General features: G+C 39.9%; 2 protein-coding genes and 1 long non-coding RNA gene across 4 annotated transcripts in view; 1 reads left to right on the plus strand and 2 right to left on the minus strand.

Moving 5' to 3' along the window:
* Nucleotides 1-17,121: 17,121 nt before the first annotated feature.
* Nucleotides 17,122-170,503, minus strand: phf2 (PHD finger protein 2). Its single transcript, XM_060835559.1, has 23 exons — nt 170,090-170,503; nt 109,521-109,606; nt 104,434-104,545; nt 99,547-99,707; nt 94,830-94,971; nt 93,175-93,361; nt 92,313-92,475; nt 90,919-91,006; nt 67,730-67,836; nt 67,534-67,625; nt 66,597-66,686; nt 64,364-64,630; nt 60,885-61,004; nt 57,390-57,508; nt 48,963-49,153; nt 47,664-47,737; nt 46,959-47,116; nt 46,719-46,769; nt 44,960-45,234; nt 32,071-32,166; nt 29,996-30,105; nt 29,591-29,705; nt 17,122-17,802 (listed from the first exon to the last, which is right to left on the minus strand). The coding sequence occupies exons 1-23, from the start codon at nt 170,185-170,187 to the stop codon at nt 17,714-17,716; spliced, it is 2,991 nt and encodes a 996-aa protein (XP_060691542.1). The 5' UTR covers nt 170,188-170,503; the 3' UTR covers nt 17,122-17,713.
* A 21,534-nt stretch (nt 170,504-192,037) lies between these two features.
* Nucleotides 192,038-219,767, plus strand: LOC132822327 (uncharacterized). The gene is made up of 3 exons (XR_009645432.1): nt 192,038-192,274; nt 214,455-214,532; nt 219,694-219,767. It is a non-coding gene; the product is annotated as an uncharacterized LOC132822327 (long non-coding RNA).
* fam120c (family with sequence similarity 120 member C) overlaps nt 219,011-288,358 on the minus strand; it is a 134,437-nt gene continuing 65,089 nt past the window's right edge. The window contains exons 7-17 of one of the 2 annotated variants that reach the window (XM_060835558.1): nt 282,764-283,080; nt 281,013-281,136; nt 269,987-270,226; nt 260,303-260,477; nt 252,721-252,970; nt 248,315-248,429; nt 243,388-243,597; nt 240,051-240,231; nt 236,388-236,526; nt 222,419-222,521; nt 219,011-220,958 (exon numbers count right to left, since the gene is read on the minus strand). In XM_060835558.1, the coding sequence (XP_060691541.1) occupies nt 220,611-220,958; nt 222,419-222,521; nt 236,388-236,526; nt 240,051-240,231; nt 243,388-243,597; nt 248,315-248,429; nt 252,721-252,970; nt 260,303-260,477; nt 269,987-270,226; nt 281,013-281,136; nt 282,764-283,080 (2,202 nt within the window). In that variant the 3' untranslated portion in view covers nt 219,011-220,610. Of the gene's footprint in view, nt 220,959-222,418; nt 222,522-236,387; nt 236,527-240,050; nt 240,232-243,387; nt 243,598-248,314; nt 248,430-252,720; nt 252,971-260,302; nt 260,478-269,986; nt 270,230-281,012; nt 281,137-282,763; nt 283,081-288,358 lie in introns of both variants that reach the window. The other variant, XM_060835557.1, reaches the window with a different exon arrangement.

A 288,358-nucleotide genomic window follows, 5' to 3' on the forward strand; every position in this document is an offset into this window, starting at 1 on the left:
ATAAGGGAAGAGCATGTAGTATATTTACCCAAAAGCCTAGGCTCAAGTATTTTTTTGGCTATTATTGGAGCCCATTTTTTTTCATTAGGCCAGATTTACAGGAAGTTGGGGCTTTTTTACATTTAAAAAAGTCCAGGAACTTTGACAGGATACAATTGAAGTTTTAAAATTAAAAAAAGGGAATTAATTCTCACAAGTTCTAGTTCAGGAATGGAAAGAATTAATGCACATGAGAATAAAACAAAATACTGCAGATTCTGGAAAACTGAAATTGAAAAAACATACTGGAAATACTCAGCAAACTGGGCAACTTCTGTGGAGAGAAAAAGACAAAGATAATTCTCTGATTTTTTTTTGCAGAGTTGTGGAGTCTTCATGGACGTTTATAAATGGCAGGTAGAACCCACATGTGAATGGGTTACATCCCTTTCAGAAAGATCCAATTTTTGCAATCAGGAAAAAGGGGAGAGGTGTTCACACAAGGAGGAAACCCAAATCCATACAAACCTAAGAATTAGAAGCAGGACTAGAACATTCCACCCTCGGGTCTGCTTCACCATTTGGTAAGATCATGGTTGATCTGAACAAGGCGTCAACTCCATTTCCTGTTTGGCACCATTAAACATTTACTCCTTTGTCAATCAAAAATCTGAATAACTGAACAATTAATATATTGGTTTTACACTCTGAAAGAAAATATTTCTTCCCATTTCATCTCCATTTGGAAACGTACTCACTTTTAAACTGTTCTGTAGCCCACTACATGGGGAGGCAAAAACATTGTTGTCGAGTTACTGAACCAGTATTCCAGGGCCCCAGACTAATGTTCAATGTACAAAGGTTCAAACAGATGGTGAAATTTGAATTCAAATTGTCTGGAATTAAACACTAGCCTAATAGAGACTATGAGAAAGTGAGGACTGCAGATGCTGGGGATCAGAGCTTACAAATGTGTTGCTGGAAAAGCGCAGCAGGTCAGGCAGCATCAAAGGAGAAGGAGAATCGACGTTTTGGGCATGAGACTATGTAATAATTGTCAATTGTAAATAAAATCTGGTTCCCTAAAGCTCTATCATAAAGGAAATCCATTCTCCTTACCTGGCTTGGCCTTTATGTATCTCGAGACAAGAATGCGATTGTCACTTAACTGCCTTCTAAAATTAGCAAAAGTGGGTACTGCCGATGCTGAAGATTAGAGTCAAGATTAGAATGGTGCTGGAAAAGTACAGCAGGTCAGCAGCATCCAAAGAGCCCTTCATCAGGAAGCCTCCGGAGTTGGAGAGATAAATGGGATGGGGTGGGGGGGGTGGAATGGGGAGAAGGTAGCTGAGAGTGCAATAGGTGGATGGTGGTGAAGTAAAGGTGATTGGTTAGAGAGGAGGGTGAAGCAGATAGGTGGGAAGGAAGATTGACAGGTGGAACAAGTCATAAGGATGGTGCTGAGCTGGAAGGTTGGAATTGGGGTAAGGTGGGGTAAGGGGAAATTAGGAATATAGTGATGTCCACATTGATGCCATGGGGTTGAAGGGTTCCAAGGAGGAAGATGAGGCGTTCTTCCTCAGTCTATGGGTGGTTAGGGAGTGGCGATGGAGGAGGCCCAGGACCTGCATATCCTTGGCAGAGTGGGAGGGGGATTAACTGACTTCTTAAGCAAAAGTGAGTATTGCAGATCCTGGAGATTAGAGTCAAGATTAGAGTAGTGCTGGAAAAGCACAGCAGGTCAGCGAAGGGCTTTTGCCAGAAACATCAATTTTCCTACTCCTCGGATGCTGCCTGACCTGCTATGCTTTTCCAGCACTCCACTAATCTTGACTTCTTAAGCGCCAATCCATACTGGTTTTCAATTAAACTAAAATAAATGAACTGAAGTATAACCCTTTAAGAAACATTGTATTCCTAGCACGTACCTGTGAGACTAACAGGTTACACATCACCATCACAAATGTTCTTGCCATTGTCTACCAGTTCAAGCATCTTAATACCTTTCCAACAAAACAACCTGCCGACTTTTAACTTCTTACAAATAGGCGAACAAAATCTGTTGATATGTAGGATTCAGAACTGATCACACAATCCCTTCAACCCTGTATTATTCTAATTGAAAGAGGCAGATCCAAATCAAACAAATCTTATAAGCTTTATATCCATCACAATATCTAAAAGAAACTAGGAATTGTTAATTGGTGATTAATAATGTAGCAAGATTAGTCCAGTCCTATTGTAAACTGGAATGATGGTGCAAATGTCCAGTTTACAAACACTCATACTTATGAATGTGATTCCACACAGTGTCTTTTTAAAGATCATGCAAACATCTTCTGTACCTAAAAACAGCTACTTTATATTTTTCTGCATTGTGTTCCAAGATGTGTACAAATCCACTTGTGAAAGAACTCCAAAATCGAATCTGTTCACAACCCAGGGACTACCTGTATAGGGATATTGTAAATGGATAGGTTTTCTCTGTATGCTCAGCCTCAGTCTTTCAGCTCTTGATGAAGAAACAAAGTTCATTCAAACAAATTATTTGTGTGGACATCCAAGAACGATCTCTTGGAGTAGACCACTGTGAAAAAGTAGCCGAGCAAAATTCGGTAAGAAGAAACATCTGACGTGTTCGACTAAACCAGGATTTTGTCAAAAAAGCAGGCCTATTGTAATGTCTAGAAGACCAAAATATATTTCCACTGAATATTTTGTTTGCAAGCAGGCAACAATACTGCTTTGAATTTTCAGTTGCTGTTGTAAATTACATCATGTATGATTTATACATTTTGTTTCTTTCCCAGTTTTGTTCCCTGTCATGTCCCCTGTAGGTATTTTCTCATACAGGCTCCAGAGGTACTAAGCCCTCTGGTTGAGCCCAGGTGCCTATTGTTATATGCAGGCTAACACAGTAAGGGGGTTAAATTCACTGACCATAAATAAGGTCTCAGTTGGGATTTAATTGGTTGTGCCCTATTATTTAAATATGAAATCACTCCCAGTGGGATGTAAAACATAATTGTCACAGATTACAAGACAAATGAACAGGAGAAATTCAGCCTAGGTTATGAGTTTAGTTATTTCAGAATTTTATAACCTAATGTGCTTTGAGTGATGGTGCTGAGCTAACATTAACACTGCTCCATAGCTAATAACATTCTCGGAAAACTCCTCAGTCACCCCAGCATCCTTTCCCTTTCTTTAGACATGTTTCCTTACAAATGGAGCAGAGTCAACACTTTCCCTTTTGGTCCTCTCTTTTACAGACCTCAAGGCCAAAATAGTCTTTCAAAATGAAAGTACAATTTACTTGTACTTCTTTCAATGCCAATTGACATTCTCTGCCACAATGTGGTCTCTTCCACTCACCTCATGTAGCCATAAATTTGGTTACACTTTGATCTTTGTAACAGGAACTTTTCGACAATTATTTCTTCCTGCTCTGCACCCCAACTTCACTCTCTTTTCTCCTTTCATTTTTTTGAAAACCTATTACATTTCTAATTTATCTGGGTTCCAGTGAAAGGTCACAGACTGAAATCATTGGTGCAGCAGGTAGTTTGAGAAACAAGTGTGATCTAAGGGATCGGTTGCAGACCTGGGATGCAGGATGACAGAGCCACAGTGATTGCCAAAAGTTGAAACAGTTCTCTAGAACTTTCTCTCAGATGTTTCATTAAATTTTAAACCCTCTGACCTTCAACCCTTCTCCACATCACTCTCCACATTTCCATGCCTACATGCTAGCTTAAAGCTAATCCATGCCTCTCCTGCACTCTGTCCCCATGGCCCCAGACCATTCACGCCAATCAACCCCACTTCCCAGTTGCCAGCCATTTCAAATCCTCCTCCCATTCCCCCAATGACATGTTCATCCTAGACCTCCACCACTATCAAAATAAGGCCACACGCAAACTGGAGGAACAGCACCTCTTCATCTATCTCGGGAGCTTACAATCACACAATTGTAACATAGAATTCACCAGATTTCAAATCTCCCCCTCTCCCCCCACCTCATTCCAGTATAGCCCTCCCTCTCTGCCCTACCTCCTTTCCCTGACCTAACCTGTCCCATCTTTTTTCACACCTATCCGCTCCACCCTTGTCAATGACCAACCACAATCACCTCCTATGTGCATCCACCTATTGCCATCCCACCTACATTTCCCCTAGCCCTAACCCCTTCCTCCCCCGTCCTGATGAAAGGTTCCGAACTGAAATGTTAACTCCTCCAATGCTGCCTGACCTGCTCCTTTTTCCAGCTCCACATTTTAAGGACTCTGACTTTCCAGCATCTGCAGTCCTCACTATTTCCATTATAGCCCACGCTAACTTAATGACAATTGCCACTATCTTCACCATTAAGCCCTCCATGACAACTCACATAGAATTCATAAGCTTTGTTGAGATGAAATGAACTAAAGGTTCAAATATCTAATACAGCCTTCAATATATTAAAAAAATTCACACTCAATAAAGCCCGTTTCATTTTAAAAAATATCTTCAAGTGATTAATCCCTTGTAAATCAAACCTATTTATAGCCCACATCAAAGATAGCTCATCCTTTTATACATTTTGAGCTATCAATCAAATGGTGAATTTAGGACATAATTGTAGTTAATGGAAAGTAACCATGCATTCATAATGACAGATTGATAGCTCATGGAGAAATGCCTATGAACAATTAATTATAATATCATTACGTCATGATATTTCCATAAATTTTATCCACCCTCAAGATATTTCAGGTCAACTCTAAAAATGTGTGACTCCCATACTGCATAATTAACTTCCTTGCTACACTGAAAATGGGCTCTTATTGAATGATATTTGAATTCATCAGGAAGGTGATCATGGAAGATGACATATGATAAATAAAAGATAAATGATAAAGCAATAGAACAGGATAGAGGTATGGATAATGATAACCAGAGAGTGGAAGGAAGGGACAGAACATATACACTTAAAATGTACCAGTAGATGGTGCAGAATGTGCAAAATGATTAAAAATTAAAGGCATCATATCTGAATGTATGCAGCATTCATAACAAAATGGATTAATTGGTAATGTTGAGTCAAAATCCTGGAATTCCGTCCCTAACAGCATTGTGAGTCAACCCAAAACAAATGGATTACAGTAGTTTAAGAAAACAGCTCACTGTCACCTTCTCAAGGGCAACTAGGTACAGACAGTAAATGCTGGCCCAATGAACGATGCCCACGTCCCACAAAAATGAAAAAAAAACAAATATGCATAATTGATAGTAACTTCAGGGACTTGATTTCAAGATGACCAAGTCTTTGACCTAAATATTCAAGTTGATATTTTACAAGTACATAAAGTTATGATAAAGTCTTGCAGTAGCTCTGTTAATTAAGGAAGACATTGATGTAATTGTGAGTAATAACGTTAGTTATAAAGATCAAGATATATAACTATTTTGGTAGAAATAAGAAAAGATAAGGAACCACATGTGGGAGTAAGTTATAGGACCCCTAATAGTAACTACACTGCAGGGTATTTTGGAACAAATAATGGGAGCTTGTGTTAAAAGTATTACAATAACCATGAGTGATTTTAATCTTGAGTGATTGTAAAAGTTAGTTTGGAAAAGATTGCTTGGAACATGACTTTATCGAGTGTTGCCCAAGACAATTTCTTAGGAAAGTACATCTAGTATCATAAGGCAACCTGCTCTTTTAAATCTGGCAATGAGAGGATTAATGAATTAAATCATAGTACGGGAGCATCAAGGCAATAGTGATCATAATATGATAGAATTTCTTATTCTGATTGAGGGTAGAATTGTGGATATAAGACAAGTTTCTTAAACTTAAACTTTAATGATAGATATGCTGGGCCAGGATATTACAGATTGTAATCAAATGTAATTCTGCTTCTGATAACTTACAGTGCTTAAAGATACCCAGTCTGTCACTTATCACTGAGCATAATCTATCCTATTTAGCATGGCTGTGGTGCTGCACAACACAATGGGGAATACCCTCAATGTGAAGACAGAATTTTATTTCCACAATTACTGTTTGGTATCTCTTCTATTGATACTGTCATGGATAAACTACATCTGGGACTGATAGATTGGTGAGGACAAGTTCAAGTAAGTTTTTTTATGTCTTGTTGGTGACTCCCATCTCTTGCAGTATCTTGCATTGCTTAGTTCCTGATTTATATTTAAATTTAGCAACAGTTGGAGAGGTTGTTATGGTGAGCTGTTATGTCATTAAGGACTCACTCAGCTCAGTCCGTAATAGTGCTGCTGAGTCATACCTCCAGACAAAGCCCATGGAGAGTGGTTTTAAGAGAATAGGCCATAGTTATAGCAGTATCAGCTTATAGTTTTCTTCAGATATCTCTCTAACTTAGAGATTTGTCTGTCTGCAAGAGTCTACAGGAGTGAGAAAACAAAAACGCAGAGTCCAGCAGTCTCTGTTATTTGCATGCAGAATGCAAGTGGGAGCTCAAGCTCAGGCTGAAGAGACCAGAGTTGGTGAGGTCCTAATTAGCCTGGAAGATTCACCTAACTTTGGTCAGAGGGGAAATCTCCAAGGTAAACCTCATCATCAAAGTCAATTCAGGGATTATAGGTTATCTGTCTGCAAAGGGAGGAAGGAGCCAACTAATAGGATCTGAAAATAACTTTGGACTAGTTTATTTTAACCATGAAGGTGGAGTTTTGGCTGTTTTAAAAGTTAAATGAGGAAACTTTTCTGTAATGCAGGGTATAAATTTCTTATTGGAACAGTGTTTAACTAATGGTGCTTTTAGAATACCTAAAAACTTAAAATCTTATGTGATGCTACAGTCATGAAAATTTAAAATACCTGTTTAAAAATTGTCCATCTCAACAGGATCATTACGATATTGAGTTACCAGAAGTGTCGGAAACCTCTCCAGCTGTTGCTAAATTTAAATATAAATCAGCGACTAAGCAATGCAAGATACTGATTTAAATATTGTAAGAATGCCAAAGCTAATTAGCTCAGAAGCTCACCAGAGTGTAGTGCTCGGTAGTGCCTACAGTTCCCGTTTGTTTCCCAGGACTGGCTCAGGTCATTCTTCAGGTTTGTTCTTCTACTCATTGTGATATCATGGCATCAATGAGCTATGATTACCAACCCTCAAACAACCGAGAAGATTACATGAAGAGATAGGGAATTAAATGCCCTGCCTCTAGCAAGCAGGTCAGAGGCCCAACACACAACTTGTTCAATACAAAATTCGTGGCAGACACATATGTGACCAGGGAGAGAAAGCAAGTTGATGTTTCATGTCTAGATGACTCTTCATCTTACTCTCCATGGATACCATTTGACCGACTGTGATCTCCAGTATTCTTGTTTTCAGTACAGATTCCAGCCAACGCAGTAATTTGCTCCTACATATGTGACCACTTGGTTCATGTTGCAATGTTTAAATTTTTAACCTCTGACTGTCTTCTACTCATCAACTTTAAAAGCATTTTGGTTGAGCAAACCAAATAGTTAATGATATCCGTAGCCTCATAGAACTAAATAAATAAACTCAGCATCAGTACTGGAAGAATCAATGTTCTCAAGAAACTGCAGTAGATACAAAAGATTAAAATAATTAACAATAAATACCTTAAAATCTATCTATTCAATAAATGTATGTTTATGCAAAATGAATAATAAATTAGTTTTGAATGTATTTTTTTCACTATCAAAATGAAAATAATTTTTAAAATGGGAGCTAATAAATTATTACAGTGTAAAATATATATTAAACAACTGCAAAAGAATTTGCCTATTCTACTGTTTGGAAAGTTTAGCATGTCCACTAATACTCTTTAACGAAAAGAACACACAAACACATTTCTAATGTTTATCCTGATTCCTTGAATCCTGGTGTTTTTGTTATACAAATCCATGTCAGATGTTAATGGAAATAACGTCATTTTATGTCTGAATGGCAAAATGCCATTGTTTAAACTGAAAACAAACATGATTTCCTTAATGTATATAGACTATAACATTATTCGAGATGAATAATTTTTAAATGATTTGTCTGACATTACATTTTCAAGTCTATTAAATAGGGTGTGATTGGCGGAGTTCTCAAAGCAATTTTAGAAACAAAAATTTATAATTATTCACTTGTCACTGTGGCCTGACAGTTTTACACCATATAATCCTTGCCGAAATTACCTTCTCAATAATGACATCCTTTATTTACAGACCACTGGATTTATTAAGTGTTTCTGGTTGTTGTTCTCTGCAAATATAGCTCACGTGCACATTTATTTTCCCAGTACTATAAATTTTAACGAGCCACATTTTCAACAAGTACACTGCAGGAAATGTATATACAACCTCATCATTGTGGCATTAGTTGTGCTAAGTTGTTCATGATGGCTAAATTCATAGCTCCATTACAGATTTTATAAACACTGGTTCCAGCTGAAAGAACAGCAGTATACAACAACCCAGAGAATTGCAAGTGGCATGACAGCCTGAATGACTGCTACTAGTGTAGCAAACATGGACAAAATGTTTGTTAGAGCTGTGATCAGTTAACCATCATAATTGTGTACTAAGTTCAAAATGTGTGAAGTTAATTGTCTGAATTGGTGATACACTAAGCAATTTCACGCTCATCAATCTTCTAGCATTAGGATGTATGTTTATGGAAGAGTAGAAAATTCATTTCCTGTAACAAGAAGGAAGCCCAACCCAAGGAACAAAAACCAGAGGGGTATAAATTTAACAGCACAACCAGTTCAAACCTGTCCCCATAATACATGGTAAGGCCATTCTTACTGATGGATGCAAAAGGTTACAAATCGACAATCTCAATAACTGACTTAATATATTTATTTCAGAAATTATGAGATATGCTTCTTCCATTGTAATTATTGAAATAAACAACAAAACATAGCTCCATAGTACATTACAATGCTTATACAAAGAACAAAGATAAATGACCATTAACAGATCACACCATGCAGATTTGCGATGTAGTTGCCGCAGCTGTGTCAGTTGATACAAACCCTTGCTTACTGTTTAAAAGTGGATCATTTATTGATTATTCACTAAATATCCTCAAATAATTGAAAACTTAAATATAATTTAGGATGTAAGAAAGTGTATTTTCCATGTGGAGTTTCTGCAGATGTTTATGATAGAAAACATGTGCACACTTTAAATAAGTCAGTATTCAAAGAAGTAATACAAAACCATCTGTAATGTAACTGCAAATGATCAGTCCAGGAGGAAAAGAAAATACTGTAAACAATGATACTTTAAGTATAATATTTAAGTGAAAAGCTTTTAGCTTTCTGTGAACTCCAGGAATTGTCATCCATTTCATCTGTTGGTTAATTTTCACTGAATTCTATCACATCGGTTCCATCTAGTGGAAGTAAGTATTATTGCTAAAGAATCTTTAACAATACCAGATGAAAAGCAGCAGCACTAATCCAACCAAAATAGTATATATTTCACTATGTATTGTCCAACACCAGTTAACTGAAGTTAATTATTTAACAAACAAAGTAACTATATACAAATGATGCTATGTTCTCCATCCGCAAAAGCTGTCCTGCAAACAGGAATTGACAGAAATCAGTGAGAAATCCTGAAGGGCTTTTGCCCAAAATGTCGATTTGCCTGCTGTTCAGATGCTGCCTGACCTGTTGCACTTTTCCAGCACCACACTCTCGACTCTGACCTCCAGCATCTGCAGTCTTCACTTTTGCCTAGAAATCAGTGAGAAGCAGTTGATATGTACTGTAATGCAAAGGCTTAACATTCAATTTCCATACAGTAGAGAACATTACAAAACATTCTCTGAAAATTCCTCCTTTCTTCCACATGGTCACAGGATAAGTGGGGCATCTGAAATGCTGTCAACATTAGTTGTCTCAGGTTTAACATGGCTTGGCCACACTCCTGCTGATGGCTTGCTTTGGAAATGTTAAATGCCAGGAATGTGAGGCAGAACGAGGGCATAGCTGCAGGTCTTGCAGTCAGCAATGCTACAAATCCTGACAACTTCAATGATACTGAAGAAAAACGTTTCAACTTTGTTTGAGTGTTCACAAGCTCTCCAATTTACCACCTCTAAACACCTGACCAATTCTAAATTTCCATGTTTTTCTATGCAAGGATCTACTTGTTTGCTTGATGGTCATTTCATTCTGAAACTATGCAGCAACTGCATGACTAAAATTTTCCACTAACAGGAATGTTGCTGCAATGGTAATACAGTGGTAATGTCACTGACTAATAATCATGAGACCAAGGCTAATAGTGGCATGGCTTCAAATCCCACCATGGCATCTGATGGAATTAGAATTTGATTATTAAAACATCTGGAGTTGAATTAAACTGTCATTAATTGTCATAAAAACCCACATGACTCACTCATGCCCTTCCAGGAAGAAAATCTGTCATCCACACCTTTTCTGGCCTAAGAGTGATTGCAGAACAACAAAATGATCCAATAGCAGTTCAGCTCAAGGTGGGCAATAAGGAATGAGCAACAAATCAGTGACAATGATGCTCACATCCCATCAAAGAGAATTGAAGAAACAGCTGTAACAGGTGTTTTGCCTACAAATGACAGAGTGATGTCAGATCCATTAACCTTACACCACAATCACGTCAGTGTTAGTTTGGATCAGGGTCTGGAATGGTTGTGGTAGACCTGCATCCAGCTCTTCAGCTACCAGACAGAGACACCAACACAAGGACTAAATTCCAGCCCTTGGGTCTGGTCATTATGCAGTGACTGCATGGACAGTTTAATGAGTCCTTTCCAAGTCTGCTAACATGACCTTTCACAACTCTGAACTTTTTTGAATTATGATAAGTTCACTGATGACACAAAGGTCGGTGGTGTTCTAGATAGTGTCGAGGGCTGGTTGCAGGCTACAACAAGGCATTGACAGGATGCAGACCTGGGCTGAGAAGTGGCAGGTGGAGTTCAACCTTGATAAATGCAAAGTGATACATTTTGGAAGGTCGAATTTGAATGCTAAATACAATGTTAAAAACAGGATTCTTGGCAATGTGGAGGAACAGTGGGATCTTGGTGTTCACGCACATAGATCCCTGAAAGTTGCCACCCAGGTTGATAGGGTTGTTAAGAATGTGTATGGTGTTTTTGCCTTCATTATCAGGGGGATTGAGTTTAAGAGCCGTGAGGTTTTGCTGTACTTTTAGAAAACTTTGGTTAGACCACACTTGGAATAATGTGACCAGTTCTGGTCGCCTCATTACAGGAAGGATGTAGATGCTTTAGAGAGTATGTAGAGATCTACCAGGATGCTGCCTGGATTGGAGGGCTTGTCTAATGAAGAGAGATTGGGTGAGCTAGAGCTTTTCACACTGGAGAGAAGAAGCGAGGTGACTTGATAAAGGTGTACAAGGTAATGAGAGGTGTAGGTGTTGGAATATTGAAAAAAAAATAGAGTACATAGCCAGAGACTTTTCCCCAGGGCAGAAATGGCTGTCACGAGGGGTCATAATTTTAAGGTGACTGGAAGAAGGTATAGGGAAGATGTCAGAGATAGGTTCTTTCTGCAGAGAGTGGTGGGTGCGTGGAATGCACTGCCAGCAGAGGTAGTAGAGTCAGAGACATTAGGGATATTTAAGCGACTGCTGGACAGGCACATGGATGGCAGTAAATTGAGAGGTGTGTAGTTAGAGCTGAAAATGTGTTGCTGGAAAAGCACAGCAGGTCAGGCAGCATCAAGGAGCAGGAGAATTGACGTTTCATGCATGAGCCCTTCTTCAGGAAGAAGGGCTCATGCCTGAAACGTCAATTCTCCTGCTCCTTGGATGCTGCCTGACCTGCTGCGCTTTTCCAGCAACACATTTTCAGCTCTGATCTCCAGCATCTGCAGTCCTCACTTTCTCCTAGGTGTGTAGTTAGGTTGATCTTAGATTATGATAAATGCTCGACACAACGTCGAGGGCCAAAGTGCCTGTACTGTGTTGTACTCCTCTATGTTCTATGATAGCTTGAAGATTTCCAGCCAAATACTCTGGGTTTGGAAGTTTCACACCCTACAACACTTCTGTTTTGGTGACTGGTTCCACTGAAATTGAAGGATGATTTTTCTGCTAGGTTAAACTTGTCTCCCTTCTGAACTGACCCCTCAATTATCCTGAACTGAGAACTTGAATTTTCTGTTCTTAACTAAACTAAATAGAACTAACTTTTTTTGGTTTGTTTTAAACTGAGAAATATGCATATTCCATCTGTTAAAATGACAGGGGTTCTCTCATGTACTTGACTGCAGTCACATGCTTTCTTGGATTTGACGTACATCTGTCACTGTATCAAATAACTTTCTGACCTGATTAAGAAACCTTTACAAAACTGACCACATCTATCTTCCTCTACTTGGAAATCAAAATCCAAAAATATGGTACATATATGATGCTCCTTTCATCACAATTAAGGGATTTTTCCCAGGTGATGGGAGGCAGTTCACGTACATGAGGCAAGTCTAATCCTCTGAAATCGTTGTATGTTCATGATCCCAACATCATCCCACCCTTTTCTGGATTTCTAGAGATGAGATTGAAGTTTGGCAGGAAATTCCTTGACTTTGGTCAGGTGAGTTATTAAAGTTATTTAAAAGTCAATTAAATAATTAGCTTTTAACTCTCATTTTTGATTTTCTCACGAGGGAACCTGTTTCCTGGCAAAAGACTAACTTTCCAAGTGCACAATCGGAGGAGGTTCTGCAGTGAGGAGACTTTGATCATTTAAATTGAAGAGTTCCTGCCATAGCCATTGTGAGACTACTGTTCAAAGCACTTCTCTCAGACAACCTGCCAAAACTAAGGAAGTGAACAGCAAAAAAAAATACATTACCACCAAAAGCAGCAGGGACATCAATAGCAGCTGCACTGTCGAATTGTTCTCAAACACGTTCCCCTCCACAGAGCAGAGGGACATACAGAATCAACTTGGAAGAGGCAAGGCCTTGAACATAGGGCCTACAGGTAAAGAATGAACTCTTTTGATCAGTAACTGAAAAGCTTGGGCTTTCAACATAGATCATTACTGACATCTGATGCCTCTTGGATTAACAGCTCTTTCCCTGTGTAAAGAATGAGGTCTGCAGATGCTGGAGATCACAGCTGCAAATGTGTTGCTGGTCAAAGCACAGCAGGCCAGGCAGCATCTCAGGAATAGAGAATTCGACGTTTCGAGCATAAGCCCTTCAGAAGGGCTTATGCTCGAAACGTCGAATTCTCTATTCCTGAGATGCTGCCTGGCCTGCTGTGCTTTGACCAGCAACACATTTGCAGCTCTTTCCTTGTGAACAAATAGGCATAGATTGGTATCAATGCCTGTCCCTACTACCAACCCTGAGTCTGTTTCTTGCCAACTTATATCTTCACTTTCCTACAAAGAGATAGTTCAAAATCGCTTTTGTGGACTTGCAGAAAGGTTAATATATGTGGATGTCCACTTTGACTGAAGAGGAGTGTGCGTGTTCACTTTTCAGATTGGGGTATGAGATAGCTGCAGAGAGAAAAATGGGCAAAGTATTCATAGTTCTTAGGGCTAAAGGGATCAAAGGCAATGGGGAGAAAACAGGAACAGGGTACTGAGTTGGATGATCCGCCACGATCATATTGAATACCAGAGTTGGCTTGAAAACCCAACTCCTATTTTCTGTGTGTGTGCAATCCAGGATAATGCTGAGAAAGTCATTATGGGATTTGGCACTTAAAAATATTATGCAAGTGACCTTTCCTGCTCTTCTGATGTTTTGGATCCTGTTGATGCAGGGTCCCTTTCAATAGAAATCCTTGTTTTGACAAAAGATATAATCTCACCACCTTGCTTAACTGTTCAGGCACCCAGATACAGAGTACTAATACACGTCTGAGTTAAAGAACTACAGTAAATTCTATGCATCGGTAAGTTAGCTTCTTATCCCAAAAATGTTCCCACTACTCTTGCAGATAATGAGATAGGAAGATCTCATCTTATATTTTAGATGATTTCTAGTTAGATTTGTATAAAGACAACATTGAGTTTCATTACAATTTCAATCTTTCTAAGAGACATGCACAGAAGAGAGTTGCAAAGAACAAATATATAAAAAAAAGAAAATCAGTGTGACATGGAGTTTAAATCAGAGAATATAATAAAGTGCGAAAGCCACAGAAGAATGCAAACTAAAAACATTACAGGCAGACTCTTGAAGCAAGAGATACTAGATAAATCTTAATTTGCACCACTAGTGATTGGCCATCCATTGAACAATTGCTCAAACTTTCCTTTTTGGATGAGTGATGGCCATTTGACCCACTATCACCAGATTTCCAGTGGGTGAAGTTAGCATCTATCCAGTGCAAATAACATCACTTTTTTTTGTGGCATTAAATTATGAAGGATATAGAAAGATTTTGTTCTTGAGAAGAGAGTATTCAAATGTAATATACAAAGAGTTTTAACTTGTGACTTAGAAATACGATAACCACTTCTAAATTTTTCACCATAATACTTCAGCATCAATGTTGTAAATTCACTAAAATGTGCTAAAATGACTAGTCCTTTAAAAAAAAGGACGTGAAAAGGCAGAGACTCGTGAAACAGAAGAGTATGTAGATTTTATTTTTAACAGTTTTAAAACACATTCTATACAGGTTATTTACTTTATTGACAATGTACACAATAATAGTAGCTAAAATAAAAATGTAAGAAGTGTTTCTGTTGGAATTCATAGTGCAGTGGAACTTATAAAAATTGAATACAAAACATGAACTATGGTGCAATGTATAAAGTGGCTATTACTAATCTATCCTTTATCTGCCAATATGTTTTCCTACTGTCTTACACAGTAACAATCAGCATACTTTAACAACTTCAGAAGAAAGCTTTTTCTTTTTAATCCCCATTTCCAGTTTATTGTGTATTATATCATATGAAAACAGATCTAATATAAATACAAAAAAAACCTGTGAGAAATCAGTAGACATCAGAGTGCTGCTTATCATGGGTTTCTTTCTCAATATGTGGGTAGATTATATAAATGATTTCAGGGGTTTTTTTGTCAAAAGCAACCAAATATACAACTGTTCAGCCTTTGTTGGCAGCTATACAGATTGCCAAATTTGCAGTTTTGTATTTTAGGTTGCATTACTGAAGTGTAATTCAATACATATACATTTTGGTTAAACAATACTTCATTTCGGCTTGCATGAACTGAATTAAAATAATCATTGTTTCTCTATATATTACTCCTTTTATTAATTCACCTCCTACTCATGTAGCCTGTGAGTATTAATTGAACATTTACAATTATCATCACACTATTTTTGCAATTATCAAGACAAGGGAAATTAATGTCAGGAAATTGAATATTTTTAAAGCTCTCTCCATTCTGTCCCAACATTATGATAGCACACTGCATCAGTGTGAAGTTTCTATTTCCCACACCAGCTGTTGTGTCATGCTAGTACATTAAGAAGTGCTGTTCTGCAAGTGTGGCAAGTGGTCTACCGGCATCAAATGAAGGATTTTTTTTTTGCTGTGCGTCTACGTCCATTATGAAATTAGGTTGAAACTTCCCAAGCATATTTTACATAGGACCATTACAGCTGACATATATTTCCTTCAACGTAGGCAGAACCTAAGTGATGAAAGACCAGTGTGTCTAACCTACTTTACCACAAAGTCTCATTCCTAACAACTTTCTACACTGACATGCACACCATCATTTTGAAATTAGGTGGCTTTGACTTCTGGAGGTCAGTTCAAACTTCAACACCACAACATTCAATCCAAAAACTGTGGTCCTAGCATTCTAACAAATGCAATTCATTTAATCATAAAGCCCCTCTTTCTAGGGCCATGAGTGATACTTGGTAACATAAATATTTTACTTTATTAATAAGCTACAGAGGATTTTATAATAAAGTTGCAGTATGTTCAGATGTTAAAAAGACTAACTTGACTTGAGTCTGAAAAGCCTTAAGCATCAATACAATACACATTGCAGCTTTAAAACTGTTAAAAATGTTGAGATGATTAATATATATTTCATGTCTTTTACTAAAAGCATTCAGACTTCTGTTTTAAAATTGAAAGGTGTATTTATCAAAAACAACGCCAAGAAAATCCATATACAAGATATTGAGAGACTCAAAAGGTGCACTGACGGCTGGAACCTATTTTACTTTATTCCTGAGGTTCACTGTTAATTTTAACTGCAGCCTTTCTCACTCAATGTTTCATTCACTGATAAAAATTTCTTTGAGAGCTTTTTTTCTACAACATAAAGAGATATCATTATAGCTGATGATTTGGATGTGCAGCATAAAAAGATATTAAAAGTTAAAATGACACATAAAAATCAAAATAGTTAACACACATCTGTGACCAAAATGAACTATAACTATTTTAAGCTTTAAGCAACTCCAATACAGAAACTATGTCTTAAAAATAAAGTTTGTATATAATAAAAAAACTGTCAATGTAGCTTTAACTCAACTCGACAAGGTAAAAAGGAATGGCTTTCATAAAGAACTACCTAATTACCAAACTAAATTATAAATATACATAGAAGAAAAGAACAGGGTGTATGGCAGGATTATAATACCACATAAAAGGCCAAAAATCATGTAACTTTGTTTCACCGATGATGTAGAGATTTAAAAAAAGACCCTTTGGGAATAGATTTTATGTAACAAATTCAGGAAAATGCAGACATCACAAATAGTTGAAAATTTAAAAAAAAAAGTGTGTAAGAAATGTACAAATATAAAAAGCTACAAATATTAATAAATTACAGATAAGTCACATAGACATAAACACTTCACCAGTTAAGACCAAAAATACTTCATATTGCATTATAATGCAAAATTGAAAATAATAAGCTCATATAGAACAAAACTGTAACCTTATTTACAAAGCTCTTCTACAATGTGTTACCTTTGCTGATGTACTGTGACTACTTACAAGAGATTATTTTTGCAAGGCCACACAAAGAAATGTCTTTGTTTTTCAGGCAATGCCTTTTATAAAAAGAAGTTCCGTTATAAGAGCAAACAAAAAAAAATAACATTTTTATCATAAAAGAATAAAATGTAAAAAAGGTAAAAATCAAAGAATACATAGGGTTGTAACTCAAAGACAATTTGCAATAAAGATTAATCCTTTGATCATATTTACAGGATTTATAGTATGAAAAAACAGTTTAAATGTTTCTTTAAGTCTGAAATGTGGAATTGCCTGAGAAACAAGTTTATAGAAACGGTATCCATTTACTCAGGTTAAAGGCAGCTGTTTATTACTGTACTGTTGAACACACTCCTGTGCGTTTAAGGACAGCATTTCTTATGAATTTGTTTTTGACATTCTTTAAAAATGGTAGTATCTCCAAATTCATTTTTTTTCACTATCTGTAATTTAATGCTTAAAAATGCTCCAACAGAAGATTTGGCTGAATTAAGTGGATTACTCTGACATCTTTGATAGATATCAAATGCCACTAACAAGCATTTCCAATTATGCCACAGACCAAGTGGAGCCAATCTATGAGAGTACCACACAAAAGCACCATACTCTCTCTGAGGATGGTCTGTAGATACAGTTGAAATGGACACTGTCTCTAACCCGGAATGATCTAAAATGTGTTAACATTATGTCACACATGTAACGGCGTCAGTGTCAGGCCAATACATTTTAACTGAAAATGTTTCTCGTTTCTAACTTTACAGAAGAAGTTTTCCATTCCTATGTATTTTTAGTATTTTTCCAAGTCTTTGTTTAGCAGTTGCCATACCCTTCTTTAATCGTTTTCCTGAAAAATAAATACATGTATAATTACTGTGTTTGACATGTAAAAATGTATCTTAATCAAACGAATATTTGTTCTATATTTACAGCCATTTATCTGATTTTAAAATTACGAACAAATTTCAATAAGCAGATATGCTGTAAATCAAGTAGCATCAGTGGATAGTGGTAGAAAAGTGAATTAATATTTCAGGTCAATTACCTTTTCTCATTTATAACACTGACTAGAAGTACTATTCAAACTTTTCTTTCCACTGATGCTGGCTGACCTCTGAGTGTTTCCATTATGGACATTAGCTGCCAAATGAACTTTAGTAAGGCATTTGATAAGATACCTCATGGCAGACTAGTACTCAAGGTAGGGACTCATGGGATCCATGTGAGCTAGTCCAATGGATAGAAAACTCACTTAGTCATAGAAGACACAGCATAGCGGTGCAAGAGGGTTTTTTTTTGGAATGGAGATCAGAAACTAATGGTGTTCCAGAGGAACAAGTGCTGGGACTTTTGTTGTTTGTAATACATATATAAGTGATTTGGAGGAAAATGTAGGTGTTCTGATTATTATGTTTGTGGGTGACACCAAAATTCACAGATTAAGAAGACATACACAGCATGCTTGCCTTCATCGGCTGGGGCATCGAATATAAAAGTTGGCAAGCTTTGTTACAGCTGTACAAAACTTTAGTTTGGCCACATTTGGCAGTTCTAGTTGCAACAGTATCTGAAAGATGTGGATGCCTTGGAGAGGGTGCAGAGGTTTTTCTTTAGATTAGATTTTTTTTCTTTAGATTGGATTCCTTGTAGTGTGGAGACTTCGGCCCAACAAGTCCACACCAACCCTCCGAAGAGTAACCCACCCAGAACCATTTTCCTCTGACTAATGCATCTAACACTATGGGCAATTTAGCATGGCCAATTCACCTAACCTGCACAGCTTTGGACTGTGGGAGGAAACCGGAGCACCCAGAGGAAACCCATGCAGACACGGGGAGAATGTGCAAACCCACACAGAGGTGTTGCCTGGTCTAGAGGATTTTAGTTATGAGGAGAGGTTGGATAAACTCGGATTGTTTATACTGGAAAGACGGAAGCTGAGGAGGTGACCTGATAAAGATCTATACAATTATAAGAGGCATAGATGGTGTGGATAGTCAGAAGCTTTTTCCCAGGGTGGAAAGGTCAACTACAAGAAAAATTTACCATTTTCTCTCACATGCCAGTTCTTTTATATCAATTGCAAAGAGATCAAAAGTACCAAGAAGCTCTAAATTATATTTCTTGCTTGTGCTTGAATTCATACTTGAAACATTTTCGCCTTCCATAACAGTAGAAGCAGTCTGTATGATACTGCAGGAAATAAGCTGACAAAATCAGCTCTGTAGAATTTTAAAGTGTATGTTACATTACTTTAACTACCATTTACAGCATATATGAATTTATAGCTACAGTCAGTATCTTCAGCTAGAAATTTTGGGTTCAAAGTGAAATGTTTAGGGGAGAAGTGTAGGGGAAAATCTTCACACTGAGGATGGTGGGTGCCTGGAACACACTGCCAGTGGAGATAATGGAATCAGGCATGTTAGCATTGTTTAATGCGTATCTCAATAAGGCACATAAATGTGAGGCGAACACAGGGATAGATACCATGCATGGACAATATTATTGGGTCTAACTAAGGACTAGGGATTGATAGAGGCTTAGTGGGCCAAAAGGCCTGTTCCTGTGCTGTACTGTATTGCACTGTTTTGTTGTATTGTATATTGTGCATACATTTTTTTTTGTATCCTATTTCCAGCATTTGAAATTCTTCCTTGTCATACAATTTCAACTGTTACATTCCACAAATTGTTTTAGGCAGAATTATGGCTTACACCAGTTCTAAAATCCCACCAGATAACTGTACTCATTCATTCTTGACCCTTTACAGCACTAGTTACTCCACTCAGGCAGATGTGTCTCTAGTTGCTGAGGTCTTAAACTTTGTAATTCTTTCCAACATCTCACTTCTTTATTTCTTCCTTTGAATCACTCAAACTTATTTGACTATGTCCTCTTGCCTAATAATTCCGTTGTGATGGAGTCAAAATTTGCCTGTTAACAGTCTTCGTATGTTAAGTGCCTTCCTATGTTAACAACACTATATAAATGTAGGTTGTTGCTGATGATAACTGATAGTTATATTTTCACATAACTAGAAAACTTATATTTAAAGGAAATAGTTTTATAATAATATAAATATATTGAACATCATTCACAGTAAGACAATAACCTAATTAGGAGATTTAGAACGCAATGCACTAACAACGTAGTTTTGGTAATTTCTAACAGTGGTATGAATGTTTACACTAGGCTGCAACTTTATAATCTCTCTTCCATTGTGACATAAATGACCATGTAGCTATTCTAGATTAATATCAACATAAGTATTGAAAGATCAATAATTGCAAAGTCATCATATTTTTAAAAAAATTCTATTAACTTAATCACCTAAGAAATTAATGTGCAAATTGCTCCCTACAGAATTTAATTGATTAATATAATTAGGAAAAACAGTTCAAGAAGCTAGAATAGTGACTCACTTTGCTTTAGTGTACTGTTATTCTGGCATTTTAGAATGTTGAATAATAGCACAATAAATATAAGTAGAACAATACTTTAAATTAAGTTTTAAAATAACTTTGCATTTCATTAAAGTCAGATACAGGAAATGCTGGAAAATTAAATCATTTCTCAATCTGCATCCAGTACTTCACTTGAATCTTTTCAGGCTGCATTTGAGCTTGAGCCTTGTACTCCATTTTATCACCTCTTGCTTAACCTTAGAAAGTCGTCATACTGGAAAATATAAAATTCCTCCTCTCTGAATTCCCAATTCCAAAAATTTCAAGCTGAAGATACTGACTACAGCTATGAATTTATATGCGCTGTAAACTGTAGTTAAGGTAATGTAACATACACTTTAAAATTCTACAGAGCTGATTTTGTCAGAGTATTGCCTGCCGGATCACACAGGCCATTTCTACTGTTATGGAAGGAGGAAATGCCTCAAATGTGCATTCAAGTGCAAGTAAGAAATATAATTTAGAGCCTCTTGGTACTTTTGATCTATTTGCAGTTGATACACACCATCAGGAAAAGTTGTAAATAATGGGACTTCATTATATAAAAAAAAATCATTGATTACAAGTAAGGCTGGATTGATCGGTGTTATTGTACATCTTACAGCAGGAAACACAAAATACTATATGGTATAAAAATACAATTACACCCAAGACTGATAAGTTTGAAAGAGACTTAAAGGACACCACATAGATCACTACAAATTTCACAGCAAGTGAATTAAACTGGCAAAAAATTTCAGGGCAACATAATCTTAGTAAATCTGTTTTCTATTAAGCATTCTGATTTATACAACACAGTTTTGTTTGTTGGTTGAAATTCTTTTTAACCTAATTGATTGTTGCATATATTGAGCGGCAGGTCGTGTGCAGCTTTGAGCTATTTCTATCATTTGATAGATGAACCAAAATGAAAAAAAATGAGGGAAAGAAATTGGAAGGGTGAATTTTTTAAAAATGGGACCCAGGTTACAGCTATATTACAAAATGAACAGGAGTACACAAAGTCAGAGTCATAGAGATGTACAGCATGGAAACAGACCCTTCGGTCCAACCTGTCCATGCCGACCAGATATCCCAACCCAATCTAGTCCCATCTGCCAGCACCTGGCCCATATCCCTCCAAACCCTTCCTTTTCATATACCCATCCAAATGCCTCTTAAATGTTGCAATTATACCAGCCTCCACCACATCCTCTGGCAGCTCATTCCATAAACTACCAACCTCTGCGTGAAACCGTTGCCCCTCAGGTCTCTTTTATATCTTTCCTCTCTCACCCTAAACCTATGCCCTCTAGCTCTGGACTCCCCGACCCCAGGGAAAATACTTTGTCTATTTATTTGACTTTATAAAGCTCTGGTTAGGCCCCATTTTGAGTACTGTGTCCAGTTTTGGTCCCCACACCTCAGGAAGGAGAGGTGTGGGAGATTTAATAGAAACTTACAAGATAATACATGGCTTGGAAAGGGTGGACGCTAGGAAATTGTTTCCGTTAGGTGAGGAGACTAGGACCCGTGGACACAGCCTTAGAATTAGAGGGGGTCAATTCAGAACAGAAATGCGGAGAAATTTCTTCAGCTAGAGAGTGGTGGGCCTGTGGAATTCATTTCCGCAGAGTGCAGTGGAGGCCGGGCCGCTAAAGGTCTTCAAGACAGAGATTGATAAATTCTTGACGTCACAAGGAATTAAGGGCTATGGGAAGAATGCTGGTAAGTGGAGTTGAAATGCCCATCAGCCATGATTGAATGGCGGAGTGGACTCGATGGGCCGAATGGGCTTATCTCCACTCCTATGTCTTATGGTCTTATCCTATCCATGCCCCTCATAATTTTGTAAACCTCCATAAGGTCACCCCTCAGCCTCCGACACTCCAGGGAAAACAGCCCCAGCCTGTTCAGCCTCTCCCTGTAGCTCAGATCCTCAGATCCTAGGCAACATCCTTGTAAATCTTTTCTGAACCCTTTCAAGTTTCACAACATCTTTCTGATAGGAAAGAGATCAGAATTGCACGCAATATTCCAACAGTGGCCTAAACAATGTCCTGTACAGCCACAACATGACCTCCCAACTCCTGTAATCAACAAATACTCTGACCAATAAATGAAAGCATCCCAAACGCCTTCTTCACTATCCTATCCACCTGCAACTCCACTTTCAAGGAGCTATGAACCTGCACTCCACGGTCTCTTTGTTCAGCAACACTCCCTAGGACCTAACCATTAAGTGTATAAGTCCTGCTAAGGTTTGCTTTCAAAAATGCAGCACCTCGCATTTATTTGAATTAAACTCAATCTGCCACTTCTCAGTCCATTGGCCCAGCTGGTCCAGATCCTGTTATAATCTGAGGTAACCTTCTTCGCTGTCCACTACACCTCCAATTTTGGTGTCATCTGCAAACTTACTAACTGCACCTCTTATGCTCGCATCCAAATCATTTATGTAAATGACAAAAAGTAGAGGGCCCAGCACCGATCCTTGTGGCACTCCACTGGTCACAGGCCTCCAGTCTGAAAAACAACCCTCCACCACCACCCTCTGTCTTCTACCTTTGAGCCAGTTCTGTATCCAAATGGCTAGTTCTCCCTGTATTCCATGAGATCTAACCTTGCTAATCAGTCTCCCATGGGGAACTTTGTCGAATGCCTTACTGAAGTTCATATAGATCACATCTACTGCTCCACCCTCATCAATCTTCTTTGTTACTTCAACAAACTCAAGCAAGTTTGTGAGACATGATTTCCCACGCACAAAGCCATGTTGACTATACCGAATCAGTCCTTGCCTTTCCAAATACATGTGGAATGAAGATTTTAGGGAAGATGATGGAGGTATAGTAACAGACGAATATAAATAGAGAGTAAGAGACAAAGCACAGTGCTTTTAAAAATAACGGTTGAGGTTTTGTGGGAGCAGAAGCCAAAGCAGGTCAGCATGGAGGGAGAATGCAAGACTTTGAGAATGGACATAGACAGAAGTTCTGTAAGAAGATGGAGAGTGGAAACTAATAAAATAGCACTGAAGTAACAGAGTGTGGCCATAATGAAAACCGAAAGAACTGTGGATGCTGGAAATCAGAAACAAAAGCAGAAATTGCTTCAAAAGCTCAGCAGATCTAGCAGTATCTGTGGAGAGAAAACAGAGTCAATGTTTCAGATCCAGTGACCCTTCCTCAGAATTGATGGCAGCTCGGAAAATGTTGATTTTTAAGCAGAAGATAGCATGGGAAGAAGGGGTAAGAAGTAAACAATAGGTAGGGATAGAGCCCAAAGAGGGCAAAGAACAGTTTGGACAGACAAAAGAGTCAATAACAACCAGGCTAGCATGATGAATAACTTTTAATGGGGAATCTTAGTGGCTATCAATGCGTTGTGAGTTATAGCAGACCACGTGGAAAAGCACAGCAGGTCAGCCAGCATCTGAAGAGCAGGAGAGTCGATGTTTCAGGCACAATCCCTTCATCAGAATTGCGAGGGGATGCCGGGGGCAGGAAATGTGGCTGAGAGATAAATAGGAGGGAGGGGCTGGGGCTGAGAGGAAAGGTAGCTGGGAAGATGATTGGTAGATGTAGATGGGTAGGGGGTGATGGTGATAGGTCAGAGGGGAGGCTGGAGCAGATAGGTGGTAAGGAAGATGGATAGGTAAGACAATTCAAGAGGGCAGTGCTGAGGTGGAGGGTTGGATCTGGGATGAGGTGGGGGGAGAGGAGATGAGGAAACAGGTGAAGTCGATGTTGATGCTTGGGTTGAAGGGTCCCAAGGCAGAAGATGAGGTGTTATTCCTCCAGTCATCGGGTGGCTTGGATTTGGCAGTGGAGGAGACCCAGGACTTGCAAGTCCTGGGCGGATTGGAAAGGGAATTGAAGAGGTTGGCCACAGGACGCCAACTTGCCGAATGTTTCAGGGAACATACGCACTAAACAACCCCCACCGCCTTGTGGCTGACCACTTCAGCTCCCCCTCCCACTCCGCCAAGGACATGTCCTGGGCCCCCTCCATTGCCAAATTCAAGCCACTTGATGAATGGAGGAAGAACATCTCACCTTTTGCCTTGGGACTTTCCAACCACCCTCCCTTCTAACTTATCACCATCATTCCCCACTTGCATCTACCTATAACCTTCCCAGTTATCTTTTCCCCAGCCCCAACCCCCATTAATCTCTCAGATCCCTTTCCCACCTCCCCTACATTCCTGATGAAGGGCTTATGCCCAAAACATCGATTCTCCGGCTCCTCAGATGCTGCCTGATGCCTGTGCTTTTCCTGTACCACACTTTTCGACTCTCATCCCCAGCATCTGCAGTCTTCACTTTCTTCATGTGGTGAAGGCCTGGTGTGTGGGGCTGGGTCAAGGACATAGGAGAGCTCAAGCCTGAAAATTGTTGAACTTGGTATTGAATCCAGAAGGCTGCAGAGTCCCCAAGAGGAAAATGAGATGCTATTCTTCCAGCTTGCACTGAGCTTTGCTGGAGCACTGCAACAATCCAAAGATGTGCAGGTTAGGTGAATTGGCCATGCTAAATTGCCCATTGGGTAAATGTAGGGGAATGGGTCTGGATGGGCTACTCTTCAGAGGGTTGGTGTGGACTTGTTGGGCCGAAGGGCCTGTTTCCACACTGTAGGGAATCTAATCATACATAACCCTGAGACAAAGATATTGGCCAAGGAACATTAGGATGTTAAAGTTGCAGGCAACTGGAAGCTGAGGGTCTTTTTGCAGACAGAATGTAGGTGTTCTGTGAAGTGGTCATGCAGTAGACTAGATTGAGTGAAGTGCAGGTAAAGCACTGCTTCACCTGGTGTGTGTGTGTGGGCCCTTGGATACGGGGGAGAGAGGAAGTAAAGGAACAGGTGTTACATCTTTTGCGGTTGCAGGGAAAGGTGCTGGGAGGGAAGGAAGAATCAACCAGGGTGTCCAGAGGGAATGGTCCCTCCAGAGGTCTGACAAGGGAGAGAAAGGGAGGGGAATGTGTGTCTGGTGGTGACATTCTGTGGAGGTAGTGGAAATGGTGGCTAATGATACTCTGGATTTGGATGCTGGTGGAATGGTAGGTAAGGACAAGGGGGAGCCTATCAACCTTGTGAGAGGGAGCAGAGAGGATGAGGGCCAAAATGCAAGAGATGGGCCTTGTCAACTACTGTAGCCATAATGAGGTGTGGATGCAAAACATAGGAAATTCAATTCAAAATCATTTCAAAACTAAATATGGAAAAAAAATCAAAAGTCAACAGACTGAAGGCTGAAATGGAGTCAAACATCAACTGTAAAATTTGTCATTTGACTGGAAAACATAACAGAACGCTCCAAAAATATTCAAATTATTTCAAGCTAGTTTACAAAGATCCAGAGGTCTAAATCAGCCATTCTGGACGATGAAAAGTAAATTGAGACTGGATTTCAACTCCATCTTGTGTCACACTTTCTCCAAGTAGCTGCTGTCTGCTGCATTTGGATTTACGTTGCTGCTTTACACTGCCAGTCTATTGTTACAAAGTGAAATTGTTCATACCAGTACTAAACCTACAATGTAAATGTAACCTCCAGCGAAGGTATAATTATTTGGAACAAACATCATTACATTCAATGAGAAATGTAATTTGTTAGAACAAAAATGTTTTTTTTAATAACTTCAGCTCGATTCAAAATCTGTCCTCCAGAAATGACAGAGGTTCCACCACAACAAACTGGAGAATCGAAATGCCTCTGAAACCTGATAAGACATAATTCACAAAAAAAAGGAAATAAACCAAATATGAAAACTGGGCTGCTCATCACTAAAATCTATTTCTGATGAAGGGCTTTTGCCTGAAATGTCGATTTTCCTGCTCCTCGGATGCTGCCTGACCTGCTGTGCTTTTCCAGCACCACTCCAATCTAGACTCTGGTTTCCAGCATCTGCAGTCCTTGTTTTTACCCATCAATAAAATCTACTGAGTTAGAAATTTTGTTCTGTCCTTCAAACTAGATGCAAAGAATATATGGGCAGGTTTGGATTTGAGTTTAAAAGTGGGAAACTCCATTTGTGAAATCTCCTGACTCAGCAGGGTCCTTGATAAGTATGTACCAGTCAGGCAGAGAGGAAGTTGTTGAGTGCAGGAGCCCTGGTTTATGAAAGAAGTTGAATCTCGTCAAGAGGAAGAAGAAAGCTTACATTAGGATGAGATTTGATGGCTCAGTTAGGGTGCTTGAGAGTTACAAATTAGTCAGGAAAGACCTAAAGACAAAGCTAAGAAGAGCCAGGAAGGGACATGAGAAATCGTTGGTGGATAGGATTAAGGAAAACCCTAAGGCTTTCTTTAGGTATATTAGGAATAAAAGAATGACTCGTGTATTATTAGGGCCAATCAAGCATAGTAGTGCAAGTTGTGCATGGAGTCAGAGGAGATAGAGAAAGTGCTAAATGAATACATTTTGTCAGTATACACATTAGAAAAAGACAATGTAGTCGAGGAGAAATACTGCGAAACAGGCTACAAGACTAGATCGGATTGAAGTGCATAAAGAGGAAGTGTTAGCAATTCTGGAAAGTGTAAAAATAAATAAGTCTGCCGGGCCAGATGGGATTTATCCTATGATTCTCTGGGAAGCCAGGAAAGAGATTGCCGAGTCTTTGGCTTTGATCTTTGTTGTCATTGTCTACAGGATTACCAGAAAACTGGAGGATAGCAAATGTTGTTCCCTAATTCAAGGGGAGGAGAGACAACCTGGAAATTATAGACCTGCGAGCCTTCAGTTGTGGGTAAAGTGGTGGAAAGGGTTATAAGAGATAGGATTTATCATCATCTAGAAAGGAATAAGTTGATTAGGGATAAAAACATGGTTTTGTGAAGGGTAGGTCGTACCTCACAAACCTTGTTGAGAGATTTCGGTGTCCAGGTACATAGATCCTTGAAAGTTGCCACCCTGGTTGATAGGGTTGTTAAGGAGGCATACAGTACGTTAAATTTTACTGATAAAGGGATTGAGTTTTGGAAGTATGAGATCATGCTGCAGCTGTACAAAACTCTGGTACGGCCACATTTGGAGTATTACATACAGTTCTGGTCACCGCATTATAGGAAGGATATGGAAGCTTTGGAGGAGATTTACTTGGATGCTGCCTGGTATGGAAGGAAGGTCTTACGAGGAAAGGCTGGGGGAACTGAGGCTGTTTTCATTAGAGAGAAGAAGGTTAGGAGGTGATTTAATTGAGACATAGAAGATAACCAGAGATTTAGATCAGGTGGACAGTGAGAGCCTCTTTTTCCTCTGATGGCAATAGCTAGCACAACGGGACATAGCTTTAAATTGAGGGGTGATAGATATAGGGCAGATGTCAGAGGTAATTTCTTTACCAGAGAGTAGTAGGGGCATGGAACACACTGGCTGCAACAGTAGTAGACTCACTAACTTTAAGGGCATTTAAATGGTCATTGGATAGACATATGGATGAGAATGGAATAGTGTAGGTTAGATGGGTTTCAGACCAGTTCCACAGGTCGGTGCAACATTGAGGGCTGAAGAGCCTGTACTGCACTGTAATATTCTATGTTCTATTAGACTCATCTCTATGGAAATGACCCTTTCATGCACTGTTTTTTGCTCCAGAACTGGAAGCATGATCAATCTGGTCCCATTTCCCCTGGAGGAAGTTCAAAGACAGCTACAGAAGAGAGTAAGTGCTGAGGCCAACTGGTTAGAAAAGTGCTTTAGCCCAATTTATAGAAGTTTGTTAGATCCTGTCGCCTTTACCCATTCATTCACCCAATGCTCATTACAGGCACTGTGGCCAGACCTCAGGAGTTTTGTGGAAATGAAATGAAACATCTAACAATCTATAAGAACTCTCATTCAGATATATCTGATCTTGAAAAAAACTCAGTCATGAAATCTACTTGAATATTTGAACAGTGAGTGGACAATTTGTTACTTAACTACCTGTAATAGCATCAGAAACAGCTAATTGTTTAACAGCCTTTAAAAACTGTTGATCATGATGTGAACTCAGATCTCGTCCTTTTGCACTCTGCCCTCCACTGAGTAAAATGGTTTTGGAGCTTTTGAAACTCAGCCAAGTATCCATAATTCCAGCCCTTGAAAAATATCAACAATTAATCTTATTGAAATTGCAGGACAGATGGTAATGTTTAATTCTAAGTTACACCAGATGACCTGTCACAACTCTCCAGTAGAATGTGTTTGTTCACATACTCTAACTGATGGCTGGAGCATGATTGTTACATTCAAAGGCGGGGGGTTTAAGTAACTTCAATATCATGCTAGTCAGATGGGTGTTATCTGCACTTTAACAGCATTTATGTCTCCTCCATAAATCTGTGATTCCAATTTTTACAGTTAAAATATAGCCTATTTGAACACTGTACTGATTATAAATGACCCTACTGAGTTTGGGATCCAGTCTGTGTAAACCCTTCCCACACCAGCAAGTAGAAATGGTATGCGCTGGAAAGAGAGACAGGACTTCTACATTCAAGTCATGTTTTCTATTTTTACAGACAATTGCAGTCGGGCTGGCTCTGGGAAAGTCCAGCCCAACATGTTCATGGCCTATGCTGGAACAGGTACACTCAAAGATACATTAAAATTGGGCCTTGGGACTCACTGTACTAAAACTGGAGATCTATGATTACCTCATGCATGTGCCCAGGTAGCTTACAGACAAAATGAATTTGATTGTTGTGAAGTTATAACATTGGTGCTGTCCTCAGATATGTCTAGAAGAGTTAGGGAGAATTGGAGTTGCAATATTGGCAGTGGGAGCAGGGCAAGTTATGATGCCAGTGGCCCTTGGGTGGATTTGGACTGGGGCCCGATGTAGGGCTCAGTAGCTAGAAGCATTTTGGAGGAGACTGAGCATGAGCCAGGAATGGTGCACAGTAACTCGAAGGAGCAAGGTTCTGAAGAACAGTTTATTTAACTCAAAAATTAACTCTATTTTTCTCCACAGATAAGTGTCTTCCAGAACTTTCTGTTTCTATTTCAGTATCTTATCCATCATTATCCATGTCTTGCTCCATTAAAGTCACCATTAGCTGCTGAATTACTCATAAATATCACCACTGGTCTTACATATGTCAGGAATACAGCAGGAAACACAAACTGAGACCCACTGCTGAATTGTTTCATACTAAATGTGCTGGCATCAACAGTACATTCATGATCTGTAAAACTACCTGTATGGCTGTCATTCTTCATTTCTGTAGAAGCACTTTCCTGAGGGATTTTGATAGAATCATCTGATGACATTTTCCTTTTGGTATATTTTCTCTTCTGGACTTTCTGTTGTTCCTGTGATAAAATGCAAGAACATAAATTATTATTATTTACATATGTGGATATGCCCATTTGTTCATGTTCAAAGCCATAAAATGTGTTTATGATCTGAGAAATCTATTTTTACATTTTTTTTGCAAAAACAAACACAATCACATTTACAAATAACACAATACAAACTTGCTCATTTATTTTTAAAGCTGTAGCTGTGTGATCCATCTGATTTTTTCACAAGTATATGTACAGCATAAAAGTACATCTGTGCAGTTATGTATTTTGTTAGTGAAAGCTTTGAAGGAACTCACCTGTTGAGATAACTTTGCAGCAGCTGCAGCTAATCCAGTTTCTATTGAGGCAACTCTTGCCCCTTCTCGTGTTGGCCTGTCATGCCGAGGAACAGATGGTGTAACTCTGGCTAAAGAAATACAAAAGAAAGATTTTTTAAAAATGAAGAAATATTAATTTGTAATTGTTGTATTCTGTGCATTAGAATACACTATTAAATTATTTATTATTTTAAATTCTTTCAATTTAACTTGGATAATGACAGAATGCCGAATTTAATACATTTTATTCAAGTATCATTTTTTATGTGTTTGGCAGAAACTTCATAAAACAGATAGTGAAAATCATTTTATCACTCATTTTAAACTGAACTGAACTGCTTTCAGTTAATAAGACTGGGATTAAAAATAATATAGAATTGTTGAACAATGTGCATGTATAGGTAGTTCTCCTATAATGCCACAGTTGTGTTCTAGTGAAATCTTGCTTAATAGAAAATAGCTTAATAGAAATAATGGGGCCTATGGGAAAAGTGGGGTTAGGGGCAGGCCAGCAAAAAAATATCATTCACTATCTCTCAAAAATCACCCAAATGTCTAACGCAAAGTATAACATAGCCTAAATGAAGATTTATATCATATTTATTAACAAAACAAAAGTAAATTTAAAACAGTACATTTAAAAACTGTAAGAAAGCTGTTCTCTGAACAGTACCTCTCACAGAAAGTTGCTCTGTTGGCAGCTGACATCATGCATGCACAAAATGGCATGAGGATCGGAGCTCACATCACGCATGTGCATAATGGCACAGAGACTTCAGTGCATGCATAGAATGGCAAGAATACCAGCGCATACGCTGATGCAGAGATTTCGGCATGTGCATCGGTGCATGCACAGAACAAAGTACGCAAACTGATCCCCGTTGGAAATACACTATTGCAATGCAGGTAAGCGTTTTCCAAAATATTGCTCCTTAATTCTTCCGCAATGTTATAGCCAAATCACACTGCTGAAATGCACGTTATCCCAGAACTACCTGTATTACACAAGTCCTCTCAGGGTGCCAATAAAACATATTTGATTTGACACGTCAAAATATAGACAAAAATGTTCTATGAGTTACACTGGCTATTTGGAGTTTTGAAAATGAGAGAGGCAAAGGCAAATAACTCCCCCGAAAAGTGAAAAGGAGGAAAATATCTGCAAAGGAACAATTCTGTAAATCTCCATATCCACATTTTGTGCAGTGGTCAAGTGCCAGCAATCAGTTTTGGCTGGGATAATGCCTTTTAGTACATCCACAACACAAAACATGTCCAATCCACGCAGGAGAAATTTTTTGTTTTTATTCTTCCCCCCCCCATAAGTCCCTACTAAATATTAAGGGAAGGAAAATTAAAAGGAATTAATTTATAGTAAGATCATGAAAAAAACATGTTTCAGCAATTTAAAATGTAATTCAAGTTATTTATTTTTGGAGAATATCAACAATATAAAAAAATAGACTTTGCTTTCCTCTGAATTTATTTAATGACATTATCTGGAAGTTATTTTTAAGCTGAGTACCATTAATTATTAGTGAATATATTTTCTTCAAACTAGACCTGTACCAGCCAGGTATAAAGTATGACAGTTTTCGTACAGAAATCAAAATTATGATTAATCATTATATCATTCTTTACCATAGCATTGTGAAAGACTTCTGACTATACTTGTATTTTGCATAGATATTGGTGTAGGGTGACATGAGGACTGGTACAATTAGGATTCTGCCTTGTGACCTTTCTCGCACAGTGCTAATATTACCAATGAGATGAAAGTAATTAATTACCTTTAAGAAAGAAAGAAATTAGAAATGAGCTGGAGGTGTGAAATTCGGAATAATTATATATTTAAATGGTTAAGTATTATATTTTGCTTAATTAAATTATTAGTTATATTGTTACAATGCATAGACTGAAAGTGTAGTCCAATCTCACTTAATTGAATTAACAAAATAGATCATTTTGTTTTCAAACACATGTGTAATGTAGAGAATTTAGCAATAATGCTTAAGTGCTTCAAAGGCTAAAAGTCCCACTTGTTGCAAAAATACCTGTAGGATTCCAGGGTGTATCATCTGCACTTTTTCTCTTTTTGGATCTGGATTTGAAAACTGGATCATCATCATCAGATTCAAGTGATGGATAAACTAAACATATAAAAGGGATCTTTATATATTAACTGTTTTATCCAAATAAAGTCTGCAAAATTGTTAAATGACATAAAACATGTATCAGAAAATAAACCATCGTCATATTTTCCATATTCTACTCAAAAAAGGTAACATATCTCTCAAGTTACAGTCAACTTATAATTTTGTCTGAAGATAGATTAACAGAAAGATCATTGAAAAGACCTGTGAAAAGTTTGAGTCAACTTAAAAAGGAGAGAAAAAAAAACGTACTTTGGAAACTGGAAAACTAAAATGAAAACAGAAAATACTGACAATACTCAACATGTCTGGCAGCGTCCATGGAGAGTCATAGAGATGTACAGCACGGAAACAGACGATTTGGTCCAACTCGTCCGTGCCGACCAGGTATCCCAACTGAATCTAGTCCCACCTGCCAGCACCCGGCCCATTTCCCTCCAAAGCCTTCCTATTCATATACCCATCCAGGTGCCTTTAAATGTTGCAACTGTACTAGTCTCTACCACTTCCTCTGGCAGCCCATTCCACACAAACACCACCCTCTGTGTGAAAAAGTTGCCCATAAGGTATCTTTAATATCTTTCCCCTCTCACCCTAAACCTATGCCCCCTAGTTCTAGACTCCCCCACCCCAGCAAAAAGACCTTGTCTATTTGCCCTATCCATGCCCCTCATGATTTTATAAACCCCTATAAGGTCACCCCTCAGTCTCTGACACTCCAAGGAAAGCAGCCCCAGCCTGTTCAGCCTCTCTCTGAAGCTCAGATCATTCAAACCTGGCAACATCCTTGTAAATCTTTTCTGAACCCTTTCAAGTTTCACGACATCTTTCCGATAGAAAAGAGACCAGAATTGCATGCAATATTCCAACAGTGGCCTAACTAATGTACTGTACAGCCACAACATGACCTCTCAACGCCTGTACTCAATACTCTGACCAATAAAGGAAAGCATACCAAATGCCTTCTTCACTATCCTATCTACCTGCAACTCCACTTTCAAGAAGCTATGAACCCGCACTCCACGGTCTCTTTGTTCAGCAACACTCCCGAGGACCTTACCATTAATTGTATAAGTCCTGCTAAGATTTGCTTTCCCAAACTGCAGCACCTCGCATTTATCTAAATTAAACTCCATCTGCCACTCCTCAGCCCACTGGCTCATCTGACCAAATCGCATTGTAATACAAGGTAAGCTTCTTTGCTACACTCCAGCTCCAATTTTGATATCACCTGCAAACTTACTAACTATACCTCTTATGCTCACATCCAAATCATTTATATAAATGACGAAAAATAGTGGACCCAGCACAGATTCTTGTGGCAATCCACTGGTCACAGGCCTCCAATCTGAAAAACAACCCTCCACAACCATCCTATGTCTTCTACCTTTGAGTCAGTTCTGTATCTCTCTGTAATCCAGGAGATCTAACCATGCTAACCAGTATCTCATGCGGAACCTTGTCGAACACCTTACTGAAGTCCACACAGATCATGTCTACCACTCTGCCCTCATCAATCTTCTTTGTTATTTCTTCATAAATCTCAATCAAGTTTGTGAGATGTGATTTCCACACACAAAGCCATGTTGATTATATCTCATCAGTCCTTGTCTTTCCAAATACATGTACAACCTCTCCCGAAGGATTCCCTCCAACAACTTGCCCACCACCGATATCAGGCTCACTGGTCTATAGTTCCCTGGCTTGTCCTTACCACTTTCTTAAACAGTGGCACCTCGTCAGCCAATCTCCAGTCTTCCAGCACCTCATCTGTGACTATCGATTGTACAAATATCTCAGCAGTAGAGATAAACAATTAACTTCTCAGGTCTGTGATATCTGATCAGATCAATGCTTAGTTAATAGATGGGAAGTTTAAAAAATGTCATCACATAGAAGGTTTTTAAGATCTGGAACACCACTAAGAGATCTGGGTTGGTGAGAGTCAAGAAACCTTAGCTGAGAAACTGGGTTTGTTTATACTCAATTTCTGCACTCTGAGTGCCTTCGAGCTCCAAATCAATGATTCTAACAGATTGTTAATAGCAATCATAACAGATATCCCATTGGTGGAGGCATTAGGCCATGTACAGTGAAAGTCCATTCTGAGTATGCAGAACAGACAGATAATGATGTAAATTAATGTGCAACACTGATTTCATGCCAGTTGTCTCATTTTAGAACTCAACATTCCAGTTAATGCCCTCGCACAACCTGACATGACTGAACATGTATTCAGCAGCAGACAGGAATCCCATTGCCTATTTCCCCTTCCCAATTACATTTTCTTTGCAACTACTTACAACAATAATGGGCAATTTAAATTTACAGTGCATTAACTAATTCAGCACTACTACTGTGGAGGAAAAATTCCTGGAGGACATACAAGGTGAGTTTATGGAGGAGAATGTTGATAACAGGCTATCTCTGATTTAGCATTGTCTAATGTAAAAGGGTAATTAATAACCTTGTTGTAAAGGAGCCTTGGGAAACAGTGACCATAACGCTATAATATTTTGTATTAAGTTTTAATACGATATATTTCAGTTTGAAACTTAGGTCATAAATTGGAAGAAAGCAAATGTTAAAGATGTGAAGGGTAAGTTGGCTATGAGAGATTGAAAAACTAAACTAAAAGATTTGATGGTAGGCACGCAATAGCTAATAGTTAAATAAATATGACACTGTCTAGAACAGATGAACATTTCTGTAAAGCACAAACACCCAAAGGGAAAAGGTAAAGCAGCAGTGATTAATGAATTAAATAAAAGGCTATGCTGGGGTCAAGGAAATTGCCTTATAAAGTTGCCAGAAAAAGTGTTAATTCTGAGATTTCAAGCATTTTAGAATCCAAAGGGTCAAGAAACCAATTTAGAAAGGAAAGAAAAGAATATGAATGCAAACTAGCTGAAATATAAATGCAGACTTTTTAGGTATGTGAAAAGAAAAAGATTAAATAATTACAGATAGGATATAATAAATAGGAGAACATACAGTGGAGAACAGAGAAATGGCAGAAAAATTAAACAGTTAGTGTGCATCTGTCTTCAAAGAATACAGAAAACCTCTCAGAAAGATTCTGTGATGAAGAAACTTGTGGAATTGAGGAACTGAAAGAAATTAGTATTAGTAATGAAACAGTTGAAAGGTTAACTAGATTGAAAATTGATAAATCCCTTGGAAAGCCGAGAGATGAGCTAAAGGAGATGACTGGAGAGATAATTGTTGCATTGGTGATTATCCTGCAAAACTATAGATTCTGTAAAAGTTCTGATGATGGGAAAGAATATAAGAACATAACCACAACTTGATATCACCCTGACTGATCTCATCTCACCTCAACTCTATTTTCCTGCCTGCTCTTCATAACCTTCAACCCATTACTTACTAAATATCCATCTATTTCCTCAAATTTACTCAATGTCTCAAGCACTCTGAGGTACACCATTCCAGAGACAAAGTAGCAAATGTTACCCCACTCTAAGAAAAAAGAAAGAGGGATAATGGAGAATTACAGATGTGTTAATCTGACATCACTAGCAGGAGAAACATTGCAATCTAATACAGATGATGGACATTCAGACAACGACTGTAAAATTAGACAGTGGTAATAATAGGGAAGTCATGTTTGACAAACTTGGAGATTTTTAAGAATGTCACTTCTACCAAAAAGAGAACCAGCGGATGTGGATTCTTCTGAAGGCTTTCGATAAGATCAAACACAGTAGGTTAGTTTAAAAAAAATTAAACTGGATTGAGAAAGATATACCAGTCTGAAGTGAGAATTAGATAACAGGCAGAAGGTAAGTAAGAATGAACAGTTCATTTCCAGGATGGCAGACTGCTGGTAGTGGGGTACCACAAGGGTCAGTTAAAAGTGTAAAATTGCTTCCAATTTATAATGACTTGTATGTAGGGATCAATTGCAACATTTTCAAGTTTGCTGATAACACCAAACTGAACGGGAATACAAGTTGTGATGAAAATATGAGAAGGCTCAAGGGAACTTGGAGAGTCTCACTGATTTTTTTTTACTTCATTGATGGATGGGAAACATTTATTGCCCATCCTTAGTTGTCCTTGAGAAGGTAATGGTGAGCTGCCTTCTTGAACCACTGCAGTTCATTTTCTGAAGTTAGATTCAGAATGTTGATTGAGTTCCAGGACTTTTAAGCAGCAACAATGAAGGATTGGGACTAGAAGATGGCAAACAGAATGTAATGTGCACAATAGAAATGTGGACCTTATTCAAGGAACAGCTACTGAGTGTCCTTGATAAGTAAGTAGCAGTTAGGCAGGGATGAAGTTGTCGAGCACAGGAGCCAGGGTTTAACTAAGGATGTGGAATCTCTTGTCAAGAGGAAGAAGGATGAGATGTAAAAGCTCAGTTAGGGTGATTGAGAGTTACAAGGTAGCCAAGAAAGACCTAAAGAGAGAGCTAAGACAAGCAAGATGGGGATGTGAGAAGCTATTGATGGATAGGATCAGGGAAAACCCTAAAGCTTTCTACAGGTATATAAAGGATAAAAGAATGACTACAGTAAGATTAGGGCCAATCAACAACTATAATGGGAAGTTATGCGTGGAGTCAGATGAGATATGGGAAATGGTAAATGAATATTTTTTGTTGGTATTCACACTGGAAAAAGACTGTTGTCGATGAGAATACTGAGAAACAGGCCATGAGACGAGATGGGATTTAGGTTCACAGAAGGAGATGTTAGAAATTCTGGCAAGTGTAAAAAAACAGATAAGTCCCCCAGGCCAGATGGAATTTATCCTAGGATTCTCTGGGAACCCAGAGACGAGATTACTGAACCTTTGGCTTTGATCTTTATGTCATCATGGTTTACAGGAATAGCACCAGAAGGCTGGAGGATGACAAATGTTGTTCCCTTGTTCAAGAAGGGGAGTAGAGACAACCCTGGTAATTATAGACCAGTAAGCCTTACTTCGGTTGTTGGTAAAGTGTTGGAAAAGGTTATAAGAGATAGGATTTATATCCCTCTCGATAGGAATAAGTTGATTAGGGATAGTCAGCAGAGTTTTGTGAAGGTTAAATCGTGCCTCACAAATCTTATTGAGTTCTTTCAGAAGGTGACCAAACAGGTGGATGAGGGTAAAGCCATTGATGTGGTGTATATGGATTTCAGTAAGGGGTTTAATAAGGTTCCCTATGGTAGTCTACTGCACAAAATACAGAGCCATGGGATCGAGGGTGATTTAGCATTTTGGATCAGAAATTGGCTAGTTGAAAGGAGACGAAGGGTGATGATTGATGGGAAATGTTCATCCTGGAGTTCAGTTACTAGTGGTGTACAGCAACGATCTATTTTGGGTCCACTGCTGTTTGTCATTTTTATAAATGACCCAGATAAGGACATAGAATGATGGGTTAGTAAATCTGAGGATAATACTCACAGGTTGGTACAGTTGTGGATAGTGCTGAAGATGTTGTAAGTTACAGAGGGACATAGATAAGCTGCAGAGCTGGGCTGAGAGATGGCAAATGGAGTTTAATGCAGAAAATTGTGAGGTCATTCACTTTGGAAGGAGTAATAGGAATGCAGAGTAGTGGGCGAATGGCAAGATTCTTGGTAGTGTAGTTGAACAGAGAGATCTCGAATTCCATATACATAGATCCCTCAAAATTATCACTCAGGGTGATAGGGCTGTTAAGAAGGCATATGGTGTGTTAGCTTTTATTAGTTTCAGAACCAGGAGGTCATGCTGCAGCTATACAAAACTCTAGTGTGGCTGCACTTGGAGTTTTGCATGCAGTTCTGGTCATCGCATTATAGGAAGGATGTGCAATCTTTGGAAAGGGTTCAGAGGAGATTTACTAGGATGTTACCTGGTATGAAGGGAAAGTCTTACGAGGAAAGGCTGAAGGACTTGAGGCTGTTTTCGTTAGAGAGAAGAAGGTTGAGAGGTGACTTAATTGAAACATACAAGAGAACCAGAGGTTTAGATCAGGTAGACAGTGACAGCCTTTATCGTAGGATGGTAATGGTTTGCACGAGGGGGCATAGCTTCAAAGAGGGATATAGGACAGATGTCAGAGAGTAGTATGGGTGTGGAACCCACTGCCTGCAACAGATGTAGACTCACCAACTTTACAGACATTAAAGTGGTCATTGGATAGGCATACTGATGAGAATAGTGTAGGTTAGATGGGCTTTGGATTGGTTTCTCAGAGTGGTGCAACATCGAGGGTCAAAGGGTGTGTAATATGCTATAATGTTCTATATTCTGTAATGTGAAGTTATTCACTTTAGGGGAAAAATTGAATGGCGGATTTCTTTTTCCTCACAGGGTGAGAAGTTGGGAAGTGTGGGTGCTGAAGGGACCTTGGTGTCCTTGCTGACGAGTCGCTAGAAGTGAGTATGAAGAATCAGCAAGCAATAAGGAAGGCAAATGGTATGTTTGCCTTCATCACAATGGGTTGTGAATACAAGAGTAAAGACATCTTGCTGCACTTGTATAGCATAGCAAGGTGCCATCTGTAATACAGTGTACAGTTTTGGACCCTATCTCAAACTTAGGAGTTATTTACCATAGAGATAGTGCAAAGAAGGTTCATTAGAGTAATCTCTGAGATGGCAGGATTGTCTAACGAGAGGAGACTGGGTTTGATTTCTGTAGCTTTCTGAAGAGTGATCTCATCGGGAGTTTAAAAAATTGCATAACAGGTGGATATAGATGTTTCCCCTAACTATGAGTCTAAAACCAGGATCAGTTGTATATCATTTACAAGTGAGATGAGGAGGAATTTTTATTGATGAGTACATCTGGGTCCCTTTGTCAATCTACAAATTCTAACCTCTTACCATTTAGAAAATACTCTGCACATCTGTTCCTTCTACCAAAATAGATAACTGCACGATTACAAGTCTTCTGCCATAATCTTGCCCACTTGCTAAGTCTGTCCAAATCCTCTTAAAGCGACTTTGCATCTTCCTCACAGCACACATTCCATCTGTTTGTGTCATCTGCAAATGTAACAATATTACATTTCGCCCCCTATCCAAATCATTGATATATCCTAAATGCCTTAATTTGCTAACTAACCTCCTGTGGGAGAACTTATCAAAAGTCTCTAAAAATCCAAGTCTACTACATTCACCAAATGTCACATCAATTCTTTTAGTATCATCTTCAAATTCTCCAACAGGCTTGTCAAACACAATCTCACATCCACAAATCCATGCGATGCCTAATCAGATCATTATTATGTAAATGTACATTTATCATATCCTTTCATAAATTCTAGCATATTTCCTAGTACTGATGTAAGATTAATCGACTGCAATTCCCTATTTTCTCTCTACACTCACCTCCCATTTTTTAAATAGTGGGGGCACATTTATTACCTCTGTCAATATTTTGGGATGTAGAAAACAGGTTCCTCCAATCTCACTAATACTAATTTCCTTCAATTCAATATCATCTCGAGTCCCTAAAGTTTCTAACACTGGGAGACTTCTTGTACCTTCCTCAGGGAAAATAAGTATAATGTAATCATTTAGATTCTCCACCATCTCTCTCTCTCTCTCTCTATTTCCCATAAATTTTCCTGACTTATTCTCCAGTTGATCAAATTGATCTTAGCCATACATTTCTTTTTTATACCTATAGAAGCTTTTACAGTCCTTTTTAATTTTTCTTGCCAGTTTATGAATACAATTTTCCAATCCTTTTAACTATTACGAGCATCTTCGTTGGTCTATTCTTTTAAATATGTATAATCCTGAACATCCTTTGTTAGCAAATTGAATATGTTTGGGCTTTCAAGTCTTGAAGAAATGTAGCTTACTATAACCTATGATTATCAACTATCAATTAACTATGGACTGGCAAACTTTAAAAAACTATTTTCCTAATACACTTCAACCTATTTGCCGAAATACCTCCATAATTTCCTTACTGTAAAATTAACATCCTGATTTCAGAATGAACTACCTCACTTTCAAACGTAGTGTAAAATTCTATCACAAAGGCAAATCATTGCAGGACATAAGCACTTAACAGTAAGGTCCTGGGAGGTGTTGCTAAACAAAGAGACCTTGGAGGGTCAATTAATAGTTCCTTGAAAGTGGAGTTGCAGGTAGATGGGATAGTGAAGGTGGTATTTGGTATGCTTACTTTTGTTGATCAGCACATTGAGTCTAGGGGTCGGAAGGTCATGTGCGGTTGAACAGGACATTGGCTAAACAACTTTTGGAATACTGCATGCAATTCTGTTATAGGAAGGACATTGTGAAACTTGAAAGGGTTCAGAAAACATTTACAAGGATGTTGCCAGGGTTGGAGGGTCTGAGCTATAGGGAGTGACTGAGGTGCCAGATGAAGTGGTAGAGGCTGGAACAATTGCAACATTTAAAATGCATTTGGATGGGTATATGATTAGGATGGGTTTGGAGGGATATGGCCTGGTGCTGGGCAGGTCGGACTAGATTGGGTTGGGATATCTGGTCGGCATGCACAGATTGGACCGAAGGGTCTGTTTCCATGCTGTACATCTCTATGACTCTATGCTGGGGCTATTTTCCCTGGAGCATCGAAGGCTGAGGGATCACCTTATAGAGGTTTACAAAAATCATGAGGGGCATGGATAGGGTGAATAGTCAAGGTCTTTTCCACAGAGGTGGGGGTTTCCAAAACTAGAGGGCACAGGCTTATGGTTAGAGGAGAAGGATTTAAAAGGATCCTAAGGGCAACTTTTTCACAGAGGGTGATGCGGGTATGGAACAAGTTGCCAGATGAAGTGGTGGAGAGTGGTACAATTACCACATTCAAAAGACATCTGGATTGCTACAAGAATAGATAGGATTTAGAGGGATATGGGACTAGATTAATTTAGAATATCTGGTCAGCATAGACGAGTTGGACCAAAGGGTCAGTTTCCAAGTTGACAGCTTTATGACTTTATTGTCACTCATCTGTAACCATGTGTTATTAATTAACCCTTTTATTTTATATAATATTTGATCTAAAGCTCCCTGTCCGCTAGTCAATTCCTCAACATGCTGTCCTCAAATCATTCTGAACACACTCTAGAATGCCATGCACTACAGCCTTTGAAGTCATTAGGTTTACCCCATCTATATGTATATTGAAGTCTATCCCCCATTATAAAAGGGTGGTGACCTTTGGAATTTTCTGCTTAAAACAACAATGGAAACTCAATCATTGAATATGGTCAATACAGACATCAACAGACCTTTGGAGATTAACAATATCAAGTTATGTGAAGGGAGTGTAAAAAGGGGTCCTGAGATAGATGATCGGTCATTATCTAATTGAATGTCAGAGCAGGCTCAATAGGCTGAATGGTCTTGTTTCACTGTTCCTACAAATTAACCTCTTGTGGATGCTGTTACAATTCTATAAATGTCTGTAAGTGTCTCAAGTTGTAAAGACCTACAGAATGAAGTATGTAAAGTGACAAAGATGAATGATTCCAGTGCACAACTCATGAATCTATGAACAGCTTTCTATAATGAAAGCCATGTTGTCACAATCATTATGGTAGCAAACTAAGGGAATACTGAAACAACATTTCTGCTGACTGAAGTGCTCTGGAGTAATCTGTAGTACTTGAGAAAGCAGGCACTAAGAATGGCAGTCTGCTACATGCTGCACCATACCGCTATCAGGAGAAGATGTGAGCAGAAGAAGGAAATGGTTCCAGGTGCCTGAAGTTTGAATCCTGGTAGTGACCTTGATATCCATCTACTCCCACTGCATTATGAGATGGTTTGCCTCTCCTACTGTCTCCACTCTAATACAAGCATCCAAAAACTGTAAACTCCATGACCTCCCTGCTGTGTCATTCCTTACTTTTTCCCAGATCAGATTTACCTCCTGCCTGACTGCTTTCACCTCGTCTTTAACTACAGGTTAGTTTTAAGAGGTACAGCCATGCAAGAGGTAGCCTGCTGCTGCACCTACCCAATAAACAGTATAGTTATCATTGAGTGAATGCAGAAATTATTCAAATATGCAGGAAGCAGCAATTTGCTGTGTTGACTGCATTGAAATCAACAGGCATGGGTTAATTGAGTACTACTTGATCTCTTATACTACTTCACCTCTTGCTCCTAGAGAGCAGTGCACTAAATTAATTCAGCAGGCTCATTACTGAAGTGCCTTCAGGCTATCAGCCTTCTACATGATCACGGCTAGTACAGCACAAATTGGCCAGTACTTCAGACAGACCTTGGTGTCAAGTCTCGTAGAGAAGAACCACTCAAGTTGAATTTAATATTTTATATAAACTCATAACATTGCGCAAAATAATCATTTCAAAGTTTTCCACAATTCCTAAAATATGGCATGTAATAACATAATTCAATATTGTATCATAATCACTAAACTTAGATGTAAGTTTTTAGTTAACCATTGTTTAACTTCCCTAATTCATAACATTTATAATCATAGTATATTACTTCTCTAAGTAGGCACTAAAGTCTTGTTGTGAATTAGGCATTGTCCCTATAACCCTTCATTTCACTACATTGAGTACAAGTCTAATTTAATACATGAAATCTGGAAAATATTTGACCCTAGTTAGTCCCTAGTTGAAGAATCTTAAGTACATGATTATGCTCACAAATATAATAACTAGTGTCTCATTAATACTTTTATGAATTTAAAGAAATTCATAGCAATATTACCAAGATATTTTGAATGATATTATGTTTAGATGACTAATAAATGTAATCTAGTTAATTAATCAATTAATCAATAAATTCTGAACTAAATTCATAGTTTTGCAGAGCATGTTGAAACTTCGTTTTCCAGTTATTCAGATTTTATACAGAACAAGTTACGACCAAACATAACAGAAGTACTTGTAACTCTTTCATTAATATATACTAATCAGCACTAATCATCTATCCAATTTTAAAATGTATATATATCCTAGCAGGACACGTATTCCTTTGAAATCTAAAGCCAGTTTAGGATAATAATCAGTACCATTACTATTCTGAAGGTTAAGGTTACAGTGTCAGAAATACTTTTGGTATGAGGAAGGGTACAAAAACACGCTTAATAATAATGTTGATCATTATGTGAGACATATGGATATAATTAAGTGACATTATTTTGTTTATGCAATTATGTGATTGAATAATTGATACCCATTTGGAAAACTTTTAACTTTTCAAGATGACTTCAAATAAACTATATGTTACTGTGTACTTTAATTGAGATTTTACTTGGGCTGTTCAAAAGCTAAGTTTGCTTTTAATATTCTATGATTTGCATTTGGAAAATAAAATAAAAGATGATCAAAATAACATGGCATATAGACATTAAAATGATGAGCATATTAAAACATAAAGTACATTTCATTTTAACAAAATTTGTTTACATTTAAATATTCACATCCAGAGGAAACCAGAATACTTTCAGGTTTTTTCTTTAGAAAATGCTGATGTACCACCTAAGTTTCCGAACTGTGGCCAGAAATATTCCAGGAGACACTTTTGGAAATTACATCATGTAAGCTTGTAATGTGGTGGGAGCATGTTTTAGGTTTTAGTTAGTGATATAAACAGATAAATCAATATAAATACTTCTTCTACTATTGTTGATGCATAATAATGTGGAAGGAGAGGCAGAGTTTACTGGAAACATCAGGGAAAAGAAAATCTCAAGTCAAGCCATGTGTAATACTGTTAAGCCTTTTCAGAAGTCTTAACTGTGCTGTGAACCCTTTCAGTGTATCTACAGTTGCAAGCTTGCAATTGACACAGGCAGCAAATGCAATTTGGAATGTGTAACATTCAAATGGAACTGGAATCAGAAAAAGGGGAAATAAAGCTTGGTAACTCAATCAGTGGCACAGCTTTGCTATGACTGGGACTGAGAAAAGTTGGGTTTGTTGGTATTTCCAGGACATCAGAAGTGGTGGAGACAGCTCCGTTGAACAAACAAGCATCAGCTGAGGGAGTAACAAGGTACATTGGACAAAGTAGCGAGAGGCACTTCAGAAGATAAACCCCCCTGGTCAGGAGGAGGCCAGGGGGAACAGAGAAGGCTTAAAATGTGATGAAAGAGCTACCCAAGATATTCAATGTAGTGGACAGAGGTTAGCTTCTACATATTGCAGAGTTCCAAAGACATAGGAGAATGTACCTATGCAGGCTGTTGAACTCTGGGCTACATTAACTCTGCCAATATCCCAAGAAAGCATTGGAAAATCTTGATGTTGACCGTGAATGCTTATAATGCCATATGGAACTGATCAGCACTCTCCCTGCAATATGTCCTCAGCAAATGGAAGGGTTAAATCAAATTCATTCAGTACCAAAATCACTCCTGGATCAATTGTGTGTTTTAAACTTGAAAATGGCATTTTGGTATTTACAATGACATCAGATAAAGTCTGGACCCATTAGGTTACTTAGGCATCAACTATCCAACCATATATTAAAAATCCAGCACATTGTACCAGTGTACTTACTATAACCATTGAAAATAATATTCAGGTGTTGACATTTGTCAAGTAGTTTATCACTAAAATTCAAGACTCTGCTGCTCCTAATTTAGTTGATCAGCAGTTCTCAATGAATAACTGCTAAACAAAGAACTAAACAAATTTATGAACACTGAAAGATTGTTATATCAGGGATATTTAATATTTTCTTTGTGTCAAAGTTGGTTAATCTCAGTCAAAGACAAAGATAACTTTGAACAACAGCTAATAGTCAGCATTTTCTCTATTCTTTACTTCATTATTATATCAGTTGTGTCAGTGCTATTTAGCAAATTCACTTACCATATTCAGAATCTTTGAAACATGCTCCTAGGCTGTCCTGGTCTTCATAATCATTAATGTCAATAGTGGTCTGTGTAGTGCTTTTGACTAACTGCTTCCCTGTGTGCTTATTAATGTTGCTACCAGTTTTCTTTGATCCTTGAACTATGGATGAGCTATTTTTAATTTGGTTGCTGGTCCATGAAGTTTGTAAGCAGGAGTCTGAGGACTGAAGATTAGCCATGGACAACATGCCCTGGATGGCCTCTTGTGTGCTGGGTGAGGCTGGCGGTTGGCTAAAATAGAAAGAAAAGTGACTCTGTAATAAAAGTCAGCTGAAGAGTAAACTATCAAACATAGATACCATATTAGCAGCTTTGTTTCTGTAATCAGATTCAGCTAGGACTTTGTGCAAAATAGTGGAAAATTACATATGGTGTAGCAGTGGCCAGAGAACCAAAAAACTATTGCATTCAACATCAAGCCAAATCGAATTATAACCTTATTCTAATAGGGGGCTATGAAAAATCTTTCCTTCAGAGAGCTCTTATGTTTTTATGTACAAATATTTTATTTTGCTCTTTAATGTTTTACTCACACCTGTCCACACTATAAAAGGTAAATAGCTGGACTGAGTTAGCCTTTAATTTTCAATGCATCACTGTGGGATGGCCCTTTATTCAGTTTACTGTCTCACAGTTGCTTAAAAAGGCATCCAAATCTGGGGGCTCTGATTTCCTAATTCAACACTTTCAAATCCCTGGAGTTCTTAATTCAACCTCATTATATTTATCCATATGTATTTACATATATTATGGGAACAAGAAAAAATTGAAAGTTAGAAATTTATTATTGATTTCTATGGTTCAAAACATACTACTTTGTAAATCAAATTTTAAGTTAAACTATGCAGTATCTTGTCAGTCTATAATATTGTAAATTAAGTTTATATGCTACTTTTTCTAGCAATAAAAAATTTAAAATTAGAAAATTGCATATTTTGAAATTTTCTATACACATGGCCAAACCAATTTTCAAATGCAGTTAAATATGTACCTATATATCTAACTTTACTTTGAATCCATTTGCTTATTTATAACCTCAAATGATGCAATAGGACTATCAAAATTTAAATCCTAAGCAATTTCAAATTAGGGGAAGGAAGTGCCTTGCCAAACAAATAAGTGAAAAGAGGTTACATAAGTAGAAGAAAGATAAAAATGATAAACCAATCAGACAAATGTAAGGATCAAGCACACCACTTGAAAAGTCAAAGGAAGTTGATTTAATAAATAATTTTAATTTGAGCTATTTTCAGGGTTACCAATAAAAATGGGAATGTGGGGCTCAGCATGACTGCTCATTCAAAGACTCACACAGACACACTGCCATGTGGAGTCCTTATGTTTGCAAGCTTCTATTATACTATGAATACTTGCAGTAATTTAGTCGAAAATAGTGAGAAATTAAATATATATTTTTAAACAAAGCTCCTATGTGCATCTATTATCAAAGCACAGATAATTTATAAAACAAAGCAGAGCTAAAATAGTGAAATTTCCCTGTCTTTGCTTTTAAAAGTTGAACTGAACCTTGCAAATATTTTAAAAAGTGAGTAACCGAATACCTAAGAAATGAACCAAACATCCCTGCTTCATCCCTCACAAGCTTATATCCACTAATGTTTTCAACTTTTATAGTAATATGCACTTTACTATCTGAATTATTTTCTATTTATCTACAATTACCACATTTAGGTCCATCAAAATATCATTCGTACCTGAAATCAGTGATGTCACAGTTGGTGACTTTTGCTACTTTAATGACTTTGCTGCAAAAAACATTTGAAAAGATATTGTCAGATAAAATTTTTAGATTAAACAAATGAAAACATTAAGTTGATGATGAAGCCTGTAACAAACAGATTTGCATTTTTTAGAAAGTTCCCATTAAAATTACTGGTCAAATGTAGCATCATTTCTAAATTCCATGTCTTGATCTTTGGAGTTATGACTCATACCTGTTTCCACTGTATTCAAGACCGCCAACCTGTTTGCTGGCCTGTAGCAGATCCAGTATCCCAGCAGAACTACTGGTTTCAGTCTTTTTGTCAGCACTAGGATCTGGCTTTGCCTCAGTATCAATATGAAGTGAATCTTCATCAGATGAATTGTCATCCTGCATGTGAACACAAAAATGAAATTATTAAAATAAAAATTAATTGCAAGTGATTGATGCACAACAGAATATAGGACAAGAAATTAAAAACTGTTATGTCTTAATCATCCAAGATAATTATTAATTAATCTTTTAGTGCAATCACTTTAGATCTTAATTCTGCAACAGCGTTGCAAGTTTCCCAAGTTAGATGGCAGTGTTCCAGATCACCTGACTCTCAATGTATTTAACACTGCTGTGACTAAAACACTATAGCTGAGAAAATTGCCTGTAATATTGGGGGGTGGCACATCCTTCCAATGCAATCAGGACATTTTGTGACATATATTGTTGCAAATACAGACTACAGCAATTAAAGAAAATGACTCACCATCACCTTCTCATGAGTAGTTAGGGATGGCCAAAGTAATGCCCACATCGCATGAATGAATAATTTTTTTTAAATTCTGTTCAGCTAACAGTAACAGCAAAACCACTGTCAGTATTATGAGCCGCAGCATTTTTAAAATTAATTCTAAAAGTAATTGTTGAATAAATGTAAACGTACCTGATTAGAACTGTGTTGAACCACAGGTTCCCTCATTTCAGTTTGTCCCACACTCTCTTTGGTCTTTGATAAAACTAAGAAATATAAAAGATAGTTAATGGACTATATAAAGGAGTATTAACAGATAAGTTAAATATTGAGAGGTCACTTCTGTTCTCATGAATTGCATACAACCACAAATTTCAATCTTCTTCAAAGTCACACTCAGGCTAAAACAGTTTGCTTGGAAGCTGTGTTCTATATGACTGCAACCTCAGCTTCTGATCTCCTATCTTTTTCTAAACTATTCAGTTTAATAAGGATGCAGACTCCCCCACCCCCGTCCACCTTTTTTTAAAATGGGAATTTACTCAATTGTTATCAAATCATCCAAAGGGGTAGGTTTCACAATAAACACCATAATTTTGATTTCTACAATCAGTTCATTCACTCTCTCTTTGGGTGTGCTTGTGATTCTCGTGGCGGGGTGGGGTTACCTAGTTTCTTCAGGTTGGTGATGCAATTTCCAATCTTCACTTGTCACAATTCCACTTCTACAAAATTCCATTCATCTACCCATGCTCCAGCTTAATTACTAATTAAACCCTCATCCATCTTCAGGCTTGACTGTACCAATTCCCTGTTGGACAGCCTATGAACATCTGTGAACATCATTTTATCCAAAATCCTGCTGTCTGTACTCCATTCCATATCAAGGTTCTGCTCACTGCTGCCCTTACTGACCTAACTTGGCACCTTGTCTGCAACAGCACAAATTTAAAATTTTCATCTTTTAATCCATTCATGCACTCACTCTGCCCTAAAATCCTGCCTCTCGCGCTCTCCACTCCCCAACCCAACTCTCTGGTGTGACAGCCCTTTTCCCCATCTGACCCTATCCCCAAACTCTCAGTCTCATAAATGTAATCAGTTGCTCTATATTGCCAGTCTGTCCAGTTTGTTTTACAACGTCCTTTTCATCTGGTTTGAGATGGCAAAATGCTGTTTGTTCAAAACTTTTCAAAGAGTCATCAAGGAAGAAATTTATTCCAGACTTGGGAAATAACAGTAATCAAAATTAAAATACTGATTTACATTTTATGTGTTTCTTTAATTGTTTCACTGGAACTTAGCACTTCAGTGGCCTTCCTGAACTACTGCCATAGTGGGCAGGTAGATCCACAGTATTTTAGGGATGGAATACCTTGATTTTGACACAATGACAATGACAAAACATTGATATAGTTCCACGTCATGATGGGTGAACTTGCAAATATGTACAGTTATGAACAAATATAAAATTCTAAAAATTTTACTTACATGTTAAATTTCTTTTTGAAGCAGTCTTCTTTCTTCTTATAGGAAATTCATCAATCTGCAATTCACCATCATCTGAAACATACTCGTATTCATCTCTTACTGGTTTTGGCTTGTCTTCTTTAATATTTTGCAAACACCCGAACACATTATCAGACTTAACAGATTTGGTCTGAGTTTTCACTCCTTTACAACTGTTAAAGTATAATAGTTAGATAACAAAATAAAAACGTTTTCCATATGGTCAAGAACAACTGTAAAACTGTTCACCTTTCTGATATGGTGCAAACACAAATGATGCCTGCCTAGAAAGTATACAGTAATTAATACAAATCTATCATTAAGCTCACCAGAATGAATGTTGAAATCATTTTATCTTTCAGACTGTTTTGAGATCAGAAGTTGTTTAGCATGATTTAATGATTAATTGATTAATTACATGATTACAATGATTAATTACAGCAGTAATTAAAAGGATGTTTAGCTAATGTGCAGAAACAATGACTTCATTACCAACATTCCATTACAAATAGCAGATGGTCAGGACGGGGATTAAAATGTTTAAATGGCAAAATATCCCAAACAATTTGTTAATTTGCTATCTTTATGAAAGCTGGTTTCAGATCAACGAGTACGACAATAACTTATACAGCACTTTTTAATGTAACAAAATATTCCAAGATACTATTATATTACATTATAGGTATTTATAAAATAAAGCATGACACCAAGCCTCATAAGAGGATACTGTGCCAGATGCCTAACAGCATGGACAATGAAGTAGGCTTTAAAAAGTCCTTAAAGAAGGAATGTGAGACAAAGGGGGATAGGGATGGAATTTCGAAACTTTGGAGCTACAGGAAACTGAATACATGGTCACCATTGATGATTTTATTAGAGAATGGACAACAGGCCAGAATTAGTTGAATACACATCTTGGAATTGAAAAAGGTTACTGATATAGGGATAATCAAGCTGTGGAGGAATTTAAAAACTAGGATACAAACTTTAAAATCATGAGACTGTTTGACTAGGAGCCAATGAAGGTCAAAAAGTGCAGGGTGTGAGGGAAATAGGACTTGCTGAAATTCAAGACATAACAGCAGAGGTTTGAATGACTTCAAACTGAGGATAGAATATTGGGAAACCAGCCAGGAGAAGAAATTGAAATGGTTGTGTCTAGAGGTAACACAGGCGCAGACAATGTCCTGCCTTGAAGACAGAGAAACTTCATGCAAATATTTATAATCAGGCTCCCATAGTAAGTTTAGGAGCTAGGGGGCAGCACGGTGGCTCAGTTAGCATGCTGCCTCGCAGCACCAGGGACCCGGGTTCGATCCCAGCCTTTGGGCGATTGTCGGTGTGGAGTTTGCACATTCTCCCTGTATCTGTGTGAGTTTCCTCCAGGTGCTCCAGTTTCCTTCCACAGTCCAAAGATGTGCAGGTTAGGTGAATTGGCCATGCTAAATTGCCCATAGTGTTCAGGGATGTGTAGGTCAGGTGCACTAGTCAGGGGAAATGCAATGTAATAAGGTAGGGGAATGGGTCTGGGTGGAATGCTCTTTGGAGGGTTGGTGTGGACTTGTTGGGCCAAATGAACCATTTCCACACTGTAGGGATTCCATATAAAAAAAAGAGGGGGACATGCAAGTTTCCCAGTAAACAAACAGGGATAGAAGTTGGTGCGTTTTACAAAACTCTTTGTCAACCAGGTCAAGTCCATGAAGAAAGCCTGGAGAAGTCGATGTTTCAGGTATAACCCTTCTTCAGGACTGGGAGTGGATGTAGGGGGAGCTGCAGATAAAGGGAGTGGCAGAGGCAAGGTGGTGAAGTGGGGATAGGTGAAGATAGGCAGAAGGTACGACCTGGTTAGTCAATGAATCCGGCAGGGGACTGGGAGGAGTGGAAGGGAGGAGGAGGAGCTGGGAAGGGAGTTTGGGGTAAGGGAAAAGAGGTTATTTGAAATTGGAGAACTCAATGTTGAGTCCTCCAGACTGCAGGCTGCCAGATGGAAGAGGAGGTGTTGTTCCTCCAATTTGTGGTTTGGTTTGTTGTGGCAATGAAGGATGCCAAGGATGGTCATGACAGAAAGGGAGTGGAAAGGGGAATTAAAATGGGCAGTGACTGGGAGGTCTAGTGGGATGGGTGAGATGCTTGGCAAACCATTCCCTAAGTTTACATTTGGTCTCTCCAGTGTACAGAAGACCACACTGGGAGCACCTGATGCATTAAGCTAGGTTGAAAGCAAGGCAGGTGAACCTCTGTCTCACCTAGAAGAACTGTTTGGAGCCCTGAATGGAGGCGAGGGGGTGGTGTACTGACAGGTTTTGCATGTTTTCTGATTGTAGGGGAAGGTACCTGGGGGTTTGGTGGGTTTAGTGGGGACAGTGGCGCAAATCAAGGGTTGTTGAAGGGAACGGTCCTTGCGGAAGGCAGAACTGGGTGGGAAGAGGAAGATGTTCTTGGTGGTGGGGTCTAGTTCGAGCTAGCGGAAGTGTTTAAGAATGATGCATTGGATGTGGAGACTGGTGGGGTGGTAGGTAAGGACAAGGGAGGGGGTCTCTGTCTTTATTGTGCTGGGGGGGGGTTAGACCAGTGGAATGGGGCATGGAGATGGTGCAGTAGAGGCCTGTCTGGATGACAGAGGGAAAAAAAGCACATTGTTCAAAATAGATGGACATCTGGAATGTTTGGGAGTGGAATGTCTCCTCGTCTGAGCAGATGCAGCAGAGGAATTGGAAGAATAGGATAGAGTTCTTGCACAATACTGTGTAGGAGGAGGTGTAGTCCTGGTAGTTATGGGAGTCTGTGGGTTTGTAGTAAACATCCGTCTGGAGACTGTCATTGAAGATGGAAATGGAGAGGCCAAGAAAGGAGATGGAGATAGACCAAGTGAATTTGAGGGCGGGTGGAAGTTGTGGGTGAAGTCGATGAACTGTTCCAGTTCAGCCTGAGCTCAGGATGTCACACTGATGCAGTCATCAGAGTAATGACAGAAGAGTTTGGGCACAGTGCCTGTGTAGGTACTGAAGAAGGACTGTCTGACATAGCCAACAAAGAGGGAGGCATAGCTAGGGCTCATCCAAATGCACATCCAAATGCTACCCCCTGGATTTGAAGGAAATGGGAGGAGTTAAAGGAAAAGTTATTAAGGGTGAGGACCAGTTCAGCGAGATGGTGGAGGGTATTGGTGGAGGGGGACTGAATGGGTCTGTTGGAGAGGAGGGCCTGGATGCCATCCTTGTGGGATATGAATGTGCATGAAGACTACAAGTCCATAGTGAAGATAAAGTGCTGGGAGCCGGGGAACTGGAAGTTACTGAAGAGATGGAAGCTTGGTTGGTGTCATGGATATAGGTGGGAAGTGCCTGAACTAAGGGAGAGAGGATGGAGTCGAGGTAGGATGAGATGAGTTTGGTGGGGCAGGAGCATGTGAGATAATGGGGTGGATGTGCTTGTGAATCTTACATCAACCATGCCCTCTACCTCTTCACATCCAGGTCAATAAGAAAGGTCCTTGTTTCTCTTTGCACAGATGTCACTGGACATGTTGAGTATTTCTAGCACTTTCTGTCTTTATCTTCATGCGCCCACTAGATGGTCCCCCCAAACAATGACAGGCATCCATAAATATTGGCACCAATATTTCAATAATCAAGTGATCAATCAATGGTGAAAAATATAAATAATTGATGTAGATGTAAATAATAAAAGAAACAAAAATAGAAATTGTTGGATAGGCTTGGCAGGTCAGGTAGCATCAGTGGACAGAAATCAAAGTTAATGTCTTGGTTTCGTAGAATCCCTACAGTGTGGAAACAGGCCATTCGGCCCAACAAGTCCACTTTGACCCTCTGAAGAATAATCCACCCAGACCCATTCCCTGAACAGGTTTACCCCTAACTGATGTACCTAACCCACATATCCCTGAACAATATGGGCAATTTAGCATGGTCAAGTGACTATTCCTCAGAACTGATGGTAACTAGGACACTGTTGGTTTATGAGCAGAAGATGGGGGGGGGTGGAGTAGGTGGTAAGGAGCAAACGATAGCTGAGGATAGAGCACAAAGAGAGAGAAGAACAGTTGGGCAGACAAAGGAGTGGATAACGATCTGGCGAAGAGACTGAAGAGCTATTAATGGAGCTTGTTAGTGGCTAACAATTGATTGTGTGTAATAGCAGTCTGTGTGATGACATGTGAGACGTAGGAGTTGGGATAAGTACATGGGAGAGCTCAAGCACTGAAGCTATTGAGTATATACAGCTATTCTGTATTGAGTCCAGAAGGCTGCAGGATACCGAAGCAGAAATCGAGATGCTGTTCTTCCAGCTTGCGCTGAGCTTCGCTGGAGCACTGCAGCAAGCCTGAGAAATGTTGGCTAGGGAATAAGGTGGTGTGTTACCAAGTGGCAGGCAACTGGAAACTCGGTCTTTTTTTGCGGAGGGAATGTAGGTATTCTGCAAAGCGGTTTCTGGACGTGGATTCTGTTGGAATGTAGATAAAGACAAGGGGAACTCTCAGCCAGCTCCAATCCATCTCTCATATTTCGACCCTCCCCCTCTCTACCCTTCCATAACAGTGATGGAGGCTCTCTTGTCCTTACCTACCATCCCACCAGCATCCACATCCAGAGGATCATTAATCGCCATTTCCATCACCTCCAGCAAGATGTCACCAACTGACATATATTCCCCTCCCCTTACTTGTCAGTCTTCCACAGGAACCATTCCCTTCGGGACATCCTGTTCCACTCTTCCTTCACTTCTAACACCACCCGACAGCCTCACGGCACCTTCTGCTACAACCACAGACGGTGTAACACCTATCCGTTTACTTCCTCCTTCCTCAGTATCCAAGAGCTTTCACATTCCAGGTGAAGCAAAGTTTTACCTTCACATCATACAATATAGTCTGATGCATTTGCTGCTCACAATGTGGCCTCCTCTACATTCAGCGAAATAAAGCGTATACTGGGTGACCGCTTTGTAGACTACTTGCATTCTGTCTGCAACAAAGACCCTGAGCTGGAAGGTGCCTGCCACTTCTACACACCATGTTCCTTGGCCAAAGTTTCTGTCTCAGGCTTGCTGTTCTGCTCTAGGAAGTTCAGTGCAAGCTGGAAGAACAGCTTGGGGAGCCTGTAACCTTCTGGATCCAATATTGAGTTCATTGAACTCTCCCATGTCCTCATCCCAACCCCCACACACCAGGTCTTGTTATCACATAATACCAGTTCTGAGGAAGGGCCACTGGACCCGAAACGGTAACTCCGATTTCTCTTCATAGATGCTGCTAGACCTGCTCAGCTTTTCCAGCAATTTCTGTTTCTCGTTCAGATTTACAGCAGCTGTACCTCTTGCAGTTTTTCCTTGTTTTCACATAGAATCATAGAGATGTACAACACGGAAACAAACATTTCAGTCCAACACGTTCAGGCCGACCAGAAATCCTAACCTAATCTAGTCCCATTTGCTAGCACTTAGCCCATATCCCTCTAAACCCTTCCTATTCATGTACCCATCCAGATGTCTTTTAAATGTTGTAATTGTACTAGCCTCCACCACTTCCTCTGGCAACTCACTCAATAGACACATCACCCTTTGTGTGAAAAAGTTGCCCCCGGGTCTCTTTTATATTTTTCCTCTCTCACTCTAAACCTATGCCCTCTAATTCTAGACTTTGCCACCCCAGGGAAAAGATCTTGTCTATTTACCCTATTCATGCCCCTTGTGATTTTATAAACCTCTATAAGGTCACCTCTCAGCCTCCGATGCTGCAGGGAAAACAGCTCCTGTAGCTCAAATCATTCAACCCTGGCAACATCCTCGTAAATCTTTTCTGAACCATTTCAAGTTTCACAACATCCTTCCCACAAGAGGGAGACCAGAATTGCACAGTCTGCTATTACACAATACCCATTGTTAGTCACTAACAGCCCCCATTAATAGCTAATCGCCCTCCTAGCCAGACCGTTACCCACTCCTTCACAAGATGTCATGAAGAATTAAGAGCTTTTGTTCCAGAATAGTCTCTTCAAAAGTTACAATAGCTTGCACTGTAATTGAGTCAGTTAAACAGTGACCTAATACACACTTTCAAAATTAAAATGTTCTGTTGAAATATTAACATCTTTTCATTGTTATGTACAGCAATCAGTGAACATAAATTTAAGATCGTCATATGTAGTAAGAATTAAAGATAATTAGAATGTGGAATTACGTTCCTCAAATTATCACTGACACAGAGTTTACTAATTCTTTTATGAAGAGAATCAGTTGGTTATTTATAACAGTTATTTATAACCAACTGATTCTAACCACCACCCCATGACATTCAATGGCTGAATGCCCCATCACTGAATCACTCACTATCAACATGCTTGGGGTTTTCATTGACGAGTAACTCAACTGGATTCATCACATAAACACAGTGGCTACAAGCGCAGGTCAGAGACTAGGGATACTGCAGCATGTAATTTACCTCCTGACACCCCAAAGTCTATCTACCATTTACAAGGCACAAGTCAGGAGTGTGATGGAATACTCTCCACTTGCCTGGATGGGTGCACCTCCAACAACACAATAAGCTTGACACCATCCAGGGCAAAGCAACCTGCTTGATTGGCACCACAACTACAAACATTCAATCCCTCCACTACCAGCGCCCAGTAGTAGCAGTATATATTATCTACAAGATGTACTGCAGAAATTCACCCAAACTCCTTCGATAGCACCTTCCAAACCCACAACAACCTCCACCTAGATGGACAAGGGCAGCAGGTACTTGGGAACACCACTACCTGCAAGTTCCCCTCCAAGCTACTCACCATCCTGACTTGGAAATATACCACCTTTCCGTCACGATCTTTGAGTCGAAATCCTGGAATTTCCTCCCTACCAGCATTGTGGGTCAACCCACAGAAAGTGGACTGCAGCGATTCAAGAAGGTAGCTCACCATCACCTTCTCAAGGGCACACCCCTATCAACTACAGTCCCCTTGCCTCCTCCTTCCCTGCATTAATCATGCTCACTTCGATGTCTGTTTCAATACTTTGCAGAAGGACCTGGGTAGCAAGTCGGTTGGAGGGTAAGGCAGTGAGAATTCAGGATTTGGAAACAAAGCAGAAGAAGGATCAACAAGAAGGGCTGTGTCTAGGAGGTGTCCAAGATGGCAAGTGAGCAAACAAGTGAGGCAACAAGAGGTTGGGAGTAAGTCAGCAATCAAGCTTCCAAAGTAGTATTCTCTGATACAAGCAGCAACCTGTAATGTAGCTGGCAGTGAGATTACATGCACCGCAACTGCAGCGAGAGCCTAACTTAAAGTATTGAAATGGACATCGAAGTGAGCATGATTAATGCAGGGAAGGAGGAGGCAAGGGGACTGTAGTTGATAGGGGTGTGCAGGGCTGTAGTTGAGATAAGGTAATGAGTGAAGTAGAGATTGGGGATGTGAGGGCAGCAAGTGAAGTAAAAACAGGCTCGCGGAGAGGGCAGTAGTGAAGCAAAGACTTGGGAGATAGGGTGCAGCAGAAATACCTGTAAAGGAAAATTTTCAAGGTTATGGGAGAAAGAAAGCGAGGAAATTGAGACTATTTGGGAAGTTCTTACAAGTACTAGGTACGAACAAGATGGCCTCAAATCTGTATTGATCTAAGACTCTAGTCTCACTTATCTAATTATTCACTTTATTTTTTTTTAATGTACTTGTGGGACTGTACATGTAGGCTGTGGTGTGTAGTGACTTCCACTTTCAGGTAATCTTTGATGAGGAAGTCTAACATAGTATGGAAACCTAAAGAAGAAACTCACTGACTGCTGCAGGAAAACACAACTATTTATAATTGCTGTGATCTCCATAATCATTTAAGTATTGCTATTGGGTATCTTTGATGAGGTCAGCCAGATGGACCTCACAGCATTTAAGTTGCCTGATTGGGGCTGTTAATCTGGTCCAGTCAGGGAGCCCTGGCTGACAGATATAAATAGTTATGTCAGATATACTGCTCACTCTAATAGTTGTCTCTGAGGGGTACCTTTCTTTAACCAGAAGGAATTATGGTCATATATCAAGACAAAACCTGATAATATAAAGTATCTCAAGATACACTTTAACAAGAACAGTTTCATACAGCACAAAATGATTTTCTTACAAAATACAATTAAATGAATGAATAGTTTATGTTTAAAACTGGTTATCTGGTTCAGATTAAATAATTAAACTATTATTTTTGTCCAGGTTTCAATCAGCCAAATAATTTGTAAAGCAGCACATTTATTTCTTGCTGCATTCATACCTCTGGAAAAGGTTTGGTTTTATGCAGCATTTATCTTTTTCTAAAATAAATTAAGCTCTCATTTCATTCAGTTAATCCATTCAAACCTTCATCAGACGAAGATATTTTTGATTAAATACTTTAACCACACACCTCAACAGTTTTTTATTGGTGAACACCAACTTGAGCTTGCTATTGTCTTTGTTTCCTGTCAAAAACAATTTGTCTGATTTTCCATCTTCCATTTTGAGCAGAGAATCTGGTTTACTATTCTGGGAAGTAAAGAAAATGTAGGCATGAATTTTTCACCTGCTATTGAACACTAGTGTTTATTCAATATTACATTTAGTGTTGCTGTTATGGTTGCATTATTAAAAAGGACTCATTAAGGACAGCTGTAAACAAAGAACTCATCAGTTTTTTTTCCGTTTCGAATTTGGTTCACTGGGAGAACACATGCCTCAAGGTCTTTAGATTGCAAATTACATTCCCCTTCCAAGGTACATAATCACAACTGACATTTTAGTCGGACTGACTGCAGGGAGAATGATGCATTGTCAGAGACGCCGTCTTTCAGGCAGCACATTAAACCAAGTATGTTTGCATTTTCCTATAGCAGTATTTGAACAAAAATAGGGTTTACCTAGAGTGTAAACTAAAATTTATCTCTGAATCAATGTCATTAAACACATTAACTAACCATTTATCTCAAAACCTTTTGTGGGATCTAGCTATGTGGTGTCATATCACCAACATCACAATGGTGAGTCTACTTCAAAAGTACTTAGTTGACTGTAAAGCATTTTGGGACATCTTGAGTCAATGAAAAGTGCATGGAATTTCTTCTTTCTTTCTGTTTTGTATATAATTCATGATTATGAATGATACAAAGAGGTAAACAGACTCTCCTTAACCATCACTGAGAGAAAATACTTCCTCCTGATTGACCTCTGACCCCCATAAAGGCTATGTACTGATGAAATCCCAGTCCACTATAAATTCAAAATCATTAGGTCTATTTACCCCTTTGTAGCATCCACCAAAATTTGCAGCTCTATTGCAGTTTTTTATTATAGTTAAACAGCGTTTGATTTTATATGTTGCAATCTTGAACTAGAAGAAGTGAAGGCTATCTTTAAGAAACAGCCACCACATATCACCCACTACACAGTTTATAAAAAAAAACAACTGCTCAGCATTGTTATTCACAATAAACCGTAAAGCAATGCAGGCAGGACAAAGTAGTCCCGATTTGAGAATTCATACTTCATAAAATGAGTACCTCATGTGCTCTAATTTACTGTACTATTGAATTTTAAAAATAATTGTTTTATTTAATTTTTAATAGTTTTTGAAAATTCAAACAAATTAATTACCATGGATTTAATAACAAATAAATGTAGTCTGGGCTGGAGAGGCAGTTATACTTTGATGTCAAGATTTGGATGGCCACAGTCAGAAATTGAACTGCTTGTCACGCTGAATTTGTAGAGCATGTGGCTATGTTTTCTTTGGCCCATCTTCAAGCAGTTGAGCATTGTCCAGGTTTACCATTGCAGGCTGAAAACCTGAACATCACCAGGCAGGTCACTACCCAGATTGTGACTGGTGATATTTACAAGCAATCAGGAGGCACACCATTGACAGATGGTGCTGTCATTAGCTTGTGTGTCACGGCAAGTGTTTTACTTGATACTGTGGGAATTCAAACAAGTTTATGGGTTTCCTTTTTAGGTCTTTTATTGAAGAGGGTGCTTTGTTAGCAATCAATTGATGGCATTTCATTGAGGAGGGTTTTTTGTTCTGCAGACATCAGGAGAGAGAAAAATTGTAACCTTCAACCAATGCTCTCTTAAACTTTCCAACTTGAAAACCTACAAACTAATGCTGCTAAGATGGCAAACAAACGCTAGCAACGGGCTAAAAACAATGACTGCAGATGCTTGAAACCAGATTCTGGATTAGTGGTGTAGGAAGAGCACAGCAGTTCAGGCAGCATCCAAGGAGCAGCGAAATCGACATTTTGGGCAAAAGCCCCTTGGATGCTGCCTGAACTGCTGTGCTCTTCCAGCATCACTAATCCAAAACTAGCAACAGACTTCACATCCAAGAATAAAAAAAAATGAAAAATAGATTTCAAGATATGTTCCTAAGAGTTAGGTAAAATCACACAAAATTAGGAAATTGAAAAAAATGTTTTTGGAAATCTTGAACAATAGATTAAAGATCATAAAATAAACAGTATTTACATGGGCAGGAAAGTGATATTTAAAGCATTGAAATTACTCTATTTTTGGAGTTCTGATGCATGGGTGATGAAATAAACCATGCAATGCAAAATGCTAGCTTATATGTTGCAAAAATTGGTTTATATGTTCCAGATTGTTTCAATAAACATTCTCCGCGTTTTATAGAACTGCTAGAACACCCCCCCAAAAAAACACATTAGTTCCTGATTAGTTTGCAGCAAGAATAACCACTTACAAATACAATCTAACCTAAATACTAACTTTCAAAACAAAAAAATGCTCAGCAGATTAGTCAGTATCTTTAAGGAGAAGTAGATAAGCTAGCTGTTCAGCTACCAATCTTTGATAAGGCTCATGCGAACTGGGGTTTTTGTGGCGCAGCGTTAGTTTCCCTACCCCTGGACCAGGAGGCTTGGGTTCAAATCTCACCTGGTCTAAAGGTGTGTATTGATATCTCTGAACAGGTTGATTAGAAAAATGAGTTAATTTTAAAAAGTCTTTTCACCCCCTTCCTGCTCTGCCTGCCTCTTCCTCACTTTTGATGGCTTGCATTGACCATAATGGGCTTTGCATGTAAATACTTATTTGGCTTCATGGGTGATTTACTGGTGGTGGTTAGTAGTTAGAAAATAAAAAAAAAAGCTGACCAACTGGGATATTGTGGGGCAGTGGTAGCATCCCTATCTTTGAGCCAGGAGGCCTGGTTTCAAGTCCAACCTGCTTCAGTGGTGAGTCTGAACTGGTATAATGTATAAAGCCTAAAGGCTCTTGTGGCACAGTGGCAGTAGCCATACCTCTGGACCAGAAGGCACAGCTTCAAGTCGCACCTGCTCCAGAAATATCTAATTGACTACACAGATGAATTACTGGAGGTGGTTAGTAATTAATAACAAAACAAAACCTTGCTGATTTAGTGATGGGAAAAAATTCATTTGGTTGTGTGTCATAGCACTTATACATATATTAAAAAAATGGTAGTATATTTATAGGGTTTTGTGGCAGAGTGTTAGTGCCTCTGCTTCTGAACCAGGAGACCCAATATCTGTTCCAGAGTTGTGTAATAACATTTTGGAACACATTGATGGGAAAGTACATGAAAATTATGTTTATTATCAATAGATGCTGGTTTAAATTGAACTTTTAAACAGTCGAAAGCCAGGAGAGGAGGAATGGAAAAAAATGTCACCATTGTGTGGGTTCTTCGTTTGCACGAAAGAAAATTCATTGAAAATTTTAATTCTAGTGTCTAATTCAAATTAAGTATACTGTATACAGACTTTGAAACCAAAATAAATCATAAAAATGTGCTTTGTTCTATAAAAATGCTTTATAATTTATTGCAATAAGTATTAAAAGAAGTCATGCATAATATAGTTACATTTTCATAGAATCATCCTACCTTATACTTCCACTTCACTTCAGCTTTGCTTTTGTTCTGCTCTTGTATTCCAAATTTTAATACATCATTTTGATTGTTTATACTTTCTCTGCCAGCCACACTTAACATATTCTTTGAAACCTATGGAAAAAGAAACATATTTTAACATAGCAAAAAATACTAAAAAATGTATGGAAAGAAGTGGAGTATTAACTGAACAATGACAACCATGCTTAAAATACACATGGAGGTAAGGAAATCCACTGGAAATTGACAAGGAAAATCCAATTACAGGAGCACACAGAGAAAAATCATTCCGTTAAATAGAACGGAAGGAAATGTTGTGAAGCTGCTCCTGCAATCACAGATCCAATCAGCGCTGGGGACCCGGGTTCGATTCCAGTCATGAGCCACTGTCTGTGTGGAGTTTGCACATTCTCCCAGTGTCTGAGTGGGTTTCCTCCGGGTGCTCCGGTTTCCTCCCACAATTCAAAGATGAGCAGGTCAAGTGAATTGGCCATGCTAAATTGCCATGGTATTAGGTGCATTAGTCAAGGGTGAATGTGGGGAACTGGGTCTGGTGTGGAGCCGGTAGGCCAAATGACCTGTCTGCACACTGTAAAAATCTAATCAATCCCACTCATGCTTTCTCCTGATAGGAAAGGTATTAGCTGTGATCTTACCAGTATATGGAAGATGTGTTTAGGGTATTAGAAGTCCGTTTGTATGTAGAAATATGCATCAATTATTTTGGAAAGAAAAATTGTTGATAATTTATACTCCTTGCCTTAAACCATTTAAGTACTGTGGCATCTTGGAAATTAACACCTTCCTCTAATGGCATTGTATTAAGCAGTGGGATTATGTAAACAGAGATTTTGGATATCTGAACATAATAGATACAGTTAGTAAGTTTACAGATGACATCAAAATTGGAGGTGTAGTGGACAGCGAAGAAGGTTACCTCAGATTACAACAGGATCTTGACCAGATGGGCCAATGGGCTGAGAAGTGGCAGATGGAGTTTAATTTAGATAAATGCGAGGTGCTGCATTTTGGGAAAGCAAATCTTCGCAGGACTTAAACACTTAATGGTAAGGTCTTAGGGAGTGTTACTGAACAAAGAGACCTTGGAGTGCAGGTTCATAGCTCCGTGAAAGTGGAGTCGCAGGTAGATAGGATAGTGAAGAAGGCGTTTGGTATGCTTTCCTTTATTGGTCAGAGCACTGACTATAGGAGTTGGGACGTCATGTTGAGGCTGTACAGGACATTGGTTAGGCCACTTTTGGAATATTGTGTGCAATTCTATCGGAAAGATGTTGTGAAACTTGGAAGGGTTCAGAAAAGATTTACAAGGATGTTGCCAGGGTTGGAGGATTTGAGCAAAAGGGAGAGGCTGACTAGGCTGGGGCTAAGGCTGAGTGATCTTATAGGGGTTTATAAAATCATGAGCGGCATTGATAGGATGAATACACAATGTCTTTTCCCTTGCATGGGAGAGTCCAGAACTAGAGGGCATAGGTTTAGAGTGAGAGGGGAAAGATATAAAAGAGACCTAAGGGGCAACATTTTCATGCAGAGGAAGTGGTGGAGGCTGAGGTGACTGACTTCCAACAGCCACAAATCATCTTCAGCTGCTCTATTAATGACCGTCCCTCCATCATGAGATACATGAGAACACCACCGCTTGCAGGTTCTCCTTCAAACCACTCTCCTAACTTGGAAATAAATCATCAAGAAAGATGGTTGGGTCAAAAACAGTACCCTGAGGAGCTCCTGCAGTGATGTCCTGTAGCTGAGATGACTGACTTCCAACAGCTACAACCATCATTCTTCATCCTGGGTATGACTTCAGCCGGCAGAGAGTTTTGCTCTGATTCCCATTGTCTCTACTTTTTCCCTGGGCTCCCTCATGCCACACTCAGTCAAATACAGCCTTGAAGTCAAGGACAGTCAGTCTCATATTAGCTCTGGCCTCTGTTTGAACCAACACTGTAATTAAGTCAGGAGCTAAGTGGCCTGATAGAACCTAGCCAGCGTTCAGAGAGCTAGTTATTCCTAACATCAATGTTGTTATCAAAAGTGGACTGATGGAGAGGTAAATGACCAGGTTTGATTTGTCCTGCATTTAGTGTAAGGGTATACCTATACAATTTTCAACACTGTCAGGTAACTTGTGAGTGATATAACTGTTCTGGAACAGCTTGGCTATGGATGTAGCAAGTCTCTGCTTGTATTGCCAAAATGTTGCCATGGCCCACAGCTTTTGTAGTATCCACTATCTTAGCTATTGCTTGATATCACATGGAGTGAATTGAATTGGCTGAAGACAGTCATTTGTAATGCTGAAGACCATTGGAAGAACCAGATATGCATCATCCACTCTGCATGTCTGGCTGTAAGAGTGTTACAAATGGTCCAGCCTTATCATTTGAATAAACTGAGACAAGGTGTTTTGGATAGTGGGGTTTCTCTACCCACCAACAGATTGCCGAATGGGAAATATAACTCTATCAATCCTGTCTTCCCTGCAGTCACTTAATTTTTGATGAGTATTAAAGACTGGAGACAGAACTTCTGCTTTTGACTTGGGAGGACATTTCAGCTCAGCAAGCTGACAGCCATCTCAATGAGTGATAGCTCCAAAGTCCCAGCGGTGCTACCAGGAGTGATGGCTCTTGCTAGAACAACAAGCAGCCCCATAAATCAAGGGTCAAGGGTGTTGGAGATAGGGTATGCGGGTGGGGGTGGGGTTGCAAGACTAGTAGGGAGTCTGCCTAATCTATAAAGGGATGAGTGATTGGAGGGTGAGCCCCCTGTCTTCAACCTCAGCATGATGACCTGCTGGATTTTCCATTTGAGTCCCCAGTCTTCTCCCACCAGCCCAAAAATAGTGACCAGGCAGGTAAAGGCCCTCAACTGGTCAATAAGATCATCAAACAGGATGAGAGTACGAGGACCAACTCTGGCCTTATCTCACACTTCCCTTAAATTTGCGGAAAGATCAGGGCAGGTCAGAGCGCCCTATGGGAAGGCTATCGAGGAACATTTACGGCTTCCTTGCCCAGTGTCACAATCCATTCTGCCTACAGAAGACATTAAAATTCAGACCCTGAAAACCCTTATTGCTTCATAATCCAAATAAATAAGAACCAGTTTAATGGTATTTGCAGGCAACTACTATTTACTGTGCATCAGGATAATAGAGCACTAAAAGCAAATTCTAGCAGTTTCTGTTACTTTTTCAGATCTCCAAGAAAACTGAGCAGATCATACAGCATCTGTGGAAAGCAAAAAAAAAACACTTTTCACATATATTGCCTGACCCGCTGAACATTTCAAGCTCTTTCTGTTGACAATACAGAAGATCTGTTTTTGCACAAGGGAACTGAATGTATTTCAATGGTTACATATTCTATCGAATTTGCATTACTCTATTTACAAAGAGCCAAGTGATAGACAGATGAATTAACTTTTACAATATAGGAAATAAAACTCACCTTTCCCCCTTTCTTTGGCACTTCAGTTTTAATTAAAGCCTCCTTTGTATGTGCCTCAAGAATGTCAAGATTTGGAACTAATACTGTACTTTCTTTTTCTTTCTTCCCTTTCTTCTTTCCTCCTTCTTTGGCCCGTGAAACTTTCTTTTTTTCTGACTTTTCAATAGCTGCTGCTCCTGTGTGTGCTGGCAGTTTGGCAGGTACAGCTGGACTTTTGGCTGTACTGATAATATCACTCACCTCACTTTCATTTGCTTTAAGTGCATTCTGTAAGAAAATAAACATTTGAAAATGTAATCCAGTCTGTAATTCACTGACAGTAATACTGACAGTGAGCTGATTAACGACTATTCTGCTCCATAACTTGCCCAGAATGAGTTATTATTGAACATCTGACAGCAAATACAGTCTTAATGCCCTATATCTGGCATAAATTCCTATCATCAATAAACTGTTTCCTTAAAATATTGTATAATGTCCATTTATGCTATCTGCTTTTATACATTCTAAATTCATTTTAATACTCTATCAAGTATGGATAAAAGAATCAAAATGTGAAAATTTGCTTTTGCATGACCTTAATTTGAGGACAAGAATTTTGAATACCTTATATTCAAAATATTTAAGTATTAATGGAAAAAAGATATATTTTGTTGAAGTTTTTCCTCTTAAGACAATTGAATCTTTGGACCTTCAGTCGGGCTTAAAATGTAGCATGCTTGTGAGTACAGGAAGCTAATTGTTAATATACAAAACCCTGGCTTTTACGACTGAAAAATCATGCACACACATTGAGTCTGTTTCAGCTCAACAAAACAAAACAAACAAAAAAATTTCACATATATTGCCTGATCTGCTGAACATTTCCAGCTCTTTCTGTTAAAAATACAGTACATCTGCTTTTGCACAAAGGAATTGAATATTTACTGGTTCATTTCTCAGAGCAATACCTTGACCAATCAGAGTCAACCTGTCTGGTTTAAAAAAATTGAACAAAGCCTGGCAGTTAACAGTCAATCATTATTAGGTGGTTCATTCTTCATGGCAAAACCTCAATTAATCAGAGTTCATTTACCAATCAATCAGCACTCTCTTCTCATACAGTATAAATGTTGGTTTTCCTCTTAAATTGGTATTTCTTGCATATTGTCCTGATAAGTGCAAGACGAAATGCGTTCTTTTTCAACAGTACTCAGGTTCTAAACTAACAAAAAGATATTTATCTGTATTTAACTTCTAAATTTGTTTCTATAACATCTACTAAATTTTTAGTCCGACTAAAATGAGTGCTATGTATTAAAAATACTCATTCATAATCAAAGTGTTCAGATATCATACATACAACCAAAGGGGGCTCTTGAGTTGCAGTGGTAATGTTCCTATTTTTGAGCCAGGAGACTAAGGTTCAAGTCCCATTTGTTCCAGGGGTGTGGCGTCTCTGAACACATTGATTAAAAATACCTACATATAACTTGAAGTGTTCCATATAAAGCTGCAGTACCTTATAGAAAACATTAGTGGTTTCCCATTATTTGTTGGAATGGCATTTATGTGTCTACCATGCAAAAATATAGAGTCTGAAAACACAGCAATATTACACAACAATTGTTAGAATATTTACTGAGACTCCACCTACTTTTCTTTTGCCAACAGAAATATCTCATCCCTGTACAGTGTATCCCTGTAAGGGTCTAGCAGTGCAAAGACGTCTAGATGTTTCAGTGATGCTGCAGAAAACATCCTCAGGAACTGATGAGTCTGAATCTTCCAGGTAATAATGTATAAAAAGAACGACATCACTGATGATCTACAATGAGGGATGCTTAATCAAATTTTCTTCTTTTTCTCCTTTTTTAAATATTCACATTTTTAACAACTTGTGCCAGTTATGAACTACATCTGGCAAAACATTAACTGTTTACTCTTAAAATATTATAAGTTTCTATGAAATACTGCAGCTTTAACTCTCAGAAGAGTACTTTACGGACATAACTTAAAATTCATTTGACTTTGCTGGGAAAAAATATGCTTTTGTGAATTCCATTCATTTTTATTAAACAATCTCACAACAAAATATTTACTTTTTTAAAGTAGGAATCTTTTTAAATCTACATTTACTGAGCAAAGAAAAATCTTAGTATAAAAAGCAACTAAAAAACATTCATTAGTATCTTTAGTCTTTAATGCATACAACAAATAAAATACTGGAGCCAGATTACAGAAAGGAACTTACCTCTGCTATTCGTATTTCTTTGGCAAATTCTTTTATAAGTTGTGCTGTTTTAATAGTTTCTGGAATCTCATCTTCATGATCAGCTATAACCTTAAATAAAAATATTATGAGATAGGTCAATAATTGATAAATATTAACTGCAGGTAATGGGGACTTAGACAATAATCATGCTGACCATGAAGTGTCATCATTCACTAATGATGTTCATAACCTTTAAAATGCCTGAATCCAAATGATTGAGAACGTGCAAAGTTATTTTGTGCTTTTGTGGTTTGTGTCAGAAAGTAATTTCCAAAGTGACCTTTGTGGAAAAAAATGAACGTGGACTTGAAAGAGAAAATTTGAAGATCTGAACTGTTCATTTAACTGCATAAAGTCATAACATGTTTGGAACCATTTTTAGTATCTGAATTTCTGGTGTGCAAACAGTGCCAAGATACTGAACTTAATATTTAGGCTTTATCTAAATAGTTCACGTGATTTTCTGGCTCTTGCTATGCTTCATAGGTCGTTTGCTCTTCGACGGTTTGAATCTTCGGCGAACAGTAGGGACTTAGGTAAGTCCCAGTTGGAAGGTCAGCAGAGGAAAGCTAGATGGCCAATTTCGGTGGCTTCTCAAGGGTACAGGATCACCTCCTTGCTCAACATTAAAAATAGTTATAAATTTAGCTTAACTTCTTGGAGGCAGCAAGCCACATACATACCTGTTCTCCTGGGGCACTATAATTTCCGAGGCAATCTAAAAACATGCAGCATATTCCCAAGAAGTATGGGAGAAAGGGCTTAACAACTATTTGACTTTGCTCCCCAAGTGCCTGAAATCCATCCAGACCATATTAGTAGAGAGTACAAATTTACAAAGTTGGTCAGTTTAGTCTGCATTCTACTATTACAATACTTCCCCAAAATTACTATAAGACAGCACAACAGTCTTTACCTGCTTCTTGGTCCATGCCCTGAAAGCACCATTTAGGGCTTTTGCTCCTAGTACCAGATAGGTTGGAGGCTGCTTACCAGATTTGTGCAAACCTATTGGAAATCAAGAAAGGAAAAACGTAATACTAAAATCAAATCTAAGTGAGTTGGATAAATGTACTAGGTTGGGTAAAGATGTTTGACTTAATTCACATTACCTTTGAATGTCTCAAGCAGATATTTGCCAACATACCAACATATGACTTCAAAATTTGAAAATTTGATAAGACTACTAATTTTCAACCGCTTTTCCACTTCATAGGCTCTGTAAAATACAAAATTATACTTTGATATATGATCAATATGATCCACATGGCCCAATATTTGGGGTTACTCACAACTGTGAGGTCAGTGCTCCATTAGGTAGAAATTTCTGGAGTTCAACATGAATCCAGTTACATACAGAAATTTGGGCACTGCTGTCTGATTACCTTCCAAAATGTTGCACTGCATTAGAACCCTGCCAAGAAATTTGGCATTGAAGTCCACGTATGAGCAGTAAGTTCTTGTACCTATCCACCAGTTACTCTTTAAACACACAAGTTAGGTTTGGTGCTTTAAGATATATTGAGTAGCCCATTCTATAATAAATCTTAATTACTGCCAAATGATCTCCCTGGCAGTGGAAATTTAATTTCCTATGGGTGAAGTTAGAAATTATTATTAGAAATATTTTATTTTTCTTTTTGTGCCAATTATCTCGCCAACGCATCGTTCTTTCCCTCTACTTTGCTTTCTATATATGATTTTACAGTAATTTATTATTTTAATGCACATCTCCTGGTTTAAATCCTCTGAGTGAATAATTTTTAAATGGCCCTAGAACTGATGATCCTCTGATCTGCTATTTCCATCAGCGGTTTGTGTGCAAATTTACAACATGTTCCTGTCTCCAGGCCACCTTTGAGAAGTCTGGTTGAAGACAGGCAGTAATTATGTCTCTTAACAGGCTCACTGAAGCCCTGCTAAGGTGCAGAAGAATTGCACCAGCATTGTGTTTGCACTGCCTCTTCAAATAAGCATTTTCCTTCCCTTTCTGTATACTCTTGCACATTACTTTAATAGACGTGCAAGAGACAATCTTCCGATGCCCACCGGGGTACCTCAGTTGAATATGGCTTCACCACACTTCAAGGCAGGGTACTCCAGAACAGAACCACTCATTGTGTGAATACATTTTTTTCTCAGATTGTATTTACTAAATTTACAAATCACTTTAAATCTGGGGCCTCTCAATTCTCCCAATCTACTTCGTCCAAACCCCTCATGATTTTGATAAGTTCGATCAGATATCCTCTTAGCCTTCTTCTCTCCAAGGAGAACAGTTCCAACATCTCCAATCTAATTTCACAGTTGCAGATTCGGATCCTTGGAACCGTTGTTATAAATCTATTCTGCATCGTATCCAATATATTTACATCCTTTCTATAGTGTAAAACCCAGAATTGCACTCAATACTCTCGCTGAAGATTCACAAATATTTTTATAACTTCAGCATAACCTTCTTGCTGATGTCCCTACTGATAAAGCTCAGAATACTGTATGTTTCTTAACTGCTCTCTCTAACTGTTCTGCTACCTTCAACGATCTGTGCACATTTACATCTAGGTCCCTCTGTTTCAGCACTACCTAATAGATGTAACTTTAGTTTATGCATTACCTTCATCCTGCACCTGTTTGTTCACTCCACTAACTTCTCTATGTTCCTTTGATGTTTACAATGCTTTCATGTTTCATACCAAATGTAAACTTTGAAACCGTCCCAGCATGCCAAAATATAGACGATTTATGCATATCAGTAAAAGCATGAATCCTCTGGGGAACTCCAATACAAATCTTCGTCCAGGCTGAAAAAAATCTACCAACCATGTTTCCTGTTTTGTATTCATGTTGCTGTTGTTCCTTTTGAAATAACCCCACAGAGGCCGGTATCTCATCACCAAGTCATCCTTTATTTTTCCATGAACAGTCCTTGACTTTTGTAGTACCCATTCAGAGTCAGCTATCAGAGTGGCAGTATCTCTGACACTCCTCTTATTATCTATCAGCCAGGGCTCCATGACTGAACCATATTAACAGCCCCAATCAGGAATTCATACTCTATAATGTCCAGCTGGCTAACCTTGTTACAGTCATGACATCCCTCCTCCTTGGAGTCCTATGACATTGGCTGGTCCTTTTTCTTGGAGAACTTCCGGGAACATTTTAGCACTGTGTTAGATTCTTCTGACTCAGCTCACAAATGCACAGGCACTTGTCTTTTGCATCAGGAGCATCTCAGTAGAATTTCACTCTCTTTTTCTGATGGCTAAGGCATCAAGATGGCAACATTTGCCCTATCCCTCTCTGATTCTGAGGTCTTATCAATGATGGGGAGAGTGAACCCATGGGTTCTAGTAGCATTTCCGACAGTTCTGGGAGGCGGGGCATGTTTTGCTCCTGAATCTTTTGCGAATTGGCAGCTTTCATATGGTCCACCTGCTTGTTCAGGACCACTATCCAAACTTTATACGTCACTGTCTTGACCTTACATCGACCATGCCTCTTACTGATATAAAGCCATTTTCATGATTTTTACACCAAACTTCATCCCCTGTATTAAACAGTTTTTCTCACATGGCAGAGTCTTGTCTCTGGCATTGGTATTCCTGATGCAATTTCACCCTCCACCCAAGTCCAGAAATATCAGATTTAATCTGACGTGGAGTCTTCTCTCCATTAATAACTCTGCTGGAGCTATCCCTGTAGTTGCATGTGGGGTCGTCCTATAATCAAACAAGAACCATGATAGTTTGGTATCTAGCAAGGCTGTAGGCTGCTTTTTCCAGTCAGACTTCAAAGTTTGGAATGCTCTTTCTGCCAGGTCATTGGACGATGAGTGGTATGGAGTTATCCTTATATGTCCAATTCCATTCAACTTTACAAAATATCCAAATTCCCTGCTGGTAAACGATGGCCTATTATCTGTGACCAAATCTTCCAGGACACTGTATATTGAAAAATGCGCATTTTTTTCTATCAATAGTCCTTGCATTTGATGATGGATCCTATGCACACACAATCATTGAGTGGGTGTTTACAATGACTAAAAAAACTGAACCCATGAAAGAACTTAGATAGTCACCATGCAACTGAGTCCAAAGTTTACCCAGCCATTCACATGGATATGGGAGAGCTGATGGTGGTAAATTTTGTCCATATTTGCACTATGGGCAGTGCCCCACCTATGTAGCTATGTCTGCATCCAGACTTGGCCACCAGACATAATTTCTCAACAACATTTTCATTTTGGACAGCCCTGGATGGCCCTGGTGGAGTTCAGCCAGTATTTGGTAGTGACCTATGTTCAGGCCAATCAGTCTTACAACACCATAACAATATGCCATCCTTTCCTGTAAGTTGGTCTCTCTGGATCCAAAGAGGTTTCAATTCTAGTTGGGACAGCCCTTTGGTTTCCCCCATCTTTCTGCGTCCAAAGTCTGATATTGTCAGTTGTGACTGGGGACATGTCCAGAAATTTCATACTATTACAGACTCTTCCACTGGGGGGTACCACTGGTGGTGTATCAGCCAGTGGGAGACAAATCAGTGCGACTTGGCCTGGTGGACAGTATTCTAACTTATAATTACAAGCACTTAGTAGAAGACCCCACCGCTGAAAAAACAGCCTGGAGCTATCCACCGCATTGTCTTGTTCTCTTTAAGTAGACCCAGGCTGGGGTTTGTGCTCTGCATTAGCCAAAGTTCTGGATGCATTAATGATTGGGCGTTCCTCTCCATTGGTCCATCTTATGAATTAATATCACCCTGATGCCATACGGGAAGGCAACAATGTCTATACCAGCTCTTTCTTACGACCATAGTGCACCAACACCTTAGAGGATGATAACTGTTTCCATACTTGACTGAAAGCTAGGGCTTGTCAATGCGACAATTTCTAAGACTGACTTTGTTTAGGAATTAATGTGAAGGTGCCAGGATGGAGGCCAGGTTATCTATGAACTTTCCAAAATAATTTACCAGCCCAAGAAATGACCGAAGCTCCAACAAATAGGGGAACATGGGTATCTTTGATTGCCCTCAATATTTCTTCCAAATGGTGTAACCTGTTCTTGTCCACTCTGTTGGTCACTTGGGGGGCCTGGAATTTTTTTTTCCCTCCTTAAGTGTACACTCACCTTGGAAAAATGCCTTATATCAAAGTTCTTTAAATGTCCCTTATTAGTTTTCCCTGTTATTAGATCATCTAGATAAATGGCTACCTGAAGTAGACATTGCAAAATGTTCTCCATTCTTCGCTGAAAAATTGAAAAGGCTAATGATACTCCAAATAACAGTCCTGTTTATTGGTACAAGCCCTTATGGTTATTGATTGCAGCATACCTCTGGCAATCCTCATCCAACTGCAATTGGCAAGCGTGGCTCATGTCAACTCCGTAAAAGACAGCAACACCTGCCAGCTTTTACTGTTTACTATTTGTTTAAAATGCCTCCAAAGGCAAGCAATTCATCAGCCTTCAAAACGACCAGTGCTGACCATTCTGCAAATTGGACTAGTTTGATGATTGCTTCACTTTCCAGTCTTCTGATTTCTGCCCCTACTTTTGTCTGTAAGGTAAAAAGCACTAGGCAGGCCTTGCAGAATCATAGAATGGCTTCCTCATCAACATGCAAGGTGGCCTTTGCTCCTCTGATAGTCCTGGAAGACTTCTGGGTATTTAATTAGGACTTCACTCAGGCAGGAGAAAGTGAGGACTGCAGATGCTGGAGATCAGAGCTGAAAATGTGTTGCTGGAAAAGCGCAGCAGGTCAGGAAGCATCCAAGGAGCAGGAGAATCGACGTTTTGGGCATGAGCCCTTCTGCAGGAATGAGGAAAGTCATTCTTTCACTCAGGCAGCCACTTTCTAACTATAAAATGTTGAGCCAATCTAGGTGAATCTCTTGCTACCAATTTTGCTCCATCAAGCTTGGGTCCAAGCTTCTTACTACAATCACTGGTAACTGAACCAGCTGCTTTTCATAACAGACCAGAACTGAATTTGTACCCTTTAGGTGTAAAAGATCCTTGGTACAAGCTCTCAGTCTAGCAGGGGTCTTGCGCAAACTTAAGGGCTGGAGACCAGAGCAGGTTTTGTTAAAAACTAGTACTGTGGTCAGTGATACGGCCATGCCATACCGACCTCCCTTAATACTGGATGATCATTTAATCAGACGTTTCTTTTGATTGGTTCTGATTTTGAAGTTGTTAAACAATTCAACTGTTCCAAACCTGATGTAGGTGGACTTTCCAGCAGATTGACTCTTTTGGATCCTGGCCTATGAGTTATCTTATTTAACTTGGGTCTAGTAGGATTCTTTCGCCGTCTCAAGTCCACATACCAGCAGCAACTACCACAGCTTGCCAGGCTGGATCCTGAAGAAAGTTTGAAGTGTTTGGCCAAGGCTTGGCTTTGTTTTGTGGTTTTGCTATGGGCCAATCTAGAGTCCCTCTGATCAGCATATGTCCTGAGTGAGGTCACACAATTGTCTTCATTCAAGTTGTGTTCCTCAAGCTCAGTTGTCTGGCAAGGATAGCCAGTTCCATCAGAATATCCTACAACTCATATGCTCCATTTGCCACATTTTCCAGTGATGAAGCCACTTGTACTGCCTGTTTCAAGTCCAGTTGGGCTTCAGCTAGTTGGTGTTTTTGCATAGTTACATAATTAATTCCACAAAGCAAATGGACTCTCAGCATTTCATTGAAGGTTAAACCAAAGTCAAAGGCTCCGCCAGTTGTTTCAACCTAGTCAAAAAAATCTGAAATGGATTCCCCTGGTTCTCAAATTGGCAATTAAAAAATGAAATTGTCTCAGAATTAGAGGAAGCTTGGGGTTGTAATATTCCTTAACTATGTCTGTAAAATCTTGAAAGGTTTTAGTGTCAGGCTCCTAATAACAGAAAAGGCTGAAGTCCACAGAGAAATACTTGTTGCCTTTAGCCTGCTACAATGTCAACTGCCTGGAAAAAAAAACATTCTTTTCCACTAAGCCCAGTCCCAAATGGCAGGATTGAACCAGTCAAGCTTCCCAAACAAAATCATGATGAAAGAAATGCTATCCAACTCAAAGACGAACTTCAATGAGCAAGCTTCTTCAGGATCATGCTTTACCCTCGTGACAACTGAAATAACTCCACACAGTCTGGTTTCCTATCACCAAGTCACCCTTTATTTTCACATTAACAGTCTTTATTTTAGTAGTGCCCCATTCAGATTAAAAAATGAGGTCTGCAGATGCTGGAGATCACAGCTGCAAATGTGTTGCTGGTCAAAGCACAGCAGGCCAGGCAGCATCTCAGGCAGCATTCCTGAGATGCTGCCTGGCCTGCTGTGCTTTGACCAGCAACACATTTGCAGCCCCATTCAGATTATCAGAGTAGCAGTATCTCTGACACTCTCCTTTTTATTTGTCAGCCGGGGCTGCCTGATTGGATTAGATTAACAGCCCAATCAGGAAATTTATATGCTAAAACAAAAACAGAAGTTGCTGGAAAAGCTGGGCAGGTCTGGCGACATCTGCGAAGAGAAATCAAACTTTAATATTTCAGGTCCGGTGACCCTTCCTCAGGACTGATGGTAGCTAGGAAAATGTTGATTTATATGCAGAAGATAGGATCTGGGGAGGAGGTGTGGAATAAATGATAGGTAGGGATAGAGCCCAAAGAGAGAGAAGATTACTTGGTTAGACAAAGGAGTTGATAATGATCTGACTGGAATGGGTGAATAGCTGTTAATGGAGATTGTTAGTGGCTAACAATAGGTAGTGTGTAATGGCAGACTATGTGATAACAAGGTCTGGCGTGTGGGAGGTCGGGGGCTCGGACATGGGGGAGTTCAGGTCCTAAAATTACTGAACTCAATATTGAGTCCAGAGGGCTAGCTGCAGGCTCCCCAAGTGAAATTGGGGTGTTATTCAGCTTGTGCTGAACTTTGCTAGAACACCACAGTAAGCCTGAGACAAAGAAATTGACCAGGGAACAGGGTAGTGTGTTACAGTGGCAGGCAACTGGAAGCTCAGGGTCTTTTTTGCAGGCAGAACACAAATGTTCTGCAAAACAGTCACCCAGTCTACGTTTCATTTCCTCAATGTAGAGGAGACCACATTGTGAACAGCGAATGCAGGAGACTATATTGTGAGATGTGCAGATACAGTGCTGCTTCACCTGGAAGGAATGGTTAGGTCCTTGGATACTGAGGAGGGAGGAGGTAACTGGGCAGGCATTTCCCCTACCATTTGCAGGGGAAATTGCCGTGGGGCTGTGGGGTGGTATTGGGAGTGAAGGAAGAGTGGACTATGGTGTCCCGAAGGGAACAATCCTTGCAGAAGGTGGACAAGGAAGGGGAGGTGAATATGTGTCTGGTGGTTGCATCTTGCAAGAGATGGTAGAAATGGCAGCTGATGATCTTCTAGTTGAGGATGCTGGTGGGTTGATAGATAAGGACAAGGGGAATGCTATCACTGTTGCAGGAGGGAAGAGAGGGGGTGAGGGCAGAAATGCGGAAGATGGTTTGGACCCGGGTGAGTGCCACTGTGCTGGGGAGTCTTCGGTTGAAAAAGAAGGTGGACATTTCAGATACACTTGTCAAAACTGGCCTTATTGGAACATGTACGGCAGAGACAGAGGAACTGAGAGAATGGAATGGAATCTTTACAAGAAACAGCGTGCAAGGATGTATATCCAGGTAGCTGCAGCAATCGGTGGGTTTAGAGGGAATATTAGTGGTCAATCTCTCCTCAGAAATGGAAATAGAGATGTCGAAGAAGGGATGGGAGGAGTCAGAGACAGACCAGGTGAAAGGGAGGGCGCAGAGGAAATTGGAAATGAAATTGATGAACTTTTCCAGTTCCAGTTCAGAGAGGGAAGCAGCGCTAATATCATCAATATATCAGAGAAATAGTTGCGGGTGGATGTCTAATAGGACTGAAACAAGGAATGTTCCATACTCCCCAAAGAGACAGGCATAACTGGGGCCCATGCACGTACCCATGGCCACCCCTCTGATCTGAAGAAAATGAGAGTAGTTAAAGAAAAGTTGTTGAGGGTGAGGACGAGTTCAGCCAAGCGATGGAGGGTGGTGGTGGGTGGGGACAGTTCTGGTACAAGATGATTAGGGGTTTAGATAGGGTTGACAGTGAGAACCTTTTTCCGCTAATGGAGTCAGCTGTTACTAGGGGACACAACTTTAAATTAAGGGGTGGTAGGTATACGACAGATGTTAGGAGTAGATTCTTTACTCAGCGGGTTGTGAGTTCATGGAATGCCCTGCCAGTAGCAGTGGTGGACTCCCCCTCTTTATGGTCATTTAAGCGGGCATTGGATAAGCATATGGAGGTTATTGGGCTAGTGTAGGTTAGGTAGGCTTCGGTCGGCGCAACATCGAGGGCCGAAGGGCCTGTACTGCGCTGTATTTTTCTATGTTCTATGTTCTATGGTCTTTGCTCCAGGAAGAAGCGGAGAGTCCTCACTCCATCCTGGTGGAGGATGGACATTTAAAGAGATTTTACGTCTACGGTAAAGAGGAGACGGCTGGAGGGTGCAAACCAGAAATAGTAAAACTGGTGTAAAGCATCAGAGGAATCATGGATGTACGTTGGCAAGGGCAGGACTGGTGAGAAAAGAATGAGTCAAGGTAGGGGTTGTCAAGGATGTTCCCTGGCTAACATCTCTGGCTCAGGCATGCTGTAGTGCTCCAGTGAAGCTCAGTGCAAAACTGGAAGATCAATACCTCCTTTTCCGCTTGGGGAACCTGGAGCCCTCCGGACTCAATACTGAATTTAATAATTTTAGGGCCTGAACTCCTTCATGTCCGAGCTCTTTACCACACACACCAGGCCGTGTTATCACACTGTCTGCCATTACACACTAGGCAAAAGTGAGGACTGTAGATGCTGGAAATCAGAGTCTAGATTAGAGTGGTGCTGGAAAAGCAGAGCAGGTCAGGCAGCATCCAAGCAGCAGGAAAATCGATGTTTCAGACAAAAGCCCTTAACTGTGCTGGTTTGAATGTAGTCCGGAGTCCATGTGGGATCAGTTGGCTGTGGAAGCAAGCACTGAGGAAGCAGATATGGCTGTGGTAGCGGGTCTTTTTCAGAACATGGTTGGAGAGCTTCAGGGCAGAGGAGACGACCTGGGGTTACAGTGAGAGAGAGACTCACTGAGATTCTTGTAGAGAGAGGAGGAGAACTTCTTCAAGGTAGACATCCTTGCAAGAGGATTTGCAGTAAGGTTAAAATCAACTATACAAAAGTGAGGACTGCAGATGCTGGAAATCAGAGTCTAGATTAAAGTAGTGTTGGAAAAGCACAGCAGATCAGGTAGCATACAAGCAGGAAAATCTACATTTTTCCTGCTCTTTAGATGCTTCACTGCCATTACACACTACCTATTGATAGCCACTAACAGTCTCCATTAACAGCCGTTCACCCTCCCAGCCAGATCATCAACCACTCCTTTATCTGTCCAAGTAGTCTTCTCTCTCGTTGGGATCTATCCATACCTATTGCTTACTCCTTACCCCCTCCCTTGAGCCTATCTTCTGCACATAAACCAACATTTTTCTAGCAACCATCAGTTCTGAAGTAGGATCACTGGACCCGAAACATTAACTTTGATTTCTCTGCACAGATATTGCCAGACCTGCTGAGCTTTCCCAGCAAATTTCGCTTTTGTTTCCGATTCACAGCATCCATAGTTATTTCAGTTTATATTTCATATTCTATGATGTCCAGCTGGCTGACCTTGTTACAATCATGATACCTTTTAATATTTAGCCTATAGATCTCTCACAAGCCCGCTGTGTGGTGCTGTATTAAATGCCTTCCATATGTCCATGTACACCATTTCAGCAGTATTACCTTTGTCCACTTTCTATTACCTCTTCAAAAAAAACTCCAGCAATTCAGTAAAATATAATTTCCTCTTTTGAAATCCATGCTGGCTACTAATCAGCTCCAGTGACTACTAATTCTGCACTAAACAGTTGCCTCTGAAAGATTCCTCACCAGTTAATTGGACTAGTCTGTAGTCACTGGATTCATCCTTCCAACCTTGTTTTAATAAGGGACATAATGTTTGTTAATTTCCAATCCTCTGACACCCTCCTGAGTCTAAGGAGAACTGAAAGATTATGGTCTGTGCTTTTGAACTATCCACTCTCACTTCCTTCAATATCCTTGGATGCATTTCATTTGCACCCAGTGCTTCGTCAACTCTAAGCACCAACAGTCTATTCAAAACCTTTGTCCTATCAATTTTAAATTGTTCTAGTGACAGGTTTTCTTCCCATATGACCAGGACAACACAACCTTTCAGATTTTCCCCCACTGCCATTTGACCTACTTGGCCCAGTTCAGTTCCAAGAAAGTATGTCCAAAAGTACATCCTTTCTCAGTCAATGAATGGTTGCGGGTTCCTGGTGGAAGACTTTACACCCAGTGCTCCATCCAGCACCTGGAAAATAGCAAATATAACTGTTCTGTTCAAGAAGGGAGGGAGGCAATAAATAGAAAAGTATAGTTAGCTTGAAGTCTGTTATGAGGAAGGTGCTAGCATTGATCTTTCCAGAGTTTATCACTTAGAAAAATTAGAGGCAATTCGCAATAGTTAGCATGATTTCATGAATGGGAAATCACACTTAACCAATTTATTAGACTTCTTTGAAGTAGTAATAGATGCTATAGGTAAAGGTGAGCTGGTAGATGTACTGTACTTGGATCTCCAGAAGGCATTTGATAAGGTGCCAACTCAGAGGATATTGTGGAAAGCAAAAGCTCATAACTTAGGAGTTAACGCCGATGGAAGGTTGGTTGGCTGGTAGAAATCAGACTGTACATATCTGGATCTTGGACTAATAGGCAGGATGTGACAAGTAGAGCCCTGCAGGGTCTGTGCTGGGGACTCAATTATTTTTACAATTTACATTAATAACTTAGATAAGGAGAGCATGTTAGCTAAAGTTACAAACAACACAAAGGTAAGTACGAAATTATGTTGTGAAGGAGTTTGCAGAAGAATATAAAAGGTTAAATGAGTAGGCAAATATCTGGCAAACTGGGTGTAATGTGGGAAACTGAAGTTTCTCATTTTGGCAGGAAAAATTAAGAAGTAGAATATTACTTAAATGGAGAATGATTGCAGAAATCTGAGGTACAGAGTGATTTAGATGCTCTAGCGCATGGGCCACAAAAAGTAATTAATAAGGGTAATCGAATGCTATGCTGAAAATGTGTTGCTGGAAAAGCGCAGCAGGTCAGGCAGCATCATTCCTGAAGAAGGGCTCATGCCCGAAACGTCGATTCTCCTGCTCCTTGGATGCTGCCTGACCTGCTGCGCTTTTCCAGCAACACATTTTCAGCTCTGATCTCCAGCATCTGCAGTCCTCACTTTCTCCTAATCGAATGCTATGCTTTATTTTAAGAGGGGCTGTAAGTAAAAAATGAGGTCTGCAGATGCTGGAGATCACAGCTGCAAATGTGTTGCTGGTCAAAGCACAGCAGGTTAGGCAGCATCTCAGGAATAGAGAATTCGACGTTTCGAGCACAAGCCCTTCATCAGGAATAAGAGAGAGAGAGCCAAGCCGGCTGAGATAAAAGGTAGGGAGGAGGGACTAGGGGGAGGGGCGATGGAGGTGGGATAGGTGGAAGGAGGTCAAGGTGAGGGTGATAGGCCGGAGTGGGGTGGGGGCGGAGAGGTCAGGAAGAGGATTGCAGGTTAGGAGGGCGGTGCTGAGTTGAGGGAACCGACTGAGACAAGGTGGGGGGAGGGGAAATGAGGAAGCTGGAGAAATCTGAATTCATACCTTGTGGTTGGAGGGTTCCCAGGCGGAAGATGAGGCGCTCCTCCTCCAGCTGTCGTGTAGTTGTGTTCTGCCGGTGGAGGAGTCCAAGGACCTGCATGTCCTCGGTGGAGTGGGAGGGAGAGTTAAAGTGTTGAGCCACGGGGTGATTGGGTTGTCTACCTCCTGCCAAAATCCACAAACCTGCCTGCCCCGGCCGACCCATTGTCTCAGCCTGCTCCTGCCCCACCGAACTCATCTCCCAATACCTCGACACGGTCCTGTCCCCTTTAGTCCAAGAACTCCCCACCTACGTTCGGGACACCACCCACGCCCTCCACCTCCTCCAGGATTTTCGCTTCCCCGGTCCCCAACGCCTTATTTTCACTATGGACATCCAGTCCCTGTACACCTCCATCCCCCATCACGAAGGACTCAAAGCCCTCCGCTTCTTCCTTTCCCGCCGCACTAACCAGTACCCTTCCACTGACACCCTCCTTCGACTGACTGAACTGGTCCTCACCCTGAATAACTTCTCTTTTCAATCCTCCCACTTCCTCCAAACTAAAGGAGTTGCCATGGGCACCCGCATGGGCCCCAGCTATGCCTGCCTCTTCGTAGGATATGTGGAACAGTCCATCTTCCGCAACTACACTGGCACCACCCCCCACCTTTTCCTCCGCTACATCGATGACTGTATCGGCGCTGCCTCGTGCTCCCACGAGGAGGTTGAACAGTTCATCAACTTTACTAACACCTTCCATCCTGACCTGAAATTCACCTGGACTGTCTCAGACTCCTCCCTCCCCTTCCTAGACCTTTCCATTTCTATCTCGGGCGACCGACTCAACACAGACATCTATTATAAACCGACTGACTCCCACAGCTACCTGGACTACACCTCCTCCCACCCTGCCCCCTGTAAAAACGCCATCCCATATTCCCAATTCCTTCGTCTCCGCCGCATCTGCTCCCAGGAGGACCAATTCCAACACCGCACAACCCAGATGGCCTCCTTCTTCAAGGACCGCAGATTCCCCCCAGACGTGATCGACGATGCCCTCCACCGCATCTCCTCCACTTCCCGCTCCTCCGCCCTTGAGCCCCGCTCCTCCAACCGCCACCAAGACAGAACCCCACTGGTTCTCACCTACCACCCCACCAACCTGCGCATACAACGTATTATCCGCCGCCATTTCCGCCACCTCCAAACGGACCCCACCACCAAGGATATATTTCCCTCCCCTCCCCTATCAGCGTTCCGCAAGGACCACTCCCTTCGTGACTCCCTTGTCAGATCCACACCCCCCACCAACCCAACCTCCACCCCCGGCACCTTCCCCTGCAACCGCAGGAAATGTAAAACTTGCGCCCACACCTCCACACTCACTTCCCTCCAAGGCCCCAAGGGATCCTTCCATATCCGCCACAAGTTCACCTGTACCTCCACACACATCATCTATTGCATCCGCTGCACCCGATGTGGCCTCCTCTATATTGGTGAGACAGGCCGCTTACTTGCGGAACGCTTCAGAGAACACCTCTGGGCCGCCCGAACCAACCAACCCAATCACCCCGTGGCTCAACACTTTAACTCTCCCTCCCACTCCACCGAGGACATGCAGGTCCTTGGACTCCTCCACCGGCAGAACACAACTACACGACGGCTGGAGGAGGAGCGCCTCATCTTCCGCCTGGGAACCCTCCAACCACAAGGTATGAATTCAGATTTCTCCAGCTTCCTCATTTCCCCTCCCCCCACCTTGTCTCAGTCGGTTCCCTCAACTCAGCACCGCCCTCCTAACCTGCAATCCTCTTCCTGACCTCTCCGCCCCCACCCCACTCCGGCCTATCACCCTCACCTTGACCTCCTTCCACCTATCCCACCTCCATCGCCCCTCCCCCTAGTCCCTCCTCCCTACCTTTTATCTCAGCCGGCTTGGCTCTCTCTCTCTTATTCCTGATGAAGGGCTTGTGCTCGAAACGTCGAATTCTCTATTCCTGAGATGCTGCCTAACCTGCTGTGCTTTGACCAGCAACACATTTGCAGTTTAAGAGGGGCTGAGCATACATGTAAAGCTGCAATGCTGCAGTCACACAGGGCATTCAGAATACCTCTCAAATACTATGTGCAGTTTTTGTGTCCTTAAATAAGGAAGGATGGAAATGAGTCAGAGATGATTCATAAGGTATTTACTAGATTTGACACCTGGAATGAGTGGGTTGTCTTTTGATGATAAGTTGGACTTATCTAACCTGTTTCCACTGGAGGTAAGGCTGGACTGAAGTCTGATCAAGAATAGCCTTGATAAATTGGATTTGAAAAAATGTTTTTTTCTTCTCAATCCAGAATTAAGGGGCACTGTTTTAAAATGAAGAAAATAATTTAAGTTTAATTTTTCAAGAGAGATGAGGAGAATTTTTTTTACTCTGAGAGGGTTGTGCAACTTTGGAACACTCTGCCTCAGAGGGTGGTAGAAGTGAGGTCATAGAATATTTTTAGAACAGAGTTAGATAAATTCTTGATAGGTGGGGGAAATCAAAGGTTATCAGAAGTAGACGGGAATATGGAAAACACAAGAAGATCCACATTGGTCTTAATGAGCGGTGGAACAAGCTCAAGGGACCAAATGGTCAATACTTATTTCATATGTTCATAACACCACTATAACCACAGCCAGCACATTTGGATTCTTGATCCATATTTCCTCCCGACACAAAAGAAAATCAAGCCCTGCTCAGTGAGGAGTTACCAATCTGATTGATTGGGAAAACAGATCTTGGTTTGACCAAATCACATATGCCACAGGTCCTTTGCAGAGATCAATTCCTGTGCAGTACCCTCTAAGAACCACAAGTTGCATCTCAAAAATCTGGTTAAATTCTGTAGGCTGTGTAAACTTAATTTACAATAAGCACATTCCTTTCCTGCTGACTGCAATGTCCTGGCTTATTAGTATTTCGCAAAACTTAGAAAATTTTCATTTGAACTAGTTGTTATTTGTAGTTATGTCTCAGTTGGTAGCCCTTCTTCAGCAGGATCATAAGTCCCACTTAACTGCTTGAGTATGCTGATAATCCAGTATAGTGTTAAGGGAGCACTTTTGGATGAAATATTAAACAGAAGAATTTAATGTTTCTCTGCCAGCAGGTTTGCAGAAGGGAGGTGGGGTCTTAAGATTTTATGCTGCCCTAGCAATCTTCAACCTGTTTGTTATTTTATTGAGCTGTGGTTCTGTTCGCCGAGCTGGGAATTTGTGTTGCAGATGTTTCGTCCCCTGTCCTCAGTGCTTGGGAGACTCCTGTGAAGCGCTTCTGTGTTGTTTCCTCCGGCATTTATAGTGGTTTGTCTCTGCCACTTCCCGTTGTCAGTTCCAGCTGTCTGCTGCAGTGGCCACTTTATTGGGTCCAGGTCGATGTGTTTGTTGATAGAATTTGTGGATGAGTGCCATGCCTCTAGGAATTCCCTGGCTGGTCTCTGTTTGGCTTGTCCTATAATAATAGTGTTGTCCCAGTCGAACTCATGTTGCTTGTCATAGAGACGTACAGCATGGCAACTGACCCTTCGGTCCAACCCGTCCATGCTGACCAGATATCCCAACTCAATCTAGTCGCACCTGCCAACGCCTGGCCCATGTCCCTCCAAGCCCTTCCTATTCATATACCCATCCAAATGCCTCTTAAATGTTGCAATTGTACCAGCCTCCACCACATCCTCTGGCAGCTTATTCCATACACGTACCGCCCTCTGCTTGAAAAAATTGCCCCTTAGGTCTCTTTTATATCTTGCCCCTCTCACCCTAAACCTAAGCCCTCTAGTTTTGGACACCCCGACCCCAGGGAAAAGACCTTGTCTATTTATCCTATCCATGCCCCTCATAATTTTGTAAACCTCTATGAGGTCACCCCTCAGCCTCCGACGCTCCAGGGAAAACAGCCCCAGCCTGTTCAGCCTCTCCCTGTAGCTCAGATCCTCCAACCCTGGCAACATCCTTGTAAATCTTTTCTGAACCCTTTCAAGTTTCACTACATTTTTCCGATAGGAAGGAGACCAGAATTGCACGCAATATTCCAACAGTGGCCTAACCAATGTCATATATAGCCGCAACATGACCTCCCAACTCCTGTACTCAATACTCTGATCAATAAAAGAAAACATACCAAAGCCTTCTTCACTATCCTATCTACCTGCGGCTCCACTTTCAAGGAGCTATGAACCTACACTCCAAGGTCTCTTTGTTCAGCAACACTCCCTAGGACCTTACCATTAAGTGTATAAATCCTGCTAAGTTTTGCTTTCCCAAAATGCAGCACGTCACAGATATCTGAATTAAACTCCATTTGCCACTTCTCAGCCCATTGGCGCATCTTGTCCAGATCCTGTTGTAATCTGAGGTAACCCTCTTCGCTGTCCACTACACTTATAGTGTCATCTGCAAACTTACTAACTGTACCTCTTATGCTCGCATCCAAATCATTTACGTAAATGACAAAAAGTAGACGGCCCAGCACCAATCCTTGTGGCACTCCACAGGTCACAGGCCTCCAGTCTGAAAAACAACCCTCCACCACCACCCTCTGTCTTCTACCTTTGAGCCACTTCTGTATCCAAATAGCTGGTTCTCCCTATATTCCATGAGATCTAACCTTGCTAATTAGTCTCCCATGGGGAACCTCGTTGAACGCCTTACTGAAGTCCATATAGATCACATCTACTGCTCTGCCCTCATCAATCCTCTTTGTTACTTCTTCAAAACACTCTACCAAGTTTGTGAGACATGATTTCCCATGCACAAAGCCATGTTGACTATCTCGAATCAGTCCTTGCCTTTCCAAATACATGTACATCCTGTCCCTCAGGATTCCCTCCAACAATTTGCCCACCATCGAGGTCAGGCTCACCGTTCTATAGTTCCCTGGCTTGACTTTACTGCCTTTCTTAAACAGTGGCACCATGTTTGCCAACCTCCAGTCTTCCGACACCTCACCCGTGACTATCGATGATACAAATATCTCAGCAAGAGGTCCAGCAATCACTTCTCCAGCTTCCCACTGAGTTCTCAGGTACACTTGATCAGGCCCTGGGGATTTATCCACCTTTGACCGTTTCAAGCCATCCAGCACTTCCTCCTCTGTAATCTGGACATTTTGCAAGATGTCACCATCTGTTTCCCTACAGTCTATATCTTCCATATCCTTTTCCACAGTAAATACTGGTGCAAAATATTCATTTAGTATCTCCCCCATTTTCTGTGGCTCCACACAAAGGCCGCCTTGCTGATCTTTGAGGGGCCCTATTCTCTCCCTAGTTACCCTTTTGTTCTTCATATATTTGTAAAACCCCTTTGGATTCTCCTTAATTCTATTTGCCAAAAGCTATCTCATGTCTCGGTTTTGCCCTCCTGATTTCCCTCTTAGGTATATTCCTACTTTCTTTATACTCTTCTCAGGATTCAATCGATCTATCCTGTCTGTACCTGACATCTGTTTCCTTCTTTTTCTTAATCAAACCCTCAATTTCTTTAGTCATCCAGCATTCCCTATACCAACCAGCCTTCCCTTTCACCCTGACAGGAATATACTCTCTCTGGATTCTAGTTATCTAATTTCTGAAGGCTCCCCATTTTCCAGCTGTCCCTTTACTTGCGAACATCTGCCTCCAATCAGCTTTTGAAAGTTCTTAGGTAAAAACAATGACTGCAGATGCTGGAAACCAGATTCTGGATCAGTTGTCTTGTACACAGTTAAGAAATTCCTCTCCATCTAAACCTTGAACACTATGGCAGTCCCAGTTGATGTTTGGAAAGTTAAAATCCCCTACCATAACTATCTTTTTATTCTTACAGATAGCTGAGATCTCCTTACAAGTTTGTTTCTCAATTTCCCTCTGACTATTGGGGGGGGGGGGGGTCTATTATACATCCCTTTCATCCCTTTCTTATTTCTCAGTTCCACCCAAATAACTTCCCTGGATGTATTTCCGGGAATATCCTCCCTTAGCACAGCTGTAATGCTATCCCTTATCAAAAATGCCACCCCCCTCCTCTTTTGCCTCCCTTTCTATCCTTCCTGTAGCATTTGTATCCTGGAACATTAAGCTCCCAGTCTTGCCCATCCCTGAGACATGTTTCCACGATTGCTATGATATCCCAGTCCAACGTTCCTAACCATTCCCTGAGTTCATCTGCCTTCCCTGTTCGGCCCCTTGCATTAAAATAAATGCAGTTTAATTTATTAATCCTACCTTGTCCCAACCTGCCCTGACTGTTTGACTCACTTCTGTTCTCAGCTGTACCCGTCTCAGATCGATCTCTTTCCTCACTATCTCCCTGGGTCCCACCCCCTCACCTTACTAGTTTAAATCCTCCCAAGCAGTTCTAGCAAATGTCCCTGCCAGTATATTAGTCCCCTCCCAATTTAGGTGCAATCCGTCCTTCTTGTACAGGTCACTTCTACCCGAAAAGAGATTCCAATGATCCAAAAATGTGAATCCTTCTCCCATACACCAGCTCCTCAGCCATGCATTCATCTGCTCTATTCTCCTATTCCTGCCTCACTAGCTCGTAGCACTGGGAGTAATCCAGATATTACTACCCTTGAGGACCTCCTTTTTAAATTTCTACCTAACTCTATGTAATCTTGTCATCTGTGTGTGTGGCTACTAAGGATGGCTGGTCATGTCGTTTCGTGGCTAGTTAGTGTTCATGGATACGGATCGTTAGCTGTCTTCCTGTTTGTCCTATGTAGTGTTTTGTGCAGTCCTTGCATGGGATTTTGTACATTACGTTGGTTTTGCTCATGCTGGGTATCGGGTCCTTTGTCCTGGTGAGTTGTCGTTTGAGAGTGGCCATTGGTTTGTGTGCTGTTATGTGTCCTAATGGTCGTAGTAGTCTGACTGTCAGTTAGAAATGTTCTTGATGTATGGTAACGTGGCTAGTCCTTTGGGTTGTGGCATGTTCTCATTCCATTGTCTTTCCCTTAGGCATCTGTTGATGAAATTGCAGGGGTATCCATTTTTGGCATATACCTTGTAGAGATGTTCTTCTTTCTCTTTTTGCAGTTCAGGTGTGCTACGGTGTGTTGTGGCCCTTTTGAACAGTGTCTTGATACAACTTCTTTTGTGTGTGTCTTCTGAACTGACAGCCAGACTACTACAACCACTGGGACTCATAACAGCACACAAACCAACAGCCACTCTCAGACAACAACTCACCAGGACAAAGGACCCGATACCCAGTATGAGCAAAACCAACATAGTATACAAAATCCCATGCAAGGACTGCACAAAACACTACATAGGACAAACAGCAAGACAGCTAACGATCCGTTTCCATGAACACCAACTAGCAACGAAACAACACGACCAGCTATCCTTAGTAGCCACACACACAGATGACAAGCAACATGAGTTCGACTGGGACAACACTACTATTATAGTACAAGCCAAACAGAGAACAGCCAGGGAATTCCTAGAGGCATGGCACTCATCCACAGATTCTATCAGCAAACACATCGACCTGGACCCAATATACCGGTTTTTGCAGTGGAGAGCTGGAACTGACAACCAGAAGCGGCAGAGACAAACCACTATAAATGCCGGAGTAAACAACACAGAAGCACTTCACAGGAGGCTCCCAAGCACTGAGGATGTCACCTAGACAGGAGACGAAATGTCTGCAACACAAATTCCCAGCTCAGTGAACAGAACCACAACAACGAGCACCCGAGCTATAAATCTTCTCACAAATTTTATTGAGGGATGGGCAAGAACGTACGATGCCTTTAAATATAAATGGTGCTGTGATATAGCTACCTCACAACTGGCTCCATCATATTGAAGAATTTCAATCATATTTGATTTTAAAACAAAATTTGATGCTTAATACACATCAGTAAATAGTCAACAGCATTGCCTACAGTCAATGAAATCATGCCTCTCAATAAACAAACAATTTAACCACTCAGTGCCCACAATCTGCAATTACTAGATTTTCAAGGGCTCTTTACATAGTTAATTTCCATTACAGAGCATTATGTATGATCTGGTTATATAATAAAATGTGAAGACTGTGCACAGGAAATGCACATGAAGGGCACAGTTCTTTTTCACATAGTATGGCATTTCATAAAATGCATTTTTCAAATGAGCCATGACTTGTGAGCAGATTTTAACAGGACTGGTGAACCCATGAATACCCATCTTGATCTCATTACTTTTATATCTAAATTTTCTAAAATAAAATCTTGCTTAAACTCTGTGGACAAAATAAGTTTCAGATATAAATCAAATTAGCAGGCAAAGAATCTTCAAAAAGCACTTTTAATAACGTTGTTAGGAAAAGGTAGAAAAGCAACATGTTTAGTTAATTGTTCATGTGATGCAATGCTGCAGGCAAGGCCAGATTTATTGCTCAGCACTAACTGCTCTTGAGGTGAAGATGATCACCGTTGCAGTCTATGTGGTGATGGTAGGTCTTAATTACCTTTAGGGAATACCAGGTTTTTGCCCCAGCAGCAATGAAAGAATGTCAATACTTTCCAAATTTGGATACTGTGCAACTTGAGAGGAATTAAGCCAGTGCTTTCGAGGTAATAGAAACTTCAGATTTGGAAAATGCTGTCGAAGAAGCTTTGACAAGTTGCTATGATGTAATTTATACATGGGACACACTGTTACTGTTCACTGGTGACTGAATGACAGTGGAGGGGATGTTAGTGCAGCAGGCATCAAAAATTATGGATGGTATCAAACTTCTTCAATGATGTTTGCAAGCTGTACTGTTCCAAGGAAGTGGGATGAATTGTTTCAAATTTCTGATTTATGCTTTGTCAATTATGTACAAACTTTTGGAGTTCAAGAGACTAGTTAATTACTACAAAATTTAGAGCTTCAGATCTGCTCTTGTAGCCACAATATTTATACTGATAGTCCATTTAGGTTTCTGGTCAGTAGTAACCCAGAATATTGGTGGTGAGAGATTCGGAGATGATAAGGCCATTGAACATAATGGGAAGATATTGACCTTGTGCTAGCATGTATGTTGCAGGTTTCACCAAGCCTGAACATTGTCCAGGGCACAGAAAGCCTCAGTATCTGAAGGCTTGTAAAGAGTACTGAATACTGTACAACCATTAGCAAGCATGTCCACTTCAGAGGAACGGAATTACCATATGAAGCAACTAAAGCTGAGAAACCCTTATGTTCTTTAAACAAAATGTACAACTAAATACCAAATGTTTATATCTATAATTTCCAACACCAATGTGAACATAGCAATTCAAAATGGACCAAAAAAGTTGAGAAAAAATATGATATAAAAAGGCTGACAATCAGAAGCAAGATTTAGAATAAAGGTACAGTGTTTTATAAACAGGAAGTATATACAGATCTAAAGGTTTAAATACAGTACTAGTTGATCTCCCCTGAATCTGCACACAGAAAGCCTCTGGCAGAAAAAGACATGAGGGTCAAAGGTTTTACACAGAAGGTGGTTCACATATGGAAGTGGTGGAATGTGGGAATAATTACAATATTTAAAAGACATTTGGATAAGTACATGAATAGGAAAGGTTTGCTATGGTGTAATTTGGAAAGGTTTTATGGGCCAGGAGCAGACTGCTGTGGCTAGTTTAGTTTGGGATTATAGTAGGTATGGACTGGTTGGACTGAAGGGTCTGTTTCCGTGCTGTATGACTCTATAAAAGCAGATGACATCAAGAAGAGCACTGGAAGAAAACAAAATCAATCATGGTCACTGAAAAAGCATGGATAACAATTTTGGTATTGCTGGGATTGAGGTAACAGCATAGAAACAGAAATAGAAATCTTAGTGATTCACATGACTTGAGGTTTCTAATTAAACTTTTAATTAAATGGGACACCAAGATTATACAATCTCTTGTTCAGCTTATGCAAAGGGTTAATTAGAGGACTCAAATCAGGAGTAAAAATGGTGAGTATTTAGTTGGAATGGATTAAGAATGATTGTTTTGCTGATGTTAAGTAAAAGGAGAAAGTGAAGACTGCAGGTGCAGGAGATCAGAGTCAAAAGGTGTAGTGCTGGAAAAGCACAGCCGGTCAGGCAGCATCCAAGGAGTAGGTGAGTTGACATTTCGAGCATAAGCTCTTCATCAGGAATGTGTATGTGTGTGTGTGTGTATGCGTGTGTATGCACATGTTGAGGGGAGGCTGAGAGATAATGGGAGGGGGGGGGGCCTGGGGGAAATGTAGTTGAGAATGCAATAGGTAGATGAAGGTGAGGGGTGATGGTGATAGGTCAGAGTGGAGGATGGAGTGGATAGGTGGGAAGGAAAATGGACAAGTAGGACAGTTCAAGGGAGCAGTGCCGAATTGGGGGGTTGGATCTGGGATAAGGTTGGGGGATGGGAGATGAGGAAACTGGTGAAATCGACTTTGATCCCGTATGGTTGGAGGGTGCCAAGGCAGAAGATGAAGCGTTCTTCCTCCAGGCATCAGGTAGCTGGAATTTGGCAGTTCAGGACACCCAGGACTTCTATGTCCTTGGCGGAATGGGAGGGGGAGTTAAAGTGTTCAGCCATGGGGCAGTGGGGTTATTTAGTGCATGTGTCCCAGAGGTGTTTTCTGATATGTTCCGCAAGTTGGCATCCTGTCTTCCTAATGAAAAGGACACCTCATTGAGAGCAATGGACACAGCAAATGACATGTGTGGACGTGCAGGAAAACCTCTGTCAGATGTGGAAGGATCCGTTGGGGCCTTGGATGGAGGTGAGGTGAGGAAGTGTGGGTGCAGGTTTTACACCTCTTGTGGTGGCAAGGGAAGGAGCCGGGAGTGGAGGGTAGGTTGGTGGGGGCATGGACCTAACAAGGGAATCGTGGAGGAAATAGTCTGTGGAACACAGATAAGGGTGGGAAGGGAAATATATCTCTGGTGGTAGGGTCTGTTTATAGGTGGTGGAGATGACGGAGGATGATGTGTTACATCCGGAGGTTGGTGGGGTGGAAGGTGAGGACCAGGAAGGTGTCTGTCCTTGTTGCAATTGGAGGGGTGGGGTTCAAGGGCAGAGGTGCGGGAAGCGTTAAGTAAAAGAAAATTCAGGTTATTTCTGAATTGATGTTAGACAAACACAATAGCTTATGATAGTAGTTCAGTACCATGGAATCTGTATGATGGTGGAGAACTGGAACTGGATACTGTTAGCATAGATACAGAAGCAAACTGAATGGCTGCAGGTATCATCAAGGCAGCATGTAGATGAGGAATGCGAGAAAGGCATGGATTGGAATTTTGTTGCTGGGCAGACTATTTTCGCAAGGAAGTAACTACAAACACATAAATCAAATTTCCCTAAACTAACTTAATATTTAATCATGAATCAATGCATTTTTTTTGAGGAACAGAAACAATAATCTTGTTTTCTCTTTTATAAATGCACATTTAGATAAATTCAGCTGTCAATTAACCAAACACAGATATTCAGATCTCTTTCACAGAAAGCAACTATTTTCTGACATGTTAGTTTTTCAATTGTCACACTGAAACATAGCATACCTCAACTGCATTTCAATATTCAGACTGTGCAAGAAGTGTCCACCAAAAGCCAAACAGTCCACTGGAGTCAAAGTTGCATAAATCCAGCCTATTAATAAAATAATACATTCTTGTTACCATTTTATTCAGAAGATATGTAGTTGTCTCATGTTGGTCTGGATATCAGATATAATTTCCACGAACAGGAATCTTTCGAATTTTATTTCTTTCATATGAATGAAAAACATTCTCTTTGCAAGAAGTACAAACCACATTATACATTCAACGGCTGCAGCATCTCCACAAAGCCTTTTGGCACAGGTAGTTGTAGCTTATATTCAGGACAGTCACTTGGTGAAGGACAGCATAAGAGCCAATCTTTACTCAGTTCTTTATTTGTTTTCAGAATTAAATATTACAAAAATTGCTTCAATATCAAACACACCACAGTTTCAACAAGTGTCTGTTTTTATGTGCTCAAGTGAAATCCCAGTTAATACCCACCACCAATGTATCACTGAACACAATTAATATTCAATTAAAACTGTAAAACAAATAAGACAGAAACTAACCTTTAGAAGCTAACATATAAACAATGAATACAACCCTCTTAATTTACCTTTTAACACAACAAATGAATAACAGAAAATCCACCCCTACGTTAACCTGCTGTCAAGTCACTCTTATTGGGATATGCTCTAATGCAGATTTGTATCAAAATGCATTCTTGATCATGTAGCATTAAACATTTGCCTAAAGATTCCTGATACATGCTGTAAGACTTATTTGTATTTTATCAATATAAAGTGCAGACCCATTAAGACATGGATCTCAATATACTACAAATTCACTTACAGTGTGGCAGCGGGATGTTCGCTTAACTTTTAAAACAAGTAAATGTTTACTTACAGTTTCACTTTACTTATTATGAATAAAAGAAAACTTTTTTTATTATTAACATCATCAAACTCAAACCAAATTTCTTTTTTAGACCCCAACATCTGGGTTATAACGATTTCCACTATATGTCTGTAGCTAAATATGCAACATGCATTCTTTTATTGTAACAGATTATTATATTAACATATTATGTATCCAAGCAGTTTTCAATTCTTTTGAATTACTGCTTCGTGCATGAGGTGCATATCTGTTTTCCAAGTTAAGAGACATATCATTTATTAATTATTCCCTCAACAATCTGACTACTACAGCATTAATACAACTTCAATATGGTACACGTCTTGTAAAAAGGTATTAAACTTTTTACCTTGCAAAAATTTCAAATGATATAAAGGCATAAATAAGATTAAAGCATATCATGGTAATTAATATGATATACATTTTTTGGGATTCTTCCCAATTTCCCACCTAAGTGCACAATTTCCAAACATGAAATTTCTGTGGTGAAACTATACCTGATGGGATAAACAGGCTCTGTCCTTGTTTCAGGGTGCACTTGTAGCACTTGTCCACCTGATCTGCAAAAAACATTTCACTCTGATTCGACGATGAACTCCATCTTTCATACAAAGCAAGGTTTGCAGAGGTCGATTTAATTAGATAAAAAATTTTCTCTCCCTGTAGAGACAAGATATAACATACATAATGCTAAACGTATTCCTTTTGCCAGATTGCAAATGAATTTTGTGCTACATAATTTTCAGTAATGGGTTCATTTTTAACATCTTTAAAGCAACAAAATATCCAAAGCATACTTACAGAGACAACCACAGAATACCAAACAATGATGAAACAAAACATGAGTGGATAGGGCTGAAGATGTGGTTAAACAGGTAGAACTCAATGATTTAAAAAAGGAGAAAGCCTGTTGAAAGTAAACTGAATTTAAGAGGAAAAGGAGCTGACAGCATAATGCTTGACCAATTGACTTAATTGAATAGAAAATTAAGCTTTTTAGTTCCACGTTTTTCTGACCTTAACTTATTTTAAGTACCCCAACATAATGAGGATCAGTCTCTGACTCCAGAAGGTTGTTTTGAGCTTGGTTGGAATGGAGTTAGAGGTGTGTTCTTAGCTTATAGAAAAATACTAATCGAGAGTATTGCATCTGAAAGTGATTGTTTTTTTAAAAGTTTTTTGAAGACTATTAGGAGCAACTATATAAGAATTGCATGTGTTCTCAGAAATACTCTGTGCTTCACAAGTTTTATTTATTACTCTAATGTACTGCTTTGCATTGCAATGCTTATTATAATGTTACACAGTTCCACTTGTAAAGAAGTATTTTCCTTGTTTAAAAATTCATCTTCAACTTACACGTAGAAGATGGTACCAAGCAGAAGAACCCCCAGACCCTATGTGAAAGTCTGTGTAGCTGTCCTTCACGCCAATTTGGCAATATTTTGTAACTTTTGGCTTTTCAAAAAGTGAATCATTGTGCCATAAATTATCGACCCAGGACAATTTCTTGACAACTTCAGGAGCTTCAACCAAACTCGACATTCTGCAAAAAAGAACAATATAGGAACGCAATTCTGAGTTTTTATTAAAATCCATTTTTGAGTAAGAACTTTTGATTTTTAAACTTTTACTATTACTCTTTTGTTCCTTAACTAGATAAACATTGTGTCTGATGTATTTTGAGCTATAATAACACTGAACTATTAAAACTTAAACTAATGCCTTAATTAAATGTTATTTGACCCGTGTTCACTCTTTACTTTTTGTCACTTCTACATTAAAAGAACATTATTCCATGTTTGAGATGTCTCTAACACAATTATTAATGAAAAGCATTTTAAATCAACCTATTTGGACATAGTATGACATATTTCTGGGGCAAGTGAAACTTGAACCCAGACCTTCTAGCCCTGAGCCTAGGACACTACTAATGCACCAAAAGAATCCTAAGAGGATTTTTTTTAAAATCAACCTGTCCAGACATGTTATGACACATCTGAAGCAGATTGTAATTGAACTGTGATCTTGTGGTCTGCACTAAGTTAATTCACTAAAGCAATTAAGGACATGATGGTTTGATGTTCATCCATCATAACATTTGAATATCTAGATAGAATAATAGAATGGCTACAGCTATACTTCTATCATGTTTGTGTCATCTCTGTGCAAATGTAACTAATTCACTCCCACTCTCCTGCCCTTTGTTCTATAGCTCGATAGTGTTTTGCTTTTGAGACAAGTACCCATACTCCTTAAAAGCGCCAATGCAACTTCCCTTCATCACATTCTAAGGCTCTACACTCCTGATCCTAACCATGTACGCATAAAAGATTTTCCTCATGTCATTTTGATTCTTTTGTCATTCACATTAAATTGGTGTCCTCTCGTTCTGAGCTCTTTCTCTAATGGGAGATGTTTCTCCTCATTTATTCTGTCTAGAACCCCTTGTTTTTGGCACCTCAATCAAATCTCCTCTCAATCATCCCTTCTCTTAGGAGAATAGACCTAGCTTCTTTAATCTATCTTCATAAATGGAATTCCTCATCTCTGGAATCATTCATGTAAACCTTTTCCACACCCTTTCTAATGCCTTCACATATTTCCCAAGTGTGGTGCCCCAAATTGGAAAGATTACTCCATTCGAGGTCAGTCCAATGTTTTATAAAGGTTTCACCATTAGCTCCTTGCTTGGGCACTTTACACTTCTGTTTCCATATCTACATATATCATTAATCACTTTTTCAGGCTTCTCCAGCAATTTGAGTATTCTGTGAACATTAAAGCTAAAGGTCCAGTTGATCTTCCATCAGCTTTTTAAAATTGGACCTTCTGTTACATATTGCCTCTCCTCTTCTTCTGAGCAAAATGCCCCTCTTAACACTTCTCTGCAATAAATTACATCTGCCACTATTCTTTTACAATTTTTAAGCATTTTTGTTATGGATTATAAACAGCACAACAACATTAAGAAATTGTTTAATTATACAATAACATTAGATTTAAAAACATACTTTGTATCTGAAAATTCAAGGTTAATCACATTAAGAACTCTCTTCCGGTTTGCACTGTAGTAGTAGTCAACAAATTCTTTGATGGTCAACTTGCAGGTCTTCTGTTTTGTGACATCTACAACATCAATAACTCTGTCTGGGCCTAGAGAATAAAACGAGAGTACAACAAAACTTATCTATAAAGGACTGTAAGCTCTTGCCATAGAGCAAAATAAGAAAAATATCAAAGGAAATTGTCCCTCTAGTGTTAGAAGTCTACAGTGACATTATGTAAAATGTTAAATACCAAATGATAATTATTTCAAATGAATGTATTTTGATTCAATTCACTGTATTAATTAGTTATGGTCAATATTTGTCATAACACAAGAAAGATTTAAATACGTGCAAAGAGAATGAAGCACCAAAGAAAATAGTAACTTCATCACCAATCACTAATTTAATATTGGCCCAAAGAAGAAACAGACTGTAAACACATTATAATAATATATCGGTCAACGTTGGATATTTCAACAATATTTAGTGTGAAAGGAGAAGCAATGGGTTATTTTGAAGTCTGCAGTTCATTTTATATATGAAACAACAGACAGAATCTTATATAGATCCAAGCAATGTGGGCTTGGCAAGATGTGTGGTAGAATTGAGTGACAAGATCAACGAGGTCCATCTCAACATCAATCATCTCACTTCACCTTTTACATTCTTTACAAGCAGCATGATAGTTTCTCACAAGGGGGCAGCAAGATGCCAATTGATTGGCATTTGTTAAACAAATTGTAAATGCTACAACTATCTTAATTAATATTCAGCTTGCCATCTTACCAAACTTGTCAAACAACTCCTATTTCAGGAAACCTTGACAAGGAAACTAGAGCGAGCACCTAACTGATTTAGCTCGCCACTTGCTCTGAATGACTCAATGTTGCAAACCAGGCACCAACATCTTGGAAACGCTCCATAGGCTCTGGCCATATGTACCCAACTTCAATGAACATTGGCATCCGTCATGTACCAGTCAATAAGAATCCTCATGCCACATCTTCAAACAGCTTACAGGACACTTCTGCAATTTAGTGCTGCACCAGCAACTATCATTGTTTTGCTGCAACAAGGTCACTGTACTCAGTGACACTCATTCAGCTCAGCGACTGGACCAGGCTGCAAGTCTGAGCTCTTCATTTGTTCTCATAGAATTCACTTGCTCTCAGAGTTCACTCATTCTTAACTCTCAGCATCCCTGCTGTGCCTTTTTGTGTTTTTCCTGATCAGCCCAAGATTCTAGGCTCTTATAACTCTGTCTTGTTGTTCTGTTTAGCACAGACACAATGCCTCGAAGTTTCTCATGGTTGGCAGCAGACCCAGGTAAGTCAAGGGGGAATAGCCTTCACTCATTGGCTCTTGGTACAGTAAGCTAAGGCCAACTCCGATATCAATTCAAGCCCTGCTCAGGGCAGTCAGAGAGGATCCGGGCCTCAAAAGGAGTAGACAGCCAAATGATGGATTCTGCTTGCCCTACTGGGAGTTATTTTCCTCCTGGAATGAAACAAGCAGCTATCACTGGAGATGAAAGTGGGTGGCACTGCTGTTGGTGTTGGTAGGAAGGTGTGTGTAGGCAGTGCAAAGGGCATGGAGGTTTAGCAGTGTCAAGAAGTATGACAGTTGAGAGTCAGTGGAAAAGAAGTTGTAGACAATAATGAAAGTAGTAGAGATGAGCATTAGTGGATGGTGGGTACAGCAGCAGTTAGAGGGAAGACATTAGAATATGCCTTTGGAGAAAGTCATTGACCTCCTTCCTATATTGTTGGGTATTCCTCCAGGTGGCTGAGTCTGCACTGTTGGAGGTGGCAATCTTGGCATGGCTGGCTCGATCTGGTGCTGTGACCTCCATTGCTATTCCTGGGGGATAAGATCATCCTTTGTCAGGACCAGCCTGTCTAGCAGGAGCTCCAAATCCCTGCCTGCACAGGTTGGGTGTCCATTTACCCCTATGTGTCAGGCCCAGGGCAAATGTCAGCAACTGTACAGACAGTTCTGTACTGGCAGTTTTTGTCGCATTGCACAATAGGGGCTTTTAAAGATGGCAAAGGGTGAAGCGACACCAGTAAATTCCAGAATATCCGTGCACCGAGTTGTTCCAGTAACACGTGTAAAAGATAGGCTGGAAATCAGACATCAAACACACCATAGGTATATAATTAAGGAAACCAGAGGGAGCACCTGGCTGATTCAGCTTGCCACTTGCTCTGAATGACTGAATGAGTAATTAATAAGACAAGTTTGATAAAATAGGGCCCGAGAACACAGTACATATCACAGCAACAAAACCTCCAAACACAATCCCAACACAACTCAGACTTAGCCAGGAACACATACGATTCAGCCCTTTGAATATTAGAAATCTGTACTTAAATTAAAAGATATTCAGGATCTATGATAGATTTTGAAAGTGAGGTCAACCTTTCAGGCAGAAAGGTTTGGTTTTAAAACTAAAGAACAAAATGAGTGAATCTTCATTATTTAAATATACAACAGATCTTTACAATTATTTGATTTTGTCAGAAGACTAATTACTTATGACCTCTGTTATATTCTTCCATTATGACTCCCGGTTGCTTTGGAGCAGTTATTTTTATCATGCTGATTTGAAACATGCAACATACTTCATAATAATTTAATAAAAATAGAGATTATGGTTTAAGGGGATAGTGTGAACTAAATTAATTTTTATTTTAAAATGTGCAAGTTTTATGGCATTTCTCAATGAAACAGCTCCCATAAACCAATTTTCACTGATGAGCACAATCATGGAGTGAATCTTACACTTCTTTTACCTAAGTGTCAATTTCATCAATTTCATGAGAACTAGCATCTTTTTATTGTGTTATTGTCCCAGACCTACCTCATTAATTACCTACACCACCACTAATGTCTGAAGTTAAACGGATTCTACAACTCCCACTCACTACCACCCGGATACCCTGGAATATACCAGCATCTCTGGCACACCTGCCACTTTCAAAAGACCACTGTGCACCAGTCTGCGTGGTTTGCATAGTTTGTAACATATTCCCCCTACCTGAGAGGAAAGGGGAAGCTGCCTTCTCACTTTGCAGACAGACACCTGGAGTTCCTGTTGTTTGGAGTGTTGCAGTGGGGAAATGTCCTCTTCCCCCAGGATTGGAGATAAGGCCATGCCATCAGACCATGCCAGCCTGATCCAAGGTTGCAGTCTCAGACATCTACAGCAATGTCCAACAGTGAAGGATGAAGGTCAATAATGTCACTCAGCCAGAGTAGGTGCCATTATCTTCTCTCTGACACCTTGTATTCGCTCCATCTCTGTTACTGCACTCACCTCATACCAAGGCTCATGCTCTATCCTTTTATTACATACAAACTTCTCTTATTCGCTCTCACTCATCCTCCTTACCCTGTATGGTCTCTGCACTGCCTACTCACTTGCCACATTCCCCACAACACTAACAGCTATGTCATTAATTTTTATCTTAATCTCTCCCATTCTCTCATTTCAGGAGAAAAGATCCCACACAAAGACAGAAAGTGCAAACATGGGTGGTGGACTGTCCAACATTTGCCTCCTCCCTCTGTTCGAGAAGAGAATCCTTACCCTACAGCCATGAATAACAGACTGACAGTGCCCAAGTCTCTGGACGGGCATTGGAGACTGCCCTTAACTTACTGTGCCAGGACCTGATCTCCCCTGATTTGACTGAGGACTGCTGACAACCATGACAAGCTTCCTGGCTTTGCGTCTGCACTAAGTGGCAAGGCAAGACAGCAGTACTGTGGACCCAGTTGCTCTGGCTAAGAGGGGAAAGCACTGAAATGTAAGCCAAACAAGGATGTTGTGAGAATCCAAGTAATCTTAGAGTAAGAGAACGTGAAGACTGCAAGTGAACAGCCCTGATGATCACAAAGTGTCCTTGCAGCAGCATTGCAATGGTAGCTGCTAGTGTGCTCCAAAGTGCAGCTTCAAAGTGCAGAATCATCCTTTGGGGAGATTGGAGAAGTTTCATCAGTGTTCTGAAAGGCTGGCAGATGTCGGATGGCAGCAACCATAGATGGGATGCGAGTGTGGTCAGTGCTCTAGAGTGTGCCCTGAGATGCTGTTGCCACTGTCTAAGAAGGTGGTGCAGAGAAGTAAGTAATGAACTGAAGTCCACAGGTACCTGCTGTGACAGTTGACGATGTCAAGTTTCCTCGCAACAGCTGGTAGAATAGGAAGCTACATATTCACAAGGCACAATTTGCAGTTAATGAGGCCAATAACATGCAATAATTCCCACTAATAGGCATCTCGCTGTTCCCTACTGAGAATCTTATATCGATATCTGGAACTTATTCAAAATTATGGCTAGTTTCTCTTGTTATTGTGAAAGGCCTCACTGGACTTCTCACACAATTCTCTCATATTTCCACAACCCATATCATTCAGGGCCCTTTAAGGTACTGCCATTGCAATTGCAACTCATGCATATGCTAGACATAAAGCTATTTCTAGTTGTACAACAATTTTCATTATTCGATCATTCAGAATTTGACTACTTTGAACAAAATACATGAAAAAGAAGTGTTTAAAAAAACGAACAAAATGCATTTTTGGCAAAGAGTACATTATGGAATAAGGAAGGAAATTATTCTTTTCATTTTCTTCTCTTTGAGTGTAACATAAGCTGTTGATAAGTCAAATACTTACCAACATAATTTTCAAGGTCACTAACAGAAAATGTAAGTGGTGGCAAACTTAATCCCAAACCATCTTTCTTTGCAACCAAAATAGGTCCAGTAAAACCATTTTCTTCCAGAAATCCCAAGGATAGTTGAGTTCCAGTCAGCCTTTGAATAACCTCCTCTGCACTAAACAAACAAATAGATTTGCTTCAGTTCAATAATAGCTTTTGATAGAAGTTGTTATTTCAACTATGCTTTCAATTTTCTACATCTTACGTATAGAAGTATCATGTGTGTTTTTGAGTAGAGGTCCAGTTGTTTATAGTTGTGTTCTTTGTCATATTTTCACAATGAGTATTTGTGGTCAAAGTCCATATAATAATCACAAAAAAGGTAAATTACTTACTATTAATCCTCATTTTTTTAACCAACTCTTGAGCTGCACATATTGATTGGACTACAGGCCATTGGGAAAATCAAATGGGGATAAGCTGCTCAGCATTTCTCACAGACTTTAAATACTGCTTGCATGTCATGATTGCACATTGCCTAAAAAATAACATCTTCCTAATTCAGCTTTAGAATAATCTGCAAATAAAACTCAAACTGATGAACATTTCAATGGAATAGTGAAGAATAACAGAATGTATTTCACTGAATCATTGAGCCATTATAGAGCAAAAAGAATAGGAGAAAGTGAGGACTGAAGATACTGGAGATCAGAGCTTAAAAATGTGTTGCTGGAAAAGTGCAGCAGGTCAGGCAGCATCAAAGGAACAGGTGAATCGACGTTTTGGGCATAAGCCCTTCTTCAGTGCAGAAAGAATGCCTAGCGAGTCTTTTCCAGCTCCACGTAGGAAAATAAAGAAAAGCAGTGGTCTAAGCACATGACGAACACCACGGTTTCCTGTCTGAAAAACAGCAATTTTCACCATTTGCTAATGTTTTTAGATACAAATTTTATATCTTTATATCCAAGCTGACACTCCTCGTTCTTGAGACTCAATTCTGTTCTCCAGAAAGTGACAAATATTTTATAAAACGCTTTATGAAGTCAAAAAGACAACATTCACTTTATTCCATACATCCACCTTCTCTGTTACATTCATCAAAAAGTTCAATTTTTAATTTTTCTTCATTAAAGGGAATATGTACAATACTGATTCAGAATAACTGCCCGTTATTCATGTTTTCTCTGTACACCAATAGGATAGCAAACTATAGTTATTCTTCAATTTTTCCAAGGTTCAGAGGGATGGAGAAGAATGGTCAAAGAGTTCTTTTTATTAAATATGCTGACAGCAGGAACGATGAAGGAATATTGGACCAAATGAAGGAGAACTAATTAGTTAATATGTCACTGCTTGCAAAAGATGCAAAGGATGCTCATGTATTTAACCATCCACTTAATTCTAACAGATTCCTTCTTCCCCAAATCTGAAGTACAAAGCAAAAAGTCATTAAGGCCTGATCAATTCTTTATCTAGAAGGAGGAAAAACAAGAGATTTGCAATAGCCCACCATATCTGAAAAAAGGACATCCACACATACATCATCTACTCTCCAAATGTCTTGATGTCGAAGCTTTCAATCCCCAAGTACTCAAATGAAAGGTTGGCATTTAGCAATCTGACCTGAAGGAAAACACACCCTCTTCTGATCATCAGCTTGTTTTCCTATCTATGACTTCCAACTGCTTGCAATGCAACAATTCTTGGGATTTTGTTATTATTGAACTGTCAAGTAGTTTTGGAAGGTTTTCAATCAAAAGCAAGGCAGCAATTCAAAATATGTCAGTTGCTGATAATTAAGAAATTATCCTCAATGGGAAAACTGCCAATTTATCTATGGGTTCCTCTTTGTTGGGTTAAACTGAATTTTTGTTGCATATTTTATATTCTTAACTTCTAGTGGAAGAAGTGATCAACTTCTTCACGGAATGTTCAGCTTTCCCACTGTGATTCTGTCAGCAAAATTGGCATATTCCACTGAACAGATTGTATCCTCTGGAACAGCATTTCTCATGAAACACAGTCAGTATACAGAACAAAGGATGAAACTAGGGGCAAGATTCAACCCCACATGGGTGCAAATACTGATGCAGTTGAAAAACTCATCAATATGTTAGTTTGTTGGGGCTGGCCTCATTCAGGCCGCAGGCCTTTTTCTTGGATGCAGGACTGCAGTCAGTAGGGTTAGCTACATGGCAGGTCATTAATGAAACCTTATTAAAAATCCATTTAAGCCAACTGTCATTATTTTCTAATCAGTCTGTAGACCGACCCCACCACCTTAAGGTGTAAGAGACAAGGGCAGCTGCCTGGGAGGTGAAAGATCAGTGGCAGACACTGGAGCAATGCATAAGAACAGCTTTAAAGTCACCTGACTGGTCTCAGCTCTGGCCTTACACTATCCCTATGTCATGATGTTCTGCTATGCTGAGGGTATTTTAAAAGTTAAAAGTGTTGGAGAAAAGATGGAGACATGAAACTCTCTGTTTCTAGTCTGACATGTTAACTTGTTCTATGCTTGAATGATAGCCTTGAGGTGTTTGCAACTCCAATGTGAAAGTAGTTTCTTGTGAGCTGGAGTGCTTCCCAGGGTTTCTCCAGCATCAAGAGCCTGCCCAACAATCTTGATCAGATGGTGAGCCAGCCTACTGGTCATTAATTAGTTTCCAACTCAGGAAAATCATTATAGGGTGATTGTTTCCCACTCTGTGCAGTGTTATGACCACCATTTGATCCCAGCAATGAGGTCCTAATTGGGCATAGGTTCATTACTGTGCTATTCCTTGGAGATTGATTTAGTTATCTAGTCTTGCAGAATTATGTTTTGCTGTAGCCTCCTGACAACGCCCCTTAAACTACAAAACAAAGGCAATAGTACACATGCAAGGATGGGAAATACATGTTTTACACTTAATAGGGGCCCATATTCACCAATCAGCAGGTACCACTTTCTCATTATTTTTGAAATTGTTCCTTTTAAATGATTAGTTAAATTCCTCTATGGTTGAATGATAGTCTTGAAAAGCTTGTAACTGTAATGCGAAAGACACTATTTTTATGCAAAAAGTAAAAGGATATAAGAGACTGACTTTTAGCAAGAAAGCTCAAAATAACTAACATTTGGAATATTATCAGTTGCTCTAATAATTTTCTCTGATTTGCTTTGCTTAATGAAATGTTACACCTTCTATTTCAGATAGCAAAGTGACAAACAATAAAACATGAGCATAATCTTTTAAGCAAATGCAAAATATTCAACTTCTAAAACATTATCTGTTTCTCTCCATAGATGCTATCTGACCTGATAAATATTTCCAGTATTTTCTCTTTTCACTTCTAATCTTTACATAATTATAAGCTTTTATTCACACAGACATATGTTACGTTTATGCACCTCCAAATCAAATCACCAGAAATTCAGTCAACTCTTATATATAGAAGTGAATTCCCAATTAATTCCTATTACATGAATACAAATAAGCACTCCATTAACCTCACACTGTAAGTTGTTTCCATTAGTCACACTACTTACCTAACATGGTGCTTTTGGCAAGTTATCTAAGCATAATCTTGAAATAAATAAACTAATAATCAAGTTGAAATATATTAATATACAACATATGTCTACCTACAAAATAATGATCAAGCTGTACAATGAAGGCAACTAGGTTTGTTACAAGCAGACTATATTTCCAAAAAATGCACAGAATAAAAATGTGAGTTAGGAGAGATTTTCAGTACATCACATCTCTTTTAAATATTCCCTCTGTATCTTGAATCTGTGTCCTTTAGTAAGACTGATTATGTCAGCAAGTTCAAGAGAGAATTAGATAGGTCATGCTGAAACACTTGTTAAATGTTGTACACATTATTGTGAGATATAATTTTCCTGGACACTTGGAGCAGCAAATGATGCACAAGTGTCTTTTCTAACGCATGGCTTAGAAAGGGTGGACGCTGGGAAGTTGTTTCCAATAGGTGGGGAGACTAGGACCCGTGGACACAGCCTTAAAATTAGAGGGGGTCAATTTAGAACAGAAATGAGGAGACATTTCTTCAGCCAGAGAGTAGCGGGCCTGTGGAATTCATTGCCATGGAGCACAGTGGGAGCCAGGACATTGGGTGTCTTCAAGGCAGAGATTGATAAATTCTTGATCTAGCAAGGAATTAAGGGCTACTGGGGGAGTGCAGGAAAGTGGAATTGAAATGCTCATCAGCCATGATTGAACTCAATGGGCCGAATGGCCTTGCTTCCACTGCTATGTCTTATGGTCTTTTCTGAACTTGTATATTCAAACTTCCGATGACTATTGATCCTGCAAAGTTGAGTTTTATTATTCAATGATTGATAAACTAAAACTGCAGAATAAAAGTTAAAAAACTAACTTGCAATAAATTCTAACTCATAACTGATACAATTAATCTGCTATTATTTTATCTTAATATATGAACTGCTGGCAGTGAACTGAATTCTACAAAAATTCCACAGTGTAACAGTCAGCTTTGAAAAGTTTTCTGCATTAATTAAATTTACATTTGTTTAAAACAAAATCTTATTGAGAGTTACATAGTTGATTAGACACTTTTTTTCCTGTATTATACAAATGCAATTTTCAACAGGACAAAAGTATCTTATTCAAGTAGAGTATATATAGTTTGTTTAATTAAGAATTTGGAATAAGACATCTACAATAAGTATGGCAATTTGCTCATTATGCATTACCAATTCACAACAGTTAGTGAAGAGATAAATATATTTTGTAGCTATTATATTTAACTTATTGTTATTCACATTTCTCTGTTTAAATAATGAGTAGACTCCCATAACAAATAAAAATGTAAACAATTTTCACAGTCAGTAATTTCTCATAGGCAAATACTTCTTATGGAATAATTCCTACCTAGGGAAGGTCCGGCTTCGGAGCTCTTTTATAAACACTTGGCTTCCATTTTGAACTGGTCGTGTAATATCCATAGTATGTATTGGCTCATACTTTTGCTTTTTCTTTTTCACTAGAAAGTATAAAGAAGAAAATACTGTACTGAAAATAATGAATAAAACATTACTGCATGCGAACATTTCCATTTAATTGGGATGTAACATGAAACGAAAGAGCACAAGTGTTTTAAATAAATGTCCTCCGTGGTTCTAAGATGTCCCCAAGTACTTTACAGCTGATTAAGTACTTTTGAAGTGTAGTGCCTGTTTGTAATGTAGGGAATTCAGCAGTAAATATACATACTTGCAAATCCACAAACAGCAACAAAATCAGATCATCTTTTTTAGGCTTTGATCAAAGGATCAATCTCTGTGAAAAAAAACAGGCTATCTCTACTCCTCTTAAGTGCCTGGTGATCATTTACACATGTTTCAGAGGTTTCAGTTAACATCTTATCTGAAAGAGACCAACTTCAAATAAGCAAAGCACTGTCTCAAATAAAATGCTATCCTTGATTATGGAAACAAATTGCTAGAGTGGGTGTTGAATCCATGAGTTTTTTTTGCTTCAAAGTGATAGTGCAACCATTTGACAACAATAACAACTGTTTGAATGTGAGTTATTCTTCCTTATTAAAGATAGCTATTCTTTAAGTGCCAAAGGTAAATCAAGTCAATCTTACAGTGGAATCATATTGGATTCTTTTATTTCAAGAGGTCATCATCTTGTTTCAACTCATTTCTGTTTTCCACACACTCCATAGACAGGATGTAGTTTTGTTATGCGTCCTATACCTTTGCTCCCCCTAAGGTAATTCTGCTTCAACTTTTCCTGAGACTCTATAGCTCCTCCTATTGAGTCCCTTCTCAACTTTGAACCAGTTTCTTTCTATCTGTGTACAGCCTACAATAACTTTGATGTTTAGAGTTTCTACTCAAGTTGATCTTAATTCCATAACTGAAGGTTTGCCAAAAGTAAGTACGCCAAATTTCAGCATTTCTTTCTGGTCTAGTACATATAAACTATTACAGTTTAATAGTTAGATTATTATTTGCTGCCTTACAAGTTCAGTGTTTCAATTTATGCATGTACTGAAGTAACAACTGTGCTTCAAGTTTTTATAATGCAGGACAAATGGCAAAACCTATGCATTTGAAGTTCAATAGCACTCATATTAAGAACTACCTTATCTATTATCTAACCTAATGCTTATGTGGCCTGTGATAGCATCAATGAGTGAGTAAATATAACGCATGGATTTTAAGGAAAGAGATTTTGGGATTACATAAACATTAAAGCACAATATGGAGAAATGGTGAAACCAAACTATATGGTATACGTCTGCGGTTTTGGATGAGAGTGATGATAAGCTTGCTGGTTTAGTGATTCATTAGCCTGTGTATGGCACATACCAGGTCTGTAATAAATAAAGTGTAATGTATCATTATTAACAGGTGGACAGGAATAATTATGGTTTATTACAGATGTGACAGATAAAACAACAGATGATAAAATAAATAATCTGGATAGTTGCAATGTCCTTTGCAGAAGTAACAAGCAACAGCCTAGGAATTGCAGTCTGCAATATTAGGACATATAAAGATCATTCTTAGATGACAACTTTTAACAGCTTAATTAAACTGAGCATTTTTATTTAATACTGCAGACAATTATTTGCAGGCCTACATTTTCAGTAAAATCCAAAGTAGAAACTAAATGGATAGTTCACTTGATTGATTGAGTCACAGGCAAGCATCTTTATGTCGGAAAATCAAACTTTGAAGTCCATCACAAAATGGGATCAATGTTAGATCATGATTGTAAACATGATTTCTTAATGCAATATATGCCATGCACATCCACAAATAAATGTACTCGTTAGTGAAATTCAAGAAATAAACCAGTTTTTTACTTGAAATAAAGAAAGTTTTTGCTAATGTCCAATCCCAGAAAGGAGGTGATTCTACAAAACTAGAATTTGTGACTAGAATCAATAAAATTCTACAAAGAAAACCAAGTGATACTATGTTGAATATTGCAAGACAAGAGGTACTGGCCTCAACCAACCCTGAAATCGAACTTGACATGCTTTACACAGGCCTGTATGCTTCTCCTTTTGATTAAAAAAAAGTTAAGACATCATGAAATATGTACTAAATATCTATACAACATTCACAATGTATTGTATGGGCTATAACAGAACCAATGTGAAATTGTTCAAGCTATTTTTCCAGGCAAGGAAAAAAATGTACAATTCGCTTAGCCTGCATGCATTTCATTTGCTGTTGGTCAAATATTTAATTCTGTACTGGAAATAGTTATGGATAATGATCTGCGATTTGTCAGCTAATGGATAAGGCTTCAACAAAAGCAGAATTGAATAATTAACTGGTCAACCCACACAAACCTTAACTACCAATTAATATTAGTAGAAACAAAACATAACAAGCATGCCATGGAAATTGTTAAAAAAAAATCACAGGTGGTTTTCTTCTGCATAGTCTTGATATAAAAAGGTTTAGTTTTATAATAGAAAACTTATCATCAACTGATACAAAACACTGAGGGCTAATTCAGGCCTTAAAACATAAAAAGTAGACATTAACTGTATTTGTAGTATTTAAGATATGCATATATTGAACTCAAATGGTGTAAAAGACAAAATAATAAGATATATTTTTGAAAGCAGACAATTTAAATGCTTTTTGTTGATTGACTAATTCAATGTACAGCTAATTTGGTAACTTCAATCTATATTCCCATGACTGTCACTTGTGAATGTCCAGCCTCCCAAGCCATCATTGTCCTTTTTCTCTTTTCTCCAGAATCTACTGAACTCTGCTGAAGACAGCTCAATAAATAGTAATCCTGCTATGTATGATTGCCATGTACTCCATTCTTCTCAAACAAAAGGCAGAATTATTCCTGTCCACCTGTCAATAATGATACATTGCATTTTATAAATCGAAAGGTCTTTTTAAAATTTTATAATAGGTTTTGGATGTTACCTAGTAGGGTGTCGAAACGTCTGGAAATGAACCTTGCAGCTCAGTGAACAAACCTACATCCAAAATCTCAACCTGAGCTACAAATCTTCTCTAAACTCGCTTTATGTATTGAAAACTTGTCTTCCACAGTATCCTAGAGTGACGTTTGTGACACAATGTATTTATACTAGCGAAAAGGTCTTCTCATATCTCCAAAATTCCATTTAGGCTCGTGTCTCCTAAAAAATACTAGAAACAAATAGCTTGACTATAGTTGAATATTGCCACCATCTTACCTAATAAACATAGATCGAACACCATGCACTATTATATTTCCTTGCCAAACAAGATACTTGATGCACATCATGAGGGACAGAAGAAGATGTACGACTGGAAAGAATTAGTTCTTATTCTTCTGGGTGGCCCCACTAATTCTGTTGTTTTCTCATTGACTTTCCACTAGAAGGCATGTTATTCCAGAAACGGTCTACCTCAACAGCAGATTCAAAAATTCAAAATTTTCAGGTAGCTGAGAAATTCTGATAGCTCCTTATTGGCTCTTCAGGACTGAAGATGCATAGAATATTCACTATTATCTAATGAGGTCATTGAATACCAGTTTTCGATTATCTAAAAAATTTACAACTACAGTTTCAAAAGGATGCTGTATACATAAAGCAATGGTGGATTCAGATCCAAAGTTTCTGGATTCATGATCAAAAGGGTTGGCTTCTGGATGATTCTTTTGGAAATGTTGAAAATGATCAGAAATCTTTATTCAGGTTTAGACAGGCCTGTAACAGATATGGCTGATGAATTTATAATAGTGGAAATGAGTCTTAAATCTTCATCAGATATGAGATTTCTGTATGTGCTAGAATCTTAATCACTATCTTGAAGTTAAATGCTTCATGTTTTTCTATGCTTTCCAGAGGAGGGCATTCTAGAGGCATATTAAGTAAATTAAAGTTATCATTTAGAACTTCAAGCAGATTGGACAGTTCAGAGATCAAACATTCACTTTTCTTTTACAAATATTCTATGCATCTCCAGTTTTGGACAACCAATGAGGAACTCTTAGAATTTCTCAGCAGCCTGAAAATTTTGAATTTTTAAATCTGCTATTGAGGTAGACAGTTTCTGGAATAACATGCCGCCTAGTGGAAACTCAATGAGAAAACAACAGAATTAGTGCAGTCAGCTGAAATAGGAACTAATTATTTCCAGTCCTACATATTCTTCTGTCCCTGTATTGGGTGCTACATTAATCTGTTGGGTGACTGTAAATTCCAGGAGTTGAAATAATCTTGTGACACCTCTACTAGGTTTAAGTTAATTGTGTGAAATTTCACATTCTTTTTAATAAAGAGGCCATGACAGTAAACCAGATTCAATCTCTGGTTTTGACTGTTTTAGTTAGGTTGGGGTTAAATTGTAATATTTAACCTTAGCATTATGAGACCTCCATACTAGGGTGAAACAGTAAGAAAGTTAAGAGCTTGATATAGTTGACATATAACTGGCTAGTTATGCACCATATTCAAGTTTGTAGCCCTCAGTATCCGAGAAGTAGAGGTGTGGCCCATATCTGAGTGAGTTAGCAACAGAGCTAGGTAAGTCAAGGGCACCAAAGACAAAAAGGAGAAAGAAATTAGACATGTGAATGGCAGCATGGCTTCCATGTTAACGGAAGATCAAAAGCAATGAAATTGGTATATATAAAGTTAAATGATGATGGAGTAATCATTCTTTTCTTAAAAATCTCACTTTAACATTTGTAGTTTCATATCAAGGGAACAAATTACTCTGGAGTTTCTGCTACCTTTGACTCGAAATCATGACTCCAGAATTGCACATAAACTCCATTGAGGCATAATGTCAAATTATTCACAATGTTAACTTTTCAAAGCATACCTATTGAGCTGGAGGAAAGTTCTAACTTTTGTTACATTAGCAGAATAGCAAACATTGATTTAAAAGGGATATGGCTTGTTGCACAAACATAATAGAATATGCTGATCAACCTTTTATTTTCAAACAAAATCCAGATACATAACTTACTTGTAGACTGGCCGTGAGTTTTTTCACAGTTTGGACAGTGATAGATATCAATATCTGGTGCCTCATCCTCTTCAACGCCAACACAGCTGTAATCATTCCAAATATAAAGGCATGTTACATCAATGAAAGGCTGTATTCATTCTGAAACAATTATTTATAAATGACTTGGTGTTTGCTGTGTTTTGTTCTCTGTAACCTATATAAAATGATAATTTAAATAATGCAGATTAACAACAGATTCAGGTTTTTAAAATAAATCATAACAATAAAAGTTCACCATAATTGATAAAGTTGAATAAACCATGATCCATATGAATGACTGCAAAGTTAAATCAAGGGTAGATGTAAATTTCAGAAGAGATGCATCACCCACCCTTAATAGGACCTATCTAATTCATTACACCCTTTTTAAGAAAGGCAGAACAGTCAGTACTGTTATAATACGTGTTTCTTCAATGCAAATTAGTTTTAACGCAATTGAAGAATTTAGACCATTATTTGTAGAACATGAACTTTCCTTAACTACATTGGCTAGAAAGCAATTCTGGCCCCAATAGCTTAAATGGCGCGGCTATTGCTCGATTTTCTTATAATGTAAGGTTGCACGAGAATGGAATTATCACATTATATCAAAACCAACTCTACATTATTTCATTTGTAAATGTAGAATATATGAAATATTAGAAATGGAACAGAAATAGTTATGCTTTGTGGCTGATAGGTCACTGTTATAATATTAAACAATGAAATGCAATTCATGTTCTAACTGGTATGAACAAACCTCTTTGCAAACTAATGGAACCAAAAGGAATTTAAGGTTATCCAAATAGATAAGATAGCTGATACAACCTCAGAAATAATCCAAAAAAAAATGAAACAAAGATTTTAGCTCAAAATGTATAGCAGTTCATAGGAGTTTTGACCTGATTTGCACAAGCAGATGAAAATTGTAAACCCGAACATTCAGGAGGGCTGTGATGCTCAGAACTGTAGCTACTATTAAGAGGTAGACAGCAATATCATCTCAAATCAAATAAACTGATTTTCATTTATTTCCTCCAATTTCTCATTTCCCACTGAAGCTACAGTGCCCTCTGCAATAAAAGTTCCACAGTACTATACCTCAGCCACTGTATTTTTCTTTTTGTTTTAAAAGTCTTTAATGTTTATAGTCCTCAGTCCCACTAAAACATTATTTCAACCTCCAGTGCATCATCCAGTAAACCATTACTCATGTATACACATTGACAATGAATATTAGCAGACCACACACCCATCAAGGGTGTGACAACCAATTCTGACCTCAACCATTGTTGATGAATGAATAAAGCTAGGTTCAGGATATCTCATATGGGCTGCTGAGGAACTTGGAGTGGGAGGGTAAAGATCCAGTGGTCGTGGTCCAACTAGGGAAGAGATTCTGCTAAGGGAGTATCAACAGCTAGGAGCTAAATTAAAAAGCAGAACCAAAAACGTAATCATCTCTAGATTTCTATCTGAGCCACAAGCTAACTAGCACAGGGTCAATAAGATTAAACAGGTATATGTGTGGTTTAAAGATTTGTGTGGGAGAAATGGGACATTGGCACCAGTACAAGGGAAGAAGGAACCTGTTCTGATGGGATGGTCTTCATCTGAACCATGCTGGGACCAGAGTCCTAGCGAATCGCATAACTAGGGCTGTGGAAAGGGCTTTAAACTAAATCGGGGTGGGGGGGGGAGGCCTCAGTTACAGGGGAAGTTAGAAGACCCAAATTAAAGGAGGAGGTAAAAGTGCAGAACTCAGTAGAGGTTATTAAAATCTCCGGCACAGACACAAATAGAATAGAGCGTACAGAAAGGGTTAGCAATCAAACTTCAAGCACACTGGACAAATAAATGACAATAAGAGGAAAGACGGTTAACACAGGATTGAAAGTGTTATATCTGAATGCACGCAGTATAAGGAATAAGGTAATTGAGATTGTGGTGCAGATCGAAATTGGCAAGTATCATCATGGAGACATAGCTACAAGAGGATCAGGACTGGGAACTGAACATTCAAGAATGTACATCCTATCGAAAAGATAGGCAGGTGGGCAGAGGGGATGGAGTTGTCTTATTAGTAAGAAATGAAGTAGGGTCTGATGATATAGAATTTGTGTGAGTAGAACTGAGGAACTGCAAAGGTTTAAAAGAAAACCGTAGAACAGAGAACAGAACAGCACAGTACAGGCTCTTCAGCCCACAATGTTGTGCTGAGCATATTTCTTAATCTAAGATCGACCTATCCTATACACTCCTCAATTTACCGCTGTCCGTGCACTTGTCCAGCAGTCACTTATATCCCTAATGTCTCTGACTCTATTACCAGCGCTAGTAGTGCATTCCATACACCTACCATTCTCTGCGAAAAGAACCTACCTCTGACATCTCCCCTACCTTCCTCCAATGACCATAAAATTCAGACCCAATTTCTGCCCTGGGGAAAAGTCTCTGGCTATCCACTCTACCTATACCTCTCATTACCTTGTACACCTTTGTCAAGTCACATCTCTTCCTTCTTCTCTCCAGTGTGAAAAGTCCTAGCTCACTCAATCTCTCTTCATAAGACAAGCCCTCCAATCCAGGCTGCATCCTGATAAATCTCTTCTGCACCCTCTCTGAAGCATTCACATCCTTCCTATAATGAAGCAACCAGAACTGGACACAATATTGCAAGTGTGCTCTAACCACGGTTTTAGAGAGCTGCAGCAAAACCTCGCAGCTCTTAAACTCAATCCCCTGTTAACAATATGCCCTCTTAACAATGCTATCAACTTGGGTGGCAATTTTGAGGGACTTACCTACGTGGACCCCAAGATCCCGCTGTTACTCCAAACTGGCAAGAATGCTGTCTTTAACCTTGTATTCAGCATTCAAATTTGACCTTCCAAAATTAATCACTTCGCATTTATCCAGGTTGAACTCCATCTGCCACCTCTCAGCCCATCTCTGCATCCTGTCAATATCTGGTTGTACCTATAACACCACCAACCTTGTCATTGGTAAACTTACTAACTCACCCTTCCACTTTTTCATCTAAGTCATTTATAAAAACTACAAAAAACAGAGGCCCAAGAACTGATCCCTGTGGGACACCACAGGTCACTGACCTCCATGTGGACTACTTTCCATCACCTACCACTCGCTGTGTTCTTTCGGCCAGCCAATTCTGTATCCAGACAGCCAAGTTTCACTGTACTCCATACCCCCTAACTTTCTGAATGAGCCTACTCAGGGGAACCTTATCAACTGCCTTACTGATATCCATAAATATCACATCCATTGCTTAACCTTCATCAACTTGTCTCATCACATCCTCAAAGAACTCAACAAGGCTGGTGAGACATGACCTGTCCTTTATAAAGTCATTGACTATCTTTAATCAAACTATGTTTTTCCAAATAGTCATACATCCTACCCCTCAGAATTCTTTCCAGTACCTTGCTTACCATAGACCTAAGATTGACTGGTCTGTAATTCCCAGGGATTTCCCTATTCCTTATCTAGAACAAAGGAACGACATTCACATCCCTCCAATCATCTGGTACTAATGCCGTGGAGAGTGAGGATGTGAAGATAGTTATCAGAGGAGCAGCAATTTCATTCCTCACTTCCGTAGTAACCTTGAATATATCTGGTTCAGCCCTGGGAACGTATCTGTCTTGGTGTTTCCCAGAACTTCCAGCACATTCACTTCCTTAATATTAATCTGTTCAAGCCTATTAGCCTGGTCCACCATGTTCTCACTATCAACAAGCTCCCTCTGTCTAGTGAATATTCGAGGAAAAAATATATTTAAGGCCTCCCCTACCTCTTCAGACTACAGGCATAAGTTCCCTCCACTATTCTTAATCGGCCCTATCCTCTCTCTGATCATTCTCTTATTCCTCATGTAAGTGTAGAATGCTTTTGGGTTTTCCCTAATCCTTCCTGCCAAGGCTTTCCCGTGCCCCCTATTAGCTCTCCTCAGTCCATTTTTGAGTTCTTTCCTAGCTACCCTGTAATCCTCTAAAGCTGTGCCAGATCCTTGCTTCCTCAACCTTAAGTAAGCTTCCTTCTTCCTCTTGATGAGAAGCTCCTCTTCTCTTGTCATCCAAGGCTCCTTCACCTTGACATACCTTGCTTGTGGGACAAAGTTATCCCAAGACTTGTAACAAGTGCTCCTTAAACAGCCTCCACATTTCTGTTGCACATTTCCTGTAAAACAATTGTTCCCAATTTATACTCCACACCTCCTGTCTAATAGCAGTATAATTTCCCCTCCCTCAATTAAATACCTTCCCATCATGACTGTTCCTATCCTTCTCCATGGCTATGGTTAAGGTGAGGCAGTGTGGTCACTGTCACTGAAATGCTCTCTCACCAAGATATCTGACACCTGGCCTGGGTCATTGCCTAGCACCAAATCCAAATGACCCCACCCCCCGCCACCGCTTTCCCCCCGCTCCCAGTTGGCCTATCTAATATTGTATCAGGAATCTTTCCCGGAGACACCTAAAAAATAGGCTCCAGCCAGACCATCTGCACTATGAAGTTACCCATAACAACAACTCTGCTAAATCTACATCTTTCCAAGAGCGCGATTCAATCTGCTCTTCCATCTCTCTGCTGCAATTGGGGGGCCAGTAGAAAACACCCAATAAAGTGACTGCTCCTTTCCTGTTACTGACTTCCACCCATACTGACTCAATAAACAAATCCTCCTCAACAACCTCCTTTTTCTGCAGCTGTGATGTACTCTCGAATTAATACTACTCTCCCTCCTCTTTTACCACCCCCCCACCCTGTTCTTTTAAAAAAGATCTAAACCCTGAAACATCCAGTAATCATTCCTACCCTTGTGAAGTTCATGTCTCTGTTATGGCCACAACATCATAGTTTCAAGTACTGATCCATGCTCTAAGTTCGTGACTCTTATTCTTGACACTTCTTGCCTAGAAATTGTCACACTTTAACTCATCCCTTTGCCCAATCAACTGTGTATCCTTCCTAACAGACTGTCCACATTCTATTTCTGCCCAATCAACAACTACTCTCTCCTCTGATCTCTAACCCTGGATCCCATCCCACTGCCAAACTAGTTTAAACCTTCCCAAGACACAGGTAATATCCCAAAAATTCAAGAGAGGGAGGGGGCAGAGCTGAGAATGGTGGCCGTCACCAAGGAGAAGGTGCTAGAAAACCGAATGGTCTGAAGATGAAAAAAATCATCTGGATTAGATGGACTACACCCCAGAGTTTAAAGGGGAATAGCTGAAGAGATAGTGGAAGCGTTAGTGGGGATCTGTCAAGAATTGCTAGAATCAGGGAGGGTTTCAGAGCACTGGTAAATTGCTAATGTGAGACCCCTGTTTAAAAAGGAAATAAGGCAAAAGAGGAAAAATTACAGATCGATTAGCCTAACCGTGGTCATGGGTAAGATCTGGAATCCATTGTGAAGGATGAGATTTCTGAATGGTAAAATAGAACAAAGTCAGCATGGTTTCATTACATGGAACTCATGCCTGACAAATCTGCTAGAATTCTTTGATTAAGTAACAAGCAGGTTAGACCAAGGAGAGCCAATGGACGTTATGTACCTGGACTTCAAGAGGACTTCAACAAGGTGCCGCACAAGAGGCTACTGACTAAGATAAGGGCCCATGGTGTCAGAGGCAAGATGCTAGCACGGATACAAGCTTAGTTGTCTGGAAGAAAGCAGAAAGTGGGGATAAAAAGGTCATTCTCAGGATGGCATCCACAAGTGGTGTTCCGCAAGGCTCAGTGTTGGGACCACAACTTTTCACTTTACATATTATTTATCAAGATGAAGAAACTGAGGGTATTCTGGCTAAGTTTGCAGACGATACAAAGATAGGTTGAGGGACAGATAGTAATGAGGAGGCGGGGAGACTGCAGATGTATTTGGACAAAGAAGTGGCGGATGGAGTACAACATGGGAAAGTGTGAGGCCATGCACTTTAGTAGGAAGAATAGAGGCAATTTTCTAAATGGGGAGAAAATCTGATGTGCAAAGAGACTTGGGAGTTCTAGTCCAGGATTCTCTCAAGGTAAACTTGCAGGTTGAGTCAGTAGTCAGGAAGGCAAATGCAATGACGGCATTTATTTTGAGAGGACTTGAATGTAAAAGCAGGGATGTATTTCTGAGGCTCTATATGGCTCTGGTCAGACCACATTCGGAGTTTTGGGCCCCATATCTCAGGAAGGATGTATTGGCCCTGGAGTGTGTGCAGAGGAGGGTCACGAGAATGGTCCCAGGAATGAAAAGCTTAACATATGAGGAACGTTTGACGACCCAATAGGGTTTAGAAGGATGAGGGGGGATCTAATTGAAACATACAGAATACTGAATGACCTGGACAGAGAAAATGTTAGAAATATGTTTCCATTGGTAGGAGAGACTAGGACCTGAGGGCAGAGCCTTAGAGTAAAGAGAAGATCTTTCAGAACAGAGTTAAGGAGAAATTTCTTCAGCCACAGTGGTGAATCTATGGAATTCATTGCAACAGAAGGCAGTGGAGGCCAGGTCACTGAGTATATTTTAAGACTAAGATAGATAGATTCTTGAGTATCAAGGGAATCAAGAGTTATGGGGAGAGAGTGGGAGAATGGGATTGAGAAACTTATCAGCCATGATTGAATGGCCGAGCAGACTCAATGGGCTGACTGGCTTAATTTCTGCTCCTACATCTTATGCCAATACTGGTCAAGAGTAGAAATCCTCCACCACTGCCAAAAATCACTGGACAGTGGAAGTCAGGACAAAATCCACTGACTAGTTTTTAAACTGTTTTTCTGAAAAAGCAGGAAAAGGGGTATACAAGCAAGGACCACTCCAAAGGTATCACTTTAATCCTCCCCACCTGGCCTGCAATACTCATTCCTACTCCTCCTCCATGATGTGCCTGATCCTTTCATTCAATGTGGCAGGGACTTACTTCACTCCATTTACCATTACACATCTTCATGGAGATGCTTGCAATCCCAGCAGCATCCAATACTGGCAATTCTTGGACTGCTGGAATCTGACTGGCTGGCAGCCCTCAGGGGTGGGACTTCTTGTTATTAGGAGGCAGAAGTCTGACCCTCAGCCTTTTTACGCTGCTTTCGTGGGTTAGTGCCATAGAACAAGTTTTTTGCAGAATGGTCTGTTCTGCCCCCTGAAGTCCAGCCCTATAAGTCACTGAGGAAGAGGTAATACCTGTATTCAGACATAAAACATAAACAGCAAACATCCTGTATGAAACTATGCAAAATCTAATTTTATGTGCATATTGAGCAAAAATGAATGACAGAAACAAAAGATCATTCTTTTTCCCTGCTAATGTGTTTCCAATGTGCTCCAATTGTGATTGACATCAGCATTGTTGAGGAAGTGATAGGTTTCGATTCAAAAGATTTGTATAACCCACCAACCTTGAATTCCCTGACATCCAGGCTGAGTCTGATTTATGAAAACAAGTCCCCCACATGACAGCCAGGACTGAAGTGGGTAAAAAAAAGAGTGAAGGTATCCGATCAATGACAGGGCTGTAAATTTTGTGCTTGTAACAGGGGTAATGTGGTAGAACAGAGGGACCTAAGGGTTCAGATTGATAGTTCTTTGACGTTTGCATCACATATAAACAGGGTGGTTAAAAAGTGTTTAAAACGCTTGCCTTCATTGCTCAGTAATTTTGGTACAGGAGTTGGGAAGTCATGTTGAAGTTATACAGGACATTGGTGAGGCTTCTTCTGGAGTACTGCGTCCAGTTCTGGTCGCCCTATTATAGGGAGGATATTATTAAGCTAGAGACAGTTCAAAAGAGATTTACCAGGATGTTGCTGGGTATGTCAAGTTTGAGTTATAAAGAAAGGCAGGATAGACTGGGACTTTGAGGTTGAGACATGACCTTACATAGATTTATAAAATCATGAGGGTATAGACAGGATTAATGGGAGGCGTCTTTTCCCTAGAATGGGGGATTTCAAGGCAAGGGGGTATATTTTTAAGCAGAGATGACAGTGGCTTAAAAAAGACATGAGGAACATTTTTTTTTACACAAATGGTGGTTCATGTTTGGAATAAACTTCCAGAGCAAGTGGTGGATGTGGGTATAATTACAACTTTCAAAAGACGCTTGGATAGATATATGAATATGAATGTTTTTGGAGGGATATGGCCAGAAGCAGGCAGGTGAGAACACTTTAATTTGGGATCATGTTCAGCGGTATGACACAAGGATTGTAAGTCAAATACAGAATCAGAAGATGCACAAGTTGTCAAGAAACTAGAGATTGAAAGAAAAAGAGAGATTGAGAGAGTGAAAACTGAAGGGAACTGCACTTCAAATCTCAGCAAGACTGTAGTGATAGCAAGCTGCATGAAGCAATTGAGAAATAAAGAATGGGAGAAGATGAAGTTAAGTAAGGAGCTGCAGGAAGTGAAACAGAAGCTGGAAAAAGTAACATTCAAAGCAGAAGAGCAGGAGCAGAGAAATCAGGCAAACAGAGTACACTGGAAACTGTTTAGACTCAGTGCGATAAAGCATACCAGGAGGCACCGTGCATGGTCAGTGATCAGGATGCAGCCCAAAAAGCTGTAGATGAGCTGACCAAGAAATACAAAAACCTACAGGTGATGCTCAGAGTCCTGAACCAGGCAGGTAAAGCAAAACAAAGAGAGGCCGCACTGATGACCATTCGAAATGCCAGTGCGAGGTTGAAAAATTAACGGGAATGATATGCACATTTTGGAAAATATGGTCAGATGGGGGCAGCGATTATGGGTTAGATTGGGAGGAAATGGAAGAACAAGCCCATAGAAATTGCAAGAGCAGTATATCTGTGTACTGCCACCTCCCTTTCTGGAGTCCGTAGATCCCTCAGCACCCCCCAGGATCTTATCCTATCCCAATGAACCCACTGACCAGAACCCATTAGAACGGCCAGAACAATAATTCAATTATTTATATAACGCTACTTACAGTGGCACAATTGCTGGAGACAGCAAAAACGTTCCCTGTATTTGAGCCCATTTCTGACCCCCATATGTTTTTTGACAGCACCCACCAAGGGTTACCATGGCTTGATGATGTCAAGAAGGCAAAATTAATGCTAATGTTCCTCAGCTCTGACTGCAAAACCCTCTGCCGCAACAAAACAGTCAAAATTGTATTCAAAAATGTACAGGCTGCACAAATGAAGCAATGGGAAAGTGAACCAGGTAGTTATGAAGTAGGGCAGTGGATGACATTACAAATTTTCCAGCCAGGAACACTCCTCACCCCAGATATTCAGGTTCCCACTCTGTGGTGGACAAGGCCAGTCCCACCATGTACAGAATTTTGCAAGATCCAGGAAAAGCTAGGTGGCACTACATAAATCAGTTAAAAGCCTACAGAGCCCAAAGAAACAGCCACCAACTTCAAGAGCTTCTTGGTGAACTGGGGAAAGCATTCTGATCCAGACCCTGGACCAATCCTTGATCTAGACCCCATCCAAATTCTCAATCCCGATCCAAGACCAGTCCCAGTTACCAATTCAGATAAGGATCCTGGACACTGTCCCTCCTAAGGCTTCAACCTTGGGAAGTGAACCACAAGCGGCCCCCACCAATTCTGGCCAGAAGAGGCAGGTTTTGGTGCACAATAGCCCCATTAGATACAGTCCGCCCAAGCAACACGCACGCATACAAACCACACACCAATAGTAGAGTATGGTAGACAGCCATTATCACCATTTTTGTCTTTTAGGCAATTTTTAGCCTTTGGCTATTTTTCATCACCTCATCCTCATCTTATTCAAATCAAAGGACATTTTATCTTTTAGCCATCTAATCTTGTCTTCGAAATATTAATCATCTGGATGTCTGACAATGCCAACACATGAACCTGCTTCTGACTCCTGTTCTAGATTAACCAATGACATGTCCAAATTCAGCACTGACACACAAGCATTTGACTGGCAAAACAGGAATTGAGAGAATTCAATAAAACCAAGTTTTGGGAAATTTCTCCGTAATGACAACATATAATTGAATAAGGTGAGAGCCCATGGTGTTTGAGATGAGCTACTGGCATGGAGTTAGGAATGGCTATCTGTCAGAAGGCAGAGAATTGGGATAAAAGGTTCTTTTTTGGAATGGAAGCTGATGACAAATGGTGTTCAGCAGGGTTCAGTGTTGGGCCACAGCTATTCACTTTATATATTAACGGTCTGGATGAAGGGACTGGGAGCATTCTGGCAAAGTTCGCCGATGATACGAAGTTTGGCAGACACGGCTAAGAGAGAGTCCGGGGTAAGTGGGGTCGAAATGCCCATCAGCCATGATTAAACGGCGGAGTGGACTCGATGGGCCGAATGGCCGTACTTCCACTCCTATGTCAGATGGTCTTCTAATCTGCTGGTCTACATCATTGGCTGGAATGCCAGGATGCAATTGTCAGAAATGCTAATTGGGCAAGTATACGCATATCCAGGCTCTATGTGGTTCTTCCCATCCAGAGTCAGGTGAATGTAAGGATGTTGTTATGTGGATCCATCCAATAAACCCATGATATTGGAGTGTAACAACTGGCAGGTTGTGTGAAGGAAGTCAAATGAGAGCTCAGATTACTGCTACCTGAGCACAGACACCATAGATGACTGGTGGAGTTTTTCACAAACAGATGTGCAGAAATGAGGTATCTGGCCACCAGACAAAGAGCAATCACACCCTGAGAATGTCATGGGGGAGCTATGTCCTACATGAAATTTGAAATGGGCTAATATGAGCCAGAAGTGCACACTTTTAACCGAGGACTATACTAGGATCACAAAATAGGGTGTATTTGAAACACACAGCCAAAACCCTGTATAATAACATGCACTACGAATCGGTACCAGCGGTATTAGATATATTCGGAACCCAGATGCCAGAGTGACACCTTTTCCAACTTCAGAAATTATATTTTTGCTTGACCCATCAGCTATTAGAATGGAAAACTGGGATTGACAGAGGGAAGCCCAGACCCAGGCCAATGGGTGTAATAAAAGAGATCTGTTGCAAGATTTGGCAATAGCTTACACAGCATAAGTGTCCACAGTTAATACCTTGACTTGCCTAATCTGAATAAGGTCAGACTTTTAACACAGCAAATTAAAGAGTTGGACAGTCAGCTCGATGCCCCGGGGAAATAAATGATATCAGGCAGACCAACATCTGGTAATGATGCTAGAAGGCCCATAAATGGGATTATCTGGGAAAAGACAGATGAAGACAGTGGGTAAGAGAAGAGGATCCAGGGCAGCATCTCTGTCCAATGGATGATAAAACAGTTGAGGGACAACCTTAAGCAGGTTCCATAGAGATGTACAAGATGGAAACAGACCCTTTTGTCCAACTTGTCAATGCCAAACAGATACCTTAAACTAATCTAGTCCCATTTGCCAGCATTTGACCTATATCCGTATAAACCATTCTTATTCATATACCCATCCAGATGTCATTTCCTGGCCAAGCAAGTAGAGCACTTGTTCCATAGGAACAGACACCCCAATTTTCTTATTATCAATTGCACCATTGACAAGGTTTGATTTAATTGCAATTGTAAGGGGTCCCTAGGAAAGGCTACAGGGATGGTACTGGGGATTCTGATCAAAATGGATTACAAGTCTTCAAGATCGAAAATTTCAGCATTATCCGAGAGGGAGTATGGTTATTGTTGAGAAAGAGGGAAACTCTGGATAAATGTCAGCAGACATTTGTGTGTTGAACTGTGTGCCCATTCCCCATATATCTTTGTGTGTGTTTTTGGCAAACACTGTTCTAAACTGTACTGTGGAGATTCTGGAGCCTGAACAGAAATGCCACCAAAGTAGCATCATAAGTTCCATAAAACACTGCCAGAACTGGACCATCACATATAACATGCAGAACGCCACCATGGTATTAGGTCACACACACCAACCAACACAGGTCTGATTGAGCTCACAGACATCCATAGGAGGAGTGAGATCTTTGACAATGTCAGTGATGAGCTCAGACAAACCTTAGGGCATTATTGGGAGAAAGATGACATTGGCATGAGTTTCTATCAGAAAAACTACAGCAGGCCCAGACACACTTGGCAAACACATACAAAGTTTTACTAATGTTATTCAACAGACAGAGCAAATTCTAAACAGTATCAGGGAAATCAAAGTGACTAACTGGGGAGATGACTTCTGGGACTGGGGCTCAAATTGGAGATACATCCCTGAGTATATATTCTGTCATTCCAAGCTGTTTACTTTGATCCGCCTCACTGTCCTCACAGTTAGATTCGTCTGCTGGAAGAAGAAGCTCACCCAAAACTGACTATGGACCATGTGCTGCTACAGTGGGAGCTAAAAAATTAATTAACCCAGATTACATTGTGAAAGGATTATTTATAATTATTGTATGTATAAATTTTACTCTACTGGGTGCTGCTAAGCCCAAAGAGATTTGAGGTTTTAGACAGTGCATGTAAGTAGTGGCTAATTTTCAATTTATGTATTGTTATTTGTACACTGTACTGTGAAGCTTATTGATGTGCACATGGAAGATAGTCGATAGGGTATTGTTGTCTATGTACAATAGAGAGCCCAGATGCTCAGGGAGTTGAACTACCCATATGAGACTTGGTATGTGCCTGCACGAGAGCATGATCTCAGCCTGTAATTTTTGCAAGACACTTCAAGGTATCAATAGAAGGGAGTGTGCTTGAGTGACCATGGGCCCAAATTGGATATTCTAATTTGACCCATAGCCAAACTAAATTAAATAGCAGTCAGCAGCTATAGAAAACAATGGCAAAGAGGTTACAAAGCCTCAGAGGTAACCAGTTACAACCAGACCAAACATTTTGTATTGGAGGAGTATCAATCAGACTTCCTGGCACCTTGACTTTCAGCCAGTGCCTGAGGATGTGCAGTTCATGAGGAAAGCTCAGCAGGTCAGGCAGCGTCCGAGGAGCAGGAGAATTGATGTTTTGGGCATAAGCCCTTCATCAGGAATAGTAAGGTGACTAAAATCTTAGCCAAAATGTTATACTTTAGCTGTCAGAATTTTTCACTGAAATTATTTTTTCTTGTTGGCAAAAATTATTTTTAATAATGTAGCAACAGAAAATGTCTCTTTAATGCTTTACACATGGTCCCTATTGAAAATTTTAATTAACTAGCAGGGATATTTCATTTGCAATCTCTTTCAGGTTTTGCAAGTAACACTGGGTTGCCTCATTTTGTCTCACCCAAAACAAAATGTCCAATACGTGGTTGCTGCTGTAGAACTATGTGTACTGTATATCAGAGAGGGGCTTCAGACTATGTGTTCACATTAAAAAAAACTGGCATTCTATTTCATACAATCCTTGCTACATCAAATGGAAAAACACAATCATAGATATCTGCACTGTCCCTCTCTGAATCTCAATACCAGAATATGAAGACAGCCAACATCTGAACTTGCAACCTATTGACATCATAGAAGAGAGCTTGAAACCTGTAGTATTTTGAAAGAGCTTGGGGATTAAGAGTTGCAACCAAACTAGGAATGTCAAGACCTGGATGCACAGACAGGAAGAGAAGAATGCAAGGTTGAGATATGGAGCATTGGAGCATCCCACCGTTGGAACAAAAAAATGCAATAATACTGTTGCTTTTCAAGAAGAATACAGAGATTGTAATATGGCACATTATAGCCTGCATATAGGTAGCTGGATACATCATAGTGGATGTGGCCCAATTGAAAGTGCAGTTTCATATGTTTAGAAGAAACAAATATACTCTCCACTGACTCAGTGCTTACTATCAAAACCTGCAATAGCATGCCTAACTCGAGAAATCAGCACATGCTTAGCAGAAATTAAAAATTGATAAACTTCATTCTTTTTAACCTTGTATGGGCAATGTTAACATTGCTAGCCAGACCAATATTCATTGACCATCGCCAATTTCTCTAACAGGTACCAGCAAACCACCTTAATTAATCATGCAAGTTAATGTGACAGTAGTTCACCTGTTGAGAAGTTCAGAAGTTTGCCCCAGTGGCAATGATGCCATTTCAAATCAGAATGGAGAACCCCTACTTGTGTTACAGGAGTCTTAGTGAGTTATTGAACTACATCTTGGAGATAATATATTCTGCTTCCAGTGTGTGCTGATGATAGAGGAAGTGAATATTAAAGGTGGAGGATGGAGTCATAAGCAAGTGAGTTACTTTGTCCTGTATTGTCAAGCTTCTTAATCTTAGTGGCAATGCATTCATTCATTCAGGCAAGTGGATGTATTCTATCACAATCCTGACTTGTGCTTTATAGATAATTGAGAGACTTTATCAAGTTAAGTCGGTCAGTTACTCATTGCAGATGATGCACCCAATGAACAGTTCTTTTACCCACTGCATCATGCAGTGATCCAATTGTATCCAAATTGCTGAGTGATAAAGCTCAAAACCCTGATATTGGAGGTTTCAGAAATAGTAATTCTATTGCAAGTCAAGGGGATACAGTCAGATTCTGTCTTGGTGGAGATGAACATTGCTTAGTATGTGTGTGGCATGATTATTATTTGTCATTTATCAGCCTGAATGTTGTTGAGATGCTGTTGCATGCAGCAGAAACTTTTTTTAAAATTCAGACACAGGATGGGGGTGCCATGCCAGGATTTATTGCCCATTCTTAACTGCCCAGAAGGCAGTTAAGAATCTACCAATTGCTGTGGGTCTGGAGTCACATGTAGGCCAGACAAGGCAAGAATGGTAGTTTCCTTCCCTAAACGACATGAGTAAACCAGGTGGATTTTTCCAAGATTCAACATGGTTTCATAGTCATCCTTAGACTACTAATTCCCAATTTTTTTGTTTTATTGACTTCAAATTCCACCATCTACCATGGCGGGGTTCAAACCCAGGCCTCTAGAACATTACTTGACTCTCTGGATTAACAATTCTGCAATAGTACTACTCAGTCATTGCCTCCGCTGTGCTCCATTATCTCAGGAGTTGCAGGAGGAACTGAACACAGCGCTATTATCAGCTAAGATTCTCATTTCTGATGTTACATTGGACAGAAAGTCATTGATGAAACTGCTAAAGATAATCAAGCTTAGGTCACTGTCTCACGAAACCCCTTCAGTGGCATTCTGGTACTGAAACTAATTATCTCCTATATCCATAACCATCTTCCTTTGTGCTAGATATGACTTCCGGCAATGGAGTTTTCCCCGATTTCTAAGGCATTTTAATTTTATTAGGGTTCCTGAAGGTCATATTGGGTCAAGTGTTGTTTTGATGTCAAGGACAGTTACTCTTACCTTATCTCAAAAATTCAGCTTACTATGAATGATCACACCAAGATTGTACTGAGGTCTGGTGGTAGCTAGCTTTGGCAGACCCCAAATTTAGCACTGGTGACTATGTCTTTATTGTTCACATGCTACTTCACAACACTGTCATCAACCTGTCCACTGCCTTTATTGAAGATTGAGAGTGTAATAATGGCATGGTGGCTCATTGGTTAGCACTGCTGCCTCACAGCACTAGGGACCCAGGTTTGATTCCAGCCTCAGGCAACTGTCTGTGTGGAGTTTGCACATTGTCCCCGTGACTGCATTGGTTTTCTCCGGATTTTTCCCACAATCCAAAGATGTGGTCAGGTGAATTGGCCAAATTAAATTGCCCATAATGTTAGGTGCATTAGTCAGAGGGAAATGGGTCTGGGTGAGTTACGCTTCGGAGGGTTGGTGTGGACTTGTTGGGCCGAATGGCCTGTTTCCACACTGTAGGGAATCTAATTGGCTAAGCTGGATTTATCCTGCTTTTGATGGATAGGATATCTGTGAAAACTGTTTTATACACTGCCAAAACTTTTCTACTGATTCTGTTTTAATGAGCGCAAAGAAAGTAAAAAATTCCAAATGGAACAACAAATTACACTGCATGAGAACAGTGTTGAATGGTTGCCAATTGAACTCCAACAGATAGATTAGTTGGGCTCACAATGTATCTCACTTAGGCATGCTAGAATCTACCTGTATTCACTCACAAATCCTACACCTTTGCAAATAAAAAGGAACATATCCACGCATTGTACCTTTTTGAACTAAATAAAAGCTTGGGGCACAGTCATGCCCGAGGGATTCCCCATGGTAGTGGACTGACCAATTACTCTGGATTTCCCCAGTTTGAAATTAAACAAAAGCCTTGCGGTTAGCTGTTCCCTGATGCATGCACCATGGCAATGCTTCTACTAATCAGAGTTCAATTACCAACCTACTGGCGCCTAGTTCTCATACAATATAAGTTGTCACTCCCTTTGAGATTTGGTATTCTTGTAATTTTGCCCTGATGAGAGCAAATAGTAATGGTTTGGCAATATGTCTCTTTTTTTCAAAAATACTCAAGTTCCATATGACCAAGTGACTATTTAAACATAGCTTGAGGGAAAATAATTATTATATAAGCTTTATTTGAGTTACCCTTTCTGATCTAGCTTGAATAATGCTGTACTGTACTTAAAGTTGCATAGTATGAAAGGCAATAAGATGAATTAGCAGTTGATGTTAATTTATCTCTCACATCACTGATCAATCAATAAATATTTGCCAGAATAGGGTGGTCATCAAGCAACAACACCTTGAGATCTTCAATACTCTGGGGCACCACCAGAACAGAAAGACTTCGCTCTAATGCCCCATCTAAAAAAGATGGCACTCCTCAACAAGCAGCATTTCAAGTGCGCTCAGTATTCATCCTAAGAAGAATGAACAATCTTCCGTGCTTGACATGGAGGGGCTCATTTTAAACCTCCAAATATCAGCAGCTGGATATATAAAACTATCAATTATTTATCCAGCTACCCTAATACCATCCCAAATAGGGGGCATTTAGAACTGGCTTGGGCAAATGTCATGGGCACCTGTGTGGTAAGGAACGCGCAACTTCCTTAAAAGAACCTAGAAACTTTTAAGAAATTTCCTCAGCGAAAATGTACTAATTATTTCAAACTGAACAACATTTTCATTACCTACTGCAAACGGATAAAATATGACACAACTTTACCATTTCTATTTATTTCCTGAGGGTTTGTATTTTTATTTTGCAATGGTTAAAAACAGAAAATTCACCGAAATGCTTCTACAACAGTAGAGGTGGTGATAAAAGATTTTGTTCAGATATCTAAGTTAAAGATGTGTAATTCAGAAATTTCCTCCAAACCCGAATAACTACACAGTTGATTCAAAACTTGCCCTACTTACATTAACCTACTTACATTCTGTTGTTTTTTGTAGTCCTAAGAGGAACACAAATAAATGAAATGCAGCTGACACAACCTCTAACTGCATTACAAAACAGAAAACAATGCCATCCTATAATTATCCTTTATAGGACAGCAGTTGAATTGAGCATCCAGTTGCATATTGGGATATTGCCACACTCAGTTTGTGGTATTCCATGGGTCTGCAATCATAGACTTTGTTGAAAACTCCTTCAATGGTAACATCATAGCTATGTGAAAAACATTAATCCCAACCTTTGAGCAAATAACATTTAATCTAAAGAAAAGTGTTAACAAAATATCCAAGGAATGAAAAATTTTCTATCTGTACATTTAATCCTCTGTTGTGTATTTTTCCATTTGTATCACATTGAAAATCTTAAATAGCAGAAATTACAGTCACTGAGAAAATAGTCAGCAGCTGAAAGGATATGACATATTTAGAGCAGTTGGGTTTCAACTTTTTCTAAATTATTGAACCTGTTTTGGTACAGTTAAGCAAAATAGTTATACAGCTGCCTACTTCAGGTTTTTAAAAGTGCGATGTTGAACAATATGGTAGGAGCCATGTATAATTATACATTAAAAATATTTTTAAAATGAACTACCAGCTCCTGAAGGGTTAAAAATTTGCAACTCAATCTATTTTTCCACATGACCAAGTTCTACACATACCACTGAAAAATATAATGCTGGCCTCACATCAATGCCTGGGACTATTCCTGAAAGTTCCACCGTGCCTGATTCTCATTCTTTCCAATGAGAGTTGCACTTTGTTTGGTGCATACAGAATAATGTGCCACTCCCAGCCGCAAACACATTGAAAATATGACACAAAGTGTATCATTTTACAGGTGCTGCAGAATTGAATATGTATATCCAAAGGCAACTACGGCATATTCACATAAATTAAGTGATTTCAATGATTGATTGTATATGATGTAATCATGAAAATACAAAATAAGGGCAAAACATTTACTCTATTCATTTTACTGAAGAAAAAAGTAAAAGATAAATAGCAAATAGATCTTCTGAATTCTTCACTTGACAAAAAACTAAAATGGACATTTTAGTTGACCAGTCTATGAAAGGATGATCAAGCTATATATGAACCCTCCTTGCTACATCAAAATGACAATCTTATTTCCTATACTATCTACTCAGATTAAACTGCTAAATTTGGCTTGTTTTGCACTGCAAGTCTTCTTCCATAGTTCTCGGGATTGGGAACAACTTGTTTCCCCACCTGTTTGCTGGATGCTGAAAGGACTGATGAGTCCAATATGTGATCTGCAGATTCTGTCACATACAAGGCAGGTCCTGCTCGATGAACAAGTTACAACTGAAAAAAGAACATATACCCAACCAGATGCTTTTTAAAAGTTGCAATTGTACCAGCCTCCACCGCTTCCTCTGGCAGCTCATTCCACATACGCATCACCCTCTGTGTGAAAAAGTTGCCATTTAGCTCCCTTTTAAATCTTTCCCCTCTCACCCTAAATCTATGTCCACTAGTTCTGGGCTCCCCTAAAGCAGGGAAAAGACCTCATTTATTTGCCCTATCCACACATCTCATGATTTTATAAACCTCAGCCTCCAATGCTCCAGGGAAAACAGTCCAAGCCTATTCAGCCACTTCCAAAAGGTCACACCCTCCAACCCTGGCAACATCTTTGTAAATCTTTTCTGAACCTTTCAAGTTTTATAACATTCTTCCTGTAGGAGGGAGACAGAATTACACACAATATTCCAAAAGTGGCTTGATCAATGTCTTGTATAGCTGCAACATGACCTCTCAAGTCCTATACTCAATGTTCTGACCAATAAAGGAAAGCATACCAAATGCCTCTTCACTAGACTATCTACCTGCAATTCCATTTTCAAGGAGCTATGAATCTGCACTCCAATCCCTTTGTTCAGCAACACTCCACAGGACTTACCATTAAGTGTATAAGTTCCACCCTTTCCAAAATACATTACCTCACATTTATCTAAACTGCCGTTCCTCAGCACATTACCTCTGAGTACAGATAGGTCAATCTTTCTTTGCCGTCCACTACATCTCCAATGTTGATGTCATCTGCAAACTTACTAACCATACCTCCTGTGTTCATATTCAAATCATTTATATAAATGATGAAAAGCAGTGGACCCAGCATTGATCCCTGGCACACCACTGGTCACAGGCCTCCAATCTGAAAAGCAACCCTCCACCACCACCCTCTGTCTTCTACCTTCAATCCAGTTCTGTATCCAAATGGCTAGTTCTCCCTGTATTCCATGTGATCTAACCTGGCTAACCAGTCTACCATGAGGAACCTCGTCAAATGCCTTACTAAAGTCCACATAGATCACGTCCACTCCCTTCATCAATCCTCTTTGTTACATTTTCAAAAAACTCAATCAAGTTAGTGAGACATGATTTTCCACGCACCAAAGCCATGTTGACTATCCCTAATCAGTTCTTGCCTTCCCAAATACATGTAAATCCTGACCCTCAGGATTCCCTCCAACAATTTGCCTACTGTTGATGGCTCATAGAGTCACTGAATCATAGAAATGTACAGGATGGAAACAGACCCTTCGGTACAACTTGTCCATACCGACCAGATATCCCAACCCAATCTAGTCCCACCTGCCAGCACCTGGTCTATATCCCTCCATGCCCTTACTATTCATCCAGGTGCCTTTAAATGTTGCAATTGTACTAGTCTAATTGTACTACACCACTTCCTCTGGCAGTCCATTCCACACATGCACTACCCTCTGCATGAAAAAGTTGCCCTTTAGGTCCCTTTTATATCTTTCCCCTCTCACCCTAAACCTATGCCCTCTAGTGCTCGACTCCCCCACCCCAGGTACAAGACATTGTCTGTTTACCCTGTCCATGCCCCTCATGATTTTATAAACCTCTAGAAGATCACCCCTCAGCCTCCAGCGAAAGCTATTCAACCTTTCCCTATAGCTCAAATCTTCCAACCCTGGCAACATCCTTGTAAATCTTTTCTGAACTCTTTCAAGTTTATCGGACTACACATTTCCCGGCTTTTCCTTATCAACTTTCTTAAATAGTGCCTAGTCATGCATTATATTTTGCAAGCTAGTTTAGCTATGCACATATAAAATGATGCTTAATTTCTACAATAAATGTCCAAAGGAACCCAACATTGGCTTTATCATTGATTCCTATGGGAAACCATGATTCACTGCAAGTTACTTCATATAAAATCATAAAATCAGTCACAACTTTCAGTGAGGACTTGCTGCTATGACGTTCCTTCCCCAAAAATAGTGAATGATAAGCAATTAATTTAATTTGTCTTCTATGTCATTCACCTGTTGAGCTATTCTAGAGAATAGACTGGCTATTCTGGAAAGTCTTTGTTTCTGCTTTGAACACTGAAATAAACACAATCTAGGCAGTATTTTAAGAAGAAAACTGTCAAAAAGCATTAGTCAGATTCAGAAGGAGAATATAAAAAATAATTATCAGTTATTTTAATCAAGCAAGATGGCCAATGATGCATGGAAAATAGTTCTATTTCAATATTTTTGTATTATCAAATGCAGATGCATTGTATGAATTGAATTAACACAGTCGGATTTGTTGCTGTGTGTGATAACTAGCAGTTAAACTGCCTAAGTATTTATATCTATCATTGACTCACCAGATATGTTCTCATTTCTTTTTCAACAAAAAAAAGGCGAAGCAGCGATCAGGACCAAAGCCTTGCAAGCAGAGGTGAAGTCTGGCATGCCCGATTCAGGTCAGCAGCAGCAAAGGTGGCCAGCAAGCAAGCAGGAATGAAAGCATGCCCAATGTAGGGGAGAGCTAGCCCTCTTGGAGAAAGCCCAGCTTGGAGTGTGTGTAGGCCCATGGCTTAACAAAGGACTATAATGTTTGACATTTTAAATTTATTTCTTTATTGTTCTACTTCTGTGACTAACATTTTGTACTTAGGTACTGTGCACCTAAGATAGCACTGCATGTGGTGTATAGAATTGTACACTTTGCACTGTACTCATGTACCCTGTACTTGAGTACACGTGACAATAACATCTAAACATAAAGCAATGAAGAAACAGACAGACAAATAACTTTACACCCAATTAATGTTACAAGTGCATGGGCTTCTTGATTTATACAAAGATTGATTTCTATTTTCAAATCACTTTTACGTATATTAAAATAACAACATGATGCAAAAGAAAAACCTTTGGCGATGATCATCAAAAAAAACCTACAATTTTTGGACATATACTTGGATAAATTAGAACATCTGGTCATAACTTGAAAAATCAGGGTGATACAGCACAATAAAGAGTAAGGAGCAATTACAGTTAAGGAAACAGACAAGCATAACATTTGAAAACAACACCAATTTGTTGACCGCTATCAAGGATTGTGAGAATTGTGAGCCATGATCAACATTGTAAAACATGGTAGCTGAAGACAATGTCTCTTGGTCAAATATTGTGGTTAATTAGATAACTCCCAGATATTGCTGTTTCATTCCTTAATATCCTTTTTATGCAATGCAAGACAAAGCTAAAACAAATCATAAAGAAAAATAAAAGTATGTGAATGATCACAACAGTTCTCAAAGTCAACACAAGCAAATTAAATTTTAATATACATCTTCAAAGTTGAACCACCTTTGCCTTGACATCTGTAATAATATCTATTTACGTTCTAATTAGAATATCTCCTTTTGATTTTTGTCTATTTTTCAATCGGAGCCTCTAATATTTCTGTCATAATCCAATCTCTCAGGGAGGTTTCACTCAACTGGGCCAGACGGAATATATCTTTGGTTACAACAGGAAGTGAGTTAAGAGATTGCTGCGCCTTTGGCAATGATCTTTGAATGCTCACTGCCCACTGGAGTAGTGCCAGATGATTAGAGGGTGGCAAAGGTTATTCACTTGTTCAAGAAAGGGAATAGGGATAATCCTGGGAATTACGGACCAGTCAGTCTTACGCCAGTGGTAGGCAAAGTACTGGAGAGGATTCTGAGAGACAGGATTTATGATTACTTCAAAAACCATAGTTTAATTAGAGATAGTCAGTTTGGCTTTGAGAGGGGCAGGTCATGTCTCACAAGCCCTATTGAGGATGTGACAAAACACATTGATGAAGGTAGAGCATGGATTTTAACAGTATGTTTGAAGAAGTTCCCCATTGTATGCTCATTCAGAAAGTAAGGAGGCATGGGATACAGGGAAATTTGGCTGTCTGGATACAGATTTGGATGGCCCATAGAAGACAGAGGGTGGTAGTAGATGAAAAGTATTCAGCCTGGAGCTCAGTGACCAGTGGTGTTCCGCAGGGATTGGTTCTGGGACCTTTGCTCTTTGTGATTTTTATAAATGACTTATGTGAGTAAGTGGAAGAGTGGGTTAGTAGGTTTGCTGATGACATGGAGGTTGGTGGAGTTGTTCGTCGCATGGGACATTGACAAGATGCAGAATCTGGCTGATAAGTGGCAGATGGAGTTCAACTTGGAAAAGTGTGAAGTGATTCACTTTAGAAGGTTAAATTTGAATGTAAGATACAGGGTTAAAGGCAGGATTCTTGGCAGTGTGAGGAACAGAGAGATCTTGGGGCCCATGTCCATAGATCCCTTGAAGTTGCCACCCTGTTGATATGATTGTCAAGAAGGCCTATGGTATATTGGCTTTCATTAGCCAGGAGATTGAGTTTAAGAGCTGCGAGGTTAATCTGCAGCTCTATGGAGTCCTGCTTAGACCACACTTGGAATACTGTGTTCGGTTTTGGTCACTTCATTAAAGGAAAGATGTGGAAGCTTTAGAGAGGGTGCAGAGGAGATTTACCAGGATGCTGCGTGGATTGGAGGGCATGTCTAATGAAGAAGGTTGAGGGAACTAGGGAATTTCTCATTGGAGCGAAGAAGGATGAGAAGTGACTTGATAGGGGTGTACAAGCTGTTGAGAGGCATAATTAGAGTGGATAGCCAGAGACTTTTTCCCATGGCTGAAATGTCTATCATGAAAGGCATAATTTTAAGGTCACTGGAGGAAGGTTTAGGGGAGATGTCAAAGATAGGTTCTTTACACAGAGAGTGGTGGGTGCGTGAAATGCACTGCCAGCAGATACATTAGGGACATTTAAGTGATTCTTTTATAGGCACATGGCAGATAGTATAATGAAGGGTATGTAGGTTAGTCTGATCTTAGAGTAGGATAAAAGGCCAGCACAACATTGAGGGCGAAACGGCCTGTACTGTGCTGTACTGTTCTATTTTCTAACTGGACAAGGCATTAGTCAGACCTCAGCAGAAATACTGTATTCAGCTTTTGGCTCCAAATCTAAGGAAAAACATACTGGAAGCAGTCCACAGAAGGTTCACTAGGTTGATATGAAGGGGCTGTTTTCTGACAGGTTCAGTAGTTTAAGCCTGAATTCATTAGAATTTAGAAGAGTGAGAGGCGACCTTTTTAGATTACTTACAGTGTGGAAACAGGCCCTTCGGCCCAACAAGTCCACACCAACCCGCCGAAGCGCAACCCACCCATACCCCTACATTTACCCCTTACCTAACACTACGGGCAATTTAGCATGGCCAATTCACCTGACCCGCACATCTTTGGACTGTGGGAGGAAACTGGAACAACTGGAGGAAACCCACGCAGACACGGGGAGTACGTGCAAACTCCACACAGTCAGTCGCCTGAGTCGGGAATTGAACCCGGGTCTCAGGCGCTGTGAGGCAGCAGTGCTAACTACTGTGCCACCGTGCCGCCCACAACCTTATTGAAACATACAAGATTCTGAATGGATTCGACAGGGTAGAGGTGGTGAGGTTGTTTGCCCTCACCAGAAAATCTAGGACCAGAGTTCTTAATCTTAGAATAACAATTGCACATTTAAGACAGAAATGAGGAGGAATTTCTTTTCTCAAAAGGTTGTGAAATTGTGGCATTCTTTACCGCAGAAAACTTCAAGGCTGGGCCATTAAATATATCCAATGGTGAGATAGTCAGATTTTTAATCAGTAAGGGAATTAACTGGTTATAAAGGAAAAGGAAGGACAGTGGATTTAAAGATTATCAGATCAGCCATGATCTCCATTGAATTGTGGAGAATATTCAATAGGCTGAATGGCCTCCTTCTGCTTCTATATCTTATCATTTCTTTCTGCCTGTACTTTCCAACAAACTAGCTACTCTACATTTGTATCTTTCTATCTGTCTGGACAATCAATGGATGTAGGTCCTAATATTTTTACCATTGCATGTTACTGATTTCCACTGCCACGTTACTGATTTCCTTCATGTTATTCTTAAACATTTTTTCGCTTTGATGTAGGATGCATGTCCTCATTGTCTCATTGCTGTTTGTGCTACTGAAGTGTAGATTTGTTTTCTTGTCTGACACTTTGGTTTGCCTGCTGTGATCCATAACTGTCTCATCTCTTTCTGTCCACAATAGATTTCAATAGCAACTGAATCATATCTGTTTCCCTTCAATTCATACAGTCCTTTAGTGTTTCTAGGTCAGTAATATCTCTTTTGTTCCTTGAGATCACTCCCAATCTTTTCTGGCCATGCTTGTAATGTATAGCTCTGTGTGTGAGAGAGAGAAACTGGTGAGTTAACAGTTGAGACAAGTACTGAACAGAAGAGAATGTACAGTGGGTAAAAACAGGCAGAGATGAAGAGGAGATGGCTGAAAAATTAGGAGCAGAAGAGGAGATGACCATAAAAAAATTAGTGACATTTAGAAGAGGCAGGTATAGAAAAAGGCAAATGCAACAGAACTGGGCAGTGGGCACTGGCAAGGTTAGAACTCGATCAGAGGGTTTACAGCCAGTGTCCATAGCAGAGAAATCTAAAGAAGGAACATAATTCAACATGGATGTGTTCCAAAAATTTAACTGGTCAGGAGAGATAGAGAAATCAGGAATGCAGAAGAGTTATGCTAAAGCTAGAATGAAACCAAAGGAATAAAATCAGCCTCAAGAGATATTATAAGATCAGCAATAGTGAGTTGGATAAGAACAGCCAGGATAGAGCCAAAGTGAGAGGAAAGACACATTCTAGATAATATGCTATAACAAGCTGTGGATGACCATTGTGAATTAAAATAAATTAATTCAGTGATTAGTTAAATGGGCAGTGAACAAATTCCTTTAATTAATTGCAAAAAGTTAAAACTATGAAATTGTGGGTGTGCTTGAAACGGTCTCTGAATTTGTAGTGAAATCAGCTAGGAGACATAAATTAGTGAGTAGCAGAACCACTCGTGTTTCAAAGTGATATCACCAGCAGCTACACCGTTGCCCATTAAAAGTAACATAAGCAGGCATTACTCATGGTAACATTAGGATAATGCCACTGTAATGCAAGTATCTAATTATTACACAAAGTGTGTAGTAATAAGAAGCAAAGGTATTTGAATGACTTCAGAAACAGAAACTTTACAGTACACGAGGAGGCCAGTTGCTCCATCAAGTCTGTGCTGATAAAGTGCTATCTGGTCTAATCCCACCTTCTGATTCTTGGTCCATAGCCTGCTGTTTACAGCACTTCAACCATCATCTCCAGCTGTGTGAATGACTGGATGTTATCGACCTGGATTTCCAAAAGGTCTTTGATAAGGTGCCTTATGAGAGGCTGCTGAGTAAGGTGAGGGCCCATGGTGTTCGAGATGAGCTACTGGCATAGATTGAGGATTGGCTGTCTGACAGAAGGCAGAGAGTTGGGATAAAAGGTTCTTTTTTGGAATGGCAGCTAGTGACAAGTGCTGTCCCGCAGTGTTCAGTGTTGGGGCCACAGTTGTTCACTTTATATATTAATGATCTGGATGAAGGGACTGGGGGCATTATGGTGAAGTTCGCCAATGATACGAACTTAGGCAGACAGGCAGGTAGTACTGAGGAGGTAGGAAGGCGGCAGAAAGATTTAGACAGTTTAGGAGAGTGGTCCAGAAATGGCTGATGAAATTCAATGTGAGTAAATGCGAGGGCTTGCACTTCTGAAAAAAAATACAGGGACGGACTATTTTCTAAACGGTGAGAAAGTTTCTAAAGCCAAAGTACAAAGGGATCTGGGAGTGCTAGTCCAGGATTTTCCAAAGGTTGACTTGCAGGTTGAGTCCGTGGTTAGGAAAACAAATGTAATGTCATTTATCTCAAGAGGGTTGGAATGTAAAAGCAGTGATGTGCTACTGAGACTTTATAAAGCTCCATTTAGAATACTATGTCCAATTCTAGGCCCCACACTTCAGGAAGGACATCGTGGCACTGGAGCATGTCCAGTGGAGATACACATGGATAATCCCTGGAATGTTAGGCCTAACATACGATGAACGGCTGAGGATCCTGGGACTGTATTCATTAGAGTTTAGAAGGTTGAGGGGAGATCTGATAGAAACTTACAAGATAATGTGTGGCTTTGAAAGGGTGGATGCTGGGAATTTATTTCCGTTAGATGGGGAGACTAGGACCCGTGGGCACAGCCTTAGAATTAGAGAGGGTCAACTTAAAATGAAAATGAGGAGACATTTCTTCAGCCAGAGACTGGTGGGCCTGTGGAATTCATTGCCACGGAGCACAGTGAAGGCCGAGACGTTAAGTGTCTTCAAGGCAGAGATTGATAAATTCTTAATCTTGCAAGGAATTAAGCGATAAGGGGAGAGTGCAGGTAAGTGGCGGTGAAATGCCCATCAGCCATGATTGAATGGCAGAGTGGACTCGATGGGCCAAATGGCCTTACTTCCACTCCTATGTCTTATGGTCTTATGAATAGGGATTCAAGATCAACTCCTGTTTTCAGATAAAGAAAGGTTAGAGTTAACATGGTCAGGATATGCATATGCAGTTCAGACCTCATTATAAGTTTATTCACTGTCCTTATTTTTAGATATTTTCTAATCAACCAGTTCAGAGATGTTATTCCACACCAATGGAGCAGTAAGACTTGAACCCAGAATTCCAGGCTCAAAGCTGGGGACACTGCTGTTATGCCAGAAGAGCCCCTTAGTCTTTACTTCTCCACTTCTACTTTAAATTCCTGTGTCCACATTTAGAATGGAAACTGTTCCTGTTAACTACTCATGTTGTAATTAAAGCATTCCACCAGTGATGGCACTACAGCATCTGTACTGAATGATTTTACAATTTGGGTATAACAAGCTCATACACAAAATTTCCTTCACAAATTATAGGAATAGGAATTTAGAGTACGAAATAACCGCACAGAGGCCGGTTTCCAGTCACCAGTCACCCTTTATGTACTTGTGTATAGTACATTGGCTGTAGCCAGTCAGCTTGGAGTCAGTCCCCTGACCGAGGAGATTCTAATCTCCTGGTTGTATTGGTCAGCCAGAGCTTTCCTGAATGTCAGGCTAACAACACCAATCAAGGACCTTGCAGTCAACGAGGTCCACCTAGTTCCAATCAATACACGAAATAAGAATAGAATAATAAGATTTCGGTATAGAACTATTCAATTGATTAAGGAGTTACAATGGAAAATCACAAACATATTTAGTTTTCAGATGCGGTAGAGTTAGAAGGCAAAGAATAATTGGACCAGGTTTTGTGATCTAGTTTTTGTCCAGAAATTATTAATTGGTCATTTTTAAAATGATAAACTTAGATTTGATATTTTATCACTTAATTGTGGAGAGTTAAATGCTATGTTGCTTGCTAAAAACAGCATTAAATCAAATGATAGATGATGTATCATTCTATAGTTACATGGCTTAAAGTAAGCAAATGAAAATTAGGATTAAATTCTATATTGGTCAATTTCTTTTTAATATAATTCAAGATGTTTTAAAAATAGGAATGATAACAAAATAAGTTATGAAATATTCCCACCACATAAATAGCCCACATTTAACCTAAGCATTCATTTAATTCAGACAGATAGCACAGATTAGTATTACTGTCAATTAGAAAGTCACTGCTTACTGTAAGGAAAGTGAGCAAGACAGCAACAGTAATTCAGAAAGTAGTTTGCACCTCATTAATAAAAAAAAGTAACTTACATGATAATAACCCAACCATGGCAATCAGGTGCAGCTAATGCATTCATTTTTGTATTTAGTATCTGTCAGCTGCCACCCTGTCAAGCTTCAGGATGTTTAAGTTCTTCTGCTGTTGCCACTGTCTACTGCTCTTAGGCAGGTAATCCTCGTGAGCAAACAAGCAATAAAGAAAAACTCATTAAGTCAGAATAAGAAGTATGAAAATTGTCAAAATGTAAAAATTTTAACAAATCCAAGCTTTCAGTCTTTATTAGCTCATCCATTTCTAGATCTTTACTAATTTTAACTCAAGTTATGAATTAAAAGAATTTGTCCTGTTCTTATGTTGGACAAAATTAGGTTGAGGCAACTGTATTAAGTGTTTCATGAAATGAGAAAACATTATATAGGAACATAGAAACACAACATAAATGCAGGCAATAAAGAGTTTCCTAATTCTTGCGATATAAAGCATGAAGATGGAAGTCTTTTCAGGAGATGTGACTGTTTATGTATTAGCAATTTTACAGATAAAGTCAGATGAAGTTATCTTTCTAACCCCAAAATAAAACAAAATTCAAAATTGGCTCATCATCATTGTATATTTATAATGAGATTTATTTAACATTCAACTAGATTCTGCCGCTTTATACATTGATTTAAAAAACAGAGGATTTGACATTTCCTTAATAAAATAAGAACACAGAGAACAGAGGGCAAGAATCAAGAGTAGAGCCTAGTTTCTATGGCATCCAGCCAGAGGAATAACGAGCAGTAGAATAGAGACAGATCAGTATAGATTTCAGAAGCATGGAATTGCAGGGATGGAAAGTATCAACACTTAAAGATGTTGCAGTTGGGTAAATAATAAGGAACAATGAGCTCAAGTTCACAGAGTTAGTGATACAGAGGAACTGCAACTCAGAACTTGCAAACCAAAGACTGAAGCAAATCCCAATGGCAGAGGATTGAAACCCCACATGACAGTGTCAGCAAAGTGAATCTAAATGGAATTTAAATACTCTTGAGCTTAAATTAGGAATTATACATACAGTAAACTTAGCTGGAGAAAAGGCTATTAACAAAACAACAAAAAAAATGGCTGCAGAACTGGAAGAAAAACTTACTGAAAGCTAAAGTGTATTGTAATGCTAGGTTTACCTTGGTGATTTTTGTTATTAACCATGGACATAAAATTTATCATAGAAGAAAGAGACACAAAAAGTATGAAAAAAATTCCAACAGGAAGTCAATTTGTGCTGATAGGAAGCGCATGCAAGCCTAATAGCATTGAAATTTTATCCTTTGGTATCTTCTGATCCTATGGAATATGCTTTTCATACTTCACATTAGAATGATATCTGTAGAGTAGCAATTTCTTCACTACACTTCAACAAATCTAGAATACTAACTTCCTCTTTACAGCAAAAAAAACACTGGGATTCCCCTACCTATAATAAAAGGTGGCATCAAGCAACTGAATTATTTTCTTTTGCACCACATTCAGAATTAAATACTATATTTATTTACTGTCTATGTTATTTCTGTACAAGCTATTTTCAGCTTGTATTTCACTTCAACTTTCATTTCAGCTTGTATATACTTTTAATTATACATGTACATTGTATACAGGTAGATGTAGTCAATCACAACTGAAATAATGTATCATACCTACATATTCAAATATAGTCGGTTCTGCTATTACGTGCATTTCCTCAACACGGATTGGCTTTAATGTAAGTGAAGAATTTAGACCGTTACATGTAGAACACAAACTTTTCTTAGCTGTACTGGCTATAATGCGATTCCGGCCCCATTGGTTTTAAATGGGGCGGCTACTGCACAATTTTCTTATAACATGAGATTGCATAAGAATGAAACTATTGCATTTTGTCAGAACTGACTGTAGGATTAACCTCCTCTCTCTCAAAATAAAGTAACAAACTTTGTGCTGTCTGATCTCACAAGTCACTTTTGTTAACCAAATTAATTAAATTAAGCCTTAATTTAAATGATTAGCATTGTTAAATTGTCTTAGGATAGCTTGACAATATCTGTAAAACATATAGCTTCATAGCAACAAAACAAAAGCCAATTGCAAAAAAACAGTTTTTTAAAAAAAATATGTAAATTCACATCTGAATATGTAGGCGTTGACTGTAGTTAACTTGTACTGTCTTGAATATTTTACTGCTGTTGCATGATTGACAAGTCTTGAAGTTTAGGTTCTTCAGCATGGTAGTAACAAGTTTGAAACTAAGTAGTGACAGACCTGCCCTTATTGAAAATATAATTAATGTTTTTTTTAAACTGCATTTATATAGCAACACATTCCTTAGGATGTTCCAACATATTTCACTTCCAATTAATTGCTCTGAAGTGCAATTGCAGTAAATGCAGGCAAATCTGTCAGCAATTTTGCAGACAGCAGGGTGTCACAACAGCAACACAATAAATAAAGAATTGTTAATAGTGTTAGTTCTGAGAATGTTGACTTTACAGAGTAATCCTCGATGTTAGACAATCAGTACAATAAATGCACAAAGGTCAAGACATTTGGTTTGAAAGGACACACCACAGTATTTAAAAAGATTGAATTATTTACATGCTACTGAATATTTGAGATTTACTGGAAAAACCTAAGAATCAAAAGCAATAAATGTTGATTTATAAAAAGGGCAAAAGAATCATAGGCCAATAAATGTGATGTTTGTAGCATGTGAAATATCACAGTTATCCTGAAAGAGAGAATGAAAAAACATTTTAAGTAGAAATGGTAATTAACTTGGTGTTAAAAAAGATCACGATGGCAAATAATTTTTCAAGGTGAAATGGAGCTAGTGGAAAAGGAGAATTCAGTAAACATTACTGGAATGATTTTAGCCCAAATAGTTGATGGGAAACTGAAAAGTAAGGATCAGCTATCCACTGCGCACTGCCTAGTTTTATTTCCCATTCGGGTATTTTGGCGATATTGGCTGTTAGGTGAACATTAACCATGCCATGAGGAGACATTATGCTCTTTAAACAGAGTGAAGTATTCTTGTGGTCTGATGGAACTTTAGCATAATATCACATGAGAAAGATAGGAAATGTGGCAATGCAGCTTTTCCTTATACTGCTATTCCCTGGATTAGCCACTCATCTTAATTATGGAGATCTTCTATTCAAGATGGCAGTAGAGTAACAGGGCTGTGTGTGGGTTCTTGCCTGCGGCCCATCTGCTCCCATCTATTTTCCTTTTTTGTTTTATTTTTGTTTCTGCTCCTTTCTTTCACTTTATTTTCCTTTCCTTTTGGATTTTTTGCTTCTTTTCTGTAGCAGGTTGGTCGGCAATACCTGTACGGTAGCTAGAGTGGGCTACATGTGGATTGGTGGACATAGCTTGTTCCAATGATAGGAGGCTGTGGCAGTGAGGACTTTCTCCCCATGATCGAAGGCTGGTAGCAGACAAGTGCACTCACCCACATTTGGGACCTGTGGCAGTGGCAGCGAGGTCATTCTCCCAGCCTTCTGGGCTGGTGGCAGTGTGGTTGTTCTCCCGGTGTTCGAGTGGTAGCAGCAGCATCAAAGTTCCTTCAGTGAGCAGGGGTGATGGAGTCGGCAGCAGCAGACTCTTCAAGATAGTGGCGCCAGCAAGGCGACATCTACAACCAAAGTGGGACTATGGCCTGATGGTGGCCTGGCCGTGGAACCAGGTTGTGGGCTAAGTCGAGGTTCAGTGACGAAGAGATGGTGCCTAAAGCAGAGTGACTCCTACATTGGTGAGTCCAGCACAGGTGGCAAGGAGGCAGTGGACTTCCTCCTCAAGGCTAGGTGCCAGCATGGACTGGGTCAGAAAGAATGATATTCTGAACTTTTTACTTTATTTTTCTAATTTATTTCTATCACCTATAATGCTGGACTATTTGTTTCTTTACTTTTCTGATTTTTTTTGTCTACTAAGAATTTTATCTTAAGTATCTGTACATAGGTACCTTTGTATCTAAGATGGTGCTGTTATGAGGTGACTGTAAACTTTTCACTGTACTCATTTAAATACGTGACAATAAAGCTAATTCAATTAAATTCAAATCCACAGCTTTTCAGAAACAAGAGCATTACCAACTGAGCCAAGTAGCAGGACTGGTATCAGAATGGAAGATGGCAAGTAGCCGGCTGCTTGAGAAGTTAGCAGTTGCTACATTGTACAGAAATTATTTAGCTTTGTCCTGTCCTCATTTCTAAGTTACAAACAAAACCAACCTGGGAGGCAGGCTGTGAAAATAATATGGAACAAATAGTAAAAGATAGGGATCTGGATGAAATTAGAATAACAAGCTGCAAATGTTTTAACATGAATCAAGAGGAGGTGAAAAGACCAGTGGACATATAAAGTGAATAAGAGGAGAGCACAGGATACTCAGGAAAAAACTTGGAGGAACTGATTACTCAAAGAAACTATCAGCATGTGTTGTAAAAAATAAGATCTTTAGAGGTACATATTCTGGGAAACAGTAAAAGCATCATAGAATAGCAACACATTTGCAGAGAATTTCTCTTGTTATACTACATAGAATTCTTGATTTGGAGATGCCGGTGTTGGACTGGGTGTACAAAGTTAAAAATCACACAACACCAGATTATAGTCCAACAGGTTGAATTGGAAGCACTAGCTTTCGGAGCACTGCTCCTTCATCAGGTGGTTGTGGAGTGCACGATTGTAAGACACAGAATTTATAGCAAAGGTTTACACTGTATGATACATTAAAGGGATTTGGATTAATTAATCAATCCTGAGATGTGTTTTTTTCCTTCAAACATAGACAATATCTAAATTTTTGGACAGTCAGGAGGAGTTTGCTAAGCCAGTAGCAATCAGCTTTGAGCAAACTCTTCTTGTAATGTTAATGCTCATGGCAGAGAAATGGATCTTTCTACAACAGAATCACTAGTTAAATAACATATTATTGTAATTCAGATTGCAGTGATAACCAATATTGCCTTTGTTCATGCTGCATGTAGATAGTACAGCTTATATTTATTACACAACATTAACACATTTTGTGTTAGCTCCCACAGTTGTTAAATTTATCTTCATGTGTGATTCTCACTACAAAAAATCCTAGAAATAAATCCTTAATTTTATCTTTCTGTTCAGGTTTTTTTTGCTATCTGGGTTATCTAAGTAGTTTTAATTTTTTTGATATTTTAGATCTTTGTAGAAGTTTATAGCTACTGTAATACCAGCTTTTACAGCAGGACCTATAAAAGGAGAAAGGGAGTGATTTTTGCATGGCATGTATCAATAGATTCTCATCATGCTATTTTATACAAATTGATGATACATCTGAAAGTGAACCTGAACATGACTCTATAATACGGATAGTTTACTGTAACAGGATCCAGAAACTAAACATAACCTCTTCCCTAAGATTCATCTCTGAAAATAACTCACTCATGTAGTGATTAGGTTTCACAACAAATTGATCTTAACATGAAAACTTTAATATTATTAAATGTTCCAAAATGCATCACAAATGGTAAGAATTGCCTGTTGTTCAAAATTTTCATTCTCAATCCAATCAGTAAATGTTGAAAGGCTACTCATCGTGATTCTTTTCTGTATCTTGTCAGGAAAGTTAGAATCCATCATCTCCAGCAAGGAGAGGCGGGCCAATTCCATCCAGCAATGTGTGGTGCTTAACATCATGTAAAATCTGGAGACTGAGGTTGCAACATTCTCTGCAGTTTTCATGAAATAACAAAATTTTGCAATAAAATCTCAATCAACCTCATTTGCACTGTTGCAAGCTACACGGAAGGGCTAAGTGCTGCAATATAATTGTAGGGAGGCAAGTGGAATTAAGGTCATATTCAGTTCAGCCATTGTTTTATCAAATGGCTAGCAGGCTTGCAGGCTAAATAGCCCACTCCTGCTGATTCACTACATTTGTATGACTCTCAGGCAGCTGCCTTGAGGGTCTGCTTGGCTGACAGGACTTGCACAATGTCTCCTTTGTCCACTAGAAATCCTTGCAATGACTGAATCAACACACTGAAGTAGTGGCTTGGGAATCAATGAGTGAGAACCTCCTACTGGATGACAGCAATCCTACTCTTCCTTTTGACTCCACTCCACCATTATCCTTACAGATGCCAATCAGCCAGGTAACCCAGACTGTACATGCCAATCTGAGGGAAGGTTATTATAACACCACGCAAGTCACACCATCACACAAGAGAACACCAAACTGCCCTCTTCAAATTCTCAGCAATCATTCACTGCATCCACTGCTAACACTGGGCTTGTGTTATATAGAAGCACAAGACGAGGCATCAGCATTTATAGGATAGTCACTTTATAACTTTGATGTTTCCATTTATATGATGATGAGGCAAGCACCTGGATGATAAGTTTAATACTGAATAGATATATCAAGTGCAGTCAAAGATCAATTATGGTAATTGTGCAGTAATGGTTATTTTTCTTGAGATCTTCATGAAAAAAACTGAGTTCTATGTCATGGAATAGAAAGCAATGCTCCAATATCTGATGGTGGAAGACATCTTTCAAAAGCATCTTTCATGACATGGTAGCAAGTATCCTTCTTAGATATGTTAGAATTCAGATAGCTGGAGGTGGAGAATAGAACAATGAATCTAGTTGTTAAACCTTTCCAAGCCTTAATTTATTGAGACACATAATGCACTTCCAATCAACTACCCCTCTTTCAGGTGAAATTGAGGACTGCAGATGCTGGAGATTAGAGTCAAGAGTGTGGTGCTAGAAAAGGCGCAGGAGAATCAACATTTTGGGCAAAAGTTCTTCATCAGGAATGAGGCTGTGAGCCAAGGGGGTGGTGAGATAAATGGGAGGGGGGTGGGACTGGGGTGGGGGGAAGGTAGCTGAGTGCAATAGGTAGATGGAGGTAGGGGTAATGGTGATAGGTCGGAGAGGAGGGTGAGGCGAATAGGTGGGAAGGAAGGTGAACATGTAGGGCAGGTCATGAGGGTGGTGCTGGGTTGGAAGGTTGGAACTGGGATAAGGTGGGTGGGGGGGGAAAGAGGAAACTAAGGTTCCCCATGGGAGACTGATTAGCACGGTTAGATCTCATGGAATACAGGGAGAACTAGCCATTTAGATACAGAACTGGCTCAAAGATAGATGACAGAGGGTGGTGGTGGAGGGTTGTTTTTCAGACTGGAGACCTGTGACTAGTTGTCAATTACATAAATGATTTGGATGCGAGCATAAGAGGTACAGCTCGTAAGTTTGCAGATGACACCAAAATTGGAGGTATAGTGGACAGCAAAGAGGGTTACCTCAGATTACAACAGGTTCTGGACCAGATGGGCCAATGGGCTGAGAAGTGGCAGATGGAGTTTAATTCAGATAAATGCGATGTGCTGCATTTTGGGAAAGCAAATCTTAGCAGGACTTGTACACTTAATGGTAAGGTCTGAGGGAGTATTGCTGAACAAAGAGACCTTGGAGTGCAGGTTCATAGCTCCTTGAAAGTGGAGTCGCAGGTAGATAGGAATGTGAAGAAGGCGTTTTGTATGCTTTCCTTTATTGGTCAGAGTACTGAGTACAGGAGTTGGGAGGTCATGTTGTGGCTGTACAGGACATTGGTTAGGCCACTGTTGGAGTATTGCGTGCAATTCTGGTCTCCTTCCTATTGGAAAGATGTTGTGAAACTTGAAAGGGTTCAGAAAAGATTTACAAGGGTGTTGCCAGGGTTGGAGGATCTGAGCTAGAGGGAGAGGCTGTACAGGCTGGGGCTGTGTTCCCTGGAGCGTCGGAGGCTGAGGGGTGACTTTATGGAGGTTTACAAAATTATGAGGGGCTCAGATAGGGCAAATAGGCAAAGTTTTTTCACTGGGGTTGGGGAGTCCAGAACTAAAGGGCATAAGTTTATGGTGAGAGGGGAAAGGTATAAAAATAGACCTAATGGGCAACGTTTTAACGCAGAGGGTGGTACGTGTATGGAATGAGCTGCCAGAAGAAGTGATGGAGGCTGGCACAATTGCAACATTTAAGAGGCATTTGGATGGGTATATGAAGAGGAAGGGTTTGGAGGGATATGGATATGGTGCAATCCACATTGATGCCGTGTGGGTGGAGGGTCCCAAGGTGGAAGATGAGGCGATCTTCCTCCAAGCTTCAGTTGGTTAGGGAGCAGTGATGGAAGAGGCCCAGGACCTCCATGTTCTTGGTAGAGTGGGAGGGAGTAGTTGAAGTGCTTGGCCATGGGGCAGTGGGGTTGGTTGGTCCGGATGTCCCAGAGATGCTCTCTGAAATGCTCTGCAAGTAGGCGTCCTGTCTCCCCAGTATAGAGAAGACTGCATCAGGAGCAATGAATACAGTAAATTATATGTTGCGACATGCAGGTAAAACTCAGATTGATGTGGAAGACTCCTTTCAGGTCTTGGACAGAGGTGAGGGGAGACGTGTAAGTGCAGGTTTTGCAATTCCTGTGATGGCAGGGGAAGGTGCTAGGAGGGGAGTGTGGGTTGGTGGGGAGCATGGACCTGACAAGGGAGTCCCGGAGGGAGTGGTCTTTACAGAAAGTATATAGGGGTAAAGAGGGAAATATATCTCTGGTTGTGGGGTCCTGCACCCACATCTCTACCCTCACCTCCATCCAAGGCCCCAAAAGAGCCTTACACATCAATCAGAGTTTTACCTGCACATCCACACATCATTTACTGTATCCATTGCTCTCGATGCAGTCTCCTCTACATTGGCAAGACAGGACGCCTACTTGCAGAGCACTTCAGAGAACTTCTCCGAACACCCGCACCAACCAACCTCACTGCCCCATGGATGAACACTTCAACTCCCCTTCCCACTCCACCAAGGACATGCCTCCTCCATTGCAACACCCTAACCTCATCTTTTGCCTCAATACATTCCAACCCCATGGCATCAATGTGGATTGCACCAGTTTCCTCTTTTCCCCTCCACCCACCTTAGCCCAGTTCCAACCTTCCAACTCGGCACCACCCTCATGACCTGTCCTAGATGTTCCTCTTCCTTCCCACCTATTTGCGTCACCCTCCTCTCTGATCTATCACCATTACCCCTACCTCCATCTACCTATTGCATTCTCAGCTTCCTTCCCCCCAGCCCCACCTCCACTCCCTTCCCATTTATCTCACCACCCCCTCGGCTCACAACCTCTTTCCTGATGAAGGGCTTTTGCCCAAAATGTTGATTCTCCCATTCCTCGGATGCTGCCTGACCTACCCCTCTTTCAGCCTGGCATTACATAATTATTTTTAATCAACCCTTTTGGAAAAGATATGATGTACCTTCATTGCAATTGGGGCTTTTCATTGCACCACATTAACCCATACTTTTAGGACGTGAAGTTCTGCTTCGCCAGTAAAAACAAAACATGGTTGTGCCCAAGTAAGCACAATATGAATGAACAGGATAAGTGATTTCACTAACAGTACTGGGAGAGGTACTGTGCATGCATGTTTTGCACATGCGTACTGAGTGTAATTTAGGTGTCAGAAAATATTCTCTATGCTTAACAGTATGGGCTGGCACACCAACTGATTCTTCTCTTCTCTTTGTAGCTCCTGAGCTAGGCACTCTGTCGGAAGTCCTTGTGAAAACGTCAAATCTCTCACGATTGCCAGATTGTGGGCCATACATCAAGTACCATGAATCTGCTGATCTTCTTGGCCATTTATTACAGGACACCCCTTCACCAGTCAAAATATCTAAACCTCTGCTGACCGATCTAGTGCTGAATGACTCTCACAGTAAAAGTATTCAGGTAGTGTCAGGAGCTGCTCTCCAGGGAGCCGTGAGCCATAGAATTAAAGGGGATTCTTGATCACCTGGAAGCCAGCCATGCATACTGCATTACAGGTTAAAGATCTGTTGGACAGTGACTGCCTTATTATAAATCATGTCATCTCCTAGATACTGGCATTCATATTTCTGATTTGCTGCTGGTAATTTCACCCAGCTGCAGAATGAGGGAATGGAATGTCTCTGTTCCTGAGCACCTTTAAGTTTAAACAAGGAGCTCACATGGCCAACTGTGGGTAATCAACTGTTCCTGGTTCATGGCAAGCCATATAATCCTAACCAATTTGAGCACTGTCTAGTTTTCTTCAGCAATAGGCTGGGATATATAGTTATTCCTCAGATTGTATAGTGCTTCCAGCAGCCTTCTTATATGGAAGTGCATAAAGGATTGTGATGTGTGATTGATAACAGCAGCAGACATCCAAACGTTTCTGGTAGTATAAAAATGAAGTGTATCATCACCTTCACCACAGATCACCAGAATCAACATTATTCCTAGAAATTCTATGAATGTAGTTTTTTATTGTGCTGCGAGGACTGAATTTTCCTTCCATGAAAGCACAGTTCTCTGTGATGATCATCTTGGTAGAGCACAGCCTCCACATGCATTGACATTGGGATGAGTGTGTCGTGGCACTCTCTGAACTCCCTTGTGCTTAAGGCTTCCGCTCCCCTCATTTGCAGTAGTTAGTGCTGCTCTATCTGGTCTTGACTTTTGTTTACATTCCTCATTAGGCAGCAAGATTCCCAAGACAACAAACTTCCTTTCTACTGGTCAGTGGTAAAGGTAAAGTTGCTATAGTTTACATGGCTACTTTTTCATTAGAGACACAACTGGTGGTGCTTTAACCCAAGAATCGTCAAGCCTCAGGCAAGGGGGAAGTTGAGAAGACAGTCCTTCATGGTTACCTTAGTCGGTGTGGTGAGCTAACCAACCCCCACTAGTTCTTTTTAGGGTACATCCTGAAGGAATTTCCAGGAAAGTGTTGATAATGTGTTGGTGAAATCTTAGCGAATTTCTCTTGCTATGCCTCAAAGGTCTTCTTCAACATAGTGTAGCTGGTCACCATCCGTCAGAAAATGAACAGTGAAAGTAGAGCATGACTTTAAATAGCACCCAAACTCTCCAGCCACGATGTTTTACTCCTGTTCAACTGGTAGCCATTAAGACAGGACATAAACTGCAACACAACTCACACAAATGCTCTGCCATCTCTTTTCTGTGTACTACGAGCAGGTAGTTAAATTATCTTTTAGCCAACCCAGAATGATCCTGGTGACTATTCCTAGCTCATGCTTCAAATCCTTCACAAGGATGGCAACCTATGCTAAATACATGCTAAATTGGAGTTGCAGCTTAAAATCCCACCTTGACCCTCTCAAAGACTCTTTTAACACCTGATGTATCAAGAGAAAAATAGCCCCCTCAATGTCAGCTGGTTAGCGCAATTCTAAATCATGTAAGGTGGTAAAATAAAGAATGAAACTGAAAGATGGGATTGAGAGGGAAACAGACTGGCAGAAAAGACAAACAAATGAAAATTCCTTAAAAGCTTTTCTATCTCTAAAAAATATTTTTAAAAATTTGAAGGAATAACAGTTCACACAAAAAAAAATAATTTTCAGAGCTAGAGATGTTCTTAGGTATTAATTAAGATGAAGCAAAACATTAAAACTTTTCTTAAAGGAGAACGGACAGACCATAAAACATTTTCATGTGAGTTTAGAGAGTCCATCAAGTAAGTAGCATAATTTCATGCCCATTGATATTTTGAAAGATGCGTCCCTTGGCAAGATACTGATTCTTTTGCAACTTTTGTAGGTACGGGAAAATATAGAAGCCAACTTAATTACACATGTAATTACTAGAAGATGCAGGTCAATTCACATTTTAGGAAAGATGTGCATTGATAGTTTCACCATCATTTTTCATGCAAAATTTGGGCTAACATCATAGTCCTGATGACTGAGTTTTAAAAATACTAAAAGTATTGCCAAGAAAGGAATTATAATTTTTAACACATATGGCAACAATGTTGCCAATAACACCATAAGACTCAGGAGCAGAGCTGGGCAATTCAGCATATCGAGTATGCCGCGCCATTCAACAAAATCATCTTTTTGATCTGAAAAGCTTCAAGTCCACTAAACTGCATTTTCCCTCTACCCCATGATTCCCTTGCTGATCTACCTTGGCTTTGAATATATATCTTAAGGACACAGCTCTGGTAAAGAATTCCAGATTCACTACCCTCTGAGAAAAGAAACTCTTCATTTCGGTCATAAATTAAATACTCGGATTACGTCTGCCAGTCCTAGACTCCTTTGGGAGGAAACAACCTTTCTGCATCTACTTACAAAGCCCTGTAAGGGTAGAATCTTGTCATATTTTGGGAAATGGTCAATTTTGTCAGGTTTTACAGAGGGGTTCTTTCTGCAAGACCCAGCAACATTTCTCAATGTATCATCCAAACTTGTCTTATTAATCACAAACCCCACCACTGTCAGGATATTCTGAAATTGACCATTATCCTTTGTGCTGCTGAAAGGCTGTTGTGCACCCAGACAAGCACTTTCAGTCTGGTGTTCCCCTGCACAGTGTCCGACATTTACCAAATACTTGGTAGAGGAGGAACTGGCATCCTTTGTGGATAAGGTCTTGAACATCCTGGTGGATGGGGTGATGTGTAGGAGGGACGTAATCTTCCCCTAAACCAGCAGTGGAGATGCCAAACCCTGTCAGCCTGGACCGTACTCAACATTGTTTTGGTCATAAAGAGGAATGCCCAGAAGAGAAGGAAAATGGTCAATGAACTTTTCCACTCCGTGAGGACAAGAGCTGTTACCTTCTCTCTATGAGCTCACACCCACTCTGTCTCGCCTAGTGCACTCACTTTCCACCAAGGTGTATGCTCTGCCACTCTCAATTTCATTCAACATATGTCCTCACACATCCCAACACCAGCAATCCATGCAAACCTTCTGTATTGCCTAATTATTCACATGGAACAACTCACTGTATTTCACACCCTCCCCCCAACACCAGCACTAAAAGCTGTGCCATCTGCTTTCATTTCACTCAATCCCTCCCTTTCTCTCATTGCAGGAGAAAACAGCTCACTAGAGGGCAGAAACTGCCAAAATGGGTGGCAAGTTGCCTGACATTCAGCTCTTCACCCCTTACGCGGAGAGGATTCTGACCCTGACTGCACCAAATGGCTAACTCTCTGTGACCAAACACCTAGAATGATATCACAGGCTGTCTGTGGCTAAGTATTTCAAAACCCTATTGTGTTTGTCGTTCATAAGAACCAGAAACAGAACATGAGGTGGATGGAGGATAAATTAGGACAGGGAATAATTTATTGTGCATTCTCTCAGTTTCACATTCGGTCCTAGACTGCTACCGCTTGGAGTGGGCACCCACGACCGCTAGTAACAGGTGTTTCTCGCATGGTCCCACAAAATTAATGTGAATCTGTTGCCATGGTGAGGCCACCCCTATGGATGAAGGAATGACAATAGCAGCACCTTCTTTTCTAAAGCACAGGATTTGCATGGTCCTGCTTTCTCCTGAATTTGGAGTCCTCATTCGGCCACCAAAAATAGCTCCTAGCTATTTCTTTCGTTTGCGCCATACCGGGGTTCCCTTGGTGAACTTGTCCCATAAGACCATAAGACATAGGAGTGGAAGTAAGGCCATTCGGCTCATCAAGTCCACTCCGCCATTCAATCTGGCTGATGGGCATTTCAACTCCACTTACGAGCGTTCTCCCCATAGCCCTTAATTCCTTGTGACATCAAGAATTTATCAATCTCTGCCTTGAAGACATTTAGCATCTCGGTCTCCACTGCACTCCGCGGCAATGAATTCCACAGGCCCACCACTCTTTGGCTGAAGAAATGTCTCTGTTCTGAATTTACTCCCTCTAATTCCACGGGTCCTAGTCTCCTCGCCTAATGGAAACAATTTCCTAGCGTCCACCCTTTCCAAGCCATGTATTATCTTGTAAGTTTCTAGTAAATCTCCCCTTAATCTTCTAAATTCCAATGAATACAATCCCTGGATCCTCAGCTGTTCCTCGTATGTTAGATCTACCATTCCAGGGATCATCCGTGTGAATCTCCGCTGGACACGCTCCAGTGCCAATATGTCCTTCCTGAGGTGTGGGGACCAAACCTGGACACAGTACTCCAAATGGGGCCTAACCAGAGCTTTATAAAGTCTCAGTAGCACAACGGTGTTTTTATATTCCAACCCTCTTGAGATAAATGACAACATTGCATTCGCTTTCTTAATCACGGACTCAACCTGCATGTTTACCTTTAGAGAATCCTCGACTAGCACTCCCAGATACCTTTGTACTTTGGCTTTATGAATTTTCTCACCGTTTAGGTCCCAGCACCTTTCTTCTTCCCGGTGGGAATAACAACTCTCATTCCCCAAATTAAATGCCTGTGTGATACCGACAAAACCCGCCTCTTGGATAAATAAGGACGGTTTCTATGATAAGTCCTTCCTCTCAGGACCAAACCCACTACTAAGGTCAAGACGGGGTCATTCTAGGTAGCGTTCTGCATTTGACCTGCTGACACCAGCAGCTTGTCTTCCTGGGAAAAGTATATATTTTCCAAGTTCCAGTCAGGAACATCCTAACTTCCCAGTAGCAGTAACCGTCTGCACTGCAGGGCTTCTCCGACTGTCGGTTTCTGATTTCAAATGAGTAGGCCGACAGAGCCAGTGCCCATTTCTGCCACTGTTGACTGTATCTCTGTACACAGGTACAAATGGAGCTTAAAGCGGCTTATTGTCTGTCAGCAACACATATTGCCTGCTGTAAAGGAAATGGGTGAACTTCTCAAGACCAACCACAATACTCAATCCTTCTTTTTCCACTTCAGCATACTCCTCCATCTTCGTTCGTGAACCCAATGTGAACGCAATGTGCCTTTTCTCTCCATTTGGCAGTATGTGTGACATTACAGTGCCAACCTCATATGGCAAGACATCACGCTCCAACTTTAGTGGCAACTTTGGGTCGAAATGAATCAGTACTTCTGACCCTTTTTTAGGGCATACTTCACCTCCAGAAAAACTTCCTTATGTTCCTACGTACATTTCCAAGGTCACCCTTTTCCCACCAACCGATGCAGAGTTTTAGTATAGTTGCCAGATTAGATAGGAACTTGCCATAGTAAATTTACAAGTCCCAACAATGATGGCAGTTGAGACATATTATCTGGTCTAGGGGCCTACAGTATAGTTTCCATGTTCTTATATATGACTGAGTACTCTATTCTCCCTTTTTACTCGTAGGCTGTGTTCCTGCAACCTTTTTCGGCTTGTTTCAAGATTTTTCAAATGCTCCTCTTCTGAGGATCCAGTAACCAAAATATTATCCAGGTAACACTGGACACCTGGCAATCCATTCAATTTGGTCCATCATCCTCTGGAAAAGAGCCAACACTGATACGATGCCAAAAGTCAGTTGCTTGTCGGGTACACTGTGTGGTCACTATCAGCAGCAGCAGCTGGGATTCCTTCGCAAGACTCATCTGCAAGTAGGCCTGCAGCACATCCATTTTTTAAAATTTCTTTTCCCGGCCAATCCACTGAACAGGTCCTCAATGAGTAAAAGTGATATTGATCACACACAGGACTGGGTTGACTGTGACCTTAATATCACCACAAATCCTCACAGCAACTGTATATAAGACTAGGGCAATTGGAGTGGTCCATTCACTGGAGGTTAGTGGTTCCAATGCTCCCAGGTGCAGCAGTATATCAGTTCTGCCTTCACTTTAGGCTCATGGCATACAGTATTGGATGGGCCTTCAGACTCCTCGGATGAGCCTTCTACTTCAACCAAACTAATTTCTAATTAAATAAAAACCAAAAGAACTGTGGAAACTGTATATCAGAAACAAAGACAGAAATCAAAATTTCTGTCCACAGATGCTGCTAGACCAGCTCAGCTTTTCCAGCAATTTCTGTTTTAATTTCTAATTCTTTTATTCTCCTCCCAAGGTTCCATGAAAGACATCCTTATAAATGTCCAAAATATCTTGCAAATTTCCTTTTGCATCCACCAATCTATTATCCAAATCTCAATTTAACTTTAATTCCTTTAACCTTATGTATCCAAATAATGCAGGGAGTCACCTTTCATTATATACAGAGGCAGTTCGGCAAACTGAACCCTTAGCTGGAGAGTACTGTTACCCTTTAGTGACATCACTTGCTCTGTGAACGTCCGTAGTGTAATCTTGACAGTCTTCAGTGGTAGTGCCTTCAACCTTTCCCAATATACTGTTTCAGGTTCAGAGACACATTGCATCCATATCCACTTCCACCTTTACTGCCTTACCCTTTAATTTGGCAAGAATCCACAAACGATCAATTTTACCCCATATCAACAGGATGTTTAACCCAAAGTCTGCTGACTCCCATAGACACAGCTGACTCACAGTCTACTCCCTGGTTGGGTCATGTACCTCATGAACTGCCCGCTGAATTATCTACTTTAGACATACCTTGTCTTGTTTGCGCTGCATCTAGCAATTATGGGCAATATAGCACACTCACTTACACCTGTGGCACTGGGCTTCTCGAGTCCAACACATTGACTCCTTGTGACCATTCTTTCCACATCAAAGGCACTGTACCATTGTTATCTCACTCGGAGTTTCCACTACTTTATGTCCCCAGGGATCGTCACTCAATTGTGTTGTTTCTCTGAGAGCCGACACAATCGAGGTAGCAATTTCAAAAGTTGCCTTGAAATTCAGATGTCTCCTTATTTTTGGTTTCCGTTAAATGGCTGTGTGTCAGAGGTCACAAACAGTCCCGCAAGGCACTTTGGAGGAACCCTCCGAATTCGCAATGCTCCACTAACTTCATTAAGGTGGTCAAAAATTGGGCAATGAATTCTCCTTCACGCTATATACATTTTCATAAAATCAGAAACATTCGGTGATAGATCCCTATACTGTAGAAAGAGGCAATTCAACACACTGAGTCTGCACCGACCCTCCAAGCAGCATCGCACCCAGACCCAGATCACACTCTATCCCTGTAACTCTGCATTTACAATGGCAAATCAACCTAATGTGCACATCCCTAGACACGATGGGCAATTAGCGTGGCCAATCCACCTAACCTGAAGCACCCAGAGGCAACCACACAGACTCAAGGACCAACATGCAAACTCCAGACAGACAGTCACCCAAAGCTGTGAGGCAACAGTACTAACCACTGTGCCAACCTGGGGCTTTAGTGCAAAATAACAAGAACTTTGCAAACAACTGCGGAGTTATGTCTTCTCTGCAGGTTTCTCTGGTTGCACCAGACTCCTTAGAATTGTGAAGGTCTTGCTCCCAATGGTACTCAAGAAAACCAGCACCATTATGTTTTCATCCATGTTATTCACCTTTAAATACACATCAAAATGTTCAGTGTGCAGGGTCCAAAATTCTGTCTCTAACAAACGGTCCCATCACTCCAAACTGTCTGCCTTTTTATCATTCCGCCACTTGACATAGTAGCCATTCAACAACCAAGGCCACTCAGGGAGCACTATCTCCACCGGCCACTACTTCACCAACTGTGTCAGTGCACCGCTTTTCCAGGCTGCAGCCCGAGTTCCTTCGCGACCTCTCTCTGTGATGGCTACAGTAAGTTCCCAGGTGAGTACTCCTCTCTTCAGCCTTCAGTTATAGCCCTAGTCCCTTCATGGCAGCCACTCTCAGCCTGCTCCCCAGTGTTTTTCATTTTCCCTGGTGTCAACCACAGCATGAGTCAGCTCACAATCACTTCTTTTGACATTACCTCCAGAATTCCACAACGTTTTTGAAGTGCAGGTGACATCCTTCCTCCCGACAAAAAAAAGGTGCTCTCACACAGTTTATAGCCCGAAGCCATAAGACATAAGACATAGGAGTGGAACTAAGGCCATTCGGCCCATTGAGTCCACTCCGCCATTTAATCATGGCTGATGGGCATTTCACCTTCACTTACCCGCCTTCTCCCCATAGCCCTTAATTCCTTGTGACATCAAGAATTTATCAATCTCTGTCTTGAAGACATTTAGCTCCCGGCCTCCACTGCACTCCGTGGCAATGAATTCCACAGGTCCACCACTCTCTGGCTGAAGATGTCTCCGCATTTCTGTTCTGAATTGACCCCCTCTGATTTTAAGGCTGTGCCCACGGGTCCTAGTCTCCCTGCCTAACAGAAACAATTTCTTAGCGTCCACCAAGCTATGTATTATCTTATAAGTTTCTATTAGATCTCCCCTTAACCTTCTAAACTCCAATGAGTACAATCCCAGGATCCTCAGCCGTTCCTTGTATGCTCACGAAGCCAATCCTCATTGTCGGTTGCTGTGTTTCTGGTTCACTGGAACCAAAATTAGAATATAGGCTGAGGGTAAATAAGAACAGGGAATACATTATTGTGAGTTGTCTCAGCTCCACAGTCAATCCTAGACTGCCTCTCCTAGCTCCTGTTCTGGATTAGCTGACTTGTTCTCCCAAAGGGGCAACACTCAGCCAACTGAATACGCAACAGACCCCTTTACTGCAGAGTGTCTCCCTTTTTCATTACTAAGGACTGCTGACAACCATGACAAACTTCCTGTTTTGTTTTTGCCATAAACAGCAAAGCTGTGAATCTGGCAGGTATGTCTAGGGGTATCAAAGCACAAGAGGCAAAGCAAGTGAAGGCAAAGCAGGAATGCTGTGAGAATACAGGTAGGCTAAAGGTGAAGGTCTGAAAGAATGAAAACAAACAGACCTCAAATGCAACCTGGACCAATAAGTGAACCAAGTGCCTGTCACTGCAGAAAAGGGTCCTCACAGCTCCATTTCAACGCTAGTCAGTGGTGTGACCCAAAGGGTAGCCTTAAAGTGCAGAAGTGTACTATAAGTATAGGGGTTAGGTGCCACAAGAGTCCTGGCGGCTGGCAGGTGTCTAATGCCAACGTGCATGGATTGGGTATGAGTGCTGCCCATGACCAGGAGCATGATCTGAGATGTTGTTATCTGGTCTCCAAGACAGCGATTTGGAAGAGCAGACAGTGAGCTGATGTCCACATCAGGAATTGTTCACATCTAGTTTCCTTCTGGGTAGGTGGTAGAACAGCAAGCTGAATATTAATGAGCTGAGCTTTGCAGTTACTTAGGCCAATAACATGCAATAATGCCCACTGTTAGGCATCTTGCTGCCTCTTACTGAGAATTACATCTCAACACCCAAAACTCAGTTTGAAAATGGAACAACTTGCTCACAATGTTAAGAAATGCATTGCCAGATTTCTCACCTACTGTCCTAGAATATTCAAGCCGAAAGAATCTTATATGTTTCAATACATTTGGCCCTTATCTTTATAAGCTCCAATGAGCACAGGTCCAACCATATTCAATTTCTCCTCCTATGACAATCCCTCCATACCGGGGGTCAACCAAGTGAACCTTATCGGGGCTGCCTCCAAATCCAGTATATTTTTCCTTCAGTAGGGAAACTGTGAACAGTATTCTAGGGGTAGTCTGATAAGTGCCCTGTAAAGTTTTAGCAAGTCTTTGCTAGTGTTAGGGAGGAGGATTGACATCAGATTCAAAACATTAATTCTATTTCTCTCACACTGGTATAGGCAGACCTGCTGAGCATTCATTTTGCTTTCATTCCCTATTTTTATACTCTTTATCAAACACATTTTGGAAATCTAAATATATGACATCTACTGGTTGACCTGATCCATCCAGCTCATTACTTCAAGAAATTCTAATAGATTTGTCAAGCATGATTTCCTTCATGAAAATGCACTGACTATGCTTAATTATATAATGCTATTCTAAACCCTCTGCTATTACATCTTTGATATATTGACATTTCCCCAAAGAGTCATAGGGATGTACAGCATGGAAACAGATTTTTCGGTCCAACCCGTCCATGCCGATCACATATCCAAACAATCTAGTCCCACCTGCCAGCACCCAGCCTGTATTCCTCCAAACCCTACCTATTCATATACCCATCCAAATGCCTCTTAAATGTTGCTATTGCATTAGTCTCCACCACTTCTTCTGGCAGCTCATTCCAGACACATACCATCCTCTGTGTAAAAAGGTTGCCCCTTAGGTCTCTTTTATATCTTTCCCCACTCAACCTAAACCTATGCCCTTTAGTTCTGGACTCCCTGACGCCAAAGTAAAGACTTTGCCTATTTACCCTATCCATGCCACTCATAATTTTGTAAACCTCCATAAGGTCACCCCTCAGCCTCCGACGCTCCAGGAAAACAACCCCAGCCTGTTCAGCCTCTCCCTCTAGCTCAGATCCTCCAACTCTGGCAACATCCTTGTCAATCTTTTCTGAACCCTTTCAAGTTTCACAACATCTTTCCAATAGGAAGAAGACCAGAATTGCATACAATATTCCAACAGTGGCTTAACCAATGTCCTGTACAGCTGCAACATGACCTCCCAACTCCTGTACTCAATACTCTGACGAATAAAGGAAAGCATACCAAACACCTTCTTTACTATCCTATCTACCTGCGACTCCACTTTCAAGGAGCTATGAACCTGCAATCCAAGGTCTCTTTGTTCAGCAACACTCCCTAGGACCTTACCATTAAGTGTATAAGTCCTGCTAAGATTTGCTTTTCCAAAATGCAGCACATCTCATTTATCTGAATTAAACTCCATCTGCCACTTCTCAGCCTATTGGCCCATCTGGTCAAGATCCTGTTGTAATCTGAGGTAACCCTCTTCGCTGTCCACTACACCTCCAATTTTGGTGTCATCTGCAAACTTACTAACAGTACATCTTATGCTCACATCCAAATCATTTATGTAAATGACAAAAAGTAGAGGACCCAGCACCGATCCTTGTGGCACTCCACTGATCACAGGCCTCCAGTCTGAAAAACATCCCTCCACCACCACCCTCTGTCTTCTACCTTTGAGCCAGTTCTGTATCCAAATGGCTAGTTCTCCCTGTATTCCATGGGATCTAACCTTGCTAATCAGTCTCCCATGGAGAACCTTGTCGAACACTTTACTGAAGTCCACATAGATCACATCTACCGCTCTGCCCTAATCAATCCTCTTTGTTACTTCTTCAAAAAAGTCAATCAATTTTGTGAGACAAGATTTCCCACACACAAAACCATGTTTATTATCTCTAATCAGTCTTTGCCTTTCCAAATGCATGTACATCCTGTCCCTCAAGATTCACTCCAACAACTTGCCCACCACCGACGTCAGGCTCACTGGTTTATAGTTCTCTGGCTTGTCCTTACCACCCTTCTTAAACAGCAGCACCAGATTAGCCAACCTCCAGTCTTCTGGCACCTCACCTGTGACTATTGACGAAACAAATATCTCAGCAAGAGGCCCAGCAATCACTTCTCTAGCTTCCCACAGAGTTCAGCTGATCAGGTCCCGGGGATTTATCCACCTTTAACTGTTTCAAGACATCCAGCACTGTCTCAAGACATCCTCGGTAATATGGACATTTTTCAAGATGTCACCATCTATTTCCCTACAGTCTATATCTTCCATATCCTTTTCCACAGTAAATACTGATGCAAAATACTCATTTAGAATCTCCCCCATCTCCTGCAGATCCACACAAAGGCCACCTTGCTGATCTTTGAGAGGCCCTATTCTCTCCCGAGTTACCCTTTTGTCCTTAATGTATTTGTGAAAACTCTTTGGATTCTCCTTAATTCTATTTGCCAAAGCTATCCCTCTTAAGTATATTCCTTCTTCCTTTATACTCTTCTAAGGATTCACTCGATCTATCCTGTCTATACCATGCTTCCTTCTTTTTCATAACCAAACCCTCAATTTCTTAAGTTATCCAGCATTCCCTATACCTACCATCCTTTCCTTTCACCCTAACAGAAATATACTTTCTCTGGATTCTCGTTATCGCATTTCTGAAGGCTTCCCATTTTCCAGCTGTCCCTTTACCTGTTACCAATCAGCTTTCGAACGTTCTTGCCTAATACTGTCAAAATTGGCTTTTCTCCAATTTAGAACATCAGCTTTTAGATCTTTTAGAATTATGGTCACTGGCCCCAAAGTGCTCCCCCAATAACACCTCAGTCACCTGCCCTGCCTTATTTCCCAACAGTAAGTCAAGTTTTGCACCTTCTCTAGTAGGTAGATCCACATACTCAATCAGAAAATGTTCTTATACACACTTAAATTTCACTCCGTCTAAACCATTAACACTATGGTTGTCCCAGTCTATGTTTGGAAAGTTAAAATCCCCTACCATAACCATCCTATTATTCTTACAGATAACTGAGATCTCCTTAAAAGTTTGTTTCTCAATTTCCCTCTGACTATTAGGGGGTTTATAATACAATTCCAAGACGGTTATCATCCCTTTCTTATTTCTCAATTCCACCCAAATAACTTCCCTGGATGTATTTCCAGGAATATCCTCCCTCAGCACAGCTGTAATGCTATCCCTTATCAAAACAGCCAACCCACGCCATCCTCCCACCCCCTTCCATTTCTATGCTTCCTGTAGCATTTGTATCCTGGAACATTAAGCTGCCAGTTTGCCAGTTCTGACCATCCCTGAGCCATGTTTCAGTAATTGCTATGATATCCCAGCCCCATGTTCCTAACCATTCCTTGAATTCATCTGCCTTCCCTGTTAGGCCCCTTGCATTGAAATAAATACAGTTTAATTTATTAGTCCTACCTTGTCCCTGCCTGCCCTGACTGTATGACTCGCTTCTGTTCTCAACTGAACCAGTCTCAGATTGATCTCTTTCCTCACTATCTCCGAGTCCACCTCCTCTCTCCTCACCGCCACCTTACTAGTTTAAATCCTCCCGAGCAGCTCTAGCAAATCTCACTGCCAGAATATTAGTCCCCTTCCAATTTAGGTGCAATCCGTCCTTCTTGTACAGGTCACTTCTACCCCAAAAGAGATTCCAATGGTCCAAAAATGTGAATCCTTCCCCCATTCACCAGCTCCTCAGCCATGCATTCATCTGCTCTCTTCTCCATTCTTGCCCTTGCTAGCTTGTAGCACTGGGAGTAATCCAGATATTACTACTCTCGAGGACTTCCTTTTTAAATTTCTGCCTAACTCTCTGTAATCTCCCTTCAAAATCTCAACCTTTTCCCTTCCTATGTCATTGGTTCCAATGTGGACAATGACCTCTTGCTGACCCCTTTCCCTTGTGAGAACATTCTGCACCCTCTCTGAGACATCCTTGATCCTGGCACCAGGGAAGCAACACACCATTCTGCTATTTTTGCTGCTGGCCACAGAAACGTCTGTCTATACCTCGAACTAGAGTATCCCCTAACACAATTGATCTCTTGGAACCCGATGCAACCCCTCATTGCATTGGAACCAGTCTCAATACCAGAAACTTGGCTGTTCGTGCTACATTCCCCTGAAAATCCATCACCCCCTACATTTTCCAAAACAGCATACCTGTTTGAAATGGGCATATCCACAAAAGACTCCTGTACTAGCTACCTACCTCTCTTACCTTTCCTGGGGTTAACCCATCTATGTGACTGTATCTGAGACTTTCCAAGCTTCCTAAAACTGCCATCCATCACATACTGTTGCAAATTCCTCATTGTTTCTAACTGCCTCTCCAACTGATCCATTCGATCTGATAAGCTTCACAGCCAGCAGCATTTATGGCAGATATAATCCGCTGTAACCTTTAAACTCTCTTTAAACTCCCACATCTGACAAGAAGTACATATCACTCTATTAAAGACCATTTTTGCTCCTTCACAATCTATAGACCCAGAAAATAACACCGTCTTATCCCTCTACAAACACTGCCCTAGATTAAATGAATAGTTATGGCTTATATTTTAAGTTTAATCAAGAGACATATCTCCAAAAACATATAATCAAGAAAGAACCTACTCTACTCACTACTGCAGATCCTCTGTAGGCCACACTTAAAACAACGATTAACTTATCTGATTCTGTGCTGTGAACTTCGCCCAACATTTCCTCCAAGATCAGTTGTGAATTTCACTGTTTGATAATTTACCCAGATCACTCCGAGGTCCAGTGATACACGAATTCAAAACATCAAACACCAACTGTGCAGGTTCTCACTCTCTATATCCTGGAATGACCTCACCATGTGCTTCCTTTGTCTGTTCTTCTCCCTTTTAAAACTGCTATTGTTTTGACTTTTTTCCCCAAAGTTCCAAAACAATGCAACAGCATATAGAACAGTAATTGCTGCTCCTGCAATTCGAGTAAATCACCTCTAGCACCTAAAATACCTCAAAAAAGGAGCTTGTTGCAGCCAGACATTTTTTCCGTCCTCCATCTTGGATTACCCAGAATCGGCAGACAGATGTAAAACTAACTTGCATCCTATCTTTAGATTACATGCATTTAAGATCACATTTTCATTATCATAAAAAAAACTAAACTGACCATAATGTCAATGGGTAAGAGAAATTAGGGCTGACAAACATTTCATTTATAGGTAAATTTATAGGTAAACCAGATGCCTAAGAGATAGACCACGGAACGAGGACATGCCACAACCAAAAGGACTAGCCACACTACCATATGTCAGGAGCGTCTCAGAACTGACAGCCAGACTACTGCGACCCTTAGGACTCATAACAGCACACAAGCCAACTTCCACACTCAGACAACAACTCACTAGAACAAAGGACCCAATAGCCAGCACGAGCCAAACTAACGTAGTTTACAAAATACCATGCAAGGACTGCACAAAACACTATATAGGACAAACAGGAAGACAGCTAACAATCCGCATCCACGAACATCAGCTAGCCACAAAACGACACGACCAGCTATCCCTAGTAGCCATACACTCAGACAACCAGGAACATGAATTTGACTGGGAAAACACTACCATCATAGGACAAGCCAGACAGAGAACAGCCAGGGAATTCCTAGAGGCATGGCATTCATCCACAAACTCCATTAACAGACACATGGACCTGGACCCCATATACAAACCACTACAATGAAACTGACACCCGGAAGCGGCAAGAACATCCATCAACAGACACATCGACCTGGACCCCACATACAAACTACTACAGCTGAAACTGACACCCGGAAGCGGCAAGAACAAACCACTATAAATACCGGAAGAAACATCAAAGCAGCGCTTCACAGGAGGCTCCAATAGCACTGATGATGTTCCCTAGCCAGGGAACGAAACGTTTGCAGCAAAAACTTCCAGCTCGGCGAACAGAACCACAACAACGGACACCCGAGCTACAAATCTTCAACCAGACTTTAAATTTAATAAGTTATTTTGAAAGAATTTATCATCAATAACACAGATGAAAGTGTGCACACAACATAGGAAAAGAGAGGAAGGGGGTTGCTACAAAAATTCAGGAATATACAATGAACTAAAATTATCAGCCAGACGCCAAACAAAAAATTAATGTGAATAGATATTACTAAAGTTGGTGAAAAGTTGAAAGTCATATGTCTCCGGATGCTGAATTACACATCTGTTCTCACTATATTAACGACATGGACTTAGGTAAAGAGTATACATCATAATTTGATCTGCGGTTTGTTGCACATGAAGGAAACTGTAAGGGACTGTAGAATGACAACAAACAAGTTAGCAGAATAGGTCAAGTATCATTTGAAGAAAGGAGAGGTATTGCATTTTGGGAAGCAAAAAATAGAATATTTTTAAAATTCATTCACAGAATGCAACTAATGCTGACTAAGCCAATACTTATTGCTCATTGCCCTTGAGAATGTGATAGTGAACCTCCTTCTTGAACCATGTCGGTAGATTAGGTTAGATTACTTACAGTGTGGAAACAGGCCCTTCGGCCCAACAAGTCCACACTGACCCGCCGAAGCGCAACCCACCCATACCCCTACATTTTACCTATTACCTAACACTATGGGCAATTTAGCATGGCCAATTCACCTATCCCGCACATCTTTGGACTGTGGGAGGAAACCGGAGCACCCAGAGGAAACCTACGCAGACACGGGGAGAACGTGCAAACTCCACACAGTCAGTCGCCTGAGGCAGGAATTGAACCCGGGTCTCTGGCGCTGTGAGGCAGCAGTGCTAACCACTGTGCCACCGTGCCACCTACAATGGCTATTGGCGCACTCACAGAGCTGTGAGGAAAGGAGTTCCAGAATTTGGACTCAGCAATATGACAGTAATATGGTTCCAAATTAGGATGCATGTACAGCTTTGAGGGGAATTTCCAGATGATGTCCTCATAGACCTGCTGCCTTTATCCACAAGATCATTGTTATAGGAGCAGAATTAGGTCATTCAGCATATTAAGTGTGCCCCACCTTGGCTGATATGTTTCTCAACCCCATTTTCCTGCCTTCTCCTCATAACCTTTGATCCTTTACTAATCAAGAACTTAACTATCTCTGCCTTAAATGCACTCAAAGGCTTGGCCTCCACAGCTTTCTGCAGCAAAGTGTTTCACAGATGCACCACCCTCTGGGTGAAGAAGTTCCTTCTCATCTCAGTTCCAAAGGGTCGTTTCTTCACTCTGAGGCTATGCCCTCGGATCATAGTCTCTCCGAATAGTGGAAATATCTCCCATGTTTGCTCTATCTAGACCTCTCAGTATTCTGTAAGTTTCAATGAGATTCTCCTTGTCCTTCTAAACACCATCTAGTACAGTCTCAGAGTCCTCAACTCTTCCCCATATGAAAAGCCAGGAGAAAGTGAGGACTGCAGATGCTGCAGATGTTGTTGAAAGGCTTATGCCCGAAACGTTGACTCTCCTGCTCCTCGGATGCTGCCTAACCAGCTGTGCCTTTCCAGCACCACACTCTGCCACTCCATATGAAAAGCCCTTCATCCCTGGGATCATTCTTATGCATCTCCTCCAAAAACAGCATATTCTTCCTTAGACACAGGACCAAAATTGTTCACAATATTCCAAATGTGGTCTGATCAGAGCTCTCTACAGCTTCAGCAGTACATCCCTACTGTTGCATTCTAGCCTTCTTGAAACGAATGCTAACACTATATTTGTCTTCGTAGCTGCCTGAACCTGCATGTTAATCTTAAGAGAATCCTGAATTAGGACTCCCAAGTCCCTTTTGTGTTTCAGATTTCCGAAGCCTTTCCCATTTAGAAAACAATCTTTATTTTTCCCATCAAAATGCATAACCTCACACTTTTTCGCATTGTATTCCATCTGTCATTTCTTTGTCCATGCTGTCCAACTCTTTCTGTAGCCTCCCGCCACCTCAACACCAACTGTCCCTCCACCTATCCTATGCTACCTGAAAACTTAGCAACACCCTCAGTTACTTTATCCAGAACATCAAAGTATCCTGCCAGCTGTTAAATTGGAAACTGCTTGGTCCTAGAACACTAACCTGAGAAACTACTTCAGAGATATATTGTGGCTGAGATGAATGGCCTTCAACAATCAGCTTCCTTTAATCCAAGTATGACTCCAACTACAGAGTTTCCCCTGATTCCCCTGACACCAGTGTTGCTAGCACTCCTGGGCCTCATTCATCAAATGCTGTCTTGTTATATCAAATGTTCAGCTCATTTGTCCATGTATTGAACAAAGTTGTAATGAAATCAGGAGACGAGTAGCCCTGACAAATACAAATTGAGCATCAGTGGGCAGGATTTGGCTGAGTTAAGTGCCACTTGACAGCATGCCACTTGTCTACACTCTCCAACAGGGAGAAAATGAGGACCAGATGGTGGACATAACAGTCGAGTGTGATGCTGGAAAAGACAGCAGGTCAGGCAGCATCCAAAGAGCAGGAGAACACACATGATTGAGATTAGACTGATGGGGTGGTAACTGGCTGGGTTGGCTTTGTTCTGGTATTTGAGTGAAGGACATACCTGAACAATTTTCCACATTGTCAGGTAGTCGCTGGTGCTGTAACCCTACTGGAACAGTTTGGCAAGGGGTGCAGCTAGTTCTGGAACACAAATCTTTAGTACCAGTCCTAGAATATTATCAGGGGCCAGAAGTTTTGCAGTTTCCAGTACCCTCAGCCACTTCTTAATATCATGTGAATTAAATCAAATTGGCTGAAGACTAGATCTGTGCATAATGGGGAGCTCAGGAGGAATCTGAAATGAACCGAAACTTGCCACTTCTGCTGGAACAGCAAATGCTTCAGCCTTATCTGTTTCATTGATGGAGGAGCCCAACACATCATTGAGGATAAGGATATTAGTCGAGTTTATTCCTCCAGTTAGATGTTTATGATCAGATTCATGATCAAATATGGCAGGACTGCTTGTGGGATCATTTCACTCTGTCTAGCACATGTTTGAAATACAAGTAATCCTAGTTGTAGTTTCATCAGGTTGATACCTCATTTTTTTGGAATGCCTAATGCTGCTGCTGCTGACCTATCCTCTGCACTGAATCAAGATTGATCACCCAGATTGATGATAATGGTATAGTGGAGAATATGCCAGTCATGAGTTTACAGACTAGTTGAATAGTTACTGTTCCTGATGACCCAGAGTGCCCCATAGAGACCAAGTTTCTGAGACTCATACCTGTTTGAAATCTATCCTATCTAGCATGAAGAGAATGTCACACAGAGTTTATTGTCAATGTGAAGATGTATGACCTCAATGGAAAGACACCAAAAGTTATGGGTAAACAGGGAGACCGAGGATTAAATACAAATTTCATTAAAAATTCAAGTTAACACAAAACCATAGAAACACCAATACCTTTTAAAGCTTAAAAACACGAGCACCGAGTACAAGAGCAAATAGCTAGTAATAACCTCCTTCAGGTGGTAGTTAGGGTACTTTGGTATGTACTTTTGGCACCTAGTTTTGAAAAAACTCTAATCCTTAAAGACTCTACAGCAGTCTCACAAATAAGATACCATAGATAGGAAGTTAGTTGATAGGAAATTCTACAGTCATTTTCCATGGAACTGGGAAACTAAGAGGCGATTTGGTGGACCATTTCAAATTATGAAGCATTTGATTGGGGTAAAAAGAGAAAGACTATTTCATCTGAAGTCAATGTTGAGGGGGCAATTAATTTAAACATAACACTGACAGCAGAGAGAGAGTCAGGAGAGATTTGCTTACATAGAATCTGTTGAAGCACGAAATGCTTTGTACAGGGAATGGTTGAGGCAGATATCATTGCATCTTTTCTGGCCAAAGTTGATAAACATCTGAAGCAGATGTTAATACAGGCTTATGGGAAAGGAATAAGGTAGTAGATTTAGCTAGGGACTGTTCTGCAAAGAACAGATGAAGACATGATGAAACCAAATAGTCTAGTATATAAACTTAAGTGGCACCAAAACATTATTACTTCCATTAACGGAGGTGGGAGATAATATTTTTGCTCTTGCTATTAGTTTGTTTGCCTGTAAACAAATGTTTCAAAACCCAATGGACAGATTTCAACAAAATGTGATAAAGTATCTAGCCCAATAAGTACCTGAATAGATTTTGTCAAAGATGCAGATCTAGATCCTGGAAGTTTTTAAACATAGAATATTACAGCGCAGTACAGACCTTTTGGCCCTCAAGTTTGTGCCGACCTGTGGAACCAAACAGGGTCTCTTAATATTGGAAGATTTGATGAATTTTTTTTAAATTCAAGATTGTGGTGGTTTGTTTTATTTTGAATGTTTTTGATTGTTATTTTAAGAATGCCATGGAGTAACTCAGCTGCCGTGACAGATGTTTTATCAAGTGCCAAAATATGGGCAGAGTTTTCAGAGCAGGCTGTTAGATGTGGATTAGCCTCAGGCCTCCTCAGTGACATGGAAGATCTTAATAAATTTTTTTTTACTTTTAGTTGTTACACAACATCAACTAGGTAGGGCAAAGCCTCAAGAAAGAGCTGCACTGTAATTGCATTAACACTGAGAAATGTGTAGTGTTGAAGTGGTATGTGCTCTATTAAATGTCTCCTTTATTTGTTGGTACAATGCATTATCACCCACAGTAATTTACCAATTTATAGCTAATATATTTATATTTTGTTAAAAAGACTAACCCAATTACTATGTTTCAGTTGTATTTTGTAAAAGCAAAATGGCTGTCCCACATATTAGGATGGTTGCAACCAGTGAGATTGTTTTTAAATTGCTTCAAATTGACACAACAACATAGGAATGTTGGACACTATGCAATGTATGCATTTGTCGTTAAGTCCATCACTTTTCAATGATATACGGAAAGATATTTTAATATAATAATACAAGAAAAAATGTGAAAGGTTTGGCTTTATAAGAACTACTCATTGGTATAATTTGTGTTAAAATCATAAACACTTCAGGATAGAGCTTAAACATGGCAAAACCAGTGAATCAGGCGCAGCTCATTTCCAAAACACCAAATCTTAAATCTGCAATGAATTAGTGCAGTCAGATAGGCTTTTAAAATAACATTAAAATACATTGATATATTTAAATTAATTACATGCAGATTGATTTATTACAAAAAAGTATCACCTGTGAATGACTCAATTTCAATTTTTTTTAAAAATTGACAGACTTATACCATACTTATATTTGTTGGCAACTGTCATTTCCTTCATAAACTGAAAAGTAAATTTTATTCAAAAACTTTTAAATCCTTCCTACTCTTGTCTTTGCATCCAATCAAATCAATTTAAATTTAGTGTTACTTGTGGATTTTTTAAAACAGTTATAATTCACTTAAATCTACATATTGCTAAAAGTAGTTGCAGGTTTAAGAGGTTTGCCAGTTAATGACCTAAGAAAGTATAGTTAGCTTCAGATATCAAAATATGACAAGTTTGCCAGTTACTTACTAACCTGCTGCTCAAATCAGTTAATTATAAACATTGTACATTCACAAAATATTATTAAATTGATGAGAATTTGACAGTGATGACATACTTGTTTTTGAAAATGATCAAGCTTCAACAATATTAGTCAACAGATTTCAAAATTAAAAATACAGCCAATGATACCTTTAATTTCTAACTTATTATATCTCTTAGCTCAAACTATGAAAAACATTACTCTCATTTTTATTTCTTTTAAATCTCCTCTGATCAATTTCCAGCTTGGTGGGCTTCCAGGGCTCTTCTGAAATTGTTAAAACCGGCTGCTAGGTGTTGCATGATTGAGCCTCAGGTGAGTAATCCTTATGGTCATCCTTCAGTACTTATTATTTGACGTCCCATTGAGACTGGCCTCATTATGGGAGAAAGTGAAGGAGAAAACTCCAACTTCATGGTGAGTTGACACATATCTCTGCTCTATTTATTTACCCACAAAAAACTTAAACGTATAATTAAACAATCTCGAAAAGTTAATTACTTCATATATCAAACACCAGGCCAAAGGTTTCTAATAGGGAGAAGATACTTAAACTGAAATTGTATTTTAAGTCACCAAAACATTAAAATAGTACGTTCTATTTCACACAACATGATAAGCGCCAAAAACTTTGAAAAGTTTGTGTTGATGATGTGTTCCTAAAGGTATTTAAGAAGAATAATTTCAAACTCCCACGATACAAACTGCCAGACCAAACATTTTTTTTTGCATTATACAAGAGATGTAGACGAAACAGATTCCTGGCACGTTGCATAGATGAAAAAAAACTTTCAGGTGGTATTTAAGTTGGAAATTAATCGACAGTTAACAATGAAATCCGTTTTTTAAAAAAAACGGACTGAAAATCAAGGAATTGAGAAACATTAGCAAAGGCCTTCTGACACTTTTTTTCAGAAACCGCACGTGGAAATACTATAAATAAAACGCAAGTAAAATGTCAATATTTACGTCTGCCCGATCAGGTCCCGCTTATTTTATCAATTTAAACAAAAGCGGGAATCGTCCCGGGGGCAGAAATCGTAGATAAATCACCAAGAGCTGCTCCAAAATATCCCACCAGTTCGGTCGAGAGCAGAAGAAAAGCGCCTTGCGATTTGTAAACATATTTAGACGGTGCAAAAAAAAAGTGCATTTACCTCTGTTTTTTTATTTCGGGAGATTTTAAGGATCACTGATCAGAAACAAAACACGGGAAACACCTTAAAACAACATTTAATACAGATCGCCTTCACAAACGGCATCCTTCACCCCCCCCCCCCCCCCCACACCACAACCTCAACCCCCACTCCCATCCCCTCATTAACACAAACTGGGCGGGGGCGGGGGTCCCTCTCAGAAAGGCGAATATTTACACAATGATAAATTGCTTCTGTCACCCGGAGAGAGCCGTCTGCAGCGCCGCCTTCTTCCTCAGGCCTCGCTTCTTGTAAAACTGTCGCCACAGTCAATGGGCTGCACAGCTCCCGCCAACAGTTAACAGACCGCCCGCGCGCCCGACCAACGGCCGGCCCGCCCGCCACACACACATACACCGACAGCGGCAACCAGATCACCACAACAACAACAAAAAACGGACAAAAGGGCGGGGGAGGGGGAGCTGGGGGTGAGAGAGAGGACAAAGCTGCCTTTTACCTGCCGTGAAACCAGTCTTTGCACGCATCGCATTCAATCATAAATCGAGTTACGTCGTAAGGTAACCGACAGATGCAGTAGACTGGTACAGTCGCCATGTTTTTAGCTGGCTCCCCAGAATGAGAGCAAAGCGCCTTCTTGCCGCACACAACAATTCTTGCAAATGTTTCCTCTTCTTCCCCCTCCCTCAACTCCGTGTCTCTGCGATGGCTGAGTGCACTGTTTACTGTCTGTGGATTTTTCCTCTACTCTTTCTCTCTCCTCCGTCCTCCCTCCCCCCCGGCACACTCAGACATAACCTTCCTTCTGAAGTTGCTCACATCGTCTCTAAGCTGCGGCTCCGGGCACAATGCGCTCGCTCTCCCTCTCTGCCGCTGCCTGACAGTTGTATACTGTACGGAGCAGACTGTATCCTTTCATTGCTAAATTACGTCAGGCAACTCGCTGGCTCTCAGAGCTTCAATACTATTGTAACCAGCGCATCGACACTGAGCAGCCAGCTCTCCTGCCACAATGTAACAACAGCCTGCTTCCCATCAAACTTCAGAAATAGGGACAGCAAAACACACCTTCATTTTTATTTGCGCCTTAAAAGTTGTCCATGAATCTGTAACTGTATTCGCACTATTCCCTTCCCCTCTCTGTAAAGCTGTTACTTCTTGCACATTATACAGTAAAAAGTATCGTTAAGGCAGAATCAAATTAAAAACTGTAAGTTAGTTACGTTCAAAAGAGTATTGAAAGGTTGTTCGGGAAATAACATTGCCACGCCACGTTATACGCTGGATTGACAAAGTAATTTTAGAACATGGATTTCTCTGTTCGCATTCTGGAACAAGCCGTGCTTGAAAAAAAATAACGCTGTTTATTTATGCTATCCAGAAAAAAAATGAAATATGTAACTACAGTAATTTGGATACAGACAACAGGTCAATACTTGAATTATGATAAAGGTCGTGGAGGTATAACTGATATTTTTACATCACGTTTAAAGTTCTGTTACACCAGCTTTATTGCATTCAGCACAGCCGTTAAATGAATAAATAACAGATATCATCATAATTCAAATGGGTGACAAAAGTTTAAAATATTCATTTATACCATCCAACAGTATTCAATTTTGATGAGATAGTAGTGCTTCTTCTGCCTAGCTGCAAGTGTACAGTAACTAATCTTTTCAAAAGTGAGATCAGTATGTGGTTTCATTCTTGTACACAAAGTATTTTCCTAATAGAGATAAAATGGTGAGATTGTCTTCTCTTCAAATGTTTAATGTTCATTTTAATTTTTAATGTTAAATATTCAATTTCACATTGAAGACTGGACATTTTTTGTTTCAAATCAGGTTTAACATTATACCCAATTTACAGTCCACATAGTGCCACTGTAGAACTGAGTGAACTCTAATAACAGCTTCACTCGAGGGTCACATCAGACATAACTCTGGATTTGCAGTTGAACAGAAATGTGAAATGAAAATTATTCCATACTAATGCTAAAGCTGTGCTATCAACCCACCCCAAAGCATTAATTAAGGTTTAGAATTCTGTTCACATTTATGAGTCACTTAAATGCAATTTTGTTATGTTAAGAAAATAGTAATGCTGAAAATTGTAGAAATATGAAATAAAATTACTGAAAGTACATATCTGGGCAGTCAGCAACTGGAATAGAAAGACAAAGCAATGTTTCAGGAGAATCAATTGTATAAATTCTTAACCTTTTGAGCAAAATCAAAATCACAGGATCATAAAGTGTTTATGGAACAGATAGAGATCATTCAGCCCATTATGTCTGCATCAACTCTCCAAGTGAGCATCATGATTTAGTGGGATTCTCCTGTCTTTTCCCTACAGTTTTGCACATTGTTTCTGTTTAAATAATCATCAAATACCCTCCGAATGTCTCAATTGAACCCACCTCTACCACACTTTCAGGCAGCACATTTTGGGCCTATACCATTCGAATGGGATGGTGTTTCAGTGGTTAGTACTGCTACTTAACAGCACCAGGGACCCAGGTTCAGTCCCAGTCTCAGGTGACTGTCTGTATGGAGTTTGCACATTCTCCCTGTGTCTGTGTGGGTTTTATTTAACTCTGGGTGCTCTGCTTTCCTCCCACAGCCTGAAGATGTGCAGGTTAGGTGGATTGGCCATCCTAAATTGTCATAGTGTCCAGGGATGTGTAAGTTAAGTGGATTTTCCTTGGTAGGTGTAGGGTTACAGGGATGGGCTTGGCTTGTGTGGGATGCTCTTCAGAGAGTCAGTGTGGACTCAATGGACCAAATGGTCTGCTTCCACACTGTAGGAATTCTATGATTCAATGTGTGAAAAAGTTTTTCTCACATCTCTTTTGCAAATCATTTTAAATCTGTATTTTCTTGTTCCTGATCCTTTTACAAAAAGAACAGTTTCTCCCCATCTACTCTATCCCCTTCATGATTTTGAAGATTTCTATCAGATCTCCACTCACCCTTTTTGGTATTTTCTCCAATGCATTTATATCCTTCCTATAGTGTCGCACTCACAATTGTGCACAATACTCCAGCTAAGATCTGACAAGTACCTTACATAAGTTCAACACAATTTTCTTGCTCTTCTACTCTATTCGTTTACTATTTGGTCTATTAATTACTCTCTCCACTTGTCCTGCCATTATCAATGATCTGTGCACATATACACCCAGCCCCCTCTGCTACTGCACCCCCTTTAGAACATCCAAAGTGCATCACTTCACACTCTCCTGCATTGAACTTCATCTGCTACTTATCTTTCCACTCCACAAATATGTCTATATTCTTTTGATGTTCTTCCCTGTTCTCCTCGCAGTTTACAATCATCTGTATTCTTCAAAATTGTCCGCTATATAAAATGATCCAGATCATTAATATATATCAGGAAAAGCATGAACCCCTATACCAACCCCTGGGGAATTCTATTAAAAATCTTCATCCAGTCCAAAAAATATCCGTTGACCATTAATCTATGTTTTCTATTACTCAACCAATTTTGTATCAGTGTTGCTGCTGTCATTTTTATTCTATGAACTGTAACTTTTTCCACATCTTCTTGATGGCATCTGAATGTTCATTTAAGCCACATAAATAGCTTTATACTGATTAATTCCTACTTCTTGAAAAACTCCAGCAAACTAGTTAAATATGATTTCCACTTTAGAAATACATCTTGGCTCTTGCTAGTCAACGTACCTTTTTCAATGTGAATACTAATTCTATCCCGAATAATTGATTCCAGAATCTTCCCCACCACTGATGTTAAACTAGCTAATCTGTAGTTGCGAGGCTTATCCGTGCAGCAATTTTTGAATAAGGGTAATATGTTTGCAATTCTCCATTCTTCTGACATCTCTCCTGAGTCCAAGGAAAACTGATAGATTTTGGCCAGTGCCCCTGCAACTTCTACTCTCACTTCTTTCAAAATCCTTGGATACATCTGCTAGTTACATTGCATTGTCAACTTTGAGTACCAACAGTCAATCCAATATTTCTTCTATCAACTTTGACTCTCGTGATCAACCTTTGTGACCATGACTTGGGTAATATTCACTTCCTTCTATAAAGCAGATGCAAATTATTAATTTAGTTGGCACCACTCTCCATGTGTAAATGTCCTTTTCTGTCCTAGATTAGCCCTAGTCCATACTTTGCCATTCCTATACTATCTTATGCCTATAGTAGACTGGGATTCCCTTTATATTAGCTGCCAGTCTTTTCTCATAATTCTTTTTTTCTTCTCTAATATGCTTTTTCTCTTCCTTTCTGAATCTTTCATATTCCTGTTAGGTCTGAATTGTATTTTCTATCTGGTACCTGCCATTTTTCTCTTTATCTTAATTTCTATGTCATCCAGTGACCTCTGGATTTGTTTGTCCTTTCATTTCCATTTAAGGGAATACACCTTAACTGTCTCCAAATTTTCTCCTCTTTTCACATAGCCAGTTTGCTCAGATACTATGTTTCCTGCCAGCCTTTCATTCTAGTCTATCCAGTCCAACTCCATTTTTGTCCCATTGAAGTTAAGCCTCTGCCAACTGTTATTTTCTTATTTCTGTATTGACTGTTGTCATTTGCTACCATTATCCTCTTATTTACAATATAATGACTATTTCTTCCTAAATGTTCCTCCAGTGGCACTTAATCTACTTGAACCACCTCATTTCCAGGAACCAGGTCCAACAGTGTATCCTTTTCTGTTGAAACAGACATACTGCTACAGCAAATTCTCCTGGACACAATCAAGAGGCGCTTGCACCATGCACTACTACTATCCCATCTATGTTTATACCTATTTATATTTATAATTTATATTTGGATAAATAAAGTTCCCTCATTATATAATCTCTCAGTAATTTCTGGAAGATTTGTTCCTCTAAATTCTTCACATTAGTTGGTGGTATATAGACTGTACAGAGAAATGTTATAGCACACTTCTTGGTCCAAAACTCCAAGTGAAATTAATTCTGCCCTTGAACCCTCTGGGACATCCTCTTTCTCCAGTTATTGCAATGTCTCATTAACCAACTGGGATACCCTTCCACATTTTTTCTTTTTCCAATTTTTCTTTATATTTTTTACCGAGGAATATTTTAACATCCAGTCTTGCCTTTCCTTGAGACAGGTCTCTGATATTACCATGACATCATATTTCTATGAGGCAATCTACACCTGTAATTATCCCATCTTAACCACTATACTCTGTATATCCACATTGTGATGTAAGCCATGGGATTTATATGTATAATTTTAATGTTATTTGTTGTGAGTTTGTTTTCCTAGTTTTAAAGTTTGTAACCAATATGTATTGCATGTGTCTATAGTTATTAATTAACTTGTCAGTATTTCTGTAGCCATGGTGATTTCTCTTTAAAACAGTTTTTGAGGCATGGTTTTAGAGCAAATGGGTCTTAATGGATTTTTGTTTATTATTAAATAACTCCACAGAGGCTGGTATCTCTTCACCAAGTCATCCTTTATTAACACATGAACAGTCCTGACTATAGTACTACCTCATAGTGTCAGGCGTTAAATTACCAACCCTAATCAGAGAACTTATATACTATGATGTTCAGTTGGTTGACCTCATCACAGTTACTACATTCTCTCCCCCACTGAGTCCATGGGCAGAGCCGGTCCTTTTTCGTGGAAAGCTGCCTGGTGCATTTTAACATCAGGTCAGGTTCCTCTGACTGCAGGCTGCATGTAATGCATAGGAGCTCAGCACTGGCACCAGGAGTGCCTCGATTGAATTTCATTTTCTTCTGGCGGCAAAGACGTCAAGGCTGCTATGTCCATCATTTCCATCTGTGATTTTGAGCACTCATCAACACTTGACAGGGAGAGCAAATCCATGGGTTCTGGCAGCATTTCTGATGATTTCAAGGAGCAGACTATATTTTGATCCCACACTATTTGAGAATTCATGGTTTCATGTGGTCCTCATGCTTATTCAGGATCTTTGCACCCACCTGTACTTTATACATCACTGGTCCTGACCTCATGTCTACCATGCTGCTTGCCCATGCAGTGTCATTTAAGTAATTCTTACATCAAATTTCATCCCTGTATCAAACTGTCTCTCTCACTTGATGGAGTCTTGGGTCCGACATTGGCATTCCTGATGTTGTCTCACCCTCCGCCTTAGATCCAGGAAGATCAGATTTAATCTGGTCTTCTACCCATTAGCAACTCTGCTGGTACTATCCTTGTAGTTGCATGCAGGGTGGTCCTGTAATCATACATGAACGATGATAGCTTATACCTAGCAAGGCTGTAGGTTGTTTTCTCAATCTGCCTTCAAAGTCTGGACCTCGCTTTCTGACCATTGGATGATGGATTTTATGGAGCTGTCCTAATATGTCGAATTCTACTCGACTTTAAGAAATAACCAAATTCCCAATTGGTAAAAAAATGGGCTGTTATCTGTGACCAACACTTCTGCGATACCATGTGTTGTGAAAGATGCACGCCATTTTTCTGTCGTTATCCCTGTGTTTGAGGAATGGACTCTGTGCATGTCCAACTATTTTGAGTGGTAGTCAACAATAATTAAGAACACTGAATCCACAAAAGACCCTGTATATTCGATGTGCAACCGATTCCAATACAGCCATTCCCACTGATGTGAAAGAGCTGCTGGTAGTAGTTGTCCTTATTAGTAATGCAGTTATGTCTGCACCCAAGCCTGATCACCAGACATAACTTCTCATCAATATCTTCATTTTGGAAACCCCTGGATGGCCCTTGTGGAATTCACCAATGTTTGACAGTGACATTTGCTCAGGACAGTCACTCTTACTCGTTGAATCATAGGGATGTACAGTGCAGAAACAGACCCTTTGGTCCAATCTGTCCATGCCGACCAGATATCCCAACCCAATCTTAGTCCTATCTGCCAGCACCTGGCCCATATCCTTCCAAACCCTTCCTATTCTTATACCCATCCAAATGCCTCTTAAATGTCACAATTTTACCAGCCTTCACCACTTCCTCTGGCAGCTCATTCCATACACATACCACACTCTGTGTGAAAACGTTGCACTGTAGGTCTCTTTTATATCCTTCTCCTCTCATTCTAAACCTATGCCCTCTAGTTCTGGACTCCCCAGCCCCAGGAAAAAGACATTACCTATTTACCCTATCCATGCCCCTCTTAATTTTGTAAGCCTACATAAGGTCACCCCTCAGCCTCCGACGCTCCAGGGAAAACAGCTCCAGCCTGTTCAGCCTCTCACAACAACTCAAACCCTCCAACCCTGGCAACATCCTTAGAAATCTTTTCTGAACCCTTTCAAGTTTCACAACATCTTTCCAATAGGAAGAAGACCAGAATTGCATACAATATTCCAACAGTGGCCTAACCAATGTCCTGTACAGCCGCAACATGACCTCCCAACTCCTGTACTCAATACTCTGACCAATAAAGCATACCAAACGCCTTCTTCACTACCTATCTACCTGTGACTCCACTTTCAAGGAGCTATGAACCTGCACTCCAAGGTCTCTTTGTTCAGCAACACTCCCTAGGACCTTATCATTAAGTGTATAAGTTCTGCTAGGGTTTCCCAAAATGCAGCACCTCGCATGTATCTGAATTAAACTCCATCTGCCACTTCTCAGCCCATTGGCCCATCTGGTCCAGATCCTGTTGTAAACTGAGCGAACCGTCTTCCCTGTCCACTACACCTCCAATTTTGGTGTCATCTGCAAACTTACTAACAGTACAATCTTATGCTCTCATCCAAATCATTTATGTAAATAACAAAAAGGAGAGGACCCAGCACTGATCCTTGTGGCACTTCACTTGTCACAGGCCTCCAGTCTGAAAAACAACCCTCCACCACCACCCTCTGTCTTCTACCTTTGAGCCACTTCCGTATCCAAATGGCTAGTTCTCACTGTATTCAATGAGATCTAACCTTGCTAACCAGTATCCCATGGGGAACCTAGTCGAACGCCTTATTGAAGTCCATATGGATCACATCTGCCACTCTGCCCTCATCAATCCTCTTTGTTACTTCCTCAAAAAACTCAATCAAGTTTGTGAGACATGATTTCCCATGCACAAAACCATGTTGACTGTCCCTTGCCTTTCCAAATACATGTACATCCTGTCCCTCAGGATTCCCTCCAACAACTTGCCCACTGGTCTATAGTTCCTTGGCTTGTCCTTACCACCCTTCTTAAACAGCGGCACCACGTTAGCCAACCTCCAGTCTTCCGGCACCTCACCTGTGACTATCGATGATACAAATATCTCAGCAAGAGGCCCAGCAATCACTTCTCTAGCTTCCCACAGAGTTCTAGGGTACCGCTGATCGGGTCCTGGGGATTTATCCACCTTTAACTGTTTCAAGACATCCAGCACTTCCTCCTCCGTAATATGGACATTTTTCAAGATGTCACCTTCTATTTCCCTACAGTCTATATCTTCCATATCCTTTTCCACAGTAAATACTGATGCAAAATACTCATTTAGAATCTCCCCCATCTCCTGCAGCTGCTCAGAAAGGCCGCCTTGCTGATCTTTGAGGAACCCTATTCCGTCCCTAGTTACCCTTTGTCCCTAATGTATTTGTGAAAACTCTTTGGATTCTCCTTAATTCTATTTGCCAAAGCTATCTCATGTCCACTTTTTGCCCTCCTGATTTCCCTCTTAAGTATACTCCTACTTCCTTTCTACTCTTCTAAGAATTCACTCGATCTATCCTGTCTATACCTTACATCTGTTTCCTTCTTTTTCTTAACCAAACCCTCAATTTCTTTAGTCATCCAGCATTCCCTATACCTACCAGCCTTTCCTTTCACCCTAACAGGAATATACTTTCTCTGGATTCTCGTTATCTCATTTCTGAAGGCTTCCCATTTTCCAGCCGTCCCTTTACCTGTGAATATCTGCCCCAGTCAGCTTTTGAAAGCTCTTGCTTAATACTGTCAAAATTGGCCTTTCTCCAATTTAGAACTTCAACTTTTAGATCTGATCTATCCTTTTCCATCATTATTTTAAATCTAATAGAATTATGGTCACTGGTCCCAAAATGCTCCCCTGCCTTATTTCCCAAGAGTAAGTCAAGTTTTGCACCTTCTCTAGTAGGTACATTCACATACTTAATCAGAAAATTGTCTTGTACACACTTAACAAATACTTCTCCATCTAAACGTTTAACACTATGACAGTCCCAGTTGATGTTTGGAAAGTTAAAATCCCCTACCATAACCACCTTATTATTCTTACAGATAGCTGAGATCTCCTTAGAAGTTTGTTTCTCAATTTCCCTCTGACTATTAGGGGGTCTATAATACACTTCCAATAAGGTGGTCATCCCTTTCTTATTTCTTAGTTCCACTCAAATAACTTCCCTAGATGTATTTCCAGGAATATCCTCCCTCAGCACAGCTGTAATGCTACCCCTTATCAAAAGTGCCACTCCCCTTTCTCTCTTGCCTCACTTTCTATCCTTCCTGTAGCATTTGTACCCTGGAACATTAAGCTGCCAGTCCTGCCCATTCCTGAGCCATGTTTCTGTAATTGCGATGATATCCCAGTCCCTTGTTCCTAACCATGCCCTGAGTTTATCTGCCTTCCCTATTAGGCCCCTTGCATTGAAACAAATGCAGTTTAATTTATTAGTCCTACCTTGTCCCTGCCTGCCTGACTTTGACTCCTCATAATGATATGTCATCCTCTACTGTGAGTTGGTCTGTCCGAGTCCAAAAAGGTTTCAGCTCTAGTTGTGATGGAGCTTTGGTTTTCCCCCAATAATACCAGTTGTTTCAACTTAGAAAGAACTAGATCTTTCTGCGTCTGAAGTTTGATATTGTCAGCTGTGACAGGGACCGTGTCCAGAAAGTTTAATATAATTACAGACACTTCCATTAGGGATATAACTCCTATCTGCTAATGTATCTGCTAACAGGAGGCAGCTCAATGCATCTGCATTCACTCCTCAGCCTCCCGGATGGTGTTCTAACTTATAATTATAAATACTTACCATTAGATCCCACCACTGAATATAGCCCAAAGCAATGACTACCACAGCCTTGTCCTCTTGAAGCAGATGAGGTTTATGGTCCATTATTATCACAAATTTTCATCCATAAAGCTATTGGTGGAACTTCCTGACTCGAAATATGACCAAACTTTCTTTCTCTATCTGGGTGTATTTATGCTCTGAATTATCCAAAGTCCTGGATGCATAAGCTGGTGGGCAACCTAGATCTAATAACAACTCGATGTCATAGAGGGAGGCATTGTATTTCAATATCAGTTTGTTCTTGGGATCATAGTATGCCAAGATGATGACAGCTGTTTCTTTACTTCTTTGAAGACTTGGGCTTGTCTAAGAGATCATTTCCAAGACCTTTTTAGGAGTTCATGCAAAGGTACCAGGATGGATGTCGGGTTATGAATGACTTTTCCACAATAATTTACCCAAGAAATTACCAATAACCTAAGAAATTACCTAAGTTCCTGGACAGTTGTGGGAACTGGAGCATCTTTGATCACCCTCATTTTACCTTTTTCCACTGTCATCACCAGTGAAATAACTCTAGAGAGGCCAGTATCCCTTCATTAAGTCACCCTTTATTTACACTTAACAGTCCTTGACTATAGTACTGCCTCATACAGAGTCAGGCACCAGAGTGTCAGAATCTCTGATGCTCATCCTTTTTATATGTAGGCCAAGGGCTCCCGTGAAGTTGTTTGAATAGATTGACTGTGTAGACCATGGCAAAAATGGGTACTGCAGATGCTGGAGATCAGAGTAGTGCTGGAAAAGCACAGCAGGTCAGGCAGCATCCAAGGAGCAGGAAAGTCGATGTTTCGGGCAAAAGCCCTTCATCAGGAACCGTGTGTAGACCATGCACATGAGGAGGTTAGGATACGTAGTGAAACAGGTTACCCTGGAGCAAAGGCTTAGTCCTGAACCAGAAATCTGGAATAAAATCCAGATGATATTATTTAAAGCTCTTTGAAGTGCGGATGTATTACAGCTTCATGAAAACGTTATCTGCAGTTTCAGATACATTGAAATCGGATGTGATTTTAAATGTATCCTGTTAGATACAGGGATTCTGATATGAGTATTATATGAATGGTGTTTTGGGTGCAGCAGCAGTGATGGGTTTTGGGTACTACACAGAAGCTGTTTTGTTCCTTTTCGATTTATAAAGGAGTCTTGTGATAAATTTGATTATATTTTATGTTTTAAAATCATTGAATTTTTATTACAGGTCATAAATCCTTTCACTGAAAATATCCAAACTGACTGTTTTTCAGACAAAGAATATTTAGGGGTTTTGGACCTGTTTGTATTAATTCGGGCCCTTTGGAAAGGAACTTTGCTTAAACCCAAATGGACATAAAAGCAAAATTGTTTTTCCCAAAAGGACCCAAATGGACCTGTTGATGATATTGAATTTGGCCTTTTGGAGAACAGAAAATTCGGTTTTATGACTGTCCAAGTCAAGTTTTTTCCAATGACCAACACTCAATGTGTATACATTCAGGTTCACTTCTGAAAGAACTTCAGATTTCACATGTAAAGATAATGAATACCTGACCTGCATTAGTAAATAATTTATTTTAATTTCAATCCTTTTGTTAATAAGCCTCTTTATTGGTAAATCAAAATCAAGTATTGAAGTGAGAGACCACTTTGTTAAAGCCAAAACAAATAAAAATAGGATTTATCAAGCCAGGTTCCTGTCAGGGATTGACTTGTCCAGTAATAACAGCAGCTGGAATCACAACAACATACATGCACAGAAGCCTCAATTTAGATTGAATTATTTTCTCCCTTACTCCAACTTTACCTATTATCTTATTGTGATTACTAGTGGTATCTGTCTGTCCTAGTATTTTGTGAACGCCAACACTTTTCTCTAATATTATCTCTTGGTTCTCACAACCCTGCCAGTTTGGTTTAACGCTCTCCCAATAACACAAGCAAAATATCCCACAAGAAACTCGGTCCCAGCACTGTTCAGGTGTAAAATTGAGCTAATCCCAGTGTCCCAGGTATCTAAAGACCTTGTTCCTGCACCATGTTTACAGCAATACACTCGTCTGTCTTATCATCTTATTTTTGTACTAACTTGCTCAAGAGAAGAAAGGGACACAAAGGGTGGATGGGAAAGTGGAGCTGGAAGCTCCGACCAGTCATGATCACTACGAATGGTGGAGTAAGCTTGGCAGACACATGGTCTACCTCTGATCCAATGTGTGTTCATATGATGTTAAAATGGTGGTATGGCCCGTGGGTTAAATGGTTTGCCCCAACATCTAATGTGCTATCTGATAAGCATGCCCATAGCATCATTTGATTTTGCATTTCATGTTCCATTAGCAAGATGGTAAGTTTAAATATATAACATTCACTGTGGACAGAGTTAAACACCACAGAACAGGAATCGGCTTTGTCATATTGAAGATTTCTCTATAGTTCTAGGGAGAACAACTTGAATTGCACTTCCAGTGCCCTGCCTGTTCCTCAATGGGAAGGGTTTCCATTTTGTAAATGTGCATCTTTCTTGTGATCACAGACAGCAAACATGCAAATCTGCATTTTCTGGCAGTTGTCATTCATTCATCCTACACCAGTCTTCTGTACTGTATTTATTCTATTAGGTCATCAGGTTACAGACTCCTTACTCAGTGACTGAGATATTCTATCTGGACATGAATCATGAACACTGCCAGAAGAGTTGGGCGCAGCTGCAGAATAGGCCTTCCATGAAAGCCAGGCCACCACCAATGCCTTATTAGAAGAACGGTATCATCCACCCTGGCTGTGTTTCCAGACTCATGATTATCTACTGCAAGTTATGTATTTTGCTGCATTGAGGAACCAACTGTTGCTACTATAAGACTATATGACATAGGAACAGAAGTAGGCAGTTTGGTCCATCAGGTCTTCTCCATCATTCAATGAGATCATGATTGATCTGATATTCCTTGGCTCCATTTTCCTGCGCTTTCCCCATAATCCTTGATTCACTTAGATTAAAAATATCTCTATCTCAGCCTTGAACCTAGTCAATAACCCGCTGTCAACAACACTCTAGGCTAAGAATATTCCACAGATTCACTACCTTTCAAGGGAGAAAATTCCTCCTGATGTCTCTTCAATGGTCCCTTATTCTGAGATTATACCTTCTGATCCAAGACTCTTCCACAAGGGAAAACAATCTTGCCTCATCTACCCTGTCAAGACCAATAAGAACTTTGTATGTTTCAATAAGATCTCCTCTTGTTTTTCTAAATTCCAATGAAAACAGGCCTAAACTACTCAACTTAGCTTCATAAGAAAATCCCTTCATGTCTAGGATCAACTTAGTGAACCTTCTCTGGATTTCTTCCAATCCTAGCATTTCCTCAGATAAGGGAACTGAAACTGTTCACAGCCTTCCAGCTGTGGTCTGATGAGTGCCCTGCATAGTTTTAGCAATACTTCCCTATTTTAATACTCCATTTCCTTTAAAATAAAGTTATTTTGCCTTTCTATTACTTGCTGAATTTATATGCTAGTTTTTTTATGATTCACATGCAAGAATCCTAACCACAAATAACTTGCTACAATCTTTCTACACATAATTAACACTCATCTCTTCTATTCTTCCTACCAAAGAATACAATTAACATTTTCCTAAACTCCATCTGCCAAGTTTGTGTCCATTCACTTAATCTGTTGTTTGTGTCACTTCTGTTAAACTACCACCAACATTTCTCTATAACGAGAGAGCAGCCCTATGGTCTGGTAGAATTGTGGTGACTTTACCTTTCGATTTTCAGTTTTCTAGAGGGCTTCGTGCTGTAAGGCCTGATGAGATTTCTGACTAATCTCACTCCTTTAACTATCCAGCCCACTCCAACTAGTCAATCCTCTATCCATGCCAACATATTACCCCAATACCATGTGCTTTTCTCTTATTAAGTAGCCATATTTGCAGTATCTCAACAAACACCTTTTGGAAATCCAAATATATTACGGGTTCCCCTGTATCTATCTGCTTGTAACCTTCTCAAAGAATTGTAATAAATTAAATAAGTTTTAATAGATTTCTCTTCATGAAGCCATGTTGACTTGTCTTGATAAATTATCATTAATATTAACATTTTCCCAATGCCAGATACTATGCTAACTGGTATGCAATTAGTTCCCTGTTGTTTGTTTCCTACTCTTTATAAATAAAGGCATCACATTGGTATTTTTCCAATTATCTAAACATTTCCAGAATCTAAGGACTTTTGGAAGATTACTACAAGTGCATCTACTACCTCTTCAGCTACTTCTTTTAAAGTCAAAGGATGCAACCCATCAGGTTGAGGTGACCTATTGGCCTTTAGCCCCATTCATTTCCCTGGTACTTTTCCTCTAGTGGTATTTATTGTAATTACTTCCTCTCCCCTTTATTTGTTGATTATTTAATGTTTTTAAATGGTATTCATGCAGTCTACCATGAAGACTCATGAAAAGTATTTATTTGAAGCCTATGCCATTTCCTGCTTCCCCATTATTATTTCCCCAGCCTGATTTTCAAAGGGGCCAACGTTCACATGACTTTCTTATCCCTGTATTTATCTTAGAGGCATGCAGCACATAAGAGGTCTTTCTGTAAATCAACTCTTTATCAACTTATCTATGCTAATCTCATTTGCCAACATTTGGCTCATAACCTTGAATGTTATGACACTTCAAGTGCTCATCCACATTCCTTTTTACATACCCTTATTGTTTCCTGATATATTCCCAGTCCTCATGCTCCTTTTTATATTACTTATTGGATTACCCTCAAAGTTTACTTTTTGGTCATCTTTTGGCTTTTATAACATTCCCTCTTGTTTATACTAAACTTTGCCATATATGTTTTCACTTCCACTGTGATATTATCCTTAACTTCCTTTGTGTTAACATTTTTGTTTTTTCCCTTCCTTAAATACTTCTTCTTCACTGGACTATATCTTTGCTATGAGTCATGGATGATTGTCCGGAATATCTATCATTGTTTTTCAGTCATGGAGTATAGAGATGTACAGCACAGAAATGGACCCTTTGGTCCAACTCTTTCATGTCGATCAGATATCCCAACCCAATCTAGTCCCACCTACTAGCACCCTGCCCACATCCCTCCAAACCCTTCCTATTCACATACCCATCCAAATGCCTTTTAAATGTTGCAATTGTACTAGCCTCCACCACTTCCTCTGGCAGCTTATTCCATACATGTACCACCCCCTGTGTGCAAAAGTTGCCCCTTAGGTCTCTTTTATATCTTTCCCCTCTCATCCTAAACCTATGCCCTCTAGTTCTGGACTCCCTAACGCCAGGATAAAGATTTTGTCTATTTATCCTATCCACGTCCCTCATAGTTTTGTAAACCTTTATAAGGCCACCCCTCAGCCTCCAGTGCTCCAGGAAAAACAGATCCAGCCTGTTCAGTCTCTCCCTATAGCTCAAACCCTCCAACCCTGGCAATATCCTTGTAAATCTTTTCTGAACCTTTTCAAGTTTTAGAACAGTCAGAGCAGGCAGGGACAAGGTAGGATAAACTGCATTTATTTCAATGCAGAGGGCCGAACAGGGAAGGCAGATGAACTCAGAACATGGTTAGGAACATGGAACTGGGATATCATAGCAATTGCGGAAACATGGCTCAGGGATGGGCAGGACTGGCAGCTGAATGTTCCGGGATACAAATGCAACAGGAAGCATAGAAAGAGAGACAAAAGAGGAGGTGGAGTGGCATTTTTGATAAGGGGTACGTTACAGCTGTGCTGAGGGAGGATATTCCAGGAAATACATCTAGGGAAGTTATTTGGGTGGAAACTGAGGAATAAGAAAGGGATGATCACCTTATTGGGATTGTATTATAGACCCCCCAATAGTCAGAGGGAAATTGAGAAACAAACTTGTAAGGAGATCTCAGCTATCTGTAAGAACAATAGGGTGGTTATGGTAGGGGTTTTTAACTTTCCAAACATAGACTGGGACTGTCATAGTGTTAAAGGTTTAGATGCAGAGGAATTTCTTAAGTGTGTACAAGACAATTTTCTGATTCAGTATGTGGATATCCCTACTAGAGAAGGTGCAAAATGTGACCTACTTTTGGGAAATAAGGCAGGGCAGATGACTGAGGTGTCAGTGGGGGAGCACTTTGGGGCCAGCGACCATAATTCTATTCGAATTAAAATAATGATGGAAAAGGATAAAGCAGATCTAAAAGTTGAAGTTCTAAATTGGATAAAAGCCAATTTTGACGGGATTAGGCAAGAACTTTCAAAAGATGATTGGAGGCAGATGTTCGCAGGTAAAGGGACAGCTGGAAAATGGGAAGCCTTCAGAAATGAGATAACAAGAGTCCAGAGAAAGTATATTCCTATCAGGGTGAAAATGAAGGTTGGTAGACATAGGGATTGCTGGATGACTAAAGAAATTGAGGGTTTGGTTAAGAAAAAGAAGGAAGCATATGTCAGGTACAGACAGGATAGATCGATTGAATCCTTAGAAGAGTATAAAGAAAGTAGGAGTATACTTAAGAGAGAAATCAGGAGGGCAAAACGGGGACTTGAGATAGTTTTGGCAAATAGAATTAAGGAAAATCCAAAGGGGTTTTACAAATTTATTAAGAACAAAAGGGTAACTAGGGAGAGAATAGGGCCCCTCAAAGATCAGCAAGGCGGCCTTTGTGTGGAGCCACAGAAAATGGGGGAGATACTAAATGAATATTTTCCATCAGTATTTAATGTGGAAAAGGATATGGAAGATATAGACTGTAGGAAAATAGATGGTGACATCTTGCAAAATGTCCAGATTACAGAGGAGGAAGTGCTGGATGTCTTGAAACGGTTAAAGGTGGATAAATCCCCAGGACCTGATCATGTGTACCCTAGAACTCTGTGGGAAGCTAGAGAAGAGATGGCTGGGCCTCTTGCTGAAATATTTGTATCATCAATAGTCACAGGTGAGGTGCCGGAAGACTGGAGGTTGGCAAACGTGCTGCCACTGTTTAAGAAAAGCAGTAAAGACAAGCCAGGGAACTGTAGAGTGGTGAGCCTGACCTCGGTGGTGGGCAAGTTGTTGGAGGGAATCCTGAGGGACAGGATGTACATGTATTTGGAAAGGCAAGGACTGATTCAGGATAGTCAACATGGCTTTGTGCGTGGGAAATCATGTCTTACAAGTTTGATAGAGTTTTTTGAAGAAATAATAAAGAAGATCGATGAGGGCAGAGCAGTAGATGTGATCTATATGGACTTCAGTAAGGTATTCGGCAAGGTTCCCCATGGGAGACTGATTAGCAAGGTTAGATCTCATGGAATACAGGGAGAACTAGCCATTTGGATACAGAACTGGCTCAAACGTAGAAGACAGAGGATGGTGGTGGAGGGTTGTTTTTCAGAGTGGAGGCATGTGACCAGTGGAGTGCCACAAGGATTGGTGCTGGGCCCTCTACTTTTTGTAATTTACATAAATGATTTGGATGCGAGCATAAGAGGTATAGTTAGTAAATTTGCAGATGGCACCAAAATTGGAGGTGTAGTGGACAGCAAAGAGGGTTCGCTCAGATTACAACAGGATCTTGACCAGAAGGACCAATTGGCTGAGAAGTGGCAGATGGAGTTTAATTCAGATAAATGTGAGTGCTGTATTTTGGGAAAGCAAATCTTAGCAGGACTTATACACTTAATGGTAAGGTCCTAGGGAGTGTTGCTGAACAAAGAGACCTTGGAGTGCAGGTTCTTAGCTCCTTGAAAGTGGAGCCACAGGTAGATAGGATAGTGAAGAAGGCATTTGGTATGCTTTTCTTAATTGGTCAGAGTATTGAATACAGGAGTTGGGAGGTCATGTTGCGGCTGTACAGGACATTGGTTAGGCCACTGTTGGAATATTGCGTGCAATTCTGGTCTCCTTCCTATCGGAAAGATGTAGTGAAACTTGAAAGGGTTCAGAAAAGATTTACAAGGATGTTGCCAGGGTTGGAGGATCTGAGCTACAGGGAGAGGCTGAACAGGCTGGGGCTGTTTTCCCTGGAGCGTCGGAGGCTGAGGGGTGACCTCATAGAGGTTTACAAAATTATGAGGGGCATAGATTGGATAAAAAGACAAAGTCTTTTCCCTGGGCTCGGGGAGTCCAGAACTAGAGGGCATAGGTTTAGGGTGAGAGGGGAAAGTTATAAGTGAGACCTAAGGGGCAACCTTTTAACACAGAGGGTGGCATGTGTATGGAATGAGCTGCCAGAGAATGTGGTGGAGGCTGGTACAATTGCAACATTTAAGAGGCATTTGGATGTGTATATGAATAGGAAGGGTTTGGAGGGATATGGGCTGGGCACTGGCAGGTGAGACTAGATTGGGTTGGGATGTCTGGTTGGCATGGACGGGTTGGACCGAAGGGTTTGTTCCCATGCTGTATATCTTTATGACTCTATGACTCTATCTTTCCGATAAGACGTAGACAAGAATTGCACGCAATATTCCAACAGTGGCCTAACCAATGTCTTCTACAGCTGCAACATGTCGTCCCAACTCCTGTACTCAATACTCTGACCAATAAAGGAAAGCATTCCAAATGCCTTCTTCACTGTCCTATCTACCTGTGACTCCACTTTCAAGGAGCTATGAACCTGCAATCCAAGATCTCTTTGTTCAGCAACCCTCCCTAGGACCTTACCATTAAGTGTATACGTCCTGCTAGGATTTGCTTTCTTAAAATGCAGCACTCACGTTTATCTGAATTAAACTCCATCTGCCAACTCTCAGCCCATTGTTCCATCTGATCAAGATCCTGTTGTAATCTGAGGTAATCTTCTTCGCTGTCCACCACACCTCCAATTTTGGTGTCATTTGCAAACTTACTAACTATACCTCTTATGCTCAATTCTAAATCATTCATATTAATGACAAAAAGTAGTGGACCTAGCGCCAATCCTTGTGACACTCCACTGGTCACAGGCCTCCAGTTTGAAAAATAACCCTCCACCACCACCCTCTGTCTTCTACCTTTAAGCCAGTTCTGTATCCAAATGGCTAGTTCTCCCTGTATTCCATGAAATCTAACCTTGCTAATCAGTCTCCTGAACACCCTACTGAAGTCCATATAGATCACATCTACCGCTCTGCCCTCATCAAGCCTCTTTGTTACTTCTTCAAAAACTCAATCAAGTTTTTGAGACATGATTTCCCACACACAAAGCCATGTTGACTGTCCCTAATCAATCCTTGCCTTTCCAAATACATGTACATCCTATCCCTCAGGATTCTGTCCAACAACTTGCCCACCATTGACGTCAGGCTCACTGGTCTATAGTTCCCTGGCTTGTCCTTACCACCTTTCTTAAACAGTGGCACCAGATTAGCCAACCTCCAATCTTCCAGCACCTCACCTGTGACTATCGATGATACAAATATCTCAACAAGAGACCCCCCCCCCCCCGGACGTGACATTGGTTGCCTCAATTTCTCTGCCCACTCACCCAATCCAACTTATCTCCTTCCAAACTAACTGAGCTCTGTGCACTTAGATCCAACTCTAACTTTGTTACTCAGCCTGCCGATAAGGGTGGTGCTGTTGCAGTCTGGTGTACTGACCTCTACATTGCCAGTTCCAGCTGTCAGATACCCCCTCCTATCTTCCCTGCCATGGAACATCAGGTCTTTGTAGCAACTAGTCACTGACCTCATTTTATCTGGTGATCACCCCTGCCCCCACCAACTGTCTCAAAATTGATAGTCCCCGAATTCCACAAGGCTCGCTTCCATATCCTTCCAAAAGTCCACAAACAATACTGACCCATTGTTTCAGCCTGCTCCTGCCTTACAAAACTCCTGTCTCCCTGTCTTGACTCATTGTTTTCTCTCCTCTGACGCTTTATGGCAGTTTCAGAATTTCCAGTTTGCAGGCTTCAGCCGCGTCCTCTTTATAATGCCTTTACACCTCCATCCCCACCAGGATGGTCTCAGGACTGTTCGCTTCATCCTGGAGCAAAGGTCTGAACATCCCCACCCACCACCACCCTTCTCCACTTGTTCTCACCCTCAATAACTTCTCTTTTAACTCCTTTCATTTTCTTCAGGTCAGAGGGATGGCCATGGGTACTTGCATGGGCCCCAATTATGCCTGTCTCTTCGGGAGGTGCGTGAAACATTCCTTATTCCAGTCCTATTCTGGCCCTCACCCACAATTCTTTTTCCGCTAAATCAGTGATATCATCGGTGCTGCTTCCTCCTCTCATCCAGAATTGGAAAAGTTCATTGATTTCGCTTCCAATTTCCACCTTGCCCTCACATTCACCTGGTCTATCTCGGACTCCTCCCTTCCCTTCCTCGACATCTCTATATCCATTTCTGTGGATAGACTGGCCACTATTACTCACTGTGAGCCCACCAGCTCCCAAAGCTACCTACTGTACACCCTCGCATCCTGTTTCCTGTAAAGAAACCATTCTATTCTCTTAGTTCCTCTATCTCTGTCACATATGTTCACGAGGCCAACTTTGACAAGGGAGCCTCCGACATGTCCATTTTCTTCCTCAACTGAGGATTCCCCAGTTCCATTGTCGACAGAGCCTTCAACCAGATCCGACCCATCTCCTTCACCGCCCTCACCCCCTCCTGCAATAGCAATAGCAATAGCATTCCCCTTGTCCTTACCAACCATCCCACCAGTATCCGCATCCAGAAGATCATCAGCCACCATTTCTGCCACCTCCCGCGAGATGCTACCACCAGACACATAGAACATAGAAAAATACAGCGCAGTACAGGCCCTTCGGCCCTCGATGTTGCGCCGACCAAAGTCTACCTAACCTACACTAGTCTAATAACCTCCATATGCTTATCCAATGCCCGCTTAAATGACCATAAAGAGGGAGAGTTCACCACTGCTACTGGCAGGGCATTCCATGAACTCACAACCCGCTGAGTAAAGAATCTACCCCTAACATCTGTCCTATACCTACCACCCCTTAATTTAAAGCTGTGTCCCCTAGTAACAGCTGACTCCATTAACAGAAAAAGGTTCTCAGTGTCTACCCTATCTAAACCCCTAATCATCTTGTACACCTCTATCAAATCTCCCCTAAACCTTCTTTTCTCCAATGAGAACAGCCCCTAAGATGTTCCTCTCCCCTCCCTTGTCTGCCTTCAGCAGGAACCATTCCCTCCAGGACACCCTGATCCACTCTTCTTTTACTCCCAACACCACTGCACAGTCCTATTCCCTGCAACTGCCAAAGGTGTAACACCTTCCCATTTACCTCTTCTGTCCTCAGTATCCATGGGCCTAAATGTACCTTCCAGGTAAAGCAGCTCTTTACCTTCACTTCTCATAAACTAGTTTACTCCATTTGCTGCTCACAATGTGGTCTCCTCTACATTTGGGAAATGAAGCATAGACTAGGTGACTGCTTTGCAGAATTTCTATGTTCTGCCTGCAAAAAAGACCCTGAGCTTCCTGTTCCCTGGCCAACATCTCTGGCTCAGGCTTGCTGCAGTGCTCCAGCGAAGCTCTGTGCAAACTTGAAGAACAACACCTCATTTTCTGCTTGCACCCTGCAGCTCTCTGGACTCAATATAGCGTTCGACAATTTTAGGGCCTATACTCTACCACGTCCAAGCCCCTTACCACAAACACTAGGCCTTGTTATCACATAGTCTGCTGTTACACACTACCTATTGAAAGCCACTAACAGTCTCCATTAACAGCTATTAACCCTCCTAGCCATATTGTTATTCACTCCTTTGTCCAATTGTTCTTCTGTCTGTTTGGGCTCTATCCCTATACCTATTGTTACTCCTTACCCCCTCCCCCACCCTATCTTCTGCATAGAAACTGCCATTTTCCAAGTCACCATCAGTTCTGAGGAAGAGTCACTAAAACCAAAACATTAAGTTTAATTTGTCTGCACAGATGCTGATAGATCTGCTGAGCTTTTTCAGCAACTTCTGCTTTAGTTTCTCATTTACAGCATCCATAGTTCTTTTGTATTTTTTAATAGCAAAGGAAATCTTACAATTTACCATAGGACAGTATGATTGGCATCATGATTTTCTTTTTTAACTGCAGTTCTTCTTTCCATATTTTGTTCCTTTGTAGCAGTCTGCCACTGAGAAACATGCCAGTCCTGACTAAGATAATTTGATTGCCCAACATTCCCTTGCCATTATGTGATGTGTATTCATGTTGTGCCAAAACTACGAACAAAACCTTAAACATATAGGGATAATAAATTACAGAGTATCACCATTGATCAGAACTGGGAAAATTAGAAATGTAATAGCTTTTAAGTTGGTGAAATGAGAGTAGGGTGTAGCACAGGAAAGGGAAAAAAATATTTTTTTGTTAAAAAATTTGAATACGCAAAGGAGGAAATGAATCTGTAGAGCAGGACATTTTTGTGACAGTGCGTCAGTACTGCTGAAGTGAGAAGCGTTCATTTGGCAGCACCATAACACTAAAAATGCATCTCAGGAAGCAGTGATAAAAAGAGTTTGAGAAACGTTGAAATATCCGAGAGATCCCCGTGGTGGATCTGAAGCATGAAGGATAGAATTCCAATTGGAAATCCATACGGAGTAAAGCGTAGACAGTTGCAGAAGACGGTGATACAGCTTTGAAAGTGACAGATCGAGCACAAGAAGGAAAAGAGAAACCAATAAGAGCAAAAAGGTAAAAGAGATAAATGGAAAGACTGTTGGGGAGAGAAGCAGAGTGTCAAGGCGGGGTAAATGCAGACTCAAGACTTTTGAGGACATACCTGCATGAAAGACAGAGCTGCAACAGAAATACAAACCTCAAACTATTGACAGAAACCACACATACATCTTGAACTTTCCACCTGTTTTACTGAGCATTTTGTTCTTTCAGTTTATGCAAAGCAGTCAGCAGGGTGAAGTGAATTCACAGCTGGAGGTACAATTGACAGTAATTGACAGTATGGAACAATAATAATGTGGTGTAGCAGGTGCAAGAGAACAATGGGCATATGCGTTTGGTGCAAAAATTACAGGCAAAGTATCTGTATACTCTGTCATATAAATATATCATTAAAAAAGAGTGATTAATTGTCGTTGTTGAGATTATAATGTTACGAATAAATGCACTGAGTAAAAATTTTGAAATCCTTCTTTCTATTGGTTAGGCCACTATTGGAATACTGCATACGATTCTGGTCCCCCTGCTATAGAAAGTTTGTTGTGAAACTTGAAAGGGTTCAGAAAATATTTACAAGGATGTTGCCAGGGTTGGAGGGTTTGAGCTATAGGAAAAGGCTGAATAGGCTGGAGCTGTTTTCCCTGGAGCTTTGGTGGCTGAGGGGTGATCTTAAAGATGTTTATAACATCATAAGGGTCATGAATAAGGTAAATTGACAAGGTCTTTTCCCCAAAGTGAGGGAGTCCAAACTAGAGGGCATAAGTTTAAGGTGAGAAGGGAAAGATGTAAAAAGGACCTAAGGGGCAACATTTCATGCAGAGGGTGGTGTGTATGTGGGAGGAGCTGCCAGAGGAAGTTGTGGAGGCTGATATAATTACAACATTTAAAAGACACCTGGATGGGTATATGAATAGGAAGAGTTTAGAGGGATATGAGACAAATGCTGGCAAATGGGACTAGATTTATATAGGGTATCTGGTTGGCATGGATGGGTTGGACCAAATCTTTATGACTCTGTTCTATCTTACAAATTGACAACTCAGTCTCTTTCATATGATGCATAAGGTCTATGGTATCAAGTCCTTCAGCACATGCCAAATCTTGAATTTTGCAACTTTGGATGACCCTTGGTGGAGTGGCAGAAGTGGAATCCCCTTTATCCCCCTTTGACCCTATTTGCTGCTTTTTGTTATGTTTGTACACTCTGTCCAGTCCCTCACTGGTGTTATTATCTAAATAGCTGCCTTGCCACCATTTCCTTTTGCTTTGTGAAACTACATAGCCCCTCTCCTGAACCCTCCATACTTTCTGTTTAGTTTAAAGCTCTTTCTTTGGCGTCAATATTCTTTGTCAGCAAAGTGCAGGTGCTAATGATTTGTTATTCTTCAACTTAGCTGACACTTTCCATTAGACCAGACTAATAAGTTTCAGTAGGGCCACAAAAAATGTATTTTGCTTGTTCAACATCCTTCCTAGAATCAATACTTTAAACATGTTAATTTCTGTGCATTCTGCAGAAAGATATGACCAGTGATGTATCTAATTTTTCTGTATTTGCAAAGATGCTTTCATCTTAACAAACTGAAGGATGTGAAATTTAATATCCACCAATCTTCTGCGACTCGCTGATTTTCTATAGCTCTTGCTGGTAAAATACAGTGTGGTATTTTTTATATTAATCTCTGCAGTTTCTGCAATTGATTGTCCATTGCAAATGAACTAAATGAAATGTACATTACAGGAATGTCAACTCAAGTCCTAAAATTGACACAAACCTGTTTTGCCTCCCGCCCCGAGAAGCAATACTTTAGCAGAAAATCAGCAAATAACATAGACTTAGAGTAAGCAACCACATTTCAATTGTAACACATTATTAGTATGACTATTAATGACAAAATATAACCATTTTAAATCTGAATGTTAATTTTACTGCAGAATATAATGCAGACAAACTGCACCTTGGGAATTATACTAAAGGTTACATCTTGATGCCCATGATAATTTAAGAAGCTATATATTTTTGTTACTGCCAAAAAGGAACACCATTGAAATGTCCATTTTCTTAGAATTTTGACAAATAACAAAACTTTTACTAACAAGATAATATTTTTACAATGCCATGACATTGTGAATGACAATTGTAGCAGCTGTGTGGGTGTTGCAACCCCAAGATTACTGTAATTTTCTAACAAAATGAGACTGGACATTTGTTGAGTGGTTTCGGAGAAACAGGAAGTGGTGACAATTGAAAAAAACCATGGACACTGCCAAATGTGGGTGAGTACAAAGATTGAATAACTTACTTTTTAATGTGATAATGAGATAATGAGGCAAAGGCAGGAATGTGGAGTTGAGGGATATCAGATTAGCCATGCTTCATTTGAATGGTGGAACAGACTCAAAGGGTTGAATGGCCTACCTCTACACCCATGTCTTATGTTCATTTTTACACGCAGAATTCCTTAAACTATGAATGTGATTTTAAGAAACTCTGAAACATGGGTGTTTAGTCTGTCTTGCATTTTGCTTTAAAAATAGTACTGCACAATAATAAAGACACCTCCACATATTCAAGAATAAGAACAGTCGCGAGTATTTGTGCTGATGTAGCTGTTGAAACTTATTGAGTTACAGGTAGTGATCTGTACCTCTGTCAATCAACAGGTGGAAAGTAATTAATCAGTGAAATCTGCTCTGTTGGATGTACATAATCCCAAAGAACCACATTAGTTTAAGAGAAATGTAACTCAATTATCCAATAAAATCTTTACATTATCTGACACTATTTCAATAGATGTTTAAATGTACTGATACACTGTTTTATTGCACTTACTGCCTCTGACGGTCTGCTTTTCTGAAAGAAGTAGACAGCACAGATACAATAGTTTCAAAAGTGTAGGTTACTTTAAGGAACAATGTTTCCATGAAGCACTTTCTCACTCTTTAAGATTTAACCATGAATTTAACAGTTTTAAACCTCAGCAGCAACAGTAGGAGCCTAGCAATATGAAATGGACGTACTGGATTTTCTGTTGATTTGGAAAAGGAAAGTATTGGTACTTGGGTGGAAAGTACCGCCTCTTGTCAGAACACAACTGTGGTAGCACCCTCAGGGTTGACCTACTTTGTTTCTTTCTGGGCCATTAAAGCTATTTGTAACACTGGTTTTTCATGTTCCAATCTCCTAATTTTCCTTCATCTCTTCAAGTTTTCACACACTTCCTGGGTCTCAAATATCTATCAATACTTATATTATGCCAATTTTTCTTAGATTAGACTACTTGCAGTGTGGAAACAGGCCCTTCAGCCCAACAAGTCCACACCAACCCACCAAAGTGCAACCCACCCAGTCCCATTCCTCGACATTTACCCCTTCACCTAAAACTACAGGCACATTTTGGACTGTGGGAGGAAACCTACACAGACATGGGGAGAATGTGCAAACACCACACAGTCAGTCACCTGAGGCAGGTATTGAACCCTGAGGTGGGTCTCTGGCACTGTGAGGCAGCAGTGCTAACCACTGTGCAGCAGCAGTGCTAACCACTGTGCCACCATGCCGCCTACAAGTATTACTCTTACCAGTTAACCATCTCATGTTCTGTACACGTCAACTATATAATTTGCTTTCTTTCTCTCTCTCTTCCCCCCCACCCCCAACCACTGTTTCTTCTGTTCCTTCTTAAATGCTGTTCATCTGTAATATCTAACAATTCTCAGGAAGGGTTTAAGACTTCAGTCAACAACTTCTGTTTCTCCATTGATATTGCCTGATTTGCTGAATATGTCCAGCTGTTTTTGTTTACGATTTTCCTGCATCTGTAGTATTTTGATTTTGGTTACTCTAAGCTGGTAACATTTTTCTTTAACTCTCATTTATAGGTTACTTGGACTGCATGTCTCAAAACATTTAGAAACAGCATGATACCTAACAGTGAAAATTATCCTAAAGTTTCTAACATTTGAATGTAGTACCACAGACGCAGGATTTATTTTCACCAACTACAATTTGCATTTATGTAGTGTGATCAAAGCCAGAGTGTGTGTGTTCCATTTTACTGTATGTAAGGTGTATTTTTCTTACCCTCAGAATTACCGTCCCAATTAAATAACTCTAGCTGCAAGTTTTTTTGTTTTAAAAAGATGGAAATGATTTATTCTCATTCCACTTATCCCAAGAATTATTGCCATGTTTAATTCACTCTGCACACATTCTTATAGATGCAAAAATTAGATACAAATGAAGATTATGATCAACTCAGTCTCATTTGTGGTCAGCCTGTAGGTTTTTAAATGAATGTGACATCTCAGAGTTGAAGTGAAGGTCTGGCAAAGCCAAAGAATCTCAGCATGCTGAGAGGTTTTAGTAGTCAAATTGCCAGGAGAAGAGTTCTCAGGGGAACTCAAGCTTGGAACAGAGTAATACCAGCAAAGAAACAGATCCTTCAGCCTATCTCTTCCATGCTGACCAGATTTCCTAAACTGGACTAGTCCCATTTGCCTCTGTTTGGCCCAAATCCCTCTAAACATTTCCTATCCATGCACTTATCCAAAAGTATTTTAAATGTTGTATTTGTAACCGTTCTCTTGGATTGGATCACCCTTTTTCAAGATATTGATGTTTATTACCTTCACTGCTTGGGTGACCTTCTGCTAATTCAATGAGTTTTCATGGAACTGTGTGTGCAGCTTTTGAATGATTTAAAAACAGTCAAAATGGTTCCATCATGTGACTTACACAAGTTCGAAGTCCTCTTTCTAAGCAAAGTATAATGTGAATCCTGCTAACACATCTTGTGTTATTCTTTGAAAACTTGAGATTCACCTAAATTAGTTTGGATGGGGGAAAATATCACAAGTAATGGAAGGTTGATAGAATCCACTCACATCCATCTTCCATATATTACGTTTTGATTTATTCAGATTTTTAAAAAAGATTCAGGCTGACTGAAAATCTATGATTCCTTTATCGATCCATCATAAGAAGAATTCTCTGGGTGGCTGTGAGTGTTCTTTCAGGACAAGACAAAGTAGGTCTCAAAATGCCTAAGACCACATGAGTTGCAGTGACCATTTTAATGGTGTGTTCAGTTTGTCTGACAACTCAAAGCATACTTGGACATGATAGCGTTTTTGTAACATGTGTTCCAAGGTTATTGAGTGGAAATCTTGTAGTGCAATAGATAGTGAACTTGTCTCTGAGCTAGAAGCTCTTGGTTCAAGTCCTACTCTGTCTTGATGGTCAAGTGTTCATAATGTGACCATAAGGGAGTGAGGGGGAGAGTGAGAGTCAGAGAGATTTGCAAGAAATTTGGAACTTCTATCCTTAATTTTCATAGCTTGAGCCTATAGCATACAGTACACTATGGATTTGCTACAGCAACTTGGACTCCTTGAGGGTTACTGGTTGGCTTATTTGGTTAGATGGCCAATGAGGATCAGTTTGATGCCCACACATCCAGGACAGAGTCTTGTTCCTGCTGCAGTGAATTGGGATCTATCTCTTTGTCCTGCCCTTCTCCAAGTGCTGTGAGCCTGACCTGCCTTTGTACAAAAAACTCAAGGCTAGTCTTCACAAGCGTATAATTGAAAAAATGACATTGAATCACATATGAAATCATTAGAGCAGATGACCAAAACATGGTCAGATAGATTTTAAAGAGAGTATTAAAGTAGGGGAAATGAAGTTCATAGGCAATGGGATTTAGGAAGTGAATTCAATAGATTAGGTCCCAGCAAACTTAAGACACAGCCATTAATACTGAATCAAGCTCAAAAGAACAAAATGAGCCGAGATATATCAAAAGACTGTGGGATGGGATGAGATTACAGAAATACAGAGGGGTAGAGTCATGAAGGGATTTGGAATTAAGGAGCAGAACGTTTAAAACGGAACCATTTCTTAACTGGGGGACAGTACCGATCAGCAACCACATTGGTGATGAGTGAATGGGATTTGGTAGAAGACAGGACACAGGCAGCAGACTACTGGAAGGCCTCGTGTTTGCTTCAGAATAATCAGGTTTAGCAGGAACAGAAGCACAGATGAAGTTTCAGCAGGAGAGGAGTTGTGGCAAGAGTGGAGGTCGACAATATTACAGTGGGTCAAAATAAAACCTCTGATGACTTCTACTGATACCAATGATATCAGAAGCAGGGGAAATGATGCTTTCATTAGTTGAATAAAGTCATGCAAAACTTTGTTTTACGCTTGTTTTTTCCTTGCAATTGTCTAACAATAAATCTACATCAGCACACCTTTGGGAATAAAGGGATGAGCAAGTATTTTGGTGTTTTTCATCTCTGTAGCATGATCAGCAGTTGACAAGTGCTGGGAAAGGACGTGGTCCTGATCTTTAGCCTTAGAACTCAACATTGTCGATGCAGTAGCAGTAGGAGCCAGCACAGTTTAATAGAGGCAAGTCACTAAGCCATGTTGTAGATGTCTAGAGGAGGAACCACTGGGTCCTGAGGCCTGTGATCAGTGTGAAAGCAGGCATTGGGGGAACATCCAGGGATAGGAGGAAGCAGGAGATCCTGAGACCAAGTTTGGTCATAATAGCAGGTGTGTACACTTGTTTTATGTCATGATAACTATGGAATATCAACTGCCTCAGGCTAGTTCCAAGTTGCAACAAGGTCCCTCATTTGCATATGAAAAAGAACCATGCTTATTTCAGTCTTAGGTAGAAGATGTTAATTTTTTGTCTGTTTCCAATACAGTGGGCAGGGCTCTCTGGTCTGAGGTAAATATTTACTTCCGGTCTGCTCATTGAACTTTTAAGAGACCATGTAATATCAATGAAACAGACCATAGTCAGTCTGTTGTGTTTTTGTAAAATGTCTATAAGGAGAATATAGATTCAGCACAAATTCATGCTGGTGCATAATTTGAGAGATAACTGTTGTTTTCATAATTTTCGAAGATAGATGCAAAAACAAACAGTGAATACAGATTTTTAAAAGTCTGTGATTAAGGCATCAAAGAGATAAAAGAAATCATGAAGAACTCATTACCATTTTTGCAGTGTTGGAAAGGAAAGATGTTCAGACACCATAAATGCCCAATGTTTTAAAAAGCTTAGCAGGTAAAATTACCATGGTTACAGGAATTTTACTCCAAATTTCCTTTTTTGTCTTGAATCCAATAACTGTTGCTTGAATATTGTCCTCAGTTTCATAGAACCCCTACAGTACAGAAAGAGGCTATTCAGCCCAAAGAGTGAGCAGTTACAAGAAACACAAGATTGTATGCATATGGCTTCTTTCACATAGGTAAATGTTCCAGGGTACTTAAGAAACATAAACTGGTAAAATTAATCCTGAGCCAAAGAAAGAAAAATAAGAGTAGTCAGTATGTTCCTGTTAAGCAAGGCTGGTAGGTGTGGGGAATGCTGAATGACGAGAGAAATTGAGGCTCAGGTCATGAATAAGAAGGAAGCATTGACAACAGAAATTGAGTGATTCGCTTGAAGAGCACAAAAGCAAGAGGAGTATATTTAAAAGAGAAATCAGGAGGGCAAAAAGGGGACACAAAATAGCTTTGACAAATAGGGTGAAGGAGAAGCCGGGGGATTTTACAAATACATTAAGGACAAAAGGGTACCTAGGGAGAGAATAGGGCCCGTTAAAGATCAGCAAGGCTGCAGGAGATGGGGAAGATACTAAGTGAGGATGTTGTATCAATGTTTACTGTGGAGAAGGATATGGAAGAAAGAGAACATAGAAAAATACAGGGCAGTACAGGCCCTTCGGCCCTCGATGTTGCGCCGATCCAAGCCCACCTAACCTACACTAGCCCACTTTCCTCCGTATGCCTATCCACTGCCCATATAAATGCCCATAAAGAGGGAGAGTCCACCACTGTTATTGGCAGGCATTCCATGAACTCACGACTCGCTGAGTAAAGAATCTACCCCTAACATCAGTCCTATACCTACCACCCCTTAATTTAAAGCTATGCCCCCTTGTAATATTTGACTCCATACGTGGAAAAAGGTTCTCATGGTCAACTCTATCTAAATACCTAATCATTAAAGATTAGATTAGACTTACAGTGTGGAAACAGGCCCTTCGGCCCAACAAGTCCACACCGACCCGCCGAAGCGAAACCCACCCATACCCTTACATTTACCCCTTACCTAACACTACGGACAATTTAGCATGGCCAATTCACCTGACCCGCACATCTTTGGACTGTGGGAGGAAACCGGAGCACCCGGAGGAAACCCACGCTGACACGGGGAGAACGTGCAAACTCCACACAGTCAGTCGCCTGAGTCGGGAATTGAACCCGGGTCTCAGGCGCTGTGAGGCAGCAGTGCTAACCACTGTGCCACCGTGCCGCCCACAACTTGTAGGGAAAATAAATTTAATACAAAAAGTGATACAATTATGTGTCCATTTAACATAAGAGGTGCTACTTGATGTCTTAAAAAGCATAAAAATGGATAAATCTCTGGCACCTGATCAGGTGTACCCTAGATCTCTGTGGGAAGCCAGGGAAGTGATTGCAAGGACCCTTGCTGAGATATTTGTATCATCGATAGTCACAGGTGGGGGGCTAGAAGACTGGAGGTGGACTAACATTGTGCCAATATCTAAGAAAGGTAGTAAGGAAAAGTCAGGGAACTATAGACTGGTGAGCCTGACATTGATAATGGACAAGTTGTTGGAGGGAATCCTGAGGGACAGGATGTACATGTATTTGAAAAGACAAGGAGTGATTAGAGATAGTCAACATGGCTTTGTGCGTGGGAAATAGTGTCTCACTAACTTGATTGAGTTTTTTGGAGAAGTAACAAAGAATTGATAAGGGAAGAGCAGTGGACGTCATCTATATGGACTTCAATAAGATGTTCAACAAGGCTCCTCATGGTAGATTGTGTTGTAGGTAGACTGGTTAGCAAAGTTAAATCACATGGAATACAGGGAAAACTAGCCATTTGGATACAGAACTGACTCAAAGGTAAAAGACAGAGGATGGTGGAGGAGGGTTGTTTTTCGGACTAGAAGCCTGTCACCTGCAGTGTACCACAAGGATTGGTGCTGGGTTCATTGCTTTTTGTCATTTTTATAAATGATTGGATGTGAACAAAGGAGGTATGGTTAGTAAGTTTGCGTGGAAAATAGTGTCTCACTAACCTGATTGAAGGTGTACTAGATAGCGAAGGAGGTTACCTTAGTACAACAGGATCTTGACCAGATGGGCCAATGGAACGAGGAGTAGCAGATAGAGTTCAGTTTAGATAATTGTGAGGTGTTACATTTTGGAAAGGCAAATCAAGGCAGGACTTATACACTTAATGGTAATGTCCTAAGGAATGTTGCTGAACAAAGAGACCTTGGAGTGCAGGTTCACAGTTCCTTGAATGTGGAATCGCAGGTGGACAGGATAATGAAAAAGGCGTTTGGTATGCTTTCTTTTATCGGTCAGTGCATTGAGTAAAGGAATTAGGAAGTCATGTTGTGGGTGTACAGGATACAGGTATTCCCCCCCTGTTTTTTGAATGTTTACTTTATGCCAATTCGATTTTACGAAAGACCTGCTTTAGTAGCTGTTTTGGCTAACCCAAAGAGGATTTTTGCTTTTATGATAAATTACATGCAAAGCGAGTGGCGCCGCCAAGCACCTTCCCTGGGAACTACAGTCAACACCATAGCTTTGAACTATGTGAGCATCTGTGCTTTAACTTGATTTATTTTGTGCATCCGTGAGCATGATTGTCCTCCTACAGCCTTTACTATATGTTAGTGTTAGGTTTGGTTTTATGTGTTATTTGGTATGATTTGGTAGGTTATGTTTTGGGTCTGGGAACGCTGAAAAAGTTTTCCCGTATAAATTAATGGTAGTTGCTTCTTTGCTTTACGCTATTTCTGCTTGCAAACGGTTTTATAGGAACGCTCTACTTTTGGATAGGAGGAGACACCCGTATTGGTTAAACCTCTATTGGAATACTGCCTGAAATTCTGGTCTCCCTGCCTGAGGAAGGATGTTGTAAAATTAGATTACTTACAGTGTGGAAACAGGCCCTTCGGCCCAACAAGTCCACACTGACCCGCCGAAGCGCAACCCACCCATACCCCTACATATACCCCTTATCTAACACTACGGGGAATTTAGCATGGCCAATTCACCTGACCCGCACATCTTTGGACTGTGGGAGGAAACCGGAGCACCCGGTGGAAACCCACGCAGACACGGGGAGAACGTGCAAACTCCACACAGTCAGTCGCCTGAGGCGGGAATTGAACCCAGGTCCCTGGTGCTGTGAGGCAGCAGTGCTAACCACTGTGCCACCGTGCCACCCTTGTAACTTGAAAGGTTCATAAAAAAAATTACAAGGATGTTGCCAGAGTTGGAGGGTTCAAGCTAGAGGGATAGGCTGAGAGGTGACCTTACAGAGGTTTATAGAATCACGAGAGGCAGGGAAAGGAGAAATGAACAAGGTATTTTCCCTGGAGTGGCAGGGGATGGGTGGGTGGGGGGAGGGGGTGGTGGTGTTGAGTCCAAAATTAGAGGGCATAGGTTTAAGGTAAGAGGAGTAAGACGTAAAAGGCACCTCAAGGACAACTTTTTCATGCAGACGGTAGGGCATGTATGCACTGAACTGTCAGAGGAAGTGGTGGGGGCTGGTGCAATTACAACATTTAAAAAGCATCCGAATGGCTATGTGAATAGGAAGGGTTTAGAGGGACTAGATTTAGTTAGAGTATCTGGTAAGAACGAATGAGTTCGACTGAAGGGTCTGTTTCCATGCTGTATATCTCTATGACCAAAGCTTGATTGAAGAAGTGAGTTTTAAGGAGCATCCTGGAGGAGGTTTAGTGAGAATAATGAAGGCGGCCTGGTGGCTCAGTGGTTAGTATTGCTGCTTCACAGCAGTAGGGACCTGGGTTTAATTCCACCCTTGGGTGACTGTCTGGAGTTTACACATTCTTCCTGTGTTTGCATGGGTTTCCTCCCACAGTCCCAAGATGTGTGGGTAAGGTGGACTGGCCCTGCTAAATTGTCCAGGGATGTGCTGGCTAGGTGGGTTAGCCTTAGGAAATGCAGAGTTGCAGAAGTGGGTCTTGGTAAGATGTCCTTCAACAGGTCGGTGTGGACTCAATAGGCCAAATGGCTTACTTCCACACTGTAGGGATTCTATGATTCTCTGAAATTCAAGGGCTCATAGCCACCAATGGTGGAACAATGAGAGTGGGCATGTGTTAGGGGCTAAAATGGAGAGACATATGCAGAAAAGAATTTTAACTTTGAGGTGTTTTTGGATGATGACCCAAAATGGATCAGTGAGCACTATTTGAATGAACTCTGTTGGTAGAAGAATTTTGGATGAATAGAAACTAATATAAGTTGAGAGACTGGCCAAGATTGTGTATGAATAATTAAAGTCTGAAAATGATGAAATCTTGAATGCAGGGTGGAGACAGCAAACTTCTAAAAGTGGCTTCAGATGATCTTAGTGTGAAGCTTAGTGCAAGATAAAATAAGATGCTGTGGGTGAGCTGGAGGCAGTGACCACAGGGAGCAATAAAATTAATGGTGAGAGAACAGAGTCTGTGGTGGGAGTCAAAGACATGACTTCAGTTTAAATGGAGGAAATGTGAGCTTATCCAGCACAGACGAGCGAATGGGAAAACAAGGAGGTGGATGGTGAGGTATATTTGCAGGTCCATGTAATACCTGATGTTGTGTTTTCAGATGGTGTAACCAGGACACAATGTGAATGAGAAATAAGAGGGAACCCAGAAGGATTCCACAGCAAGAGAAGATGGGATAGAAGTCATTGCAGGAGGTTTGATGGCTAGCACTGGGGAAAAAAGGGCAAATGCAAAAAATGCAAATCTCCTTGCAAAGGTGCAAAGATATAAGAAAAGTGGGCATGAAATTGGAAGGCGATGACACATCCAAAGACTCCAGTGGCTTTTCCACTCCTCCCCATCCCTATATACCAGTCTAGAGCAATGGTTGCCTCTGAAAGAAAAGAAAGATTATCACGCGTGTGTGTGTGTGTGTGTGTTGGATAGGTGCGGTCGCAGAACTGGACAGCCATGGCTGACCTAGTCAGTCAGGAAATGTATCATAGAAAAAGAGAGAGCCTATAAAGTGGCCAAGAGCACTGGGAAATCAGAAGATTTGGAAGACTTCAAAAACAAACAGAGGATAATAAAGAGAGAAATAAGGAACAAGAGGATCAAATATAAAGGTAAGCTAACCAGTAATATTAGAAATGATAGTAAAAGTTTATTTCAATACATGAGAAACAAATGAGAGGCAAAAGTAGAAATTGGGCTGCACAAAATTGATGCAGGAAGGCTCGTGATGAGAGATAAGGAAATAGCTGAAGAACTTAAATAAAACTTTGCCTCAGTCTTCACAGTGGAAGACATAAATAATATCCCAACAGTTAAGGAGGAGTCAAGAGGCAGAGTTGAGTATGGTAGTCATTACAAAAGAGAAAATGCTAGAAAAGCTAAAAGGTCTAAAAATTGATAAATCTCCTGCCCCTGATGGGCTACATCCTAGAGTTCTGAGGGAAGTGGCTGAGGAAATAGCAGAGGCATTGGTTGTAATCTTTCAAAAATCACTGGAGTCAGGAAAGTCCCGGATGATTGGAAGATCGCTGTTGTAACCCCCTTGTTCAAGAAAGGATCAAGACAAAGATGGAAAATTATAAACCGATTAGCCAAACCTCAATTGTAGGTAACATTCTAGAACAGGGAAACCTGGTGGCTGTTATCTACCTAAATTTTCAAAAGGTCTTTGATAAGGTGCCTCACGAGAGGCTGCTGAGTAAGGTGAGGGCCCATGGTGTTCGAGGTGAGTTACTGACATAGATTGAGGATTGGCTGCCTGACAGAAGGCAGAGAGTTGGGATAAAAGGTTTTTTTTCAGAATGGCAGCTAGTGACAAGTGGGGTCCCTCAGAGTTCAGTATTGGGGCTGCAGCTGTTCACTTTAATATATTAATGATCTGGATGAAGGGAGTGGGGGCATTCTGGCAGAGTTTGCCAATGATACAAAGTTAAGTGGACAGGCAGGTAGTACTGAGGAGATAGGAAGGCTGCAGAAAGATTTAGACAGTTTAGGAGAGTGGTCCAGGAAATGGCTGATGGAATTCAACATGAGCAAATGTGAGGGCTTGCACTTTGGAAAAAAGAATACAGACATGGACTTATTTTCTAAACGGTGAGAAAATTGCTAAAGCCAAAGTACAAAGGGATCTGGGAGTGCTAGTCCAGGCTTTTCTAAAGGTTGACTTGCAGGTTGAGTCCATGGTTGGGAAAGCAAATGTAATGTCTTTTACCTCAAGAGGGTTGGAATGTAAAAGCAGTGATGTGCTACTGAGACTTTATAAAGCTCTAGTTAGCCCCCATTTAGAATACTGTGTCCAATTCTAGGCCCTACACCTCAGGAAGGACATACTGGCACTGGAGCGTGTCCAGCAGAGATTCACACGGATGATCCCTGAAATTGTGGGCATAACATAGAATGAACGGCTGAGGATCCTGGGATTGTATTCATTGGAGTTTAGAAGGTTGAGGGGAGATCTAGTAGAAACTTACAAGATAATGTATGGTTTAGAAAGGGTGGACGCTGGGAATTTGTTTTCATTAGGTGGGGATACTAGGTCCAGTGGGCACAGCCTTAGAAATAAAGGGAGTCAATTTAGAACGGAAATGAGGCGACATTTCTTCAGCCAGAGAGGGGTGGGCCTGTGGAATTCATTGCCACAGACAACAGTGGAGGCCGGGACGTTAATTGTCTTCAAGGTAAAGATTGACAAATTCTTGGTCTGGCAAGGATTTAAGGGATACAGGGAGAGTGCGGGTATGTGGCGTTGAAATGCCCATCAGCCATGATTGAATGGCGGAGTGGACTCGATGGGCTGAATAGCCTTACTTCCACTCATGTGTGTTATGGTCTTATGTCTTATGGTGTTAATATTTTCCCCACTGTGATCCCATGAGGCCTGAAAATTGTTCCAACCCCTTAGTGAGACCTGAGAGTGGATGGGCATATGAGGGACCTGGGAGAATGGGGAAAACAGACAGCAGGTAAGTGGAGGCCTGTTTGACAGTAAGTGAGAACTCCATGATGGCAACTTGCAACTCCAAGCGTTTAGCTCGTGACCCTACTTAAGGCCGAAACTGCATGCTGGGGAGCTGTGGTATACAGAGAGTGTCAATAGGACACTTATTCAAAGACGAAATTATTCACAATCCTAAACCGGTCCACAGTTTGTCCAACTATGGGCAGTTTCCAATAGGGTGCACTGGATAATGATCAGGAACAGACGAAAGTGAGGACTGCAGATGCCAGAGATCTGACTTAAGATTAGAGTGGTGCTGGAAAAGCACAGCAGGTCAGGCAGTATCCGAGGAGCAGGAAAATCAACATTTCGGGCAAAAGCCCTTCATCTGGAATGAGGCAGAGAGGCTCCGGGGTGGAGAGGTAAATGGATACGCCACACTTCTCCCCTCACCTCCATCCAAGGCCCCAAAGGAGCCTTCCACATCCAAAGTTTCACCTGCACATCCACCAATGTCATTTATTGTATCCGTTGCTCCTGATGCAGTCTCCTTTACATTGGGGAGACTGGACACCTTCTTGCAAAGCGCTTTAGGACACATGCACCAATCAACCCCAATGCCCCATGCCTGAACATTTCAACTACCCCTTCCACTCTGCTGAGGAAATGCAGGTCCTGGGTCGTCTCCACCGGCACTCCCTCACCACCTGACACCTGAGGAAGAAGCCTTATCTTCTGCCTCAGAACATTTCAACCCCAGGGCATCAATGTGGACTTCACCAGTTTCCTCATTTCTCCTCCCCCCACCTTACCCTAGTTCCAACCTGCCAGCTCAGCACCATCCTCAGGACCTGTCCTACCTGCCAATCTCACTTCCCACCTATCCGCTTCACCCTCCTCTCCGACCTATCACCTTCATCCTCACCTCCATCCACCTATTGTATTCTTAGCTACGTTCTCCGCAGCCCCATCCCCTCCCATTTATCTCTCCACCCCTAGGCTCCCTGCGTCATTCCTGATGAAGAGCTTTTGCCCAAAATGTCGATTTTCCTGCTCCTCGGATGCTGCCTGATTTGCTGTACATTTTTAGCATCACTCTAATCTTGACAATGATCAGGAACAGAAATAGCAACTGAATTTCATTTTGGAAACATGGATATCAATTGTGGCACATACTCAGTTGTACAGCAGATTTAACCAGGATGGGATCTGGAAGATTCCACATCTGTATGGTTTGATCCTGAATCATGCGGTGGATGCGTCCAAGGAGATGCTTTCAGACTGAATTTCTTCTTCTTGTTTTAATTAATGACTTATGATATCTGAAGACAACGTATCTAACAATACAGTGAACTAATGCCTAAAAAGTTAGACGATGAATAAACATTTTGCTTTACTCTTCAAAATCATAGACTTACCCATATAATGTATTAACATTCACAATGGTCTGATAAAGATTTGTAAATAAAACTACAGCAAGGCTGAGGGTACAGTACTGTGTTCCCCAGACAAACCAGCAGGTGGCACCAAACTAAATTTAAATTTAAAGTGAATGTAGCTTTCCCTTCCACTAGGTGTGTCAGCTTTCAGATTGACAAATCAATACTTCTGTTTTATCTGATCTTCTTGAATATACCTTTCACACTTGACAAGTTTATATCATAAGCTATGGTCTTTCAATTCAGTTTCTCAATCCATTAAAGATACCTAACTTTGAACATTAACAAAATTTGAGAGCATTTATAAGAATGTTTTTTAAGGACCCTTTTTTCAAATAAATTTATAACCATAGACTTCCATATCTAAATTATAATGCTATATACTATTCATTATAGAACCAGAGGGTTCCAATATCTGGGGGGTGGGTGTGGGGGCGGATTTGCTAATGTTCTTTGGAGAGGGAGGTTTAAACTAATGCAGCAGGGGGATGGGAACCTGAATTGTAGTTCCAGTGTACAGGAGGTTGAGGGTAGGGAGGTCAAGGATAGGTTTACAAGGTCATGAGAGGGCACAGGCAATCAGGATGTTGGTTTGAAACGTGTGTACTTCAACATCAGGAGCATCCAGAATAAGGTATACTTACAGCATGGGTTGGTAACTGGGATTTTGATGTTGTGGCCATTTCAGAAACATGGCTAGAGGAGGGACAGGAATGGTTGTTGCAGATTCCAGGATTTAGATGTTTCAGTAAGAACTGAGAAGATAGTAAAAGAGGGGTTTGGCATTGTTAATCAAGGGTCGTATTACAGCAGCTAAAATAACATTTGAGGATCATCCGCTGAGGTAGTTTGGGCTGAGGTTAGATACAGGTAAGGAGAGGTCACTCTGCTGGGAGTTTTCTATAGACCTCTGAATTTTTGCAGAGATATAGAGGAAAAGATAGCAGAGATGATTCTTGATAGGAGCGAGAGTAACAGGGTAGTCGTTATGGGGGACTTTAACTTCCCCAACATTGACTGGGAATACTATAGTTCAAGTAGTTTAGATGGATCTGTTTTTGTTCAATGTGTGTAGGAGTGTTTTCTGATACAGCATGTAGACAGACCAACAAGGGGCAATGCCATATTGATTTGGTATTGGGGAATGAACCCAACCAGGTGTTAGATTTGGAGGTAGTTGAGCATTTTGGTAATAGTGACCATAATTTGATTTCATTTACAATAGCAATGGGCTGGGATAGGTATATACCGCAGGGAAAGAGGTATAACTGGAGGAAAGGCAATTATAATGCGATTAGGCAAGATTCAGGTTGCACAGGATTGGGAAGGAAACTGCAGGGGATGGGCACACTTGAAATGTGGAGCTTATTCAAGGAACAGTTACCGCGGGTCCTTGATAAATATATACCTACCAGGCAAGAAGGTAGTTGTCGAGAAAGGGAGAAATGGTTTACTAAAGAAGTTGAAGCTCTTGTCAAGAGGATGAAGACTTATATGAGGATGAGGTGTGAAGGCTGTTAGGGGGTTGAGAGTTATAAGTTAGCTAGAAAAGATCTAAAGAGAGGGCTAAGAGGAGCCAGGAGGGGACATGAGAAGTTGTTGATGGAAAGGATCAAGGAAAATCTTAAGGCCTTCTATAGGTATATCAAGAATAAAAGAATGTCTAGGGTAAGATTAGGGCCAATCAAAGATAGTAGTGGGAAGTTGTGTGTGAAATCTGAGGACATGGGGAAGCACTTAATGAATACTTTTCATCAGTATTCACAGTGGAAAAGGGCAATGTTACTGAGAATACGGAGATACAGTCCAGTAGATTAGATGGGATTGCGGTTGACAATGAGGAGGTTTTAGCAATTTTGGGAGATCTGAAAATAGATAAGAGCTCTAGGCCAGCTAGGATTTATCCTTGGATTTTCTGGGAGGCCAGAGAGGAGATTGCAGAGCCTTTGGCTTTGATCTTTGTTATCATTGTCGACAGGAGTAATGCCAGAGGATTGGAGGATGGCAAATGATGTTCCCTTGTTTAAGAAGGGGAGTTGGGACAACCCTGGTAATCATATGCCAGTGAGCCTTACTTCGGTTGAGGGTAAGGTGTTGGGAAAGGAGATAAGAGATAGGATTTATAATCATCCGGAAAGGAATAAGTTGATTAGAGATAGTTAGCTCAGTTTTCTGAAGGGTAGGTCGAGCCTACGTAACCTTGAGTTCTTCAAGAAGGTGACAAAACAGGTGGATGAAGGTAAAGCGGTTGATGTGGTGTATATGGACTTTAGTAAGGTGTTTGATAAGGTTCCACAGAGTAGGCTATTGCACAAAATAGAGTTTTGGGATTGTAGGGGATTTAGCGAATTGGATCATAAATTGGTTAACTGATAGAAGACAGAGGGTGATGGTTGATGGGAAATGTTCATCTTGGAGCTCAGTTACCAGTGGTATGCCACAAGGATCTGTTTTGGGGCCACTGTTGTTTGTCATTTTTATAAATTTTCTGGATGAGTGTGTAGAAGGAAGGGTTAGTAAATTTGCGGATGACACAAAAGTCGGCAGAGTTGTGGATAGTTCCGAAGGATGTTGTGAGTTATAGTGCGACAGGTAAGATGCAGAGTTGGACGAAGAAATGGTGTTATAGGATGTGGAAGCTATGGAAAGGGTTCAGAGGAGATTTACTTCGATGTTGCCTGGTATGGAAGGAAGGTCTTATGAGGAAAGGCTGAGGCTGTTTTTGTTGGAGAGAAGAAGGTTGAGAGGTGACTTAATCGAGACATATAAGATAATCAGAGGGTTAGATAGGTTGGACAGTGAGAACATTTTCCTCCAATGGCAAAGGCTAGGACGAGAGGACATAGCTTCAAATTGAAGGGCGATAGATTGAGGACTGATATCAGGGGTAGTTTCTTTACTCAGAGAGTAGTAGGGAAGTGGAATCTGTCTGCAACAGATATAGACTCACTGATGTTAATGGCATTTAAATGGGCATTGGACATACATATGGATAGTAATGGAATGGTGTAGGTTAGATGGGCATCAGATTAATTTCACTGGTTGGCACGTCAAGGGCTAAAGGGCCTGTACTGTGCTGTAACATTCCATGTCCATATTAAAGTCACATATATAAAGACTCTTACACTAATGCTTTTATGAAAATACATTTGTATCTGCAGATATGACCTTTGTCTTCATTTCCCATCAGGCCCCATCCCTCTTACCTGAAAGAGCAACATCTCTCGTGCTACAGCATCTACTACTCTCAATGGTGGAGAACTCCAAAGATTATGACCTCGTCCTTACCCTGAGGCTCTGTTCCTTGTTCTAGATTCCGCAGCCAGTGAAAACAATTTCTTTACCTACCCTCTCAAGCCCTTTCAGAATCTTATGTTTCAATGAGATCACTGCTCATTCTTCCAAACTGCAGAGGGTAAAGACCTCGCTTATTCAGCCTTGCATCACAGAATGTGGCTTTGTCTGCCAAGGAACAAATGTAGTGAATTGGCTGGTACTGCCTTAAATGCAACTATGCTGTCCATTAACAAATCCTCTATAAATTATCTGAATTCCGTGAGCCCTCATCTTCTGTGTGGAACCTTATTACAATCAAATTGAAGTACTCGTTTACTTGTTCCCCTTCATATATCCTACTGGTTCAATCTTCAAAAACTCTAACACATCTCTTAATCATGATACTTGCCACATTGGCACTTACAAATCAAACAAGATTGAATTCCCCTGGTACTCACTACCAGTGGGTTTACCTGGCAATCTTTGTGGCAATCTTAACACCCTATTCATGTATGTTCCTATCTCCAACTATTGCTCAATTATTCTGTAGACTCCAAGTTCCTGGTAAAGTACCATTGAACTTATTGCATTCAACTTCTGTTGGCTGTGAATGGATGGCATGTGACAGGGCATGGTCCCTTTAAGACTGGTGCATACCCCTAAAAGGAACTTAACTTGTGTACAGCACATTTCTGACCATTATGCAGCTGCAGTTTAAACTGGGATCTGTGGAACAATTTTTCTTTTAAGAACCAATGGATTCATGTGTTATGGAGCTCTTCTTCGCAATGATTTTAAACAGCATCCAGTAAAGGCATTCCATTGTCAATTATTGCTCCTGCTATGCTCACGAATCTTTTTTTAAAAACAAGTCATCCAAATAGGTTCAACACTGAAATACTCTCACATTTACAAAACATAACCAGTCTCAAATTAAAGACAATACTACAAATAACTTGAAATATAATTCGAGATCCCGGTGTTACATCAATGATTGCTGTTGCCAAGGCAATCGTGATCAGTTGCTGTAGGGAAAAAAAAGTGAACTCTTATTGCATAGCGATCTGTCCTGCATCTGGAAAACAAATCGTACGAAGTCCACACAATTTCCTTTTCCATTCTCTCTGCCACTTAATACTAGAAACTGTTGGTGGAAGGTGTTTTTATATGTGAAAACTGTTCAATGTTTTGCAATAATATCTAGATCTGGACTGCAAGTCCTAATTGGTAAAGATTATTTTATGTCAACAGTGTGGTGCTGGAAAAGCACAGCTAGTCAGGCAGTATCAGAGGAGCAGGAGAATCAATGTTTCGGACATAAACCCTTAATCAGGAACCAGAACCAGATTCTTGATGAAGGACTTCTGCCCGAAACATCGATTCTCCTGATCCTCGGATGCTGCCTAAATGGCTATGCATTTCTAGCACCACCAACTCTGATTTACAACATCTGCAGTCCTGACTTTCTCCTAAAAGATCATTTTACACATGTAAAACAAATTTTCCTCCAAAGAATGAGTGGGCAGCATGATGGTTAGCACTGCTGTCTCACAGCGCCTGAGACCTGGGTTCAATTCCCGACTCAGGTGACTGACTGTATGGAGTTTGCACGTTTTCCCCATGTCTGCGTGGGTTTCCTCCCACAGTCCAAAGATGTGCAGGTCAGGTGAATTGGCCATGCTAAATTGCCCGTAGTGTTAGGTAAGGGGTAAATGTAGGGTATGGGTGGGTGGCGGGTCGGTGTGGACTTGTTGGGCCGAAGGGCCTGTTTCCACACTGTAAGTGATCTAATCTTAACTATATTAAATATTAAACAATGTATTCACTTATCTTTGTAAACTAATCCTATCTTACCTTACTATCAACTCTTCCACTCTGAAGATACATGCTTTGGATTTAGTTTTCTAGTGGAATTTAGCCATAACTTCAATTCTCCAAGTGATGTTTCAAGTCTTGCCTTGAAAACTTTCAGCTTATCTTATTTTTCTTAATTGCTTGTCTTTTCTCCAATTAACAGTATATGAATAAAACAGTAAAATGTTGAGTGTGAAAAAAATCAGATTATCCATTGGCTTTGTTTCAGTAGGTTCTAAACAGCAGGCTACTCAACATAATTCTTTTAAGTGGGAAAAAAGTTTTAGATCCTTAAGTAACTGCCCTTCTCACCGCTCCATAAAACATATTTATTTAATAGATTATACCCAAACACCTACATCACATTGCAGACCTATATTTCCTAATGATCCATTACAGCATAATGAGGAAGGACAAAGCAAAATATATTTGCTTCATTAATACAATGTCTGATCTTTGCTTGTTACATTGTATCGACTTCACCAAATTCAAGCTAAGTGTTTCAAATTAGGATTCTTCCAAACAGAAAATTATTATTTGGAATGACATTAGGTCTTGAAATGTTGTCACAGAAATGTGACTAAATATCCTCAGTAAATATGCTCTGTACTTTTAGCAAATGGCTCTTCAAATATTTTCCAATTTTAATGGCTGGGACACTGTCATTTCTCAGTGTCCACAGAAGAAACAGGTTGCAACGCTATGGAACATAGATCTGTAGCTGAGGATGTTATTTGTCTGGCATGCATTACTTGCATTAAGTTCTTTTGCGGTGATTCTTCAGACTGGTAGAAGGCAGCAGACACAGTATTCTGTAACCACCAGTAAAGGTGAATAAGTGAGGCCCCAACCTTATTTTGAATCTACAACTGGTGCATTGCCTAAAGTCAGGCAACAGTGAGCAAGCTTATGCCCTAAAAGGTTATGAAATAAAAATGACGCTGTCTCTCCATTAAAAAATACTTCCCTACAATTATCAATGCATTACACTTTCTATAGAATCCCTAGAGTGTGGAAACAGGCCATTTCACCTAACAGGTTCACACCTACCATCCTCCCCCCACGCCCGAAGACTCCCACCCAGACCTATACCCTATCCCTTTAACCTTGCATTTTTCCTTGTGGCTAATGCACCTAACCTACACATTCCTGAACACTATGAGCAATTTACCTTGGCCAATCCAACTAACTTGCATATCTTTGGACTTCTGCTCCCCAAGTACCATCCTACCTTACTATCAACTCTTCCACTCTGAAGATACATGCTTTGGATTTAGCTTCCTAGTGGAATTTAGCCATATCTTCCATTCTCCAAGTGATGCATTGATGTTTCATGTCTTGCCATGAAAATTAAAAGCTTTCACAGCTTATCTTATTTTTCAACATAAGTATCTAGTGAGCACGACAGTGTATGAGTTGTATTAAATACATCATTGTCAAAGAAAATAGTCAATGAAACACAATTTAAATAGAATGGGGCACTTAGAAATCAGAGAAATAATAGCTAATGATTCATATTTTAATTTGGAACTGAAATTTCATGAAATCTTTTGTGTGTTTGACAAAACCAATTTTAAAAAATATTTTGCAGAATAAAACAGACTACATAAATTAGAATAACAGTGGTGGTGAATTGAATGAAGAGAACCAATGGTGCAGCCAAACTAAGGTAAGCTTCTGCCAAACGGAGTAACATTTGGTTCTCAACTCTGCTTCAGAGTAATTTATAGCAATTATAAAGGTTGCCTTACTTAGCATAGTTGGATATATTGGATTTTAATAGATAATTTCAACAAAAGAAACAGAGGGTGGAAGGTTAATGTTTAGTAATATTAACAGTTCAGTTGAAGATGCCAATTTTATTTGATCAGTTGGCGAGTATGGTAATACCTGTAAAATGTGTTGCTGGAAAAGCACAGCAGGTCAGGCAGCATCCAAGCAGCAGGAGAATCGACATTTCGGGCATAAGCCCTTCTTCAGGAATCTGCCCGAAATGTTGATTCTCCTGCTCCTTGGGTGCTGCCTGACCTGCTGCGCTTTTCCAGCAACATATTTTTCAGCTCTGATCTCCAGCATCTGCAGTCCTCACTTTCTCCAAGTATGGTAATAGCTTTGCAAGTGTAACGAGTGTCCAGAATTTGAGATGGGCAAATGCCTTTAGTATCACTACAACTGCAGAGTAGGTTGAAGGAAACAATTGATGGTATATTAGTTTCTGAAGTCACACCCACAGTATGTAATATACAAGAATAAAGAAACACTTCAAAAAGCAGATAGAGATGATAGGGTAAGTGGTTACTGGTTTATACATTCACGAACTGTATTCCCATCAAGAAAATGCATTTTCACGTAAAGAATTCTTTGAGAAACTACTGAGGTTACTGTTCAATCAATATTTTTAGTGCTGCAGATGACTAGTCTACAAATAAAACTAAACAAATGGAGCTTGTTGTGCAAGGAAGATGCTGGATATTGAAGTGCATTTTTAGAACAATTATTGCTTTGGAACAACTGTTTAAAAGTTATATTTGGAAAACTTTAGATAAACATACTATTAATTTAGGCAGATATTCAAGGATCCTCAAAATTGCTGGCAATGGCCAAAACCTCAATTTCACCACTGCACTACGTAAGTTACAGCCCAGCTGTTAACATTGCCCAAAGCTATTTCACAAGGTGTAAAGGACAAATGGCATTGGACTAAAAGCAGAAATGATCAAAATGAATGACAAACCATTTAGTCTTAGATGAGGAGGGATGAATAAACAACAGGAGATTAGGGAATGAATCCCAGTGCATGAGATTTAAGGGGTTGAAAGCATACCTGCTAACTATGTGGCAAAAGTAACAATAAATGAGTCATCAGAAAGGTGGTGAGTCCATTGGAATGGGGTAGGTGCATCAATGGATTTAGAAAGCTGAAGGAGGTGAAGACGACAAAAAATGGGGTGGTCCTTGGACAGATTTGGGCACAAGGGTAAGGACTTTAAATTTGGAGCACTGGAGCACCTTATGTCAGGTCAATACAGGTCAGCAAGAACCTAATGCTAAAAGTGGAAAAGAACAATCCACTGACGTTTAGGAGGTTGTAGGATAGGAGCTTGGCCTTGAACATATTGCAGGAAATATGTACAAAGTTGAACAAAGGTTTTAGCAGTAGATGAACTGAGGTAACCGCTATGCTAAGCAATTGAACATACTCAACTAACCCATTGAATAGAGTTATGAAGTCAGAAGCTAAAATCAAGGTCAAAGAAAGAAACCACAGTTTTAAATAAAACAGGACAGTGACTAAGGAGAAGGATAAATATTATAGCAAAAGAAATTATACTGAGAACAAAAGACATATTTATATTTATCTGGAATAAATCCCAGATCTAGGATGGTTCATCCAAGTGGTGTTGTGAGCCAACATGTTAGGGTTGTGATGTCTGTGGCAATAATGGGTGCTGTAGAGTAACCTAATAGCAGTGAGACAGATTTAAATCCTCATTCTTTCCTCTGCAGACTCATGGTGTGCCCTGAATGACCCAACCTGATGTTTGGTTTTTACAGTAAAAGTGCGAGGCTTTATGTGCTTTTAAAAATCAAAATCTCGTCATAATCCTCTCATGACAATTATCTGGCCTTGAAATGAGGTCCCAGTGGTATAAAGGTTGAGCATCTAAATAAAACAAAGAACTGCAGATGTTGGACATGTGAAATAAAACAGAAGCTGCTGTTGAAACTCAGCATCTGTGGAGAGAAAGCACAGTTGACATTTTAAGTCCAATAACTCTTCATCAGACTTGAGATGTTATCTTTGCTTTCTCCTCACAAATGTGACCAGAACTGCTCTGTTTGACAGCAATTTCAGTTTTTGTAGGGGATGTAAATGTTTCTGGACAAGCATTTCAACGCATGGTGGCATCAAAGAATTGGGAGATAGGTGGGCTTAGACTCTACTGTGAAAACTGACCCAAAGACTGTGGGCATGTTTAGAGATGCAGTACGCAGGAAAGAACCAAAAATGGATTGATGAGGAACTTCAGTGTTGATGGTGTGTGGTGGGAAATGATGATGGAAATGCTCTTGGTTTATTTCAATGAACAACCGTGGGACCAAATAGGACCAAAGTCCCATTCAGTTGATTGAAGGGAGTCATTGGAGAATATCAATCCGTCCAAGTTACCATCCAGTTCAAGTAACTGCTTTGATTTTGACCGTTTGGTGAAATAGTAGAGCTTTCTGAGAAGACAGAACAGAAACCAAATCAATTTTCTAATTGATCCTTGTCATGTAGGAAAAGAGAATAACATGTCTAATTTAAAAATGAAACAGTAGGAGCAAACCTGGAGTTTGAAATCCAAGAATTTTTTGATTACCACACCAATCAATTACAGTTCATCTACAATAAATATCATTCAATAGCATCAATTTACTGTGGAAAGACAACATAAATGAAATGTGCCAAGATTCTACTATTTCATTCTTGTAATTTATATCTGATTTCCAATGGATAAGATTAACTTAAGGAATTGCTTCCTGCAGAATGATCAGTGAGTTCTGCTGAACTTTGGTATACTCAAAACATTCATTGTGAACTAGTTGTTGATCCAGCATGAAAACCTGAAAGGCCTTTAATGTGGCTGCAGAAGTCCTATGGTCAAACAGCCTGATACTTCCATCAAAGCATAAAATGCCTTCAGCCAGTTTCCAATACATTGTTTCTTCCATGGATAATTGGCTTCTTCTAAAGAGGCCCTTAACCATGATGAGCAACATTGGTGAGAGTTGATCAAAGAACAACACTGAATTTATACCCTCATTATCCATTCATCTTGTTCTATATAATTGCATTAATATTCTTCACATTTTGCCATTTTTGGAAGATTCTTTTGTACGAAACTACCCTAGTTAATTGTCTCATTAGTTGATGAGGTTCCTAGAGCTTACTGATGAAGCAAATACATATGAATCTTTTCAATTAATTTATAAGCTTGCATAAAAATCTTAGTGATGAACTCCCATTTGCTAAAATCACTTAAAATACTTTTCATGAAAAGACCAGAGTCTGACAGTGCTCCTAAGGTTCCGAACTTCCTACAGCAAAGTTTTGATGCACTCAGCTCAAGCAAGTACTGCTCACTTTGCTTTTTCACAATACAGAACTAAAGTAAATAGTTCAAAAACAGTGGATTTATTCTGCTTTACAAAATTTAACCAATGTTAGGATTATTGCCAGAGGTCAGAAATGTCAATATTAGGAACAGGAAATGTTTCATGGTTGGGTCAAAGTAAGCTTGTTTCTCTGTGTTAGTTTAGCATTATTGTCTTGATGCAGGCAAGTCACATTTGGCACTGCCTAGCATAATCTGTGCAAAATGTTGCTTACTGTATACATTTTATGGTTATAATATGCCAAAAGTTAGTCAAATAAGTGAAAAATGCTTGAGTATCAACTGAAAATTTACCAGATTCAAAGAAATTAGCTGCATCGCAATAGACTGTAGTCGTACAAATTCATGCACGTTAAATCAGACATTTCTCAATGACTTTTCATGAAAAATAAAGTTTCCGATTTCAGCAAATAAAAAATTAGATCCAGGACAAATATTCTCAGCTTATAAATTTATTTTAAAACATTATATTTTCATCAAATTTCTTCATTAATAACCTATTGATAACTTATCAATTAATATGGGGCGACTGACATTCTGACAAAGTATCAAGTTCTGAGGAATGGTTACTAGACTTGAATCATTAACTCTGATTTCTCTTCACAAATGCTGCCAGACCTGCTGAGTTTTCGAAGCAACTTCTGTTTTTGTATCAAGTAAAAGTATGTTCTACGGACTGACATAACATCCATAATTTTAGCACAAGTGGCCTCTATTCTGAAAATTATTCCAGTTTACTATGTTAACATACCACATGTTTAAAAGCTTCTGAGATAATTCAAAAAGACAAAGAAAATTAAAATGGAGATTAGCACAATATTAATTACATTTTTACCATGAGGCATAAAACTGCAAGTTACGAAAGTTCAAAAACTCATTTTTTACACAATTATCAACAGAAAACTAAAAACAAAAGCGTAACTTACTCCTGACTTCTCAGAAAAGTTTGATAAATTAGTCGATCAATGGAAAAAAGAACAAGCAATGGTTTATACTAAAAGAATAAAGATTTTTATTAAGCATTGTAAGTTGCATTCAATAGCCTTCCAGTATTACACCACACCATAATCCATCAGCAACCGAGCAAACCCAACAGTCGTTCATTCTTGCACAATCCATATGTAGGTAGAACTCCTTTCAACTTACAGAAAAGGTACTATGTAGCTGTTGCGGGCAGGGATTTGGTGGGGTGGGGGGGGGTGTTACATTTTATTTCTGTTCACTAATGTGTGATGAAGAGCATCAGGAAAATTATATGAAATAATAATAAAGTAAGGATTCTGATTCAAAGTACATCAGGTTTGAAACACTAACAAAAACAGCAGAACGATACAAGTTTACTTGCTTATACTAAACTCTTGATGGGAAAATTTTAAAAACGAGCAATTTGCTGAATTGTCTGCTACGTAGGGGGTAATTATTTTTTGAAGATTGAAGCTTTTCAAGAATTTTGTAGAAAGATCACTTTGCTAATACAAATGCATAAAACAGCAACAGAGAACAATATGAATACAGTAGCGATGAGTACACCAGGGTTAACATTAATCATTCAGAGTGGCTAGATAACTTTTGTAGGTTTTAGAATAAATGCAACAGAGGTCAATAACCACAAAATTTAAGGTTAGAGCAAGATCAGTTAATGACTAAACATATTTTAACATCTTTTTATAGGACTATGACTAACTTTTAAAATTTGCAAATGGGCACAGTACTTGTAGGATGGAAGAAAGAGGACGATAACATGCATAATATTAACTACACACTTCAAAAATTATGAACCATGCAGAAGTTTAGCCGAAGTAGTACTAATGTCTACATCTGATTCAAAAACCACTGATTTCATTGATTCACGGATGCATGGTAAGAGCTGTCATATTCACAAAACATATCAATTATATGGTGATGTTTAACTATTTTTAAAGGTCATCTGCATCTTCAATGAATGTTTTCAGTTGTTTTTTTTGACATGTAATTTGCTTCTTACACATATTTGCTTTTTCTTAAAGATTGCCAAAACCGAAGCTGCGTATTACTTTCTAGTAACTTAAACATTGAATTATTTTATTTTAAAAATCTTTTTCTGACATAACCACACCAAAACTAATGACATTGAAGTAGTAGAATTTTTTTTGTGGTTCTGTGCCTTTTGCAGGCTTATGAAATTTAAATCTTAAAATAAGCAACTGACACAACACATAAAATCAATTAAGATGGCAAAGTTATGGTGCCAAGTACTGTACTGTATTTTAACCTATGTATTGAAGACTGCCAAATTAAAGCCATATTTGCTTTACGTTCTGAAAAAGAAAATGTAAATTGTCATAACCAGTTTGAATGTCTCGTTACACCATTTCAAATGTGGGAGTCAAATGCTCTTCATTTCATTTGGTAGCATTCAACTGCAACTGGCTAGAAAAGATTGCTTGTTAAACAGCTGACATCAAAGAGGGATCCACATTTCCAATGTCCTTATTTCTCTATGGAGAAGAAAATATTGTATGCAACTGTAGGCCTTCCTTTTCAAATATTCCTATTCTGTAACCTTCCAAACATCCTTCACCCCCTGAACAAAAAACAAAAAATACAGATTACTCTTCCTTTTTCAAGACAGCAGTATCAAGATTTTCATCCCTATTGCAACTGCCATCTGTAGTTAGTGCATTTAAGTGAGGAGTTGTATTGCACATTTTAGAGTCATTATTCAAGGCACTTTCAGTTTGGTTGGAAGCCCTGATGTCTCCTTTGTTTCCATTTAGCTCGGAAACAGGTTTACTTTCATCTGAAACTCCATTTTCAGCAGGTGAGCTATCTGAAGAGTCTTCTGCGAGACCTGTTTGAGACTTCTCATGTTCCTCTGAACCATGATCTCCAGAATCCCCAGATGCCTTCAATTCTTGAGCAATTTCTTCTGCTGAAGCAGCATAAGCGGGCTGACCCTGTCACATACAAAAAAAAACACTTCAATAAACATATACTTTAAAATAAATACTTGTTGTGTGACAAGATATTCCAGCATAGCAAATCAAGAACTTCAAGGGTCTAAGATGTGAATGTATGACTAATATAGTATATTGACGTATAAAATATATTCAGTAGGGCTTCATTGTTTACATTGAGTAATTAATAACAATCACAAGTATTTCCAAGTGCTTGTGGATGCCAAAATTGGTATTTTGACTGCAAAAATAGACTAAGATTAAAAACTTTATACAGCTTTAGATGTCTAGAAGTGAGATTCATCTACTGTTATTCTAATTTTGGAAACAATTTAAGAGAAGGCCGTCCAGCCCATTTGACCAGTTCTGCCAGTTAGCTAGACCATGCCTCGTCAGTAATCATCTCCATTTATCTTCCTTTGTTTCATTTTCCTCAATTCTCTCTCGAATGTCTGTCCACAGACATTTTTCCTCTGTGGCCAGCTCGAATTCTACTATAGTAGTCACGATTTGGAACTGCTGGTGTTGGACTGGGGTGTAAAAAGTTAAAAATCACACAATACCAGGTTATAGTCCAACAGGTTTAATTGGAAGCACTAGCTTTAGGAGCGCCGCTCCGTCATCAGGTGGTTGACAACCATCTGATGAAGGAGCGGTGCTCCGAAAGCTAGTGCTCCCATTTAAACCTGTTGGACTATAACCTGGTGTTGTGTGATTTTTAACTTAATTCTACTATGTCCTCTTTTACTAAAGGAAATATTGTCTACTCTATCTAATCATTTATCATTTTAAATAATTTATTTAGACTGCTCAGCCTTTTAAATGCATGGAAAGATATCACATTTTAACCATTTAAAATCTGCAGTATAACTCAAAGGCCAATGTGTAGTTTGTTGCCCAGAACAGAAAACAATACTTCACAGCTTTGAATGTCAAAAGTATCATATATTCACTTTTGTATTCCAACCTCCTTGAGATGAAAGCTAACATTCCACTGGCCTTGTCATACTCAAGCGTGACCTTTTTATATACATAGATATCTATATTCCTTTGTTCTAATTTTCTCATCGATAAGCAATTTTTCAGCTTCATTTCCCCAGACTTAAATAATTTCTGCCAAATTTGGCCACTTTATTAGGGAGGAAATAAGCATGTATCAAGTAGCAATTGAGTTGTAACCCCATCTTGAAATTTCCTTGTTCCATCCTGCCCCTTGCCCTTTGCAGGTGATTTAAATAGTGTGTAGCTTTTCTATACTTTAATTGACCTGGTCACGTAATTTACAGCAGAATCAATGGTAGTATATCACAGCAAGTATAACCCTTGTTCAGCTTCATTTGCAATACCAAAGCATCAACAAAATTTTAAACTCAAGATTTAACATAATATTAAACCAATACTAAAGCAAACAAGAAGTCAATTTTAAATTCATATCTAAAAATTATGATCCTATAGCTCACCCCCTGATTTCTGATATTCCAGACAGCAGCACTTTTAGTGTAGTACTTAGCTCCCCTGCTGAAACGACTAGCAGCTGGACTGGAGATGATTCCTCTTGCACGTCTTAAGAGGCAAAACAAATCAATTAATTTAATTGTATTAACTTTCTTTTGAAAGAGCAGACTAATGATCATGGAACAGAATAAGAAGCGTATTTTAAAATGCTTGTTTAAGTAACTCATCATAAATTGAGGCTATTAAATGCTATTGCTGAAAATGTGTTGCTGGTTAAAGCGCAACAGGTCAGGCAGCATCCAAGGAACAGGAAATTCGACGTTTCGGGCACAAGCCCTTCATCAGGAATGCTATTTGCCAGATCCAAACTTGGCAAATTTGTACGTTATATGATCATACACTAGCAACTCCAGCAGTCCTATGTAAAAGCAAAATAGTCCACTTGAGGTGCAATAATTTTTCTCTGAATTTTATGATCTATATATTCATTCATGATTCTACGTGGAGCTCAGAAATAAAGAGTGACTCATTGCTCTGTTAAAGTTGGCCAGACACTTATGACTTCAGATTCCAAGTCAAATCTCCCATCCTATATCATAACAGTGAAACACAAACTTCACTGCTGGAGAAAATGTGTAGTTAAGATTAATGTTATTCTTAGAATACTCCCTATATATTGTCAATCATCTTGATCCATGTACCAATTAATCTCATTAGATTAGGCTTGCAGCTCATACAGTTTTCATGGATTGATACAAGCATGTGGTTGAGCCTGGAATATTGGCATAGTCTTTGTCATTGAAGCAAATAAGTGAGGTGACCACAAATCTAAAGTTTCAAACTCAGCACTCCCAAAGTCAAGGTAGTAAAAAATGGGTCTGTTATTATGTGTTTCATATAGCCTTTGTTCGATATCCTAACTCCAAAAATCACCCAGAATGGTGAAGTTGTTGATATGAACATCTGAGGTATGAACTCACATTTTGTTTGGGTGCTGGCATGATTGTCTATAAATTCAGTTGTGAGAAGAGCTCAAACTGTAAACTTAGACTTCAAGCTAGTGAGGGAAATATTCATCTGGATCCTAGAGGCAGTAAACTGGCAATGAAAACAAAAATTCAAGAGTTTCTGCAACAACTCTGACATTTCTGACAAGTGCCTTGCACAGTTTTATCATAGTGTTCCCTTTGAAATAGAGGCCAACATTCCAATTGGTTTCTTTATTATCTGAAATTGTGTGCTAGATTTATATACAAGGACTTCCGGCTCCTTTTGTGCTATAGCTTTCTGCAGTCATTCTCTATTTAAGTAATTTTCAGCTCCTATATTTTGCCTGCCTAAATACTTAACCTCAATTCCCCTCATATTCCACTTGCCAAATTTATGCACAGTTACTTAATCTGTCTAAATCCTTCAACAAATGTATGCATCATCCTCACCACTCGCCTTCCTACACATTTTTGTGCCATCTGCAAACCTGAATGTACTTTCCTCAAAGTAATTATATTGCAGATAACTGGGGCTCCAGCAATGATTCCTGTGATTTCTTGTCATCTTGAAAATGTCCCCACCCCAACTCTGTCTTCTACTAGTTAGCCAAGCCTCTGTGCACACTATATACACCCACACTACATATACCCACCTCCAACACCATAGGCTCTTATCTTATTAAACAGCCTCATACGTGGAACCAATCACATTCTGAAAATCTATTCTACACCTTATATTCACTGCTTCCCTTTTATCTGCCATGTTTGTGACCTTCTGAAAACATCCTAATAAATTTGTTAAGCATGATTTTCCCCTTTGTGAAGCCCAGCTCCACTTAAATCATAAAAACCAAAGAACTGTGGACACTGGAAATCAGAAACAAAATCAGAAATTGCTCAAAAATCTAAGCATGTCTGTCAGCATCTGTGGAGAGAATGCAGAGCTGACGTTTTGGATCCAGTGACCCTTCTTCAGAACTGCTCCACCACTCATATTATGCAATTCTAAATGCTGGCATTTTCCCCAAGAACAAATGTCAAGCTAGCTGGCTGAGAGTTTTGCCAGACTTTTTCTCCTTGCCTTTTAATTTCAGGTGTAACACTGGCAGTTTCCAAATTATCTGCAACTTTTCCAGAATCAAAGGATTCCTGAAAGACTACTAACGGTGCATCCACCATCTCTGCAACTACTACTTTTAAATCTCAGGATGCGTGCAGTCAGACCCAGGGGACTTGATGGTCTTTCACCCATTAATTTCCCTCGCATTTATCCTCGAGTGATAGTTACTGTATTTATTTCCTCTCTTCCTCTTGTCCTTTGATTACAGTAAATCCTAGGTATCTGCGAAATCATGAACCCGCCTATCCACACCAAAATATAAGTCACGACAAAATCCTTCATTATAGGGCAAAATCCACGTATCCGTGATTCAAGCTTTCTTTTGAAAGTTATTCTTAAATGAGCTCCATACTTTGCGGGGATTTGCAGGAATGGAAACCTCATGGATATGGAGGAATGATTTTATTTGGTACTTTTGGAATGTTGTCTTGTACAATGAAGACTGATGCAAGGTATTTATTCAACTCCTCTGTCATTTTCTACTTCCCCGTTATCCCCCCAGCCTCTCTCTCTAAGGAGCCACGGTCACTTTGGCCTTTCCCCCCTTTTTATACTTGAAGAAACTCCAGCTTCTAACCTGACATTACTTGTAAGATTACCCTCAATGTTTTTAATTATCTTTTTGGTAATCTCTTGTTGGTATTTAAAACTTTTTCGATGCTCTGGGTGACCACTAATCTTTGCCACATTTCATGTTTTTTGTCAATCCTACTTTCTCTCTGGGGTAAATCTTTGCTGTGACCTCAAACTATTTTCTTAAACATCTGCCATTGCTACTAAACTCCTTTCTTAGTCTGCTCCAGCTAGCTCTGTCAACACTCTTTTCTTTGGCCCTTACATGAGGACCGCTGTATACGGCACTGGAAAGCTGATGTGAATGTAGCTATAAAACAACTACCAAAAGAGAAATTGAAGAAGGGGCGTGAAATGTGGGTATTTTCTAGCTTGTTTTAATAATTATCATCTTCCTTTCTCACATTGAAACCCCTCTACAAATATTTCTATTATGCCTGGGTGGAGAAAATGTTCACAAATGCCTTTGCAGACGGAATACTGAGGTTCTATGAAACAACTAGCATAGAAAAACTAAAAGAGTGCCTGCTGTCTTCATCCTAATCCTTAGTGTAATGAAGGACTAATAATTCGCACAAACCCATAAAACTTCAGCAGCTCTCAAAGGGTGACTTTACAATGTAATTCATGCTATTTTCATCACAATTATCCTAGCAGACTTAAAATCCTAACCCTAACACATACACTATGTACAGGAGCCAATTATAGTCATTGTGAACCTCTATAGCTTACATTTACGTACATCCCAGAAGGGGAAGAGTAGGCAGTATGGGAAGAATAGGCAGTATGGGTTTTCTGATAATCACAAATATATACCAACAGTTAGATGATGTACTCACAGACAGAAGATGTGAACATGCTATGATATGGATCATATAGCCATGTTTACGATCCTGGAATGTAGACCATGCAAAGACTGTTGAATAGAGTCACAGAGTTATACAGCATGGAAACAGACCCCTCAGTTATCCTAAACTGATCTAGTTCCATTTGCCACCATCTGGCCCATATATCCCTCTACACCCCACCTATACATGGACTCATCCAGAGGCCTTTTAAATGTCGCAATTGCACCACTTCCTCTGGCAGCTCGTTCCATACACACACCACTCTTTGCATTAAATAACCTCTCACCTTAAACCTATGCCCTCTAGTTTTGGACTCCTCTAGGAGGGGAAAAAGCCTTGGCTATTCACCTCATCCATGCGTCTCACGATGTTACAAATTTCCATAAAGTCACCTCTCAGCCTCCGAAGCTCTAGGGACAATACCCCAGCCTATTCAGCCTTTCCCAATAGCTTAAACTCTCCAACCTTGACAATATCCTTGTAAATGTTTTCTGAACCGTTTCAAGTTTGACCATAAGCATCATATAGCAGGAGACGAGAGTTGGGAGGACATATTGCAGCATATATAGGACATTGGTTAGGCCACTGTTGGAATATTGCATAAATTCTGGTCTCTTTCCTATCGGAAAGATGTTGTAAAACTTGAAAGGGTTCAAAAAAGATTTACAAGGATGTTGCCAGGGTTGGGGGATTTGAGCTATAGGGACAGGTTGAATAGGCTGGGGCTGTTTTCCCTGGTGCGTCGGAGGCTGAGGGGTAACCTTATAGAGATTTACAAAATCATGAGTGGCATGGATAGGATAACTAGATGAAGTCTTTTCCCTGGGGTGGGGGAGTCTTGAACTAGATGGCATAGGTTTAGGGTGAGAGGGGAAAGATATAAAAGAGACCTAAGGGGCAACATTTCACGCAGGGGGTGGCACATGTATGGAATGAGCTGCCAGAGGATGTGGTGGCGACTAGCACAATTGCAACATTTAAAGAGCATCTGGATGGGTATATGAATAGGAAGGATTTGGAGGGATATGGGCCAGGTGCTGGCAGGTGGAACTAGATAGGTTGGGATATCTGGTCGGCATGGACAAGTTGGACCGAAGGGTCTGTTGTCCTGCTGTACATCTCTATGACTTTATAACTGAATGCAGTATTCTAAAAGTGATCTAACCAATGTTCTGTACAGCCACATCACATCCCAACTCCTACACTAAACACACTGACCACTGAAGGCAAGCATGCTAAACATCATCTTCACCATCCTGTCTATCTTCAAGGAACTATGCAATTGCACCCCTCGGTCTCTTTGTTCAGCAATACTCCCCAGGGACCCCTATTAAGCATAAGTCCTGCTCTGATTTGCCTTTCCAAAATGCAACACCTCACATTTATCTTAATTAACCTCCTTCTGCCACTCAACCCAGTGGCCTATCTGATCAAGATCTTATTATACTCTGAGATAACATTCTTCACTGTACACCATGCCACCTGTTTTGGTGTCATCTGCAAACTTATTAACCATACCTCCTACATTCAAATTCAGAACATTTATATAAATGACAAAAAGCAATTAAACCAGCACTGATTCTTGCGGCACACAGCTGGTCACAGGTCTCCAGTTTGAAAAACAACCCTCCACCACCATCCTCTGTCTCCTACTTTCAAGCCAATTTCGTATCCAATTGGCTGGCTTCCTCTGGATTCCATGTGATCTAACCTTGCTAACCAGTCTACCAAGTGGAACCTAGTCAAATCACTTTGCTGAAGTTCATATATATTAATGTCTACTGCTCTGCCTTCATCAATCTTCTTTGTTACTTCTTCAAAAAACTCAATCACTCAGTGAGACACAATTTCACATGCACAAAGCAACGTTCACTATCCCTGATCAGTCCTTGCCTTTCCAAGTCATTTAATTCTGTCTTTCAGAATCCCCTCCAACGACTATCAACCAGAGATGTCAAGCTCACCAGTCTATAGCTTCCGGGCTTTTCCTCACCACCTTTCATAAATAATGGGTCCACAAATACGCAGTCTCAGGTAAGGAGTAGCCAGTTTAGAACTAAGATAAAGAGGAATTACCTCACTCAGATGGTGATGAATCTTTGGATTTTCTAGCCCAAAGAGTGGTGGAGGTTCATTCACTGATCTCAGTTTTGAATATACTCAATGGATTTCTAGATATTAAAGGTGTTGCAGTGTATGTATGGGAATGGTGCAGGAAAATGGTGTTGAATTACAAAATAACTGAGTGGAACGGGCTAGAAGGGCTGAATGGCATGTGGGCAGCACGGTGGTTCAGTGGTTAGCACTGTTGCCTCACAGCGCCAGGGACCCAGGTTCGATTCCAGCGTCTGGCGACTGTCTGGATGGAGTTTGCACATTCTCCCTATGTCTGCGTGGGTTTCCTCTGGGTGCTTCGGTTCCCTCCCACAATTCAAAGATGTGCAAGTTAGGTGAATTGGCCATGCTAAATTGCCCATTGTATTCAAGGATGTGTAGGTTTGGTTCATTAGTCAGGGGTAAATATACGATAATAGGGAAATGCACCTGGGTGGATTACTCTTTGGAGGGTGGGTGTGGATTTGATGGGCCGAAGGGCCTGTTACCACACTGTACGGATTCTAATTCTAATTCTAAATTAGCCAATCTCCAGTTTTCTGGGATTTCACCTGTGTCCATCTCAACCAGGAGCTCAGCAATCTCTTCGCTAGATTCCGACAAAGTTCAGGGGTACACCTGATCAGTTCCCAGAGATTTATCCACCATTTTGCAGTTTAAGACACCCAGCACCACTTCTTCTGTAATATTGTGACTTTTAAAGATATCACTATTTATTTCCCCAAACTCCCTAGTTTCCATATTTTTCTCCACAGTAAATACTGACGTGAAACACCAGTTTAGTATCTCACCCATCTCCTGTAATTCCACACATAGTTGGCCTTGTTGATTTTTAAGGGGCCCTATTCTCTTCCTATTCCTTTGCCCGAAATGTATTTGTAAAATCTCTTTGGACTCTCATTAACCCTATTTGCCAGATATCACATGTCCCCTTTTTGCCCTCCTGATTTCCCTAAGTATACTCCTTCTGCCCTTATACTCTTCTAGACATTCACATGATGTCAGTTGTTTACACCTGATCTGTGCCTCCTTTTCTTGACCTGAGCCTCAATTTCTCTAGATATCCAGCATTCCCTACACCTAATAGTGTTGTCTTTCGCACTAACAAGAACATACTGTCTCTAAACTCTATCTCATTTTTAAAGGCCTCCCTCTTTCCAACTGACTTTTTACCTGAGAATAGCCTCTTTCACAATTATTGGAAGTTCTTGTCTGATGCCTTACTGGCCTTAATCCAATTTATAATTTTAACTTTTATATCAGGTCTATCCTTTTCATAACTATTTTAAAACTCAGAATTATGTTTACTGGCCCCAAAGGGCTCCCCAACTGACACCTCTGTCACTTGCCCTGCTTTATTTCCCAGGAGAATGTCAAGTTTTGCTCCCTCTCTGGTAGGTACATCCCCATATTGAATAAGAAAACTTTCCTGTACCCACCTAACAAATTCCTCTCCATTCAAGCCTTTAACATGATGGCAGTCCCAGTCAATGTTTGGAAAGTTAAAATCCTTGACCATTACAACCATACTATTCTTTCAGATATCTGGGATCTCCATACATATTTGAACATCGAACATTACAACACAGTACAGGTCCTTCGGCCCTCGATGCTGCAACTACCTGTGGAACCAATAAATCTGTTTCTCAATTTCCTGCTGACTTTTGGTGAGCCTATAATACAATCCCAATAAGGTGAAAATTCCTTTCCTGTTTCTCAGTTCCAACTGTAATGTTATCCTTAATCAAAATTGCCACTTCCCCCTCCTTTCTTGCTTCCCTTTCTATCCTTCCTATAGCATCTGGAACATTAAGGTGTCAGTCCTGCCCCTCCCTGACGCACTCCTGCCCCTCCCATAACAGCTCTGGTATTCCAGCCCCATGTTCCCAACTATGCCAAGTTCATCTATGTTACCTGTCAGGCCTCTTGTACTGAAATAAATAAATTGAAAATAATTTATCAGTCTTACCTAGTTCTCTGCCTTGCTCTTGCCTGCCCTGACTATTTAACTTGCTCCTCTTCTCTACAGTACCAGCCTCAGACTTGCGTCTTTTCGCATTTTCTCTTTAGGTTTCCTCTTGTTCCTTGTTTAAAAACTTCTGAGTAGCACTAGTAAATCTCCCTGCCAGGGTATTGTTCCCCTACCAGTTCAGGTACAACCCTTCCTTCTTATACAGATCACTTCTATTCCAGACGAGATCTCAATGATCCAAAAATGTGAATCCCTGCCCCAACTCCTCAGCCACGCATTCATCTGTCCTATCCTCCTATTTCTACTCTCACTAGCACATAGCACTGGAAGTAATCCAGATATTACTACCCTCAAGATCTCCTTAATTTCCTACATCCTCTCTGCAGAACCTCTTTCCTTTCTCTTCCTATTTCATTGGGACCAATGTGTACACCGTCTTTCTGCCAGATCCTGTCTCCTTTGAGGATATTCTGCAACCTCTCAAAGACATTCTTGACCGTGGTATCAAGGACACAACACACTATTCTGATGTCTCACTGACAGCCACAGAAATGTCTGCCTCTGCCCCTCACAACAGAGTTCCTATCACAATCAGGAGCTTGGAACCTGGCATATCGCTTAATGCGGTAGAGCCTGTTTCAGTACAAGAAACCTGGCTGATAGTGCCACATTTATGAGAAGCCATCAGCTCAGAAATTATACAAAATAGCATCCTTTCTGAGATTGGGATAGCCACAGGAGACTCCTGCACTTCCTCTTCTACTGGTAACCCATGTACCTGACTGTATCTGCATTTTTCTATCTTTCTGAAACTGCCATCTATCACACCCCCAGCTTCTGTAAATTCCTCTTTGCCTTTAACTATGCTACAACCAATCCGTGCGATCAGATAGGATTTGCATCCAAACACACTTCCTGCAGTCAATCACTAGGAACATTGAAATTCTCCTGAATCTCACACATCTGACAGGAAAAGCAAATTACTCTACTAAAAGCCATCTCTGCACCATAAAACATTTACAGACCCAGAATATATCTAATCACAACAAACGTTTCTCAAAAACTCAGCAATAGCACAAGGTTACTATTCTAAGATAATATAAAAGATAAAATATTAAATTAAAAACTTAATCAAGAGAGAAATCTCAGTAAAACATAAAGACCCTCACCCTACTCACTATTAGAGACTTACAAAAAAGATTTAAGTCTTAAAATCAAACATGTAACTGAGGTATGGCTGAGTAATTATATAATATTTGACTGGAAATTTCTGTAGAAATAGTGCATTAGGGCCTTGTTATCTGTCAAAATAGTATAAAACTGCTGTCATTGTCATAAAGTTTGAGCCGCATGCAACCTTTTGAGATGTACATCTTCCAGGCATGCACGACTAAACATTTAAACAAATACACCAGAGTATCATCTGGTCTGAGGTTCAGACCTGCTCTACTGGGCCTCCACTTCAGCAGAACAATGTCCAGTGAGTATATAACAATAAATATTCACCGAATCACTGTCCGCTTTCACAGAAGTTCAGACTGATCCTGTTTGTGATTCCACTAAAAGGTGATTTTAGTGCTTTATTCCTTCTTAGACAAGACAAGATTCAGGTTTCGACGTTTAAATGTTCATGCATGTGTGTGTGGGAGATGTATATATCAGTTAGAAACAAAAAGTTCCAACCTGTTTTCCAGGTGACAATACCTAAAGATTATTCATTACTTCCTTAATACAATGGTTTTTAAAATTATAAATTTCCATATTTAAAACACCTACAAAGGAAAACCATTCCTTTTCAGGTAATGGATGACTCATGACTTTCTTGATAGGCTGATGGAAGCAGTTTCCTCCTAGTCTTCATGGGGATATTAGATAAATACTTGAAGGAGAAAAAGATTGCAGGGAGTGAGGAAATAGCCAAGGGACTGGGGTTACAAAATAGTTTTTCAAAACAGCTGGCACAAAATTTATGGGCCAAATAGCTTCCTTTGTGCCATACTATACCACAATTCTATATAAAAAATAACATGGATGTAAGCATAATCAAGGTACTGTTTAATATCCTGAAACAGTATCCAATTGAAGACAGCTAGAATTTGATTCCTCTGCTGGGTCAGATTGGTAATAACACATCCTGTAAAAAGCTTTGTTAATTCATTACAGCAGACACGAGATTGGGACAATACCATCAGGAAGACATGATCTTGGAAGAGTGGAACAGTTTCATGCCATTGAATTGTATTTTTGTTCACAAGTAATGCTGGGGAGGAAAACTTGATGGATAAACATAAAAGTTGACATATGACAGCTTCTGTGTGTAGAAGTTTCCCAAGTACCAAGCTATTTGCAAAATCTTCCATGCGGCAGAAAACTGCAAATACCTCTGATTTTTAGAGCAGATAATTACAGGCTCTAAAGCTAGTTTTGTGTGGTCCTGTTCATAATATGGAACTTAAACAATAAGTTCACTTTACTACTCCAAAAGTTAAATGAGTTTTTTTTTCCAGACTTCAAGACTTTTAACTTTGGATAACATAGTTATCACTGTTGTTAATTAAAAACATTCATAGCTCATTAGAAATTAAAAATGAAGCATGTTTTGTAAATTTCTTTTAAAAATTGTAAGATAACCATTTTCTATTGAGCAACATGTTTGATAATTATATTTTTAGCAAGAATGACAAGCATAACAAATTGCCTTGGCTTACTGCAACTGGAAGCCTAAGATAAATATTTCTTCATGGGTAAAATGAAAGACTTGAGACTTTTTCTCAAGTCACATGACTAATAAAGAGAAATGATAAAATTGAAAATAGAATAATGCTTTGCTTTTGTGAGTCTCAAGGCTTTTAAGCGAATATTTAGCAAGATAAATGCAAAGAATAAGTTAATCCAAAACCTCAATGTTTATTGTCTAGATCAAAGAAAATAATTAATGATTAAACTTCATATCCAAAATATAATTTCGAAATTTTCAAGAAAACTGATAGCAATTAAAAAAACTTTCATTACTGTTAAACACTATGTTGCACTGTTACACTAAGTAGTTATCACTGTATGCATTAACTTCTCTTTATTGCATCCCATTCATTAGAATTTAAAGGTCTTGCATTTATAGCATCTAAGTGATTAGCTTTTAAGAGCCATGGCAAAATATTACAAACCAAATTGGATTTTACATCAATTTTGATATGAATTTGCAATTCTTTTGGCTCTCAGCCGCATGCAACTTGTTAATCACATTCTTGCCCAATGGAATTGACACTTCAGCTGCATTTAGTAGAATCCTTCTACATGTGTTTTTGGTGAGGGGCAGATGGAACGAGAGGGTTATGCAAAGTACGTCAGGCAAAATCCAACATTCCGACTCATCTTCAAGCTGACCTCCCATACTAAGACTAGTGAGCAGCACCAAAAGCGGCAGTCAAGCTGCTACATTTAGTTAAATAATTGAAAGGTCTATTAAGCTTGTTAGCAAGCCTCTTGACCAGAATATGCTGCTGATGTAAGGGCTCTTGTGGGACACAGGAATACTCAAGGTTTGTGAGAAGATTTGTAGCTCGGGTGCTCATTGTTGTGGTTCTGTTCGCCGAGCTGGGAATTTGTGTTGCAGACGTTTCGTCCCCTGTCTAGGTGACATCCTGAGTGCTTGGGAGCCTCCTGTGAAGCGCTTCTGTGATGTTTCCTCCAGCATTTATAGTGATTTGTCTCTGCCACTTCCAGGTATCAGTTCCAGCTGTCCGCTGCAGTGGCCGGTGTATTGGGTCCAGGTCGAAGTGCTTATTGATTAAATCTGTGGATGAATGCCATGCCTCTAGGAATTCCCTGGCTGTTCTCTGGAATATTCTCAGTGTTACAGCCAAGAGACTGAGTTAAAGTCTTTACTTGCTACAGAGGTGTGTTATAATGCAATGAACAGGTTCATTTAAAACAGCTACACTGCTGTTGCTGCAATACGGCTAGCATGGGCAGGTGGACGGGAGTTGGCAGACTAACGTTCATGGCCTCAGGTGACGAAAGAAAGGAAGGGAGAGCACATCATTTGGGGTTGTTCTGTTTGCATCAGGCACAGCTCCCATGAAAGGTATCACCTCTGAACCCATTTTCTTCCATGCCACCTGCCCTCCAAAATCCTGCTCCCTAACACTCCTTCCTGCGCTGTCAGATCCCTCCCTGCTGTAAAACTAGAGGACATCATTCTGAAACATCCATTAATGATCTTTGTTCTTTCTTTTGCAGTTCAGGGAGTTCCCACAATTGAGATTTGATGCTGTTGGAACTGCGAGAAGTGTTGGCCAATTAGATTTGCAAGCAGTTCTTAGGGGTGGGACTGTAACCGGTTCAACCAATTTAACTCTCCGCTAGGCTATTATGATTGTGGGTTAGGTTATCTTCTGGTGTGTCAGCTGTTGGCCAACTTTCCTTTCACAAAACATGCATTGTGACCCTCATACCCCATGTTAAAAGCTATATTTCTACATTTCCTCTCAATACTGAAGTCAAATTTGGTTGGTTTATCTGTGTCTGTCTGGAGCACATCTCATTTCTTGGGATAAAGATCTCAAACCTGTACCTCTACACTTTTTAAGCAGCATTCTCAGAGTCTGTTGGGTTTCAGCATCTGAAACAGCTTTTCCCAATCAAGTGGCATTTTATTGAGATAGGAGTAACATTAATCTGCCTCCCACCTAAATTTCCTCATCTCACTGAAAGTATACATTGGAAATCTTCAATATTACAGGATGCAAAGATGGAAGTCAGCAACTTTGTAGCATCTCCACACTGCGGAATGCTCCCTTTTCAGGGCTACCATAGAAAGTTAGGTGATACAGGTTGTTAGAAACATGCTCTGCTCACGTATAATCAATGCCCATTCCAAGGGCTGTTTTGATCTCAGGATGAAATTAATGAACTGTAAATATAATTTTGGATGAATTCTGAGATAGTCATGTCTCACAAACCTGATTGAGTTTTTTGAAGTAACAAAGAAGATTGATGAGGGCAGAGCAGTAGGTGTCATCTATGTGGACTTCAGTAAGATGTTCGACAAGGTTCCCCATGGGAAACTGATTAGCAAGGTTAGATCCCATGGAATACAGGGAGAACTAGCCATTTGGATACAGAACTGGCTCAAAGGTAGAAGACAGAGGGTGATGGTGGAGGGTTGTTTTTCAGACTGCAGGCCTGTGATCAGTGGAGTGCCACAAGGATCGGTGCTGGGTCCTCTACTTTTCGTCATTTACATAAATGATTTGGATGCGAGCATAAGAGGTACAGTTAGTAAATTTGCAGTTGACACCAAAATTGGAGGTGTAGTGGACAGCAAAGAGGGTTACCTCAGATTACAACAGGATCCGGACCAGATGGGCCAATGGGCTGAGAAGTGGCAGATGGAGTTTAATTCAGATAAATGCAAGGTGCTGCATTTTGGGAAAAGCAAATCTTAGCACGACTTATGTACTTAATGGTAAGGTCCTAGGGAGTGTTGCTGAACAAAGAGACCTTGCAGTTCATAGCTCCTTAAAAGTGGAGTCGCAGGTAGATAGGATAGTGAAGGCGGCGTTTGGTATGCTTTCCTTTATTGGTCAGAGTATTGAGTACAGGAGTTGGGAGGTCATGTTGCAGCTGTACAGGACATTGGTTAGGCCACTGTTGGAATATTGCATGCAATTCTGGTCTCCTTCCTATCGGAAAGATGTTGTGAAACTTGAAAGGGTTCAGAAAAGATTTACAAGGATGTTGCCAGGGTTGGAGGATTTGAGCCATAGGGAGAGGCTGAACAGGCTGGGGCTGTCTTTCCTGAAGCGTCCGAGACTGTGGGGTGACCTTATAGAAGTTTGCAAAATTATGAGGGGCATGGATAGGATAAATAGAGAAAGTCTTTTCCCTGGGGTCGGGGAGTCCAGAACTAGAGGGCATAGGTTTAGGGTGAGAGGAGAAAGATATAAAAGAGGCCTTCACGCAGAGAGTGGTACATGTATGGAATGAGCTGCCAGAGGATGTGGTGGTACAATTGCAACATTTAAGAGGCATTTGGATGGGTATATGAATAGGAAGGGCGTGGAGGGATATGGGCCGGTGCTGGCACGTGGGACTAGATTGGGTTGAAATATCTGGTCGGCATGGACGGGTTGGACCGAAGGGTCTGTTTCCATGCTGTACATCTCTATGACTCTAGTCATGTGAATTTCTCCAGACTGGAAAGAGAGATGTTCATCCTTATTGTACAGGGAAAATCCATTCACAATTTGTTTTTATTTCTGAGATTCTACTAAATGGTTAATGTTTTGAGTTCAAATGTCAAACAATTCAAGACATATTTAGGATATGCTATTATATATTTTGAAACCAACATACCCTCTAGCTGGTCCTCCAACAGAAACAACTTGCAGGGGAAAGGCGGTTCTGCCACGTCCACGCTTGCTTCCTGCCCACTGGCCTACGACTGTCCCTGCAATCTCCAGTTTACCTCCTTGAGAGGGCATTGGCTGGACACCTGCAAATTGAAAAGAAATAATTAACACCAGTTGGCATTCTTCAGTAAACCAAAATGAGGATGAATGATATAATATTATACCAAAAAAATCTTAGCTAAGCATTTCAGTGCATTTATCGATGTTAAAGTAAGAAACTCTCTGGAGGTAACAACATAAAAAATTTAATGCTTGTATTAAATATTTAACTACAAACTGAACTCTTACTTTAAATATACAAATATATTTAAGTATATTTTCACAAACTATAAAAGAACATCATACTGTTCCTGGAACAGTTACCAATTCACTTGGAATGACCCACAGTCCATACCCAAGAATGAATAAACATGCAGTTAACAATCAAAAAGTAATTAATTTAAAACATGGAAATATTAAAAGGACAACTATGTTCAATTTTTGCAAAAGTGAAATAAGCTGTTTTTGGAATAGGTAAACTATTATGCTGGAAATTAGAACTAGAGAATGTGATTCTTTTCTCATTTTCACATATTTAAAGGTTTGAAAGACTGAAAGAATTTGCCTCACAGTGCCAGAGACCTGGGTTCAAATCACGCCTCGGGCAATTGTCTGTGTGGAGTTTGCACATTCTCCCCGTGTCTGCGTGGGTTTCCTCCAGGTGCTCCGGTTTCCTTCCACAGTCTAAAGATGTGCAGGTTAGGTGAATTGGCCGTGCTAAATTGCCCGTAGTGTTCGGTGAAGGGGTATATGTAGGGGAATGGGTCTGGGTGGGTTGCTCTTTGGAGGGTCGGTGTGGACTTGTTGGGCCAAAGGGCCTGTTTCCACACTGTAAGTAATCTAATCTAATCTGCTCCAACATACCTCAACCCTAATGGAGAAAACACTAAGGGCTTCTTATCCAGCAGCACACCATGTATCTATACAAAATGGTGTACAACAGTTTTATAAAGCTGCTTATCACTATCGTCACAAAAGCAATCAAGGCATGAGCAATGAATGATTACTTTGTAAGAAATACCCACACAATCCAATGAATGAATAGAAACTAGGGGATTAAAAAAACAACAGTAATTCTTGCGGCTTGAGTGAGCCTGACAATTTCTTGTTATTTAAAAGCAGTTTTACGTTGACAGTTAACAATAAGTTAAGCCAAGGCAAAATAACTTCATTACAGGCAGCCATCAACTAGTGACTCAACAGTTCCCTGCTCTGATATTTCTATTACTTTGCATAACATAAACAAAAAAAAACTTTTCCCAATAATGTTTCAGCATATGGCAAAGATGAGGGAAAAAAAGAGAAGTCACCAAAAATTCTGGATGAACAAATTACCTATCACTTTCTGAAGCAATCATATAATCTGTAGTTTGTGCACAACTACGATCTGATGTTGAATTTGAGCTGGATTAAATACCTGTACTAAAGATATTACACATAATTGATGGTGCTAAAAAAAAACTTGAACCAGGAGATTACCTCATCTGAGTACAAGTCAGAAACCACAATCTGGTCACTCAGTCAGAATTATTTTCCCAAAGAAAGGTGATTTGCTACATGCACTGGAAGATTCTTACTAAAATCTACTCATCAACTCCAAAGCTTTCTTTCATAAACTGACATTAAGCATGACAGCCAGCAAAGTATAGATAGGGGGAATTCCCTGCTCAAGTTCAATTCTCTAATGTGGAGGCAAAAAGTCCTTTACTGGACCAAAATGCACCAAAAAAATGAAGCTACCTGAATTGCATTCCAAGAGCTTGATAACATTAAATTCACTGCAGAGATATAAAAGTCAGATTATAAAGAAAAGGTTTCGAGTTCTGTTACTGCAAAAAATTTGTGCTTGTAACAAGTATTGACATTATGTACTTCAGAATTAATGTAATGAAGGCAGGCCAAAGAACAAACTTTAGCCTTGATTCTTTGGAAGGTGGGCTCATAAAGAGTCAACTTAATCTGAAGCAGATGAGACAAAAGGAAATGTAGGTGGCACAGAACAAAAGGATTTGTTTTGGATTACAGAGGAACAGGAGTAGGCCATTCAGCATCTTGAGCCTATTCCACTAATCAATGAGATCATGGCTAATCTGTGAAGTAAGTGCACATATAGTATATCCTCAGTATTCGTGAAGTCACGAATTTGCCTATCAACATGTATGGAGAAAACAGGTTTAATTTCTGTTACCCCTTCTTAGTTCTAGCAAAGAATTGGAACAGACATAATTGTTCAATATTCATTATGGTAGATCTTCAGAATTGCAGGACTCAAGGAATTACGTTATAATAATAATTCTTTGAAAACCATGAAGTTTTAACATGGCGTGTGGTTTTTTTGTAAAATATGAGTCCTCACCGACAAGCAAGCCTGATTTACAAACTTGCCTACCTGACAGGCTGGTAAAACTATCAGGTTGAGGTTTTAGGTTAGAAGCAGGCAGGTTGGGAAGTTGTTAGTAGAGATTGGGGTGTAGGGTGGCTGGTGGCTTCAGAGGAATGGAAGATTCTCGGTCATTGTTTTAAAAAAAAGGGATAAGTGTTGGGGAATCATGGGAGAGTCAGAAGTTGCAAAGGAAATGGAGGAACACGATTAATGGGTTCACTGAAGAGAGCACACATTTGTTGGGTGCGCAAGAAGCAGTTATACTTTGTTGTGACCACAACCAGAGCTGTAAAAGTACTTACCTGATGGATCCAGGTATCTTATTGGCCTTTTGTCTGCTGTACTTCCCAAAACAGTGGTTTAAAACGGAACAATGTTAAAACTGAGACACACAATCTCATGAATTAAAAGCAGAGATGGAGGGGGTTGAGGAGCACAGACTAATTTCCTCACCTCCCACTCAAACCAAACATATCAATTTTTGGGGTTTTAAAATACTCCCAAATGCCTTTTATTCCATTTTAAATGATACTCCTTTTAAAAATTGTCATGATTTTGAGGTACCAGCATTGTACTCACGTGTACAAAGTTAAAAATCACACAACACCAGGTTATAATCCAACAGGTTCATTTGGAAGCACTAACTTTTGGAGCGCTGCTCCTTCATCAGGTAATTGTGTCTCTGCCAAACATTTAAAATTTAGATCATGGATCATAAATAAGATAGTCATTTTCAGATGTTTTAAAGTTCTGAATAAACAGATGGCAATGACATCTTAACAAATCAGAAGGCACCTTCGAAAACAAGCTATTGGCACTTTTTAAAACTACTAGGACAGAGCTTAAAAATTGAGAGTTTGAGAATAGTACAACATGTGGGTTAATCCACTTCATGTGAATGTTGGCTGCAATTATCTAACTGCGAAGCAGGAAATAGTGGAAATTACGGGAATGGAAATAAATTGGAATGTCATCTTAGATACAAGGAGACATCAAGCTTCCCAAAGTAGTTATTTAACCTGTTAGTTTTGACCACGTAACTGGACAAGTGAAAACCAAAAGTTAGGTATTCAAATACACAAATAATTTCCCACACATCAGGTTAAAATGTTACAAAAGTCATTGCTGGATAAAACATTGCTGAGATTTCAGCTTCAGTATCGACAAAACAGTAGTGCTGCTTACCACCCAAGCCTCTCCCTCTACCATGATGTGTAAGGATTGGTCCAACGGGCCGTGGATAAACTGCAGCTGGGTAAAAATGCATGGCTGGAGGAGGATAAGCAATGGGATGAGCTTGCCTGGAAAAGTTTAAGCCTTCCAGAATACTCTGACGCATTTTCTCAAGTTTTGCAGCTTGATCAGCCTATAATTAATCACAAAACAGTACAGATCCTAAGTACAGAATCCACTCTCAACTGCCTGTATTATGCTTGCTCCCCAAAGCATCAAACTTTGTTTTGATCAGCACCTTGCAAACCAGCACACTCTAGAAACCAGCAAAATTTATAGACCTGAAATACCAGGCATTTATTATTGCAATCTCTGCAATGTCTGAGTAGTCAGGATGTGAATGAGAATGCTTTCTACTGTTACGTTTTATTTAAGGCAAAGTTGTGTTATTATTTAAGTGATTTATGCTGTAAACATTGCATAACAGTGATGTGTATACCCTCTGCATTACATTTTTATTATTTAGTGTATGCTTTCACATTGATTTGTGGATCTCTTAATTAACTGGAATATTTGATCAACCAGTCCACTCTTAATCCCATTGGTGCCACTTAATATTTGACGTACATACAAACAATGGTATACAAACTAAATACCTAGTTTAAAAATATTGCAAAAACAGCCTAATGTCTATTATTACATTGTACTGCAAACCAACACCCACAGATATTTTGTGATATCCTCAAAACATGTACTTTGTACCAATGTTCCCAAACAATATTTATGTCCCAAATACCTTGGTCCAGATGTTCCAATGGCCAGATGGCTTTTGATGCTGCATTAACTGGAGCTGCGTGTTGGGATCATGCTGAATTTCCGATGCAACTGACTTTATGGGAATTGCTCAGGAAATTGAAACATCTGATGAGTAATCCCCCTGTGTCTAAAACCTGAGAACACCCCTTAAAATTAGGAGACTTCAGAGGGTGAGTTAAGCTTAATAGTTTAAAAACGTACACTAGCTTGTGTAACTCTTAAACTGAAACCCCAACTCTAATACACCTAACACCACTTGCCGACCCAGTTGAGCAGACACTCACTATCCCAAGACACAAGCCAATGCTGATGGACCTTCTTCACTGCTGTTCTGTAGCTTCCTGGTCAGGGTCTTCAGGCTAAGTGCCAGCAAAAACATAGGCAAATGCATTGTTAAGTTGTCCAGATAAATTGGTTTTGCTGGAAAAAAGGACTTTTCCTTTCAACAGGCAAAACTGTTGCTTAGAAATAATTGCATAACACTACAATTTGAAAGTGCAGACTACATTGAGTCTACAATGAATCTTTTACATTTTCTCATAGGAAAATTCTTCATCTGTACCTGACTAACACTGGAAAGTTCAGGTGTAAATCCGCACATCAGAAACTTTGTAAATCAGACTGTAGTCCCACCAACTCAATACAGAAGTTCTCAAAACTAATTTTCCTCAAAACCTTCTTGAATTCTACAAACCATGCATAATCCCTTCTAAAAAAAATAGCACTTTTGGCATCATTTATTTTCAAGTAAACGTAGCTAAAAATCCATAATACAGAATAGTTCGGTTACTATAACTTGCAATTCTTCACCCTAATATCTTTGGACTTCAATATGAATTCTAGTTATTTCCTGGAATCACTTTATCAAAATTCATGTGTTAATCAAGACACACTCCTGATTAATGCAAATTAAGCATAAACTGGTTGGTGAAGTATGATAGGCATTATACAACAGTATAACATCTATTAAAAGGTAGACTGCAAGCCCCATCTTTCCTGTATACAGAACATGAACTCGATGCATGATGCACAATTCCCTTCAGATTACAACCAGAATAAGTACGTGGTCAAGTTGTTTGAGGGATAGAGGGAGGGCAGCACAACGCCTATTTTGTGGGAACGCTTTGGAGGAATTAAAATATAGATTCATTCTTTTCTGTGAAAATATCAGGAACTCATGTTTAAAAGCTGTTACAAACCTAACACTCAACTTAAAACGATGGTAAATAAGAGGCAGAGGAAAAATAAGCTTTTCAGGAAGGTGCAGAGTACAAGACAATAAAGTGCCTGTTGAGCTGATACATTTTAAAAGGAGAGCTACTCATCCATACCCTCCACGGGCTGGCAAAGGGTTTAACACAGGGAAATCAAGACAAAGAACAGTTTAACAACTTTTTGAAGCAGAGTCAGATGGTCACTGATGTGCTGTTATTTTTTAAATTGTTCCACAGTAGCAACCACACAAGGCTCTTGAGTATTTTCAAACAATATGCTGAACAAATGTACAAACCAGGAAGAAAACAACTCAAATTCTGAACTGAAACAAACACATTTACATGGAAGGATATTGAAAATACCTGCCTCACAGGCAGAAGTGGAATGAGCACAGGGAATCTGCCTAAGGGAAGTGAAAGAATTGCAATAGTGATAATAGTGGAGAACATACGAATTGCACGTATTACTTGTTAGTCATTGCTTGTGTCCTCTTCATGCACGGTTCTCCTCAACCCTCAAAAGTTTCTAGTTTAGGAACCTCTATCCTGGATCAAATATATCCAGTTAATTTCTTAAATTATTAATTTGTAATTTTCATTTCATCTACTAAAGAAAAAAATACCCCAGTGTACTATTCAGAAAACTGACGGCATAAGAAAACTGGCAAGATATTTCATAATTTATACAAGCGTGAATATCTTATAACATACAAATACAAAATACACCAGCGATAAAATTTCTCACTTCAAACTAAATTCGCCCATTTATATTTGCTGATGCTCACAGACTTCCAGCACTTAAGTGAAGGGACATCTTCATGAATAAGTTTCAACAGTAAGTATTTCTCATTTGTTCAAATGGTGTGGAGGTCTTACAGCCAGGTTTGGTGTGGTCCAGACAACCACAACACATTGATCCATTTGAGTAAGGCACTAGTCAACAATCAAAAGTAGTAACCTTGTCCAATTTTCCTCACCTTGGCTTAAGGATGCGGTTGTTAATTATCCTGCTGCATCTGGTTCAGTACTTAGAAACAATCCAATTACCTATGGAAGCTTCAAGAAGCAAATCAGGCAGCACTCCTACCGTTTAAGATATTGAACTCTTGCCTCACTCTATATTGAACAAATGCCACTTTTTCAGAATTGTCTCTGGTACTGCTTAAACAGGTGCAATTAAAATATTAACTGCCACAGTATTTATTTTCTAAAGTTGATTGTTCCATCCTCATTTCAATGTCCATCAGAAAGTGAACAAACTTATATACATTATCAAACAACAATCAAAATATTCTCATTGATAACTTAATTATGCATACCTGACCATCGCAGAGGTCAATCAAGGGCACCTTTTCCCGGCTCACTTTTATAAGCTTACTTTGGAAAAGTTTGCCATCAAAGTACATCCATGGACAACAATGCTCCCATGGAATTGGCTGCCCACATGCATCATTTGCAAATAATGCCATATCAATGCCGCTCATAAACAATGCTCCAAGTTGGATACCACGGGGATCTAGGCTTTCAATCTGGGGAAGAAAGCACACAGGAATAAATCTACATGAATTGACTTGGCAATAATATGTGCATACTACCAACTTCAAGGAGAGACCAATGGGATCATCCACCTAGCATTTTTGATTAAAGATACAATTTTCCCTCTTGAACTCAAATGCTAGGCTTCACCAGAGTAGAGATAGGAATGTTAAATGGAGCTTCCTCCTACCATCTGTTATCTGGGCTGCTGTCAACATATTCTTGATTGAAATTAGTATGGATGGTCAACTTTGGTCTGATCCATAGAGGTTGAGATATCCTAGCTTGTATTTTTTTGGTGTTTACAGGTGGACAGTGTTGTAGAGTAATTTCATTATCTCGATTCCACATTTATACATATATAGCAAAATAACTGACAACAAATATTCTTTCCCAGAGGATATCTGTAACCAGTTGTGGATTTTTCTTTCAAAACAACAATCTAACAGTTAATAATTTAGGCTTTATTGTTTATTTGAGAACTGAATTTAAATTATTAAGCTGACATACAAGACTCTGAAATCAAATTCTTTGTATTTTTAGTTCAGGACACTGCATTACTAGTACAGCAGGAAAACCATTTATACAATCAGAAGAGGGGCCAGATTTGCCACTGGAAGCAGGGCAGATACCATGCAGTGACCCCGCTTCCATTACCGGGCTATCAGTAAACGGGATTTTCCATGTGAAGATCACACAAATATTCATAAGGAAGTTAAATGACAGAACAGGACCGGACCCACCAGTTTTCTCAAGCAGTCCAATGATCCCTTGTAAGTGCTGGCAATAGATCTGAACCTCAGTTGTCAGCATTTAAATACACACATACACAAGACTCCTTGGGCCAGACTGCTGAAAATTGGAATCTGCCCAAGACTTGGCCCATGTATGGTGTAATATCTCCTGCTCACTGATCTTCTCCAATGCTACCTTAATTGACAAAAATCCTCTAACTTACCCTTTTCAAGAGGTTCGCATTTTGTCTGTCCTGCCTCCACGACCATTCCAACCTCTTCCCACTTGAGTCACAAAAGGTTTTCGAAGCCCACATGGCTCAGTGACAATTCTGCAGAATCTGACATTAAGCTGTCTGATATGAGCTGGCAAGCTGAAAAGGAGGCAAGACATCCACCTACACTGGCTAGAGGCCTTTTTTGTTTTGCTGTTCTTCTTTAGTTTGGTCCCTTTTCAGGGCCACAAAATCTGACCCAAAGAATGGGACTTAATTATGTGACCATTTGTAATTATTCTCAAAACAAACAAAAACCAATTTCAGTAAAAGACGGAGGAAAATGTTAAAACTTTACGTTTATTTTGTATTTTGTAATAAGCATTAACTTCCACTAATATAAATTCCACAGATTGTTTTGTCAGATATCCACTAAGTAACTTTGAAATGAAAGTTTAAAACTCAGACAGACATAAAAAAAAGTAATAATTAATGCAAGGATTATGAAGCACAACAGAAACAAAACAAATGAGGGTTTTTAGCATACATTGCTAAGTCTTGGAAAATTATGCACTTCAGGTTTGGTCAGCCTTAATGCTACTTTTATAAAATTTAATTGTCAATCAAACTCCAATCATTTAGCTATAATTACCATTACTGAAGTTCCTCCAAATTAGAACTCCAAGGTAGGTGGGTTATCTGCTCCAGGAGACTGTCTACTCCCACTGTCCCTCTACAAAACAGCAACCAATTTGCTGCTGCAGTCTGTAAGATAAGCTAGACATCCAGGACCAGGCAGCCCACTTGACTAGCATCACATCCATAAACATTTACTCCCTCCACCAACACCACTCAGTAGCAGCGGTGTGTATAGTACCAAAAAGATGCAATGCAGAAATTCACCCAGTCTCTGGACAGCACCTTGCAAACCTGTGACCACGACCATCTAGAAGGGCAGCCATTCCTTCAGTGTTCTGGGTCAAAATCCTGGAACTCCCTTCCAATTGCATTGCAGGTGTATCCACACTATCACCTCAAAAAAACGACTTCAGCAAACTCAGGTCTAGTCTAACATCTTCAGCAGAACAACTCGTTAATTTGTTGCCACCTTGCCTCACAACTATTTAGAAAAAAGCACGAATAAAGCAAAATCATCTAAGTTTTATCTTTCAGAGATGACAATATGATCTTGAGTTGTGAATTTAACATTTTTGTTTAAGCTTCCAGTCTTCAAAATATTAACTTTGAACAATCCATTTTCAATGTTGTTTTATTAAAGTTTATGCAAAACAGAAATGACTACATTTAGATACTGGGCTAAAATAGTAACAGACCACATGGTCAAGCGTTTACAAGATTTAAAATGCAATGAAACACCAAAAGGAGTAGCAAGAGGGAGAGCAACAAAACATGCGTTTAGGAGAGTTGTGAATGGCAAACTAACGGAAATAATGAATAAAGTTGTCCATACAAAGCTGAAACAAGAGAAAACAAAACAAGAGCAAGACCAATACATCTTGTCTTCTGCCTTATTACAGACCTTCTCTTTTGCTTTTCCCATCCTTCACCATTTCCTCCACTTAAAAATTATTTCTAACTTTGCTCAATTCTGACGTGTTTATCATTTCCTATCTTAATTCAGATTTCCAACAAAGTATTTTGATTTTATACCTTGGACTTGCTTCTGAATGGGGTTAATAATGATGCCCACATCTCCAGATGACTTCTGCCAGATGCACTTGATGACATTCATTGTGAAAAACTGAACATTCTAGCCAGGAATCTGCATTTTATGGACTTTGATTAAAAAGCAAAGATGTGATTTAAAAAGTTATAGAATTCCACGTGTGGGTAAGATACTAGGATGGACCAAACTGCATTGATCTTCTGAGTCTAAACAAGTTTCTTCTAATGATGCTTTCTCCCCAGCTCTCAAATCAGAGCATCTGCCAATCTGCATTTGTTCAAAAGTTTCTCAATTTGGCAATAAGATTTTCAAGTCCCACAGGACAAACTCCTGATTCTGAACTCTTAATTGACAGTAATAAGACACATGAAAAATTGAGAACATTGTTAAACATGGTTAAATAATGGTTTAAAGGAGCTAAAATCTCATTTTTAGTCTCAAAAATAAATAATGGTGGAGCCTTTGTGTTTTCTTTGATCCATATTGTTCATACTTAATTACGCCTGCTTCAAATTTGGGAAATTCAAATGTAAATGGTAGGACGCATGGGTACACAATTTGCAAATCGAATGTTACCATGTAGGAGGCCATTCTGCCCAATATGTCTGCGTGAGCATTTTCGAAAAGATATTCAATTTGTTCCACTCACTTGCCATTTCCCCATTTTCCTGCACATTTTCTTACTACAAGTTTTTATCTGATTTTCTTCTGAAAGGCATTACTGAATTTTATTCCACTACACTTCCTGGCAATGCAGTTCTGATGGTAACTTGATAAAAATTTTTAAAATTCCCACATTACAGTCCCTTTGTCAAAAATTTTCTAAATCTCTATTTTCTGACATCTGATCCTTTGGCTACCAGAAGCAGATTCTCTTATTTAGTCTACTAAAAACCTTTGTGATTTTGAACACATCTATTAATTAAATTGCCCCTTAACTTTCTCTGCTGCAAGGTCAAAAACTGCAATTTCGCTACTTTCCCAAATAAAATGATGTCTTTCACTTCAGTAATATCCCAATAAATCTCTTCTACACTCACTCTCATGTTTTCATGTTCTTCTTAGTGTGGTGCTCAGACTGGTCACTATAGTTGGGGTCCAACTAGTTCTTCATGAAGGGTTAGCATCACCTTCTTTTTTCACACATGTTCAATTGAAAAGATTTGTCTTACAGCCTTCTTAACCAATCTGTTACCTTTCAATTTTGTGTAAAAGTACTCTCAGGAGTACCCATACATGCCATGTAAAATTGAACCATTTAGTTCATATTGCACACCTCACTCTTCCTAGCAAAATCAATCACTTCACATCTTTCACCGTTAAGATTCCAATGGTCATGCAATTGCCAGTCTATACCTTTCAAGATCTATTATTGTTGTAATTTTATCCTGAGTTTTGTACCTCTTTCAAACTCAGAAATTATGCTATATTGAATTCTAGACCATTAGTATTTATCAAAAAGAGCAGTGATTTCAACAACAGCCCTGGAAATACTATAGCAACAGTTCATCACTATTCTCGGTTTTGTTACAATCAATTTCCTATCTAAGCAGTCACTGGCTGTTGGATGCCATGGACCTCAACAATGTTAACAAGTCTATTACAGCAGAAAGACTGCAGCTTCATATGAAATCTAAGATGCACATTCAAGTATGTTCATTCAGCATCAGCTCCTTCACCACTTTACTCAAGGCAGTAAATAACTTAGTATTTTTATGAACAGAGGCATAGTTTTGATTTTGGATTATTGTGGTACAAACAAATTAAAAATGTTAAAACTGTAATATGTCACAAAACGAAGAGAAAGTACCTTTGTAACAATTTCACTTCAGGTATTCTTCAGAAAAATCACACCTTTTCAATTTCCTATTTAGTCTTTATTAATTTTATTATAATAAATTAAACATGCAAACTCAATGCAAATTTTTTTAAAAACTCAATTTTATCAACAGCCCTGTTTTTAGTTGAACAAGCAACCTCACTGTTGAGGCCTGTCTCACCACTCCAAAGGTGTGTAATAATGTCTCTGAAGTTAATTAGATTGGGAAAAAACATAAGCAACCATGATGACTACCTTAAGTTCCTGCAGTTGATCTGGTTCATAAAGTTTGGGAGATAAAGCCTGTGCAAGGAATGCATCAAGTTCATGGCGACGAAGGATCCTCACCCCTGGCCACTGCAACAAGTATCTATAAGGGATATACAAACATAAGCTTATATTTTTAGTGCATATCAAGAAAAACTTGGATTTATACAACATCTTTAATATGATAAAATATTCCAAATTTCTTTTCAGGAGTATTATAAATCAAAATATGACATTGAGCTGAAAGAAAAACAGATCAAGCAACCAAAAGCTTGGTCAAAGACGTAGGTTTTTATAGGTTTCTTAAAGAACAGAGGCAAGAGAAGTAGAGGAGTCTTGGAGGGATTGTCAGAGCTTAGGACCTTGGCAATTGAAGGGACACCACCAATGGTACAGCTACTAAAATGGAGATGCTGAAGAGAACAGAATTAGATGAACGCAGCGATTTCTGAAGACTACAAGGCTGATGGGAGGTTATAGAGATGGGCAGGGACAAGGCTATGGAGGGGTTTGAAACAAGAATGATTTTAAAATTGAACAAGCACAGAGATGACAGATGAAGAACTTACTGTGAGTTAAGACACAGGCAGCAGAGTTTTGGACGACTTGACGTTTACAGAGGGTAGCATGTGGAAGACCAGCCAGTAGTGCATTTGAATAGTCATGTCTAGAGGTAACAAAGGTGTGAAAGAGGGTTACAGCAGCAGAGGAGCTGAGAAAGGGATAAATACGAGTAAAGTTATGGACGTGGAAATAGGGTGATTTCGTGATGGCATGAATATTTGGTCAGAAGTTTATCTTTGGATTAAATGTTACACAAAGTGACTGAGTTAATTTTAGACCATCAAAAGGAAGAGAGATGGTGTCAGTTGGAAGGGAATAAAGTTAGAACAGAAATTGGAAAAAATGATTAATTAGAGAAAGGTCCTGATTGTACAATACTGAAGATTGGATAAACAATCTGGTAATTTAGCCACAGTGCAGAAAGTTAAGGGAGGTGGTGGAGAGGTAAACTTGGGCATCATCAATATGTACATGAAAATTTAATCTGTGCTTTTGGATGATGTCATTGAGGGGCAGTGTGTTGACGAGAAATAGGACAGAGAAATTTTCAAAGAAGATCATGCTACTTAAATAAAGACATCCCGTCTGTTATTAGCATAGTTTTCTTTTGAAAGAAGATTCTCGTCACTCAATAAGTCTACAGATTAAACATGTCTACACCTCCTAACCATTTTGCAACCAATTGCTCATGATACGATAACACCTGAATTCACATATAATCTTTCAGAAGAGATTGTCAGTGAACAACATGTGCAATTAACAACTTCACAGAGGCATTAAATGTCCTTAATGATTTGATCAACATGGCAAGAAATGTTCACTAGTTTTGGGGAAAAAAAGGAAAAATTCTGTCGATTTGACCTAAACATTATTTTAACCATTGATTTTACTATGTTTAACCAAAAAAAAACCAAAAGCTGTCAATTATCATTGATATAAAAGATTTGGATGAGAAGTTAGGATGTAGGGTTAGTACGTTTGCAGATGACACCAAGATTGGTGGTATAATCGACAGTAAAGGTGGTTATCAAAAATTACAAAGAGATCTTGATCAATAGGGTCAATGGACTGAGGAGTGACAGATGGAGTTTGATTTAGATAAATGTGAGATACTGCAATTTGGTAAAACAAACAAGGGCAGGACTTATCCAGTTAATGGGGAGTGTTGATGAACAGAGAGAACTAGGGATTCAGGTACATAGTTCTTTGAAAGTTGCATCACAGATAGACACAGTGGTTAAGCACACTCTGCTTCATTGCTTAGGCCATTGAGTATAGGAATTGGGATGTCATTAGATTAGATTACTTACAGTGTGGAAACAGGCCCTTCGGCCCAACAAGTCCACACCCGCTGAAGCGCAACCCACCCATACCCCTATAATTACCCCTTACCTAACACTACGGGCAATTTAGCATGGCCAATTCACCTGACCCGCACATCTTTAGATTGTGGGAGGAAACCGGAGCACCCGGAGGAAACCCACGCAGACACGGGGAGAATGTGCAAACAGTCAGTCGCCTGAGTCGGGAATTGGACCCGGGTCTCAGGCACTGTGAGACAGCAGTGCTAACCACTGTGCCACCCACAATGTTGAGGTTGTACAGGACATTGGTGAGGCCACTTTTGTAGTACTGTGTACAGTTCTAGTCGTCCTGCCAAAGGAAAGATATTATTAAATTGGGAAGGGTTCAGAAAAGATTTACAAGGATGTTGCTGAAACTGGAGTGTATGAATTAGAAGGAGACGCTGGATAAGCTGGGATTTTGTTCACTGGAGTGTACAGGGTTGAGGGGTGACTTTATAGAGGTTTATAAAATCATGAGAAGCATAGATAAGGTGAATAGCCAAGGTCTTGTCCCCAGGGAATGAGATCAGGATTGCTCTAGGTCATTTTTTTCCCCACACCATCTCCAAATCCCTGAATGTTATTAGTTTCCAGAAACTTAACTTCTGCAGAGCTTACTGAAAAATCTTTGTGAATGCTCATTGAAAGACAGAAAATTGCAAAGATTTACCAACCTAATGAACGAAGAACTTCCTCTTCATCTCAGTTTTACAGGACCTGACCCTTGTCATAAAATTGTCCCCTGCTTCTAGATTCACCAGAGGAAACATCCTATCTCTATCCACTGTTGCACCCCGTAAGAATTTTGCAAGTTTCAATTCTTTGAAACTCCAGAAAATACAGACCCAGTTTCCTCAACTTCTCCTCACAAGACCATCCCACCACTGCAGTGATTTAGATGAACCTCTGTTGCACTTCCTCTATGGCATATATACCTTTCCCAAAAGAAGACGACCAAGCTTGTAAACAATGCCCCAGGTGACAGCTCAACAAAGCTCTATACAATTGCAACAAGATATCTCTACTGCATTCACAGCCCCTTGAAATGGTAGTTTGATAGAAACACTGTGCCTGTTTGAGCAATGTGGTAAGAAACATTGATGAGATTTAGAAAAACAAAACGATCAATGGGTCAGACTTGCTTCTAAATATTCTTTCAACTACCGGTACTTGGTATAACCCTTAGAAAGTACTTTAATTGCATTCCTCTCTAATCATTAACCAAGAAATAAGAAAAAAAAATACAGCTTTCTCCCATTCCTATGTAGAAAGGGAGAAAATACTGGAGATTAGAAACTTCAAGGATTCCCTGAGAAACATGCCCCTGTAATTAGGCATTGCAATATGCAATGTATCAACACATGCAATTCTTGCCTTTCCAATTGCTTGCTATGCCTGCATGCTAATTTGTGACTCAAGGACACTTGCACTTCCCAATTGCTCACAATTTAATTTTCTGTCTCTGCTTTTTCTACTAAGTAAATAACTTCACACTTATTAACGTTATCTTCCATCTGTCATGCTTAAGGCCATTCACTTAGATATTCCACGTCCCTTTGAAGCATCCTTGCACCAAGCTCACAACTTGCATTCTCACCCAGTTTGGTATCAGCAGCAAATGTGGAGATATTTAAATTGGTTCCTACATCCAATCAATTATGTAGATTGTAAACAGTTGTGACCTAACACTCATCCATGTGGTACCTCAGCAGTAACTGGCACCCTGAGATTGATCTGTTTATTCTTACTCTGCTTTCTGTTCAGTAACCAATTCTCAATCCGTACTAGTATATTCATCTGCATTTCTGTGCTCTTTAAGTGTATGTATCTAACGTCTGTGTGTGACCTTATTAAAAGCCTACTGAAAATCCAAATACTAATCCACTGGTTCTCTTTTGTGTATGCTACCATCCTCAAGCAATTCCACATTTCACAAAGATAACGTCCCTTTCATTAATCCACTTCGATTCTGTCCAATTTTTTCCATTATTTTCTAAATGATCAGCTATCACATCCTTCATATAGGATTCTAACATTTTCCCTACAACAGACATCAAGTTACAGGTTGATAGATTCCACTCTCCCTCTTCCTCCCTTATTAAATACTGGGGCTTCAAATTCAATCAGCAGAAACAGATTTGTAAATTGTATAAAGCCTTAGCTTTCAAACTGGAATGTCAAACATTTACACAATTTAACATACACTTGGCTTTTTCACTTTTATGTAATGTTTTCTCCCCAGAATATACGGTATACTGCAAGATCCATGTCATTGTGAAACATAAAAATTAGATGGCATTTGTTCAAAATAAATTGTAGGAAAGAACATGAGACATAAAACAACACAGTTATAGTTTACAAATGTTCATATTCAGACATTTTAAAGGCTAAGAGTCATTGTACAAAAATGTACTCCAAAATGCATTAATAGTGGGAAAAAAAAATTCTGTTGACTTGCACCGTTATTCAATGCTCTTCACTTACCGCAGCACGCAGCAAAGAACCAGAAGGTGTGTTGGAACATTTGAGGGATTGAGCATAGCTGGTGTGTCTGATCTCATGCAGGCAAGAAATGCCCTCATTCTTCGGTTTTTGTCCTCCACAGCTTTTCCAAGCCATAGCTTCTTTAAGTTTGGACATGTCCACTCTCTAAAAGCAAGTGCTTCTACCAGTTCTGGAGTCTGGGGCGATTTTCCCTTGTAAGCGGCCCACTCTTTAACTAAAACTGGGGGAACTGAAAAACATAAGTGAAATTAACTCAATTTTCTGCACTAAATCCTAGTGATTTGAGATTTTACTTCAATTGCTAATGACAAGAATTTGCAAACTTATTTTTAAGTGCCAGTAGAAAAACTGATATAGTTTACTATTGTAATCTAAGCAACAACATGCAACTCCCAAGGTACAAATGTACATGTTTATTAGATCTATCTTGTGTCTACATTCACTTCTTGACTGCACCATATGAATGGTTTGCCGCTTTGTGTCAATGATCCCCTCTAATCATTTCCATGCAAATCTATATTTGATACAGAGTTCCCTTATGCAAATATATCTCACAGTACAGAAACACAAGGAACTATGCACCAACTTTCTGAATCCTGTGTCAGTTTGTCCAACAGCTTATTGTTTTCACTTATTTTTCTCCTCAACTTAAATATTCTTAACCCTCTGTTTTTGATTTTAACACTTCTTTGAAGATTGAAATCATTTAAGGTTTTTTAAATTCACCACTTTTGACAGACACAACCCATCCTTTCACCCTTAAACATGGCCTTCTGTGAAGCCTTAAATAATGTACTAAAAAACTGTGAGCTTTTCTAAATGTTGGACTCTCCACTCAGTTTTGATTTTGAATGCTAAACTGCACATTTTTAGCCATTGGGTCTTCATATTCTCATTGCTGAACATGCCAATTTAGGAATCTTGGAAGTTGAACTACTCAGTGCAGTCAAAACAAAAATCAATCAGCAAGGACTTGAAAGCATCCATGATACTGACAAGGGATAGGGACAGTGCATTGGACGCATGAAATGGATGAGAGAAACATTTTCTTTGACTCAAAGTTCACTACATTTCTGTGGAATCTGTAATACTGTGAACATTAGGAGATTGGTGGCCTAAATTTTGAATTATTTAGTGAAAACCCCAGCAATCTGTTTTGTTGGTTTTAATTATTTATAATAAAAACAGAAAATACTGGAAACATTCAGCGTGTCAGTTAGCATTCCAGGTTGTTACTAAAGTGTGAGCATTTTATGTTTTTAGTTCAGATTTCCAGCATCCACAGCATTTTGTTATTAATTATTCATATTTGGTTCTGCTGCAAAGGCAACAAAAATGAAAAAAAAAATTCACACTTGAGGTACTATTCTGCAATTGAGCAAAAAAAAGGTAGCTGAACAGAAAAAGGCAACCAGGCTTATGGTTAGGGATCACCTATATGACAGTCACAGGAGAAAAGGGGAGACTCAGATTCTTGTAAATGGGCCAAATCTATAGCAAGCAATATAAATGGCTCAGAGCTAAATGAACAACGGCAACATCAAATACTTTTGCAACTGCACTAATGCAAAGGGGAAACAAGTTATATATGACGGTCTGATTGATTTATCCCCTCCTTCTAAGCCAGGACTTGGATTTAAATTCTTACATCCAATCCTATGGAAGACATTCATGCAACATTACAGCAGTACTAATTCCTGACAGAAAATTCAATTGTTCATTTTCCACTGCAGAAAGCTGGCCATATAGATTATTAATATATTGCCACAGTTACATGCTTTCTATCTATTTTAAGTTATTACAAAATTGTTGCTTCCTTTCAGCAGATACTTTAGCAACCCATGCAGTTTTACCCTTGTTAATAAGACCATAAAGCAGAAAGCTGGCCATTCAGCCCATCAAGAATGCTCGATGATTCAATAAGATCATGGCTGATCTGATAATCCACAATTCCGCTTTTCTGCATAAGCTTTCACTCTGTTACTGAATAAAAATCTGTTTCTCTTATCCTTGAACGTGCTTAATGATCTAGCCTCTAGTGTGGAAAAGAACTCCACAGATTCCCTATTCTCAGAGAGAAAAAAAAAGTCCTGCTCAACCCCTTCTACTTAGATTGTCCTCTCTGGTTCTAGAGAACACTGGAAAAACCATCTTTCTCCAACTACCCTGTCAAGTACCCTAAGTACTTTATATGTTTCAATAAGGTGAGTATCGGCCCAACATACTCAACCTTTCCTCATATGAAAATTCCACCATATCTGGGATCAATCTACTGACCCTTTTCTGGACTGCCTCGACTGTCAGTACATTTTTCCTTAAGCAAGGAGACCAAAACTAATCAGTGTGGTCTGATTCGGGTCTTGCACAGTTTTAGTCTACTTTAATACTTCATTTATCCCTTTGAAATAAGGCCAATATTCTGTTTGCTCTATTTCTCACTGAATTTGGATGCTAGCGTTTTGTGGTTCAAATGCCAAGGCCCCTAAATCCCACTGCCTTTTCTCCATTTTTCAGAATGTACCACTCCTCATAACTATAGCGGCATACTACACAGGATCAGTCCCTTCTGCCCAACTCATTCTTGCTAATCAGATCGCCTAAGCTGAATCAGTCACATTTGCCTGTATTTGACTGATCTAAACACGCTTCTCCAAATGTCTTTTAAATGCTGTAATAGTACCCACCTCTACCACTTCCTCTGGCCGCTCATACCAAATATGCACAATCCTGTGTGGAAAGAGTTGCCCATCAGATCCGTTTTACATCTCTTCCCTCTCACCTTAAACCTATAGCCTCAAGTTTTGGACTCCCCTACTCTGCGGAAAAGACCTTGTCTTAACTATGCCCCTCATGATTTTATAAATCTCTGTCAGGTCACCCCTCAGCTTTCCATGCTCCAGAGAAAATGTCCCAGCCTATCCAGTCTCTCCCTATAACTCAAATCTTCCCGTCTTGGTGACATGTTTGTAAATCTTGTTTGGAACCAGTCCAGTTTAATTCTTACTATAACAAAGCTACCAGAATTATATGTAGTACTCAAAATGTGGCCTTACCAATGTCTTGTACAACTGTAACATGTTGCTGCAACTCTGACCAATGCAGGTAAGCATGCCAAATGCTGCATTCACCATATTGTCTACTTGTGAAGCCATTTCAAGGAACTGTGCACTTATCGCCCTCGGCGCCTCTGTTTGACAACACTCCCCAGAGCACTACCATTAGCTGTGTAAGTCCTGCTCATCTTACCAAAATGCAACAGCTTACTTTTATTGAAATTAAATTCCATCTGCCATTCCTTGGCCCACTGGCCCAGTTAATCAAGACCCCATTGTATTCTTAGTAAACCTTCTTCACTGTCCACTATATCACCAATTTTAGTGTCACCCACAAACTTACTAATCATACCTCCCACGTTCACAGCCAAATCATTTGTATAAGTGATGAACAACAGTGAACTCAGCACCAATTCTTGTGATATACTGCTAGTCACAGACCTCTGAACAAAAACTCTCTACCATGAGTAGAAGAATAGAATAGTAGCAAAGATAAAGGGTATCTGAATTTTTTCTCTTAGCATTTAGGTAGAAAGTGGGTGCAAAGAAGTGGAATGGATTCTAACAGAGATAAAGACAGTAATTTATGCTTAAAGGTGCCAGGCAAGGCAATTGAATTTTCACTTGCCTTAACTTTTTTAAGCTGCTCCACATATGGGGGAGGTGCCAGAGGAGAGAGAAGTGACAAATCTGACTCCAACGTTCAGGAGTGTAAGGGCAATCTCTCGGCCATTTAGTCTAACATCAGTAGCAGGCAGGGTTTGGAATCTTTTATCGTGGGAGGTAAAAAAAATCACCAGGCACTCGGACAGGGTTACATCAATTAAGGACAGCCAGCATGGATTTGTAAAAGGAAGATCAAATTTCACTAATCTAAGTCAAGCAGAGGTTAAATGAAGGAAACACAATGGATTTTGTCGATTGAATTTTACAAAGGCATTTGGCAAGGTACCACATGAAAAGTTGCTAATAAAATTGAAGCCTATGGAATGGGAGTGTGCAATTGAATAAAACAAAAGGGATGAAAATAGCTAGTCATGTAAAATTGTTTTCCTTTCTAGTCTAGAGGATGTTATAGAACAGGGATCTGCAGTAAACTTCAAATTTTGCTGATCCCACTAAACTTGAAGGTAAACAGTGAGGATGATACAAATTGTCTGCAAGAGGACATAGATAGGCCAGCACAATGGGCAGATAAGCAACAGATACAATTTCATATGGAAAAGTGAGAGGTGAAAGTATTTTGGCAGTAGGGATGGGTCCAGGCAATAGAGATTTTGAAAGAGTGCACTGGATGGGGAATTATATTCGCCAAGCTTTGAAGATAGCAAACCTTGTTGAAAAAATGATTGGAAAACCATATACGACCTTGGTCTTCATAAATATAAGCTAAATTATGGGGAGATCCAACTGATTACAAAATCATCTTAGTTTGACACAACAGTGGACACAGACAGGACAAACTCAGACATACACATAAGAAGTAGGAAACTCTATCAAAATCTTATTCAACTCTCCTCTGGAATTAGGTAGCTCAAAAGTCCAGACTTACTCCATAAATTCAAAGTGATGGGAAGCCGAAATTTCTTTCACACGTTTACCTTGCAGAATGTACCCTGGAAGACCTTCAGTCAGGAATTTGATTAAACTCGGTGTTTCATCAGAAGGTTGCGTGTCCATAATGGAAGTTAAATGCAGCTATATTTCTCACTGCTTTAGTCAGATTTCAAGTGCGATAAAAACCTCAGTTTCAAATAATAAACTTTTAATTTGAAACAAACTTAAGGTAGAGTTGGATGCCCATTTCTCAAGGTTACAACTCTTATTGGTGAAAAATTACTAGTCTAGACTTTTAAACTGCTGCTTCATCAGGTCTCAGAAAAAATAGATAAAGTATTTTCAAACTTAATTTTTAAAAGACCCTCTGAAAGATTTTCTTTGATCAAAATTTCACTCTGAACGTTTTAAAGCAGATATTTCTATTCAAACAATCATTAAGGACGCAATTTGAAATATCATACCTCTGTTCACCACATTTAACGCTAACACATCTTTTCTACCTGAAAAGGTATTCAGCTAAATTTGGATTGTATTGATCTTAATCATTGTAAATTAAAGAATTTAAAAAAATACTAAAAATATTTAGGCCACAAGGAAAACTGCTGCCAGTTGTTCACAAAAATGCATTGAGGCTATGGCTTATTGTCAGATTAGTTGACTGACCCCTACTGAAACTGATGGCAAAGAGTGGACCAGCGTTCTAATTCTGTGGACTGATACTCTTCAGTAACCATAAAATGATGAAAAACATTATGCAGTATTCGATGACAACTCTAAAGGGAAAGAGCCAAGGATAGATGTGATTTATATTGTAGTAAGAAAGGGAATGTGAAGTGTTGTCCTAGAAACACATAGGTGAACACTTAATGTAAGGTCATGGGAGTGTTGCTGAACAAAGATACCTTGTTCATTGTTTCTTGAAAGTGGACTCTCATGTAGATAGGATAGTGAAGGTGTTTAGTACGCTTTCCTTTAGATTAGATTAGATTACTTACAGTGTGGAAGCAGGCCCTTCGGCCCAACAAGTCCACACCAACCCTCCGAAGAGCAACCCACCCAGACCCATTCCCCTACATTTACTCCTTCACCTAACACAATGGGCAATTTGGCATGGCCAATTCACCTAAACTGCACATTTTTGGGCTGTGGGAGGAAACTGGAGCACCCGGAGGAATCCAACGCAGACACGGGGAGAATGTGCAAACTCCACACAGACAATTGCGTGAGGCGGGAATTGGCACTGTGAGGCATCAGTGCTAACCACTGTGCCACCCACAACATTGAGTATAAGAGTTAGGAGGTCATGTTGCAGCTTTACAGGATATTGGTTAGGCCAATTTTGGAATACTGCGTGCAATTCTGATCTCCCTTATGTAGAAAGGATGTTGTGGAACTTAAAAGGGTTTAGAAAAGATTTACAAAGATATTGCTAGGGTTGGAGGGTGTGAGCTATAGGAAGAAATTGAATAGGCTGGGGCTGTTTTCCCTGGAGCGTTGAAGGCTGAGGTGTGACCTTTAGAGGTTTATAAAATCATGTGGAGCATGGATGGGGTAAATAGACAAGGTCGCTTCCCTGGGTTTGGCGAGTCCAAAATAGAGGACATAAGTCTATGGTGAGATGGGAACAATTTAAAAGACACCTAAGGGGCAACTTCTTCACACAGAGGGTGGTGCGTGTATGGAATGAGCTGCCAGAGGAAATGATGGAGGCTTGTACAATTACAACATTTAAAAGACATCTAGACAGGTACATGAATAGAAAGGGTTTAGAGGGATCTAGGCCAAGTGCTAGCAAATGGGATTGGATTAATTTAGGATATCTGGTCAGCATGGACGAGATGGACTCAAAGGTTTGTCTCTGTGCTGTACATCTCTATGACTCTAGTTGGTTGAAGTAGGAATGGCTGCAGAGGGAAGGGAAGGGTGACACTGACAACATTTTAAACCCCTAACACAATGTGACCTGAAGCTGGTGGTGGTTCCTTTTCCTAGCACATTGTCACTCAAGAAAGAAACAAATAAAAATAGAGGAAAATTAGAGAACAAGGAAACAGACAGGGACAGAGGCTCAGTTGAATGAACAGAAAATAGGAATAACCCATTTGGTCCTTCAAGCCTGCTCCACCATTCAATATAATCATGGCTGATCATGCAACTCAATACCCCCTGTTTCTCTCCATACCTTTTGATCCCTTTAGTCCCAAGACTCTCACCAATACAGACAACCTAAAATTTATCTACAAAATGCTACAGGAAATATAATTATTAAAATCTTTTATATGTTTATATTGAGGTCTACAAAACAATGTCAACATTGAGACACTTCGGGCAAGCTTGTTAACATTTACCCACTATAAATGTCCACATTTACACTGTATACCCTGTATAAACTTGACATCCTGGACAGCTCTCACCCAGCAGCGATACTATAGTGACATCTGAGTTCTTTCTTTTTTTGTTCAGCAATTCAGCCTTTAGCACAAATCAGTCCCTACACTCCAACTAAGTGTACTTGTCTGTTATTTTAGTTAGTTAACTTTAAATATGGAATGATATTATTCAACAAGCATAGAATTGGGATATTTATGTCAGCTTGTTCTGTCCACCTATCTCACCATTTAACCTCATCTTACCTGAAGATGATACAAGGTCTGAAATTCTCTACCTCCCCCAACCAAATGTAATGCCACCCTCCAACCTAACAAAACAATAAGCGCTTTTAAATTCTGATCATTATGTCAGACAAATTTGACATTTAGATGGACTTCAATACCCAACATAATATTTTGCATTCGCAAATGCAGACTGTTTTAATTTGGAATCCCAAAAAACTACTTGACCAACACTTCTTTAATCAATATACTGTGTTTTTTTTCCCCACAATCTCAGTATAAACTTTTAAAATGATGTGCTATAAATACCCAGCACAAAATATGAAATTAACTTACTTTCAGTAGGGAATCTATTTTTCCTTAGTGCAAGTCTTTCAGCTTTTTTCCTAGCCTCAGCTAGGCTAAACAGGACTCCATATACACACTGTCGTATTGGCCTATACAGCAAAGCAGCAGGAGGCAAATCTTTATTGGCTTCATCTTCTATGCTAATGGAGATCTTAATCTCCCCCTATAATTAAAAACAAAGTATTCATCATTAGATACTGTTCACCATTTTCTACAGATTTTCCCCTTCGTTCTTCACTCTCCACCTCCCTCATCCCCATTCCCCTTTTCGCCTGGCTTTATACTTGATTATAAACTGTTAAATCTCTAATTCCTTTCACGTCTTATGAAAGGTCATTGACCTGGAACACGAACCTTGCATCTCTACAGACACTATTTTATCTGATGACTGTTACTGTCATTTTCTGTAGTACTTTCTTACAATCTCTACCAGTAAACATACAGAATCAAAAGGTTTAAAGAATTACATGATTCATACCAAAAAAAAAGAAATTTGCATGTTCAAAGCCAACTGCATTTATTTCCATAGTTTATTTAACCATTTACAATATTCCATATTTTAACTGACATAATTATTCTGAAATGTGTACATACACGTTTCTTCCAAATTTGTCCTCATGATGTTGTCAAAGCTGACGATCAAAATTATCTCTCCTCTCAAGGAATTTCAAGATATCCACCCACAAATGGAAAAACAAATAGTAGGACATTTCCAAGTCAGGAGTGTGCAACACTTGGAAGTCACAGGGCTGGGAAATATTTTCAATTGAACTTGGTAAATCAATACATGGCAAATATAGATATTGTCCATCAGGAAATAAACCCATCAACTCTACCTGGCATGTTATGCACGTGACGTTCAACACTCTGCAACACAATTCACTCAACATCCCTTTGAAATGTGCCAGCAAGCCACTCAGTTGCATCAAATTGCCCAAAGAGGTGAATAATGAAACAGGATGGACTATTTGGCACTGGCTTGGGCATCATATTTCGACACACCAAGCTCAGTTGAACATGCAACGTTGAGCTAATATCTGGGGACCTGTACCAAACTGGCCAAGTTGTACAATAGGTTAGTGAACAATTGTATGGTTCTGCACACTTGACCATCAGCCAACATCCCAGATTCCTATATCACTATTTGTGGGCAAGTTCTCTCTCCCACTAGCAGAACTGATCCAACAGTGATGGTAGTGTACAGCCATGCAACTGGAAGGGAGTGGTCCTTGAAGTGTTTAGCATGGACTCTGGATTCCATAAGCCGTCGATGTCAGGTTAAACATTGAAAAGGAAACATTCCACTGATTAACGGTTACTGCCCCCCTCAACCCATGAATCTGTTCTCTTCCACGTCAAACATCACAGCAAAGAACAATGAGGGTAGCAAGGGTACTGAAGAGCATTTGGTGGGGAACTTGAATATGCATCATCAAGAATAATTTGTTAGCTTCATTACTGCTGAGTCTCCAACAACAAAGCTACCAAAAAGGCTTGTGTCGTGTTGAGAAGGTACTTGGCCTTGACCTGGCCTACCTACCAAATAAGAATCTTTCCCTGGCAGTATTGGCTGAAGTGACTACCATGTTTCTTGTGGAGACTATGCTCCAATTGTCTCTATCTCTGCAATCTCAAACCATACTCCAGGATATCTGTTTTCCTTTAACTCTGCTCTCTTGAGGACCACTGATTTTATTAATTCCATTATGGGCAGATGAATAGCTCTGGTCTAATGAGGAGTGCAGTAATAGCGCCAAGCAGATTGAAAAGGAGGTGCTAACCTGTGGTGGAGCTTCAAAACATAACAATATGCATGTTAAAGAGTGCAGGTAGTCTGTAACTGAAAAAGTTTAGCATTTTCACAAAGAAATAACTGGATGAAAGCACTGCAAGTCTTGCTGTATACGATCATGAATGCTAGTAGAGAAATAAACTTACAAAGTTTGGAGGTTTTATTAAATTCTCCATCCCCAATAATGAAGAAGCCAGCATTTGACTGGAAAATATAAAACTGAAGCATTGATGATAATTTCAGTCAGAAATGATACTACAATATCCCTCAAGGTTTCCAACATCACACATGCCAGTCTGCAGACAAAATCAACAGTAATTGTGCACACTGAATGTGCCTTGCCCTTATTTTCCAAATTTTCACCATCCCCCCAGACATCCCCCTTCTCTGAGGATGAACGATGAGTCCTCGGCAGAGGCTCACCTTCATCCCCCTACACTCCTGGATCAATGAGTTTGACATGCGGCTAGACAGTGAGCATTTCTTCCGTCACCTTTGCCTCTGTGCCTACTTCTTCAACCAGGACTTTCGCCCACCCTCTGACAACCCCTTCTCCCACCTCCAACACACTTCATCCACCTGGACATCCCATGCTGGCCTCTTACCTGCCCTCAATCTCTTCATATCCAACTGCCACCGCGACACTGACCGCCTCAGCCTCTCCACCCCTCTCACCCTCACAACGCACAGCCCTGCACTCCCTCCGCTCCAACCCCAACCTCACCATCAAACCAGCAGACAAGGGAGGCACAGTGGTAGTTTGGCACACCGATCTTTACACCGCTGAAGCTAGACGCCAACTCGCGGATACCTCCTCCAACTGTCCCCATGACCATGACCCCACCTCCCACCACCAAACCATCATCTCCAGACCATCCATAACCTCATCACCTCAGGAGATCTCCCATCCATTGCCTTCAACCTTAGTCCCACAACCCCACACCGCCCGTTTCTACCTCCTGCCCAAAATCCACAAACCTGACAGCCCCGGCCGACCCGTTGTCTCAGCCTGCTCCTGCCCCACCGAACTCATCTCTGCATACCTTGACACTATCATGTCCCCCTTAGCCCAAGAACTCCCCACCTACGTTCGGGACATCATCCATGCCCTCCACCTCCTCCATGATTTGCGCTTCCCCGGCCCCCAACGCCTTATCTTCACGATTGACATCCAGTCTCTATACACTTCCAGCCCCCATCACGAAGGCCTCCAAGCCCTCCGCTTCTTCCTCTCCCACCGACCCAAACAGTACCCTTCCACTGACACCCTCCTTCGACTGACTGAACTGGCCGTCACTCTTAACAACAACTTCTTCCAATCCTCCCAATTCCTCCAAACCAAAGGAGTAGCCATGGGCACCTGCATGGGCCCCAGCTATGCCTGCCTCTTCGTTGGATATGTGGAACAGTCCATCTTCCGCAGCTACACTGGCACCACCCCCCACCTTTTCCTCCGCTACATCGATGATTGTACTGGCACTACCTCGTGCTCCCACGAGGAGGTTGAACAGTTCATCCGCTTTACGAACACCTTCCACCCCGACCTCAAATTTGCCTGGACCATCTCAGACTCCTCCCCCCCCTTCCTAGACCTCTCCATTTCTATCTCGGGTGACTGACTCAACATAGACATTTACTACAAACCGACCGACTCCCACAACTACCTAGATTACACCTCCTCCCACTCTGCCCCCTGTAAAAACGCTATCGCATATTCCCAATTCCTTCGGCTCCACCGCATCTGCTCCCAGGAGGTCAAATTCCACTATCAAACAACCCAAATGGCCTCCTTCTTCAAAGACCGCAATTTCCCCTCCGACATGGTTGACGATGTTCTCCACCGCATCTCCTCCACTTCCCACACCTCTGCCCTTGAGCCCCGCCCCTCCAATCACCACCAGGACAGAACCCCATTGGTCCTCACCTTCCAGCCCACCAACCTCCGGACACATCGTATCATCCTCCGTCATTTCCGCCACCTCCAAACAGACCCCACCACCAGGGATATATTTCCCTCCCCCCCCCCCCCCCACATTAGCGTTCCGGAGAGACCACTCCCTCCTCGACTCCCTCATCAGGTCAACACCCCCCACCAACCCAACCTCCACTCTCGGCACCTTACGCTGCAACCGCAAGAAGTGCGAAACTTGCACCCACACCTCCCCCCTCACCTCTCTCCAAGGCCCCAATGGATCCTTCTATATCCGTCGCAAATTCACCTGCACCTCCACACACATCATTTACTGTATCTGCTGCACCCGATGTGGTCTCCTCTACATTGGGGAGACAGGCCGCCTACTTGCAGAACGTTTCAGGGATCACCTCTGGGACACCCGCACCAACCAACCCAACCGCCCTGTGTCTGAACACTAACTCCCCCTCTCACTCCGCCAAGGACATGCAGGTCCTTGGCCTCCTGCATCGCCAGACCTTGACCACACGACGCCTGGAGGAAGAGCGCCTCATCTTCTGCCTAGGAATCCTCCAACCACACGGGATGAATGTAGATTTCTCCAGCTTCATTTCCCCTCCCGCCCCCTTATCTCAGTCCCAACCCCCGGATTCAGCACCACCCTCTTGACCTGCAATCTTCTTCCTGACCTCTCTGCCCCCACCCCCTCTCCGGCCTATCACCCTCACCTCTTTCCACCAATCATATTCCCAGTGCCCCTCCCCCAAATTCCCTTCCCCTTACCTTTTATCTCAGCCCGCTTGGCACACCAGCCTCATTCCTGAAGGAGAGAATATGCCCGAAACGTCTATTCTCCTGCCCCTGGGATGCTACCTGGGCTGCTGTGTTTTTCCAGCACCACATTTTTCAACTCTGGTCTCCAGCATCTGCAGTCCTCACTTTCCCCACATTGAATATGCCCCAACACTCGAGTTGCAGTACTGAAGATTTGTGCTTTCCCAAATTAGCAACATCTCTCGCCCAGCTGTTTCACTAAATCTACAAAACTGGCAATTATCCGACAGGGTAGGAGGACAAAGCAGGACAAATTTAATCCTGCCAATTGCCACTCCACTGGTCTACTCTTAGTCATCATCAAAGCAAACTTAGCAGGTGCCAAGTACGCACCAACAATCAGCTCACTGATATGCAGCTACTGTACTGCTAGGACCACTTGACTCCAAATCTTCTTAATAGTTTTAGTTTCAGTGGGATTATTAGAGCTGAATTGCAGAGGTAATCTGTAAGTAACTGCCCATAACACCAAGGCAGCATTTATAGTAGAGAAAACACACTACTGGTTGAAGTTGTACTTAACGCAAAGGAAAATAGCTGTGGGAGGCCAATTATTTCAATACCAGGACAGGATTTCCTCAGGACAGGGTCTCAGTGCAACCATTTTCATATTTTCCATCAAAAACCCACCATTAGTTCTGAATGGAATGTACACTGAAGACCAGGACAACAATTAGACTTGGACTAAGAAGTGACATGCAACATTTTCCCCAGCACAAGTGCTAGGCAATGACCATCTCCATCAAGAGAGAGTCTGACCATTGTTGATTCTCCCATCAATATCTGGGTACAGGAAATATCACCACTCCAATGAATGCCAACTGGACCACATGTATAAACATTGCAGCTACATGAGTGGGATAGGGAATGGGTACTATATGGGAAGTAATTTGCCTCCAAACTCCCTTTCTCCACTTACAAGTCAGGAATACTTTTTTATTGCCTGGAGGAGTCCAGCTCTAACAATTATGATCACTGGTATTATCCACAACAAAGCAGTCTGCTTGGTGTACACCTCATCCGCTATGTAGGTTCAGTGCATAGCATCTACTGTATGCATTATGGTAACATACCAGCTTTCTTTGGTAGCACTTCCGAAATCTAAAATTTCCATTATGAGGACAAAACAGCAAAACAGCAGAACTTTAACCATAGAGGTGCCAGTGTTACACCAGGTTTATTTGAAATCACAAGGTTTCAGAGCTTAACCCTTTCGTCAAGTGAAGTGAGAGAGAAGCACACAGCACACAATTTATGGGCAGAGACATCAAAGATCATACAAATGGTGTGAGTGGAGTGTCAAATAGTAAGTCTCTACAAGTGACCAAGAGTGTTAGATGATGTGAATAAAGTGAAAGCAGCTTCAGTCGAATCAGTCTCATTCTTAGATACAAGGACGACATCTGTGGACCTCACTCTACCACAAGCCATGGAAAACCTCATTATGCTGCATTTCTCTAGCTTCCACCCTAAACACATGGAAGAAGTCATCCCGTATGGATAAGCCCTGCGCCATACACAGGATCTGCTCAGGTGAGGAGGAACGTGATGGATACCTAAAGATTTTGAAGGATGCCTTCATGAGATACAGTGTCCAACTCATCAATCGCCAGTGTTGACATCCCACATCAAAAATCGCAATGACTTCCTCAGAAAACAGACACAGACGAGTACCCTTCGTTGTCCAGCATTTCCCCAGAGCATTAGAATGCCATGTTCTTCGCAGCCATCAACATCATTGACAATGACAAGCATCTCACCAAGATCATCCCGCTGCCTCCAATTCTTGCCTTCCATCAACTGTCAACCCTTAAACAGACGTTTGTAGCAAACTACTTAGCCTGGATGTCGGTTTGCTCGCTGAGCTGGAAGGTTCATTTTCACCCTATCAAGTAACATCTTCAGCGGGCCTCAGGCAAAGCACTGCTGATAATTCCTGCTTTCTATTTATATGTTTGGGTTTCTTTGGGCTGGTGATGTCATTTCATGTGGCAGTCTAGTCACTTCCTGTTCTAAAAAAGGATTGACATCATCAACCCAAAGAAGCCCAAACATATAAATAGAAAGCAGGAATTATCAGCAGTGTTTTGCCTGAGGCCCGCTGACGATGTTACCTAGTAGGGTGGCAAAACGTCTGGAAATGAACCTTCCAGCTCAGCGAGCAAACCTACATCCATAACGTCAATTTGAGCTACAAATCTTCTCAAAACTTAATAAAACTCAGGACAACATTGATAACAATACCACACAACTTTGCCATGGCAACCTCTGCAAGTCATGTCAGATCATTGATATGGAAACTACCATGTTGGAACACAGCAGATACTCACATGACTCGATCAATGCTGTCTATCTCGTATGCCTATCTCAACTACCTGAAGGAGCAGTGCTCCGAAAGCTAGTGCTTCCAAATAAACCTGTTGGACTATAATCTGGTGTTGTGCGATTTGTAATTTCATAAACTGCAGGCAAGGATGCCCCGGGGTATTGTATACTGGCGAGACCATGCAGCCACTACAACAACAGGCGAATGGACACCATGGAACAACTGCCAGACAGGAATGTTCCCTCCCAGTCAGGGAATACCTCAGTTGTCAAAGACATTCAGCTTCCGATCTTCGGATAAGCATCCTTTGAGTCAGCCTTCGAGATGCGTGCAGAACAACGCAGAAGCGCCAAGCAGAAACGGAAAGCCATGAAGCCTCAACCGTGATCTTGGGTTCATGTCACACTACATGTGACCCCAGATATTCTGTATTTGTAAAATCTTCCCTACTGTCCTGTTTTAACACCATCACCTTGATAAATTGTTATGATCTCTCTATCTTAATGAGTTTGTACAGTTTAGGATTACTTATAACTTTGGTTAGACTCTCGGCATGCAAATCTTATTCCTATCATATTATTCCAGTCACATAAAAACCGAAAGGACTGCACTCTCTGTAAATCAGGAGCAAGGGTTGCTCAGTGGGTCTGGCAGCAGCTGTGAGGAAAAGTAAGTGTTAATGTTTCGGGTCCGATGACCCTTCCGCTGGTTTTTCTTCACAGATGCTACCCGACCTGCTGGATGTTTCCAGCAGCGTCTGTTTTTGTTGCATGTTATTCCAGCTATTTGGTTTATCTCCAGTACCATCTTATTTTTAATTTTTTGTAATTATTGCTGTACCTAATTTAATCTGGTTTTAAGTCATCCCTTCACTTGTTATTCTGCTGTTGACACTTTACTCACAGCATCTAACACACTTGGTCACCTGCAGAGACATCATTTGACACTCCACTCACATCATTTGTATGATCTTTTGATCTCTCTGCCCATAAATCCTGTGTTCTGCATGTTTCTCTCTCATTTCACCTGATGAAGAGGCTACTTCAAAACTTTGTGATTTCAATTAATCCAGTTGGACTATAACTTAGTGTAGTGTGATTTCTGACTTTGGGAGTTTAACCACCTAAAAGTTTTCCTGCAAGCCATATGCCTACCTTGGAACTACAATCACTATTCCTTCATTGTTGCTGGTTCCAAATTTTGGCACTCTATATCAATGCTCCCATTTATTCTTCCTTTTAATTTCATTGAACGGAACTGCTAAATTCTGAGAGGTCAAAATGTTGCCATTGATACCTCAATGTCATGAATGAATTAAGAATATGTGCTTACAACATTTCAGTTGTGAAGAGGTCAAGACATACCAGGTGAGTCACTTATTCCAGAATGCCTTGTTTCTACTCTGCTCTTGTAAGTAACAGCATTGATGTGGCTGGTATAATTATATAGTGAACCCTCTGATGGTTACCCTCTGATCAAGCTCAACCTCAAAAGGTGAAGAGCAAGTTATCCAGTGACTATCCAATTTTTCACTAAATCCACTCCCTATCCTCAACCATAATACTGTGCCTTTATGTTTCTCACCGATTTCCCATAAATCCAGAGTGCTTGTTCAAATCTGCCTGTCCCTTTAACCCACTAAACAGATCATTGAATTTCTCTTTGTTCTCACATGAACTGATAACAAAGGGCTGAATTTCTCTCAACATGCAGCCACCAGACACTCGGGTCTTTTAAACTTTTGCCCACTTTCCAAGTGCTATCACATCCTATTTTTCCACAACTCAGTCTCTGAAGTCTCCAATCAGCTCTCTGAAGCGATCTACAGCATCTAAGTTATCCCTCTTGGACTATGCACTATGGTCAACGCTACAGGATGTTATTATTTGTGACTTTGGTTCACACTATTTCTCAACATTTGGAAAAATAAAGGGGACAAGTAGACAGTAGGTCACAGAGCATTTGTAAAGGGAAGTAAATTATTATACTTTGAATGGGTATCTTTAGAAAGTTGAGTCAGAACCCAATTAAATCCCTGATGCATGCTTATTCAGCCTGGGAAGTTGACATTTCCGATGGGCAGACTCAAGCTGCCTGTAACTCCTCTTTGAATGTTTCTTAAACTGATCCCAGTGTCAGAGACTTGCATTAGATATACGCTACTTACTCAGATATCTACTTGAGAATTAATCTCCGAGATAACTCCATGATTAACAGAACTCAACTCTTATCATCATTTCACACAAATTCTCATTTTCGATGAGACCAGTAGCCCCCAAACCCTCAATTGCTTCCTCCACTCCCCATTCTTCAAATCATTTTCGCACCATCCTCAGTCAACTAACCACTGCCCACTACTCCTAAGTGACTAACCACTACAATCTCACCATCCTCTCATCAATTCACTCACCCACCCCACTGAAATACTTGAGACCTGATTATGGTAACAGATGTTGTAACGTAAGGATGTCTGCTCTGCGCAGTTCCTCTTTCCAACATGTCCCTTGAACATGTCAAGGCTTTTTTGCTACTACCAGGATTAGAATTCCTGGCTAAAATGGTGCCAAAAGTAAGTGCACACAGTGCCACCATTGATTGGAACCTCTGGCCTTTTGTTTCCCTTAATACCACTGGTTACCATTTTCTAAACCAACAGTTTATATGACAATGAAGAAATGTGATTTGGGGGTCCAAATACATATCCTCAATTGAATTCCTAATGCCTATGTACTCAATTTACGGAAACCATGGTTTCTAATCAGTTAAGTGAAAGAAATTGAGTTTACAGTGGGCAGTATTTAGGCCTACCTTTGTGAGCACCTGAAATACATATGGGTACATCAATCCTTTCCTGTGTCTGTGTTCAGCAACTCTTAGTACCTCTGGAGCTACCATTGGCACAGGAGGGGTGGTTATATCCATGTGGTTTCTTGTAGGCACTGATAGAAGAGATGGAATCTGTTCGGTGTTGATTTGGTTCAGCCTGCTTCCAGCTGCTACAGCTTTTGTATCCACTTGGCCTCCTGGATTGCCAGAGGGATCTTCCACCTGCTACATAAAGTATCATGAGTACAACCTGCTATGGTCAAAGAACACAAGCCTATTGAATAATATTTTCTGAATAAGTATTTCTGAACAATACAGATCTAGATTATAATAACTCACAGGCACTTTCAGTTACATTTCAAGTAAAAACAAAGAGAAATTAAAATAGCACTCTTGAGCGTAAAGCTGGAGACTAATACTATCGCATCAGCAACCAGTAACTTTTACATGGGCACTTCCAGAGAAACAAAACTGACTTTTGCTCCTTGTGACCTTGAAATGAATAGTATCCTATGATTTTTCAAATTACCAATATCCTAGTGGGAAACTCCGCTAATTCTATTAAGGGAGACTGTAAACTACTAAATAGAAGGGATAGAGGGATCCTAAGCAGCAGAGACAGATAGATAAATGAGAAGAGTTTGAATCTGAAAAGACAGACAGGAACAAGTCAGAGAACAAAATGACTCTGAAGAATTAAATTGCATTTATTTCAATGCTAGAGGCCTTATAGGTAAGGCTGATGAAAAAAAAACTCAGGGCATATTTGGGAGCATGGGATTGGGATGTCATAGCTATTAAAAGAAACCTGGCTCAAGCATGGACAAGACTGGTAGCTCAATGTTTCAGGTTTCAGATGTTATAGGATAGAAAAAGAGTCAAAGGGGGGAGTGGCATTTTTGATTAAGGAAAGTATTACTGTTGTAGCTGGAGAAGATACTTCTGAAAAATCGTCCAGTGAAAACGTATGGGTTGAAATTAGAAATAAAAAAGGGAATGATATCTTGATTGTATTATAGATCTCCCAATAGTCCGGGGGAAATTGAGGAACATATATGTTGAGAGATCTCAGATGTATGTAAGAATAATATGGTTGTAAAAGTAGGTGAATTAAATTCCCTAACATTGACTTGAACTACCATAGTGAAAAATTTGTTAAATGTGTTCAAGAAAATTTTCTTTATCAATAAGAAAATAATCACACTAGAAAAGGAGCAAAACTTGATCTTCTCTTGGGTAATAAGAGAGGGCAAGTGACTGAAATAATAATAGGGGAACACTTTGGGTCTCGTGATCATGATTCTGTTTGTTTTAAAATAGCTATACAAAATGACAAGCCTTCCATAAAAATTAAACATTTTAATTGGAGTAAGGCAAATTTTAATGGTATGAGACAAGAAATTTAAAACATTGATTGGAGTAGACTGTTCATAGATAAAGGGATGTCTGGTAAGTGGGAGGCTTTCAAAAGTGTCATAATGAGAGTTCAGAATCATTATGTTTCCTTTGAAGTACAAGGTTAGGCTGGTAGGATTAGAGTATAATGGACGAATAAAGATATTAAGGTTCTGTTAAAAAAAATTAAATCATAAATTAGATGTAAATAACTGGGTCAAATCAATCTCTTGAACAATATAAAGAGTTGGAGCCTTCTTAAGAGGAAGGCAAAGAGATGATATGAGATAACCTTGGCAAATGAGGTTAAGCATAATCCGGAGAGATTCTACTAGTACATTAAGAGCAAGAAAGAGTAACTATAGAGAGAATGGGTCCCCTTAAAGATCAAAGACGTCATCTTTGTGTTGAACCTCAGGAGATGGGAGAGATATTAAATGCTTTAGTTTTTACTGTGGAGAGAGAAATGGAGGCTAGAGGACTCAGGGAAATAAATACTGATGTTTGTAAACAGTTCACATTATCAAAGAGGAAGTACTGGAAGTTTTAGAAAATATAAAGATGGATAAATCTCCAGGACCTGATCTAGTGTATCCCAGGACTTTGTGGAAGTTAGAGAGGAAATACCAGGCCCCTTGCAGAAATATTCATATTATCTATCAATATGGGTGAGCTGCCAAATGACTGGAGACTGGCTAAAGTTGTGCCTTTGTTTAAGGAAGGATGAAATGAAAAGCCTGGAGACTAGACCTGTGACTCTGACTTCAGTGGTGGGTAAGTTGTTAGAACTGATTCTGAAAGATAGAATTTATATGCATTTGAAGCAGCAAGGAATGATTATGGATAGTCAGGATGGTTTTGAACGGGGGGAAATCATGTCTCCCAAACATGATTGAGTTTTTTTAAAGAAGAAACTAAGATGATTGATGAAGACAGAGCATTAGACATTGTTTGCTTGGACGTTAGTAAAGCCTTTGACAAGGCTCCTCTTGACAAACTAATTAGTGAAGTTAGATCGCATGAAAATCAGGGTGAGCTTGCCAATTGGATACAAAATGAGCTTAACAGCAGGAGACAAAGAAATGATAGTGGAAGGTTGTTTTTTGAAATGAGAGCTTGTGACCATCAGTGTTCCACAGGGACCAGTGCTGGGTCAACTTCTGTTTGTCATTTATATAAAAGATTTAGATGAGAATATAGAAAGCATGGTTAGTACGTTTGTGGCTGCCACCACGAATGGTGGTATAGTGGACAGTGAAGGAGGTGGCAAATGAAATTTAATTTGGATAAATGCGAGCTATTGCATTTTGGTCAAACAAAGATAATTAAAAGTAAGGCCTTGGGTAGTGTTGTAGAACAGAAACCTAGTGGTTGGCACATAATGTTTTGAAGTTTGCATCACATGCAGTGGTTAAGTCGGTGTTTAGCATGCTTGCCTTTATTTCACATACCTTTCAGTATAGGAGCTGGGGCTTATGTTGAACTTGTATAGGAAATTGCTGAGGCCTCTTCTGGAGTATTATGTCCAATTGTGGTCTCCCTATTATAGGAAGGATATTATTAGGCTGGAGAGGGTTCAGAAGAGATTTACCAGATGTTGTCAGGACTGGAAAGTTTGAATTATAAGGAGAAGCTCGATAGGCTGGAACCTATCGAGAGATGACATTATGTGAGTTTATAAAATTATGAGGGATATAGATAAGGTGAATGGTAGGTGTATTTTCCCTATAGTAAGTGATTTCAATATTAGGGGGCATATTTTTAAGGTGAGAGGAGAAAGATTTTAAAAAGACATGAGGGGCAATTTTTTTTATTAACACAGAGTGGTTCAGATGTGGAGTAATCTTCCAGAGGAAGTGATGGATGCGTGTACAGTTACAATATTTAAAAGACAGTTATATAAGAATATGAATAAGAAATGTTTGGAGGGCTGTGGGCCAAGTGCAGGCAGGAGTAAGTAGTTTAGTTTGGAATTATGGTCGGCATGAACTGGTTGGACCGAAGGGTCTGTTTCTGTGCTGTATGACTATGATTCCTTACGAACAAAGAAGCACTTAGTTACTCTACATGTCAACAAAGGATTACACGTTTTGTAAATTGCAACTTATATTTTTCAGCAGGCCATTCTATCTGATGCAGCAATGCTTACATTATTCCTCATACTACAAGATACTAGGACATGGATAATGTGGTACTGAAGAATTCAATACAGGTTTATTATAGCTCACCAATATATAAATATATTACATTCACAAGAACATCAACGTCTGGGCTCACATTAAGCTACTATATTACAAAGAACAATATACATTGACCAGCATATCATGTTTCAAATGATGGACTGCAATTTTTATACCCTCCAGTCTTTTTGCCATGATACAGTCAACAAATCATGAGCATGTCTCTTAAGATATACTGGCATACTATGTCTCTTTAAAGATATATGTCATGAGTTTGAGACAAAACCCTTGCTCATTATTCCTTTTCAAAGTTTAGAGAATAATCTAAATGGCCACATACGGTTGTACATAGCATGTGTTGTCAATTCCATAACTATACAAACAGGAAAAAGAAAGTTTATCAACTCAGTTGAACTTTATGTGCAGTGTATACAAATCCAACATGGGATTTGCTGAATAATTCTGACAAATGGCAGCAGCCTGTACAACCAACACCTTTCAAACCTGAAGCAATGTTGTTTGGACAGTGTTGAGAGCGGACAAATTCTTTTAAAAAAAATTGACTTGTGGGACGTAAACATCATTAGCTGGGCTGTCATTTATTGTCCACCCCTAGCTGCCCCTGAGAAGGTAGCAGTGAATTGCCTTCTTGAAATGCCACAGTACACATGCTGTAGGTACAGCCACGATGTATCAAGGCAGAGTTTGAGGATTTTGTCACAGCAACATGGAAGTACAAGAGATACACTTCCAAGAAAGAATGGAGGGGAACTTGCTGGTGATAGTGTTTCCGCATATCTGCTGCCCTTATTCTTCTAGATTGGAGTGGTCATGGGTTTGGAAGGTGCTGTCTAAGGAGCTTTATTGATTTTCTGGATTTCTTATAGATGGTACATATTGCTGCTACTGAACACTGGTGGTGGAGCAACTAAATGTTTGTAGATAAAACTATAAGACTCCAAGAAATAGGAACAGGAGTAGGCCATTTGACCTAGAGTCCGCTCAACCATTCAATAGAAACATGGCTAATCGCACATTCTTTACATCCACTTTCCCACCCTCTCCCCACAAACCTTGATGCCCCTACTGATCAGGAATTGATCTATCTCCACCTTAAGTATACACAAGGATTCTGTTCCCACAGCTCTCTGTGGCAAGGAGTCATAGCCCTCTGAGAGAAGAAATTCCTCCTCATCTGTGTCTTAAACCGTCACTTCTTTATTCTGAGACTATGCCGTCTGGTCTTACCCCCACCCATGAGAGGGAACATTCTCTCAGCACTTACCCTGTCAAATTCCTTAAGAATCCTAGCTGTTCCAGCGAGATAATTCCTCATTACTCCGAACTCTAATGAGTAGAGTTCCAACCTCTTTGGTCTTTGCTCATTAGACAATCCCTCCATACCAGGGAACATTCTAGAGAATCTTCTCTGAACTGCCTCCAATGAAATGATATCATTCCTTAAATAAGGTGACCAAAACTGCTCACTGTACTCCAGATGTGGTTCACCAGCACCTTGTACATTTGCAGTAAGAATTATTTACTCTTATACTCCAACCCTCTTAAAATAAACATTCCATTGACCTTCTTGATTATCTGCTACACCTGTTTTCCAGCTTTCTATATTCTGTGTACAAGTACCTCCAAGTCCCTTTTACAGCTTTTTTTCTCCATTTAAATAATATTCTGTTCTTTCATTCTCCCTTCCAACATGAACAATTTCACATTTTCCCATATTATGCTCCATTTGTCAACTTTTCTCTCCACTTAATCTATCAATAATTCTCTGTAAACTTGGTATGCTTCTTGCAATCTGCTTTTCCACTTATTTTGTGTTACCTGAAAATTTGGATATAGTACATTCACTTCCTTCCTCCCAGGCATGAAAACATATTGTATACAGTTGCAGACCCAGCACTAATCCCTGTGGAATCCCACTGGTCATGGGTAGCCAACCTGATTAAAAAAACCCTTATCCTCACTTAATATTTCATGCCCATGAGCCAATTTTCTATCCATGCCAATAATACTACCTCCAACACCACAGGCTCTTTCAACTTAACCGTTTGTGCAGTACCTTGTCTAATGTCTTCTGCAAGTCCAAATACAATACATTTACTGCTTCCTCTCTATCAACTCTGGTTGTGACTTCCCCAGAAAACTCTTAACAAATTAGTCAGGTATAATTTCCCTTGCATGAAGCCATATTGACACCGCTGATGACATTATGATTTTTCAAATGTTCAGCTATTACTTCCTTAATAATTGATGTAAATACTTTTCCAACAATAGATGTGGTGCCAATCAAGCAGACTACTTCTTCTTGGATGGTGTCAAAGCTTGTCGAGTATTGTTAGAATCACACTTATCTGGACAAATGGGGAGAATTCCACTACACTGCTGACTTACGCCTACAAAATGGCAGACTTTGAGGAGTCAGGACATAACTTACTTGCTGCAAGATTCCTAGCCTCTGACCTGCTCTTGTAGTCACAATACTAGTGACTAGCCCAGTTAATATTTTGGTTAATCGTAACCTGTAGGATGTTGAAAGTGACAGTGATGGTACTGAATGTCAAGGGGAAATAATAAGATTCACTCTTGTGTGTTTTGTATATCCAACATGGCAGAGTTATCTCAATCGTGCCACTTGTCCAAGACTTTGCTCTGCCAAGCCAGTGTGGTAGCTGCAGTGTAACAGCCACCTCATTTTAATTCACACACTAGTATCTTCAGTCCCTTAAAATGAAGTTTTGAACTTGGAACATTCGGACCTTCATGGACAACTCCAACTATGACAGGCCAGAATGGCATACTGCTATCATTACCCAGGAGATCAGAGGTTTTGATTTTGATATCTCTGTCATAAGCTGCCGACAGGAGAAAGCCAGCTCAACGATCTAGGTGGACAGTTACATCTTTTTCTAGATAGGTAAATCACTGCTGCCTTCATGGTATTGGCTTTGCCAGTATAAACAAATTTTACCCAAAATGTCAATTTTACTGCTCCTCGGATGCTGCCTGAACTGCTGTGCTCTTCCAGCATCACTAATCCAGAATCTGGTTTCCAGCGTGTGCAGTCATTGTTTTTACCTAAGCAAATTAGCTGGCAATCTCAAAGAACGCCCTTGTGTAATAAACAAATGCCTCATCTCCAGCTCACCTTTTCTCATAAACAGTGCGCTATAGTTCTCAACATCTATGCCCCAATGGATGCTACAGATAAGTCCAAAGAGGAACTTTATGCCAACCTTGCAACAAGCGGCTCCTCCTTGACTTCAATATCACAGTTGGAAAGGACAAGGACCTCTGGTGGATGTAATATGCAGAGAGGGGTTAAGAAAATCCAAGGTACCCTACTCCTGATAAAGTGCCTAGAATATGTCTTATCTTTTTCTCCTAAATAGCCAATTACAAAGCCTCACTCCAAGCACTGGGACTTGCTTGACTACATTACCATCCAAGAAAGAGACAAGGATATCATCTGTGGCATGACAGGAGTAGAGAACTGCTGGTCAGAGCACTGACTATATCACTGTTATCAATATGAATGCTGCAAGGCAGGAATTCCTTAAGGAAAATCAATGCTGAGGAACACAAAGCTCTATTCAACGTGTGCTTGTCTGCCAACCTGATTATTCTGTATCTCTGGGTCACCAGGAATTATTACAATTAGTGTGTTCTCAAGGCTTCCTTACATCATTAACTGCAAAGATGTGCTTCGTCAATCAACTAGGAAGTGCTAACACTGATTGATAAGAACTATCAGGAGATCAAAGGCCTGCTAAGTTGCTTTGGGGAGGCAATGCCTATTGATATCATCACTGGACTGTTAACCCAGTTTTTGGGGGCCTGGTTCGAATCCAGCATGGCAGATGGTGGAATTTAAATTCAATAAAAGATCTGGAATTAAATGTTTAATGACAACCATGAAACCATTGTTAATTAGTGATTTTTGAAAACTATTGTTGATTGTCAGGAAAAACTCATCTGGTTTTCCTTGTTGCAATGCTCTACTTCACCCTCAGCAAACACACTGCTGGAGTACAAAACAAACACGAACCTGTTCAATCACAAATGCCTGCAGGCCAAATCCAAGGTAATCTTATCCTCTGTCATTGAACTCAGGTATGCAGGTAATGCTTGCATCTGTGCACACTGAGCTGCAAACCATTGTCAACACCTGCACTGAAGCCAATGATATCATAGGCTTTACACAAAACATTCAGAACACAAGGTTCTTTACCAACCATCCTGGTCATCTGCACTGCCGTTAGTTGGCAAAATCTATGAGGCCTTGGGCAGCATGAACCACTTTGACACTGCGATAAGATTCAACATGATCTTCCGTGTGTCAGTGCAGCCTTAGTGTTTGAGGCTTACATCAAGACTGGGGCCTCAAACCTAGAACTATGTTCATGGTCTAAAAAGCTGTTGAAATATTTACCCTTCTGCGTGTTCTAGTTTTTCAGCAATCACTATAAAACCCTGAAAAGATATCACATCCTCAAGATCCTTACAACATTCACAAGATCCTTCTAATCCACTGGCAGGTGAGACACACCAGCATAGCTTCTCCCCAGCATTTAAAGTATTAACTTCCATTCAATCAGTTCCACTGGACAGACCACATCAACTGTATGTCTGACACAAGGCGTGTAGCATTCCAGGGACTCCACACTCTGCACCACATGTGACAGAGACTGTAATTTGTATACTGGAGTCTTCAGTCACCTGAGAACTCACTTCCCATGTGGAAGCAAGTCATCTGTGACCACAAGAATAAGAAATAATCAGCTGCAAGGCAACGTTGTACAAACTTGCCCACAGAGTATAAGTTAAGCTGGGGAGCCCTTCTCCATTAGTGTTGCATGAAAAAGCGGCAATACAATGCAAAAATCCTGTTTGGTTTCATGATACTTGCCTTGATTGGTACTTTAGTATAGATAGCAGGATGTCATAAGAACCAGAGGTATGAGTTGGTAATTCAGCCCCTCAAGATGATTCGAAATGGGGTGTTCCCCACTTTGTATACATGCCTTGATGATTAAACTGGGGACTATTGGCATACAGAATCTGTTCCAGATACTAAAGGAACTGAAAACAGTGCTCATCATGTCAGTGATGGTAGTGTCAATATGTTGCAAAGTCACTGAACAACAGGAAATTTAGAGAAGTAATCTGCCATGGGGATGTACTCTTCCCTAGGCAATAATGAATATTGCTTGCTTTTTGTTCAAGGAGTGGATGTAACATATTGATGTTGAGGCCACCATGTATTCATAAGTCACTGAGTATCCTAATTAATCCTTGGCCAGTAACAGGTGATCTTGTGTTCAATACATTTGTCCCCAGTGTAATAACAACATAATATCATGGCATTGTTTCCTTTGGCATTAGGACCTACTTGACCATGAAAGTGATTTGTGAGCTCCAAGTTTATTCCTACAAAGCCTAATAAATAAATCTTCACAGGTACTTCTTCAGGCTATTCTTGGTTCATGATCTTCTGGAACTTGCTGCTCACCTTTGATAGTTGTCAATTACAAATTTTCATGCTGGTTCCTGTCAAAGTGTAGCAAATCAAACTTGAGAATGTCTGCAGTCTCGTAGTCACCAGTATCAAAATATGGATCAAGAGGAATATTTTGGTTTCTGTGGGTTGGGTATTCTTCTCACAGTATCAAATGTAGCCATCCTAATACCTTGCTTATTCTCCAAAGTCACATTCTTGGAACTTGACATATAGCTCCAAATGTGACAGATCATTTCCAGTGGCATATTATCTGCTTCAATGGTCAACTAAGTATGTGTGAAACTGCATGGTATCAAACATCAGAATTAATGTGTTGAGCAGATGACAGCATTTTCAAACAAAAGACTGATGTTGACTTGGCACTTTTGTGATTAAATATTAATCCATGTTGTCATGCTGCCATCAGGAGAAGGTTATGGTTTTATTTTGTTTCATTCATAGAATGTGGGCCTCACTGGCCAGGATAGCATTTATTACCCATCTTTAATTGCCCAGAGGGCAGTTAGGTATTAATCACATTGCTATGGACTAGGGAGTCACATGTAGGCCAAACCATGTAAGAATGGCAGTTTTTTTTCCTGAATTATAATAGTGAAGCTGCTGGGTTTTTCCAACAATGAACAATGGTTTCACAGTCATAATTAGGCTTCTAATTCCAGGTATTTACTGATTTCAAATTCCATCATTTGCCATGGCAGGATTTGAATCTGGGATCATGGTCTGCTTTTGTGTGACCTATGACTACAACACTTTAGCTACACAAACTTAGCTAAACACATTCTCACTAATCCTATCCATCTGCCATCTTGGTCAAATGATAGCCCAAACAGTAACAGAGCCATCCAAAAGGCATCTTAAATGTTGTATGCACTTGGGAAACTTCTTCGAATTGGACACACCAGGATTCATGCTTCGCACCTAGTTTCGAAAAGAATCTTCCTCCAGAGAATTTGGAATTTAATGCTTTCAGTGTCAGTATTTTTAAGTGTAAAGTTGAGGCATTTTTAATCTGGGCATACACTTATGATGCTACTGATGGTCAATCTTCCCAAGTTGTACCATTTCACTCTCGCTCATTCAGTTCTGATTAACGTACTTCCTTAATGAGCATGCTCCATTCCCTTGATGGATCAGTAAGTGAGCTTGCATCACCTTTAAAATGCAATACTGCATCACTCTTAAAATTACCAATTGCTTCAAATCTACCTGGGTATAGGCACTTTGAGATTGTTGAGAGATTTGATTATATCACATTTAGTCTATTCATATTTGGTTTTCATCGCATGAAGTGTGGCTGATATCTGTACACAACGTTAGCCCTGCCATTGCTATCTACCAGCTCCAAGATTTGGGGCAGCCAAGATGAGCTTGTAAATTGGCACTGCAGTGTGATTCTGCCAATGCACAGAACTGGTGATCTACTACATGGCGAGATTCTCTCTCACAGGCTGCACAGTGAACTGCCATTTACTGACATTACTGTTTTACGATGTTTATACTAGCCCCTCTAACACACGGAACTAGGAACATGGATTAAGGTGCTACTGAAGAATCTAACAAATGTTTATTAGAGTTCACTAACACATACAAGTATTACATTCACGTGTACATCAGTATCTGGGCTCATGTTAAGCTATAAGTAAAAAAAAGAGCAGCAAGTTTCTCTTAGTGTGTCATGCTTTTGGAATCCAAATCACACTGTATGATACATGAAGATATTATGTGAATGTCTAATAAAAGATATCTGCCATTTTGATTGTCAGACAAAATTCAACAATTAGTATCTGAACATAATAAATATACACTGTGACAATATTCTGAAAAGTCTACATGCTTATATTGCTACATAATATTGACATGAGTGTCTCTAATTAAGAACAATAATTAAGTACAATACCTTAGTTTCATTTCGAATGCAAACACCTTTCTGATGCCCTCCGCCAGACGATTTTTCTAGACCTTCAGACTGATTTCCAGACTTTTCCCAGGCTAATACATGGTGATGTATTTCAGCAACATGACTAAGAAAAACAAAATACAACAGATATTAAACTGTTCTGCTCAATACCAGACATCTGGCTGAAAATTAATTAATAATTTAGATTTTCAGATTTATATTTTCCCCAGCTGCATTCTCCCTCCCACATTTTTTCCAATAATTTAAGTATTTTCAAAATCTTTTGCATCACCAGAATCACTATCTACCACATTTTAAACTGCCCCAGCTTTTCCAAAAAGGATCTGCTGACACAGATACTCGATTATTTTCCTTGCTTCATCACTCTTCATTTGGTTTGTTCAGTTTAATATGTCAACACCTGCAAACTGATATGCTGAAGTACTGATCGTCAGTATTCATCTGGGATAAAATGCCAGAGTTTTAACAATGTTTTGATAGTTGTGCTCATTGCAGAAATGCAATTCAAATTAAAGGAATAGAACATTGCTACAAATACTGACTGGATCCAAATTTTTGTGACAGAAACTCAAATTACATGCTTTATAAGTCTTGACATAAAATCCATAAATCAAAACCAAATAAATCCAATGCATCCAAGTTCAAGAATAAACCTCACTGCGTGCTAAGTTAAAAGCAAAACATAATTTAATTATAAAAATAACTTCATACTCAAAGGTCATAAAGCCGGTTTCTTAAGATTATCAGAATTACTTTTCTCTTCTAGATAATACTTCTTTTAAAAAAAAAAGTAACCACCTCATATATTGAGTGCCACTTTTTCATTTAAAAAACACAAAATGTGTTTTAGAACTTCATGACTGATTGTTACTAAAGGACTATGACACCCGCACTACATCCTTGGAACAAAGATGCTGACAGTATATGTAAATGTTCATAGAAACAAAATCAGTTGGAAAATATTTAGTTATTCATTAGCATCTGACCAGTTTTAATTAGACTTATTTACATCATATTTACTTTCAAGTATTTTTTTAAAAATATGAATATAAGTTAAAGCTGACTATTTAAATTTTCTCAAGGTTGTTGTAATATTCAAAACTAAACCCAAATACAGTTTATGAGAATTAAAGAACATGTTTTTATCATTGAAAGGAGTGTATGCCAAGTGAACTTCCCACGTGTACTCCAATTTTTACAATTAATAAGATAATTATTAAAAGGAATATTCTGCTCAGTACAAAGCTACTCCCACCGAAAGTTACACTATCATAATTTCAGGTTTCAATTTCTCCAAAATTCCTGTACTGATAAATTTAACTGGCTCCTTACATTCTTTTCTTACATGATGCTATCTATTTCCCAGATTCTTTCAGAAAAATTCTGACAGAGCGTTTAGTTGCACGGTAGTTGACTGTGAAATGATCAACTTTTACAAACTGATCTACAGTTTGACTTATTTGATCCAACTTTAATAATAAGCTATTTTTAACTCATGAACTTCTGAACTGCAAAACAACTCATGTAAAATCAGTGACAAACTCATGCTATGCCACCACTTTACTCGAATACCTTCAATTTCTGCTTCAAATCATAAATAATCATGACCTATAGAATTGTCATCCTGTTATATGAAGGAACCTACATTTCATCAGAAAACAGAACTTTGAACTTAACATCCTACAGTTATTCAATATAACATTTTTCCCACAAAGGAATTAAACACTTACTTAGTAGCACCCCTATTTTCCTCATTGTCGGACGAGGATGATGTTGAAGAAGCAGGGAAAAATGGTGCCTCTATACCACAATGATTTGGACTCACAGCTGAAGCTGTAGAAATATTTGGTGAGGAACGTTCGTATAAAGGTGTATGCTTCCCTTCATGAGGAATGTTGCTGTAATTGTTGTTGGATTCCAGGGCAAGGCTGGGGTCAGACAGGGCCGGCTGGTATGCACCTAATGGTGAAGGCTGATCTTTGTTTACCGAATATAAATCTGAAGTTCCTGGTCCTGAAGCGGTAGGTTGGCCAGCTAATTGTTGACCCTGACAGAATGAAGCAAAATGTAATACCAAATAATTTCAGAATTGTTCTTAGTCTTTGAATATTTCTGAACGACAAATAACTATACATCATATCAGATGCAGTAAACCTATATGATTAAATTTCTTGCTCGAAAGCATTCATATGATGCAAAATTGTTTTGAGACATTTTGAGGCTGTAAAAGTGCACTATACAGATGCAAGCTCTTTCTTCTTGTTTGGCAAAATACAAATGTTAACGCAATCAGACGGGTAATCCAAATTTGAACTGCATCAGTGAAGATTACGTCAATTTGTTCTTGGTTGATGCTGGTGAAATCAGGCTTCAGTGTTGAAACTATACACTAGCGTAAACACATAAATAATCTATAAACAGCAAAATAATCTCAGGAAGATACATATGTGGCAACATTGATACTTGTTCAATTACCACCCATAGATAAACTAGACAAAAGTTATAGTTATGAGAAGATGCTTTCTGTATAAAACTAAGTATGTGTATTTTTGGAGGACTGCATTTGAACTTCCTTCCAGTAAATAATGTTAGCACTTCAAACACTTATCCAAGTTTTCAACTTCCCTTTGAATTTCCAAAGTGAAAACGTTAACTTTTTTTGAATGTCATGGATGACTAAGTGAACTGCTTTAGTAATTTAATAAACAAACAGTCTGAGAATACCCAGAACCTGTAACAAATTTAGATTTAACTGTCTACATTTTTCAATTTAATTGTTTGACTTTGAATTTGGCTACTGAAAACACTAGCTTTCACCTTCGTTTATTTAAATCCCTTTGTGGTGATTTATTAAGTTCTATATATATGAAATTTTGATATATTCAATATTTTTGTAGCTACTTTCAAAGGCAGTAAAAACTAAACACAATAAGGAGAAATTCTAATTAACAAGAGTACTGAGGAGCATTGCATTAATGAAGGTGTCATCAAATTAAGAACTGATATGCCTGACAGGGGAACAAAACAAATTTTAAAAGTGCCCTGGCCAAAAATTATTTCACCATAAATACCACAAAATAGAATCTCTTTATTTATCTTATTACTGTTTGCAGGACACTGATGTCTGGTAATTGATTGCATTAAGCATATCCAAAGTGCTACAACGGCTTTAAAACACTATTAATAAGACTGTGTGCATTAATAGGGCTATATAAAGTTCTAACTTCTTTTCATCTCTGTGATAACAGAAATCAAAAATGAAATCACTAAACAGCATTGATAAAGATTGCGATAATTTAATAATTACATCCACACCTCCCTGCAAACTAAATCTAAATCTTCAAATTAAAAACAGTTCTGAAGAAAAAGACATATATCCACATTAATTAATTACTTAACAGCATTCTTTTGATTAAAGATCAGGGTTGGTGAAATAAATTCTCATGCAAAAACTCCTATCAGTGTTAAAAACCCTAGCTTTGACTCTGATTTGACATATAAAGACTTATCTTTCAATCAGCTCTAATCTGAGAATTTCTAAATAGTAGCTTCCTACTATAAACAGCAGAGTCCTGTCCAGGAAAAATCAGGGCCAGTGGCAGAAAAAAATCACCATTGATACCAAACCCTTTTTCACAGCAGCAAGTGCAATAACCTGTAGTTTAAATGTAAAACACGGCACTTGACAGCTGTGAAATATCAAGTATGAGGTGTGGGTTAAAGGTGGTAGGTGGATAGGGAACCAGTTGAGTTAATGGCAAAGGGTAGTGTATCAAATGGTGTGGTGTGGCGTGGCGTGTGGGAAAAATAAGAGTGTTGGGTGTTAGGTAAGTGGATGAGTGATGAGGGATGTTGAAGGGTGACCTCCAGGTCCAGGAGTGTACTTGGCCGCTGGGGATCAATCATGTGGATTGTGATAGTCACAGTGGCAGAGGGAGCCATGAGGAAGAATTCAACGTTTGTATTTGCAACAATTTCCTAGAACAATATTTTGCAGATCCAATTGGGGATCAAGCTATTTGGATCTAGAGTTGTATAATGAAGCAGGTTTAATAAATTATCGCTGAATAAAAAGTCCCAATGAAACAGTGACCACAACATGGTAAAAAACAGCATTTCCTTTAAAAGGAGCAAAATTTGAGACCGAAAAAAACTGTTCCAAATTTAAATATGAAGAATTACAAAGAAGGGTAGGCACAACCAGCTGGGGTGGATTGGGAATAGAGTTTAGCAACATAAATGGTTCAGGAACAACTGTAAATATTTAAGAAAATAGTTCAGAGCTCACAACCAAGATATATAACACAGAGAAATAAGGATTCCAGGAAGGTATTAAGCCAACCAAGGTTAAATCAGAGAAGTTAATGATAGAATCAAATTGAAAATAATAAATACAGCATGACAAAGATTAGTGGTAAGCCAAAGGACTGAGCACATTTTAAAAAACTAACAAAAGATGACCAAAAAGGAATTATAAATTTCGAAGCAATATCATGAGAATCAACAAGTGCTTCTCTAAATATATAAGGAAAAGAGTGACTAGATTTAATAAATACCCTTTAGAAAACGAGGCTGGGGAAATACTAATAGGGAACCAGGAAATAGCAGAGGAGTTGAATAAATACTTTACATCAGTTTTTATGCATAAGATGACACCAACAGCATTTCAAAAATAAAAATACTCAAGGAGCAAAAGGAGAAGATGAGAAAACATTACAGGAAACTAATGGGGATAAAATAAGTTCACTGGACCAGATGGGATGCATTCTGGGATATTAAACGTAGCTGCTACAGAGATAACGGATGTATCGGTGGTAATCGCCCAAGGATCTTTATATTCTGCAAAAGTCCAAGAAGATTAGAAAACTGCCAATTTAACATCACCATTTGAAAAGGGAAGGAAACAAAAAAATGCTACTGTCAGTCAATTAGCTTAACATGTTATTGGGAAAACGTCAGCGTCGCTAATAAAGGATGTAATAACAAAGCGTGTAGAAATATATGTGTGATCACACACAGTGTGCATGGAATCACAAAGGGTAAATCATTCCAAACAAATTTATTAGTTTGTTTGTAGAGGTAACATTCAGGATAGATAAAGGGGAAGCAGTGATCAAAATATAATGGAAGTTTTAAAATGTTATGTTTGATAAAGTAACATAAGGTGGATGACTTACTAAGATAGGAGCTCATGGTGTTGCAGGTAGTATACAATATTGAATGAAGGATTGGCTAACTATTAGAAGACAGGGAGTCCGGAGAAAGAGTCATGTTTACAAATGGTAACCTGTGACTAGTGGAGTGTCACAGGAATCATGACTGTGGCCACAATTATGTGCAATATATTGTTGTCTTGTATGAGATAAATGAAGCACTATAGCTAAGTTTGTGGATGACACAAAAATAAATGTGAAGTGATTGCTGACAATGACCAAAAGAATTTTCAGAGGGGTATAGACAGGTTAACTGAGTGGGCAAAAACTTAGCAGATGAAGTGTAATGTGGGAAAATGTGAGGTTATGAACTTTGGCACGAAGAATAAAACAGCTGATTATTATTTAAGTCGAAAAGACCGCAGAAAGCTGCAGTACAGAAGGATTTGAGAGTTCTCATGCCTGAATGACAAAACGTTAGCAAACAAATTTTGCAAGTAACAGAGAAGGCAAATGGAATGCTGGTTTTAGTTCAAAGGAATGGAATATAAGAATAAGGAGGTCTTAACTAAAACTATGCAAAACAGTTGTCAGATCACAGCAGGAATACTGTAACAGTTTTGGACTCCCTCTCAAAGGAAAGATATATTGCCATTGGAGGCAGTAAGTTCACTAGCTTATTCATGGGTATGTCTTATGACGAGGGGTTGTATAGGTTGGGCTTGGAGTTCAGGAGAATGAGATGAGTCTTCACTGAAATATAGAAGATTCTTAGCTGACTTGATAGTTGGACGTGGATGGCTTTTTCCCCCTTGTGAGAGAGTCTAGAACTAGAAAGCATTACGTTGAATAAGCAGTCACCTATTTAGGACAGAGATGAGTATGAATTTCTTCTCTCAGAGGGTAATGAATCTGTGTTAAAACTTTACTCTTAAGGTGATAGAAGCTGGGTCAATAAGCATATTCAAATCTGATATAGAATCACGCAGGAAAGAGGATGTGAGGATTATCAGGTCAGCCAACTGCTTAAAGGCCCCATTTTATATAACGCTTTAAACAACAAGCATGATATCTGAGACTCTGATGAAAGTCTAGGTCACAGAGCAGCCCAGATCTGAAAAAGGGACACCCATGTGTTCTTAATGTCACCTAAAAGGACAGTAAACTCCCCAGTAATCTTCACTGTAAACTCTGCACCTACCTTTCCATTCCAGAAATTGAAAGCAAGATCATTCTCTTAGCAAAAATGAGCAAGAACACTTCATAACAACTGCTCCCTTAAAAACACCACATATCTGGAATTAGTGCAGGGCAAGATTCAATAACCTTACTTGGGTATTAAATGCACAAGAACCAATCATCACCTCATGTCAGTAATATCAAGCCTGTTTGGCATATTTAATTTCCCAGCATTTATAGTTTTATTGTACGACTCTCATCAATGGCCAAGAGGTAATCTCTACACCCTCTGTTACGAATGGGAATCCCAATTGGTGTTTGGAACCAAATCTACAATGTTTGCATGTTTACATAGAACAAAGAAAAATACAGCCCAGTACAGGCCCTTCGGCCCTCGATGTTACGCCGATCCAAGCCCACCTAACTTACACTTTCCTCCACATGCCTATCCAATGCCCGTTTAAATGCCCATAAAGAGGGAGAGTCCACCACTGCTATTAGCAGGGCATTCCATGAACTCACGACTCGCTGACTAAAGAATCTACCCCTAACATCTGTCCTATATCTACCATCCCTTAATTTAAAGCTATGCCCCCTCGTAATATCTGACTCCATTCGTGGAAAAAGGTTCTCATGGTCAACCCTATCTAAACCCCTAATCATCTTGTACACCTCTATCAAGTCATCCCTAAACCTTCTTTTCTCCAATGAAAACAGCCCCATGTGCCTCAGCCTTTCCTCATACGATCTTCCTACCATACCAGGCAACATCCTGGTAAACCTCCTCTGCACCCGTTCCAGTGCCTCCACTTCCTTCCGATAGTATGGCGACCAAAACTGCACACAATACTCCAGATGTGGCCGCACCAGAGTCTTATACAAACTGCAACATGACCTCAGGACTCCAGATCTCAATTCCTCTACCAATAAAAGCCAGTACATCATATGCCTTCTTCACAGCACTAGTTACCTGGGTGGCAACTTTCAGAGATC

Source organism: Hemiscyllium ocellatum, chromosome 14 (assembly GCF_020745735.1).
Source record: "Hemiscyllium ocellatum isolate sHemOce1 chromosome 14, sHemOce1.pat.X.cur, whole genome shotgun sequence".
NCBI classification, from domain to species: Eukaryota; Metazoa; Chordata; class Chondrichthyes; order Orectolobiformes; family Hemiscylliidae; genus Hemiscyllium; species Hemiscyllium ocellatum.

Coding starts and splice junctions, on each gene's coding strand:
- phf2 (XM_060835559.1), bottom strand. CDS start 170,187: ATGGCGACTGTACCAGTCTACTGCATCTGTCGGTTACCTTACGACGTA. Junction 67,626..67,729: donor TCTGCTTGAGACATTCAAAG/GTAATGTGAATT, acceptor GATTTCCAATAG/GTTTGCACAAATCTGGTAAG. Junction 64,631..66,596: donor AAGAAATACGAATAGCAGAG/GTAAGTTCCTTT, acceptor ATTTTCTTACAG/AATGCACTTAAAGCAAATGA.